General features: G+C 44.1%; 1 protein-coding gene across 2 annotated transcripts; it reads left to right on the top strand.

Moving 5' to 3' along the window:
- Window positions 1-124,082: 124,082 nt before the first annotated feature.
- LOC125706243 (zinc finger homeobox protein 3-like) lies at window positions 124,083-249,438 on the top strand. Of its 2 annotated transcripts, XM_048972830.1 has the most exons (10): window positions 124,083-124,484; window positions 167,202-170,265; window positions 173,018-173,511; window positions 192,475-192,706; window positions 226,289-226,396; window positions 233,855-233,988; window positions 234,201-234,407; window positions 236,754-236,877; window positions 237,138-242,597; window positions 243,173-249,438. In XM_048972830.1, the coding sequence occupies exons 2-10, from the start codon at window positions 167,238-167,240 to the stop codon at window positions 244,882-244,884; spliced, it is 11,499 nt and encodes a 3,832-aa protein (XP_048828787.1). In that variant the 5' UTR covers window positions 124,083-124,484; window positions 167,202-167,237; the 3' UTR covers window positions 244,885-249,438. The 2 variants fall into 2 exon arrangements, with proteins under 2 accessions (XP_048828787.1, XP_048828788.1); XM_048972831.1 differs by lacking the exon at window positions 167,202-170,265.
- Window positions 249,439-262,526: the final 13,088 nt, after the last annotated feature.

Raw genomic sequence — 262,526 nt, 5'->3', positions numbered from 1 at the left:
AAGATCGGCTGTAGAACCAAGAGAAACTTCTCCTTCTGTGGCAACGAGGCCAAAGCTGGAGAGATGCAAGGCCAAAGTTTACCCAGAGACTCGACGGCACGCTTTCCTTCTCACCTGTATTAGGCATAGTGCTGCCATATTAAATTGTAGGACACAGAGCTGGGCCACATGGAAGCAGAAAAAATGGAGCTATTAGACAGCCAGCCTGTCCCTGATCTCAGTACCTGCCCTTTCGCGGATTTATTGTTTACCGACAGTTAATTACATCTGTGATTGCTTAGCTATGACTGATCCAGACATGGTGTTTTTAGAAAATAGTCAGCGGTTTGTCCCTTTCAGAGACAGATGTCATGTGGCCATTTACACACACACACACACACACACATGCTCAGACTGGAGTGGCACCCATGCTATCATTGGAAGAAGGTCCATGATGCTCCTTTAATACTGCTCTCTTGGTTCCTCCCTGTAAAGTGGGCCAGGTGTTCACTCTTCTTCCCAGGTACGACTGGGAAAAAAATGCCAAAGGCAGCATGAAATGCCCGGTTTCGGCCAATTTGATGTGGTATTAGTGGCCCCCCTTGCAGAAGCACAGGCTGGTTTGATCGTGTTTCCCTTTCCGATTTGGTGGCCTTTGTATTCTACATCCCAAGTTAGATCCTGTAAAAACTCATATCCAGAACAATCCGTTACAAACCCGTCCCTAATTGGTCCCTCAAGCACCGTGTTATTTGTCAAGTCTGGATAGACTGTTCTACTTCTCTGGGATATTGACACTTGGTTTATGATGCTCTTTGAAATCGGCGGAAGTGGCTGAGGGTTTCACTGTGTCCTGGTGAGTGGCGCCTACACTCTGGATTTCAGCGCTTTGAAACTCAGAAAAAGGTGGGAGCCGCTCGGCCGGGCTTCCTGCCACCGGCTTCCTGCTCCTTTGCCCCAAATCCACTGGGTCCGCAGAGGGTTTGTCTGCTTGGCAGTACAAAGGCAGCGTGCTTGTGTGTCTCTGTGTGTGCAAACCTCTTGCACTCTGGCTCGAACAGGAAGCACTTAGGCAATGTATTCCCGCGAGGACAGTTCAGGTCCGTGTATTCAGAGTGGGCGAAGTCAGAAAGTCGTGACAGATGCACCACCTGCCCCCTGACCTTTGACCTGCCGCAGCAAGGGGTGGCCATTTCTCTAAAGCTGGCATCACTGTGAACACGGTAATGGTGCTGCCTATTCTTCCCCAGGCAGAAACCGGAGCTGAGAAACATGAGGCTTCGCCTCCCCGACTCCATTGCACATGGCATGTGGCAAAGCTCATTTTCAAAATTTACCATAAATACGCAGATACGCGGCCCACTAGAGACGATGACAAAAACATCTGTGACTGTGACACACCTGCCTGTTCTGAAGCAGTAGCCTGTAGGGGGCAGTGTTGCCTGTTAATCAGCTTGCCCGGAAGCCAAAACAGAGGGAGCCGGCGGCATACAAGCACTATATATAAAGAAGATGCACTTCTGTTATATCGGTGCACACATGGTACACTGGATTTGTTGTCCTAGGTACTGAAATGGATTCACCATGGTTACATGAAAAAGTGTCTGATTGCAACAGTGGTTGGCCAGTCTCCTGCTGCAGGGCCATGTACTTGAGCCCGTTCTGGAATGTAATTGCGTTCCCCTCCTCTGTATGTCGTCTACCGGGGAAAAGAACATCACAGGTTACGATGATGCCAAAGGGAAAACAAACAAACTTGTCTGAATTTTCCACATGCACTATCCCGAAAATGTGAAACGCTACCCATCGTCCTCACGCATTGTAACAAATGTTTGTATTCAGGAAAAAAATAAATGTCAGGACATCTAATTCTATAGTTATTTATTAAGTGGAAGCATTCATGACCTTAGAAACTGTTTTCGATTGTATGTAACTCTAACAATATCCTACCGCATAAATAGGTGGCTATCCCTTACCAGTGAGGTTTCATCATAGGTAAATTGTAAATTGTTATATAGATTTCACTTTTTTAATGTGTTTGATTGTATCAATTAGACTCAGATACACAAATATTTGTAATATGTAACATTCAAAACTTTAATTAGTACATAAATGTCTGAAAAGTGAGGGTAATTGTGTACCCTGTTAGTTGTGCATCAGCTTGATTGGCTGTGGTTCTGTATGCCTGATGGATGTCAGCCTTCAGTGATGTGACTGTGTGTGCAGGGGTGCGCCTGAGGTCTGGGCCGAGGCTTTGGGCTGTTTTAATGATTATTGCAGTCTGTCTCTGGCTTGCTGTGTCAGTCTCCCAGGCTTTGCGTGGCTTTCATCATTTCAGCTGTACCTTCAGCCCTAAGCCCTCAGCTGCTTTGGCCAAACTAAGAATAAAGGAGCAGATTTTTGAAGAGTAACTAGCCCATGCTTATCCTAAATATCTCATGATCTTTCTCTTTTTCTGTGCTGGCATTAGAGTCCCCCCTCTGACTGCAGGCTGATGAGATACACGCTCAGTGCGTGCAGTTAGCGGAAGCGCCGATGCTTTCATTACGTTCAGCATGAGCACGGCTTCTCCCAAGAGCTCCCTGTTTCTATCCTCGGAATTACAACTGCGAGGGATGTCTGCCTCTGGCATCTGAAGCACAGCCTGGAAAAACGGAATACCTGTGCTTCTCTTCAATTTCACACCTCTGAATCCCAGCTCAGAATGAATCCAGTATCATACCATAATTCCATGGTGTCTCCTGGTAACAGGACTGGCTGAAAAGTGAGTCACATTGGTCACATGATCACCCTCTTCTTAAGATATTTCACGCTATAGATATATGCAATCTTTTCATTCTCCTGCATTTCCACTTTATACATTTGGCAGAGTTTTATATTAATTTAGCCCCACAATATTTTTTTTTCTTTCAAATTAACATTGACCTTTCAGTGCTTATTGTTTGACTAAAAGTTGAGTAGAATTAATTTTGAATCAACCATCTAAATATCCACAAATAATGGCTAGTGTTATTTTTAGCATTTTTATTTTAAAACAGCAAAAATATAAAATAAAGCCCTGTTTCAGGTTGCTACATTAGTTTCACAACCCAGTCAACCTGCATTTAAAAAATGAAATGTCATAAATTATTCATTTTCATATCCTTGCTCGTCCTCTTACGTCTTAGGATCCGTCAGCCTATAAATAATCAATCATTTCAATTACACCAGAATTACAATTTTTTTTTGATATCATACAAATATTTACCATGGCGAATGACTGATTTGACTGTAAAAGGCATACACTTCGTTTCGGATGCAATGATGATTACCTGACTGCAGCATGGAGACTAGATATTAGAGCGGTGAACTGCACTAAACACATAAAAGCACACGGCAGATTCACGAATGAGAATTTTTATAAGCGCAAATAGACTGACGTACACATAGGTGAAGATTGATAATACGTAGTCTCCATGACAACCTGGTTTTGATGCCGGTTCCCTCCCTGACATCCCCATTTGGTTTAGACGTTGAATTGTTCTCTTTTCCTCCTGCCTGCGTGTCATATGGAAAAAAAAAGGTGATGGCGTTATGGTGGGGGCCGCTGTGAAGAATCTAATGGGTGTCTGGTCTGATTGTCCTCCGTCAGCGCAGCAGAGACGGAGGAGATGAATTGTGAGATGTATTCGAAGAGATGGGAGACAAGTGCATGTCAGCGCCCCATCTTTCCCCCGCGCTCGCTCTCTCTCTCTCCCTCCCCCTCCCACTCTGCCCCCTCCCACCACCTCTCTGCTTTTTGTCTGACACACGTGAAAAAAAACAGACTTGACAGCGGCGTTCTGTTTGAGCAAAACATCAGAAAAGGAAAATGCCTCTTTCACCTGTTTTCCTTTCTAATTAGCCATTCGGGCAGGTCGAGCTTGATAGAGGGAGCATTACCTTAATCATATCGCCCACACATGGGGCCGTGCCAAACGCCACGGATATCTGCATGTGTTTTATATAGACTCAGCGTAATTTTATTACTGTCTTATTTTAACTGCCTTGCTCAGTGAGAAGCAGCAGGATTAAGGCAAAAGCCATTAACTTGTAATTGCGTGTTTGTTGATCTTTATATAGCCGTAGTTTTAAGCATCATTTGACCATCACTAATCATCAGGAAAGGACACATTTTAATAGAAGCGAGTTTCTGTTATTTCTTCTGTGTTATTATTACTATTATACATTTTGGCTGTATTGGTAAGAGCGTTTCAGTCAGTCTCTGTCCTGCCTTGCTTGCACCATCCCATCCTCTTTGTTTGCATCCTCTTCCCATCTCTCCCAGTCTGCCGTGCATCTGCTCCACGCTCCCGTCTGCTGGAGGCCGTGACCCTGGACAAGGAATGGGGGGGGGGGGGGGGGGGCAGCCAACCGTTCAGCGGCTAGCTTGGCTGCTGTCCACCAAGGCCCTCCCCACACAAACCGCCCACCAGCGTCACCAGCGGGGGGACAGTTAGCGGGAATGCCAGGTGTGGAGGGCACCGGTTCATAGCGGTACACTGATAGCAACCAGATGTGCAGGACCTCCATAACTTAACACACACAGTGTTAGGGGATGGTGGTTTGTAACGGCGGAATCACTCGGTCGCTCTTCGAGGGGCGTGCCGGGTTCAAATTTTATATTTGTAATAATTTAAACGTTTTGTAATGTTCAAATATTCAAAGGTACGATGCGTGAATTGGATGAAAATGAAGTAGAACAAAAATATGAAGGGAAACACATGAAGCTTGTTAGTAACAGCGCACAGCCAGCTTTCTGTTTCATCGCGGACTGTTTAGTGTGGTCGTAATTCCTGTAATGTTTGGTTTTGTTTTTAGCTCAGGATTAACAGAGCAGCCTGTGTGGGGTGGGGGTGTGGTGGGGCTGGGTACCGTCCTCTGATAAGGCTCTCGAGGGGCCAGTGACGGGGGCCCCGTGGCTTAAGGTGCTGGCCAGCTCCCTCATGGGGCTTAATAACGGCGTATAAATCACAGGCCTCTGTCAGGCTCGCAGCCTTCATTAAAATCAAATACGGCAGCTCTTCTCTTCACATCCCATTCTAATAAAACTGCTTGTCAAAAATGGCTCTGAAAAGAGGTCACGGTCACACGTCTTTTGTGTTCTCCGCCGCTCAGTGTTTTTTTTTATTATTATTATCTTAAAGGTAGCAATAGCTGAAAACCTCGCTGGTCCCTCTCCTTCTGACATGCTTACATCGTCACATGTTTTGCATTAATCTATATGTTTCACTGCAATATTATTTACAAAACGTGGTATTCTTTTTCATCTTGCACATTCAGAGTATATTTTACTGTGTATTTCAAATTTTTACGAGATAGTTTCTGCTGTCTGCAGTGTAAAAATGGTCCAACCATTCCTTTGCTTGTATTCTTTGACATGTATGTTTGAGTGGGATTTGGTTTTACTTTGAGGTCATTAGCGGCACACAGAAGCAATGCTTGTTGGTGCTGTAGCTGCTTATTGTCCCCAACACAGTATTTACACACCGTGGTCCTGTCTGCGCTTCCTAACCCTCCTGCTGGTGTCCTCTCTCTGCTGGGGGCACATTTTCCCACACCTGTCCTGCTATCCTTTGATCCCACCTTCTGTGTTGCCTGTAATATATGTGGCCAGCTCTGCCTTAACATTTTAAACCTGATTTTGTATAACTTACACCCGTAATCGTTCATGATTGATTATCGTCGCAGACATACGCTCCCTTATTGCGGCCTGTTTCAGCGGGGCTCCGCGGAGGTGGCCTGCAGGGGAGGACGGCAGCCGCTGGGTTGACAGGCATTAGTACAGGCAGCCTGCCCCCCCTGTCTCTACCCCCACCCCCAGTCCCTCTATGCCGTGATTTGTCATTGAAAAGCAGAAGATGACAATACCTACCATTCATCTCACAAAGGCACGTAACATTGATTAAATATGAAAACAAAAACTGATCAAATGAAAACTATTAAAGACTCTTGTAAGAATCTGCAGTAAAATGTGCAGATATTGCATTTCATTTGTATTGTGAATATTTAGATTTCCTCATTTCATTGTTAGAGGTCAGTCACATGCCCTAGCAGTCATATGACCGCTACCACTCTACCGCCTATAAAAATGGAAGAAAGGATTCAGAGAAAATGTACAACAATAGAGATGAGTAGGTCTAGCTCCTGTATGTAAATATTGTATTGTAATTGTAATAAAAACTTCTGACATGGTCCACTGGAAGCATTTTCCCGATCTCTCTCTCTTTTTCGATTTGTTTATTTATATGTGCAGTATATCTGTGGGGTGCATGGGGAATGTGCATAAAAGTGAGTGTTTCTGCCAGTTGTTGTGGGAGTGTGTTATTTATGTTACTATATCGGCACGATTCTGTGTGTGACAGCTCTGTCGTGCTCATGCTTGTGAATGCTTCTCTGATACGCCGTTTTGGTGTCACTTCTCCAACTAGAGAAGTGACGCGCTGAGAGGTCTGCGTGTTACCGTAACACGCTCGCGGTGCGGCAAAATGCGTGCGTGTTACCGTAACACGCTCGCGGTGCGGCAAAAGGCTTGCGTGTTACCGTAACACGCTCGCGGTGCGCCAAAATGCGTGCGTGTTACCGTAACACGCTCGCGGTGCGCCAAAATGCGTGCGTGTTACCGTAACACTCAAATCTGATACTGGGCTTTTTCCTTTTCCTCCCCTTGGCTTCTTCTTTTATTCATTGCATTTAGTGATGTGTGCTTCTTGTGTGGGTGTGCATCAGTATAAAAATATAAATATTTTCACTTGTATCCAGGAAACTAAAACACAAGAAATTAATAGTTTGGTGTGAACATAACAGCAATGTCCCTTCCTACCCAGTGTCCACAAAAAGAACTATTTGATATCAGGCAGGATTCATCTTTCAGCTGTGTGCCATGATGTCCTGATAGGCCACGGTAATGAATCATTGAGCCCATTTTTGTAAGTTAAATAGTGGGAATGAAAATGGACCTTTTCTCGTGTCACCTATAAATATGAAATATTTACTCCTCCTCACCTCTGCGTGTCCCACGACAGTGTGATGAAATGTTGCTATCCCCTTCTCCAGAGCTCTTCCCGCATCATTTGGTTCTGTATGCAACTCCAAAGGTGCATCGAATGACCAGCCGTTTGTTAGGAAATACGGAGTTTGTCGTTGGTTCGTCACATTACATATCGTAATATCTGCTCCTCACTAAATACATTTGCATTCATGTTGTCATTTTGGTAGAATCAAGCTGTAAAACACATAAACGCGAGGAACAGAAATGTTGGTATAATTCCTAAAGGTCTGTGACCTTAGTAATATATCACCAGGAGAACCTAATTATTTTCTCGCAGCTGTAAAAATGAAAATGGTGAATGGGTAACAATGTGGTATTTTCTGTCGGTTTGAAATAGCTGCAGTATGTCATTAGTGTACCTGGATGTGTGTTGGCGTGTGCAAATGGGAGTGACAGACGGCAAGGTGTGTGCATGATTGAGCCTGAGGAGTAATTGTGTGCGTATGTGTGTGTGTAAACAGTTACCTAGTTTTGTGTGCTTACTGTGAGGTGTGTATATGATTAGTGTGAAGTGAGTGTTTGATTACATAGTTGCGTGTGATTAATGTGAGGTGTGTGCATATAATTATGTAGTTGTGTGTGATTACTGTGAGGTGTGTGCATATAATTAGCTGCGTGATAACTGTGCGGTGCGGTTAATTACTGTGAGGTATATGCATATAATTTGATAGTTGTGTGTGATTACTGTAAGGTGTATGCATTTGACTGGATATATCAAAAAAGTAATATGTGATATTTAAATGTCAAAATACCAGCATGAACACTACGCCTAATATCGAAGTGTCCAGCACCCCCCCCCCCCACCCTCCACCACCACACACACAAGCACACTCACATACAACACTTCATTTTTTTTTTTTAGCCAAGACTAGTCATGACATAATAATCAACTAAACAGCCACCATCACAACTTGCTGATGGGTGGTGGTGGTGGTGGGGGGGGGGGGGGGGTGTTCTGATATTGACACCGGGTTACTTATCCAATGTCGTCGATTACCGCTATGGTCATATCGCCCAGCCAGTTACTTAGGTGTATTTGATTACTGTGAGGTGTGTGCATATAATTACTTAGCTGGCATGATTAGCCTACCACTACTAGCCTAATCTCAAGGAATATGGTCTGTATATAATCTTTCAAGAAAAGCAAAAAGAATTTCATATAATAATTAGGAATTGTATACTCAAGGTAAATCGATCATGGACGAGTAAGCACTGTTGTGCTTGTACAAATCTGTTAAATGCTTAAAACTTTTTTCCACAGTGTTTGTCATGATCCCACCTAAGGCCAGAAGGGCTGGATGCAGATGTGTGTATCTGTGCCAGCGCTGGTCAGGAGAAATGAGCTAGGAGGTGCTGGTGGTGGCAGGACTTACAAACAGCTCTGCTGCAAAAAAATCCAGCCAAAAGTGGAAAATCTGAATCTTAAATAAATAAATAAATAAATAAATAAATAAATAACGTTTTTATGTCTAGTATTCGTTTAAGATATTTGTTGTGGCTGAGGAAGTTCATGTGCAGTGTGCACTGTGAATAATAATTTTATAGTTTTTGAAACCTGCCGTAATATTAAATGTGAAATAGAATTGACATAGAACTGGTGAACCTCCAACAGGTGTTGTTTCAAGCTTTTTAGTATTCATTTTCATGTGCTTTTTTTCCTACTTACCAGTAATTCATGCTTTACTGCATTAAAATGTCTTGTGCACTGATTGAGAGATTCAGCAACTTTTGCTCCTAGAAATACATTCTGATGTGAAACCATGTTTTGTACTAGTATTATTTTGGACCCTACCATTTGTTTTTCTGGTTTGCTTTAAACTCCTAATGTCTGTTCTACATGGGCTTTTTTAGAACCCTACCATGTGTTTGGTCTGGGTTATTTTGTGGACACTTCCAGGTGCTGTACCTGGGTTATTTTAGATCCCTACCATGTGTTCTACCGGGACTGTTGTAGATACTTGCCATGTGTTCTACTTGCTGTATTGTAGAGTGTCATTCTATGTTCTACTGGGGTTTTGGAGTCTGACTCTATGATCTACTGGGCCTGTTTTAATGTCCTATCCTGTGGTCTACTGGGGTTGTTTTAGAGTACTAGCTTTGGTCTGCTAAAGTCGTTTCATAAATATTAGGAGCTCTAGGGGAAACAAAAGGGGCTAAAATGGTGGGCGCTGCTGGTCAGGGGAACCTAACCATGTCATTTTTCATGTGCTCTTAGAACTCAGTCAGGGGTTTAATTGGAATCCAGACTTCAAAGAAGCTGTCACCCTGCCCCCCCCAGGCCCCTTCTCCTGACCAAGTCCTTATTACACTCACACCGTGAGCGGCACTTATCGCAGTATCACACAGGACATCGATTCACCCTCACTCGTGCTTCCTCCTGCCCCGACGTGATACACTTTTGGTGCGCGTGAGCCTGCAAGATTCACAGTCATGGGGCCTTATCTTCTGTGCATTTACATGCAGCACAGCTGCATAATTTGCTTCAGTGGCTCATCAAATGGGCAAAAAATACGAGACTGAAACATCTGGGCGTTGAGATTCGGCCGCCATTTTCCACGGCTCCGCTGCACGGGCCAGTATGTGTAATCACTGTGGTTGAATTCTGGAGCCCATTCTGTGAGGTGTGTCTCCCACATTCCTACACCTCATTTTAATTAAAAATATGTACAGTAAATGATTAACTGTATGTTTTTTGGGACACTGTACAAATGACAAATTTGACTATTCCTGCCGCCCCCTGGAGGATGGGCTCCCCCTTTGAGTCTGGTCCCTCCCAAGGTTTCTTCCTTCTTGGGAGTTTTTCCTTGCCACTGTCGCCTATGGCTTACTCACTGGGGGCTTTGGGTGAGGATGCTGTAAAGCGCTTTGAGACGATGTAATGTTGTGATAATGCGCTATACAAAAATAAATTTGTTTGTTTGTTTGTTGACAAACGCAGTTGAATGGCGGTCCTTGTGATGTGATCTTTAATGGAAGCCCGTGACCACGCTTGGTCCGTTCTGTTGGTCTCGTTCATGTCTCCCCAGAGATCCCTGCTGCTTCATAGGTGACATTCCAGTTTGCACGACATATTAGAATATTGTCAAAAATCTACCATAATCGCGCTCTTTTGTAAAAGTAATTCGTTTTCTGGAACAGACACTCTGTTGTTCTTTTTTTGTTAACTATCTAGTAAAAAGCAGTGTATCCGTAAAAGCCTGAGGTCTTACTGTGTTTGTAATGGAGTATGAGTACTGCGAAACATTTGTCCCTTTCTCCATTTCATCATGATTCATTAACAATGTGGGGCAGTTTTCTGAAGCTGTAACTGAAACCAGCTGAGTGTTTCTATGGTGTGATTATAGGTATAACAGCTCTTTTTTCCAGACCTCCAACAAATCATTTTTTTACCATTATGCGCAGTCAAAGTGTTAATAAAGCTTTGGGGTTTTTTGATTTAGATGCATGAATAATGAAATGGCTGTATCATTAAAAGTATACTTAATAGTTAATAGGTGAATTTCAAATGTCTGAGGGAAGAAAGCTGTGGACATCCTATTTAAATGTGTTATAGAAAGACAATATTCAGGCACTGTCCTCAATGCGAGTGCATCACATGTAAGTGATTAAAATGGCAAGAGAGTTCTTTGTAATTGTTTTTTTTTAAATGTGCGTTCAATGTGTGTTTGCACACGTAATGCATATCGTTGGAGGAGCACACTATCCGACTTTCTTCTTGCAATGTTTGTTACAAAGATTAAATTATTTCATAGGCCGTGTCTGGTTTGACAAAAGCAGGGGGAGAGATGAGCATAAAAATGAGTGAAAGCGAGAAACACAATGCAAGGCAGGGTTCAGAGCCAGCGTCCGCGGGCATCATTTAAAAAAATCCCAGTGATCATATTTTTCCCTTTATTGTTGCTGTTCCCCCTCTGTGGCAGTAACTCGCAGAGCAGCAGGATTGTGTGAGATCACAGGTTCCAGGGATGAGAGGAGAAGATGGAAGGAGGAGAGAGAGGAAGAAAAGGAAGGAGGGAAAACAAGGGAGGGCTTCTTAAATCAAAGGGACAGCTGGGATGCCGCACAGCGGGTTGCTGTGTTAGTGAGGCTGGTGAATGGGGGCGTGGTGGGTGACAGGGTGTGTGGGGGGTGGATGCCCTCGCTCCTAGCAGCCCCCTCCCCAGTGTGCTCCCCCCAGCTGACTCCTAGACACATATCATTCATTTCCTTTGCTTTTCATCAAATATGAAAATACAGGGACCACACTCCCCTAGGTACTGCCTAGGAAATGTTCAAAGAGGTTTTAGCCTTTTGGGCTGCTAGTTGTGTAGCTTTCATCTGTAGCTGGGTTTTTTTTATAATAATAATGAAAGTACTTTATGTTCTATTGTACAGGTACATAGGAATTCTCTTTGCATATCCCATCCTTCACTTGAATGAGACACACACATATATGAGAGAAAAGCCTGGAGTAAGAAAGCAGGACTAGCCATTTTTCTAGCGGACCTGGAGCCCAGTTCCGGGTTAGGGCCTTGCTCAGGGACCCCACAGTGGCGTGATTGCTCTGCTGGCCGAAGGATTTGAACCGATGGCCTTCCGGACACTGGCACACTCTCCTAACCCACAGAGCCGCACACAGCCCCCTCTTTATCAGTTTGTCATTTCCTGTGAGACCACTGAAGCCAGCCAGTGGTTTGGAGAGCCGGCGCTCAGCATCAGCGTCGATTTGTATGTATCCTGCTTCTCTTCCTAGTGCCGAGGATTTGAACGCAGCACATTTCATTTGCCTGAGATGACTCCCGCCTTGCATTCTAAAGAGTGGGGAATCATTATGGGGAAGCTCATAGCACACAGCTTGCTTTCATAATGTACAATGAAATATTCAGTAAGATGAGTTACATTAGGTGTCTAATGTGTCTGGGATGGTAACTTTTCGTTGTGTATCAATTCGGCCGTCTTCGGGTTTTTATCTGAAATGAAATTGCTGGGTATCCTGGTGTAATGGACTCCTTTAATGCCCCGCCTAATTTCACAACATAAAACATAAAGCATTTTGATGCTGGGCCCTGGGGACTGGCCGGTGACTGGGTCATTGGAGCTGCTAATGTTCTGAGGTGTTTTCATCAGAATACGGAATGAGGCATCCGCCGCGACAGCGGGACACAAGCTTAATTCACTCCGCTGTTTCCACCATGAAAAACCCAGAAATGGAGCAGGCATGTAGGTCCTGATATGGCAAAAGGAGAAAGAACAAATTTAATGATCTGAAATTTCAATAAAAATCCTAGAAAATCCTAGTACCTAAAAGACTGCACTATGTGTGCTATAATATGTTTTACAGATTATTATTTATACTGAGGTTAAATACCTTTTCATTGTCTGCTAAAGCAGTGTGTTTCATTACTGTGTGACTGATACAACATTTTAAGTGAGTCTTCATGGTTTGAATCTGTTGCTCTATTCACAGTAATAGCAGTAGAAGCTTTCATGACTTTGCAATGTTTTGCAAGCTGCCTTTGTTTTCCTGTTTTCCTATCGTTTCTGCTCCCTTATGCCCGATTTGGTTGAGGAATCAGAACACACAATATGTGGAACTACAATCTGTCAGTCATAGATGGTAATTAATTGGGATTAACTATCATTATTCTCTAAACTGGAGGGTCACATCGCAAGGTATTACTTTGATACCTTGAGGAGGATAGTTAAGAATTACTTTGGTAAACATCCAGCACTATGAAGTATACTACCATAAGATTTAAATGGCCAACAAAATATACTTTACTTAAGCCCATGTTTTTAGTAATTTTTAAACACATTCATAATGCACTATAATGCATTCATAAAATAATATAAACATGGCTATAACTATTTACAAAATGGCGTAACACATTATAGCCATGATTATTATGCATTATGACTGCCTTATGAAGCTCTCATCTATAATGCACTATAGATACCTTTACTGTATAATGCAGTACGAAGCATCCTTAATGCTTACACCAACCATTATAATGCATTATGAAAGTATCTATAGTGCATTATAGATGAGAGCTTCATAAGGAATGTGTTTATAAATGACTAAAAACATGGCCTTAAATTGAGTCTCACCAATAAAATCTATTTCCATTTCCACAAAATAAAATTAAGAAAAAAATGAAGGAGGTTGCATATATTTTCTAAACATCCATAATCTGTGCTTTTGAAGGAGATATAAGAAAACTTTGCATTCGTGTTACTGCTGTAACTGTACTCGTATTTATGGTATACGATTTGGTTACATCATTTCCAGTTCAGACTGCACAATGAGAGGAATTAATTCATTTCTTGACAAGGATGGAGCCTAAATTAACAAGCAGAATTTCAACCCGGAGAAAATGCAGCTAATTGTGGCTGTGAGTTGGCTACAGTGAAAGGCTATAGTGTTTTTCACATTAGAAATGTGACCTAGGATTTAGACGGGATGACTGTTATGATGCAGTCTTATTTTTGAATTTTTATTTATTCTTCATGCTTAATTACAATGTGGAAATAAGTGTCTCTTTGGTTTTGTTGTACCGACACTTCGACAGACATGTTGCATTTTGTTTGGTTTACAACAGTGTCTAATTGTGTTTGCAGTTTTAATAAATAATCCATCCATCCATCCATCCAGTTTCCAAACCGCTTATCCTACTGGGTCGCGGGGGGTCTGGAGCCTATCCCAGAAGCAATGGGCACAAGGCAGGGAACAACCCAGGATGGGGGGCCAGCCCATCACAGGGCGAAACTGAGCATTTGACTATTCATTCTCTACATATCACCCTGTAGCTCAGTCGTCCACCTGACTTTACTGATTAGCAGTGGGGCTCAAATGGATCCCACTGAAATTTTGGATTAAGTAGCTCAGGTGTATAGGAGGAGTAGATTACTTTACATCAGATACTCTACTGTCCCCGCTGCCAGTGAACCAATATCAAAGACCAAATGGGGTCGATCCAGATATTTTTTAATTGATGGGTATCGATACATTGCCCCATTTATTTAATTTCTCAGATCTGCCCGATTTACATCAGTTGCACAAATTATAATGTTCCATCACACACTGCAGTAAGCCTGAGGCACATGGGTTAAAACTGCAAACTGTCGAGATGTCAGCTTGTGGAAATGCGTTAAATTGGAAACTGAAAGTAGCCCAACAGTTATCTTCAACTTTAGCAATGCCATCCTTTTGAGAGGAGGTAGCAACAGAGTGTCGATTAGTACAATGAATCTAATTAGGCACTTGCAGAAACATCATAGGAAAAATGCTGCAAAATCGTGAGGCTTATTCAGATAAAGAATGCACTCCTATGTGTGTGTGCATGTGTATATATAAATATTTATTAAAAGATTGGATCAGGACTTGGAATCACCAGATATAAATATTGAATGGATCAGATTGAGATACTGTACTGAAAACGTGGATTGGGACATTTCCACCCACATCGTGCTGGCATCCACTCCTTGCTGGGGGGCTGCTACGTTGTCCGCTGGGCCTTGATGTTGTCTAACCCAAAGTCACTGCTTTTAGTTCTCTCGCTCAATTTTCTGTAATGTTCTGCAAAAGAATCAAAATAATCACAACAAGCAAGTATTCCAGAAAGTACTGCGGCAAAGCTTTACTTTCTATCCTTCACCCAGCCTGGCTATGGGAGGATTTTGTAATGTGTTTCTAAAAAAAATTCTGCTGTGGATAAATGGGAGTGTTATCAAGCGTCATTATTATAAGCAGAGGATTGATGAACAAAGGGTGGGTGAAAACAACCAATAAGAAAGTTCATGTGATGGCTTTCTTTCCGTGCACCATATCTTGACAGAGGATGGATTGTCTGATCCGAAGCAGATTGGCGCTTGGGTGGTTTTTGATTTAACCATCACCTTTGAAAGGCGAAGATTCTGCATGAATGTGATTTTGATGTAGAGTAGGCTTGGACTGGGTGGATCCCAGCTCTAATGGAACCATTTTAGTTGCTGACCTTGCCAGTCAGGTCACAATGGATGGGAGGAATAAAAGACAAACAAATCTGAAAGGTAAAATTGGTTTGTTCGTTAGGCGATGCTGAGGATTGCGGATGAGCTTGCATAACCTCTAGATAGTTGTGTGATTTTCCAAAATAAATAGAGCCAAAATGATATGTGAACGCAGTTGAAAGTCAGGCAACTGCTTTCTCATATGAGGTCTTAAATTTACTCCAAGATGGCGTGACGGTGTACGTGTATTTTGTGTTTGCTGTGTCATGGCGACTGCCAAACAAAATGAAAGCACCCTCAATGTGATTTAACCTCATAAAACAGACTCTTCATTTGCTGTGATAGACCCTTCACCATGTAAAATTAACTGCAAATGCAATACGCTTTCATGCTGCTTAAGAAATTCTGTGTTCAGTATCAACCATAGCCATAACTATAATAATTATGGTTCTTTTTATGACTTTGTGAAGCAGTGGGGTTTTGAAGTATTATATTGATTTAATTGATAGGATTTCTTTTTTTAACAGAAGTGTGAAAGCTCTCTTTTTGAATGACTCATGCAATTATAAATGTTGTGGCATACGATACACGGCACAACATTTTCTGCAATTAAGTCACTGAAATGAATCAGCCTGTGCTTTAGAAAAGCATCGTGTTTAATGCATTGATGTGTTTAATGGACTGCCCACGGAGAAGGCCGTTAGTATTGCCGTTTGAGGAAGAGTCAATCTTTCACTTCACAATAGTAACATTGGCAGCACGTGTCCCACAGTGACAGGGGTGTGACACAGCAGCCTGCCACATCCAGCACACCCTTGCGCTACGTTCGCTGTGGTGAGGAGGAACTTGCTGCACTCATGGTTATGTTCCTTAAATGTTTACTTCAGCTGGAACACAGCAAGTAGAGTGATAAGATGACCATGTCATTGTGGAGTTAAATGTGTGTGACCGGTGTGGGGAAACTGGATTTTAATGTCCAAAATTAATATTAAAACTAGGGATTGTGACAGTGGATATATAGTAAAAACCTGGAAACAAAAAATTGTTTAATTGTAAGTTTTTCCTTGTCCAGGAAGCCAGTACCTTATCTGATCCGCTTTATTCCAGTGACAATGTCTCTCAGTGCCTGGTTTTTGTAATTGTTTTATGGATCTTAGAAGGCAGATGACAATAATAATAGCCAAAATGCAGTGTAGATAAATGAAACTAAACGTTCAGATATTTTGCTTATTGGCCCTGAGTTTATTTGACCTCCTGTTTATTTCATCTGTCTTCTTTGAAGCCGTGTTGATTATATCCATGCTCGTCTGGCCCCTGGTCAGAGCCTGCTTTTACACACCTGTGCCTGGTTAGTGGTGTGATGTGGAGCCATAGGGATGTGGGTGGACACAGTGTCACCAACGGAGCTTCTGCTCACTCTTTCTTTCACTCAGGTGCACATTAGAACACCCTGCTTGGAAATATATATATATATATATATATATATATATACTGTTCTTTTTATTTTTTCCTGTGGATCCACCGGTACATTACAGTCTGAGTGGCTTACTCGGGTCCTTTCCAGGCTAGAATGGCAGCTTTTGAAGTCCTAATGGGCTGCTCATTTTGGGCCTGAGTGCATTTCGGCTGCTTTCTCAGCAGCGCCTCTGCATGCCCTCCCAGGGTGGGTCTGCCGTGGCCCAGCTGGATCAGGCAGCGCTCTCCATGTGCTCAGCCATCCTCCGCCAGCATTAGATGCCAGCTTTGTGTCACAGCCTGCTCCACATGCTCGCTACAGCTGGGACGGGGACCCCGGGATCTCTCACGGCTCGTGTAGGCCAGCGTGTTCCAGAAACCGCATGATAAGTGTAGCAAGAATAATAACCTGGTACTGAAATAAAACCGACATGAGAGGCAGGAAAGCTGCTTAAACAATGACTGTTCTTCTGCAGTTCAGTAGTATACAATTAATGGGTTATTAATTAATCTGAAGACGTGATTTATTGAACTGGTATCTCCTAATTGTCCACGGTATATAATTGAGTGGACTATGATATTCTGTAAGCTAGTTTAGTGCAATCCTTTGTTTTGTGCCCTTTGTTTCCAGGAATGGGCATAAATAATAATAATGATAATAATAATAATAACAATAACTGTGTATTGGATAAAGCTTCATGATGGAGTGACAGATGTCAGTGTACTGCTAGTATTAACCTATAAGCATGATGGTGTTGTGCAAGAATAACATGTTTTTAGTTGATTTTGAAGTTCAAACAAAGGAAAAATTGTTTTTTATACTCAGTTATTATTGCCTTTGTATTTTCTGGAGTTTCAGTTACTTTCTGCTGAAATGGTTTATCAACATTTAAAAATTCCACGTACAACTATACTGCAACAGAAAAATGCTGGTCCTGCCTTTAATATTATAGGTTTCTTATGAATTATGGTTTTGTATAAAAGGGCAAAAATGATCAGGGCCAGATATAAAATGGGGGGTGGGGGGGGTAAAGGAAATATATTTACTGATTTCAAAGTAGTAATTCAAGACTAAACTGTTATAGAGGCCTAATTTTAAAATAATTACATGCATCACTTTCAAACCGGTTTGGATAATAATTTGGTAATTGCCTCCTTGCTACATAATTTTGTGAAATGGTTGTCATTATGTCTTTATAATCATATTTCTGGCAGTCTGCAGCTTTCGCTGGTCATAAAAATGGTGCAGGCTGAATGAACAGCCCATTCTCTGCCTCCTGTGCTTAAGCGATTCTCAGCTCCTTCAGGGATGAAGAAGGTATGGTAACAATTGCTCAGCTGCTCACATCTCAGAGTCTCCATTACCCCCCTACTGAGGCCTACCCCCAGGTCCGGAATAGACCCGTATAATCTTCACATTCAAACTAGAGGTAGCATTCATGTTTTTTCATCAGGTGAAGATGGCTGCATTCATTTTAGGCATCTAGAAACACTTCTCTCCGCGAGAAAGAGACATTCCTAGCCTCAGCTTGTCTCACCACTGATGGCGCTGGCCAAGCCTGTCTGTGTGTGTCCTCCCTCTCTGCTGAGGCCTTTCCAGTAGAAGCTGCCCCTGTCAGCATGAGACCATTGGCTGGTGTACTTCTCTCGTTTAATCTCCCTGATCTGAGGAAACAGCCGAGTCTTTTCCAGAGGTGGATAGTTCAGATCCTGAGAGTTAAAGTCCAGACCAAGATTTAGTTTCAACTAACCAGTCAAAATTTTGATCTGGACTTTTACTCTCTGAACCTGAATTACTCACCTCTGTGCTTTTTACACTGGAGGCTTTTGGGCAGTTGCCTTACCTCCTGTACCCCCTTTTCAGGCCTAGTCCTGCTTGAGAGCAATTGCTTGTAGCACCTACATTAGGAAACCCACACCGTGGCTGAGGAACATGACTTAGCACCAAGTGTTTGTAGTGACACAGCAGAAAGAAGGGCTGATGCTGAAACCATAGGCCAGCTTAATATCCGCCTTTGTATTATGATCAAGCTCACAGTGTCTGGTGACCTCGTTCACGAGGATAATGTGACAGGCACCGCTATGGAGTCGCATGTACAGGGCGCTCCAATGCATGCAGTAAATATTCACGTTTTTGGCTTTTAGGGGGATGCATTTCGAATTACAGCTGTAAAGCCGTGACGTGTATCAACAGAAGTGGAGCCGAGAAGTCGAGTGGGGAGGGGTGTGTGTGTGCTGATTTACAGCAGGTCCAAGGAGCAGAGCCCTAGGGGTGCAAAGGCACTGCTTCAAATAGAGATTGCCGGTGGCCTCTTGTGTGATTTGAGACTCAGGGTGATTTATCTTTCCCACAGTCCTTTGCATCTGCAATCCACCCTACCCTCCAACCTCAGTTCATCCTGCCTCAGATCTGAAAGATCCCCAGGCGGGTTGCTGTGTAAAGAGCGGGGAACAATATGGAGAAAGGAGCAGAAATGAAGGCGTGCTAAGGTGCTAAGTCGCATCAGGCATGGGTTCTGACCATGAGGGTAACGCTGAGAGTAGCTGAGTATCACTTTGTAAGAATGTGACCTGCAAGTGCATGTAGACCACTGGCTGGCCACTCCTGGCCAACAGCTCTGGCGAATTTCCCTGGACACCTTTCAACTGGAGGAAGGGTGCAGCAACTGGGCACGTGTGAGAGAGAGTAGGATGATTCCATCCATTTACTGCCCTGCAGTGAGGCCCCACAACCCCAGAGCTGTCCACAGCTCAGGCTGGTTAATGAAGGAACGTCTCCTCAGCTGAATGGACTGGATGCCATAAGGAAAATTCAGAGATTCACCTCAGGAGCTTCATCTGTTCAGTGTGCCCGCTGATGCCCGGATCCGCTTTAGCAAACCCCAGCGCTGGGGACTACAGCTGACATTTCCCCTGCCTGGGATCTCTCGAGAGTGGATTTAGAGTCATTTTCAGAGCAATTATACCTGCCAGTTTTGACTGGTAGGATTGCCCTCGTTTCTGCTCATGTCTTCATGTTGAAACTGGCCTAGTTATTCTGCAGCGGCTGCTGCGCTGAGTTCCTGTCATTGAAGCAGCAGTCACACAGTCTGCTGGGCTCAGTTCTCTGCAATGAGCAGCATGTATCATCTTCTAGATTTTGAAAAGAGAAAAAAAACGTGGCTTGTTTCTGATAATAGATGATAGTTCAAACTGTGACCTGCAAACCTAGATACACACGTTATCCAGTACAAGTGCCATTATTATTATTATTATTATTATTATTATTATTATTTATTATGAACTATGACCTTTAGCGTTGATAAGCTGATGATAAGGGCTGGATTTGGTATTAATGTGTCTATAGCATGACAGGAGGAGCAGGACATACAAAAATAATAGTTGTTCCAGTTTCACCTTAAAAGGGTCCAGAAGCCTCTGGAATTTTCTGCTAACGTGAAAGATTTTTCTGTGGGGAAAAAGAACATTAATTTCAGGCACAGCGGTTGGCAGAGACTGAAGAAAATGATCAGGCATTTCAGGGTGTGATTTTATTTCCTGTCCTGGGATTCAGACTGGCACCGGTTGCCAAGCGGTAGGACCCAAGCCCCCTGGGGTGTCAGTTTGGCATGTGTTTAATAGCTTTTGGCTCCCTCCATGTTTTGCAGCAGCTCCAAGACCAAGCTGGACCGACTGCAGAGGAGGTTGGAGGACATGGATGTGAATCTCGTCCACCAGACACGTCTATCCAGGGCAGCTGTAATAGCACTGGGCTATTCTTTGTCATCATTCAAACACCTGGATATTAAAACATTTGTCTGTTTTAGCAATAGCTAAGCAACTTAAAAAAATAGAATATGATGGTGTTGCCTGATTGGCCCAGTGAAACTCCTGGCCAGTGTCTATCTGAAGCGGTACATTACTCACGTTCAGGGTTGTGCCTGCTGGCTTTGGATTCGGCAGAATCCTCCACACTGATGCAGAGCTTTACACTCCTGGATTTATGAAAGCATGCAGTGTTTATAGCTGACCAAACTGTACTGGTTCCGCTGCAGAAGTGCAGTCTGGGTAATCATCATTGGGTCAGCCAAGGCTGTGCCCTCGTTGTCCTTCATTCATATAGCAGCTTTCACAAGGTGATTGATGTCTACTAAAATGTTAAAACTGAAGCTGTTTATTGGATTTAATTTTTTTGGTTTAAAATTGATTACAATTGATTTGATTAAAATTATTTAAACTAATAATCATATATCTGAATGTGGTTTGTTACATGTAGATGCATCATGAAATGATATCCACAAAAGGCCAGTGTGTATGAAGGTTTTTAGGATAACCATTAGGTCAGCTGTTCAAAGGTGTGAAGACACTTCAGCCAATTAGTCCTCTAATTAGTAATCGAATTAAGGAATCTGCAGTGAAAACCTGCATCCCCTGCGGCCATATCTGGAAAAGACTGGTCACCCCTGGTATAAAACCTAAAAGAACTGGAGATATATTTTAGAGACTCTGTTGTCTTTTTTTTTTTGCATTATTGCTTACTGACATCAACATAAAGTTTAACCGTATTGAACTCTTGGAAATGCACAGTGTGGAGAAGTCCTCAGATTCTAACCCAGCTTTCCATGTGCCCTTTTATGGCATTGTATGGTGTTCCAACACCCATACATATTCATAGCGAGTGTCAGATGTCATGTTTACCTGTCAGGGTTGTGATTAGGGTGATAAGACGGCTTCCTGCAAAGTTCAGAGGAGGCAGTCAACAAAATCCTGCTGACATGGATACCGTTTGATTTCCATTTGTTTCAGTATGTATTATTTATGTTGGTATTTCTCACCCTGCTACATAATTACAACACCAGTAGCTCGTAATGAATTCTGATAAATTTCAGAATTTGTTTCCCATGCTTGACGCTTCCTTTGATCAGGTTGCCAATTAGATTTTTTTTCCCCCAAAAGATTTCAACATAAACAATGTATCTGGTGCCCATATTATTATTTAATAGTTTTTGCCCTATAGATCCTGGTTTTCTCTTACCTTCTCTTAAGAAAGACAATATGGATAAATTCAATTAGCAGAACCACATACAAGCATATCCCTAAACCTAGCAGTAAGCTCAGCAGCTTCCCATCAGGTGTCTTCAGTAGATCTGCTGTCATAGCCCCTCAGTGGCCATGGATAAGCAGCTGGTACCTCCTTAGTCCTTATCAAGTCGCAAACCAGTGGTTTTAGCTGCTGGAAATCCCTGCTTGATTGGAATAACCTACACTGGACAGGGTTCTCTGAAGCTTTTCAAAAGTATTACCCACTGTAGCTAACAGTACTGGAATTTCCATAGCCATACATTACATGTATTAGCTACAAAATCAGTCTCTCACTGAAGGCGGGGCTGCTACTTCAGGTACAAAAAGGTGAAATATGTGTGGCTGTGATACTGTGTGTCTGTTGACAAGTGGTCTGGTGTTGTCAAACAATTTATCCATTTGGAGAATGAATTTTTTGTTTGTTTTGTTTGTCTTCCTCACTTACAAATGTTCCCAATGCACCCATTACTTATTAATTAACCTAGAGAGACCACCTATAGCCTGAACAGGTTAGTATTAAATTTATAATGTATGTATTGAAATATTATATCATGCACCCTTTGGCCCCAACTCACCCTCTATAGAATGCTAACTTGTCTTGGGGCATCTGCATGGTGGGTGGTATTTGTGCTTACCTGCATGGATCACGTTGTCAGGCAAACTACTGAAGCTATTTGAACCCTTCTTCTCAGTAAGGTCTGCATGTGCTTCATCATACAGCCGTGGAGTGATTGTTTAAGAGAGTGCTTTCCTCCCGGAATAACATACAGTGCGTTGGATTAAGAGCAGCGCTGTACTTCCTGAATCTGTTATCCTTCACATGTGAAAAGGGCTGGAAATCAATGGCAATCATTAGCCAAGTCCAGGTTTGTGTTTTGTTTTGCTGGGGTCATGGTCTCCAGCGTAAAGTGTCCTATAAAGCTCAAAAAACTTATGGAATAAAAATAAATACAATTTATATATTTATGCCAAGGGTATTTATTCATTTATTCATGTTGAATACTTATATACACAGAACATTTATTTATTCAAGTCATGTTTGGTCTTCCATATGTCAGTCTTCTCTCTTCAGATTCTGCACGCACTCAACAATGTACCTCATTCGCGAAAGCTTCATAGCTTGGTTACTGAAATTTGATTAGCTTTTAAAAATGGCTTCTTAGTGTGTGAGATGGCTCTCATAGTTCAGGCGTTTACCTTAAAGAGCCAATTCTAGAACTGACTCCTTTGAGAATGACCTATCACTAATTCCATCCGCTTGCCTAAGTGAAGATTGCAGAGGCATTGAAATTTTGGACAAAGTTTTGTGTTTTGGAGAAAACTTGGAAAGTATATAGGGTATCACCAAAACGTATTTAGTGTAACACACATGCAAAAAGAAAACCTTCATTGGTCAGGATTGCGAGTTTCAGTCTTTGCCACATTTTAAGCGCATGTGGCATTGTGATGAATAGTTAGTGAGACCTTAGGCTGAGATCCCCCACATGTAACACAGGAGGAACTCCAGCATACACTGACGCTCAAGGTTATTCTGCTGCTGAAGGCATCACAAGGGGTTCTCCTCCTGAGGAATTTGTCTGACATGCAGGAAGGCATGCTGTTCGCCTCCTGTTTTTCATATTCTTTGCTCGCGCTTGTCTTTGTGATTTAAAGTCACTTGCCCTGTGTTTCTTTGCCTTTGAATATCTTTGACCATATAGAGCATTTTAATGTATATATTTGTCTTCCTGAGATGTAGTTAATTGTGATGTATTTCTGGAGACAGGCCCAGCCCCTGCTACCTTTGAGGCCCTCGCTGAGCTGTTTCCCACCCAGAGTTGCCCATCCCTAGTTTTGCTTGTTCCTTATGCTTTACTGAATCTGTTTCTGATTGCCTAAAGTGAATTTCTTATTTTGAAAAGCATTCAGCTGAAGCACATGATGCAATTTCTTAGGGAAAAATTAACTCAGATTTTGACATTTTTTATACATTGTATCATGTGTTGCTTTTTATATGATGTCTTCTGTATTTCACTCTTTCCTTTACTGTAATTGTGCTCAATTCACCATCAAAATGTCATAATGTTTCCCATTAATCTGAATTGAGTTTTGGCACAATGGCTTCACTGCCATCTAATTCAAAGCAAATACCTCTGACACCTAAGCATCATTTTGCCAGTTCTGATACGTTTCCTTTCAGTTTCTCCACTTAAGCTACTATAAACTCCTTCATAGTAGCAGCATTTTTTTTTACTCTTTGCTCTGTGGTCCCAAGACCTCAGACTTGTCCTTAATACCATTTCCTGGGATAGTTTTGCCATAGTTTATGAAGTAACTGCTACTACTTGTGAGTATCTGCCGTCATGTTTTAGATGTTCTCCCTGTGTCATTCTAGGGTTTTCTTTGGGTTCTCAGGTTGCCCACTCACAGTCCAGAAACGTGCTAAGATGAATTGGAGATGCCATTGTCCTTAGGTGTGATTGTGTGTGTGCACCCAGCACTGGATTGGTGCCCCGTTCTGAGTGATTTCTTCCCATACATCATCCATATGCGCCAGGGATAGGCTCCACATCTCAACAACCCTGGGTAGAACAAGCAAGAAAGTAAAATCGATGGATGGATGGATGTATGGATCGATCGATCGATCGGTTAGTGTTTATATTAGCGTTTTTACACTTCTCCATTACAGGGTTGCAGTGAGCCTGAATCCACAAGGCACGGGGACACCTTAGACAGGATGCCTGTTCATTGCAGGGAAATTACTTTTTATCATTGTTTGAAAAGTATATTCCAATTGCAGAATATTTATTTTGCGGCTTGATGAAAAAACTGACTGATGTGTATCAAGATAAATGAGGCTCAAGTGTTTTTGCGTTTTCATAACAGATCCTAGTTCACAGTTGAATTCTAAAGACCCTTTTCAGAGGGAAAAGATGTTCTGCCTTCTTTTAATTCAGTCCAATTTTATCGTTATTACAAACTCAGCAGTACAAATATGAAAACATAAATACTTTTATTTTAAACATGTTCCAAAAATATTAGTAAAGGAACTAGCAAAGAGAATGTTCTGTGATTATTCAAAACATTCATGGGCATAGTTCATTATTTATGCTGCTTTCATAATCAGGGTTTTAGCGATGATGTATGTGGTCAATATAGCCTGTGTGCACCTTGATCTAGAGTCTAAAAGCACCTAACATTCTACAGAAGGGATTCAGCACCGTTCTTCTATGAGTCCAATCATCTCCTGTTTGATAGATGACAGTAGAAAAATGCTGTCTCAGGCACCGTTGCAAAATATCCTGTAATTTCCCAACTAACTCTAGACCTGTTGACTGGGACGGTTTTAGGATCATATTTCTTTGTTGTTCCATCACTTTCTGAAGCTGGCTCAGTGTGCATGAAGTTCACATTTGGAATCATTGATCTGTTCTCACGACTCACGCCTTTGTCATTCACTTTCTGTGAATCCGTATCCCGAAGTGTGCACTTTTTCCTGTGGCTGCACTTTGCTGATGGTGTCTTTCACAGATTTGCTGATTTCCCCATAGATATTTCTAGTCATCCAGCTGTCTTGGTCACAGAAGCCATTGTCAAACTAAGCCTAACACTCTTTTGAAGGTCACTGAGGTCTGTCTTTTCAGCCAGTTTCACTTAATACTTAATAATTTTATATGAAAACTACGTTGTTTTTTTAATGCTGAACCTTAAGGAACATGGCATGCAAAACATTTCAATGCTTTACCCATCAAATGCTGGGAAGTTGCTTACGTTGCGCTTATTCGTGTGATATATGTACCACAGTTGTGGGTGCTTGTGCTTTTGACATATATGGTCACCTTCCTTTATGATTATTTTTGCTTTTTTCTGTCTGTAAATTTTAAACTACTCTTTATATTGCAGATTTTTGCCACTATCTGATGAATAAAGATGAGCACATATTCAAATACGAATACCTTTTTTGTACCACTATACAACACAACAGAAATCTTTGGGTAATATAATTATATACACATATGTTGGCCGCATGTATTGTTCAGTATCCTCAATTCCCTATACATTCACCTTGGAAAGGATTAAATAGTGAAGCGGTTTGATTTTGCAATGATATTCATTTCTGCAACTTTGACTGGAATCAATGGCTTTGTGGGCTGAGCCGGAATCGCAGCGTGGGAGATAGGTCTGAGGAGTCAGGACAGAGCCCCTGCTTGGATCAGTGCCATTTGTGAACACAAAGCTCAATAAAAAAGATAATAACAATAATGGAACGATGTAAAAAGCTAATTTGCTAGTAGCAAGCATTTCATCCAGCATGGATGACGGTTAACTGGCCGCAAAGGGCAGGTCAGAGAGATTCCACTGGTCAACAGCACTCATACACCGTTATGCCAGGCAGACGTACAGGTCATAAACTCCTCAGAATGGCTAACCCTGGACCGGATGCCTTTAACTGTATCTCAGATATAGCATGTTGGACCATCAAATGTTGCATCTAGCCAAGGGTGTTTCCCTGCTCCCTGGGGTAGGCTTCAGTACCCTGTGATGTGCAGGCTGTTGTGTCTGGATCTCCAGGCTTCTCAAATGAATGAGTGTCCCTTGTTGAGATGACTGGGCAGATGTGCTTCCATAGAAATTCAGGTTTGATCTGATCAAAAATCCACTTGTTTGTTTTCCTTAGAGTCCACAGTAACTTTAAAAATCTGCATTAGCACCAAAGCTATACATAGTTTGCTTGTTTTGCATCCTTACTGTTCAGTTTTCAGATTCATTTTGACAAGAACCCTAATAACAATAATGAATTCCTGTTTAATAAACCAGTACCGGTCCATCCATCCCTCCATCAATCCATCCATCCATTCATCTGCAGATATAGAACTGGTCTCTGTATCTGCGCTGAAAGTATATTATTGTCTGACGAGTCTTAAACACACATTTCTAACGTGGTTATATTATTACATTGATATTGTCATCAGTACATTGAAATAGGCACAATTCATAAAACTATAATGTCCTCATTATTCACATTTCTACAGGGATTACACAATGCAAAAGTGAGAGAAAGACAAAAATCTGACACGGAGATGGGCGAGAACAAGCGAACAACAAAAGAAATAAAAAAGCAGGCTGAGTTACAGTCAATTGACCAGTGAGACAGAAGTGTAAAAAATAAATAAATGGGACACTTGTAATAAGGGCTCTAACTAATTTGGAGCTGCATCGCGTCTTATATCAGCACTGTTTTGACATGGATGGTGGAAGTGAAGAAAAAAGACAGAAAGAGGCGTAATTAAGCAGCTTAATCAGTTTGAAGCTCTTTTGTAAATGAAAGGTTTTTAAAGGTGGGACTTTTTTATGGAGGAAAATCTTCTTTCATCGCCGTCAAAGAAGTTTCTCATGGTGCAGTTATCACAGCATGACAAATTGCTCCAGCCTGAGAAATAATTTGGATTTTTTTTCCTTCACATGCAGCAACGAAACAAAAGCCCCCCCCCCCCCACCCCCTCCAGTGTAATTTGCTTTACTAGGGTCCCTCAGGGTGGGGGGTCTGTATGGACAGAAGACCCCATCTTCGCGCTGGGGGATTAGTGGGTGCGTGATAGACCCTACCAGCAATTTCTCTCAAAATGCTGCAATTGTCTCCAGGATTGAACTGTAGGATGCAGACACGCTCATTTCCTTCTTTTCATTATCTCTTCCATATTTGCTTACCTTTGTCTCAAAAAGGACAAAAAAACTCTTTTTTAAAGGCCCTTTTTCATGGAAGGAGTCGCTCTGACATAATAAGAGTCTTATAAAAAGTGCACAAATAACGAGAAAATAATTAACCAGTTCTAACCTGAAGTATTCACCAGAATTCCTAAAATCACATTTCAAAAAGCTGTGACATTGCGAAAATTTCTCTGTACCTGGACTTCGGGAATTAAATCAGTTTGTGGTACTTTGGATGCTTTTTGGAACCAATAACGTGACACTCAAATGTTGGGTTTATCATCATATCATCGGCGGCGGTTGCCCGGTTATGGACATTATGTTTATCTAGAGGTGCAGTGACATCGCAGATAAGCCTACAGAGCATTAGGAGATGGGTTAACGGCAGGAATAAGCATAGGAGTGATGACGTGGGAAGAAATATGTTGATGAAAAATTGTCCCATATATTTAGATTACAGTGAAATGTGTACAAATGAGCCTAGCACTGTATTGATTGCATCTTCAGTGGAGAACCAGTGACCCACATAAAACGACTGGACACTTGACTCCTGGTGCAGCCCCTCATTCTTCAGTGTTGTTGACAGCTGGAGGGCCGTTTTTTGGTGCTTCTGAGCTTTGCTGTTGTTGCATGAATGAGCAACGGGATGCGGGGCAGGAGAGCTGGATGTGCTCTTCATGGCTCTGTGACATTAGAAAACAGCAACAGCACAAACAAAAGCAATGCATCCCAAAGCGATGAAGCTGGAAAGGTATAGAATTCCATCTATAGATGAATCTTATTATTATTTATTATCACTGTTATTATTATTGATGCTATACAACTAATTTCACTTCCATCCTAACAGAAAATTTAGCATTGAATGTACAGACCCCTCTTGGCAACAGCTTTAGATACATTTCTGAGTAAAATTAAAATTTTCTTTTCTTCAGACTTAATTACTGATATTTCTCTGTAATATGTGGCTGATTTGAGGCAGATAATTAGTTGGGGTATTGCAGAGGGCCTCCGGGGGCCCAGGGAGGGGCAGCAGGGAAAGGAAGATCGGAGGTACGCCATCTTTTCAAATTATTCCTGGGGCGAGTGCTCCCAGGCAGCTTACGCAGCTAAGGCCTGGTAATTAAATTGTAATTGAAGGCGGCGATTCCAGAGGAAGAGAGCCAGGCTGGTAGGGGCAGGAGCGCCGGTGCAGGATTTGCTCTTAATGAAGTAATAAAACGATACTCCTGTGCTCTTCATCAGTCAGAAGATGCCCGGATCCTGCCTCGTTCTTATTGTCGTTAAGGGACACAGAGGGCTCTGTGTGGTACTGAGAATGTTTTATTTTGTTGTCAAAGCCATTGGTTTTCCCGTTGTACAATCTGCCATTGTTTATGCCGGCTACCCAGCTGATCAATTTAAAGCTTTGTTCAGATTTGTTTAATTTTCTCTCAGTTGTGGGATGCTCCCGTTGCCTTGTCTAAGGAGGAATAAGCATGGTATTCTTCATGGTTTTGGACAGATGCTTTCAAGCGCTTTACTTTTGGAGGTGCCTCCATTTATATAGCTTTCTTTTGTAGGACATGTTATTGTCTGGTAGTAAACCGTATACAACACAGCTGGTAGGCTTGTGGGTGAGTCATTAATACTTCTTGTTATTTTTTTGTGTTTTTTTTAAACCTACCCTCCATTCCCGCATGATGCGTGAGGTGGGCGTCGTCTGGCTCCGCCCCCCCTTCTGAGCCCTCAGACGGGTCACCGTTGGTGGCCGCTTGTTAGAACTCTGTCTTCATGCTCCCTTTCTCCTGCCGCCAGCGTGATGGGCAGGCTCCGTTTACGGACCCTCCGAGCGAGGGTAAAAGGTACAAAGGCACACTGGGCCACAAATGACAGGTGTGCTGAAATGCATTTAAATGCATGTCAAGGACAGGAAAGCGGCTTCCGTTGAATGGAGCAGGAAATCTTGGCCGTGCCTGTGTTCCTCTTTTTTCTTCCCCACAAAAGGTGAAATATCATAAAATACATGTAAGCTATCTCTTACCTCTTTTTCTTTTGTTGGTGAATCTTTTGGTGTCAGATTCAATTTGACCGATGTGGTTGAATTGTCAATAAATTATTGACAATTAGCAAGCAAAGTACATTGGTAATTCCCCATTAATGAGTTCAGTGTATTAAGATTCAAACCTTTATGATTTGATTTTAATGAAGTAGAGATTATCCTCTATAGTAATCCCCTCATGTTAGTTAAGCTTGCTTGAAGCTCTTTAATTAAACATGTTTGAAGAAGCCATTTTATTTTCATTTAGCTATAAATGCAGTATAACACAGAGGATTTTGGACTCTGGTTTATCTGCATGTTTCCAACCAGCCTTCAAAATATCTTGTCTCCCGTTTAGCCCACCCCACACCCTTACCCTTTGCCCCCACACCTCGCATTTAAAGCAATCAGATTTTCACCACATTCACTGAGTAGATGGAGCTGGGGGGGGGGCAGTGTCTGTCACTGATGGGTCTTTGAGTAAGCTTGGGTCAAGCCTTCCCTTTCTCCGTCATCCATGTTCAATTGATATATGTGTGTGTGTGTGTGTGTGTGTGTTTGTGTCCCCCATAATGTAATAAAAATCAGTTATTTTGACATTGTGGGGACCATTTATTAGGACCCTGCAAAGATCTGTGAATGCAATCAAAAAAGTTACAATGCCAGAAGCCTCATGTTTTGTTCAGTTATTTATGGTTCAGGTTAGAGCTGGGTAGGGGTTCAGGTCGTCATATTGTAATTAGAGTTTTCCACATAGAAATGGAGAGTCCCCACAAAGATATAATTACATATCTGCATGTGTGTGTGTGCGTGTGGTTGGTGGAATATGAAATGTGTGCTGTGTGTGCACTGATTCATACATACATATCCATAAATTGCAGGGAATTGCTTTCATGCCTGCTGTGTATGTGCTGTGTGTAGATAGGAGAGTTGTTTATGATGGGAGCAGGGCCATCCTCCCACTGTGTCATGGCCATGAACTAGCAGAGTGCCTGCTTTGGTTTATTCACCAGCAGAGCAGATCGACCTGGCTATGTACAGATAACTGCTCAGACCGCACCAAGGATGTATGCGTGTGTATGTCTGTATGTATTTACACATCTATGTTTGGGGCTTTTTCCTGGCTGTGAATTAACACTTTGCATGTGAGGTGCCTAAGCATATGTAGTAGAATCATTTTTAAAAACAGAACTGTGGGATGACATGAAAGGTGATTTCTGCTTTGCTTACACTGCACATTCATCCTGATCCTCATTATAGCCCCTGCCTGCGGGGGCAGCAAACCCCAGCAAGGTGGACACACCCTGTGGAATGGGTGCAAGGTATTGTGGGCACAGTAAAGTCCATATGGGCTTGCCGTAAGGAGAGCCATGCTGTGTTCTAGCTGCAGCTCAAGCTCTCTGCCTCAGGTCCAGCATTCCTGGGTGTATCTCTGCACAGCCGCCCCCCCCTTGTGCCCGTTGTGTGGCGCAAGCTGTGCTTTTAATTTCACCCCCAGTGCTTTGCCAAGATTAAACTTTAAATATTTTGTAAGCAAAGCATCTATCTCAGATCTCATAGACTTGGACTGCATGGATATGGTGTCTTTGTTATGTAGAAGGCATAAGAATCTCTGAAATATTCCATTAAACAAGATACACAATGTAATAAAGTTTTCCTTATTACTTGGAGGCCGAATTGCCTTAATAACACCTAAAAATGAATTAAATTCACTTTAAAGGGTCAGCACTGGGCACTTGGGATTTGAAATGGCCCAAAAAAACTGTTGTATTAGGGACCCCGGGAAAGAATATTCTAAATAAGAACAATATAATTATGAAAAAAATTGTAACCTAATAGTTGCTAATAGAAGGAGCTCCCAGAGCTTAGCAGAAGATGACCTTTGTAAGTCAGACGCATCATTCCTGAAATGTGTAAACCGCCCATCCCTAAGAAACAAAGCAGGCAAGTAGAGGAGGGTGCAGCTGTGATTAGTAGGATATTTAATAAGCATGAGGATTGACGATGTGACAAAAGGCCGGGGACTGCGTCTCTGCCCTGTCGCATCACTGTAACGCCTGTGATACGTACAGGAGTTGTTCCTCACGATGTGACCTCACTGTACCAGTAATCAGAAACTGCTGCTTCCATGCCTCTATTGATTGCAGCTAACATTAGCTGTTTCTATGACTGAATGAAAGCATGACTTCAGATGACATTCCTCTTTTTATTTTTCCCCTTTTTCCATTAGATTTTATTTTCCTTGTTTCCCTTGTTCTTCTACTTATTATTAGTTGCAACATTTTTTTTCTCACTGTCTCTCTACCTGCTGTGTCAATCGATTATCTCCTTGTGGAGCTTTCCATGTGTCCGAGACACTTTCACTCCCTATTTATGTGACTCACAGACTCCACCCACTACCCCCCCCCCCCCTCCACTCACACACACCTTCTAACCCTTAACAGCAGTATCAGTGTCGCTGTCACTAGCTTGACATTGTCCAACCAATATCAATAATCATTTCTGAAAATACAATTTTTTAGGGATCTGAATAATTTATACTCCATCTTTAGCAGCTGTATTTTGCAGAAATCCAATCTCATGTGGAGGATCTTGTTGCCTATATGCTTTTCTTTGGATCTTTAAAGAAACAGGCACTTTCACCCAGTCAGATACAAGGGGACTGGCCTCACAGGGCTACATAGCACTGCGAGTGGATATTGGGTCACTAGGTGCCTCTTTGAGTCAAACTCTGTCATGGCTGCCTTTTCCACAGAGTCACACTGATGGGGATTGATCACCCGGCTTAAGCTGGAGTGTCCACCAGAGATTACAATTATCATACCATAGCAGTGCTCATCCCGGAAAATGCCGGAGAGTCCAAGGCTGCCCTGATGTTTATATATAGTATATAAAAATACATTTTGTTGATGGGTGATACCATGAAAGGAAGTGCCTGTCTTTATTTTAAGATTCAGTCCAAGCAGTTCTAAGGTAGTAGATGACAGAAGAACTTGCTTGAAAAAGTAAAATAATTATGCAGTCTAGATTTGTTACCTTGGTCTAATATCGCATATAACATTTTGCTATCCTGAATTTCAGGACAAAAAATCAATTATGTTGTTTGCACACTAGAATAGAACATAGTCTGATCAAATCTACAGCCTGATCTAGAACTATGATTCTTGAGTTTATTTGCCATTTTTTCTATTAATTAACTTCATTGTCAAATAATCCTATCCCCTTCATACAAACTAATTACTTTTTGGAGAGAGGGAAAAAAAATCACAAAGAAGCATGTGACTGAATTTGAAATGTTGTTCTCTCCACTGCTATCTCTCCCCCCAAAAGCAATTAGTTGGTGCAATGTCTCTGTATGATTCTAATGCATGTTTTCACTTGGTACTAAGGCTTGTGACTCTAGTGATGGATAAAAAGAGATCTGCCTTAGAGATGGTGTTCTTCTAATTATGGCACACTGACAGGTTCTGGTTAAGACTCACAGACAGATCCTGCTTAAGACTCACAGACAGGTCCTGCTTAAGACTCACAGACAGGTCCTGCTTAAGACTCACAGACAGGTTCTGTTTAAGACTTACTGCTAGATTTTGTTTAAGACTTATAGACAGGTCCTGCTTAAGACTAACAGACATTTTCTGCTTAAGACTTACAGACAGGTCCTGCTTAAGACTCACAGACACTTTCTGCTTAAGAGTCACAGACAGGTGGTGCTTAAGACTCACAGACAGGTTCCGCTTACATGGCTAACAGCCATCGTCTACTTCTCTTACAAAAAGTTTTATGAAGAATGTTCCTCTGGAATTTGAAGAGTGTTCCAGTCACAGGGAATTCCATAACAATCCATGCCTTTCCAATGTTGGACGACGATTTCACTTGCCTCCACTCTCGGTGATGCCTTAAACATTGTTGGTTATTCTGCTATTTCACACTTCCACTTGACATTTCAGAAGTGGTCAAAATATTGCACGATAGTACTTCACCTGTCTCTCATTTTTTGAAAACATCAGTTTATTATGCCTAACTTAAACCTGTTTTTCTTCCCTTAACCCCTTAAAAAATATTACCTGTAAAAGCATCAATAAGTAAACAGAGAGAAAGAACCGCCAAAAAATGACGACAATGCAAAGGTTTCGATAGCTGTTTTTTGCCAGCTATCTTCCGAAAGGAAGAAATGGCAGTGACACACAGAAGTGGCCTGGGCATAAGTCGACCGGCTGCCGATGTCTTGCTCTGTGCCTCCTCCCTTTGTGTGCATAACATGTAGCTTGAACTTATGATCATGGCACAGAGGCAGGGTTACTCTTCATTAGCACGGAGAAAACGTCTGCGGCCCAGGGGCAGGGAGGGAGGGGGGCGTATGGAAATTGACCAGAGTGCTGTAACCACTCGCCTGGTGTGGCCCCTTTGAAGTGAGCCTTACGACATGGTCGGCGTCCTTCTTCTTGGTAATTGCTTAAATGATCTCAGTGGAATGTGGCTGCAGCTGAACGAATCCTGGGCAGGCCGCCGCCTTCCCAGAAAGCCCTTCTCTGCAGACAGAAGTCCCTCCCTCCATCACTTGCACTATTGTGTTGTACCTCGTTATTGGCACTACACAGTTGGGGATCGAATGCACTAGGTTGGGGTTGGTTGGCTGTGTGTTCAGCAAGCTTAACCACATGCTTCATTTTTATATGCAAAAAAGTAGCAACTTCACTTGCAAAATGTTGGACTGATTAATCCTGCACACTTAGTAATGACAACAATGATACACATCCTTGATCCGCACTGAGACGCCCTCTGCCTTTTCTTGTTGTTTGACCCAGTGCTGGCAATCAGACAAGCCTCCACTGCAGTGGGGGAACCCACTGGAAGGGCAGGGGCACCGTGGGTAAACTTTGTGTATGACGTTAAACTGTAGCTTGGCGGACTTTGACGCGGCTGAGGTGGGGAGAGACAGGGCTTACCATAGGAGAGCATGTAGACAGACTCCATGAGCTGAAGTGTTAATCCTCCCAGCCGTTCTCCACATCGTTAAGAGACGCTTGTGCCTTCATTCAAGTTAAAATGCAACCAGCTCAGGTCAGTGGGCTGCTCACAGTTCAAGCTGTCTGTGCGAGAGGAAGCTTTGAAAACAACAGCCTGGCTGAACACCACCAGAGAGCTGGGTAATTGGGGAAAAAGTTTCCTTCTTTGAGAAGACCTGGAGATCATTGAAGCAATCTCCAAACCGTACACAAAAGATCTTCAAAGCGACACTTGACAGGTTGGGGCTGTGATGGCAGGCATAATGAAGGGGGCCCCCTCCTGGTGTCCTGGGACAAGGGCAGTCATGGGATATCAGGTAGACTGAGGTCCCTTGTAAAAGCGGCCCCTATGAATTATAAATCATAGGCCACTGGAGCCATAGCCTGTGGGATTGTGGGGCATGTTCTCAGAACAAAGACTAAAGGCAGGTGGGGGTTAGATGGGCGGGCTGCTGTCTGTGCTTGATGACTGTGTTGATTTTTTTTTTCTTACTGTTAGTGAGGATATTTTTTCATTTGTTTTTTTAATGTAATGCATGGCCGTAGAGGTTCTGTTTTAAAAACATGCTAATTTTCTTTGTTCTACGTGGGATGGAATAGAATCTCACATTTTTATTTATTAATGCGCTGATTGTATTAATAAATATTATAATATGGATAAAGTGAGTTCCAACTATAGTAGCCCTGTACATCAGAAGACTGAACACAAATGACCACACCTCACTATTTCAGAACTTTATATAATTTGTATATAATTTCATAGCATTTTTTTCATAATGTTTTGTACTTATTCATTTACATTTTATACGATAACCTAATATCTCTAACTTTGGTTGATTAATATATATTTGCCTTTTATGTTGGGGAATAAAGCACTTGCAGTTAAATGCCGTGTTCAGCTGTGGCGTTAAACTGCTAACATTTCAGTGCTTCAGCAGCTGCATGTCTATTTGCACTTGTCTCTGTGGTTGAATGGGCTGCGAGATTAAGGAGCACCTGCACAGGCCGTGTCTCCTCTGAGCAACAATCGGCAAGGGCCTGTGGACTCAGGCAAGAAGGGCAGACTGCCGCGGCCTCTCCCACCGGGCAGTGCCGTCCGGGCTGCCTCCATCAGCAGCAATTGAATGGAAATATTGTTTCTCGGCCGTGCTGATGAAAACCTGATTGATACGGTGTCAGGAGACGTGTGATGGATTAAATTGCGCGTGCGGCCATCTGCAACCCGGCCTGGCTGCATGCCTTGCTGCTCTGCGAGACAGAATTGCATCGGCGGCCTGAAGGAGACACGATTTCTGCAGCAGGAAAGGCACGGCGGCTCTCCTCTCTTGCTGCTTGCCTTTGCTTTAGCTTGCGAGTTACTGATGATGCACTGGTGCCCGCAAAACACCCCACTTCCTGACACGAGCAGCGATGCATGGATGCAGCATTCTTGCTTTTCGCAGTGACATCGGCTCGATCGCCTACTGTACCCTACTAGGCATTAAAACCCCCCTCAGATCCCTCTGGCACATAGACCACGACCCATTCCACGTCTGTAATGTGCGGTACGCATTCTCTTTTACTCCGTATGATGTCCCTCTCCGTATAAGATCTTTGTGGCTGCTGGATGGATGCATCTTCCTCCTTTTGCATCTGGATAAAATAAACATCCCCTCAGGTCTGACAAACTGACCACACTGGTAACTTTCTGCTGTTTTATCATTCAAACGAAAGATTAGTGGCAGTGTTTGTTCAGACCAGACCACCTCTTGTCATCCATTTTTAAACATCGGCTGTAGTTCGCTGCCCAAGTCGTCCCAGATGCCTGGAGCTCCCTATTGCCAGCGGGCATAGATTTAGCATAGAAGGGCATGTTGCTAAAGCATTTCATGGCATTATAAATAATGCAGCTGGAAATGAGCTTAAGATGATGTGTACATCTAGTTGTTTTCTAAACCTTTACCCCAAGAATGTCTGTCCTCCCGGAGCGTTCTGAAACTCTGCGATCCCTCTGAACATTAACATTAATAAGTTATGACAATGCAATACTTAGCCTGGCCAAAATGTACAAACAAGTGCAGAGAAAGCGCCGTAACAGACCCCCAGAAATATGTAGTACGAGTGTTCGGACATGCTGGGGCAGTTGGAGACATACGTAGTTCTGCATTCCGCAGTTATGAGTGATGTTCCTGCCATGAAGAGCTGGACCAAGCTGGTGTGTAGGCAAGGTTTGGATTGAATGGCGGTAGGGGTGCAGTACTGATTCAGGCTGTTTGTTTGAACGGGGTCTTCAGCATGTGTTTACAGTTCTCTTTGTGGTAAGTTGCACTAGTCATAGGTCTATTTTTTTAGTCATTTTACTCAATTTATCATTGAAATGAATGAAACAGTAAAGTGTAATGATTGATATTTTTACATTCAAAATGTGCTGGTATTAATATGTCTTATTTAGTTCTCTCAAAAAATTAAGCATTCTCCGTCAGCGTATATGGAATATGTATGTTAATTAAATTTACGCAAAGACTAGAGTCACCCACAACTGTCGATTAGTAACCTGCAGGTCCATCCCTAAGCAACTAGTAGTTTTTACTTATTATTACATAAACACTAGATTTTAAGCTTTTAACTGAAACTTGGTTTTGTAACAACGACAGTGTAGCAGTGCAATGCACTCAGTGAACCCGCCCCCCCCCCCCCCCCCCCCCCCCCCCCCCAAGGCAGGAAAGGTGGAAGTGGCTGAGACTCCTTACAATGCAAACATATGCTGTATTATTTGCTGATTCTATTTCCTTTGAATATCTATGTATTGTTTTGAGAAGCTCGCCACAAATTCCATTATTAGTTTACAGACATCCGAAATACTGCTGATGATTTTATGGACTGCTAATTCTGCTGATTTCAGTGGTGGTTTTAATATCCACACAAATAATCTCAAAGGCATTGCTGATGAAGGACTATTTGCCCAATTTTATTTTATGTAAAAAGACCCGGTCACACTGAAGGGCATACTAGACTGGGTTATCAGTAAGGCTCAGTATTTCTACCACTGTTTTTAGGGAATAAACCCTCTTTGGCCATTTATGTATTTACTTTGACATGTCATTTTCTTCTAATATCCAACCCAGATTTGATTCTGTCAAAAGCAGGTATATGGATGAGAAATGCTAGTGCCCTGTTTATGTGAGCTGCATCTGTGTCACCAAGCATAACATCGGACTTTGGTGATGTTCCCCCCGCCCCGTATCTTTAACTCTGAAACTGTGAATGTTACTGATACTATGACACTTGTGAAGGTTGACACAATCTCCAGCAAGCAGAAAGCACTGTGGAAAAATACTACCGCTGTTATAAGTGAGAAAATAGAATGTAGGAAAGCTGAGTGCAAAATGGAGAAAAGCTGCACTTCAGACACAGTAAAAACATCTAGGAAGAGAGGCTTCATATTCGCAACTTGGAAATCAGGGAGAGACTATTCTTTCTTTACCACCACCATTAATAGGAACATGAATTCTCATGCATTTTTTGCTACCGTTGATAAACTAATAAATCCTGAGCACTGGTAGACCTTGATCTCCTAAACACCAAAATGTGCAATGAATTTGGATCTTCTTTCAGTTTTAAAATCAAAAATATTACACTGGCCATTAATACCTCTCTGTCCATCAATGAAACCATTGTGGTATTTTTAGCAAACAGAAAAAAATTCTGAGCTTAAAATGAAATGCTCTCTTGAGAGAAGAGTCAGGCACCATAAGCTGTCTACCTGTGTTCATGTCACTCTGCCTACCAGCTTTTTTTTCTAAATGCTTACAATTGCTTAGCACTGGATGCGCTGTAAGTAGCCAAGGGCTCACTCTTTTCATATGTTCTTCCAAAGTTATTTGAAACCGCTGTTACTAAGCCCCTCATGGAAAAATATAGTCCTGTTTCAAATCTTTGTGGGGAAAATTATTGAGAGAGTCATTTTTAATCAACTCAACAGCTTCTGAAATGCAAATGGCTATTTATACAATTTTGTCTCTGGCCTCATGAACGTAAATCGGGTGAATACTGTTTTAGAAAGAATATTGGTTTGGATTGTATTGGATTATAGTGCAACCTTGGATACTGTCAACTATAAAATATGACCAGAACCATAAAATAGAACCAGAACCATAAAACCATAAATAGATTGGAAACCTGGGGAGGGCTATCTGGAATGGTCTTCACTTGATTTAGATCATAATTAAAGCCCAGCACTGTTGTGTCTCCATTAGCAATTTTGAATCTGAGTGGAGTACCATAACACGTGGAGTCCCCCAAGGTTCAATTCTTGGGCCTCTCTTATTTGATCTTTATATGCTCCCTGTAGGCAAAATCTTGCTAGACAACAACATTGCTCACCACAGCAATACATATGATTTACTTTCACTAGATGATTTTAGACTCACTGTGTCAATGCATAGTGCAAATAAACAACTGGATGCAGCAGAATTCTTTAGTTCTTCAACTAAAAAATAAGACAGATATTTTTCCTATTTGTTATTACCTCTAAAGAGGAAAAAAATATTTCTTGATTCCAGAGCTCTAAAGGCTTAAACCACATACAAAATCTTGGTGTTCTACTGGAATGAAATGTTCGCTTCAGCAGCCATGTTGGGGCAGTAACTAAAGCCCTTTATCATTTTAAAAAGTTAGCGAGCTTTAGAAGAAGTCATTTTGCTGCTACATTCCTAACAAGGACCAAGACATCCAAACACATTTCTCCCATTCTTTAAATTTTGGTTAGTTTTCAGCATTTATTTTAAACTGATGCTTCTTTATATATTACTCAGTGGCTTGGGTCATAGTATATTTCCGAAATGCTTGAAGAGTACAGACCCAGCCAGTTCCTTCAATCTTTAGGAACTGGTCAGCTAGTAGTGCCTCGAGTTGGAACTAAATACAACAAAGCAGAATTTAATTATTTTTCTGCACACAGTTGGAACACACTTGTGGAAGGTCTGCTTTGCCTTCTTTTACATCCAATCAATAAAAAATATTAGGAACCTCTATACCTTTGCAGTACAGCGACACCTTCCGTTAGCCAGGCGCCTAGAGGGCAGGGGCTTTCGCATTACCAAGAAGTGTCCCCCTCCATGTGTGTTACTTCACATGATAAAGGTCTGGAGCCTATGTAGGAAAGAGCAATGGGCAGGTGACAGTGTGGTGGTTTTCACCCCCAGAGAGCTGCCGTAGATGTCACATGCCACGGGGGTAGCCTGTGGTTGGCCACACAAGCTTTCCCTCTCTGAACTCTTCATTTGGGAGCAGAGGTCTGGTTCTTGATCCAACAAACTTCAGCATATGAGCCTTGAAGCACTACACTACCTGGTGTCCTAAACCTATGGTTACTTTGAATTTCACTGAGAAAATAAACTGTTTAGTGAGCTGGTATTTTGATTTAAATCCACAAACAAGAATACTGTTATCTATTATATTTCAATATGTTTTAAATGTCACTAAATATGTACATTTAAAACATCACATAGAACAATTTTGTGTTTTAATCCTACAAAGATATGGTGTTTTATATGACCACGAGGAAATATATATATGTGAACAAATCAAATACTAAATTTGACTCACTTTGCCATACCTTTGCGTAGCCTCTCCTGTCCATGACTTTGAAAGCTGAATTCCTAGATCCTATTGAATCTGGTATTGCTGAGCCCTTCTGTGACCCAAGGAAACACCAAGTACATTTTTAATGTATCCATTCTTCATCAACTTTAAAAAAATGTTCAGAATTTCTCGGCAAAGGCAGACTTCAGGAAAGAGTAGTGATGGAAATGAACTTTTTCTTTTAAGTTTGGAAGATCTTTAAGTCTGAGGCACACTACTCGGGGTGGGCAGGGGGAGTTGCTTTCTTATTTCATCTGAACTCCCCCCCCCCCAGTTTTGAAATATTGGGCTGATTAAAGATGACTAAAAACAAAGAGAAGCAACCCTGGATTTTTCTTCTCTCCTACTTTTATTTTTTAATGGAGAGCAGTCCCTGAGCCTGTTTACTTGTGAACAGAGGGATATAAATGTTTTAAAATTTAACCAGGAAAAGAATAAGGAAGGGAAGTGGAAAAGACTGAATAATTGGGGAAAGATTTAATATCAATAATTCATAAAGCGGATCCTCTTTTTTTCCTGCTGGATGGTATTTGATGAAGAGCTAGGCTTATTTAACAGCCCACCGGGCAGATGCTGGGATTGCGGACATCGTGTAGATTTCACCGCCATGCGGGAAGTACAAGCTGTAGCATGGACTCCGCCACACCGTTAACCAGGCGGGGCGTAAGCTGAACGGGAGCAGGGTTTTGATGGCAGAAGAAGCCCAGGGGACATACAGCGATATGGGCCAGACATGGCAGATAACACACAAATCATTCACCCTGATTCATTTAAAAAGAAGATGTAAAAACTGTTTTTAATAACAGTTCCACAGCTCACTAAAGACTGAAATTTACCAAGAAGAATGTTGTGGATGATCACTGTCCCTACCTTAGAGTGTTTATTATCAGAAACATTTTCATCAAATTTAATTTGTTTTATACCGTGACAGCTTATATTTAAATAAAAACACACATTCTTATCTTGGAAAAAAATGCCTGAGCCTCGTACCTGCCTTCTGGTAAAAGTCGCAAGGATGTACTTATTTAGAGCAGATCTTTTGCTAATTCTGTGCCGCATCATTGTTTTCAGCCGGTCAGGATAAAACCGGTGCAGAAGGCCAGCGAGAGCCTCATTCGCATATCAGAATAAAGGGCATGACTGTCAGGGAGTCGCATTGCCATGATCTCTGCTAACATTGTCTCTTGGTGTTTCCGAAGGTCTTAACCGAACGAAGGCCTCATTCCGGAACATCTGAGCAGGATCGTTACAGGAACCAACGCTCAGTTTGAGGAAGCTTGCTGTGATAATGTTCCGATATTGATCAGTTATCTGCAGTTTGTGCTGGAGAGAGGTCTTCATTAAATTAGGCCTGCTAGCTATAGACTGTGCCAGTGGTAAAATGGCCTTGGCTGGTGGTTTGAGGAGGAATCCAGGGGTCAACCTCTCCATCAGTAGAATTTAGCCATGGGATCTGCATATTCTTAGCTGTAGCTCTGCCTTCATTTCTCTGTAAATAGGAGCCAGTTGTTAGATTACAGATTTAGTTTGATAGAGCAATTGATATATTAAGGTCTGGGGGTTCTCTTAATTTTGCAGTTTTTTCCCCCATAGGAAGATATACATACATACAAACAAACACATAATAGTTGGAATCATAGTCAAAATCAATAACACTTTTGTTAACTAATATTTGTGCATCCTTTTCATGGTCTAGTTTAAATAAATTTCTTTTTTTTCGTTGCGATGCCATCATTATCGAGTAGCTGAGTAAAATCAAAGTAAAATTATTATTTGAAGCAGTATTTTATTTCTGTACAACTAATCATTGTTTGACATAATGACATAATCATTAAAAACAATGTTTTGGTTCTTTGTGTTAATTTATCTGCATTGGATGCCTGGGATGCAGCATTTTCCTACTCCAATCTGAGGGGCCTGACGGCTCATCGGTGCATGTGTCCGTGCTCTGCCATGTCGTGCTGTCAGACTGACTCAGCCCTCAGGACTCCGCCTCTTTCTCTCTCTTTTCTTTTCTTTTTCCCCTGTGTCTCTTTCTCCCTTCTGGCTCAGTCGGAAAGCTGGATCAGGACCAAACCTTGTGTCGAATGTTGGATGATTAATAAAGCCAAAGTCTGAGTGCTTCTGTGCTCCAAAACAAACCAAAGTCCTTCTTCTTTGTGTCCCCACGTCGTCTGAAGGTACCACCTTCTCTTCCTTAACCTTACATGACTTCCATCACATGGCCAGTTCTGGCAAATAAGCATCTCCTTTTCCTTACACTCATTAATAATTTAGTGGTTGTGTACAATAATTAAGTGTGTAATGGTGTATCTGTTTATTGCACCAAAAATGGTGTGCCTGATGTGTCGGCATGGTAATGACTTATAGCATAAATAAAGTGGACATTTACTTATTCTTTGGATTCCTGGTGTTGTTTTCTTGTGTCCTAAGGAGTTACAGCCGCACTGGTTTTCTGTTGGGCCAGGTCATATGCGAGATGCCCTTATTGCTTGATTTGTACTTTGGCTTGTGTTCATCCATCCATCCATCCATCCATCCATCCATCCATCCATTTTCCAAACCGCTTATCCTACTGGGTCGCGGGAGGTCCGGAGCCTATCCCGGAAGCAATGGGCACAAGGCAGGGAACAACCCAGGACGGGGGGCCAGCCCATCGCAGGGCACACTCACACACCATTCACTCACACACGCACACCTATGGGCAATTTAGTAACTGGCTTGTGTTCATATCTGCAATAATCTTGCCAGTCTGCCAATCAAGGTTGCATATCTTTAATGAATATCTTTTATTAATGATTTTATATGAAGATACTCATGTAAAGTAAATTATGATTGCATAACCGGCCAAATATTTTGAACATGCGGAAGATTTGTAATACTGTCAGCATCTAAAGTGACTTGGACAGCTTACCACCGTACTACTGTGTTTCCAGGAACAGATCACAGCACCATACTCTAGGGTACAACAGAATTTTCCCTTTGAGGATGTGAACTTCCCATTTTTCGACTGCTACAAATATTGTGTGTGTAAAAAAGAGGGCGAGATGATGAAAATCATGTAGAAAAATGGCTGTTCAAACATGTTTCCCAGGTCAAAGTGGCAAAATGTAACATTAGTACCGGGACACATCTGAAAAGATCAGCATATACATGAAATGTGATTAAACTACCATTTCTAGGTACTTCTGGTGTCTCGGATCCCATGATGTGCAGGGGTGTCTGCTTTTGTGAGTGTGTTCAGCCTGCGGGGCTTGTGTTCCCTTCCATTAAACACAGAGAATGGACCGGTGAGGCTTTAAACTGGTTTCCCGTTTCTCATACTGAAACAAACAGCAAGCCTCTCTGCTCATTTTAATCTAAGTGAAACTACCAGATTCCATTGCATACTGAGCATTCATTTTAGTGAAATGGTCATTATGATCGTTATCAACAGCCCTTAATCTACCAAGTTGCCAAATTTAATAGTTTTTTTTTACTTGAGTAATATATAATGTCGATAATGTTTCAATATATTTCAAATTCCCGCACAATAACCTATAATCTATTGCAACCTACCTTCCTACTTAAACTCTTCCCCATTTTCTGGGAAAAGCGTGTTAGCATTTTTCAATTATTTCTGAGAAATAGTTATTTGTACATTTTCTACATTCTGTGGTGTTTTGGGTTGTTATTTTTTAAGTGAATCACAGGTACATGCACGATACAAGTAGGTCTCCTGGGGTTACAGCAAATATCGCAAGTATTACGGCAAGTATTTACTTAAAATATTGTGTGTGAATTACATAATTATGATTATTTGTACCCCAGGTGTTAAATGGATTTTTGTTTTCTTTGCACTTTTTTTTTTTGCGGTTTTGCATCTCTGACCAATTAAATACAGTGAATAAATGGAGGAATGAATTGTATGTAATAGAATGGTTATAATTACCTTTAAAACTATACTATTTCTAGACTAACAAAGTCGCAATTGTTTGCTAATAAATTTTGACGGAATCCTAAAACAGTTGTTAAGGATGTTTGAGTGAAAATAAAAATATAAGTTACGAAAGGGCTTAAATGTTTCGCATTGGAGTCTTGCTCTTGTGGCCGATACCTTCAGTTCATCTCTCAAATATGCCTATAAATGCAGCCAACTCAATCAGCAATTTCACATTTGAACAAAAGAAATAATTTTGTTTCATGAATATTAAATTGTGCGATATTCAGTAACAGTGTGAATATGAAAGACCCCTTAAAATTATTTGTTTTGCATCAAGAATGAGCAATTTTATACCAGTAGTGTTAAACTATGGTATAATTTTCTTAAAGAAAATACGGAATCAAGACTGAGCGTTTTATGAAGTCTGTTTTGTGAGTGGACTGGTTCTTGGGGAAATTTTATGTTATATAAATAAGATTTAGATTCAGATCAAACTAGGGAGTCATTTATAATTAAGTCAGGATAAGTTTTACCTGTTATGTTCGTTTTACTGTTGCAGTTGTTGTTACTAATATCTTTATCAACAGTAATTAAGAAAAAATAAAATGTAATAGGTTCTCTGAGACGATTGTGGCTAAATACAATTTGCAGCGTAGGAAGCAGAGTATAGCATACTTTTAGCTATTGCGATTTATTTTGTTGTGACACAAGAAAAACGTTGATATCGTTCTGGTGTGATTATAATAAATTATGTTTGTTAGTAGACTATAAACGTTACGATATCCTACTTTTTTCATTTTCTTTAATCACTAAGCATTTTACATAGCCTAGTAAGTGTTGCTTTGGTGTAACTTTGAAACGAACCGTCTCACACTTACAGATATCAGAATTAAATCAATGAATTTTCTATTCCAATAACATCACTACCACCATCATCATGATTTTGTTCCCTTGGTTAAATATTTTCCACTCGAACGGGTTTCGATACTTTGGTTTGAAAATACATGAATTTGACACTTTCTGGAGATGACATACAGGCGGCATCGTTTACCAGGCAGATCCGACCAGACGTATTTATCACTTCTGTTACTCTGTTACAATGGAGGCTTTTACTGATTGTGACCACAAATTCGTCGCATTTTAAAAATTAACATCAGTTGAATTCAACTTTGAATGTAGGTTATATGTGTGCATACATCTAGTAAATACGTTTGTGACGTGTTTTTATGATGACGTTTACATTACGCTAGTTTCTATTTTATTCAAATGAAATAGGCTACTATGGAATCGTTAAATGAAATGAATATTTAATATTTTTTATAATTAATGCAAGGAGATAGTTAAGATGATTAATTTGAATAATTCGTTAATAATAATAATAAATTAAACATTTTTCCAATAAAGAAAGGGAAGAAACTGAGCAAAGATTTTTTAATATTTGACTGCAGACCTATATGAAAAATATGGATTTAGGTTTAAATTGTTAGTAATTTAATTTGTAATATTAAATCGACGGAACTGTCCCACACAACATAAAATAGCGCTGAAAATAAAATTTCCATTTTAGATACGGTGCAGAAATTGTAAAATGAAATAATATCACAAGAATGATCCTTGAAAAAACAGTTACAAAATAAAACAAACGAATCAGGCTACACAAATCATGCGCATAAAGAAATAATCCATCGGTTTTCAAGGACATATTCTCATTCACGTGTGCTTTTTTTCCTGTTTATTATGCAGTCTACTGATTCTGTAGTAAAATTCCTGAAGTCTTGGCTGTTGAGTAATTAATCCAATCAATTAAACTGTGATAATAGCTAATTGTGCCTAATTGGTTCAAAGGGGGGTTGGACGATTATTACATCTTAATTGAAAGGCTTTATAAAGAATCATTTTGAGGGCTCACAGCAGCCAGTCCCTACAAGCAGCTCTCTGTGGCAAACACCATTCATATGTAAATACCAGAGGCAAAGTTTGGCACAGTTGCAAACACTTGCCTCCCTGGCAGCCTCGAGCCTTCTGCTAATGCGGTTGGCTTTTGTTAACTGGCTGTGTATTAACCCGACGCCTGGTTAACGCTCATTTGGTCAATTCCATCTCTGGCGTTTTGCCAGACTCGTAAAAATGACCTAATTTAACGAGTAAACGAATACAAACAGGTAAGCACCGTTCAAGTTGTTAAATATGATTCAATTAATGAGCATCATCCCTCCCTCCATTCATCCATTTTCTATACCTGCGTGTCCTGTTAATTTGGGTAAATATATATATATATACCTGCACCGGCAAAAGCGGTGCAGACACGATGAAAAAATGGTCATGATGGAGAAATATTTGGAAGGAAAAATGTCAGTATAATTTTGTTAAATTATTGTCGCACGATTTAAATTAGACAACACATATCTCCGAAATACAGGTGATCGGAACGAAAATTTATTTTTGCTATTTTAAATAGGCCAGATCATTGCATCTGTCTTGTTTTGAAACGGAAACTGCCAGTCCCGTGCGTTCTTTTGAGGTGTCAGTCAAAACTGAACCGTGAAAATCAGCTCGTGTGTGTGTTTGTGTGTGTGTGTGTGTGTGTGTGTGTGTGTGTGTGTGTGGTATATTCCTGCCCTCCTGTCCGTGTGTCCTACAAATAAAATATGGAACAACAGCAGTCATATGGAAATAACGAACAGTAAAATGAAAGCATGTATTTGAATGGTACATTAAATATGATCATATCTGAACAGTGAATTGCTTTTCCTCATTTACGTTTAAGTGGACCTGGTGTTTCAGGACCGGCGAACGCCTCGCGATTGGAGTAGGGCAATTGTAAACGCAGAAATGGTTTATTTGGAGTAACATGGCGCAAGTAAACGGTCCGCTCTAAGATTATGGAAATCTCTTTGATTGTCCGTTTTAAGTACAATTATATACAAACTCCTTTAGTATTGCGTTGTGCCAAATTATATATGGACGGTACAAATTGTTTATGAAAAATCATGCACGCGGTAAACCGTACAAATACAATTATTTCCTAATTTTGATGTTAATGTCATCTACCAAAGCTGCTACAATTTTTTTTATTACAATTTTTACTTTTCGTTTTTATTAATGGTATTTGGAATTTAAAATGGGCAACTTGGTGATGAAATATACTATTATGTACATTAACGTACTTGAAAAGCGGGTAAATCCACTGTCTGTCCATTCCTTAATCCAGTAAAATGAGGCTGTGGGTGGGGTTGACTAATGATCTTTGGAGGGCATAGGGGGGGCTTGCCTTTCTCCTGGAATAGTCATTATTGATGAAAATCAAGTCAAAATTCTCTTGAGGGCTGCAAGGTCAAGTCCATGACCTCTGTCAGCCCCTGTCTGGGGTGTCTCAAACCGCTGAAGCAAAGCGAAGGTTGAGGATTGGCCAGCTGGCCCTGGCCTAGTTCCTCTCAGTTTACTCGGACGTCCACTCCATCTATTATTCATCAGTTATTTCAGAGCTGCCAGTTCCTGGAAAGTGACCCAGGAGTCTCCTGAATATGATTTTGGCCTTACCATTGGTGTACTACAGAAAATGGACACGCTGGAATACCGCAAACATGTAGCTTAAGACCAAACACAAAAAAAACATCTTTAATTATGCAGGATGCGTTTGATACAGAGGACACAGGAAACCCTTATATGGTTTATGTGACAGGTATACCATTGATAATAGGGAAATCATTAACTGTACTAAAAATATAGGTCCCAGTGGCATAAAATAACACTATTACAATGACCAGGTACTGCATATATAATGCAGTGTTTAATAGGTGTGAGGAAACTCTTTTTTGAAGAGTAAATTCATTTGCTCATTTGCATACCACATTAAAATTTGCAACACAGCATCAGAAAAAAAAGTTTACGCCGAGCTGTTAAGGCTTGATCAACACAACAAAAACAGATATAAAAACCAAGCAGCATGTTTTGTTGCTTACAGATGTAGAGAGATTTATTAATATAGGGTTTAGTCTAGTGTGGACTTTGTCGTGCTGACAGCATCACTCAGTATGTGTATGTGTGTAGTGATCACACACAGTTCCATAGGATCCCTTTAGATCAGGGGTGTCCAATCTTATCCGCAGAGGGCTGGTGTGTATGCAGGTTTTTGGAACGACCTTTAAGTTATATGATCACACCAAGGTGTGAGGACTCTTCAGCCAATCAGTCCTCTAATTAGTAATCTAATTAGGGAGTTGCAGCAAAAACCTGCACACACTTTCTGGGTAAGACTGGCCACCCCTGGTTTAGATGGACGCAGAGGTGCACAGTCTCTGGGCTGTCCATGTCTGCTTTGGGGGAGGGAAAGGGCCAAGGAGGCTACCCAGCCATTCCAGCTTCTACGGTGTCAAATCTGACAGACGGTGAAGGTTTGGTGACATCTCCTCGTCCGGCCTCTCCTGCTAATCGATGATAATTTGCGCACCAAGAGTTTGGACCCGGCCGCTGTCAGAGCGGCGTAAGAAAAGCCAGGTTCATACCAAAATGATTTTGCACTAGTGTCTGCTTTACGTGGACTGCTGTCCTTCTGCGACTGTAATCCTGGCCTTGGGCACTGGGGAAGAGGAGCATCAGCCAGACCCTCAGCATCACGGTACACATGGATGCACATCCGCTCCGCTGTTAACCAACAGCAACCAGTACATATTGAGGGGAGACACACGTGACACATGCTGCATTATCAGCTTTGGGGGGGGGGGGCGGTTAAAAACAATCCACTATTCCTCCAAGAGTGAAATAGGTCATTGTCCAAGGTGAAAGGGTTGTGATGCTGTTTTTTAACTCCAGGACAATTATAAGAAGTTAAGCATAACAGTAATCATTTCTGGCTGCTTGTTAGGCCCTGTAGTCACTATTTATGTAGCCATTTTAAATAATATTGCTATATTATAGTAGACAGAGTTGTCTATGAACAGAATTTATATTCTCATCTTATCACATGAAATTTTGTTCTGTTCTGTAATATGTTTTCTGAGTAGGCTAACTTTTAACAAGGCTAATAAAAGTGACAAAAGGAACGTTCTAGTACAAGTGGAAAAATGTGTGGTGCCGATCAAGTGTGATCTTTTGTGTGAAGATAGATCAGGTAATCAACTAGCTGCTTTAGCCTTAAGCATAAAGGCTGTTTTTAAAATCATGCTCTGCTTTGCACTTCACTTCCAGATTTTACTTTTCCATGGAGCGTCGATATTACTCCTGCCATTTTATATCTGCATGAACTCTCCATGAACTCAATATGTCTTTGATTTATAATGAAAGTTGTTCGTTGTTGGTATTGAAATTTTTTTTTCCAATATCTGTAATGCTTTTGCAGTCGGATTTTCACAGTATGACCCTGCACATCTGGTTTACTTAAAATCACAACTGAGAAACAATATGACTTTAAACGGAATTTACTGTATATATAAAATCGTCTTGTCAGAATTTGATAAAAAAAAGTTTTTTAAAAGCCAAAAAAGCTCAGTACCTTTAATTACACACACATTTTCATGAGCTGACATGCAAATTATGATGTCCTTGTACGTTAAAAGGCTTTTGAATACAATAAATATCTCTGAGTCTTCAGCACCTCATTGGGGATTGATGTGTGCCACATCTCTTTAATACCCCTCCAGTCATCACTAGAAAACAGGGCTGCTCCTCCAGCTGCTCCACCTGCATGTGTCACTGTAAGAAAAGATGGTGTCTTTTTGTCTCACCCCAGCCCATGCCCTGTATGCACTGGGGGTCACTCTGAAGTCTGAATCCGCTTTGGAGGTTGCCATTACTCAGCAAAGCATTCACGGCAGAAGCAGCACACCGTAGCCTCCTAATATTAATGGTATTTTATTGTCTTGCTTGGCTTTCCAGCAAACCCTCAATAGAATAATAGCCAAGGCTGATGGGGTTAAATTATCTAGGGCAAAAGGGAATTTGGTCAGTCTGACCCAGTTTCGCTGTGGCCCTCTCCTTCTCTCTCTCTTCTGTCTGTCTCTCTCTCTCTCTCTCTCTCTCTCTCTCTCACACACACACACACACATACACACACGCACAGAAACACAGGCTTCCTGCTAATCAGGGAGACCAGTGTAGCACCTCACTGACAGCAAAAGGAAAAGAATATTACCAATGGCCTGAAAAAAAATCACTCTGAAAATGCAACAACAAGCCCTGCAAAATGACACAGACGCTCCTCAGCCGGCTGAAGGAGAACCAGCCGGAACCAGCAATATTTCTGCTCCCTTTAATCATCAAGAATTGTGGAGTGATTAAACGATCTAGCATACAGAAACTTGTAGAACAGATATAGAATCACTGTTTATTTTCATATCACTGTTTGAATTACCATATTATTATTTTTTAAATAAGATTTTAGAAAACGAAAGTATTGTAATAATTAATAGAATTGATATTTACCGTATATAATAATTCGAATGTCCTGAAAGGTGAAATAAGACGCTTCTGAATACTCCTCAATATGAAACGAATGATGTGCTGTTTTCACGAAATCTTACAGCTGAGCCAGAGGAACGACTACTATGGTGTTGCTGGCCTTTCTTTAATGATCAGCTTAAAATGTTGTTTTCGATTCCCATGAAAGAAACCGTTGATCGCTCTGACCTGTGAGATCAGCCGCAAACCGCACGCCTTTGAAAAGTAAAAGAATAGCTCGCTTCTGAATAAAATAAATTGTAAACAAATCCTTGCCAAACCTTTGAACAGTTTTGCCAAGAGATTTACCTTGCCCCGTGGCAAATAATATTTCTTGAACTCAGTTCAAATTTCAAGTGTCTTGGGTTTATATGGTGTTGGAACAAAAGAAAATTATTCTCAGAGCAGAAAATGTTATCTTCTTCCTGGGAAAGATGTCAAAAATGCATTCCTGTTGTCTCAAATGCCAGAGCAGGCATTGTTTTGAAAAACAATGTGTAAAACCTTGTTCACTGTTTATCACTGTTTATTCATGTGCAACTGCTACAAACCAGTTTTGAGTGTACTGTTAAGATGGCCAGAAGAAAATAACCCTATTTTCTTTGCATTTCATATATATATAAATAGCCTAAGAGAGAATACTTTTATATAACTGAAATATAATTGAAATAAAACATTATTATCCCTGGTATGGTGATGTAATATACTTCATAGGGCTACTGCTGCTGTTGATGATGACAGCATTTTCTTGTTTTTCTGCTCCTGATATTTTTATGATCAGTTTTTATTGTAACTATAACTAAAGACTAATTGTTCAACGAATGTGCAGTGATTACAGAGTATGAAAGTGCACTAAGGACTGAGATATTCCATGCCATTCCATGCTGATAATGATTAAGTGATAACATTCATTATTATCATCCCAGTTAACCGGAAATCCTGGATGAGCACCAGAAAAGATTGAGCCTCAGTCCGCAGTACTGGAGGTGGCTTTACTGGGAGGTACAAGGCAGCTTTATGTGACCAATGTGGCTTCGTCCTTATTCTTCCGCATGGGTGACACCTCTGGACACATTATAGCGACAGCCATTTAAATGAAAGAAGTGTCCCCTGTTCTGCTGTGTTCGACACAAGGTGAACGGCACTTTAATTTGATGTCACTCATGCTCTTAAAAAGTACAGATTTTAAAACAATATTTACTTGCAGGGTTAGCGGTGTCGTGTGAATTTTCTGAGCAGCAAGCCACTTTAAGATCGAAGTACCCATCATCAGCTATGAAGGACACCTCTCCTGTCATCTGCCCAACGTGGCAGAGAGGGTGAAGTAAAACAGGATAGTAATTTTGTCCTGCTATCTTTTTATTGGTATGTTTTCCCCATCCTTTGCTTTAATCTCGTTGATGACGCTTCGACAAGCTGAGGGGTTTTTGCTCCTACAATCTGCGGCTTCGCTGGCCCACATGTGTCTCACGGGCAGAGGGGAATTAGGCTTGGCAGGAGTGGTCAAATACTGCAAGGCACAGAGTGAGAGAAACATAGATTTCTGGCAGTGGTTAGTGGGGGCTTCTGGGGTCCTGAAATTCTGCACACCCCCCTTATTTAACACTCTGAATCCTGCTCCTGATGTTTCACTGGCTCACAGGAAAACTTTCCAAGAAAGCCTTGGGCAACAAAGCCGAAATCATCCACTATGAACTTGATACTCAGACAAAATGGTTCTGTGTGTATTTCCTAGCCTCTGTTTTGGGGGGTGCGTGAGTCCAGGCTGTGAGTGTGCCACAGGAGAAGGGAATCGTCGGCATGGAGCCTGCTCACCTCAGAAGATTCCAGAGAGATTGAAACACTTGAAATGAGGCAGTTTGCCAAGCATTCGTTATATTTGTGCGTATGTCTTTTTAAAAAAGATTTATTAGTTTGAAAAACATTAGGAAGGTGTTTTCCCCATTATTTTATTAGTATAATTAATTCTTTGCACATACCATCTTTAAAAAACATTGTTTCAATGTTAATCTAAATTATAACTACCTTCTGTTATACTGCAAATAATATTGCCAATAAAATTCATAGTACCTGATATGGAGGTATATATGGAAAGAAATTAAAGTGTCTAAATAATTTAACAGGGGTATTACCAAGTCAGTAAAACAAAAGATTTTAATCTGCAGTCTAAGGTCCATTTTAAAGGCCATTTTTTGGTGATTGAAAAGTGGCACAGCTGTGAGGGCTGGGGTAATTAATTCAGGATGAATGGACACCTTCCATAACCTGCGCGCAGAGACCCATCTTTCTTCAGCAGCTCAGCAGCCCAGGTTGCATTTGATGCTGACCCAACACTCAGCACATCAGGACATGTCAGTCACGCCACAGCCACCTCCTACCCTGTGCTATATTGGTGCAGACTGGAAGCAGTGCGATGCAGACATGAAACCGGGCAATTGGCAGCAGCAGAACAGGCATCAGGAAGGTTTCTACTGTGCTTTGGACTACAGCTTGGTTTGGATCTGTGCTGTTTCATTTATTTACTTGAGATTCTATATGATTGTGTGTATCTCGTGTGTGTGTGTGTGTGTATGTTTGTGTGTTTGTGTATGGGTTTGGTTTATATTACATTATGGGGACCAAATGTCCCCCACAATGTAATAAAAACCTAATATTTTGATGTTGTGGGGACCATTTTTCAGGTCCCCAGAAAGATCTGTGAATGCAGTCAAAAAACTAAAAAGACAAAAAGTCTCATATTTTATTTGGTTACTTATGGTTAAGGTTAGGGTTGGGTGGGGGTTAAGGTCGTCATGCCATGATTAGAGTGTTTCCCATACAAATAAATGGAGAGTCCATTTATATATATATGATATAATAGCAAACCTGTGTGTGTGTGTGTGTGTGTGTGGGTGTGTGTGTGTGTGTGTGTGTAAAATCTGATTCATCTGATGAAGGATCACTGTACAGAATCAGAATCTTTTTCAGATGATGGCTGATTTATGAAAATCTATGTTAAATAAGTGGTAGAGGAGCTCACAGACGAATATTTAATATGATACAATTTATTATAAAACGATTTAAAAAAAAGGTTTTTGTGTGTATACATATGACCATGCACATTAAAGTCCTCAGAATTGTACTAAATGACTTGATTTTCTACTATGTATCCATAATCAAGGTTGCTGTTGAACAAGGCAATGTCTTGAGAGACAGACATTTTTTTACAATTTGCTGATCAGTATTTATAAAATTATAAACTTAAGCATTTCCACTGGATGAACAGTTATGGAAGAGGGAAGGATGAATATTAAAAAATATATATTCCAATGCTGCCTTGGTGTATCAGAACCAGCAATATCCAAAGGTTTACTCAGTGTTTCGTGTGTGTGTGTGTCTGTGTGTGAGGGAGGCAGGGAGCTTGTGTGTGTTTGCATTTGTGTGAGAGAGCTGGGTCTCAAGGAAACCGGGGGGCTGTGGGTCGTGGGGGTCAAATGCTGAAAGCTACAGATCACAGATCCAAAAGCCACGTACAAAGCGAGTTGGTGCCTCGACCACAACCTCTACGGGCAGAGAGACGGCTGTGGTGCTTCAGAGACCGCAGGCTTCCTGGAGCTGTTTAACCCGCCTGGCAACCATATCGGTGCTGAAGTGCAGCATCGCAGCCCATAGCCTTTCTGTCTGTGTGCCTGGTGCAGCCATTGTACTTCACTGTTACACTTATTTGTAATAATCTGTGGATGTGAATTTTAGGGAGAAACTGCTTTAATACATAGAGCTGCATTTTAGAAGATGTAGGACATGGCAAACATCCTTTTGGTGTCTTACGCTCCATGATTATGATGTTCCCTTTGAAACTTCGCGTAGGATCACAGAAGCACCACTAATGCATAACGAGGGCTGTTTTTCTGATTAGCTATAATATGTCTGTCCGGTAATTCATGTGCTATCGAATCTCCAGATGGAGGTGAGACAGGCTGAGGGCACCAGGCACGTTCTGCATTTTTCTGTTACTAACATTTAATGATACTCCTGCTGTTTGTGCTATTAAATACTTCGTTTTTTTCAGGGACTTAACTTATGCAGCTTAAGGGAAAGAATTAAACAACTAGTACAGATAAAGTAGCGCTGGTTTTATTCTGCAAATCCCGGAATGCAGCTGCTGGCTTGCAGCACTGGTGCCGTTATGTGCTGTGTGTCATTTCCTGTAACTATAGTCTGAATTCTCATGGTTTTAACACATTGCTAATATAACAACTTTTTTTCCCTCATTTAAATTTAAACGTAACAAGAATTTTGTCTCACTTGAAATTCCCCTTTTCTCCTAGTCCTGATTTGCAAGTTATTCTGAAAAGCAAAAATAACAAAGGTTTGGTAAAAAAAAAATTGCCTGACCACAGTTCTGTGGCTCAAAGCTTCACATTTAGCCGAACTGAAATATTCATAAGATGATTAATCCTGTTCCTGACAGATGTGTGTGTGTGTGTGTGTGTGTGTTTTTTTTTTAACACAGTGTGAACACAATTGGTGCGAAAAGATGGAGGGAGGCAGAAGGCAGTGGTCGTCTCCCCAGCTTCCCCGGCCACCGGTGTGCTGGGCTCATTAATGCTTTTTGTGGCGAACTGTCCCCCACTTCATTATCCCTCCTGTTAGCAGCCAGACCGCTGGCCAGCCCCACCATCCCATTGGGCGTCTGCTGCCAGAGACGGGATTCAGTCACCCCGGAGACGCACGCCCCGAATCACAGACTGATTTAAGCGTTGGGTGATTACCTCAGAGTGGCCGGTATCTCACAGACTGTGTAATAAGCCCATACATACATGCACACACATAAAAATACTCACAAATTTGCATTCATCCTCTTACTTTTGCCATGTGTGTGTGTGTTTTGAAAAAAAAATGGCAAAAAAACATGGGGAGGAATAAATAACCAGATCACTCTATACTTTAAAATAATTTGTGAGAGAATGTCTCCTTCTGTGGCCGAAAAGGCTTCTCTCAGATTTTTACCACTAAGTACAGAGGAGTGGCTCTAATTTTCATCAGATGTATTTATTCCGTTTGCTGTGGTGGAGTGATGGTGCTGAGCTTCGCTCCTTCCACAGATTGCCGTCCTTTGTCTCCTATATAATAGGGCTGCATCACATGGGAATGTGTCGGGGATAGAGGTGGCCAGTCCAACATGGAAGGTGTGAGCAGGGATTGATTGAAGGGAAATAGCAAGAGGAGAGTAAAGGGGGTGAGGAGAGAAAGGCATGGGGTGCTGCTGGAGGAAATGACCCCCCCTCCTTCTCCTCTTTACTCGTGTCTGCCTTTTCAAAAGCAGATATGCAGGAGAGCCATTTCCAATGGCCCCTCCCTCATTACCATGGGGCAGGCATGGTGATGCTCCGGTCACTGTGCTGAGTCTGGCTGCCCCCCTCCCTCCCCTCTCCAGTGCCCCAGACAGCAGACAGCTCTTCAGAGAAGCGTTGGGCCTCCACCATACAGTGAGCACTACAGCGCTCGCTAATCACTGCCCTGCATTCATCATTAGCATGAAAAGCACCTCGGTTTCCTGCTAATGCTCCCGGCGCTTCCCTTTGAGGGCCGCCCTCTAACGGGACACTGGCTGCATGGGGATCCCAACATGGACAGGAATACAGTCCACCTGCCTCGCTGTGTGTGTCACGTTAGTGTTTGCTGAGTGACAGCTGCGTTGCTCTTCTATGAGGAGCTGCTCATGCCCCAAACACTACTTTTTGTGGCCACAGTGATGATCTGATTCCATATGTATTGGTCACATACATTATTATACATTGTAGTAGAAGAAATGGAAAAAAGGAATGTCTTTTTTCAAATGTCAACAGATACATAAATGTTTCAGATGTGTATAATTTGATTAAAAATATTCTGCCACATTTCTTGTGTATGCTGTATGTATCTACCTTTAATGACTATATCAAATTGTGTTATACTTTCTAATTTTCAGGCGCAATAGTCGTAATTCTGTTGGAACGTTATTAGTGTTATTAACGATACTCAGGAAAAGCTGGAATTTGATATAGTCTGGAAGTTTAATGTATATTTGTGGGAGTCGAAATTCCAGACACTTACAGTGGGTCATATGACATTTTATCTTTGTTTGGTGTTTTGTGAGTGAATTAGCATTGATTATTCTTGATCTCTTTTTTTGGGAAAGCCACAGTGATCTGCAGTGGGCTGGTGTGTTTCACGTTGAGAGGAGTTATTTTACTTTTTTTTATTTTAGTTACAGCTGCAGCATGTGGAGACAAAAGAAATCATGTCTCCAGTCTGACTTAAGTCAAATCTGTACTGTGAACATTTATTTCTTATTTTGATGTAGCAAGTTCAGGATTTCAGATAAACAGTTTTCTGTTTGCACATTTTAAAACCTGGATGTATCTCTTAGCAAAGAATTGTAATAGATACCTTGTCATTTAGTTCAATAAATATTGTTGTGAGACCATGTAGCACAATGAAGATGAGCATGATGTCATGTAGGATACTGAAGATGGTCATGATGTCATTAATACACTGAAGATGGCCATGATGTCATTTAGCACACTTAACAGATGGACACAGTATCATGCACTCCTCAAATAAGCATAATTTTACACACACACACACACACACACACACACACACACACACACACACACTCTCTCTCTCTCTCTCTGTCACACACACACACACACACACATCCCATGTATTAATATCTTTGTGAGGATTCACCATTAATTTATAATCCTAATCCCAACTATAATGACCTTAACTCGTATCCAGTCCTAACCTTAACAGTAAATAACCAAACAAAATACAAGACTTTTAAAATTTTTAGTTATTTGGTTGTATTTATATTTTATTAAATTTGCATAAAAACAATGTAAAAACTTACAGGTTTTTATCACATTGTGGGGACATTTGGTAATACACACACATATAGACACACACAGGTTTGTAATTATATCTTTGTGGGGACTCTCCATTCATTTATGTGGGGAAAACTCTAATCCCAATATGACAACCTTAACCCCTACCCAGCCTTAACCTAAACTCTAAGTAACCAAACTTTTTGCATTTTTAGGTTTCTAATTGCATTCGCAGAACTTTGTGGGGACCTGAGAAATGGTCCTCACAATGTCAAAATAACAAGTTTTTATCACGTGGGGGACATTTGGTCCCTGCAATGTCATATAAACATAATGCACACACACACACACACTCCCGCCTTCAGTGTTTCACACTCAAGAGAAAAATGCAGTTCAGCAAAAAAAAGAAAGCGTAATAGAGTAATTACTAAACATATTTACCTAGAGCTGTGCTGTCACCCCTTATTCTTACATTCGGCAGAATTGTGTGACACAAGGATAGGATTCAGAAACGGTTCCCTGTGACATGGGATGATAACGTCTTGATAACAGGCTAAAACAACTCAGAATGAGACAGAGAGAGAGGGAGAAGGAAGCAGAGAGGGAGACCGGTGGAGAGAGAGAGAGGAGGAGAGAGAGAAGCAAGCATATTATAACTCATCCAAGTGGATCCCCCTTGTAGATTGGGAGCTTTCCCTTGTTGAAATTGTCTTGTGAACCCTTACCGAGAGGGAGGCGGAAGAGGGAGTCCCAGCTGCATGTGTTGTGCGCTGTTAGTCCACCCTGCCTGTGTTTGGTATTGTGGCCAAGGTACTGAGATCTCCAAAGCTCTGCCTGTGTGTGCCTGTGCTGGTGTGGCTTAAGAGCAGCTGGGAGTGTGCGTGTGTGCGCTTTTGTGTGTGCTTGTGTGTGTGTGTGTGTGCGCGTGTGTGTGTGTGTGTGTGTGTGTGTGTGTGCATGCTGGCGCGGGCGTGTATGTCCGTATGTGCATCTGTATGCATTTTTGGGGGAACATGCACTTTGGCTGGTGCGTCTTTTAACCAGACAGCCCGCAACCCAGGTCCTACACCACGGCTTCTGAACAAACCTGATTGTCCCTAGAGCTCACTAGGTGGGTCTGGAGCAAGTCCTAAATAACTTAGGAATAAGTAGGGTGACCAGGAACAGAAGAACAAGTGAACACTGGACATGAGGAAGGTTTAAAAGAGAAGGCATAGAAGGTCAGTATAATGTTACTTTTCCTGTATTTCTCAGGTTATTATTTTTCATGCAGTGCCTTCTTTGTTGCTTTCCTTTTGTTGCACAAAATATTGGTTAATTTGCCACGAATTATGTACTTTTGTATTTGTTCAGCCCACAACTCTGGCCAAAGTGAGCAGTTAGAAGCTGGATGGAGTATTTAGTGCAATATGGTATGGGACAGGCCAACAGGAACAGGACGAGGTGGGGTCTTTTCGCGTCTGCCCGTGTTTGCTTGTGCTGCGTACCGCTTGCATGATGATGATCGCGTAGACGCCGAGAGTTCTGTTTCTGACAACGTATGACGCGGCCTGTGACATGTCACATGGTGACATGTTACACGAAGAGCGACTCGGCGTGCGTACACAAGCCCGCCTGTTGGAGGCGAATGACTGAACTCTGCCACGATGCCACGTTTGCCCCGAGTCGCTCAGCGTATGTGCCTGCCAGTAATTCATGCTACAGCTTTCTTATGACGTTGCATCCTTGTCAGAATCCACAAACAGAATGTGTGTGCGAACACTTCCAGGCCTGAATGATGCAGAGTGAGACTGCTGCGTTTACAGCGTAGTAGTAGAATATGGTTCCCCCCCGGCATAGTTCAGCAGGAAGGCCAGGATGGCCCCAAACTCCCAGCAGCACTGAAACGTTATGGCTATCCATCACAACTTGTGGTCTGTTTCTGTCATGACAGTGATTCATTCAAACTACAAAACTGGTCTGAGATGAAAGAGGGACCAAGACTATACCAGGCCAGTCTAGACATACTGAACACCGAGACACACAGCACACAAATATGGATTCATGCTCTCAAATGGTGTGTACGAGTTTTTGCACGTGTGTCAATTTCTCAGTGACCACTTATCGAATCAAGGCTGGGATTGTACATATCAGCACACATGTAGAATAGTACAGTTGACTTCCGTACTACAGCCAGCAGCAACACAAACAGCAGTGCTCTCACCAGCGGCCGCTGCTGCTGCGGGTGGCTGCCACGCTTCCCCATTGTCTTAGGCAGAGATGTCGGTTGCCCTTGGCATGGGCCATCTCTCCAACCCCTCACTCATATCCTTCTCTTTCTCCTCTGTGCTTGGTTACAAGTCTTCTTTTGTCCTCCATTCTGGCCCAGCTCTGCTGCTTTTTATATCAGAATTGATAATTCAGACCCCATGCTGGGCCTGACCCTCACCCCCCCGCCCCAAAACACTACCCATAAAAAGGGCTGAGGCCAGCTAATCTTCCTTGTAAGTGTCCAGTACATTGTACTGCATGGAGGATGGGGGGGGGGGGGTATGTGATGGGGCTCATTTTTCGAATCAAGCGTTATCTGTCCATCAGAAAAAAATCGTGCACCTCACAGCTGAAATAAGATACCTATAAATATTGTGAAGATGTGCTCTAAATAAAACGAGCTGCATTTCATCAAAATATCAAGATCAAAAATAGAAACCAGTGGTGACCCGTTATGTAGTGACATAAGGACAATCAATAAATATTGCCTTTATTGCAGTACACAGGGAGTGTTTGTTATAATATGGTGTGCGTATGTGTATATATATATACACACACACACACACACACATTTTATATATATATATATATATATATATATATATATATATATATTTATATTTAATATAAAATTTATTCCATAATAATTTGGTACCTGTCTGGAGTCTGTGAGAAAACCAAGTAAATAGCTGCCATTTTACGACAGGACGTCCCTCGGACCTGCAGAGTGGATCTGTTATTTGCTGAAGCTATTTCCCTTTATTATTCATGCTACATTGCATTGGCTCATTACAAATCATATATTATACATTTTACATAGCATAACGTTTACCACTTATTTTTTTATATTTAATAATTTATTTTGTACATGACAAAATCAGCTTATGAGTAACGTATGATAAAGACATCTGCTGGTATAAAATTCTTGAACTTGTTTGAGGGCTGCTTTTGGTTTTGTATGCATAACCTATTAATCAATTAATTAGTTTAACTTGCAGGTTACAGCTTTCATTCTTCAATATTATATGTCACATCATATGTTTACAAAATATTTACTCTTTCGAATGTTAACAAATTAAGGTTTTCATTATAGTGTCCCAGACCAAATAAAATTTTTCAGTCTGTGATTTTTGGTGTGTGTGTGTGTGTGTGTGTGTGTGTATGTGCTTGTTTTAATGGGCCAGCACCTTCCTATTTGTACATAGTAACTGCGTGTGTCCTTAACATGAGACATTGTGATCATGAGTGATATTTGAATTCTTCAGGTTACATTGTAAGCAATTTTGTTACATTGTAATTTAAAGACATTGTTGTAGTTTAAAGAACTCATGTTAATCTTTATGTTTGACGTTATATGAACTTTCCATTTTTCATCCCTGATCTCAGATTGAGATATAAAGTGTTTCTGTGAAAGACACCCAGAATGATTGAATTTTGGTGCTGTGTACCAAAGATAGGGATGGTGTTTAGATGACGGTGCTGTGGGCCAATGACAGAGAAGATGATCGAGTGATGGTAGTATGGGCCAATGGCTGTGAAGCTGCAGAGGTTGCACTATGCATGGCTCTACTCAGTAGTGCCTGCAGTAGAGGCATCAGAGCTTTTTCAATCCATGGCCTGCAGATGGAAAAGTTAATGTTTTATTTGATAATTTAATCATAGGAATGTCCCTGACTTACACATTTCCTTTTGCCATCCGCGTTGCATTAGCTTTGTTCTGCTGTGTTTGTGTAGTCTCTCCAGCCTTATTAGACAAATATGTTCTATCTACCTTTGGAATAAAACTAAACAACGGAAGGCAGCTTTTGAAGGATGTCTATGGAAAATTTGTTTGCCTCTTTGGTGCACTGAAGTACATATTCTATATTGCTTGGCATGTCTGAAAAATGCACACTGTCTCATTAAATTCTGTGTCCTGCGAGCCACTTGAGATGTTTGTATAGTTCAGTATGACTCTAATGATTTGCTTCATTGTCAGTGTATTTTTGTGTGTGTGTGTGTGTTTTTTTTTTTTTGAATAAAGATACCTCATATCCATAGTTGCTGGAATGTATTTTTTTTAAATACAATTCATAAGTTTCATAGGTTTAAACAGCCCTGATCAAAGGCACTTTAAATGTAATCTGACTGTCCACATCATATTCAGAAAGACGATTGTTATGCCAAATGGAAATAAAGTTTCTAAGAAGTGTGAAACAAGATAAAGTGTTCGAGAGCTAGGGAGGATGAGGAAGGGATTTCCCATTCTGACCTTGTCAGCCTCCTGTGTCGCATGGATAAGGGAAGAACAGGGACACACGCCACCCCTTTCTCTGAGAGCCCCCGCCTCAAATCCATACACAGCAAATGTATACCTAACATTTTCTCTATCCTACTCTAATAAAGTTGTTGTGCTGACATTTATTCTTTGGTATATTGAGGTAGATCAAGAGCTATCGTTAAATCCCCAAATCAATTAAATATTTTAGTTTAAGTTAAAAAGTTACTCTTTTACCCTGTGTTTTATTTCAGTTATTTTTCTATTAAGACATTTTTGTTAGCAAAATGACCAAATTATTGCCATTTTGATCAACCATGCATCAGATGTATGAACCAGTTTTTTCTTTGACTTGCCCTCCGTTTGTCAAAGAGTTTCATGTGCACGCTTGATGATGATTTAAATTCTGTGTGAAAACAGACCAGCTTCCTGCTCAACAACAAGCTGAATAAAGCCAGATGAAACAGGACCCCGCTGCCTTTCATGTGCCACATTTCAGTGCTGCTGTGTCTGGTTGAGCAGTAAGTAGTATGCTGTGATAATTGAGCGGCTTCATGCAGCTTCCTGTGGTGGGTTGGATCCAGTCTCTGTGTGCCGTGACTCTGTAGCTTGTCTTTCTGTCTGTGTGACAGTGTGATGCTAGATGTAGTCTCTGTGTTCCGAGACTTTGTAACTTGTCTTTCTCTCTGTCTGACAATGTGATGCTAGACACAATCTCTGTATGCCAAGACTCTGTAGCTTGTCTTTCCTGTCTGTCTGACAGTGTAATGCTGGATCCAGTATCTGTGTGCCAGAATTCTGTCTCTCGGTCTCACAGTGTAATGCTAGACTTGGTCTCTGTGTGCTGAGACAATGTAGTTTGTCTTTCCTGTCTGTCTGATAGTGTGATTCTGGATCCTATGTCTGTGTGTTCAGAGAATTCTGTCTCTCTGTTTGACAGTATGGTGCTAGACACAGTCTCTGTGTGCCAGGACTTTGTAGTTTGTCTTTCCTGTGCGTCTGAGAGTGTAATGCCTGACCTGGTCTCTGTATGCTGGGACTTGTTCTTCCTATCAGTTTAAACAGACTAAAAGGAATACATTTTAAAAGGAAGCGCATAAGTAAATGCATTGAGCTATGTACACATGACAATGAAATTCTAAATCTTACCATGTTAACCTTAAATATTCATAGAAGTTTTTCGAAACAAGCTTCCTAAAAATGGCATATTAAAACATGGTAGAATATCCACGCATGCCATTGTCTCCATATTTTCAGGTCTGATTTACCTGGGAATCTGCCAGGCTATTCTGTCATAACGTTGTGATGCTGGGGCCTGTTTGACACATACCACATGCTGGGGTTCTGAACGTTCTGGAATGTAGGGAAAATTTCCAAGATGCTTAAAAGCTATTATGCCTGTTTTGATTGTCGTACATACAGCGGTGAAGGCTATAAGGTTGCAAATCAGCAGCTGGGTAATTTAACTGATGGACTCTAAGTATTGCATTAAATTGATTACACCCAGAAATGAATACTGTTAATGATAGTATTTTGTTAGAACATTGTTTTTCCTTTCCAGCATGAGTGGTTTGACCCAGTCAATGCCGAATTGATGCTGAGATTCTGCAATCTTAAATACGTCACGTTGTTTCCATCTAATCTGTTGTTTGCTACATTATTTGTTCCTCCGTGAAATTGCAGTAATAGAGACACTTAGTGTAAAATAAAAATATGGAAAGACCAACTGAGTGCTGCAACATTTGACATCTCAATAAACACGGCAGCACCCTTGTCGTCATTTCTGATCGGTCCTGAGTAAAATCTTTCTTTAATTGATCCTTAATCACTTGAGTTATCTTTCAACACCCGCAACATTATGTTTTGTTGTTCCAAAGCCAGTTACTTTTACGCGGTGCTTGACTGTCATGTTGCTGTTATTCCAGACATTTCCAATTTATGGGCAAATGGGGTCTCCTTGTCCATGCTGTAGTTGGACCTCCTGCAGTTATCCTCAAATATAATGTGGCACTAGGAGGCGACTTTAGCTTTCAGCCACTGTTTGTGATTATAGTGAAATAAATCAGGTTGATGAGCCACTGCGAGAATCAATTCTATCAGAAAGTTGCTGTGTGTGTCTTCACCTGTCCCCCTGTCCTTTGTGAACTACACGGGAGATGCTGGATGGGGTCTGAGGGTGGTCAGTTACCCGCCCATACATCCAAGTCACCCCCCCCCCCCTCCTGTTGTAATTGACGTGAACCTCACTCATATGCGTTATTGGACCAGGGTTTGCACTCATTAATCATGTGACCTTCTGCAGTGCAATTAATGGCCTTGGAGAAGCAGATCAGCTGAGATAGCTGGAGCTGAGGAACTGAATGGTCTCCCTGAGGGTCTAGACACTTTTTTTCTGGGGCTTACAGCTTAGGTCCTGTTTGTTCTGTTTCTTTTAATGGCCCGGTGCCACCGCTGTGGTCCATGCCAGGCTGAACTGCAGTCCATCTTCTCCGCCTTACTGCCACTTACAGTATCACCTTATGATTCCAGACAGTTCAGGCTGCAAGGGCTAATGTGAATTGTAAAATACGCATTCATGCCAGCTCATTTAAATTTTCATTTAAACTTTTTTTCTTTGGGTAAAGCAGGATAATGAATTAGAGAATCATAGTCCTCTGTTGGTGTACCTATCATATCTGCATTATCCCAAAGCAATAAAATTTATTGACATTAAAAAATGTAGATTTTGTTTATCTGTACTTTATCTGTTTGTTTATCTGTACTGTTTTCAGACAGACTACTGATCCAAAACCCACAGTTTCATTCAAACAGAGCAGGGTTCAGTAGTAAGTGTACGAAACAGAAGCGCAAGATGGACATCATCTCTGAAAATGGTGCATCTGAGTCTATTGCATTATGTTTCAGTTTTCTGTATTGATGTAGAACATGTAAATCTTACATGGACACTGAATTTGTACTCAAATATCACTTTTTTATTACAAATTTGCTGATGCATTTACTACATTTTGAATTGTAGGCCGCTGTTAGCTAACATCATGTGATTGTCAGTAAAAAAAGAAGGCCCTAAATTTCTGATATTGGTGCCAATCTTTCAGTCTAGTGATTCTGCTTTGGTTGACGCCTTGTGTGTACAGTGGCAGGCTCGGTATGGTTTTTGAGGGACCCGCAGCCTCTAGCGCTCTCAGCACCCTTTCGTGGTCCTGTGGAAAGTGGGAGCAACAGCTCGACCTCAGCCGGGGATTCAAGGTGCTGTTTACTATTTGAAGGCAGGGACACAGTATCTGAATGTGAAGGAATGGGAGATCCTTTAGTGATCAGCAGCTCCTCAGACTCGGTGTCGCTGTGAAAATGGTCAGATCCTGAGGCACAATGCAGGGCGATGTTAGATGTTAAGGTGTCACCATCTCATATTAAAATGAGTTGCATCCTGCCTGATTCATGAACGCATGCCATTTCTCTCTCGCTCCCCCATTTCTTCTTGATCCCACTGTCTCCTGGCTTCCTCTATATCTCTCCCGCTCTTTCAAGTGTGGGCATGATTAATATTTTCTGCTGTTCTGTAACCATGGCAATGAGGTCAGTGCTTACGATACTTCATTTAATCTTTCCACTGCTTTTGTTCCCATCTCCTGCATCCGGACAATGAGAACCCTCAGCTGATACTCCTAACCCCTGTTGTTTTCGATTACCCTCTTCCCTCCTTCTCTTTACCCTCCATTTTCTTTTATCCATTCCTTTCTCTCCCTTCTGCAATTTACATTCCCTTATTTTTCCTCTCTGCCTCTCTTTGTTCCCTATTGTCCCTAATTCTGACCCTTATTTTTGTTTATTTTTCCTATTTTGATTGTCCTGTTAGACGCTGTGTGATTTTTTTTTCCTCATTTTTTCCATTCTTTCCTATATTCTGCCTTTGTTTCTTTTCTTCAAAGGCCCCTGCTGTGATTGGAATTAGACAACTCAGGGCAGTTTAATGCACTAATAATGCTATTCGTCATCTCTTTCTCTTCCCAACCTCCCACTCTTTCGTAACCCCGCCCCCCCAACCCCGTCACCTCTCCCCATGCATTTACATACTCACACGAGATTGTTAAATTGATTTCAAACTACTTTGATTCAAGTGGTGGAGTAAACGGCTGGGCAGCCAGGAAGCATCAGTACACAAAGTGAGACGCTGCCCAGAGGCGCACTCCAGGCAGGTGTTCTCATTAATGGACAGCGATTTGGGCCTCTTCTCATCGGAAGAGGAGGACGTATCCATATCCACGTTCTGTGGATTGGCATCCATAAACACGCATGCAGCACAGCTTTGTTCCCAGGAACGCCGGGGCTAATCCGGGACGAGAGGGCATTCAGAGCTGCAGGAAAAACACCGACACTCGTCTGAATAGAGACAAAGAGGAGGAGGAACAGGGGGTGCTTGGAAAACAGGGGCGGCGTTCCCATTCGGAAGTGTGAAACAAAGCAGGAGCCGATTCCCCCAAAAAAAGAGTGTTTTAAGGTTTTCATTTTCGTAATTTTACACCTAGAGTGTTCCAATGAATAATTAATGTCTAAGAATCATTTTGAGTAATTGTTGTTGTTATTAAATCCATCCATCCATACCCCATACCCAGTACAGACTCTCAGTGATTGTTATTGTTATTTTAGTAGTAGTAGTAGCAGCAGAAGTTAGTCTTATTTTCTCTTTCTTAAAGCCACAGTTATTAAATTTCTTACCGGGTCATGATACACAATATAATTTAGAATAAACTACATGAAATTATTTGCTTAAACTTTTCAGTTGTAAGATGTTGAAGACGAAGATCTCACACACTGGGTATCAATTTTTAAATCCTTTTCAAAGGGAAGGATCCGGACGTAAGCCAAAGAAACGGCACAAAGACATTTTCTGTTTCTGCTAGTGGGATGTAGCTGACTCTGCAAATTAGCATCAGTTTCTGTGGATTCTTGAATACCTTGCATTCATATAACGTGCTGATATTAGGGAAGAAAATCAAGGGGGTGAAAAAAATGGTCTGGATCCGATTGCACAAACACATAAAACGGCCCTTAGTGGTTTCGTACGTTTTGATGTGACAGTCTATCAATATCCTCACAGGGAAAATTAGACAGGTTTGCTGTCGGTTTTAAATCACAGGGGAGCCCATGGAGCTGAGATGCATGTAGACTAGGGGAGCAGAGCAGGTTTCAGGACACAGGTCTTCTGTGTGGCCAGGAAATGTCACACATCAGAGTGGATTTCTAACCAGAGGATTTGCATTGCAGGGGGTGGGGGGGGGGGGGACTTCACACAATTTGTGCTTAAGACCAATTTTTATGGAAGTATTTCTCCACAGGGAATCTTTAGCCCACATGGTCCTGTGACATTCACCTTAGCAATTATTTAATGTCTAAGTTCAAACTCATTTCAAAATGATCAAACTATGTGTTTGGTTTTTGTGGAATCTAGCTGGACAAATTTTAGGAATTCATTCATTTTTAAGGCACAACAAAGGAAATTGCAGGAAGAAGTAAAGAGAACTATTGTTTTGTTTTTCAAACTTTTCGCAACAGCTGCATCTCTCCAGTGAAGTTTATTTAATGATGAAAAACTGCTGTGGTTTTGTTTATATTTTTTCTTTCTCTTTGGCAAAATTGCAGGTACTAACTGAAACCACTCTCGCTAACAAGAACTTAGTTAATTTTGCCTTATGTGTCAAGATTAAACTCTTTCAGTTTATCCATCCATCCATCCATCCATCCGTCCGCCCGTCCATCCGTTCGTCTGTCTGTCCATTTTCCGAAACCGCTTATCCTGATCAGGGTCACAGGGGGTCCGGAGCCTGTCCCGGAGGCCGCAAGGCAGAATACAACTCATCCCATCACTCATCCCCCCATGACAGCTTCCAGTTGAAAGTTGTGTTGTACTGCGTGTGTGTGTGTGTGTGTGTGTGTGTGTGTGTGTGTGAGAGAGAGAGCGGGTATACCTATCCTTATGGGGACACAATGTCCCCATAACATGATAAATATCCGTTTTATTTTCCTTTATGGGGACGGTTTCCCGGTTTCCCGGTCCCCATAAGGAAAAACTATATTTTATAAAAATCAGTGACTGCTATGAAAAAACTAAAAATGCAACAACTCTTGTATTTTGCTTGGTTACTAATGGTTATGGTTAGGGCAGGGTGGGGGTTAAGATTGTCATTGTTAGCGTTAGTATTTTTCCCATAGAAGTGAATGAGTGGGCCTCATAAGGATAGATATACCCTACATAGGTGCGTGTGTGTTTATGTGTGTGTGTGTGTGTGTGTGTGTGTGTGTGTGTGTGTGTGTGTGTGTGTGTGTGTGTGTGTGTGTGTGTGTATTTTAAATTATATCAAGCAGGCACAGTGTAGAATTGCTGGTTAGAAAGTAAAAATGTGTTTTTCAGAAATCTGAGATTTCTCATTAGGGTGTAGATCAGCCCTGAATGGTCAATGGGAGCATGGAATGTTACTGAAAGGTTTAAGTGCCACAGCTACCTTGACGTTTTCTCATTTTTAAAATTTTAATCAATTTCCAGAGGAGAAAAATAATTTATAAACAAAAGAGAAATATGTGGCCATTCAGAAGAGAGGGCGGTCTGGTGGGATATTTGCACCTTTAACATCTTTGGAAATGTTCTACCTTAGAAAATGTTGATTATGGAATTAACTAACACATTAAAAGTGAAAACACAGTTCCCTCAACACGCTGTAATGCTAAAAAGGTAGAATGTAACTTCCAACACGCTTAACAATCTCACCACTGCGATGTGGGACGCCACCATAAAATCGGACACCCATTGCAATGAACGAGTCACAAACAGTGCAGTCAGCACATGTCTGTGCGTCAACTGGTGGCACATCAAACAAACAGGTCCCAGAGGAACCACCAGGTGTCCATGCTAGCCGCCGGCGCCCCCTATCTGTGACAGGCAGGTGCAGGCAGCAACACGTGTGCCTATGATAGCAAGCCTGCCAACTCCATTTGGCAGCTTGCCGGCAGTTAAAGAGCTCCTTGTGCCAAGGGACTGTGTTTGGGGTGCGTGGGGGACTGGGGGGAGGGGTTATTTGCATACCCATGGATGTAAAATAGATAGAGAGCAATTTGAGGCCATTTGTCCTTTTGTTCTGTATCACAGCAGACTTGGCATGGCACACTGGAGAGAGGCTGTATAGGAATTTAAATATGAGCGTGTGCCAGGCCACAAAATATGCAGACAGCTGAGGCTGCAGCATCCTGGCACAACACAGGGGCATCCATGTCAATAGCAGTGCCTGGAAACTTAATCTACCCCCGGCCATTCCTGCTTAATTAATTGACAAATCTTTATTTATTTATTTATTTATTTTTAAGTGACATTCATTTTTAATTCCCGCAGCCTTATTGGAATCCACTCTAGCATGATATTACTTTCTTGCAGAATATTTTTTGATGAGTTTAAAAAAAAAAAAAATCTCTATTCAAAAAAATAAAGGTGAGTCAGCTTACGTCTCCATCGAGAGGCTGTGGACCACAAGCTCCTGAGCATCTCTGAGGGTCAAATGTCTTCATAAGCAGCGCATTGGCAGCTGGAGAAAGGCGGGACACCATCAAGCTGTGAAAAAAAAACAGCATAAAATTAGATCATTTCGTTATCTTACAATAATGGAGTTTTAAAGAAATACCAATTCAGATCATTTCAGTCTGAATTGAGTGAGTTACTGTATTATTTGAAGTCTGAATTTTAGTGATTTTGGCTTGCTGTTTTAGTAGGTACAAAAATATTAATATGACTTTAATAAAATGTTTGAGTCACCAAATCCTCATAGCTGTCTGACAGCTGGTTTTATAGGGTCTTTGGTCTGTTTATGTACTCGGTTGGAGGCATAGTGTTAAAGCGATCAAGGCCAGTTCATCCACAAGGCCGTTTGATTGTTTAGTTTAGCCTTGGTCCTCATATTATTGGTCTGGCAGTAAAATCTGAACACTTAATTTGATAATATCTTTGCAGCACTGGTGCATTTAAATGCATATTTATGTTAAAGGCCTGTATTAATGATCTTTTTTTCCCCTGTATCCTTCAGGTTTTAGAAGAATACAGAAGCTTCGTAGAGACAGTGGGTAAGTGTTAGCATTAAGGATAACAGAATGTAACGTGCATCTCTCTGGTCCGCTTGCTTATTTACTTCAGAGAAAAGCGTTTTTCTTCTTTGTTAGTAATAATTTGTAGGAATAATGCAAAGACATTTTAGTCCTCAAACATGGAATTTTTTGTTTTAACTTTGGCCTTTGAAGATACTTTAACATTATAATGAACATATTGACCAAATGACTAATACTCGGTTATATGAAATATGTGATTTTTGCAGTTAAACATTTAACCACTGAAGTCGGTTCGTTTCTGTTGATAATTTACTTAAATATCATAGCTGTTCTTAGTCAGTCCTTTGCCTTTACAGTATAGCAGTTTTATGGTGGATTCTGTGGATGGTATCCTATGAAGTCTTAAAGGGATCTGAAGAAAATTGATTTTTTTGAGATGGATTATTTTGTGGGGGATTTTGAGGTATTAATTCAAACATGTATGGCTGGGGTGCTATGCTGTAGTACTCTGTTCCCACTTTCCTGCATCTTCAGAGTCATACTGGAGAGACAGAGACCTCTCCTTATCACCCATTGACTTTACCTTGAACTTGGCGGCCGACACAAGGGGCAAGAGGTCAGAGGACAGCCAGTATGTCAGGCCCAGCTGGTTTCAAAGATTAGAAGACGGAGGGTAATTTCAGTATCCAAAGGTGCTGCCTTAGGTGGTGCCATTAACAAGGTCTGATGTCTACATGTAAACCATGAACGGATACTGCTGGCCCTGACCTTTGCCCCCATCGCTCTGCTGCTCTCTGTCCAGCAGCCAAGCTTAATCTTAGTCTTAATGGGTTGAAAATGGAGTTGAGTATTGATCACTAGTCTAGGACGGTTCCTCTCAGGCAATGTACTGGTTTCCAGAGGGTCACTGGTAGGACAGCTTAGTCATCCCTCCCACCAAGTATTTCCCAGGTTCCCAGAAAGCCTTTATCCTCACCATAAATGACCCTAAAGCTAACCCATGTCTGACTGCCAACACATCCTTTTTTCATATTTGAAGACATGTTCTGCATTATACAGTATATTTACTTTATTCATAGAATCATTTTATGTTGCTTCCTTCACCTTTAAGAGTTGAATAAACAGAGGCCTCTTTCAGTTGTTCTAGATAATTGAATTCAGGGCTCTAGTTCACAACCTCTAGTGGAACCAAACCACCCTCCCACACCTCCAGTGTCAAATGTTGACAGACTTATGGTCCACAGACCACTCTCTGGGAGGTGATGGAAGCCCATGTCTCTGCCTGGTCTCTGCTTTACAGCTGTTGGTAGGGTGGGCACGAGGGATCCAGGATTAGATGCACACCCTGCAAGCGATCAACTGGCAGCAAGAACAAGTGCAACCGTCTGTACAGCTGGGCAAGCAAAGCTGACCTGACGCTGTCAACACTGAGCTGAGGGTGCCCGTGTTGAATTTGCCCATGCTGAGCTTAATGTGTCCCTGCTGAAGGATCCTATTCTCAAAGTATACATGCAGAAGGCGTGTATGCATGCAGTAGGGACACCATTAAATTGACGATGTCCTTGTGTGTCCAGTGTCCAGCTCTGCAGGATCACATGTTAATGGTGTCCATACTGAAGGTCACCACATTGAGTTGATCTGCACCCAAACTGAATATGGTCAAGTAGAAAGGGGCTTTTCTGAAGGTGATGCTGTTGAAAGTGTCCATGCTGAAGATTCCCATGCAAATGGTGTACTTGTTGAAGTCAATTTTCAAGGTGCTCAGTTGAAAGGTGTTTGTATTGATGGTCTTCATTATGAAAGTTTCCATGTTGATGGTACCTATGTTAAAAGTATCCATCTGGAAGGCTTTTCATGATTAGGTGTTAATATTGAAGGTGTCACACGTGAGACACAAAATCTTACAGGCACAGATATTTTTTTGTGAAATTTGAATACACTGAGTATATGCATTGTGCATATGCATTGAAAGGAAATTAATGGTATAAGTAGTTGGAATTTTATCTTTACTTAAAAAAATGTGCAATATCATCAGCAGCTTGGCTTTACCTGGAATGGTTATGAAATTTGGTATCTGAGTGTGCAAAGATGTATTGTCGTGTTCATATGTTAATGTGTGTCAGAATATGTGCATCCTTATAGAATAATTGATGCTGAAAATAAACCTTGTGAGGGTCTAACAACGAAGTAAAATCCCCATATAAGTTGACTGTTACAGTAATTTTTGGATCTTTTATTTGTTTTATGTGCAAGCTGAATACTTTAAGACACCATTTGGCCCAGATTTTCTCAATATACATGTGACAAACTTTTGATCCCTTTTGTTGGAGTGAAGTTGGCAGCACATTGGTTCTACAGTTACATCATGCCAGGAGCAGAATAAATTCCTGAAAGCCTTCAGATAAAGTGGCAGCAGCGTGGAGAGGGTTACAAAGCAATTTCTATAGCTCTGTGACTCCCCCGAACAACAAGTCAGAGCCTTGTCATCCCACATGGAGAAGGTTTGGGACAGTAGTGAATCCTCGCAAGCATGACAGTCCTGCTGAAATCTCCCAGAGAAAAAGGGGAAAACTGTCAAGGAAGTCAACAACATCCTGGATCTGCATTCTGCTCTCACATCTGCTAAGCTTAGTGTTCATGCCTCTACCATCAGAAAGGGACACTTGGCAGAGAAGGTGGAAACCTCTGTTCACTAAGAAGAACATCAGTTCTAGTCTCAACCCGCCAAAAAACAGTTCTTGTTGAGGAACACTCAGAGAAAAGTGAAGGTGTTCAATGAATGAATGAGAGAACCAACGAACTTTCTATCTATCTATCTATCTATCTATCTATCTATCTATCTATCTATCTATCTATCTATCTATCTATCTATCTATCTATCTATCTATCTATCTATCTATCTATCTATCTATCGTCATGTTCAGATAACTATAATATATTTTTGCAGACTAGCATGGTCAAGATCCAGACCTAAAACTCATTAAGGTTCATGGCAATTTAAGCTCATAAATTCATAAATGTCCTACACTTTTGCACAGAACAAATGGGGCCAATAATGCTAAATTCCTCGCTGATGCTTTGGATGTCCGCTGGATCACAACTGGTGCCAAAACATGTAGACACATGCGTAAATTCAGACTGACCAGAGTACCTGTATGGATGGGTATCTGTGTGTAGGCATATGGGTTTGTGTGGGTGTGGATGTTGATCGGTGGTTCCCTAGAGCAGTTGGAGGAGGGCTTGAAGGAGCCTGTGGTGAAAGACGGGGAAGGAGCTGAGGTCGTGCTGGGGATACAGGCCGCTCTCCAATCAGCAGGGCCGGGCGGAGCTATCTGGTCGGTGGCCGTCATCAACCACCCATCAGCCTCTCCATTAGCCATGTGCCGGCCAGGCCTGGTGCTCACCTCCCATGAATGCCAATAAGGGAGAATGGTGCACGTGACCAGCGCACACACACAGACATTCACACAGTCCAGTGCTACCCACTCACAGGACACGCACACACATCAGCTGAAAACCGACAGAGATACAGAACATGCTGCAGGTACGATGATGTTAATACAGTCACGTAGCTGTGATGCAGCTGGTGCGCTAATTAGTTGACCGGATGACACACCTTGAGATATAGCAGTCGAGAGCAACAGAAGTTCATTTTACTGTTTCCTTCAGTGAAAATGCAGCAATATGAATGGGCGGCAGCAGTGTCAAGGATCAATCTGCATGCTTAGCAAAAGACCCTCGGTCTGCTATGTGTGATAGTAATGCTATAATCATCTCAATAGGCACAGGAATATGCAGAGGACGCGGGTCACAGCTGTCGCATGCTAAAGCCACATGGGCCGGGAGGAGTATCTCCACCGGCCGTCCATCACAAAGGTAAACAAAGACGCCTTGGCTGAGCTGCGAGCCGAGCGTACGTGCTGAGCAATCCACACACCGCCATTATACAGCTCTGGGCAAATACGCGCTAAGAAAATGTTTTCACGTGTGTCGCTGCGCCAGGTCCCGTGATGGGAGACATCCTGCCGCACGGCAGCATCGGGGGGTGAGGGGCGCTGGCAGTCTGCATCAGACTGCCTCTCCCATTAAGGGTAAATGTCACCCAGTCTCACTTTACAGCTGATTTAATAAAATCTTCTTAGCTTTTTTTTTTTTTTTTTTTTGCTTTTTTCCCTCCCTTTTCTTTATTTCACAATGCTCTTAATTCTTTAATGCATTTTCTTTGGCATGGAAAGGCTTAATAGGGAACTTCTAACGAAGGAAGAAAAAGATTTGAAGACAGTGAAGTGAAAATATAAAAACCATAGCGTCGTGTGTGAGCCTTTTATTTAGATGGGGAGGGATTGAACAGCACTGGGGGGGGGGGGGGGGGTGCTGGGGTTGGGGAACTGGGGACGAGTCAGAATGGGGGTGGGGGGACAGCAGCTGAGGTCTGGTTCATGGCCGAGGACTGGATCAGTGACCCCAGGGTCAGGCTTGAGCAGCAGTGGAGAGGAAGGGGGGCGAAGTTGCCCACAGCTACGCAATGGGACCCAGGGGACCGCAAAGGTCAGGGGAGCTCTCTCCAACGCCCACCCATTACTGTGCCATTTTAAGCCACGTCCAATTTCCCCCAGTAAAAACCAGGAACCTTTTCTGTGGGAAATCGTCGCCACTCTGTAGTTCCCTCATGTGGCCCCGCTTGCTTTCGTCAAGCTTCATTCTCCTAGCCTGACACATCTCGTGATGAAAACACATTGACGCCGCAGTGCGGGAAAAAGGCTGCATGGGGTGTCTTAGGACAGGGTCATCGCGGTGCTTTGGAGACCTGAGCCGGCCAGAACGGACAGTGTGGAGAAGGTGGTGGACGTGTTGGCCTGTGATCGGACGCAACACGACTTTGGCAGCATGGTGAAGTCTAGAGATGTTTAATTATTAACATTTTGTCCTTTGAAAAACACAGTTTCCGGATTTTATTTCTGCTTTGAAGACTGTAATTTTGTTCAGAAATCTCAGATAAGCTGTAATTCACTGTGAAAGCCACTGCCCCTAGTGTTTATATATATATATATATTTTTACTTAAATTTATTAATTTATTTTTACTTAAATTTAATAGTCTCATTTAATCAATGTAAACAAATAAAGAGTCTATTGGCCGGGGTGTTCAGTTTTATCTCTACCAGTCCTTTCTCAGAAAGGAGATAGGAGAGTATTTTTTTAATACTAGAAAATCAGTCTTTCGCTGTCAGCTGCAGTGAAGGAGCGTAATAAATGATTCAGTATTAACATTAGCCTTTAAAGGCACTGAACAGTGTCTTTGAGAGAGGTCAGCAGTTGTGCAGTGCAATTTACCTGTCTTTTACTTCTGCCAATATGCAAAAGCACACTGACTCTCAAAATTTCTATGATTATGTGAAGGAACTGGCAAATTCTGTATTTCATTTTCAGGCACCTTATCGTAGCTGATTGTAATAACCACCTATTTACATACACTGGATGCTACTGGCTGGTATACCGCGTGTCATTTTTGGGGAGTGGTGGCCCTGTACAGGTATGGCACGACTCCAGGGCCCTACCTCACCTCCCTCCGCCTGCCTCTCCTACTCCTTGTCTGTGCAGAGCAGATGAAAAGAGACAAAAGGATCTTGCTGGCCTGCTAGCAGCACTGGTCAGATCAATCCTCCAGGCGCGCTAATTGAGTGTTTGTTAAACTTCTATGATTGATTTCCATTTAATCCCCCGGGAGAGGTTGAAATTAAGACTGATGTCCTGGTTCGAGGGGATCTGGTGCTGTTGCGAAGAGCACAAGTTCTAGGGCCTGATGAATCGGCTGGCTTTTTATTTGGAACAGCAAGCACAACAGGGATGTAAAGAGCAAGCTGGGATTGAATCGAGGGCGGCGCTGTGCGCTGCTCAGGGAGACCGTCTCTGTGTCTGGGTTCTCCTGGCCTCATTCAGACAATGACATGATTGGCACAGCGGCTGCACGTGGCTCAATGCTGATGAGTACAAGGACATGAGAGGACCGTCCCCCCCCCCCCCCCCCCCATTTCCTCTGAGCACATACCATCCTTTGTGTGGAGGTCCTGAGGAAGGTGTGGTCAGACCTCTGTGATTTTTGTATGACTTTTGCCCAAGTGTATCCTACCGTTCTACACTTTTTCCATGCCTACTGCTTGATGGTTTTACTGACATGGTTCAGGTTACCCGGGGTTGCTAAGGATGACTTGGTAGGTCACATAGAGCCAGGGAGGTGGGCTGACAGAAGAGGGCGTCCAGCACATGATAATATTAATGAAGCAGTTCCTGTTGGAAGCATGGCCAGCCTTTGTGCAGCGAGATCAGTCTGGAGCTCCTTTCATTTGTAGTGTCTAATTAAATTTACATTAGCAACAATATGTGCATGGCATATCCATTGTGGTACCTGGTGGAAAAAACACAACAGCTTGTTCATTTCTGAGTGCAATAATTCTAAAATGTTCATTGCAATAAATATTTTTTAATCTCTAGGTTTTGAGACATTTTCCAGTTGAACAAGCTGTCTCTGGCCATGTCTACAAATCGCTCTCTGTATCGTTCTCTGAACCTCATCAGTGTCAGTTTTGGGGTGAACACACACACCTGTAGGTCCCCTAATACTGCAGGACCCTGAACTCCTTCCTGTAGTGTTGTTGCCACACCTCATTTTGCTCTCCTGGTGTCTGTTTTATATTACACTAGATTTGATGAGTTTCATTGATCCCAGGGTGAAATATAGCAGCAAGATGCATATAATCCACACAAACATGCATTTACTGCAATCTAGATGATATGCAATAATGGTACATATAGTGCAAACGAGTAAATGTAGTGTAAACCAATTAAAAAGTACACATATAGAATCCTGAAAAAACAATATTATGGAATATTAATTCAATAAATATTAAGAAAAATTCAACAATAACAACAATAATAATAATAACTGTAATAATAGTAAGGTAATACTTAATGCAGTCATATAACTGCATTTTACATGCCTTCATAATGCATTGTAATGCATTCATAAAGTAAAAACACGGCTATAACTATAAAAAGGTATAAAACATTATAGCCATATTTATTGTGCATTATGAATGTGCTCACCTATAATGCACTATAAATGCCTTCATAATAAATTATAATGATCAGATAAGCCATTATAGTGCATTATGAAGTTTATGAATGCATTATAATGCATTCAAATCCAAATGTCACGATGTCACATATGGGTTAAATGCAGAGGACACATTTCGTTGTGCACTGTGTGCGGTGATTTGTCAACAATGACCGCTGATCACTAAATTCTAAATTCTATGTTATGCGCAATTAAAGAACAGATTGCACGACTTCTACTACTGCAACTTCCTGAAGTGTGACTCCTCACGCATGCCCAGCCTCATGGCCTCACTTCACTCTACTGGTTCCAGAACACTTCCTGGTTGTCCTGTGATTAAATACAGCTTTGTAGGCCTTCTGTTTGGTCCTGGCACTTTCAGTCAGTAAATTTGTCTTTAAATGTAGGGTAATTCAATAGAGAACTAATGTACCATAATAGGTAGATCAATACTGGTTATTGGTTTCAACTTCTCACATAAGACACCTCCTGGACATGGTTTTTTGGATGTTGCAAATCTCATTTCTGCTTCAACCAGCCAACTGGTCACCTCCTCTGCTTCTCTGCCAAGCGGGCTCTGCCGCGTTGAACGGCTTTAAGGAGACGAGGAAATACTAGAGAAAAGGCCAAGCAGATGGTCAGATGGAGTTTTAAAGCAGCAGGAAATGAGTGGTGAGCTTTTAAAATCTGATTTATAGCTGCCTGGTGTGACATTACAGGATGCCCTCGCTGCGCAGGACAGAGAGGTGATTTTGGAAGCGCTATGTTTTTCCCATCAATAATAAAACAGCTACAGGGACAATCCTTCTGAGCTCCATTCATGTATTAAATTAGCTCGAGTCCAGACAGGCTCACTGTTAGGAAAACATGGGCACAGTGTTTAATTGATTGCTGAGCAGTTGTAATTGTTAGTGTGTGAAGCTGGAAGCTACACAAATGATTAATAGGAACAAATGGTCAACTTCACAGTTAAGCAAAGTCTGGATTTATGTTTTTGGGGATGATTTGTGAATCCTTAGCCTGTTCTTAATTGTTAAATGTCCGGTTCTTCTCCCGCAGAGGATTAAGAGCGAATGTGGTTAGCTCAGACACATCCCTGAGGAGGCATGACCTGACCAATCAGCTGTTGCGGCAGGGTGCCTCACAGCGTTATATGTCTGTGTGTGCTTGTGCGTGTGTGTACTGTATATCACCTTAATTACATCAAGCGAATGACGTACTTTCTTGCTCTGCCTAAACTCATTTTAATTGCATGTGAACACTGCAGCAGTGTGCTCAGACGGCTCAGAGGAATGGAGCGGCTTTCTTGAGGGATTCTCTTAAAGGATAACCCAATCCAAGGAGGAATCCCAGCCATATTTGTCCCACTGAAATTATAGGAGTGAAGCTCAATGTATCAAGGAAAGCCAGGGGAATGGGACATTCCTTTGTCTAATGGAATGCATGCTTTCCAAACCGTTCAAATGGAATATTTCAGGAGAGAGACAAGGGTTTACCAAAAACATCCACCGTTTCTCAAAAAACAGCAAACAGCAAACAAATTATATTATTTTGTAAGTGCAAAGTTTGTCCCCCTGGATATGTGAATTTTGGAAAATGTAATGGGCTTATATTCAATATAACAGTAAAAAATGCATTGATGAGCAGAGATGATAAGCAGGTTTTGTAATATGTATTGATAGCTCTGTTTAATTTTGATTACACTTCATTTGGATAATCCGCCCACAGAGGGTAAACAGAGTATTTGTAACATTTCAACAACTTAGTTGAGATTCAACAGTTCATGTAGCATTTGGTTGAGTGAGCAGTCAAATTGAATTAAATTATTCTAAGAATATGTAGGTATGTTCATGAATCGTTACATATATGCTGTTAAACATCTATAGACGCAGCAAAACAGCAGAATTGTTGAATCTCAACTAAGTTGATCGGATGTTACAAATACTCTGTTAACCTTCTGTAGCTGGACTATCCAAATAAAGTGCTACCATATTATTCGATATGTTACTATACCTAGGCTTAGTTAGCAGGTATATTGAATGGATAATTATGTCATGCATTCATTTAATGACACTGTATTAGAATACAGAACTATATCATCATGTCAGTGTTTTTTGTGTTCCTGTTTTCCTTTTCCCTCGCAACACTTCAATCTTTAAAGCAGTGTGTCACATAGGGGGTCTCCATTTTACACACATCTTTTTTTCACTCGTTTCTCTCTCTCTCTTGCTACCATTTTGATTGTGGACCTGAAAGCAGTTGCTATGTCGACCAGCAGGCACGTCACTATGGTAACCGGGCTGCGCACGGCAAGTCTGCTGATTAGGGAAAGATGTCTGGTGTAGCCAAGCCAACTGATAGAAGGAAAAGAAATGGGGGGGGGGGTGGGGGGGGGGGTTACGTCTGGCCATAATTTGTGTGTCTGTTTATACAGGATGCGTTTGACCTGCTCTGCTTTCTTTTATTGGGACATGACTGACGTCTTTACCGGCTTTATATGACCCTCTGAGAAGCTGCTGACTGAATGCAGTCCATAGGTCCTTGCTGGTGTTTTTACTCTCTAAAGGGACAGTGAATTGATATTCATATCTATAGTCTGCCATCCTATCAACCCTGTAGTCTCAGCTGCTGTCTGTGCTCAGATGGCCCCAGTGTGCCGTTCACCAAAGGACCAGTAGCGGGAAGTCCCTACAGGTCACCCAGCCATGTCACATGGACAATACTATACTGTGGAACACTGTAGCTGCTGCTCTACAAGTGTGTAGGTACTGTGCACCTGTGTGTAGTTAACCAAGACCTGCGTGTTCGCTGGTGGAGTGTGTCGTTACTGTAGAACCGCATAGTGCAGTTAATGGTGGGATGTGTAGTTAATCTTAACCTGTGTGGTTGCTGATGGAATGTGTTGTTACTCTAGACCTGTGTAGGTACTGGTGGAGTGTGCAGTTAATCTGGACCTGTGCAGTTAATGGTGGGATGTGTAGTTAATCTTAACCTGTGTGGTTACTGATGGAGTGTGTTGTTACTCTAGACCTGTGTAGGTACTGGTGGAGTGTGTAGTTAATCTGGACCTGTGCAGTTAATGGTGGGATGTGTAGTTAATCTTAACCTGTGTGGTTACTGATGGGGTGTGTTGTTACTCTAGACCTGTGTAGGTACTGGTGGAGTGTGTAGTTAATCTGGACCTGTGCAGTTAATGGTGGGATGTGTAGTTAATCTTAACCTGTGTGGTTGCTGATAGAGTGTGTAGTTACTTTAGACCTGTGTGGTCACTGGTGAAGTCTGTAGTTACTATGAATGCCAATATTCATTGAGTAATTAGATGAGTGTGGCCTTTGTGGAAATTAGCAATCACTGCTGAGTGATTTACTGTTTAAGATGGCCTGCGGAGAGTGCTGGGGTCTGGGGTGTTGTTGGCCCTTCTGCCCTTAGTCTGACTTAACAGTGTGTAATCCGGCAGCTGTGTGCTGCCTCTCTGGGCTGGCTGCCCAACCTATGGGCTCTTAAACAACAACACCACAAGTCAATACACAAATCAGCACTGTTGAGGGCAATTAAAAAGGTTGTCTCACCTCTAGTACTGCTTCCAGTGACATCCCATTTCTCCACGATCCAGCCGAGAAACTAATTACAAGATTTAATTAAAGTGCAATACGAGAGAGAGAGAGAGAGAGAGAGAGAGAGAGAGAGAGAGAGAGAGAGGGAGAGAGAGACAGAGAACAGAAAGAGGGAATGTGAGAGAGAGAGCCATCCCTCTTCCACTGACCCCAGCCAGTCTATCATCACGTCCAGAACAGTAATTACATCTCCTTTTTTATTTATATCAAAGTTAAATAAGATTATGAAGCTTATACAACAATAATAAGCAGAATCCCTATATTTGCTGATTGCTCAGATAGGGGATTAGTTGAGCATTGTTGCTGTAAGGAATGAGTAAGAGCTTGATTGTGTAGTATGTGATGAGCATTTCCTGATGCAGTGTAAGAGGTGACAAGTACTATGATTAACTTCATGTGTGGCTTAATCTACTGAAGAGCGTATTTGCATATTTTAAAGAATATTAGAATCTTCGGGATGATTAAAATAAGTCTATGGTTATTCTCAGTGTTGTCTCTTTTCCTTTTAGTTGGCTTTTCGTTCCCTCCATCCTTTGTCTTTCCCCATGCTTGGCTCATTGTACCTGTTCATCCATACCTCTTCATCTCTCATGCTCCCTCTTTTTTGTGTCACAATCGCTGTCCCTCTCATTAAGGAATGGAGCTCCAGAGCCCATTGGCCGATCCACAGATGAGGCGTGTCACGTGATCAGAGTGGGCTTGCCGGTACCTTCATCAGATGTTACAGATCAGGCTCGGTGGCAGAGGCTAGTAGAGGGAGATTGCTGACATGTGTGTGTTTGTGTTGTTAGTGCCTTAGTGGGTGTTGCCGGTATGAATGTGAGTGGAGTGAACAGATAGGGGGCCAATTTAGAAAACCCCCACTGCTTCAGTCATAGGAAGTTACCGAGATGCTGAAAGCTGTGAGCCTAGTGTCAGCAGCAGCCTGCTAAAGATGCATGTCTCTCGTTACCTTATTTTCTCTATTTACATTTTCTTAATGAGCACATGAAATAATAATTGAAAAACACATCCTCCTAAATAGTAAATACGCTGATGTTGTAAAATTAGTCTGCTGTCATCTCACTTTAGATTCATTTTTGTTGTTGTTTTTCTGTCTGCGATGCTGAAAGTTAAGGCTGATTGAAAAGCTGCATATTGAGGCTTTAAGGGGTAATGTCATCATGCAACATGCAGAGTCCTGCTGTGTGAGCTGTTAATATGCTCAGTGCCCAGGCCTTAATGGCATTGGCCTGAAATGAGGGGCTGGCTCACGGCCGTTTGCGATGTGTTGCCTCGGCCCGACAGTAAACTAGTGTCATTAGAACCCCGGTCGGGCCGCCCGCCACGCCCCCATGGCACGGTTCACATGCCATGTCCTCTCCTAATGTCCTCGTCCTTGGTTCTCTGAATAGGGCCGCTAATGCACCTTGATTGTGTGCATCAACGATGTATAAGAGAGCGAAACAAAATGGATAGTCGCCACGACGTCAAGGGATGTATAAGATCCAATTTTGCCCACGGGGTATTATTTGTTTGTACATCGCAGCAGTATTAAAAGGGTGGGCTTTGCCAGTCACGGTCGGAATGGCTCGCCCATCTAAATGGCTCACGCACACCCGGCTTATCAGGAATGCATTGATCTGCATTTGCTAACGATGCCGACTTTGACGGCGCGACCGGCGCTGCTTCCCGAATCGCTCGGCTCATAACGGCATGTACTCTGACATTTACATTTACACTTTCCTGGGGTTTATGCGTGTCTTGGCTTCCAGAACAATATAAGATTTATGAATATGAGTGTGGAAGGAAATAACATGCACACACAGACACACATGCGCGTGCGTGCAAGGATATGAAGGAAGACACCCAGCAGGCAAGAAGCTAATTCCTGAAGATCAGGATGGGCCTGGGGTGCGGGGCAGGGATTGGCACCTGTATGTTCAGGTTAGCCAGCAGCAGCAGAGATGGGCTGTGTTTTTCTCCAGTTTCCGTGTCCAGGCTGCTGTCTAAACCCCTCCCTCAACACGCTGGCTGTTATCAGCTCTTCAAGAGCTAAGGGATCCCAGCGAATGAGATGTGTTTCTGCTTTGTTCCATTGTGCTAATGCCGTCGCCCCGGCCCCCACGGCGCCCCTGCCAACACACACACCCTGCTACCTCACGCCTAGGCTGGGCGGCGCATGACTGATGTCTCCCCAGGGGGCTAATATTTTAGAGTTTGTGTCCATCAGTGCCTTGGCCTGGGGCAGCAGGGTTGACAGTAAGTGCTCTCAGCATCATAACATTGATTCATCTCGACTGTGACACACGTGAGGCGGGTGAGCGCTCGTGCATGGGGGGGGGAAGCGTGAGCGGGCATCGAACGAGGTGGGCGAAGACGGAATGAGGAGGAGCAGGGAGAGCGTCCTGTATCTTCCCACGGTCTCTGCGTTGCGTCTCTGCGTGCGGGTGTGTTCGTCTCCATGTCCATGTGTACAAATGCACGAGTAAGTCCCTGCCCCCTGGCCTTTTATCACATGCACATGGCTACTTTTACGCCCCACCCTGGTAAATTCAACCTGTGGGATGTTTCTCCACTGCAGGGAGGAGAAGAGGTGTGCAGTGGGCATCCTCTTACCTCCCCTGCCCCGCTGAATCCCCCCCAAACCCCTAAGCTTGCTCCTCTCTGTGACGTCTTTACCACATACAAGATGGAACAAGAAGAAGGCTCTTTGAACCCCGGTGACCAGGGTTTGCATAATAAGCAATCAAAATGTCACCTCACCCCAGCCATCGCATTTCTCCTCATGCGGGGCTCCCGTCATTTTTTCCTTGTCAGCAGAAGGCAATTTGCCGTATTGTGATTCATCCAGAAAGCTTGGCAGTGAGTGCGTCTGATAGGTCATTTCTCCCCCACCCATGCCCCCGCTCCTTTGGTCCTTCACAATATCAAGGGGTTCAAATTCGCCCCCCTCATCGCTGCAGAACCAAGCCCCCACTCCCCACCCCTGGCTGCTAAATTAGATAAAGGGGTTGTGCTGCAAGGCCCCTGATTAATAAAAGATGCGACAGTCCCTGCGGTGGCCTTTCTGGGGAGCACAGACAAGGCAGGGGACAGACAATGCCTTCTGTACTCACACAATGGTCAGGAAGTGGGAAGAATGGAACATCATGGAAATATAACATTTTAAACCTCACCTCCTGTACCTCCTTCATGGAAGCTGGTAGCCTAAAGTCTCTCTCTTAAAAACAGGAAAACAAATATTTTATGTGGCAAGCAGGTGTGCGTATGGACTTATGCTGTCCTGTGCTGTCGGTCTGTTGTAGGTTTAGGGTCGTTTGAAAGCCACGTCCTGCACATTGTACAGCGTTTTCATTTCTGTATTTGTAACCTTGGTGCGAAATGTAGACTGGAGAAATCTATTTATCTCTCCTTCTTGAAAGATAAAGAGAGATGCATATCTAGACAGATGAATAAAGTGGATTTCTGTGGTACAGGGCTGAGGGTGCTCTGGGTGCATGATGCCGTGTGTCATTCATTAAACTCACTGTAGCGTAATGGCTTTGTGAGGATATTCTCATATTAAAGCTTGCATAATACAGATTCCCTATAGAGACAGCAAAGAGATGGGTAATATAAATGACTTTTGCAAAGAAATGTTTCACAAAGGTTCAGGTTGTTCATTTTGTTATAGCTGAATAAAAGCGAAGAACATTTTCTTTTAAAAGATAGCTGGAGATATTAGCTAGTGTAGATACAGATAGGGAGGCGCAGCCAAGTCAGCAGAGATGCAGGACTACAGTATATGTGAGCATAGACCTGCAGGATCATATATGCAAACAAGAACCAAGAGACAATGGAAGGCAGACAGCTTCATCTGTTCTGTGTCCCTTTGTTGTTAAATGAAGCTTCTCCTTCTGTTTTCCATCTGTTTTCTTCCTTTGTTATAGGCTTAATGAGTTTCATGTTCTCATCCTCTGTTCTCTTCCTCTGTTGTGAGTTTAATGTTCTTTCTCCACCCTCCTCCCTTGCACTATGATAAATCTTCTCCTCTGTTCTCCATCTTTTTCCTTCTTTATTATAAATGTAATGTTCTCCTCCTCTGTACTCTTCCTCTCTTGTGAGGTTAATGTTCTCCTTCTTTGCTCTCCTCCTCAGCTCGTAGATAAATCATCTCCTCTGTTCTCCATCTGTTTTCCTCCTTTGTTGTAAGTTTAATGTTCTCTTTCTCCACTGTTAGTTCGATGTTCTCTTGCTTTGTTCTCTACCCCTGGTTGTGAGTGTAATCTTCACATAACCAGTGCTAAGTAATGTTTTGAATTCCCCGCAGGATAATGTCAGTCCAAGGTCAGTTCGGTAGATTGAGAATGGAGGACACAGACGCTCCTGTCTTCCGTAAATAAACAAAACCATTCAGATACACTTTGTCACAGGGAAAATGCAGTTAGGATAATCCAATAGAACAGAAAGCTCCTACTCATAAAGGCCATCAGATGCTAACAAATAGAGCACATTCATACAATCAAAGTCAACCCAAACTATGTTTCACATAAAGACACTCTTACACATTATCTCCCTTGGATCTAGATGACCCATAGATCACTCCTGTAAATGCTACAGACCGCTTTAAGCTGCCCTTTCTGGTATGAATAACTGGCCCCATCACATAATAATTTAGCTGCTTGAACTAATTAAGTTTGGGTATGAGGATGTGAAAAATGAGCTGTACAAAAAGCTTTCATGTTTTCTCCAAATATATAATTAAAAGAACAATCATTTCTTATTCTTGTTGTTATTGATAGTGATGTCATGGGCTATGTAACCACTTCGATTTTGAGACATTTTCCTCCGAATCAAACACACACATAACCTTTTCAGCAAATCACATTGTCTTAATTAGCTGCCACAGTTACGTCTTTGGCAACATGAGTCCACAATGGAAAAGCAGTTTTTTGAAAATGGATGGTCTTGCATATGTGAAAGCTTGTTTATTTCTGGTGTCTTTTTTCAGTATGTCTGTTGTGCCCTTTCCTTCAGAAGATACTGATGATCTGGTAGATGTGCTTCTATCACGGATGTTTGTCTTGTATCACAAGCCTGTAAGGATTTTGCGTGGAAGGGGCCCTTCTGGGTGGAGTCAGGCATTCCGGCCACGATGAAATATGAAAATACTTAAACTTTATTTAAGCTTTGGCTGTGGGACACTCCATTCTCTTCCCATAGCAACATTTTCTTCCCATAGCAACAGGAATAACTGAGGGCTCTTGGAAACTCTTCATTTTTTTGGCCAGAACAGTATATCATAAGTATTTGGTAAACATATAAACATTATTAAGGTGTGTTTTTAAGCAATGGCATGTGCCCTTTTCTGTGCATGGGCACAGTAAAGTGAAAATACTACCAGCCGGACACGCAAAATCTGAGTGCTGCCAATGCTGTGTGTATAATATGTTCCAGCCCCCCCCCCCCAGTCCTAACTCCCCTTGCTCTTGCTGAATCATTGCTGGCCTGTCACTCAGATGCGGGGGTGGGGTGTGACTCTTGTTTGGGCCTGGAGCTAATTACAGCGCAGTTGAGCACGACAAAATAAATTTGCAACACTGCTAATTGCGTGGCCGCAAAAACAATCACTCTTGGTAGGCACCCCAAGGCATGGCAGCAGGGTGGGGTGTGTGTGTGTGGGGGGGGGGGGGGGGGGGGGGGGGCGGGGGGGGACTCGGGGGAAAAAGGATGCTGGCTGTCTTCCAGAAATCATGGCTGTTGCTGCTCGGCCCTCTTCTACAGAGCACCAACAAGTCTTACGTGTGTCTCGCCCCCCCCCCCCCCCCCCCACGCCCACCCCTCCACCAGATGAGGCTGGCTCCAGATAGGCACCATGTAGCTTATTAAAATTTTTATACCGTAATTGTCGCATATAAAACTTCATGTGCCTTGGAATTATAGCAAGTTGTTTCTTACACTCTGGCATTGTTGCTTGGTAGAGACTGTTGGGTATTTGCCTAGAAAAAGGGTAGTATTTGTTCTGATGCTGTTGTTGGTTGTATCTTGGAAGCCTCCTGTGTCTGTGTTCTGCTTGAGCCCCCCCGTCATACTGTTCTGATTCCATTTGTTTCTAGGAACAGACATTTGACACCGCTGTCTTGTGTTTAGTCTCCTCTCAGATTTAATTCTTCTTTACCAGCAACACGTTTGAGCAGCAAAAACGCTGCGCTCTCCTGTGGCCCACTGCTATGCTACATGATTTTTGAACTAATAACAGAAAAGTTTGGTGTGTATTTTCTGTTGAACACCAGACACTCTTTTTCCACTGATTCTTCTGGCGAAACAAAACAGCTGACATATTAACAACACTCTGATCACTGCAGCTGGGCGGAAGGGGGAGGGGGGTTTGGTTGATTCTAAGGGCCCCTGAGTGATAGGGCCCTTAAAGATTTGGAGAATAACTGGATTGATCTGGACTGGGGGGCCCAATATGACATGGGGGCCAAACTCTTTAGTAACGCCCCTGCAGCTATGTCTTGAGTTTGTTCTCAGGTATTATCATTTACACCTCTTTCACTCTCTGTTCCACATCAGTATCCTCTATTACCAAACTCTAATACAGTAAAAGTACTGAAAACACATAGAGAGATATGTGATGCTCCTGTTTCAATCTATCTGCCACTATAGTCATGTGTTTACTTTTGCCTGGTGTTGTGTTTTATTGTTGTGTGCTGAATTGTTGTGGTTAAAGTTCATGTTTAGATATGCAGCTCTGATTATATGTTTTACCTGCATACTGCTGCTTGTATAGTTAAGGATGTGAGACTATAGGTGTTGTGTGTGAAAAATGGATTGTTGACTTTGGGGAGGGATCGCTGCAGCTAGTGGCATGTGCCAGTGTTCAGTGTATGGACATTAAATGTTCTCTTCTTGGTTAACTTCTGCAGTTCTCCGTGGTAGATCATATACTTGGAGTAATCCAGGAAACCCCTCTGTAAATAATCCCCAATTTAAACATAAATGAGGAATGACAGGATGACAGCATTGTGCCAGGATATTGCCCAACGAAATTCCCGTAGAGTGTGCTGCAGTTGTATATCCATTACGAGACCTTGGATGTCCTTAATCATCAATACAGACCCTGCTTGGGTAAGCTTATCCCTTGTCCCTCAGGTAGTCTCCATACTCTAGGCCTGACCAGTACAACACCAGTGCAATATTGTCAAGACTATTCCACTCAAATTGAGAAAATCTTGTAGCATCCATCCAGCTCAGGATTAATGGTATCCAAGTCCGTTAGTATTCAGCTTCAGTAGTATTCATGCTCAGCTGTATCCAGGTCCAGAACAGCAGTAATAATACTGTTTGTGCTTTGTAGTAGTATCCTTGGTACAGTTCTTTCATTCCAGGACTTCTCCAAACTTCTAGGTCCCAAGGAAAACCCATATATCATTCAGGCATGACATGACTCTCCACCTTGCAACGCTGATTGACTTGAATTACTACAATTCATTCAGCAGAAGCTTTGTGTCCAGATATGTGGTCCAGAGAAACCAGCATTAGTATGTACTTAGTCCCATGGTCCAGTCATAACTCTCCACAGGTACAATACTGTACTGATGGTCATCATCAATGGAAAGGACACTCAGTGCTGCCCGTACTGTTCTTAAAGTTTCACAGCATAATTTTTTTTTTGTAATTTTATTATCCTAAAAAGGGCATTTCCTGGTCTGAGCCACAATGTGTTGGAGAGAATTCAGCAAACATTTTATAGTGCCTCACCACCATTTCAATTTACAGTCTTGAGTGTTTAAGCATTACAGACAAACACCGTTCAAAGTGTGACTGTACGCAAGAGTATCAAAACAAGGTAGTGATTAAAGAAGGAAACAAAATCAAAAGAGTGCTCTTCCCCACTCACCTGCAGAAACAGCACATCTGGATGCCCACCTTGGTGACGGATGTGAGCTCCATAGTGGGCATTTGTTATCTCATGTGTGGGAATCCATTCAGCTGTGGCACTCATCATCTTCCCATCCCAGGTTCTATATTTCTCCTCATCTGTCAATTACAATGGAAACACTTCCATGCTAATAAACGTGGAGACGCGTAATTCCTCTCGTTAGAAACCCCCCCAACGAGAAACGGCTTATGCCGCATTTCCTCAGTCCCAGTAGGTCCCTTCTGCATAGGTGGTCCAAACATGCTTTGCTCCCTCCAGCTTCCTATCTTATTCCCAAAGATAACCTTACCTTTTTTCTCTACCTCTTTTCCCTCTCTCTGAGGTAGGAGCTCCACTCCTTTTCCTCTCTCTCTCCTTCTCCCTTAATTCTTCTTCTCCGCAGCCTCCCTCCATTGCTCCTCCCATCTCTGAGCTGCAGGCTTGAGACAGATTGCTCCCACAATGGTTGATCAATATGGGTATTGATCCGCTGGCAAAATGTTTATAAATTCCTCCCGGGCAGCGGCAAAGTAGAGGGAGAGAAAGCAGGAGATTGCAAGGTTGGGAACAATGGCATTCAAGCATGGCAAAACAGGAAGTGCCCCTGATTGGCTGCCCATCTGCCCGCCCTGCCAGGAGAAACCCGGCACAGGCACACTCCATCTGCCTACATTATTTTTCTCTGTGCCTCCCAGCTCCCACAGTGAAACTTTCCAGCCCAAGAGAGTGGCAACGCAGACGAAAGAACGTCACTTGAGTGTCTTTCTCAGCTAGATGCTGGCTGCCAGCCATTTCGTGACACCTCCCCGCCTCCCCTTTTTCCCACAGATCTCAATTTGCATAAATTAGCAAGCCAGAGGCGGTGCCAGTGTCTTAACGAGGGCTGTCATTTAATTTCCTGCTCTCCTTGCCAAGCGTTCGCATGCTGTGGGGCACTAGCCTGCCTCCTTAACCTGACTCAGCCCCAGCTTTGGCTGTTAGCCCTGCCAACATTCCCCCTCCCCCCACTCCCCACCCCTAGGATGGAACTCAGCCAACCTGGCAGGTATGGGAATTTTCCTTCACAAATTCATCTTCCTCTGCAAACTTCCTGGATCTGAGTTTTAAGAGAACATGTGATACCAAGCTGGAAGGTGAGGGTTCTGCGTATGCATGTGGTGAGTTTTCACTAGCAGACCAGATGTGAGCTCCACACAGAAGTGGAACTGCTGTTCAACACCCTGCGCTTGGAGCCCTGCCTAACAGCAGCTGAGTGTACTTTCTTTAGGCAGAAGTATGTTTGTGGTCAGAAGCTGGTGGGTATAATGTTGTAATGTTTCATAATAGCAAGATGACAGCTTAAGTTAGGAAATTATTTAGTAGCTTGAAAGTTGTGGCGGAGATCAGAAGGTGTCAAATGAGTACTGAAAAAAAAACACCAATGTTGCTGCTTTGGAAAGGAACATTATGGTAAGAGAGCTGATTGAGTGAATAAGATGCGATGGGGTTTAACTTTGTGCTTCTGTTTGTGAGTTGTCCTGGGGGGGGGGGGGGGGGGGGGGGTTTGCGAGTGAAAAGTATTGGGATTATTAAACCAGGAAGTGAAACTTTCCCTGGTGTAGCTGCCCTGAGGACTGTTCCTCATCCTTTAACAGCAACCCGAGATTCACAGGACGGGTCTCTCAAGAATCTACATTTTGGCTTTGGCCATCCAAGCACGCTTGTTATTTGTTGCTCTCTAGCCTTGAATAAATCCCAAAGCTCATTGGCTTATTTTATTTTCTAAATTATTCTTTGCATTGTAGCAAATGAGTTTTTCCAAAAGCCCCGAGGAGCTGTCATCTCCCGCTCCAGTGCTTCCAGCCCGCCACCCCACCCCTTTTGGCCTCACAGATTTGCTCCTGTGTGATGCGAGCAGAGAGGAGGTTGCAGTATGAGATCTCTCAATACGAGACTCTCACTGTTTCTCCGCTACAGACAAAACGCGGAAGCGTCGGGCCCTGAGAGGGCACACTTCACATAAAAATCCGTTTCCGCCAGAGATGTCCTGGGTTCTTCTCAGAATGACGCGTGACTCAGGTCCTCCCCTCATCTCCTCTGCACCCTCCAGATGTGAACTGTTGACAAATCACTTACACTTTCTTACAATATTGTTATTTCACCTACTTAATTTAGGCCAATGCCTGCGCATAACTTTAGCTGGTGCTAAAAAGGTACTGATTTCCATGTGTTAGTGTGTCTCTGTGCTGTCTTTGGGGTGAATTATGCATGTGGAATAGAGACTGTTTAAGCGGCGAGTTTCTGGTTTCCCTTGTATGAGGCTATGAGGCTGTCTTCGAGGCTATGCTGCAGAAAGACAGCATGCCCCAGAGGCCCTTCTCCCTACCAGTCGCTAGGGCTTTGTCTGGCTCCTGAGAGCACCAGCTAATGCGTCTCCAGGATCATCGTCATTCCTCTTCCACTTATATTGATTTCGGCAAGAAATAGAAGCAGGCAGAAAGAATGGGTCTTTTCAGGAATAAGTTAAACAGTCAAGTAGTAGGTAGAAAGTGGCTTTCATCATTTATTGACGAGGTGGAAAGATGTCACTCTCATGGAGTTCTTTTCAGGAGATAGCGAGCTGATTGGACCGGTGCCCTCGGGTCAGACAGAGTAGATTCTCACTGCAGCCAAAGAAGCCGATTTAAAAGGCCATGGAACGAGTGGGACCAGCTGGCACTCGCCTCACCAATGTGCCACACATTCCAGCAAAAGGGGAACTTTTCTATGGTTCGCCGAAGAAACACAACGCACCACTGAATGGAAAAGTTTGGCCTGCCTACTGCAGTCACCTGGCCCCTCTCACTGACACACTGATTATCAAATGCAGTGTTTCCCAAAACGGTCCTTGAAGATCCACAGCTGGTCCACATTTTTGTTCCCTCCAAGCTCCCTGACAGATAGTCGACATTTTTGCTCCTTACCGGCAGCTGGGAGGGAGCAAAAACGTGGACTGTCTGTAGGTCCCCGTGGATCGGATTGGGAAACTCTGGTCAAATACATACCTTGGCATCTATCTGTATGTGATCCTTCTCTCTAGATGTAGCCATTTATCCCATATATATCCTTACATGCACCAGTACCACAGTATCACTATGGACTGTTTTAGATAAGTTCAGCTGAATTTCTCATCATTAATTTGATATCAATTAAATATTAAGTGCAATTAAAATTATTATATTACACAAAATTTAAACCATACTATCATAACTATTTGTATAAAGTAAGCTTCCGTTCATCCATCCATCCAGTAGAGTTTGGTGGGGGAACCGGAGCCTACCTTAGGAGCAGAGGACACAAGGCTGAGACACACCATGGATGGGATGCTGGTATAAATGAAGCATTTTTATCCAGCTATACATGTTATATAAATATATGTTAGCCTGGCAGAGGTATGAACCCTCCATACGATCCAGTTACCACCCCTGGTCCATTTTGGGTTAATAGTGATGAAAGACAGAATCCAGAACTTACCCCCAGCTTAGCGTTACTGCTAGCTGGCTGTTCAAATTTTCTGCATCAGGCAGCAGAAACTAGGAGGGCAAGTGCTCTTTGTGTTCCTTCCAAACCAGAAACTGACATATAAATAAAAATTCCTTAATATATTTCGGAAAAATAAGGCTTCTCTCTATCTCTCCAACACAATAATCTCACACTAAAATTAATTTCCCCTAAGCACATTACTTATGCCTGAGAAATATTTTGTCAAACAAAATCTCCATTTGGGTTAGAAATGGTTTCTTAGCTATAGAAGCAGAATTTGATGTATATGAAAATTCACACACCCACCCACACATCCAACAACAGATTTACACAAGCTTTCATTTGGACTGCATAATGTATGCAATGAAAGCGCATTTCTGGTGAGGATGCTGGACGTGTGAGGGGAATCTCAATGCCATTCCCTCTGGGCTGTCTGCTTGAATGGCTCTGCTGTAAATTAATATGTGGGTGGGGGAAGCTTATCGCACTGAACTGGATGGATCTACACAGTCCATAGAGTGCAGTTATGGCACAATGCCCTGCAGGCTCTCCAGTCGCTAGGATGGAGATTTATACACGCTAATTTGATGGGTTTTTGCCCACTTTGTACCACGTCTGTTTACACACAGAAACATGGAGGCAGGATCCACTCCCTCTCTCTGTCACCAGATGGACATCACTGTTCTGCATGACCAACGGTTTTAGACTAGTGGGTGTCACATTTTCACATTAAAGATCAGGAGTAATACTAACCCTGAACCTGGGTATACTCACTGTGATAATCAGGGCCAACTCTAACCTTGAGCCTGGGTATACCCACTGTAATAATAAGGGGCTAACGCTAACCCTGAGCCTGGGTATATCCACTGTAATAATCAGGGCCAACGCTAACCCTGAGCCTGGGTATATCCACTGTAATAATCAGGGCCAACGCTAACCCTGAGCCTGGGTATATCCACTGTAATAATCAGGGCCAACGCTAACCCTGAGCCTGGGTATATCCACTGTAATAATCAGGGCCAAAGCTAACCCTGAGCCTGGGTATATCCACTGTAATAATCAGGGCCAACGTTAACCCTGAGCCTGGGTATATGCACTGTAATAATCAGGGCCAACGCTAACCCTGAGCCTGGGTATATCCACTGTAATAATCAGGGCCAACGCTAAGCCTGAGCCTGGGTATACCCACTGTAATAATAAGGGGCTAACGCTAACCCTGAGCCTGGGTATATCCACTATAATAATCAGGGCCAACGCTAACCCTGAGCCTGGGTATATCCACTGTAATAATCAGGGCCAAAGCTAACCCTGAACCTGGGTATATCCACTGTAATAATCAGGGCCAACGCTAACCCTGAGCCTGGGTATATGCACTGTAATAATCAGGGCCAACGCTAACCCTGAGCCTGGGTACATCCACTGTAATAATCAGGGCCAACGCTAACCCTGAGCCTGGGTACATCCACTGTAATAATCAGGGCCAACGCTAACCCTGAGCCTGGGTATATCCACTGTAATAATCAGGGCCAACGCTAACCCTGAGCCTGGGTATATCCACTGTAATAATCAGGGCCAACGCTAACCCTGAGCCTGGGTATACCCACTGTAATAATCAGGGCCAATGCTAACCCTGAGCCTGGGTATATCCACTGTAATAATAAGGGGCTAACGCTAACCCTAAGCCTGGGTATATCCACTATAATAATCAGGGCCAACGCTAACCCTGAGCCTGGGTATACCCACTGTAATAATCAGGGCCAATGCTAACCCTGAGCCTGGGTATATCCACTGTAATAATAACAGGCTAACGCTAACCCTGAGCCTGGGTATATCCACTGTAATAATAAGGGCCAACGCTAACCCTGAGCCTGGGTATACCCACTGTAATAATCAGGGCCAACGCTAACCCTGAGCCTGGGTATACCCACTGTAATAATCAGGGCCAATGCTAACCCTGAGCCTGGATATATCCACTGTAATAATCAGGGCCAACGCTAACCCTGAGCCTGGGTATATCCACTGTAATAATCAGGGACAATGCTAAGCCCGAGCCTGGGTATATCCACTGTAATAATCAGGGCCAACGCTAACTCTGAGCCTGGGTATACCCACTGTAATAATCAGGGCCAACGCTAACCCTGAGCCTGGGTATACCCACTGTAATAATCAGGGCCAATGCTAAACCTGAGCCTGGGTATATCCACTGTAATAATCAGGGCCAACGCTAACCCTGAGCCTGGGTATATCCACTGTAATAATCAGGGCCAAAGCTAACCCTGAACCTGGGTATATCCACTGTAATAATCAGGGCCAACGCTAACCCTGAGCCTGGGTATATGCACTATAATAATCAGGGCCAACGCTAACCCTGAGCCTGGGTACATCCACTGTAATAATCAGGGCCAACGCTAACCCTGAGCCTGGGTACATCCACTGTAATAATCAGGGCTAACGCTAACCCTGAGCCTGGGTATATCCACTGTAATAATCAGGGCCAACGCTAACCCTGAGCCTGGGTATATCCACTGTAATAATCAGGGCCAACGCTAACCCTGAGCCTGGGTATACCCACTGTAATAATCAGGGCCAATGCTAACCCTGAGCCTGGGTATATCCACTGTAATAATAAGGGGCTAACGCTAACCCTAAGCCTGGGTATATCCACTATAATAATCAGGGCCAACGCTAACCCTGAGCCTGGGTATACCCACTGTAATAATCAGGGCCAATGCTAACCCTGAGCCTGGGTATATCCACTGTAATAATAACAGGCTAACGCTAACCCTGAGCCTGGGTATATCCACTGTAATAATAAGGGCCAACGCTAACCCTGAGCCTGGGTATACCCACTGTAATAATCAGGGCCAACGCTAACCCTGAGCCTGGGTATACCCACTGTAATAATCAGGGCCAATGCTAACCCTGAGCCTGGGTATATCCACTGTAATAATCAGGGCCAACGCTAACCCTGAGCCTGGGTATATCCACTGTAATAATCAGGGACAATGCTAAGCCTGAGCCTGGGTATATCCACTGTAATAATCAGGGCCAACGCTAACTCTGAGCCTGGGTATACCCACTGTAATAATCAGGGCCAACGCTAACCCTGAGCCTGGGTATATCCACTGTAATAATCAGGGCCAATGCTAAACCTGAGCCTGGGTATATCCACTGTAATAATCAGGGCCAACGCTAAACCTGAGCCTGGGTATATCCACTGTAATAATCAGGGCCAACGCTAACCCTGAGCCTGGGTATACCCACTGTAATAATCAGGGCCAATGCTAACCCTGAGCCTGGGTATATCCACTGTAATAATAAGGGGCTAACGCTAACCCTGAGCCTGGGTATATCCACTATAATAATCAGGGCCAACGCTAACCCTGAGCCTGGGTATACCCACTGTAATAATCAGGGCCAATGCTATCCCTGAGCCTGGGTATATCCACTGTAATAATAAGGGGCTAACGCTAACCCTGAGCCTGGGTATATCCACTGTAATAATCAGGGCCAACGCTAACTCTGAGCCTGGGTATACCCACTGTAATAATCAGGGCCAACGCTAACCCTGAGCCTGGGTATACCCACTGTAATAATCAGGGCCAACGCTAACCCTGAGCCTGGGTATACCCACTGTAATAATCAGGGCCAATGCTAACCCTGAGCCTGGGTATATCCACTGTAATAATAAGGGACTAACGCTAACCCTGAGCCTGGGTATATCCACTGTAATAATCGGGCCAATGCTAACCCTGAGCCTGGGTATATCCACTGTAATAATCAGAGCTATGCTAACCCTGAGCCTGGGTATATCCACTGTAATAATCAGAGCTATGCTAACCCTGAGCCTGGGTATACCCACTGTAATAATCAGAGCTATGCTAACCCTGAGCCTGGGTATACCCACTGTAATAATAAGGGGCTAACGATAACCCTTAGCATGGATATACCCACTGTAATGATCAGGGCTAACACTAACCCTAAGCCTGCATATACCCACTGTAATAATAAGGACTAATGCTACTTCTAAGCTTTAGGCTGGCCCTTCAGGACACTCCATCCACTATCTTTCTAATTTCAGCCCAGTTAGCTCTTTTTGTCAAATCAGTTTAGTCATATTCAGCTGGCCACTGTTAATTGGAGCATTTACTTGGGCTCATTACATTCCAGCCCCCCTGTCTTTGGAATACCCATGTCTGGGCCCACAGCACACACTCTGAATTTCAGCTGTGTCATGCTATGTCAAGCATATGCTATGTCTGGAGAATATTAAGTATTCTGCCCTGATTTTCAATGTACATCTTCCAGGATTTTATCAGATAGTTTGAACAGTGCACCTCCCAGAGGAAACTCAGTGGAGCATGGGGAGGCCACGCAGAGCTCTGGAGACACTGGCCGCCCAGGGATTGATTTCCACCTCAGAATCGCAAGGAAATTGCAGAACCAAGGCCATCTGTTCAGGCAGCGGCTCACTCTATCCGAGACTCTGTTTAATTAACCAGCAATAAAAAGTACAACACAAATAAGGTGTCTCTAAAAAGTATGAGGTTTATTGCTGTCTGACCCAGCAGTGAAGCAGGATCAGCAGAGTGCTGCATGTCTTCTGTGAGGCACAGGAGATCCTTCCATAAACCTGATGACACCCTGGGCATCAGGCCAATGAGGTACAGCCTGTAGACAGCAGCTGTTTGGGGTTAAGCTTTCACACTGGAGTGTGTCAGTAGCAGCCAAAATGTTTTTCTCTCCTATCCTTTTTTTCTCGCTCCCCCCCCCCCACCCCCACCATACACACACACTCCCAACTACCTAGAGTTCTCTACATTCTTCCACACATCTCGGGATAAGATAAACCGTGCCTTTTCATCCGGCCCAGTTAACAGTGTGGGGCCGAAGTCAATCTGCAGGCTCTTCATCAACACTTCAAGCTGTGCACTGATGGTGGTGGACATTTTGCAGGCCAACACTTTATAACCCGCTAGTTAGCCTTAATCATAGACTGTAAGAGTTCAGGACTACAACCCTTTTCTTCTTAAGTTCCCAGCAAAAGGTTAACTCGGATCTTATTTCCCTTTAAACATTAAGAAACTGAGTAGTCATTCTTTTGGTTTTTTTCATTAAAAACTAATATCCCGCAAAGCTTCCCTGCATATATGTTTGTGGGGCAAAATTTACTTTCTGGCCACTAGCAGAAGGTAATGTTCTGGGTTATGACTTGGCATGAAGTTGCATATTAGTGAAAAATTGCAGTATTTCCTGTCACAGGTGGTTTGGGGTGTGTGCTCTTTAGGTGTGTCTTTATCCATCTTCCAACCACTTCTCGTCATGTGGGAGCCTGGAGCCGATCCCAGACTGGACAGGGTATATGGCCAGGAGACGTCCTAGACATGATTCATGTCCATCTCGGGACATTAATGTACATGGACCTACTCACTACAGGCAATTTAGGGACAGCAGTGAGCCTAATTACATATCTTCGGACTGCAGGATGAACTCTGAGTACCCATAGGAAAGCCATGCGACAAGGAGAAAGCATGCAACGTCCATGCGATCAGTGATGTTCAGTGTGTCTCCAAATATACACATTTTAGAAAATAAAACTCGGAAAAATCTCGGAAAAGATTTTCGTTTGGTTTGTAAATTTTTACTGCATGACATTCTTTATCCACATATGACACTGGTCAGAGACTAAATAATTTAATAAATTAAATACTTTAGAGCTGTTGGCATATCCTGTTTTCTGACATTCTGACATCAAGGCAGATAAGTGGCTTTTATTGTCTGCATTTAATTCCCTATACCATCTCTAAGCGAACTTGCTTTGCAAATAGAATTTATCAGATATATCAGACACAGAAATATATTTCTGGATCAGGACCTTAGAGTTATTTTTATGGTTGCCAGACAACCTGTATAGTCCGTTGACTCCGGAATGGATTGGGATAAGGGCTACTAGAATTTAAAAGAGAAATATCTGCAAAATTTCTGTTTTATTAATCAAATAAAGGAAGTGTGTTTCTTTTGAGGTCATGGACAGTGAGTGACTTTTTTTCATTTTTTCTTTTTGCCAAATGCAGTGAAAGAGTTTTTAATGTGGCTGCCGTGGTTACTGACCGCGCCTCTTCTCCATAACACCACCTTCAGTTATCGAGGCCCCGCCTCCCTCCCAGTGTGGGCCAGTTTAGTCCAGATACAAGGTCAGGAATGTGTAAAGCTCCTAAAAAAAAGCTTCCCACAAGAACAAAAAGAAGAATTGCTATAGACAGAGAATTTTTAAAGAGCCATGTCGTATGTAGGAGAAACGGAAGGAAAAAAACGTGCAGAAATTTTACTTGCTGCCTTTCAGGAAGTAGCTCTGGTAGCTAAAGAGGGCTGTCGATGGCAGGGGAGGCTCTGCCTGGTGGGGGCCAGCTTACCGACGTCCTCTGAGGCTTGTCAACAGCTCCCTTTGTTACATTTTTAAACAAGTGTCTGTGGGACAACCCATTAATTGGTTGTAGTGAGAGTTATCATTAAAAAGACTACATCACTGCGCCTTAATTCAAATGTAACAACAGCCCTGACAGAAGGCAGCCCCACAGCAGAGGCAGCCAGTGTCAGACCCTAGAGGTCGACTGCAGAGCTCAGATGATTACTAGGCTGCTGCAGTTCTACATAAATTAAAATCTTTAAAAGAATTCCCAAACAGAAGAACTTCATTGCTTTTTTTCCCTTCTTTTTTTGGTCTAATTATCCAAGCTTCTGTTATCGCTGTTATATTCATCATAGCTTTCAGTATTTATAACCGCTGGTTTTTATTATAGTACTAATGCTATTCCAGAATTCCCAGGCAGTGAGACAAGGAGAGAAGGAGAGAGACGGACAACATGGAAGCGTATCCAAGGCCAGGCAGGGCCTCAGACCTGATCCGCAGCCAGGGAGGCTCGCTCGGTTTTCCGCGATCCCACCGTCCCTCGTGCACCTTGTGCCTCCCGTGTGAGTGATTTGCGGCTCCCTGCCCTGGCCGGCTTCAGGCTCAGCCGGGTTTCTTGAGTTCTCTATCTTTTGCGCCCCTCGGCCGTCCGCTGCTCTTGCTGTCTTTTCTTCACCTTATTTGTTTATTTGAGGAAATACAACAAGTTAAAATTAACATTCCTCACCTTTTTACTGCCTTTGTCCACCTTCCCTGTTTTTATTCCTGTGCCATTTTCCTCATTGATTCGCTTTTCCCCAATAAGCCTCTGCTTTCTCTCACCACATGTCTGCAGTTTGTTATCCTGAACTTTTTCTGCCTGCTGTTTGCAGTCTCTCATGGGATCTATAACAGTCCTTTTTGTGCCCCTCAACTCTGGGTTTCTCTTCGTGTCCATTGCAGTACGCTCCCCCCCCCCCCCCACCCCGGCTCCATGTTTTGATACACATATTTAGCTCCCCGTGTGAAGCTGCTTAAATGGACCTGTGGATGGAGAAGGAAAAACAAGCACGGCCTCCTTCCGGACCCTCTGCAGCTTGGGCGCTATGAATAGCCTGGCATGGCACTCCGGCGTCCAGGCCCATGGCATGGGAACCAGCCATGGCCAGCGGTCTGCAGGGCCGCCGAGAGCCTGGCCTGGGTAAGGTCTGCCCTGCAGGGCCAGAGCACCGCACTGCCGCCTTCTAATTGCCAAGTCCTCTACTTTGCCTCCATTCCCTCTGGAGGCTCAGCAGTCATCAGCAGGGACGGCTGCCCCCCCCCCAAGTCATCTAGCTTTGAAAGAGTATTATACACTGCATTTAGTTTGTTTTGCCTGTGGAGGTTGTATGAAGATGTGTTTTCAAAGTGTTGAAATCAGCTTTTCTTCCCCCTTGAAACAGTTTTTCTCTCTCCAAAATTGATTTAGACTTTTCAAAGCTTTACTCTTCCCAGCACTAGCTGCCTCGTTCTCCGTGAGGCGGGTTTAACTTTTCCCCCCCTTTTCAGAGCTCGAGGTTATAGTTTTTAAACTGACAGACTAAACATCTTCCCTCGTCCCCACTCTCCCCCCCCCCCCCACCACCTCCATTCAGTAAATAGTTTTATGCATGCGGAAGGAGACCGTGGGTGACTGGCTGCGAGTCTGACGTTCCTTTCTTCGCAGACCGCGAGGTGTGAAGCAGTCATGGTGACAGGTAAAAAGGCGGGTAATGAGGCTAGCGGCACACCGGGGCCCTTTCATGTGACGCCGGGGGCCCTATCCTGGTGCGGGGCTTGTTTACCGCATGCCGTCGTCAGCCTGAGAGGGCCGACCTCGCCTCACCTGCCTAAAATCTATTTTGCTGCAGTTTAACTGGAGTATGGTCGCCTGCTGCTATGGCAGGCAGCGTCCCGTTCACCATAATCCAGTGGTGAAGGAGTTAAGTTTCCCGCTCCCACGGGGTGGCCGTGTGACTTGATGATGTCACCATATGTTATTGTAACTGATCTGTTTGATCAGCCCACTTATTCTCCATATCTTTGTGACCCCTCTTTAGCTCTCTCCTCTGAGCTTCTTTTGCTCTCCTACAAGGCAAACTTGTTATTTTTTCATACAAGGCTCCTTAATTAAGTTTGACATAAGCACAAGGATTTAATATGTGGTTTGGGAGGGGGGGGAGAGGGACTGTGTTAGGATCGAAAAGCCAGCTGTGAAGCAGGACCCGATTTCGACATTTGGAGTGGGGAATTTTCGGGAATGATGCCGAGACTGGGCTGTGTGTTTGAGCAGCTCTGGGATCTGGGGTCTGCGAGGCCCCAGAGCAGTCTTGAGACTCCTTTTACACTTCAAGTAGCACTCGTACATGAGACCGCAGCTCATGGAGCCTTAAAAGACTATTTAAACACCACCTCAGCAGTCAGTGTGAGAGTCAAACACAAGCAAATCACACCTGCAAGGGCTCTATCTCCAAAAGTGCAAAAAGGAGTTTTGATGAGTGTTGCCTTCCAGTAACATTATCCATGACTACAGAAGAAATTTATTGCAGCAGGTAATAGGCAATACTCACATTATGAGAGAGTATAGTGCAAGTAATACACCACTGATGATTACTGCAGAGATAATACATTATCTGGCAGTACTACAGACATAATAGAGTAAAGAATGATATGAGTTTATTTACTGACAATTTTGTTAACAAATGTTGCAACATATTCAGATATAATTTCTGCAGTGAAAGTAATGGAAATTGGCACAGCTTGGAAGGGCTGATTTCTCTAACCTCTGAAACCACTATTCGCTAGCAGGACCGTTTTCTGTGTTTGTATGCCATTCAAGGTCAAGGGCAGGGAACACGACAGATCTGCGCTTTTAGAATACAGATGGACCATGGACATGTGGGCACACCGCGCAATTTTCATATGCATTTCATATGCACTGCACAGTTTGTCCAGCAGACTTTCAGATTGCTCCCATGAATGGTGGCTCAGAATACCTCTCATTATCTCTCTATTGACTACTCTGATGCTTTTCTTGGGCTTGCAGAGCAGTGCTGGGCGAGAGGAGGATGTCAAACGCAGGCCAGATTTACGTCACAGAAAGGGAATATGGACACTCTAGAGAATTCTGTTTTTAAAGGCGCTCATAGTCTACAGCGTTTTCGGCGCCTCTAATCGTAATAAGTTAGAAAATCCTTCATCTGCAACAAAAAGGATTAGGAATTCAAAAATGGTCATTCCACTCTGAGGAACTGTGTTGGAAAGTCCCATGGTGTAAAATTATCCCAGTAAAAAAAAAAAAAAGACACCACAGGAAACTGGGGCTTTTAAACGACTCAACTTATCTTTGGAAAACTGAGCGGGTCCTGGAAGTATGAAAGCACGCCCATGGATTAATTAAAGTTAAAAGAAAAACTTGAGGATCCACTTAGCTAATTAATGTCAAGTTAAAGAATAGCTTTACATTTAAGTGTTGCAACTGCTGGTGCACCTAAATATGTGTTTAAAGGATCCAGGGACTGACTAACACACTCAGATGTGTGATATTGTTATCTAAACTCATAGGCTGCGAGTCGCTTATAGGCTGCTATTATAAAAAATGCAATATAACACTATGAAAGAAAGTCCATTAAAAATCAAACCCTGCCCACCAGAGAGTAATCAGCGCCTCCGGGGTCATAAATGGCCCCGGCGCCCTTCATATCTTGTTTTAACAGTCTGACGTGTAAAAACATCTTAAATACCTCATACAGCTCAGTCTTGGAATTATTCTTCCCTTACTGCACATTATGTTCTCTGCTCTGACCTACGTGCTGACAGAAAGCCTAATAGAGGACCTCATTTGAAGCCCACCTTCGGTGAACAAGGTGCCATGAAAAGCCATAATGTCCAATCAAGGATGAATCAATCATGGCTGTATTCAATTACATTACCCTTATTTATTTGCTGCTCTATAAAACATTTTGTGATAAAAGTTAACTGTTAAGTTACGTGAAGGATATTTTTCAGCGCAATGTGTTTAGTCCACATCATAAAGGAAGTTACCCTTCGGTTAATTGCCCCTTTGCTAATCACAGTAGGTTGACTGATCTTAGCAATATCCAGGGCAGATGTTCCCTTGGAGAGAGATGTTGTCCTTTGGGCTGCACCAGAGGCGATCCCCAATACATGCCTGCTGGCCTCCAACCTGCTGCGAATGCTGCTCTGATGCAGGACGGCTTCCTGAATCGCGATGCCGCGGCTTTGCTTTCCTAACAGGTCCTTGGGGAGCATCGCCATCTGTTCTTTTTTTCTGTGTGATCGCTCACTGAATGACTTTAGTGCAGTAAATATGAGGTGGTCTAGAATCTCCTTTCACTGCCTATTCTCTCGTTTATGGTCACCTGTTTGACATGGGACTTCAAAGACTTTCTGTGAAAGTCACTGGGTTTCTCCAAGAACAAGGATCAAATGGCATAATGGTTGCAAGGTGGCTATAACCAGTAAAGCTAGGTGCTGTATTCTGCATGTTTGTTTTATCTGTTGTATTTAATAAAATATGAACAAATCTGCACTTCATGCAATCTCATCAACTATTGATAATATGTGTTTTGGCATAGATATATACTGCGTGCAGAATTATTAGGAAAGTGTGTATTTTGCTGCTATCTTCTCATCTGGCCAAAAGATCAGTCCAGATTAATCTCTAATTTCGAGTGGTTTGTTTAAGAATAGAGCATGCTCAGTATTTGGCCTGAGAACTTTCTGTCTGGAGTGAAACAGGAAATTGTAGATACTTCTCTGCGCAGAATTATTTAGCAAATTATTAATAGTATTAAAATGAGCCAAAAAAGGATGCTACAGAAAGCAAATATAAAATAAGAAAATATATAGTATAGCGCCAGTCAGAGAGATGCAAAACAATCAAAATTGCGAAACTTTTAAAACATGATCACAATACAATTGAGTGTTTTGTGGCCAACAACCAAAGAAGATGGAAGAAGTGTGTACAGAGAAGAAAACTAACAGATTAACTGCCAGATATTTGTGTCAAATTAAAGGGGAGACTCCCAGAATCTCTTTAGAATCAAATTTTTCAAAATTTCAATCTACACGGAAACTCTGGAAGTGCTATGTACAGTGTGCTACGTGACACTGCTAAGGTCACTAAGGCTCAATGAGGCACTCAAGCTAAAACCTCAAAAATGGGCACGGACACATCTGAAGACTGATTTTACAATGATTTTGTGGACAGTGGTAATTAAAATGACTCTTGATAGACCAGATAAATGGGCCTGTGGATGGACACCTTCTTCAAGCAACAGCAAGGTGGTGGACAAGTGATGGTATGGGGGCATTTATCAATGACGATTATGTTGGACCTTTCCAACTTGCAGATACTAATCTACTGCCAGCTTCTAGAAGATGCCTTCTTCAAACACTGGTACAAGAAGAAGAAAGCGGCTTTCAAAAAGGTTATGATATTCATGCAGGACAATGCCCCTTCCCATGATGTCACTGCAGGACAATGCCCCATCCCATGATGTTCCTGCAGGACAATGCCCCTTCCCATGATGTCACTGCAGGACAGTGCCCCATACCATGATGTTCCTGCAGGACAGTGCCCCATCCCATGATGTTCCTGCAGGACAATGCCCCATCCCATGATGTTCCTGCAGGACAATGCCCCTTCCCATGATGTTCCTGCAGGACAATGCCCCTTCCCATGATGTCACTGCAGAACAATGTCCCATCCCATGATGTTCCTGCAGGACAATGCCCCTTCCCATGATGTCACTGCAGAACAATGCCCCATCCCATGATGTTCCTGCAGGACAATGCCCCAATTCATGATGTTCCTGCAGGACAATGCCCCATCCCATGCATCAACAAATTCCATTGATTGGTCACGAAAACCTTGAAAGGTGATTGATTTATTACCTGTCCCCTGATTTAACCCCCATTGTGAACTACTGGGCCTTACTAAAGTATCAGATCTACCAAGGTAGCAAGCAGTATACTGGGAGGGGACCCTAGCTGCCAGAGTTAATACAGGACAGGCTCCAGTCAAAAATTTGACAGGACATTAAACTTAGTAAAGTGGAATGCATAGAATGTTAGATAATTTGATATTCCTTAATAGACTATATAGCAGTCTATTAACTGTTTTATTATTACTTCTGTTGATGCTGAAGAGAAAAAAAAGTGAAAAATCCACTTAGGTTTAGTTCACACTAAAAATCATGTGCTTTTCTTAAATGTTTTGTTTGTGAAAGTCTAATGTGACATTTTCTCTATAAATAAATGTATTTGGAGCAAAATAAATCTTCTCAATTCATGTATTAAGTCACGTTTTAACTTTTGAAAAAAATATCTCTAGGAATAGTATTTGCCTAATAATTCTTATGTCATTTTGTTACTTTTTTCTTCGTTGTTAAATTTCACTCAAAAATTAGATTTTTAATGTTGTATCATTTTAAGTTCCTCTTACACTGAGTGGAATCCTTTTGAGTCCTCTTAGTGACAGCAAATGTTAGGTATTTGTAGATACTGAAGAATACAAGATCCTGTCTTCCCTGCCTCCATCCCTCAGTTTAATGCTCCGTGTTAAACTCCACCTATTACCATGATTGATTTTCCGTTAACCCCTTCAGGCCTGAGAGTGCTCACCCTCGTGTAGCCACGCATCTGATTAACTGACCACACGTCAATCAGCGTTGCTTTGACTTTTGGGAGGATTTTGGCCTTGTGGTTTGGCTCGTAGCTTGAATCCACCTCTCCCTAGTTACAGAGCATGACTGACACAGAAAGGCAAAAGTGGGCTGGCGTCAGCACTGAAGTATATATGTGAAGTACTCTCTGGTAAGCCTTACCAAGGCTCATGCAAGGAACGCACCGATCTGCATAGAAGGCTTCTGCATGCATGACTCTATACTTTATACCAGGAATTTGTTTGTGTTAAAGATAATTGAGAGGCGCACTCCATAATGGCTTTGAAGCGAGACATTCCTGAATTTAAATGGTGGAATTGCTATACATGCTATCTCGTTCCATCATTAAGTGTGTAACCGTTTTTGTTTGCATAAGTGTGAGAGGGAGTGTGTTTTATTGAAGCCAGTGAGTAAACACTTTATCTAAGTATGCCAGGCTTTTGACAGTCAGGCTCTGATATACAAAGAGCCCAAAGGATGCTGCAGCGCTCAGGGAGTGTGGAAGGTCAACACAGTTATGCCATCTTTTTAAAACGTTGTTATTTCTCTGTGTTTCCCAGCAAATGGCCTGCAGGCCCTGTTTCTGCGTCCTACTGCATTTAAATTACTGCTCTGGCCTGGACAAAAACGGTTCAAGCATAACCCCATTGTATTCTTTGATAAACTCTGGAAAATCCATGGTATAGGCTCAGGAAAGGACTATTAAAGGGTACAATTGGCTTGCAGATCTGCCGTGGCGATGTTTTTTGAGAGCGTGGATCCTAAGCGTGGATTGTAAGGCAGCCAGACTGAGAGAGCCCACTCTTATCTCTTGTAACAGGGTTTTGTTTGCGGGGCAGAGGAGTGAAGATTTCCCCTCTGTGTCGTTGCCTTTATTTGGGGCTCAGCAGTGGGACAATGACGGGCTAATCCCTCCTGATTCAGTATTAATATTCAAGCTGAAGAAATTGATTCAAGCCGGAGGGGAGTTTTGCAGGATGTGTCAAAACATCCAAACAAATAAAGAAAACAAAACCACAAAGAATGCAGGAGCCCAAACCCAATTCGCATGTGAGGATGCATTCGGTTCGGTGAGTCGTTTCCAGCACAGGCCTGCATATCAACATCTCAGCACATTTCTCCTTTATCTTCATAATGATTTCCTTTCAAATGGCAACAGGGGAAACAGCTGAAGAGGAGCATGTTGTTTTGACTATTCTGCTCACTAAGCTGGAGTTTAAGATGTTTGTTTGAATATTTACAATGGAAAATAGCATAGGTGAGAAAACAGTTGGGCTGAAAATCCCTTTTCTTGCACATTGTGCATTATTGAGTTAATCTTTTCCTGATTTCAATTTTTTTTAAAATGTACAGAAGTAATCTGGTTCTCAGATCTGTAACCACAAGGTGTTTCCCACTAAATTTTATCAGCAGGTCCCCTTGTTCAACAGCAGAAAGATGACCATCAGGCACAAGATGACCCAAGAGTGGTCATTTCCAGAGACCATGTTGAGATTATACGGTGCTTTAAACTCTGATAAGCAACAAAAGTTATGTAAGCCAAGTGCAGGCTCTACAGACAGCAGTAAGCTAGCCTGGAGAATGTTTAGTGTTTTTTTAGTAAGACAAAGCCTCTATCATCTTGTTTCCATCAAACCATTATTTTTATGTGTGCATCATTGTTCCTCACCTTTGAACGGAAAATAAGACTCGGGTTGCTTGATGGGCATGGAGACGAACGTACCTTTGGCCTGGAGGATGCATGGGTTTGCACACCAGTGAGGAGCTTCCCACCTTTGCTATGAGGTGTCCTTCCTTACAAGCATTATACCTTAAACCAATTATTATACCAATCAACCAATAACAAAACAGTGGTTCTCAACTCCAGTCCTGGGGACCCACTTTTATTGGCTGATTGAGAGGTCATCCCAAAAACTGGCACCCAGACTGGCCCTCCTTGGATCAGGTTCCCCAGCCCTGCCTTAAACCCCCTCCTCACCCTCCGCAGTAGGCCTGATATGTCTGCACTAAACAGTCGCCCCACTGCTGGACGCAGTTCACTGAAAATTCATTTTTTGAAAAATAGATGCAGAGGTGGAAAGTTCAGGTCCAGAAAGTACAAATCCTGACCAAGATTTTGTTTCAACCAGCCAGTTGAACATAAAGGGTCACAGTTAGAAAGTACTCATTTGCTTGGCTGAAACAAAATCTTGTTCTGGATTTCTACTTTCTGGACCTGAAGTTTCCACCCCTGCAAATATGCGACTATCCCTCATGACCATGTCCTGGATAAGTGTGAGGTGAGTGGATACAGTATATGCCTTACTGTCAAAATACTGTACGTTCAACTGAACCATACTGTGGCATCTGGCTGGAGTTTTATGCAGAAATAACAGCTTTAATATCACAACCTCTGTATTGTGTTTTGCTTGTATGTTACCCAGTTAACATGCCCCTTACCCAACCAACTTGGTAATACTTTGTACTGGGGACCTTTTGGTCATTACATCGATTTCTCCTTAATAAGAAGTCACAGATTAATGAAGATATACAGTAGCATGTGGTTGGTTTGCTGTGCTAAATCTTATTATTTTAATCCTTGGAATTGGACTACACAACCTAATCTTGTTTGTTAAAGCACTGAGTCTTAAAGAAGGGTTCATTTTGTTAAGGAGCATGAAAAACAGCAAAAGATCTTCAGGTCTTCAAAGTGCTGCGATATCCAGACTACCAATAAATCAGTGCTGAGCTGCTGGTATCATACACTCTCAGCCAATTAAATAGGCACTGTAATACTAGAGTAATAGTTCTGATAGTTTCTTTGCCTGAGGAATATTCTCAGCAATCACTAATATTTTTTGCCAAGATCAGAGGTGCTGACAGAGACGTCACACACATAATTCAGGACAGTCTGCGTGTGTAACTTTCCCCAACATGGAGCACATGTGTGTCTTTAAGTGATGTCACCACATTCACTCATATACACAGCATGGCTATAGAGTCGTCCCAGTGAAGCCTGTGCTGTAGGTTTAACTTACACTGAGCCATGACAAATGCATGAGTGCATCACTGAGGTTTGTGTGTCAAATAAATACAGAAAGAAATTGGTGAAATCAGAGGAAGGTATAAAGCGTATCACTGCCCTGCATGCTATGATTAGACCGTTTCATATTATTTCTTCCTGTTTCTGGTGGGGTGGATATTTAAATATTTATCGTTTGACAGATGAATGTGCATCAGATGGTTTGTGTTTGTGATGTTTTGTTTTTCTGCCGTCTTTGTTGACGGTAGCCACCATTTTCACCAAGTGCTACAAATCTGCATCACTTCAGACATATTCTTTTATTCATGCTTTTCTGACTGATTGTTTGAAGGTGAAACTGATCCTGAATCAGCAGCACCTAATGTGCTCCCTTCACTTACTCATAACTGCACAGCACTAGAGCTTATTTATTATTTAAAGGTGCAATTCTAGCTGCTTATATGTGGGTTTAATCGCAGTGCAACACCGTAGCGTGTGTCGTGCCTGCACCCAGGACCTGCCGCAGTAACGTGGGCAAGACAGCCTGGCCTGGCATCTCCTCACCGAGGGTGTGAGGAAAACGGGTCGGCTGGCGGGAATCTGGTAGCTGGTGCGGCTCTGAGTGTCCAGTAGCCGGACAGACGTCAGATCATGCAGATGGATGAAGCGGCAAGGACCTGGGGGGGTGCTAATCCTGATTTGTAAAAGTATTGATTGTTGTTTTAGAGTCGCTGTCCTGTCCAGAGAGAAGGAGAGGAAGATAAAAGCAGACGGGGTTAACATGGCGATATTGCTCTTCCCATGGGGAGGGGGGCAGCCCTCCACCTTGCTGAGGATTTAGGATTTTGAGAAAATGATCACAGAGAAAAAATATTGGATTGAGGATGAATTTAAGGTTAGATGTATGGTGGACAGACTCAATGTGTTACACTGGACACCACTCCTGATCGTCCTGTTTATTGCAGCCTTTATTGGTTTCCTTAATTTATCTGAAAAACAACATGTGATTTCCCTGCATCCCATACCCTAAAGGAGTCAGCATCTAATGCTGGGAGATCAGGCATCACTAAGCAGAGTAGACAATAAGAAATCAAGGCGTAGTGTAGCAATGTGAGGGCTGGCGGTCTGGGAGTCCTGCGGGCTTCTCCATATTGAGGCCCGCTCTGTAAATTCCTGACTGGTGAATAGCAGGTGACCGGCATTGTGTGACCTGGGAGAAAAGGTCAGGCTGACCAGATAGGTCCGTGAACTCAGGCCATTGTCCCTGTCCAATAATGAAGTGGTCAGTATTGGCTTTCTGTCACCTAGCAATTAGAGGGGGCGATACAGAGCTGTGAATGGACAGTGATCCTGTACTTAGAAAGCCCGAATGAGCAATTAAAGGCCATTATGTGTATAATAATATAAACTGGTAATGACTGTGACCAAGACTTTGCTTATGGACTAGTGATGTCCTTGTGAGTCACCAGGTCATGGAGGTGGAACAGAATGTACTCTGACTTTAGAAAAGTGTGACAATTTCAGTTGGGCTTAACCAGGCCTTATGAGGCGCCCCACACTTGTCTGCCGAATGTGTGACATAGGTCCTGTTAGTTTTTTTTATGCCTTATTGTTTTTCAGATCTCGATTCATTCCCTCATTGGCTGGGTTAAGGCACTGTGTCGGAAGCTCTCTACCATCATGTGTTTAGTGGACTTCAGAGAACTCGTTAAGGTATTCCGGGCAGAACTGTCCAGTCAAGCACACCTGCAAAGCCACAGTATTTTACACGCTATAGTTACCATGGGAGATTCTCTATCAGTTAGTAGCACCCAGGGAAGTTTTTCCGGTTTGAAGGTGGCCCAGGAGAGCCCGTAGACATTCCGTCAGAGAATTCTCTTTACCAGATACTAAATTCTCAGGAGATCGGGGCTGTTAAAGGGGTGTCACCTGTTTACGGTGCATTTTTGTTTTGATATTTTGCTCATCACACACCAGCTTCTTAAATGTGATGATTATAACTTGCTGACTTGTAGCATCAGTATGCGGATGGGTCTTTAGGGGGTGGCTGACATTTAGCGCTCAGACCTCCCAGAAGATCCTGCAGACTGGACCTTTGTTTCCCCTCTGCTCCGTTTTCCACATGTTCAAGTGTAAGCAGGGGTCAGCCAGAGGCCATCTGTCAGCATCCGTCCTCTGATTCGCTCTCATTTACCGCGGTTACTTTTAAGCATACCGCCTCCCCAAAGACTTGTAACCTCGTTCGTTTTTTACTGTCTACCACTTCCCGCAGCTCTTGGGGTTGAAGACCACAGAGTTGCAGGTGCTGCTGCTGGGCTGCCTTGCTGCATCCCTCCAGCTGCGCAGCTGGCCAGGCAGCCACCACGATCTGAGGCCCCCCGCATTCCTCTGTCCGCTATTTAGTTGTCAGTGATTTGCTTAAGTGGAATTGACTTTTATCTGTAATCTGCTGTAAGGCTGCCACTGGCAATACAGCCTCCCAATTCCTTACCTCTCTCTCTGCCTCTTGTCACTTTCAACACATTATTATTGGCAGCTGAGCCACCCGTGATCAATAGGCCCAGTTAGACATGGCCCACAGGCGTGCAGGGCTGTGGGGCGTTGTATTGATCTGGGCTTGCTCCCCCGTGGACCACCACACAAGTACTTGCACACACCAGGAGAATGGCTGCTTCCTGTCTGTGTGCTGCCCTGTGCGGCACGATGCCCAGTGTGGTGCCCCTACACACCAGGAGAATGGCTGTTTCCTGTCTGTGTGCTGCCCTGTGCGGGACGATGCCCAGTGTGGTGCCCATATACACCAGGAGAATGGCTGTTTCCTGTCTGTGTGCTGCCCTGTGCGGGACGATGCCCAGTGTGGTGCCCATATACACCAGGAGAATGGCTGTTTCCTGTCTGTGTGCTGCCCTGTGCGGGACGATGCCCAGTGTGGTGCCCCTACACACCAGGAGAATGGCTGTTTCCTGTCTGTGTGCTGCCCTGTGTGGCAAGATGCCCAGTGTGGTGCCCATACACACCAGGAGAATGGCTGTTTCCTGTCTGTGTGCTGCCCTGTGTGGCAAGATGCCCAGTGTGGTGCCCATACACACCAGGAGAATGGCTGTTTCCTGTCTGTGTGCTGCCATATGCTACACGATGCCCAGTGTGGTGCCCCTACACACCAGGAGAATGGCTGTTTCCTGTCTGTGTGCTGCCCTTTGTGGTAAGATGCCCAGTGTGGTGCCCCTACACACCAGGAGAATGGCTGTTTCCTGTCTGTGTGCTGCCCTTTGTGGTAAGATGCCCAGTGTGGTGCCCCTACACACCAGGAGAATGGCTGTTTCCTGTCTGTGTGCTGCCCTTTGTGGTAAGATGCCCAGTGTGGTGCCCCTACACACCAGGATAATGGCTGTTTCCTGTCTGTGTGCTGCCCTGTGTGGCAAGATGCCCAGTGTGGTGCCCATACACACCAGGAGAATGGCTGTTTCCTGTCTGTGTGCTGCCCTTTGTGGTAAGATGCCCAGTGTGGTGCCCCTACACACCAGGAGAATGGCTGTTTACTGTCTGTGTGCTGCCCTGTGTGGCAAGATGCCCAATGTGGTGCCCCTACACACCAGGAGAATGGCTGTTTCCTGTCTGTGTGCTGCCCTTTGTGGTAAGATGCCCAGTGTGGTGCCCATACACACCAGGAGAATGGCTGTTTCCTGTCTGTGTGCTGCCCTGTGTGGCAAGATGCCCAGTGTGGTGCCCCTACACACCAGGAGAATGGCTGTTTCCTGTCTGTGTGCTGCCCTTTGTGGTAAGATGCCCAGTGTGGTGCCCATACACACCAGGAGAATGGCTGTTTCCTGTCTGTGTGCTGCCCTGTGTGGCAAGATGCCCAGTGTGGTGCCCCTACACACCAGGAGAATGGCTGTTTCCTGTCTGTGTGCTGCCCTTTGTGGTAAGATGCCCAGTGTGGTGCCCATACACACCAGGAGAATGGCTGTTTCCTGTCTGTGTGCTGCCCTTTGTAGTAAGATGCCCAGTGTGGTGCCCATACACACCAGGAGAATGGCTGTTTCCCGCGCGTAGCACATGATATTACAAATAAACAGCTGTGTAAATGACTAAAACCAGGGATTGTTATACGCTAAGGTACCAAATCTGCATTGGTTTAGTTAGCATGAAGCTGTAAAGTACTTTAAAGTGTAACATATACTGAAGCACTTTTGGTAGCAAACTTTAACTTGAATAAAAATTAAACTGCAAGGTTTTTTTGTATGTTGTGAGCAGTTTTATTTCAAAGGTTGTAAATTAAGTGGTGAAGAATGGTTGTGTTTAGAATCGTTATTGATGCAAATGACATGTTTCTGTAAAGAAAGTAACAAGACCTTATGTTATTTACTACTTGTGGTCACTCATTTAAACAGCTGCTGCTTTTGCACACATTCCTTAATAATGGCGGATATATCTACTTAGCAGGGAAATGTAGGCGTCTTACTGCCTGCAGTATACAGAGGGCTTTTCATTTTACCGTGGTTCCATATTAGCAATACTGCAGATGAGGACTGGCATGAAGCAGAGAGAACACTCCACCCCCTCCCCAGTTTCACCTACCTAATACACCGTATTCCCTGTAATAGGCAGGGCCTAGAAAAATAACATCCGACCCTCCCCCAGCTCCACCTACCTCCCCCACACCGTATTCCCTGTAATAGGCAGGGCCTGGAAAAAGAACCCCCGCCCCCCTGTACGCCTTTGCCAAAGCTGGATTGTTTTTGTTGCAGTTTGAAGTGTCGCTCCCGGGGGGTTTCTCATTAACAAGTTAATAACCGCTCTTGGGAACAATTAAAGCCCAGCCTTAACTCTGTGCTAACCACAGACGTAAAACTAATCATGAAAATGTTGCCAAATAAGAGGCTCAGTGGGACTGTACAGAAATGCCAGCTGTCTCCCGTCAGTCACATTTATTTATTTAACTAATGCTCCTTGCTTGCAGGACTGCAGACTGCTACTACATTTAGTCCTACTATTATGTTTTTTCTTGAAGGGAAATGTTGAATAATTGAATAGATGTGCCCTGCTCAGAAGGCTTATGTCTTATGGATACGCTTTAGAGCACGGCATTATCATTTTGTATTGCACATCTGATAAAACAATTAACACATCATCTCCCAGAAAAACTTAAGTTGGACACGAATGACGTTTGGTTTCTTCACTCAAAAAAAAAAAAAAGTTACTCAGAAGGAAGTCATTATTTTCATTTCAATTCCATTTTTTTTTTTTTTTACTAATTTTATTTTAGTTAAATTATATATTTTTTTATTTCCCCCCCCCCCAAAAAAAAACAGAGATCTGGACATACCCGGAATGTGCTGGGCCTTTTATTTCCATAAAAAGCAGCTAGTGAAAGGAGCAGGCCATGTAGCCGGAAGGGTGCTGGTTATGTCCCACGGGGGACCCGCTGCCGTCCTCTTCAGCAGAGCACTTAACTGAAATATCCAGCTGCTTACATTTTTTAATTGCAATTGAATTAAGTTAACATGACCAGCTAGGCAGCAAAATAATAATGACAATTAGGAAACAATCATGGAAATAATGTTCCATAAATGAGCGCGGATTATTCTCGGGGGGGACGGTCGGAAATGGAGCCGCTTGCTCGCTCGCTGATGCTGCACGGGCCTTCTGTGCGTCTCACAAACGCTGCTCTTTTCCAGGTTCTGCCTGTCACGCTGTGAGGCTCCTGGGGCCCCACTGAGGTCTCCCGGCACCTGTCACCCCCACACACTGCCAGCGATCTGCCAGGCCTCCTGGTTCCGAGGTCTGGCGTTTAGGGAATACAGCAGATTGCTTCCAGACACTGACATTTTACTTACTACGAAAGAGTGGATCGGCTCTCCGTCACTTATGAATATTGAGGAGAGGCCTGATCAACAGCCGCAGCCCTTCCTCACACCGACCTGACGCCCTCACCTGTCGGCTGTCCCGCTTCGTAAAGAAAGCCGAGAGGATTCAGCCCAAATCCCCATCAGGTAGGCCTTTGTATTCCTGCCTCCCCTGCCAGCCTGCGGACCTTTTGCCTTCCTTTGCGACCCTTTGCGAATGCCACAGTGCTGTGGGACACAACCCAGCCTCCCTATGTCTAAAATGACTCTCGGTTTGTTCCCACTGGATAAGAGGTTTGATATAGCTGGAGGTTGTTTGGTAGATAAGTGTTTACTGTATGTCGAATCCTAACCAGGGAGGGATAGTCTGAGGTCTCGTGAAACACAGAACAGCTGTGTCCACATCCGCGGTTACCTTATAGTGTTCTCTGGGTGCATTTCCGGACGGTGCCCACACTCCTTAAGGTTGAGAGAAGAGCCAAAACTGCAGGTGGAGCCAAAACACTACCTCCCATATGCAGTGACTGTCTGCCAGTGCTCTGAACTCAGCTGAGCGGCAAGAGTGTGTCATGTGACAAAAAATGTCCAATAGAATAAGGAGAGACATATGTGTAAGAAGGACAAGCGATTGCTTCCATTCTGTCCCTACTGATTTTTCACCTGTGTTGGTTCTCTTTATCTGTAGCTTAAAGCACTTATTCTTTACTCTGATGCAGGAGACACTTGGGAAAAATGCCTATTCCAAATGAAAAAATGTACATAATGCTTTTTTATTAAGCAGTAATTTTTTTTTTTACATCCTTTAAGATATTTGTGCTCATTAACTGGCAAAAATACATTTACGTGCTGATGGCTGTTGGTTGCTGTGTATGATGGATGAGGATAACCTGGGTGTGACATGGCAAGTCGTGCCAGACAAGCGTATATTTATACCTTCAGGTTTAAAATAAAACATGAAGTGGAAACTCATGCTACTTTACTATAAATAACATTTATGAAATAAATGACGTTAGATTTTTAGCTTTCTATATGTTTTTATTTTTAAGCAAGAAATATATGCAAACTTAAGGAGATAAATGCATAAATAAATAAAGGGGCATCTGGTAAAATGTAAAACAATAAAACCAATTTCTTTTAATTGTTTTTGTACCAATCCGAGGCCTTCAAGCATCACGAGCAGAAATACGAGTCTTGGTAGAACCCGTGAAGGAGCGCAGCTAGAATTATAATGTATTTGGAGATACATATCACCAGCCTGAAGGGTTAGCCATCTCACAGGGGGAGAAAGAGGCAGCGGATGGCATGTCCGCCGTAGGAGCCACGTCGGCCCAAGGCTAGCTCAGCGGCACGGTCTCCGTATCGGCTGGGCGGCACCATTTCCAAGCCCCGCGCCTTTGTACGGCCTCAACGTGTGATTTCATACATGAAAGGTGTAATTTGACAGGATGGCTGCAGCACATTTCAAATTCTAAATGCAGAGCAATCAATGCCGCTCCCTTTAGCAGGGTGGGGGAGTCACTCTGGGATAAAATACAGAAACATACAGTAGCACTATTGCTGTTTTTATTTGCATGAATTATATGCGGATAACACGCTCCTAATCTTGGGCACTCAGGCAGTCCCTTGTGGTCTGTTTGGTGGGATGAAATGGCTAAAAGCTCTGGGACTATGAATGATCTTCACACCTGTGCCGAGATTAACTAGATCCGCACCGAAACACACAGCGTCACTCATTGAGTGATAATGCAACGATATTTTTTCATGAATAATTAAAACAGCGGCAGACAGGGTGTGAAGCCGCTCCCTAGTCATGGCCCCCCAGTGAAAAATTGCCGGATCCTTGTTGCCTGTGGTGATGCTATCAGATTGGTATGGCAATGAGAGCAGATATGGCTAGTTTAAAGAAACAGTTATGATTTATCTGCCCTGGGTTATGTGTGTTCTGGTAACTCTCACTTTTCCAGAAGCTTCCATGTGTGTCCTTATGCGTTCGTGGGGTTGAAAGCCCCCCCCCCCCCCCAACCCCCTGCAGTGTTAATGTACTGCTGGGCTATATGCCCCCTGTTAATTGTCTAACATGCTCACACCTGACTGAGGAACAGACCCACTAATCACATGGTTTATAGGCATGCAGTGCCCCAGGGCAGCTAGGTCCCACCCCTTTCCCCACGCTCTAATTAAACAGCCACTGGCCCCTGGGCCACTGGGCTTGAAGAGACAACCACTACTTAGACAGACCCTGGCAGCCAGAATAGCAGTTGCACTGTTGCTTGTAAAATCCTCACATCGTGAAGTAGGACTATCGGTGCCCGGTGCGTCGAGCATGGAGTGTGTCGTTCAGAAAACATTTTCAGTATCGTGACCCTTCCAAGGGCATCGCCTGTGTGACGCAACCCCAGCTGTGTGCCAACACAAGTCACGGGGCAGATTTAGTATTTGGGCCATAGTGTCAGTCCTCGCAGTGTGTGTGTGTGGCCCTGAGACAGGAATTGATCCAGTGTGTGCCAATACTTATTACACAGCAGGTGATGCAGTCCAGCACTGAGCTATGTCTAGCCCAACATATCAGTGGCTTGCTATAAACTGCTGTACCTTTATTTTTAATGAACAAAGAAAAATAATACAATTCATTTATATGTATACCACCTAAATTAGGTAATTGCACTACCTGATTAAAATAATCATTCTTTAATAATAATGGAGGGTTATAGAAGAAGTACATTGTGTAGTTATGTGGAATCAGGCCTTTGTTTCTGATAACTCCATTTGCAATTATTAATATACAGACACAGTGGCATGTCAATGGTCCAATGACGTTTGCCAGTATTCTTAATTTATGCTCATTTAAATTGCAATGTAAGGTGATTTTCATTATTCTAGTAAAAACTATTTCATCTATAGGAATAGAGGTGAGTACTTTATACCGCCCGTAAGCCAGACTGTGTCCTGGAGCATAAATTCTGGTACATTGACTACCGATATTTTATATCCACTAGTCTTCCGTCCTGCTTATTCAGTACAGGGCCGAATACTTTACATAAAAATACAGAAAGAAAAGAAAATCATAATGGTTTTAGTGATATATTTACAAATTTAGTCGATATTTTTAAACAAATTAAAAACAATTAATCGGGTTTCCTGATACGTTGTCTGCTTGTATTATTGAAAGGTAACCACTGCAAAACCATTAAGGTGAAAATTTGTAGGTAATGTTTATATTTGCGATGCATGTATTAAATGCTCTGCAATTTCTTTTTCCAAATATACTTTCACATTATCACCTAATCGTGTTTATATATATATATATATATATATATATATATATATATATATATATATATATATATATATATATATATATACTTAAATACACTATTTGAAAAAATAAAAGCTTTTGGGATCGAGAAAGTTATTATTCAGTGCCCTTATATAAAACATCTTTGTGGAGCACCAAATTTCACAAGACGGAAACGGTTGTCTCTTAATTTCATTTGTAAACTATTGCTTGTATTAACTGCATTTTTTTTCTTATAAAATATTTCGATTGTAGAGATCGATTGTATTAACACTTACACTTATTTTCGCACCTTTCGTATACATAGCATATATAAATGGTTCAGTTCATATCGTAAAACACGTGTTTCTTCTAATAATTATTTTACAATTAGATTACATCTATTATAGGTAACCTGTAGTGGATTCCGGGCGGGGATCCGTAGCAGCCGTCCTTCTGTCCTTCTGCCGCTACCTTTACGTGTCAGCCGTCATTGCCATTGACGGAAACATAACGGGTCTTACCTGAACAGCCGCGAAACTGCTTTCTGCTCACAAATGATAGTAGTACACACTGGGATTTGATGCAACCACGAAACATTTTAAATCTCATCTGCGTATTTGCAAGTTTTTTGTTTACATTTAAACGCTTAATATAAAATGTAAGCACATCGCAACGATTTGGGCATCTCTCTCTGTCTGCCTGTCTGTCTGTCTGTCTGTCTCTCTCTCTCTCTCTCTCTCTCTCTCACACACACACACACACACACACACACACACGCACACACACACACACACACACACACACACACACATACATACATACACACACGCGCACATCCCAGTGCAGAAGGTCGTCTGTCCTACGTTATACAGGTCGTTGTGGGTAGTCATTTCGTGCAGCTGACGGATGTCTTTGGATTTCTCCACAAGCATGTGTTGCTGGTGTGTATCCGCAAAAACGGGTCCACTGAGAGATCCTCAAACTTTTATTTTTTTTTATAAATGCGTATATTTGCGCGTGTGTGTGTGAAAATTCAAGGGATATTTCTTCATTACATGCAACATTCTTAACTGCCTAATGTTTTCATGAAATGTTTCAGAACTTCTGAAGTGTTCTGAAATGTAAAACATTTTATATGTCTATCGCAACCACAAACATCGCCACTTTTTGAAAACTTCACATGCGAATTTGTAGACCATTTTAATCGGCTATATATTCCACACTCGTGAATTCTTAAAGCGTTCGCAAGAATAGGTACTGCTTCACTTAGCAATATATGTTATCGTTTTTGTATTTGTATTTACGTAGATATGGAATTACTTTAATTGTAGTTAAATCATAATTTAAAAAACTTAGTTTCATTTTCTTTCATTTTAAATGTACTCATATAACCCTGTTGTGTCACCCAGAATATATAAAATATCCTTTCCAGAACGAATAGTTTTTTCAATTGAAAAAAACAAAATGGTAATAATAAAAAACGGAATAACCTGTCATATATCTTTTAGATTCTCCCTCACTCCTGTGTGCTGGGCGTCCATTTGAAGAGGCGTTTGGGTATTTTTTTTTTACTTTACAACATTATTATATTATAACAGAAATATTTTAACCCTAAGAAATATTACATTTTATTTAATCTTAAAATATAGTACAGTTTATGTCATAGTATACCTAAATGCCACGGAAACAGTAAAATGAAATTGTCAACTGCCTCCTCTAATTGCTCTATCTGTGATAAACATTTTTCGTAAGTATTAAAAGATATACAACATATTAACTCATGCACATAATGGAAAGCATGTGTGCGTCAGTTTAACATAAATGATTATTTGAATATCCAAAAATTAATTTCAATATATTGTTTTATAATAGTGAAAATCAGTCGTACAAAAAATCCAACTCTGTCTGCGAAAGGAACGGAAATATTTGCTGAAAACTTTTTATTTTATTTTGTTTTATTTTAATAGAACCTTCATTGGTACAAAGAATAAATTATTGCCATTGATTAATTAGGTCGGAGTGTTAAATGCATGTTCTTTTACGTGTTAAATATTTAACATGTAAAAGAAAGTTACATTTAGTTAACAAAATTGGTAAAGAAGCACCGCAATGTCTTAGGTAACGGATTAACTTAATTAATTTTACACCTGATTACAACATTTAATATATTTTAGGTTTCAATTGAAGATGATCGAGGATTGCTTATTCTGTATTAGAATCATCCCATAATATTAAAAACTGTATTATTTATTACAATTTAACTCATAAACAAATCGCTTGTCAAAATTTGTCATCGGTTCTCCCAGTAGGCTAACATAAAGAAGCCATACTCAGATATCTCAGTAATTTTATGCTCTGCAATTGACTAAAGTTGAAACGTTATAGCAATATTACTTAATTGAGGTTTCAGATGCTGAAAGAGTATGTTGCAGATTATGGGTTGAGTTTCTGCTTTTTTGTTCGCCTCGGGAAGCATGTTGTGGATTGGTGTCGCATTTTGTGCATCAAAACGTAGCGTCCTTTATGATATTCAGTTTTAAGGAAGAGAAAGATTACTGACTATAGCATAGTAATCGGTTGTATACACGTATGTTTCATGTATTCGGAACTTGGTGTCTTAAAAAGCAGAAGGGTGTGGGGCATACGGCGAGCGGGTTAATCCCCGTGGTCAAAGTGAACATAAGAGGGCGCTACCAGTGCACCTGGTGCCGAGGTATCACGCGCTTTAGCCCCATCGTAAACGCGTACTAATCCAGATAATAGTCTGCTGAGTGTTGATTGTCCTCTTAAAACAAAAAAATATACACAATAGGTGTTGCATTCAGTGTCTTCCTCAAACTAAGAACCGCATTATGTTTCGTGAAAATATCACATTTCCAGCGTCACTTAATATTAATAAGAGTCGCGATTAATTGCAATTAAGAGTGAGGCGTTCGGTTTGACATCTGGTTCAAATGACTAAGTGAAAGACTGATATGCACATGGAGACACACCTACATCTGCTTCTTTGCGAAATGTTTTATGTCTTACTCGTTTGAAAGTGGTACTGCTGGCTTGAATTAATTCTGTAGGTATAAGCAGAGATTTCCCAGTTCCTTAAAACTAGAAATTTCATTACCATTTTAGAGTTTAGAGAAATTGCCAGACTGCAGCTTTTATCTTGAAATTGGTTCATAGTCTTTCGTTTACACAGAATTACACTTCGTTTTCTTTGGGATGGCTTGTGTTTGCATGAGACAAAGATAAAATAACCAAGCTTGTACAGACTGACAGTCCCCGTTACCTCATATAGTCGTACAAACACTCGCGCACACACAGCCGCACGTGCCTGCTTCTCCGTTACCCTGTACACTCAGTGCAGTTGACAGTGCATAACCCAGATTTATATAATTACAATAAAAACAAAAAATCGGTCGCTGAAATTTGACCAGTGATTAGTGTCTGTTACTCAAAGTTTGCATCATATGTATTGCCTGACTGTTTATAAAATATGTATTTTAGCAAACTTCCACTCAGTTAAACTAGCACAGCTAAGTAATGAGTCGGGAACAGCTGTAAGAGAGCTTTGGACTTGTGCAAGTCACTGTAAACAAAATTCATGCGCACGCGTTTCGTAATTTTCCGCACGGCGATAGGTGGCACTGATTCGGTTAAATTTGAGATAAATTAATAGATTACATTAATAGATTAATAGATAGACATTACATTATTACATTAATAGATTACGCGATTAACATTTGATAAGGAAACTTTCTTTCTTGCCAATAATACACTGCCATTTTACGAGTTTGTGGTGGGATAATGAGGGGTGCATGGTGAATATATTTAAACGTTATATATTGCACATCTGTAAATTTCACATACAAAAACTATCCAGCACCGCCTCCTTCTAGGCGCCTGTCTTGCAGAGCGCTTCATTATCTCAGTAGAAGTCCTCTTATGCGCTGCTTTCTACATACTCATTTTCACAGTCTTCCTCTCTGTTGAGAGAAGGAATATATCTCAAATCTTAAAGACGCCAGTGTCTACCTCACTGCTGTAACTGTGCACCATTACGCTAATATACTGAATACTTAAACCCTGTGCATTGTAACCGGACATTTAAAACGACGAGATGTATGCATCAGCAATGCATCGCATAACCTTTGCTCCCTAATCAAAATCCAATTTGATTGGGTTTTTCTATACATGCCTTTAAAACCATAAAGTTGCATCGGATAAGCACAAGCACACCATTTTAGGAAAACGGCAAAAGATCCAGCTACTAGTAAGCATTTCGAGGTTTATTTAGAAATATTTAGTTTAAATTTTAATTTTAATTCAAGGTAAGGCAAATGAATTTACACTTTCGATGACCGCCTTTATACCCTCGACCGCACTTTATCAAATGACACTATGCAAATAAATCCAGAGTGACGTAATAACGAACTTAATATACAGATATTACTAGTCCGAAAATGTAACTTTATCGATCGAAGGAAATATAATCTCATTTATTGAAGGAACAAAGGGCAGCAAAATACGGCGTATCGAGCATTTAAAAATAAAATTATTATAGTTTATATTTAGGTTATGCTAAAAATTCATGTAAGACTAAAGGTAGGTAAAGTGTGTGCTACAAAATAACAGAGACTGTAGCTGTGGGATAAAATACAAAAATCGTGCTTTATACAATGCATGTATAATATCTGCGTAAATATGACGAAAATAAGATCCATCCACCTATTAATTTCCCAGAATATGTTGACGTTTCAGTTTTTGTGATTTTAACCTGTGAAAGGGACACAACAATTCACTCAACAGCAACAACAACAATAACAATAAAAATAATATTAATAATCATAATAATAATATGCCATATAATAATATTCGCAAATGTAGTGGTGTTGCCTTGAACGAATGTAATTATTATGTATATGTAATTAATGAAAGTGAGCTGGTTAATTTTGTTTGTAAGGATTAGGAGCCCTTTGACTTGGAGTAGGAAAGTGTGCATTCAGATTCTCTGGGATTGTCCGTTTCTTTACAAGAGGCCAACAATGGAATTAACATGACAAAGGACAACGGAATAGCCACGAAGGCTGAAGTCTTGAGTACACTTACCAGTTTAGGGAAAAGTTAATGTCAATTTAACCGTTTTATTTTGCCAGGGGTGGGGAGGGGGGGTAGAGGTGGTGGCCAAACTCACCTATTTGTGTAAAAATTGCATGTGAACTTCTATCTTTTCCAATAAATGGTACATAAAACAAATAGTAATGCATAGCAGAGTAAAGAAAATTGAAAAGAGCGCAAAGTGACAATATTTGTACAACACTTGACATTGCAATTAATGCACAATTCTAAAACAAGGTATTTATTACTTATATTGAAAAAAAAAACATTTCACGCTACAATCCAGAGTGACCTATAAACGCGTAATCATGAAGATGCAAAATGAGCACTAGGTTAAATTCCCTGTGCGTTTATATTTAATGGAACGCCTCGCGTTCAAATACAAACTCCAAAGGTCGTATATTGTCCTTTTTGGCGTATTTGATTTTTAATTAAATAACAATTATACGAAAAATTAAGAATGAAAAGCAAATCAAATAAATATGCAAATATGGAACACATTAAAAGTCGTAAGAATTTCCGTTTTGGTAATTGTTTGCAGGTTATTTGATCCCTGTCGTTACGGCTGAGTTGTCTACACAATGACAAAAATCGGCTTCACACGCCTTCCAGTCCGCGTGTCACTTGTGCTACGCATTGACCCTACAGTAGGGCAGCGAAGCTGGCCAACAACACACGCCAGCAAGTTAAGAAATGCGCGCTTTATGCAACTGTGCCCGAGTAGCGTACAATTATTTAGACTATGCCTTTGTGACAACTTAACAATAGGCTGCAATTAAATGTCGTTTATCTCGGCTATTATTGAAATAATATATCACGCCTGTAAGCTCTTTAGTTTACTCGCAGTGCACCGGTGTATCCTAAATCGTGCTCAATATCACAACATTAGTCCAGTTTTACTACTCTTGTAAATTTCCTTTACGTTGTTTGCATTTCACCGTGCGAGATGAGAAAATACGATTTGATGACCAATTTGATTGTAACATAAGAAAAAAGAAGACGCGCCGTTTTTTTTAACAACCCCACAAAACGGATGTTTTAATGGGTAGCCCGTACACCCATTTATTACAACCGCAAAAATGTATTTTATTGAATACTCTCTATCTGCATGTTCCGTCTTTAAACTTTTTATATTTACATTTTTAAAGTTATGTTTTGATTACAGCATGCAATCGGGTTCAAGGAATTCTTTAGACTTGAACTTCAAATGTATACATAAACTGGATAAACATATCTATTTTATCGTACTTTTATTAAGCAGATTCTTTAGAATATGTTTTGATATTCTGTATTCTTCGATGCATTGTGTGTAGGTAATTCATTGATAGGTCAGGGCAGAAGAATAGTAAAAATTCATATAAATATACTCCGGTAAAAGCGCATCTACAGATGCTATAAAACATCGTTTATACGTAAAACAAATACAGGCCTATGCACATAGCGTATATTTTGTTTAGATTTGCCAGCATGGTCCTTAGGTCGTTAGAGCATTTTCATATTCCAGCACAACGGAAAACATTATATCGGTTTGTTATGAATTATCAAATATTCTTATTTGCCACTTACAGTTATTATTAAAGTATTAAATTCTGTAGAAGACGGATGTGTAATATGAATTTTACATATTATATATGTATAAATAATTGTCATACAAATACATATAAATCAGTATAAACCATGCAAAAAAGAAAGAACGCAAAACATAACGAAATAGCGAATGATACCGCTTTGATTTCTTTTCACGGCTGTCATTTCATTCCAAAATGAGTAAACTTTTATTTTTGTTTTGCGATGAAACTCGGCTATTTTCCTTTCCGCTTTTCTTAATTTCCTATTTTCATATACAGATAATCACTTTTCTCTTTTTCTCTTTCTATCTACCCATCCATTCCCACCTCCCTCCCTCAATGGCTTTCTCCCTCCCTCCCCTCTTTCTCTCTCTCTTTCTCCCTCGCTCTCTCCTTTGCTGAATCTTATTGATCCAGAAGGTGGCTAATTAGCCCTTCCCGTCGTGCCTGTGTAATGAAGCACATGCGCACTGAATTAATCACAGCCATTTTTTGCAGGAAACTAATTAGCAGGAATAAAGATCCAAAGAGTTTTTTTCTTTTCAATCATCAGATCTCACTTTCACCTCTTCCTCTCTCCCTCTAACACAAGACACATCGCCTGCTTAGCATCCAAAATATTTTTATACAGCTAGCTTTTACAACTAGCCAATACTTCGTTTTTTACTCTCCGCAACAACAATGATCTTTCTTTTACCACCCTAAATGCAAACTGACCAAAAGGGACTCTGCCTTGATGGGATCTCTAGCCAAACCGTCTCTATACTGGATTAAAAAGCGAAGATCACAAAGCGGCTGCAAAAAAATTGTAAGTTTCAACTTTGCGTTTCTCCGTTTCTGCCTGCGATTATTTTTTTTCTGGTTTTTCTCAGTTTTATTACTACCAGAAGGTTTCAGCATTTTCCCTTCTCACTTCGAGGGCTGGCTATTGCCCAAGCCGTAGAAATAACGGGCAGTCGCGGTTTGTTTTCACGCCGGTTTGTTTTATTTGTCTTCCGTTTCTGCTCGTATCTTTACCTGTGTTTACATCTGGCTCCGTCCTCTCTCCCCTCATCACTGCTGGAAGCGAGACGGCGGCGACAGCGGCTCCTTTTGCGGCCAGCAAACCGCCGCCAGCCGCGGCTTTTTAAAAACCCCGATTCGTGCGCTATATCTGAAGCAGGAAGAGCAAAGGAGAATAAGATTGCAAGATGTCATATTTTAGTGGCGATCGCGGGAAGGGAAGGGTCGCGTCGAGCCGAGAGAGGGTAGCGGGGGCTCCTCAAGAGCGTCGCCTCGGAAGGGACTCTAGTCCAGCCGTGTGTCCGTCTCAGTGCGCCGAAATGGAAACATCTTTTGTCCGTACTTCTAGGAATCTATCACTTTGTCGTATTTTCTTATCTCCAGTTTTATCCAAAATCCCACATCTGCATGATCCCCGGTGCTTTGAGATCATTTCACTTCTTGAGTCGTTTCTTTCCACCCGCCTTCTGCGTTTGTCACTTCTACTTTTTTTTTCTTTCTCTTCCCTTCACTTTGTTCATCTTTTTCGTAATATTTTCAGGTCCTGTTTGGATATCGCGGAGTGTTGTTTAGGTCGATTCTCGGCGATTCCCTAACAGAGTCACATGTAAATCGATCGGCTTGTGTGTGTGTGAGTGTTTTGTGAGTGTGGAGCCTTTAAAGCTGGAGTCCCGAGTCTCCCTGACAAGAGCCGATCAGGAGCACTTCGGGGACGGGGAAGCGCTGAGCCCCGAGCCGCTAGTTGCGAGGGAAAGTCGGGAAGTGAATGCGGTTGAAGAAACTTTGACAAAGACGATAACCAGAATAGTTATTTGAATTATCAGGAAAAAGAAACAAGATGAGAACGATTAGTAAAAAATGCAGTATTAATAAAACGACGAAAAAGACGTATGATTCGATTATTACAATATTTGTAAATGTCAGGCAATTTTTATTCTGTTTATTACTGATTAAAGATGTTGGATACGACGTTTAAACGAATTGTTTATATATAGAGAAACTTGAGAATAATTGCCGTAAGGATAGAAAAATAAGAAAGCGCCTGACTACGGTAAAATTACTGGAGAGAAAAAAATGCCGGACGAGGAAAAAAAAAGAAAAATATGAAAGAAACACTGGAGGAAAGTAAGAGTGGTTGCAGTTTGCTGTAGTCGCAGAGATATAGACAAGAAGGGGGACGCGGTTGTAGTGAGAGTCTAGTCCCTCGGAGATACGGACTGATAGACACGAAAGAGCACAGACGTCTCCCATCGCACATAAACGCCAAGGCAAAGTTTCAAAATAAAGCCTAGATGAGACAGACTGAATAAAAGCACATTCGGAGAAGACGGAGAGCAGCATACATTTGAGACAAGCAGGAGAAGAAGAAGCATTTTGAGTGCTGAGGCAGGGATGTGCGAGGTCTGGGTAGAATAACAGAGGCAAGCTGAAAGGCTGGGGTCAGACGGCAAGAAATAGGGGAACAGGGGTCACTGAATGTAAGAGATAAAAAGAGAGTGAAGGGAAAACCCTCAATTAACAGCCTGGGGGAGAGAGTGAAAGATTGAGAGGATTGAGAAAGAGGCGAGGGTGGGGGTTGTGTTATAGGGTCACACAAAGCTGAGCATAGATAGTGGGGGTCAGGGAGTGAAAAATGACAAAAAATAAATCTATAGACGGTCAGCGAGAAAAGCAGTGGAAGGAAAGTGAGGCGTCCTGAGATGGAAGCGACTGATTCCCCGAAGGGTGAACTGCGGCTAGGCTTCTGAGGGGAAGGCAGGATGAGTCAAATCACAGTGAGATCTGGAGAAAAATACAGAGGGGGGGGGGGGGGGGGGGTCACTGAAACATGGGTGATGCTGGCCTCTCTGTTAGTCCTGTCTACCAGGGCCAAAGCAATTCACACACACCTCAGGGTGGAGGATATGACTGTCAGTGGATGGAACAGGAAGGCAGAATTTAAAAATATGTGAAAAACAGAGTCCATTCGAAGTCGTGGAATAAATGCTTGTAGTGTGTGCCCTTAACCCACAAGATCCCTGGAACATTTCATTTATATTTAGCTTTTTAGCAAACTCTAAAAGCATGGATAGTCGAAGGAGTATTCTTTTCTTTTTGTTTTTAATAAGAGTGTGCACACCACCTTTTCATTTTCCCCACCCCTCGTACCATCCCCCCCCCCCACACCCCCCCCCGGATCCAATCCACACGCGAGCATACCGAAAGCGGGAGACTGTGCAAGAGATGATTCTGGACTGTGTGTGTCTGCGCACATGCAGCGTCTCGAAGGCTGGGCGGCAATTAGAGGCATCACGCGGACCGGGGATGTGGTGCATCGTAGGTGCTCTGCTCTGGCCTCCATGCCTGCTCAGCTTGGCAGACAAAGAACGCCAAAGCGCTCAGTAAGCACCAAACTCTACCTGTGTTTACTCCCGGATTATAGGCCGTCCGAATCTGCCAACAGTCATTACAATGCCACAAAACACGTCTTTTTTTGTAACTTGGACAAAATGACGTATCGCCATTCAAACGGAGCGGTTTTGTGCGTAAATTTCCCAGTGCGCACAGTGTTAGAGGACACTGAGAGCCAAAGGTTGTTCACTCGTAGGCTTCTGGCTGTCCTATCGTACAGTATTTGGTTGCACCGTCAGAGAGGTACGTTGTGTATTTTCCATGATTGAGTGTTTCCTATCGGCATGCTCTGATTTGATATGAAAAATTGCTGTCATTAAAAAATGTTCTGCTTTTCAGAGATTAGCTGCCTGATGCAGTGTCGATCAAGGCCATTTTGAATGTTTATGTACCAGGATCAAACTGGTGAATTGGTATTGGATTTAGGGATGGGCGGGGCAAAGGGAAACCGGCTTTGCTGTCTGTCTAGTATTCAATAAAAGCAAAAAAGATCCCTAAACACATCTGCGACACCAGCCTGCTGCTATCTGTTCGGGGCAGCGTCTTCCGACTGGACTGCACATCCACAATACCGAGCAAGTCTGCATTTTTCGGGAGATACAAACCGTAATTACCACAGGATGTCCTGGGCGCTGGCGATTTTGTTCAGGTTTTGGCTTGTCAGGTCGCCCTAATCTTTCACAGGACGGAGGCTAAAGGCACAAAGGCCTTCATTTTTTATCCTCAGCAGGTCACCCACACAGTTATCTTTGCCTGTTTGCCACGGTCATTTCAGTGTCAATAATACATAAAATAGTTTTTGTCTTCTTATATTTTTATGGCTATTTTATGGCTCTACTAGTGGCTACAAAAATGCATTTTTTGAATAATTTCATGCGTTTTGCTGGTATTTAATATTTTAATCAATTTTTTTTTTTGCTTACACATTTTTCTGAGTTGTATTGCATGGCTTAAATAAATGTCTTCAGATTTAAGACAGTGGTGATACTTCTGGTGGTAATAAAACTTAACAAACATTAAAACTGTGTACCTTGCTTAGGGTCACAGGGAGAAGTAAGTGCTTTTTCCTGTGTGTATATTGGGATGGCAATAATGCTTTTTTTGTTTTCTATATGTCTTCACTACACAGCAGAAAGGCATTTCTGCAATGGTAGTTTAACGTTAGTAGAGCTGCAGTGAGAATTTCCTGAGAATGTTCCTTTGTATGGGAATGACATGTGGTCCAGTTTGGACAGGTCAGGCAGTGCAGCGGTTTGCTGGGAGTTCGGGGCGAGGCAGCTCGTGCCCCAGGCGGCCGTCGCTTCCCTGCGGCTCCCTTCGCTCCCACAGGGACCTTGCTCTCCCACAGACCTCCTTGCTCTGTCCCTGGCTGTGGCGGAGGCCCTTCGGCCCGTAATGAGCCATAAAGGGGGTCGCTGGGAGGCCCAGCTGACCTGGAACCGTAGCTGCAGTCAGTGCCTCATCCCGGGCATTCATAAGAGCGGTGTATCGCTCCTCTCCGCGCTCGCTTTCGTTGAAGGAGCCAGACACAGTGTCGGGTATTTCAGTGCATGGCTAAAAGTACGTTTCTGCAGCATGTTTATTGTGCAATCATAATTTTATTGCTGTTGCATACCATAGAAACACTAAACAGTGTCGTGCTGGCGAATGCTTATCAGTGAGTGTGGTAATGAGGGACGGAGCTCCGGAAGGTGGCTTTGCTTTTTTCGGTGCCTGTTTCCTGTCGTCTTCATTAATTACGCACTGCAGTCCTTTGTCTTTTATCCCCCCTTATATCTGTGATTTAGCCGACTCTCAGTGTCTCGGTTAAGGCTGGTGTTGAGGTGACGGGGGGGGGGGGGGGGGGGGGTGTCAAATTAAAGAAACCAGCGGAGGAGTAAAAAGGCCGGCGGGCGCGTTTTTCCGTGAGGCCCGCGTGTAAATTAGGTTAACAGGAGTGGAGTGTCCAGTTACACTTTACGCTTTTCAATATGCGCGTCGCTGTGGCTCGGACCGGTTATTCCAGTTAGGAAACGTAAGATAATCCCCAGTGCGTCACAGGCATCTGTGGGGCATCAGTGAGGTTTCTTTTGGGGGGGGGGGGCGCACTGAGGTGCGGCCTGTGCTGCCGCTGCAGCGTCCCATCCTGTCTCGTCCTCCTCTGTGTTTTGTGGTTGTCCTTGCTCCACCTCGCTCTCTTATCGCTGCCCCTGGGCGATCAAGCCTGGCGGGAGAGCTGCGGTTTACCGTCTCAGTCTGTTATCGCGCTAACGATCGCTTCGTCGCTGTGGCCGCGGAAGCATCAGTCTCTGTCCCTGTTTTGATTTAAATTTTTCCCGATGCAAGTGCGTTTGGCACATGCATGCAGACGCAGACACACACACACCGATGCCGTGTAGCTAAATGTGCTCTAATTATGTAAAATGAACTAAATATATTTTAGTCTGAATCCAGAAATGCACCCGTGCTATAATACGTGTGTTACAGATACTGACACCTATGCAGACAGTTTAATTCCTTAACTGCGTTTTTTGATGTGACCCTCCACCTTTGCCCCTTTTTTCATTGTGGGGATCTGCTTATTGTCAGATCTGCATATTTGAATTACTGATATGAAAAATAATAATTATTTCAATGGGGTTTTTTTCCTGCTAAAAATTTCTGTGAAATTTACTGTTGTGTGCTGTTTAACATTTTAGCCAATTTTATTATTTGTTATAAAAGGATTTAAAAATGTAGCAGTTTATACAGGCTTTAATTTAAATAAACTCATTTACGTAACATCGAAATATTAATGAAGAATATCATTTGCAGATATTTTTTAGGCGTCATATGGGAGAGATTAGACCCCATATCACACGTTTAAAACGAGCGGATTCACAGTTCTGCATTTAATGCGGTTTAGCTTGAACTGCATCGCTTTAATCGCATTACAATTCCTGCTGCTTCTGTCTGTAGGCTGCCAGGGATCCGGCGTGTTCTCCCCGGCCTAGCAGAGGCCTGTCGTTTGTGTGTTGGCGGTCGGGTCGGCCGGAAGCTTCCGGCGAGCGGCCCCCTCCCCAGGACACCCAAGCCAAGCCCCCCAGCCCCCGTGCTGTTGTCACAAAGGGCAGCATGCATTAAACATGGACCCCGGGTGCACCAGGTCGCCTTTCTTTCTTGGCCGCTGAGCTGTGGAACAATGCGTGAGGCCCCAACCATATGACGCCGACGCACTTTCTTCCTCCCCGGTCCTCCGTGGCCCCCGCTTCTCCCTCTGCCCTCTTTCCTGCTCGCGACAGGTGCGGCCTTAATCTCGCTAGGTCTGCCTGCTGCCGAAGGTGGCAGGACACCGGCACACATTCCCAGCCTGTGCTTTGTGATGGTCACCGCAAAGCATGGTGTGTGTGTGTGTGTGTGTGTGGGTTATGTATATATTGCATTGTGGGGACCATTTTTTTCAGTTCCACCAAGGGGCAACTCAATTTTATTTACTGCAATCAAGAAACAAAAAAATGCCAAACGTCTCATATTTTGATTGGTTACTTTAAGGTTAGGGATGGGTAAGGGTTGAGGTTGTCATTATTGGGAATAGAGATTTGCCAATAGAAATGAGTGGACAGTCTCCACGAAGATATTTTTGTATTGCACAAAATGCAAAATTTACTGATTTGTAAATGAAATATGGGAAAAGCAAAGCACTGGCATATGGAGGAAGTATTAAGTAAGTACAGGATATTAAAGGGGCACCTGGCCATACTATCTTGTTTTATGCTGGTTACGGCCGGTTTAGTCTTTATTAGTGGATAATAGTGGATCGCAGCTGTAAACGGCATGAATGAAGCCATTTTATAAGGGAAACAAGCGGTGATATGAGGCCCAGATGGGTCCTGGACGAGGCCCAGAACCAGCCATTGTGTCCTGGAATGTGCTGTAGGTGTCAGGATCTCCTTCAGTGTTTCCTTGGCGCAAATGGAAGCAGCCTTCTTACGGAAGGCAGCGCTGTGCATGTGAGTCTGTGTGTGTCTGGTCGCCGGGTGAGCTGCTAGCCTGCAGAATGGGCCTGTGGTACGGGGGGAGGGGGGGTCTCCCTTTCCCTCCCTCCCCGCAGACAGCTGGTCTCCTCACGGCCTTTGCACTCTGTCCCTCCACCGTGCAGGACATGCCACCAGCCACTGTGGGTGTCAGTCACCAATAACTCCTCATGTTTGTAATTAAAGTCTTGATGCCGCTTTGCTGATCATTTTTAAGTTGTTTTTTTTTTTTTTTCCTTTTTCTTTTTTTTTTAATAGGTCACAAATGTTTGCATTTATACATCATTTATTTTTGGAGTAAAATCTCTTGTTTTAACGCTTTTGTTTTTGGGCATATTACATGAAGATGCTTATAGATGAACCACTGTCGGGGAATTCTGTAAATCTAATTCTATCCGTTTGAATTTTTTTTCCCCGAGCAACAAAGTACAGAAAAACAATTATTATGAACACGAAAATGCGTGTGGTTGCCGACTGCCATTGAAAGGGGGACCTTGGGGTGGGGGCTGCCTGGGACAGACTCAGGCCCTGTAAACCAGGGCAGAAGGCCTAGCCACTCCTGTGCGCGTGTGTGTGTGTTGGTTAGTCGGTCTGTCAGTCTGTCTGGCAGAGGACACCCCTCTTTGTTTCCTTGCCGCTATATCTGTGCGTCTCCTGCAGCTTGTCTGAACGTGGCTGAGCCAGCAAATCACCACCGCGGCCCTGTTGTGTGCGGGTTCTGTGCTGATAATATAACCTGTTATACACCTACCAGGGTAACCTGCACATATTTAGCAAACGTTATAGCAGCTAAATTGTATCTGATGATCTTTCTGCTGAATCACTAATATTTAATTGTTTTGTGTTCTCCTGATTTTTTATTTTATTTTGTCCCCCTCACCCCCCCTCCCGGTCACTGCGTCTTCACCTGCCAGACATTATAATTAAGAAGGAAACCCTGTTCGTCCACATGCCGTGTAACTCTGGCTCTGTTAGACTGGAGGGGAGCAGGGCTGTGTTGATTGGCGTCTGGCTGTCTGGAGTCCCGCTGGAGGTTTCTGATTGGCCACTGTCCCAGCTCCCTCTCAGGTGTAACCTGTTAATACCAGGTGTCCTGCAGGCCATAAACATCACCACAGCCTTCAATTAAATCCTCAGCGCCTGTCAGCTGCATGACAGCGCCTGTCCTTATGCAGGGCGCCTCTCACACCTTGGACAGCTACCTAAACATACATTGTTCACTTTTAGTAAACAATGTATTTATTCATTTAGTTACTAAATGAGTCTGTCGTGTGGTGGTGGTGGGGGGGGGGGGGGATATACCCTGCCAGGCTCCGGATGTTTGCGTGTCCCTCCATGCTGCCACCTCACCCGCGTCACGTCAGCACAACCGTAACTCTCAGTTCCGATTCCATTTTCACCGGGATTTATCGCTTTGATGACTGCAGCGGTTTTTTTTTTTTCTCTCCCTCCCCCCGGCAATTTTAAACCAATTTAGTGGCATTTGGCTCAGTAGCAAAGGTTAAAACTGTTGATTCATTCACTGTAAGCGGAACATGGACATTTCACATTTAAACATGATTTGTGGACCTCCGTGATTGGTTGCTCACTCGCCGGCCCGTGCCAAAATCAGCAAGCTTCAGCTGGAAATTGAATAAAGATTTTGGGTGGCTCGTTCATGACTGATTTCCGCAAGTATTACGTTTATGAATATTCTCCAAGAAGTAATAAATTAGCCAAATGTAATGATACAAATGGTGTAATACAAACAGCTGATTATACAAGTGCTTGAGTGTCTGTCTTAAATTAGCTCGCTGCTTTTGCACTTGTGGATTGCAGTTACTGCATACAATATCATCACCATGTGAAGTGAGGCTTCCAGGGCAACTCAGGGCATATTTGGGTTATTGAGATCCCCAAACCGTCTAAAGAGAAACAAATTAATGAACCATAATATGCAGCCTAGTTATAATATTAGTATTACAGTGACATTTTGCTTGTTAACCAATACCTGAGCCGGTGTAGAATCGCATCGTCCTCTAACAGCAAACCTGATGAAGTGGGGGGCGTTTGCCCCCCCCTTCCGCCAAGAACCTGTGCTCCCTCCCAGTGTGTAACTTAAGATCCCACTGGAGAAATTGGTTTAATCATCTGTGGTTGCTGGAAATGTGAAGTTGCACACACTGTCCCAGTGCTGATGCAGAAATATGCCACTGGGATAGCTGGGATTTATCTGTTTGACCGATCAGTGCAGGTCAGCGATTGCACCCATGCCCCCGTCGGAATGCTACCGCAGGCACACTGCGACATTCCACGCTGACATGCGTGGGGCGTGTTTCTGCTCGGCGTGTCCCTGCTGGGAGCCAGGCCGAAGTCTGGCCGGGCGCCTCGAACCATCGGCTGCGGGGTTAACTTCCATCACTTCCTTCCTCTGTTCATCTCTACTTTTAGCGATCGCTTTTGTCATATTAATTCTGTGGGGCCTGAGGAAGGGGAGAATGTATAAGAATTTCCCAGGGAGAACAAGGATATCCCGGGGGTGTTTTAACTGCAGAGGATTTAAGGAAATGCAGTAAATTAAGAAGATGCATCATTTATGCAGTCTGTATGTATAAGGAAGAGACAGGAAGGAGCTGACTTGTGCTGTAAGCAGGTGCAAAATGCACCATCATCAGTTCTAAAAATGGACGACCCTGCTGGCGCGTGTGTGCAGCTCCCCCGCTTCCTCCGTGGGCTTGTGACTCACATCTGTGTTCATTTGCTATAATCCCCCCGTACCCCTGATCCCTGCCCTTCCCCGGGCCAGGGTCTGGGGGCCTCTGCACACGCAGGAAGCGAGGTGGGCCCGTTCCCGCATCAGCGGGGGTCCCCGGGGTCACTCCCCTCCCCGGGGGCCGAGCCGGGTCCGATGTTACTGATGAGCGTGGCTTGTGTCGGCTTATCGCTTGCTTGTCAGCACATTTACATGCAAATGCAAATTAGCAGTTGTCTGGTTAATTACAGCAGGCCTATTGTAGCACTGCCAGCTTTCCTGACACGCTGTGGACTCTCCCAGCTCGCTGGTTTGTTTGCCTTTTCTTATTAACTTCCCTTTGACCCTGCTCTCTGTTAGCATATGCTGTTTTTTCTTTTTGCATAATCTCTTCCCCGTTACTCTGCGTGTGTGTGTGTGTGTGAGAGAGAGAGAGAGATGCAGGAGATTAAAGGCAGCATTCAGCCCAGTTCTGTGTGTTTCTGTAAGTGAGTATTTCTATGTTTATGTGTGTGTGTGTTTGTTTTTTTTCTGTGCAAGTGTTTGTGCATCTTTTTGTGTATGTGTATATTCCTGTGTGTGCTTCTGTGTGTGTGTGTATGTTTCTGTGTGTGTGTGTGTGTGTGTGTGTGTGTGTGTATGTTTCTGTGTGTGTGTGTGTGTGTGTGTGTGTGTGTGTGTGTGTGTGTGTGTTTGTGGCCTTTTCTTACCTGCCTGCTCCTTCCCCTGCTTCTCGTCCCCCTTTGTGCTGCCGTCTCCGGTCAGAGACAGGCAGGCAGTTCGCTTCCAGCCTCCTGCAACGAATGCTAAATTAATTGCTCTGTGAGTGTTAAAAAATGCATTTAGGTCACATTTTAATTTTATGCAAATTTATGAGCAGACAGAGGCAAATATTAACAGTAGAGCCACAGGCAGCCATTATCTCTCTTAACTGACAAATGCTGCGGTTTCCAGCGCCCGGAGGCCGCAGCCACCCTGCCGTCCCCAGACGGCGTCACACCGGGCCCAGCGGCAGCCAGGCCTGCTGCGACCGCCACCTGACACCCAGGATGAGCCCGGTCGCTCCTGCCGGCTGCAGGCCTCGTACCTGTTGCGGGGGTAGCCCACCTTCCCAGGCCGTGTGTTCCCGCGGTGCAGCTTTTCTCTGCTCCTGAAACAGCAGTACATGTCTGTGTGCAGCGACAGCTCTGCCTCCGTTTAGCACCGATTTCCAGCATGAGACCGTATTACCTTCATGACTGTATGCTCTGTGTTTCTCATGTGTGAAATTTGAATAATAAAGGTACATTTGTTAATTGTTGAAATAAAGTTGAGGTGTCTTCACAGAATGCACAGCATCCCTTTTGAACATTTAATTTATTTAGTGGGGACATTTATCCAAAGATGTATGTTGTTTTTTTTGGTGAAAAGCAGACAGACCCTGGAGCGATTTGGTGGTGATTATTGGGCCAACGCCATAATCACTCTTCCAGGCCTGGGATTTGAACCTGACACTAACCGGTTGCAGGCGTAGTGTCCTGACCTGCTGAACCACACAGCCACCCTCTCCCCATAAACATAAATGTAGAGAAGCTGACAAAGATGGTTAAATACATTCCAAACATCTACTCTCAATAGTATATGGGTTTATGCCCATACTCAGAAAGGTGTGGGTTTAAACCCTTAACCCTAATCCGTAGCTGAGGTTCCTCACCCGGCCTGATTGTGGAAGGGTCGCAAAACACATTTTGTGAAGTTTGTCTGCTTGTTTATTAACTGGTTACCTGGTGCCCTAATTTGTGCAGAGATCAAATTTCCATAGAGCTGTTCTCACTTCTGCGGTTTGTGCTATGCAAATGAGAGTTAGGTACTTTGTACCAAGGGCCCTGGGGTCAGGCAGCGGCCATCCTGAGGGTCTGTACTAGCTGTTTAGGTGGTCAGCAGAATTCGAGGATGAGCATTGTTGGCTGAGTGTTGCCCTATGAGTAACCGTGGTGCTATAAGTTGTTAACAGTAATGCAATTATGATAATAAAACAGCCTTTTCAGTGCAAGCCAGGAGATATGTTTGGAATTCTGCTTTCACTGGTGTTGGCATGTTTTGAAAGCTGACCTTTCATATAGCATCGCTGGATAATTTACTTTCAGGTCCGATTCTGTTTGTAGCGGAGACGTGCGGGTTCGCTTCCGGCGGTCGAGCCTAATTAGCCTCCGCTCCGCCACTGACGAGTCACCTCTGCTGCATGGTGTCGTCTTGGAGGCCTGTTGCTTCTGGGAAGCCCCTCCGATATACAGCCAGGGAATAAGTGAGCGTGTCTCTGTGCCTCGGCCAGCTAGCGAACCAGCTGTGTGCCTCCGTCACTCAGAGGCAGAGCGGGAGCTGGTCTGCATGAGAGCGACCCAGCCGCACGCCCCCCCTTTGTTCTCTCTGCCATGTTATGTACCCCTCGCGTGTAGACCCACACCTGTCTGCTGCTGTTAGAGGAGGGAGTGCTCCAGGGGGGTTGGGGGTCAGTGTCTGCAATCCCCGTTTGAAAGCAGCTGCTCTCTGCTGTTCCTTAGCCCCTCCCACCCTGCCAGCTTGATAGCAGCAAAAAATACGAGCCCTCCCCCAGACCCCTGTCCTGGGAAAGGGCAACAGGTCACATTGCTCCACACACACCAGAGTACACTTGGATATCCATGTGGATGCGAACACCATGGAAAGTCTTTCCCAGACTCACTGTGTGTCTTTTTTAGCCATTTCAAAACATTTTGTCACTTCCTCTTTTTCTGCTAGCGCTCTCATCCTGCTTCCTAAATAGTTTGATCCTCTTTTTCTAGCTCTGCAGTCCTCTTTACACACTCTCTCTCCCTCCTAGTCACTACAATTTGTGTGTTTTTGTAATTATTACATTGTGGGGACCAGATTTCCCCACAATGTGATAAAAATCATATACTTTTCTGGGGAACCTTTTCTGGTCAAATAAAAATCTGTGAATGCAAAGAAAATGAAAATGAAATGAAAGAAAATGAAAATGTCAAAAGTCTTGTATTTTGTTTGGTTACTTATGGTTAAGGTTAGGGCTGGGAACGTGTTACGGTTGTCATGGTTGGGGTTAGGGTTATGGCCATAGAAATCAATGGATGGTCCCTACACAGATAAGGACACAAACCTGTGTGTGTCTGCGCATGCATGCGCAAGGGGGGCTTTCAGGCTTTAATCCTGCCTCAGTCTATCAGGAATGCAAACGTGTGCGAGGGAGGAGGGGCAGGGGGCTCACACCATCATGGTGGGGTAACCCAGGTGGACATGCTTCTGTCCCCGGACTGGCTGGACCCCACCCTGCAAGCCTCCTACACCCTCTCCCTTTTGCAGATGGTCAGGAGCCTAAAGGACCTCATTTGACTGCTAGGCCTCCTTTCACTCTTTTGGTCACTGTTTGTTTTCCCTGGGTTTAGAAACCTCGTCTTTTCATAATGCATTAATGGCAGTTATGTTTGAATGTGAGATGCAACAATTCATGCCTGTATACATCAGTTTAAACGTGCAGTTGAGTCTGGTAGAGGGAAGGATATTTCATGTGACACTGGCATTAAAGTTTTGCTATAAGAATTTTACAGTGCAGGGCATTAGACAGAAAAGCACATGGTTACTTCGTTATGAATAGGAGCTCTTGGGAAGGCTGGACTGGCAGCCCAAACATGGCAATTGAGTTATTGATCTCCACAGTCCTGGTTGTCTTCCTGCATAATGCCAGGCAGCAGAAAGTGATTAATAATAGTGATTTGTTTTTTAAAAAAATTGTCTGTAATGTTTCATTAGAAGGGCCGTATCAGCCTTTGAGTGTGTCTCCGTTACAGCTTGCCTTTGTTTACCTTCAGGCTTTTTTTTCTGGTCTGCAGTGCAATAAAAGTTTTGCATGGTGCAGGGTGGCAATAATAAAAGCAAAAAAAATGCCAGGTGCTTTGTGTCTGGATAGTTTGGTTGATTAGCATGTGGTTCTTCTGCTCTTGTGTGACTCTGAAGGCGTTTCTAAGGACACATGGTGCTAAAGAGCGTGTGTCCCCCATCCAAGGGATATCCCATAATGAACAGAGGGAAAACGGACAGCGGGGGATCAGCCGTAGGACACTCCCCCTGCTGCTGCGGCCCCCCTGGCCTCCTTGTAGGAACCACAACGCCGGCCATTGTCATCAAAGCTGCGATTAATCATTACATTTGTGCGAGGGAGGGGCTTTTCTCACCATGGTGACTGGAATGATTCGCTCTGCTTTGCATATCAACAGAAAAGTTTGCAGGGAGCGAGTTGGGAGCATCAGGCTTGGGCTGGGCGAGGCTGATCCGCCGGCGAGGGGGATGCTGGAACAGGCCTTACCCTGCTCCCCGACCGTCTGCCGGCACTCAGCACCCCCTCCTTTACTGGACCGCCGAACAAAGGGGGTCATCGAATGGCTCTGAAGGGCTGTTTGTACTTGAAAAGAATCAGAACAAAAAGTTTGGGTCAATTTACAACTGGTTAAAGAACACAGCTATTTACTTAAGGGTTCACATTTTTTTTTATTACTGTCGTTACTCATTTCTTTATTACAATATCACGAGTGAAAAGACCCCCATTTTCATCCGGCAGAGTACGTCCTGTTCGATTTTTCAATGGCCAAGCTGTTATTTTATCGATGGAGTGTGTATCCACGCCATATTTATGAAATCCCCTCATTTGCTGCTGAAAGCCTGAAATACAGGGACATACGTTAATCCTGAAAGCATCCTGGAGCGAGCGCATCCTTATCCAGGCCCTGCGAGCGCTCGTTCAGCAAAGTGTCGTTCTGAGGACACACCCGCCACTTCAGTGCCAGATCTGGAGTGTTGAGAGTGGCCATCAGGCTCGTTAGCGTCGATACGGCTGGGGCCGTTTGTCATGACGGAGCCCCGGAGAACGGCAGAATGCTTACGGACAGGTTGTAAAACTCGAGCGTGGATGCGCGTGCACGCTCGCATGCTCATGCGCGTTTATAAACTGTTTAGATTTACTGTGCCAGCTTGTTTATTGGATGTATTAAAAGTAGGGTTTTCTAAATGGTTTCAAAGGAATTGCTTTTCTATGGTGCAGAATAAGATCTTGATATGGAAATGAAGTTGTTTTGATATTCAATGAGAAATTAAGTTAGCTAATTATAGTTGCTATTAGAATCCTGAGCAAGACAGTCAAATGTTTCCCATTATAGTCATATCTTTGAACTTCAAACTAATTGCCTGAGCCAAATCACCCAAAAACAAGAGAAAGGATTCCTCAGGGAGGCGCAGGAAATGCGAACCATGTCCGGAGAATGCGGCGGGACACGTGGGACGGTCTGGAAGGAAACACCGCAGCAGCTGATGTAGAACAACAGTAGTATTTATTTCTTTTTGTTTATTTCTTTATTTATGGTCTATAAATAGAATATTAACTTTCCCCGCTAATTGGAGAACGGTCCAGCTGTGGTGATTGACAGTCGGGAATGAACTTCTGCCACAGTTTAGCGGAAGATGGGATCCTTGCCTGATGACCACTGGAAGCGTCTTCTTCATGGCCTGGTAGCAGTTGTGTGCCTTTGCATAAAGGTGGGGCATGATCTTCATTGGTGCAGTTAAACTTCTACTCATATTAATGTCTTATGACAGATTTGTTTCATTTATAGGTCTATAAATCTCGTATATTCATACGTATACAAATTCTGTCAGTTCTGTGATCCAGATTTTTCCAGGCGTTCATAAATTCTGTTAGTGTTAAAACAAAAAAAAGCACAGACACCTTACTGTTTGGTTAACTATTAATCAAATCAGCACTTTCCTCCTGACGGTGTTTTCTGCAGAGGAAGAATAAAATAAAATAGAAACAGAGTCACTCTGAGAACAGAGAGCCTCTTATAGAAATGTCAAGGCTACTGTGGGAATGAAGTCAAGAAAAGCAACTTCAGGTGTTTACTTTGTCACAGTTAATTGTTTTACTTCTGCTAAAGAGGTTTTTATTCGAATACTTGCACAACCCATTAGGAATTTCCAAAAAGATGACTGTGCTCTGCGGTCCAAAAGCTATAGAGGAGGCTCAGTGAGATGGAGGTGAATCGATGGAAATTCTCCACCCTGCAAGCAGAATGGGGACCAGCGTGACTGAATCTTTAAATTTATGCTCGAGCTGCCGGTAGAAATAGCATTTAGTCCTGCTTTGCATTGTCTCCGTCGAGAACGTTGAAGCAGAAGGGCAGCTCAATGTTATCTTTTATCCTACATCAGCAGCAGAAGGAGAGATCTGAACAGGTCACATTCTGTGATATACTTCACTCCCCCCCCCCCCCCCACCCTGTAAGCGCCACACCCAGCGCTACCTGACTTCTCAGCTCCCAGGGCGGCTGTTATCTCTGCTGCTCGAGGGGCGCTGTGCACAAACATCAGGCCTGCTGGGGATATCGATTTTTGTCATGTAGTGAAAACTTTTTCTCATCTCTTTTGCGCCCTTTAGATAATATTTTTAATTGTAAAGTCACACCCTCCCCAGTGCATGGACTTATGTTTGCCCATAATTTATAGCTGTTGGATCCTTGATCAATTGATAGCAGGGAATCCTTTGGTAAATAGAGTTTTAGACACATTGCCAATAGACCCCGGTTATTGATTGGAGTGTAAATTTAAAAACTTAATCAGGTCCTGAGATAAATCTTATCTCCGCCCCTGGCAAATTACAGGGCTGGCTCTGAGTCAGGGTACGTGGGTCAGCTGTGAAGGAGCACTGACCTTTCTGACTAGCATGATACCTCGCTCCTCTTCGATCTGCCTGCATCGAGGGCATCTCCTCCCATCTGGCTTATTCTACACAAAAGTCATCTCCTGCTCCTCCTGGCTTACTCGACACTAAAGGCATGTCCTGCTCCTCCTGGCATACTCTACACTATAGGCATCTCCTGCTCCTCCTGGCTTACTCAACACTAAAGGCATGTCCTGCTCCTCCTGGTTTACTCTACACTAAAGGCATGTCCTGCTCCTCCTGGCTTACTATACACTAAAGGAATGCCCTGCTCCTCCTGGCTTACTCTACACTAAAAGCATGTCCTGCTCCTCCTGGCTTACTCTACACTAAAGGCATGTCCTGCTCCTCCTGGCTTACTCTACACTAGAGACATCTCCTACTTCTCTTGGGTTAGTCTACACTGAAGCCATCTCCTCCTACTTCTCTTGGGTTAGTCTACACTGAAAATATCCTCTCCCTGCTCTACCTGGTTTAGTCTGTCCATGCTCTCTTGGTCTTTAAAAAAACACACATAAATGTTTCTAGATTTTTGACATGTGACCAGCCTACTGGAAATATTGCTTAGGAAGGTCAGACACTTTAAACGTACTTTAAATGTACTCTGTAGTTACATGTGGTTAAGCCAAAATGAAATCTCAGAGCTTCATGGAATAGCAAACGCAACTTCAACCACTCAAAAGTACAGAGGGTTTTTAATTTCTTTGGGCTGCATGCGCACACACTGCATACTGCTGTATTTTAACTAAGCAGGTAAACATTTCACTGAAGGGGGATAAAATGAGCTTGGAGGCATTTGTAAGATATACCCTTAAGCGTTTACCTCTTTATTTACATTCAGGAAAGAGCGTCTCTCACAGAGTGCAGGGGGAGCAATGAAATGAAAACCTGTAGCACACCTGTCATCTGGAGATTCCTGATGTGAATGTTAAGCAGGAACGCTGCCAGTCAAGAGAACGCCCTCCCACATCTCATTGTGCTGTTCTCAGTCACAGCACTAAGGACGCATCTCCAAAGAACGATTCTTGTTCTGTGGTGAAAGGTGATGGAGATTTTTCTCTTTACACAAAACCACCTGGATGACCAGTTCGCAACTTCGTCTGTTGCATTTGAATGGTGTGATCCGCGTTAAAGTTTCCAGGATGTATCTGACTGTTGTATTGTGCATTTTACAAGTGCTTTGCAGTGAATTGCTGTCATTACTCATGTGTTTATCTGATGTGCATGTTTGTTTTAAATGTTTGTTTAAAAAAGAACAGTGCAGTTTGTTTTGTTGTTTTGAACTGAAATGTTTGCCAGAATTCTCAGGAATGGCTACACTCCATGTTTTACTGAGTCATTTCTCGCAGTGATTAAAATGTGAATTTCCCAGTGATTAGTGCAAGCATTAGCTCTCTCCTTGGGATTATGCTAGCTTCATTATCTCTGCGATTATGTTCCTGAAAATTCAGGAGCCAGCGGGATTACGTTAAACCAGCAAGGCCTCAGCCTCACACTGGGATGTGGTGGGGATGGTTTTAGCTCGTCAGTGTGAATTCAGTGACACTGCACACTGGCTTGGGGGTTTAGGGCTAGGGGTGTGGGGACAACTTGTCGAGGCCATGGCCATCAAAGGGAACAGTTAAGCACAAGAGTCAGCAGCCACAGGCCCAGAGCAGCGGAGGATCTGTCCTGGTACCGGCTGGTAATGGAGACTGTTTGTTAAGCCCACGAAAGACTCGTTTAGTTAGTAAATATGCGCAGAGAGCCCTCCCCGATAAACTGCCTTTTCCCTCTCTAATACCCCACATCCAAAATCAATAAGTGGGATAATGCTTCAGCCGACCCATCCACAGTATTCATCTAGAGCCTTTTCAAACCCCTGAACACTGGGAGTTCATGAGAGGGACCGGCAGACATTTCAGTTTTGTGACTTAACATCTCCGTGTTGTGTTAGGTCGTTATGATTTCAGAAACTTTTGCACATTCAATTTACGGCATTAGCAACACTACTAATGTAATGCCAATAAAGTTTGTTGCTTTTAAATGAAAGGACAATGGAGGTGTCTGTGTGAGATGGGTGGGGCAAGGAGGGGGCGGTCCTGAGACTTGATTACATTGCTGGCTTTATTGTTGTGAACGTAAGTGAGGTGGCCGGATTCCTAATCTGTCTGTCGCTGTTTCTCCTTTATGGTTATTGTCTGGTTTCAGCCAAATGAAACTTTATCTCATTCTCAGTTTTGTGACGGCAGAGCTGCTGTTCTTCCCTCCTTTACTCCAGCTTTTTCTGTCGTTTTCCCTCTTACAGCTTCATAGCTTCCTTCCCACGATAGAACCTGTCCCGACCTTCCTGCTCTCTCTCTCTCTCTCTCTCTCTCTCTCTCGCTCTCTCTCTGCCGTTTATATCCCTATTGATTTCCTCAAGGCCTGTTTTTCCTGAGTGCTGTTGCTCCTGCCTGCTCTGTTTTCCTCCCTGTTCCCCAGAGGCCCTTTGGCCCCATGCCAGGTGACAAGCCACCTTGGCAGAGTTCCTGGCGTAGATCTGGTTAGATTTGTCGGGGTAATAAGTTTGATGATGGGGGCTTAACTCCGGGGGGGAGCACTCGGGGAGGGGAGCATGGCAGCCTAGCCGGTGCCCCCTCCTGGAGAAAGTGGGGGCCTGTAAGCCGGATGGGAGCAGAGGCTGGCATTCGGTGTTGACTGTTGGGACCGTTGCCCTGTCACTCAGCCACCTACAGTGCAGTCTATTAAAATGTGGGGTGCTGGAAGCCATCGTGTATCATAGCAGACAGAGATAAGGCTTTTCCAGCTAGCAGTGGATCAATAAAGGTTACTGACTATTTGTCAGCGATGTGAGGCCCCATACATGTTCCCGTTGGCGGGTCAGGGCGGTGCCCTCAGGCAGCATAAGCACGGCAGTGACTTTACGCCAGTGGCATCGCCGCATGAGGGTGCCACAGGAAGCCCCCAACCTGTGTGACGAGAGTCTGTTACGAAGGCTTATTATAAACAAATACGTGGAAGACTATATCAGAGTATCAGTAATAGTCATATTAAAGTATTAAAAGCAAATAATTTTTCTTCATTAATTTTTACTGAAAGGAATCGAAAGGATTTAATTCCCCAATTCTTTTGCCCATTTTGCTATGTGAGCTGTAAATAAATATCTGTCCATCTACTGAGCACTTATCCTGGTCTGGGTCTATGGATTGTACCTAAAGACCACGAAGCATCAGTTTTTTTCCTACATTCCCATGTTGTTTCATCCCTAACTTGCAGGTCATCGCAGCCTGGGGCTGCGTACTCAGCCTTCTAGGAGGAAATTGCATGTGGCATTCATTAGGCAAACGTCGGTGACCCTCGACCCCTGACACCGACCCCCTTAGCTACCAGACAACTGTGTTCCTCGCCATGGCTTCTCATCTCCATTCTCTCCACATTTTCCATAACACAGAACATATATGCCTTTTATCAAATGCCTAGAGCAGAATGGGGATAATATTCCCTTTAGGTTAGCATGTAACCTGTTTCGTAAACGCATATATGTCCAGGCTGAAAGACCCAAGGAAGACCCACCATTGCAGGCAATGCTGTTGGTGTACTCGGCTGCCCATAGCAACCTTTCACCAATAGGAGATGTGGTTTGGAAAGGAGAAGGCAGGGTGAGTCTTCGCTAAATAATAAAAGCGCATAGAAGGCAAGTCAGACTGTTCCCAAAAAGATCTTTAATGCTCGACCTTGTCTTAAGTTAGAGTGACTGTTCTCTTCAGCCTGACCTCATATTTTCAATCTCGGGCTAATGGTTTATCCCCCATCTACAGGGATATATTGCCGGCAGTCTGGCATACATGCAATGCTCCTTATCCCAAAAGGGGCTTATCTCACCCAAGCCAAGATTGACATACAGGATTTTTTAAAGCGGCGATTACACTCTGCTGCTCTTTTCACATCATCGTAAAGTTGTCCCTGTGTACTTTTGTACCTCCAGGATTATGTATAACCAATTTCAAATTTATAGTGAACTTAATTACATTTGTTCTCTTTCATCCACTCCAGCATCGCCTCTGGAACCTTTAATAAACAAATGCCAGTGCTTTTCTGCTGCATTGTTTACTTCTTGAGAACTTCCTGAGCCCTTCTTCATCCTCACCAGCGGTTCCTCCTCACATCCTGCGGTGTGCATACGCCAACCCTAATCTGTTGCGAACCTCTTCGCTTATCCAGTGGGTTCCGTGTATTTCACGACGCCAGATCTGGGTGGAAAGCCTCTGTTTGGGGATGAAGACAGACGCTTTATGAGGGAAAAGTTTGCAGTTTGAACGTCCTGAAGCTCTCGCGCTTTGCTGGTGGTGTCAGCCCTCGGCTCACGGCAGCGGAGCCCCATCTTCTCCTTTGAAGTTTCAACTTTAAGAGAGCAACAGCTTTGTACAAAGCTCTACATCGCTGTCCTTCGGGCAGCCTGAGCCTGGTCCAGTTGTTATGCCTCTCCACAGAGAAAAATACTATTTCTTTAATTCTTCTAACTGCATTCTTTCATTCACTGCTTTCCTCTTCAAAGCTGACCTGGGAAGACTGTGTAGTTTAACAAATGCTGGTAGTTTTTTGGTGTCTTCCCCTGCGGCCGGCGGGAAGCTTTACGCCGAGCCCCTCGCTCGCTGTGACTTGTCCCTGTCCCCGATGCTCTCGCCAAAAAGCCGAGGTGAGACCGGTGCTGCCATGTGACTGGGAAGCCGCAGACCTTCCCAGCGCCATTTGCCAAAGGCGCCGTTTGGGTCGCAGTTGCTCAACATGTGTGTGTGTTTTTTTAACATTTTAATGAGACGTTAATTCCATGTAAGGACCTGTTCAAAAGTTCCATCTTGTGACTCCCCACTGTCAGGCAGCTGTCCAAACAGAACGTCGGAAAACCGATACTTTATAAACATTTAATGACAGTTGCTGTGTGATCTGGCGCTGTTCCGTCAAAGGAAACAGAGGCCAGATTGAGGCTGACATGAACTCAAAAACTGCTTTGCGTGGATGGATTCACGCCCCCTAGAGGTCACTCCACCCACGGCAGGATCAGACGTATAAATATAATTTCATATAAATGCGAGCTGCTCATGCTTCATTGCATTTTATGCTCGTGTCTGTGCAAATGTAGCTGTTTGAGAATGTAATTCCACGGATTTCCAGTTAATGAAAATAAAACTGCATGGGGTGTCTGATTGCCAGCCATCGTCCTCGTGGTGCCTGCATCTACCTGGATTTTGACTTTTGGTGCCCCCCTCCCAAATTATTTATGACCTTTCAGAAAAGCAAACGGGGGGGGATCGAGGGCAGCAGAAATGCAGAGACAGGCACAGGCCACAGTGCTTTTCAAAGCCACTGTTGGCCATGCCCCCCCCCCCCCCCCAGTCTCCAAGCCTTGCTTTCAGAATCACGGGCTTGGCATGCATGGTGGCGCATTGTAGAGGACAGCTTTGGGTGTTCGGCCTTTTGTTCCTGCATTTTGAAGCGCGGTTGAGGAGTTCAGGTGCGGTTAGCGCTGGCAGCGGATGCACCGGCCCAGGGCGGTAAACATGGGAGCAGGCGGGCAGCCAGATGCAATTCAACAAACTTTTAACCTCTTGCAGCTAATCCCTTGTTATGTCAGTAACTCTCTCGCTCGCTTTCTCTCTCTCTTCCCCTGTATGGTTTCTCTCTCTATGGTTCCGACCCCCTCCATTTCTTTAGTCGCTCCCTCTTTCTTTTCATGTGAAGTCAGTTCAGTGGCTTGACCTTTAAACAAGGACTAGAAGACCACAGCTGTTACCGACTTCAAACGCAGGCCCGTTTAAACTGGAACACAAATGAGCGCAGGGAATAATGTGGCCACTAAAATATGCATATCCTTCTCTGAAGCTCTCTGGACAAGCTATGACAAAGAAGATATCCTCCACATCAGCCTGGCCTTCCGCGCAGGCCCGACCTCAGACAGGGAGAGCAAACAAAGACCTGCTTCATATTTGGCATAATGTTTCCTTTTCAGCTGCATGGTTTGCATGAATGGGCGCAGGGGAAGGAAAGCGGCGGGTGTTTTGTAGGGGCCGCGCCGCATCCAGAGACATGCGAGCACATAGCTTCAGATGTGGGCTGCACGGGACGTTACGCGGCATAGTAAACATAGCATAGCTCCGGCCTTTACATCTTTGAGTCGTCTTTTCCGGGGTGAGATGGCCATGCGGCGAGAGAGGCTGTGTTCATGTGTGGCAGCCGCGTTGAGCGGCCCGTCCAGGCCACGGCCACCGAGGGAAGGTTTGGGACATGCGCAGGGGAAGCAAGACAAGCGACTTTGTTTCTGAATCATGCGCTTCCACTTTGGGGACCTTTTAAAATAGAACCTTTGTCAGACGAGAGGTGGTCATGAGCATCGAAAGGAAGGGCACTCCATGGTATTCAGAGCTGTGGAGAAATGAGTGAGCTGAGTGGCGGCTCTGTGTGTAAATGTGTCCCACGGCCAAAGTGAAAGCAGTACTTGGTTGCTTTTACCCATCTGTTTTACCCCTTGGGATATTACAGGCCTGGTCATGAGGGAATTGGGAACTGGCAGAGAGGGGAAGGGTCTCTAGCCTTTCACAGGAGACACCTCATTCCCTTCCATGGAGAACACGTCAATCTCAGAGAGCGTCGTCAGCTCTACATGTCAGTGTGAAATAAGTGTGTATGTTTTGTGGCCTTTTCCACCTACACCAAGAGAGCATCTGTACAGTACAGCTATTGTCCATTAACAGAGAGCTATACGTCTGGACATACCCTCTGAATGCATAGATGCATCCCTCTCTGAAAACATATGGATGGACTTTTCAGCAGCTTGGTGTCCCAATCACAGTGTCCATGGGAACAGTACAGCTATTGTCCATTAACAGAGAGCTATACGTCTGGACACACCCTCTGAATTTAAATGTAGCCCCCTCAAATATAGATACTTGTTTGTTTTTTGTTTGAATGAATAAATGAATGTTACATTTATAAGGCCCCTTTTTCCAAGAAGGGACCCACTGGCTGCGTAGTGGTTAAGTAAGGAGACTTAGCCTGAAGGTTGCTGGATTGAATTCCTGGTGCTGTATGCAAAGGTCATACTAGCTGAAATTGTCTCCTGCTTTTGAGTAACAAACTGAAAAATGTTTACATGTTTAAAGTGGACCAATAACGAGAATGTGAAAGAATTATCCAATTGGGATACCATAGCGAGTTATTCCCTTATCTGAATGAGTTTATGGAAGTTTGGTTTTGAAGGTTTACACTATTGAAATTAATCCCAAACACTCATCGCCATCACAATAAGATCTACTTTATAGTGTCATGGCAAAATGTACTTTTAACTGATTTCTTCGTTTGTCGTCTGCATTAATTCCTTTTGAAATAGTGAAAACTTCCATGAAACAATGCACACACAAAACTGCTTAATCGGTTTCCCTTTCTGTTCTATCGCTGTTAAAATTGTACCATTTTACCTGCTGTTTTCACTACTCTTCACTATTCTGAATGACGGGTTAATGGAGGAGGGGTTAGGGTGGATCATAAGGGGATGAGCCCCCCTCCCTCCCAGTTCTGTTACTTCCTGTCAGCCTGGGGGCACTCATCCCCGTAGGTGCTTTATCCTTGTCCTGGCCGGGCAGATGCTTCAGTCTGGCTCTGCTGTCCACCTCCCCAGTACCTGGAAGCACCTTTGTGCTCTAGTTCCAGTAGAATGAGGAGCCAGCTCGCCAGCCCCCCCCCCCATTGCGGCTCCCTTCCAGCTGGCGCTGAGCAGCCCACCCAGCGTACATCTGCCTCGGTTTCGCGCTCAGTTTGATTTTATTCCCCTTTACCTTCTAACTGGGAGGTTTGGCTTCATCGTTTATTTGTGCCGTCATCCTCCTGAAGCATTTCAAGGGAAGGGGCAGGTAGAGAGCTCTGCTTTTTCTTTTTTGGACAAGAATAAACTTGTTCCAAAGGGCACAATAAATACCTCTTTGTATTCGCTGACCATATGAATGTTTTCAGCCGACGTAAACCGGGTTTCTTCATAGCGTCATGCTTTCAAGTGGAATCTTGCCATTGGCCAGTGTATCAGTAATGTAGGTCTAGTTAAAGTTCAGGTGATTTGCTAAGCAAGGTGGCGGTAGACAGTGTTTCTGGGTTTGTGGGACCAGACTCAGTCTCCTTACGGTTCATAGAAGTGACTGCTGACTGCTGCTAGGTGACTTTGTATGACTTAGTTTTCTACAATGTCTTTTTCTATGATTGAAAGCTTGTCGTTTTTTTGTTTTTTTTTTTAACTTGGAAAGAATGGATGGTAATACTATCTCACTCACAGTTGCAAGAATCCTGCTTGTTGAGGTGAAGGGTTTCAGCTTTCTAACATGTATATAAAGTTTCACAGCACAAAAGATCTTTTGTGTTGTGCAAAATGAACCCCCCCCCACCCCCACCAGTCATGCACCTGGGGGCTGCGAACACTCAGGTTTCCTCTGTCTTTATGTGCCGTTTCGTCACTTGGCCCCAGACAGCTGAAACATGCATCTCGCCAAGGTGGGCAGGCAGCCAGGGCCTCTTCCAGCCACGCAGGGAGAATCCGGGAAAGAGAGGCAGCGCTTCCCGGCGGAATGTTAGCATGGTAACCAGGGTTGTGCGAGCCGGCCGGCAGGCGGATGGACAGATAGACCCTAATTACAGACCGACTTCTTTCTGAATTGGTTGGTTCTCTGCTGCTGAAAGCAGAGGTTAGCATTTAGAAGCTTGCGAAGGGGTCTTCCTGTGTGCTACTGAACGCTACGTTCTGATTGTAACTGAAAGTCAGGCAGGAATTTGCTAAATCTGCTTTATCAGGGTCCCTAGTTACTACTAGCTGCTGATGTCAGAACCTCTCTTGGACACACTGGCTCAAATTGATAGTTTGGGAACAGGAGTGAGCTTTTGGAATAAATACGGAGAAGGTGGATATCAAATTATTGATAAAACTGAATTTGAAGCAGTTTTAATCACCATCTACCTCTCTCTGTCTGCCTGCCTGTTGGTCTCAGTGTCTGTTCTGCTCTCTGTATTTCTGCCTGCCTGTCTGGCTATGTGTCTGTCTATGTACCAGTTTGTGTGTCTGTCTGTTTCACTCTCTGTCTGTCCATCTGCACGTTTACTTGTCTTTGTGTCTGCCTGCCTGCCTGCCTGCCTGCCTGCCTACCTACCTGTCTGCCTGCCTGTGTGAGTCTGGGTCTAACTGGTGGGCTTGAGGAAGCTCCCTCACATGGCTCTCACTGACCCCTTCACTTGTGTGCCCCTCCCCACATGTCTCTTGTTTACAGGCAAGCTTGTCCCCTTCGATCACAGAGGCATGTCGGTCCTGGGATCCCCACAGTCTGCTCTCTGTGTATTTAATCGTTAAGAGAGAACAGATGTTCCTTGTTCGGCTTCCTCTGCATTTGATAAAACACGGCGGGTTTCCGACAGCGCCCTCAGTGGCGTGATTTACACCGCGCACGTCCTGGAGTTGCTTCTCCCGACCACGCAGGGCGGCACCACCCCCTGGCAGCTCATGCTAATTGTATTTGTGTGTTAATCTTCTCAGGTTTGTCTTTATTCTTGCAGGAATAGCAGAAGCCCGTCCGTTGCAAAGGAGGCATAGTGTCACGATTTGAGAGAGCTGAGAAGGAGCCCCTTTGATCTGTATGCGAAGCTACGATCAGAATAAAAGAGGGATGTTTAATGATCCCACTCAGCCGTTTCGCAACAGTGATCCAGACAGCCATTCCTTCATGGCTATGGATATTGGCAGGTACCTAGACATGGCACCTGGACACAAATTTGTCTGCTTAAGCCATTCACTTTTCTCTTAGATTTTGAAGTGGGTTTCGTGCATGCTAAACCAGGATTACGCAATCAATTATGGTTCGTGCAAACGAGGATTACTTAAAACACTCCACTTGCCCACCTCTCTCGCTGGGCTGAAGCAGCAGCAGTGAGGTGTACGAGCAAGGATTGCCTTGGAGGGCTACGGTGTGTCCTGGGCTGGAATAGCAATGAGATGTTGTCTGGCATTTTAATATTTTCCTGGGTATTCATTTGGTTTTATGTATTATCTATATAAAGAAATTATTTTAAGAATTTAATTAAATCTTAACAGTAGGTGATTCCTCAGTGACATGTTAATTTTCTTCCCACCAAATCTAAATTCAAATTTCATTATTTTTTGTATTTTCTGCACATACATATGTAAGTCTGTGAAAATATTTTTCACTCTGAACAAAAACTCATAAACTTATCTGCCTAAGTGAGGGAGTGACAATGCACCCAGCACTAAGACACTGACATCAGAGTTTGAGGATGTGACACTGCACCCAGCACTGAGCAGCTGACCAAAGAGTGTGAGGGAGTGACGCTGCACCCAGCACTGAGCAGCTGACCAAAGAGTGTGAGGGAGTGACGCTGCACCCAGCACTGAGCAGCTGACCAAGAGTGTGAGGGAGTGACGCTGCACCCAGCACTGAGCAGCTGACCAAAGAGTGTGAGGGAGTGACGCTGCACCCAGCACTGAGCAGCTGACTAAAGAGTGTGAGGGAGTGACGCTGCACCCAGCACTGAGCAGCTGACCAAGAGTGTGAGGGAGTGACACTGCACCCAGCACTGAGCAGCTGACCAAAGAGTGTGAGGGAGTGACACTGCACCCAGCACTGAGCAGCTGACCAAAGAGTGTGAGGGAGTGACACTGCACCCAGCACTAAGTCACTGACGTCACAGTGTGAGGGAGTGACACTGCACCCAGCACTGAGCAACCAACGTCACAGTGTGAGGGAGTGACACTGCACCCAGCACTGAGCAACCAACGTCACAGTGTGAGGGAGTAATAATGCACCCAGCACTGAGCAACCGACGTCACAGTGTGAGGGAGTGACACTGTACCCAGCACTCAGTCACTGACGTCACAGTGTGAGAGAGTGACAATGCACCCAGCACTGAGCAACCAACGTCACAGTGTGAGGGAGTGACACTGCACCCAGCGCTAAGCCACTGACATCACAGTGTGAGGGAGTGGCTCTGCACCCAGCGCTAAGCCACTGACGTCACAGTGTGAGGGAGTGACACTGCACCCAGCACTAAGCCACTGACGTCTCAGTGTGAGGGAGTGACACTGCACCCAGCGCTAAGCCACTGACATCACAGTGTGAGGGAGTGGCTCTGCACCCAGCGCTAAGCCACTGACGTCACAGTGTGAGGGAGTGACACTGCACCCAGCGCTAAGCCACTGACGTCTCAGTGTGAGGGAGTGGCACTGCCCGGAGTGATGTGACCCATAATTGACGCCGCACATGGCCCCTAAGCCCTGATAGTTGCTGTTTTAAAGTTTTCCCTCGTTCAGTAATCCCTTAATCATTTTTGCCAGTGTTGGCTATGTGAATGAAGCATATGGGAAACATATGAACGCCTTTGAATAAGTGGTGCTGTGTACTGAGCCGGGGAGGCTGCTTTTCTGCCGCGTTACACGCAGCTGCTGCTGCACCTGTGCTTCACTGCGCACACAGCCTCGGCCCCCAAAGCAGAACCACTGCATTAGATCCTTCTAACACGTATTCCCGAAACTTACCATTATTCATTTGTATCTGAGTGAGGAGAGAAGGCAAGTCACAATGGGGGGTGGGTCGGGGGGGGGGGGGGGGGGGGCATGCTGAAGTCTGAGGCTGGATCAGCTTCTCAGTGCAAATGTTGTTTTTGGCTGAAAATCTGTTAATGGAGTAAAAAAGCACAAATGAATGTCAGCATATTCCAGTATTGGGCTTCTGGAAGACAAACTGGTCACCATCACTGTGCTCTGTCACCTTGTGTAACTCTGGGTTTGCTCTCCACTGACTTATAACCAGAGATTCATGCTAGCACAGGGCCCAAAGACAGATTTTGCTCAGGCAGTTCCCCTTTGTGTTGCTATGGTACCATCATTTCCCTTATTTGCTTTCTTGGTCTGATTCAGTTACAGTATGTCGTGAAAAGTTTTCTTTACTTTTTGTATCTCCTGGAAAGAAGCATAAAATACCCATAAAGAAAAGCTCATTGTCCTAAATCATATGTAAGTGCCAGGGCTCCTTTTGGGGGGAAGATTTTTTTGTGCTTTAGCGGCTTTCTAGCTGCTCATTCAGTGACGGCTGATAAATGGCTCACGGCTCTCTTGTCTGTGTACATCTGGTGGTCTTTCGTGAAGCATTATGTCCTAATCAGGTGTAATAGGGAAGAAATGTTGATTGAAAAGCTCTGCTGGGTCTAAGCAGTGCATCCATGTAGGGGAGGGGGTGCTGAATGACACACAGGGGGGCGGAGGACAGGGCCTGGTGTCCTGTTACCGGCTGGGGGCCAAGCTCAGGTAGAGCTGTACCTTCTCCGTCCTCAGAGACGGGAAAGTACATTATCTCCCTGCTTAATTACAATATGACAGAACATCAGTATGAGAAGATTGTGGATGGCCATGCATATGTTTTAATCAGTATTGCTCCAACAAAAAGTGAAAATATGAGGCAGAGCAGTGCAATTTGCTCTGTTTGTCCCCATTTTGAAATGAGGCCTACTTAATTAAGAAGCATTGAGAATCTACAGATAGCATTCCTTAATGAGCTTAAGCTGGCTGCTGTAACCAGATCCACTGCATTAATGACAACACAGACTCTGTGAAAGGCTCCATTGTTCTCCAGATAATTGTGCTTTTAGTTAACACGGCTGACGAAGGCTCCCCTTGTTAGGGGACTGGGTTCCTCTGTCAGCGGCGAGAGAGGCGAGGACGGGTCCCCAGTTCGGACTGGCCCCGTTCCCACTTGTGCCGCCTCCAGAAAATCCCCTCGGCAAACAGGAGAATTAGCAATCCCCGGAGGGGGCGCAAAAGTGGAGGAGGTGCAGCTAGCTGGGATGTTAATTATATTCCCTGAATCTTAATGAATGAAGCGCGATCAATCGAATAAGTAAACAGTATCCTGATTACTCCAGCTAATGACTGTTAGTGCTAAAGTCAAGGTAGTCTTAGAAGGAATGTGTCGCTCTGTTTGTTTAAAGCGAAGCCCCTGAATAGCCGCGAGTCAAGCGGCATGTATCAGAGCCGGTGTGTGGGATTCGAGAACGCTGGGTTTCTCATTAAACACGCCTAAGCGTGATTCCAGTCAGAGAGAGACTGGAATTGTCTGTGATCTGAGATGCAGCTAGACAAACAGATTCAGAGCAGGAGATGGCTGAGATGCAGACCTGTGTGTATGTCTGTGTTATGTATATATTACATTGTGGGGTCCGATTGTCCCCACAATGTGATAAAAACCTGTTGTTTTGACACTACTAGGACCATTTTTTTAGTCCCAACAAGGGGAAACTGAATTTTTGTAAAAATCTGTAACTGCAATCAAAAAAGTAAAAATGTCTTGTATTTTGCTTGGTTACTTATGGCTAAGGTTAGGCCTGGTGTGGGGTTAAGGGTGTCATTGTTGGGATTAGCGTTTTTCTTATTGAAATGAATGGAGAGTCCCCACAAAGATATGAATACCTATGTGTGTGTGTGTGTGTGTGTGTGTGCGTGTGTTCTGCACCCACCAGCAGTCTCACCTGTCTGGCTTGCTGCCTGAGATCTCAGTTGTATCCAGTCAGCCAGAGCTGTTAGAAACTCTATATCCTCCTCTAGGTGGAGAAGGATGGTGGCCAAGAATGAACCGTTTCTCTGTGTTGGCAGGTAGCCTCCCCGAGCTGCTGCCTCTGTTCTCAGCCGTGCTCATACAACCTGTTTTAGGTTGGGTGGGGGGCGGGGGGGGGGGGGGGGGTTAGGGGACTGGGGGTTTGTATCTGTATCGAACCCCAATAATTCCCAAGGAACAAACACTAATTTTTATTGAAAACCCATTAGCAACGGATATGGAAATAAAGAAAATAAATGTCAGCCACTTCCAGTTCTGGGCCGGACTGTGCTGTGCGTCCAGCCCAAATGAGTCAAGCGATAATTATGTCAAAAGGCCCTATGCAAAGTCAAAGTATATCTGACGCCTATCAGAAGAGACTCATTAATGCTGCCAGAATGCTTGTGGGATGCTGGAAATGAACGATGAAATCAGGCTCAGCACTGAGAAGTCCATTTCTCCTCCTGCAATGAAATAATAGATTTGTTGCATTTTTCCACTAACTAACTGGGTTACATAATAAAACTACAGTTGCCATTACATGTGTAAACATGCAAAGACTTTATGATCTTTTCTCACATAAAACACCTTCACAGATGGGACAGTTCTGTGGAGGGCTGCATACATGGTAGCATGTGGGTCTGAACAGGCCTGTTTTTATTTTTGCTTTTGTGTTGCAATGAACCCGAATATCCAAGGAGCGCAAACTGACCCCAAAGGAACCATGGGATCACGATCATCTTCACCTTGATATAAGCTTCTATGACTGACCCGGTTTTTGGTGAGGAGACTGTGCATGTGTCAAGAAGTTGGAGCTGATGGCAATACATTCCACAAAGACTCGCTCTTTCGGTCAGGTGCTAATGGCAACCAAACATGATCCCCGTCCTAGAGGTGCACCAATCCCAGTGAGAGGATGAGGAGGGAAAACACTGCATAGTCCTCATAATGCAGAGTAGCCGTAATAGTGTCTGCTTACCATCCAGCTTTCGGTTCCTGTATCTAGTGTGTAGACAAATAGGTGGCCTATGCTCTGATTCCCACTCTTACTGTTTAACTTCTTTGTATCTTTAATGGTGGCTTCCTAGTTTCCTGTTAATTAACACCTTAAATAAAACCGTCAGATCCTCCAGTTTGAATAAATCCCTTTTAAATGATCTGTGAGAGAATCATCTCTAAGTACCTGCCCTTGCAGCCCCCTCTACATGCCGCTCTTCACAGAGCGTTTTATTTGTTGTTATGTTAAGTGTCTTTTTTGATAAGCGCGGGAGAAAGGAGAGGACGCCTGCAGGATTTGATGTGTCCACTGTTTGAAGCGGATGCTCTAGTCGTCTTCAAACAGGTTTGAAAGCGGAGCTCATTTAGGTCTCAAGGCCTCCTCAGAATCTACCTGGTAAGGGGCTATAAAATGCACTCCGCTGGGTCCCAATGAGCGAATGCCGAGAGGAAAGGCGAAAGCGGAAAAATCTGCTTATGCGCTCAGTCATAATCTGTTTCAGAAGTCCGTGTGTCGTATATATTTCAATAATCCGGCTAATTTCTTTATAGAAAGGGCCGCTGGGTTATTTATCGCCACGGCTCCCGCAAGAGGTGGGGGCCAGACGTATGCGGCGCGCAGGATGTTTGACAAACCGCGCGCATACCTGCCAGGAGACGAGATTGCACATGTCTGCCGAGCGTCGCCCCAGGCATCGCTGCTGACAGTGAATAACCAGATGGTGACAGCAGCGCAAACAGGTGTTCCTGGGGCCTTCGGTGTTTACTGCCCCCGCCTCCACCGCATGAAAGGTGGCAGCCACTGCGACGGTCGTTTGCAGAGGTGCACCATGACCTTCGTGTGGTTCGTGAGGGAGCCCCGCGTGCGCTGGCGCATGAGGGCGCAGTATGTCCGCTCACGTGGGGCGTGTGCCGGTGGGACGACATCTGGAAAGTGAATCGATGCGCCTGTGCCAAGTCCGACCTCACGAGGGACAGCCGAGTGGCCAGATTTACCGGCACGAGCTGCCCTTTGACTTTTCTCACATGCAGGACTATCGCTTAGTTAACATAAGACTGATGAGATATCAAATAAAAACCATAGCATGGTGCAAGAGATCAAGCACTTCTCAGCATAATTAGAAACGCTGGCGCTGATTTTCAGTTGGGGTCTTGGCCTTGATACGTGATTTAATTGGCTTCTCGTGGTCCAGATTGATGCCCATTCAAGTGGCATTGATGGAGTACCTGTGAGCTCTGTCCTCGTACTCTGTAGAGCTCTATAGCTGTTCTTGCCAATGATATGTTAGAAGCGGGACACACAACAGATGCTTTGTTTTATGTGGGGATGGTGCCTGAGGTCTCTGGGCAGCGAGTTGTGGTGAACCAGGCTCCCTTTGGCTGCTGTGTAGGAGTGGCTCGGTCAGACTCCTCTTTGTTCCCTGGGGTTGTCAGTTGTACCATAGGGTGGCAAATATCTGGAGCCCTGGCAGCATCATCCCACAGTACACCTGGCATTGCGGACTCCTGTGCAATTATGCATCCCAATTAAAGGCCCTGGGCTAATTAGTTGCCCTCTCAGCTTACATGGGCCATGCGACAGAGCATCTGTCAGGGCAGGGCTGCTCTTGGAGATACGGCAGCCATCTCACAGAGCGCCACCCACCTGCAGAAGGAAGTGGCCAAGCTGCGGGCAGACCGCCCTTTTCATACAGCAGCTTCTGCGGTGCCTTTGCTTTGCATTGACCTTTCTACCTGCGTATTTTTGGGACGGCAGAGCGTGGAGATGCTCTTACATCCAAATCTGTGTTCTGTGAAAATCCAGGAGTCAGCAGTGCCGAGGGGATTACAGCCCAGCGGAATACTGATGGGGAGAAGAACCAACCTACCTGTCTCAAACCAAACAAGAGGCAATAATGAAAGAATCTTAGAGTCTGCGTCCAGTTTCCTGAACCTTCTACGAACATTTTTGGGTTAAATGCCCGCACAAATATAATGAATATATATATAATGATAAAGATAGACCTTGTTTGTGTTTTTTGGCTTCTTGGCATGGTTTCAGACATATGCCAGTGTGCCATCCATGCCCGCTGGTGCCTTCTCCCTTCCAGCCTTCATATAGTACAGCATTTGATATTCATACAATAACAGCACTGTAATGCACGATCCCAAGTGTTACTCACCATTCACACAGAATTGGCACACATCGCTATATGAGGGTAATTCTTCCATATAATTAAAGCATTGCGTCTTAGAGATTGTACAGATATACAGTGATCCATTTCTCGCCATTACCTTCTTATCTGATCTATAGTGCCCCTGCAAGACCTTGGAAAATGAGCCCCAGGACAGAGACTGGGGAGAGTAGCAGCAAAGCTGGATTGGAGCTGTGCAGCACTTTGTAGAGTTTGTGTTACTCTGCCTATTCTCACTGGAGCCCTGGGTTCTGGTGATTGTTATCCAGCCATGCAAACCTCAGCAGGGCTGCGCTCAGTAGCAACCTTCCACCTCTCTCCTCTGACCCTTCCGTGATGTCCCACTCACCCTATCTGTACCTTTTACTCTGTCTGAGGTATCCTATGGAAAAATCATTGCTGATAAGTCATTTTTATTTCCTCTACATTTGAGCATTTCAGTCCCCTTCAATTTGAACGCATCTTTGGTTAGGTTTGGCCCCACAGAAGTGGTCTACAGAAAACTGATACGTATGACAGTCCTAAATAACACAGTTGTAACTGCGGAGCATTACACTAAATCTTCCTGCAGTCACATGCTTCCTCGCGTTCCCTTTTCTCCCCTCTGATTCGCCGAGACCACAATTGAGATCCATGACAGTGTCAGGCTTGTAACTGCCATGAGATGGAAAGCATCTCCAGCCCCTTCTGCCTCTCCTCGTAACCACAGGCCCTGTCACAGTATATCGCTGCAGAGCAGTCTGGGTAGTTCAGCTCCCTGCTTCTTCACCAACCCAGCTGTTGGCCAGATGTCTGAAGCCTGCTGCTGGGAGGCAGGAGATAAGAGAAGCGAGGCCTGTTTAGTGAAGATCTGGATCGCGGTGGTTCAAGCCGCTCTCCGCAGAGTCGAGAGAGGGGACCGCGGGGTCGTGTTAAGACTGCTGTGGTTGACGTGATGTAAACTTTCACGGCCGGTGTCATACCTAATGCCTCTCTTCCCACATGCGCTCTGTGGCGTGATTTATATGCAACAGATGAGCAGCATAAAGACAGAACTGAGAAGACCAGGGGGGTTGAGGATGTGCTGGTCTGAATGAGCAGAGCATCGATTAATGCAATTAGGCATCATGTCCTCTGTCGAACTCCAGTAAATAAAAAGGACAAAAGACCCTCTTGGCTCCTCTGCTCAACTGTGGTTTTCTCCGTTCTTTCATACACTGGAGCAGCTCGAGGCCTGTAACTGCATTTACATCTGAAGTTTCTCCTCAGTCCTGCAAGCCTCTTCAGCCCTTGCTACTGGCCGCTCAACAATGCCGCCATTGTCTCAGATTTGACGTGGCAGCAACTTTGATCATCTTGTGTTTGCAGTCCCAGTCTGGTATCAGCTTTCCTCGGCAGGCCTGACACGGCCCCATGGTCGCCTTATTCCACTCGGCTGAAGGGCGTCTCTCTCCCCCTCCTTGCCCTCGTGATCCCTTCAGGAACCCTGCGTCTTAGCTGCCATTTCCTGTAGTACCTGTTGACAGTCAGCCGGCTGCTAAAAGCTCGCTGGACGATCCATGCAGATTCAGAAGCGGACGCGGGAAGGAAAGGTTAGGATGTGGTTGTATCACCTTTTGAAATCGCTGCCTTGACATCCGCTCGTTCTCTGCCCCGCCATGGTCACCAGATGAGTGCCTCACACACCTTCTGTCTGGACCATTGGTGTTTTCATTAAAACAAGCGTATGGAAATTCCTTCTGCAGAACTTTGTAATGAACACGCTGTTTATATGTTGTTTTTTTTTTTTGTAAAACTGCTGATGTCTTCCGGTGCGCTTCCTTTCCTCAGATGTGAGGACAGTGCTGTCTTTGATGTTCTGTTCTGTGGAGCTGGACGATGGGGGGGGGGAGGGTGGGGTGGGGGTGGGGGCGGGGGGTGCCTTCAAAGGTGCATGCTAAGCCTCTTTTTTGGCTTTTCCCTCTGCTGACAGACTATTATTTCAGTTAAGGGACTTTTACTTCAACAAGCTGAAGTTTGCATTAGCATCCATCCTAATAAACTCTTGCGCATAGACAGCTGCATTCAAAATAAACAGTTCTGTTGTTTTTTTTTTTATTGTTGGCATCTTTTAAACCTGTATGTTATGTTCCTGCCTGGTCTCGTGAAAAGAATGAGTGTAATTTGTGGTTATTGCCCTGACACAGCTGTCGGGAAAGAATCAGCCAGTGTAAAATAACCCTGTGTGCTCCATCAAAGGAGGACCTTAAATGATTCATTACTGTCATGCTCTCCTTCTGGTTGACATTTCCGTACACCAAGATTCATTCTGTCAATGCATGTAGGTAATCTGCAGTACAACTATTACTGTGGGAATAACTCTTAACTTACACCATTAAAATCAGCTTGCCTGTTTGCTGCTCTGTTAACTCTAACATTTGTGGTCTCTTTTTTTGGGCCTTGTTTTTGCAAATTAACAGAAAGATTCCTTGCTAAGAATTCCAAATATTCTTTGCAGGAATGTGGTTTAAATATGAATTTCGATTACATTTAAAAGTGAGCAGCCAGGTCACGTGATCTGGGATAGGCTTCTGGTTGGTGTTTTTAAATTCCCATATTTGCTTTTTTTTGTGATTCTACACAAAACACGTGAGTCTGGCCCTCGGGGCTTCAGATAACAAACTGCACTACTGCTCCACGAGGAAGAAGGACTGCAATACCATAGAGAGATCTTATCGCTTTTGTTGTTGTTTTTCTTGCAAAAAGCCATCAATTGCCTCCGCTCTCTCTCAGGGCTGAGAAGTCAAGGTGAACCAGGTCAAAGAAATGTCTGATTATAAGACAAGCACTGTTATTCAAAACAAAACAAAGCCGAACAGGATATAGCTGACTTGATTACAGCTGTCAGCTCTCTTCTGTTTACCTTGCCATTGAAAACGAGGCTGCATGGCTGTAATGCATTCTTTAAAAAGACTTTGGCAACTAAGCAAGTGTGAGCATTGGAAACTAATTGGCTATGAACCCTGCCGCTGTACAGGAACCGTTTAGACTTCGGGGCCATCGTCGGGATTCGTTTTTTGTTCTCACCGGCAGCTCGGCTAAGGCTGACCTCTCCTGACTTCTTTTAAAAGCATTCCCAAAGAAAAACATACATTTGGACCTTTTATTTCTCGTAAAAGTGTCAGCGTTCGCAGTGCTAATCCCACTGTGTTCTCCCTTTGTGCTCTATAAGCAGGACATTATTCAGTTTCCTTATTAATGCTCCTTAATAAACAAGAAAAAGGCTTCTGGAAAGCTGTGAAAATCAGCTCCCCTCTGAGGTTTTATTGTTAAATGTGACTGCAACTCTCGGCTCCATGATGCTTCAGCAGAAAAGGCTGTACTGTGAAACACATAAAGACAGGTGCTCTTCTTCTCCTCCTCCTTTTCCTTCTCTTTCAAGTCTTCCCTCTTCTTTTCCTTCTCCTACTCCTGCCTCTTCTCCTCCAACTCCTCCCTCATCCTCTCCTTTCATTCATACTCCTCTCACTTCCTTCTCCTCTGACTCCTCCTTTGTCTTCTCTTCCACCTACTCCTGCCTCTTCTCCTCCAACTCCTCCCTCATCTTCTCCTTTTATTCTTACTCCTCCCTCTTTCATCTCCTCTGACTCCTCCCTCGTCTTCTCTTCCACCTACTCCTGCCTCTTCTTCTTCCAGTCATGCTCCTCCCTTTTTTTCTTGTCCTCCACTTCCAACTTCTCCCTCATCATCTCCTTCTGCTCATACTCTTCCCTCCCTCTTCTTTATCTTCTCCTCCAACTCCTCCCTCTTCGTTCTCATTTTCCTTCACCTCCCAAAAAGACTCCCTGAAGGGCAAAGTATAGATTGCGCTGGTAATCACTGCATTTGTGACTGGAATATGATAATAATAATAATAATTTATATTATTATAAACAATCTATAATTTTCCCTTCAAGGAGTCTTTTTGTTGGACTTTTTCCACAGAGTTTTATACAGCTATTCGTGTATTAGCAATCCAGGGCGCCTATAGGCCCCAGGAATGTGTAGATCTGCCCTCACACCTTCTTTTACCCTATTCTTATCCTGTCTTTTACATGTAGCCCCCTAACTTACATTGATTATCTGCTGGGCTGCTTTGCTCAGCTGTCTGCTGCTGTAAAAGCAGAGCTCAAAGAACAGCGCCTGCTAATTTAAAGTTCCTGAGATTACTCAGTGCTGTTTTATCAGGTGTGCTGCGTTATCAGATCGGAGCCTCTGTCGTGACAGCTCACCTTAAAAAGATCTAGGATTTGGAAAGATAATCCACATCACTTTGTCGTCCTCTGCTTGGCAGGATAGAATGCAGGCAGGATGCACTGCTCACTCATTTACCTGCCTGTAAGCAGGGGAGATTCTAGGATTTAGAATTTTTTTTACGATGGGAGGGCATACTGTAAGAGGGGTCGTAAGTCATACAGCATTACCAATGCTATGTTTTGAATTTGTTAGTGATAAGGCTAGGAACACTGCAGCAGCCTATCAGCTTTCAGCTGGGCCCAGTGTCCCTGTGTCCCTCTCTATGCACCTCTGCCCACAAGAAGGTGAAACAGTATGCAGCTCTAGACAGTTACCTTCATATGCATCACAGAATCATAATGCTGGGAGTGATTTAAAAGACAAAGATTAAATCACAGCATCGTCTTCAATCTATTGTTGTGTCCCCGGCTAGCGGCCTAGTGTACATCGCCCTAGCAAAGGCCCTGAGATCCCACTCGAGAAACCGCTTCTCCTTTAGTGCTGGTGAGGAGTGGCACTAGCTGTCTAGCATCTCTGCATTGTGAGGGCTGGCCCCCGCCTGTCGCTGCCCCGATCGGCAACGTGAGCTTCGCGGCGACGCACCCTCGACACGTGAACTCATTCTCCACATCGATTGGATTTTTTTACGGTTATTTGAGCGTAAAGACTCACAGATGTTTGGCAAAATTAACTTTGCATGCAGAAGGTGAGGGTCGCACAGAGGAGAAAATAGGGTTACCTTATTTGTACCTGTGCCCCACCCCTTGTTTTTTTCCCGCTGCTTGCAGTATTGTCTTGGGCGTACAACTGCTGATTGCTGGCAATCAGGGAAACTCCTGTAAAACGCGGGTGGCTGCGCCCTGCAGTCACCTTGTTTTTCTTATTCCTGCACCCCAACACTGTGTTAAAATACATACATTAATAAAATTACGGGCAAAAAAAAAGGAAACGCGTTTGCGGTCAGCAGATTTCATCTCCTACTTTGGCTGAAAAAAGGGATCTTTCCAGAGACAGAAATAAGGGCGGCTGAATAATTAATGAAATTGAAAGTGTGAGGCCTGGCTGCCTTTAATCTCTGTGCCTCACAGCCTGGTGACCTTTCACGGGAAAGTTGATGTTGAATTGGGGGAGGGGGGGGGCTGCCTGAGTTGGGGGGATCAGCTGATGTTCGGAGAAACTGCAGGTGAGAGAGACTGTACTGCCTTCGCTGTACCTGGAGCCCATGCTGTCAGCATTGCTGTGATCAGCGCTGGGGGGGCATGGGCTACCCCAGAGAGCCTGACCTGCTTTAGTGTGAGGTCATCTTCCGGGGTTAACATGACACACAGTCCTTGGGTCTGGTCACAGAGAAATAGCACCCCTTGCCAGTTATTCCTACACATGCGCAGTGACACGCACGTACACACACACACACACAGTCTGACGTGTTCCCTCTCCCACACCCTGTCACCCCTCCCTTGGGTTCCTGTCCAATGCTGTGCGGTGTCAGCCAAGTTGCCTGGGGTCAAATGAAGGTTTTGTGGTAGGAGTGCAATTGCTCATCTCTGATCATACATCGATACCTTTATCCCGCAGATAAGTAATGCATTTAGAGAGCACAGATGATCCGCTGGGGGAGGCTCGCTGAGCGGCCTGTGACTGTGTGCTGCCCTTGGGCTCTATATCATGAAAGTGGTAACACACCGCTTTGAACTTTACTTATTTATTTCACTTTAATGGGGAATTCAGTGTTTTCTTGACCACTGTCACCTGTGTTTGATTTGCATTGTTGAGACTGTGGAAAATCGGCTGATTTGTGACACGGCGGCTGACAGCTGAAGTAGCAGCAGACCTGAACGTGTGCCCTCCTGACTCTGCCTGGTGCATGCGGGCAGCCCCCCCCCCCCCCCCCCCCCCCCATTTGCTCCCGCAGCTTGTTCCCAGCTCTGCCGGGGGCCCCCTGCCTACCACATAGTGCCCATACCTCACCATGTCTCCCTGCACACTATATTTTTAACTAACTTCCTTTAGAATTAGGTAATTAACCCATGGCTAATTAACTCTTTGTAATTGCCTCACAGGCTTTTTTAACACGTGTGAAATGTGGGGACCGCATTAGCTTTGAAGTTCTCGGTGCCTCGGCCGCATGGCTCTGCACTCCGTGTCCTGTTGGAGAGCGAGGGTCCTTATTGTCACACACAGAGCTTCGGCAGGTTACCTTTCATTGTGGCTGCTCATGTTTTATATTTCCGGCTTATTCTTCTAAAAAAAAAAAAGCAGTTAAAATCCCAGATTTACAACGTACTTACCTAAAAAAAAATACGGATTTCAATTCCCTTGAAGGTTCTGTTGGGTTTTATAATGTTATTAGTGCAGGGCAGTACAGTGCTTTCAGTGTGGGGTGGGGTGGGGTGCGGTGGGGGTGTCACAGGCACTTCATGCCCCTTGAAGTATTCCCGAGTTGCTGCTCTCCCTACTGCAGCAGTGCCCCACCTGCAGTCCCGTCAGAGCCACAGTTATTTTTGCTTGTCAGACTGATAGCTAGACCTGAACATCATTGATTTTACGGGAAGCATTGTCTGCTGACTGAGTGCCATCGACCTGAGCTGACTTTTTTGCCTCCTTAAGTAGGAGAGGAAGCAGAGTTGCCCTGCTGTTATACTAAGGGACGATCAAGACATGGAGACAGACACGCGTAGCTCTACAGACAGATTAGATCCTTTATTTTTTCAATTCTTTAGAATTGAAAAGGGGGAAAAACATACTTATTGGAAGAGCAGGTACTTATTACAGTTGCTTTGAATTATGAATTTAGTGTGAACTAATATGTTTAATTTTAAATTATTTTAATATTTCTCGGAATGTGAAAAAAAATGCGATTTTAAGTCTCATTCTCCGTGGAGATTCTGGTGCAGTTTTACCTGGTGGTTATTTGGCCGAAAGAAGTGAGTCAGGCCAAGGAGGGGGTGGTGACAGGTGGTGCACTGGTGATGCACGGGTGGTGCACTGGTGAAAGATCTCAGTCTAACAACTAATAGGTGACAAAAATATTGATGGTCTTTGGAAAAAGGTAGCATTATTAATAATTAATTATTAATTATTAATAATTGTCCACTGAGTACAGTGGTTTGCTGGATCTGTCTTGCAAAATCAAATGCTACCTTATCAAGAGCATCCTGAACTCGACTCATTTTCCTTTGGATTGCATTGCAAGGGCTCTTTACAGATATGGTGTGTAGGGGGTGTGTAGGGGGTATGTAGGGGGTGTTGAGCTTGTCTCACTGTGTCACGATATCTTTCCAACATGGCTCTGAGCTTTAGGGGCAAGGCGAGATTTCACACCTTGAGTGGTGCCAAACCCGAGTTTCATACATTCATTCCATAGACAAAGCAAACCGCCAGGCATTCTGCAAGTGCCCAGCTGCGAGCCACAAGGTTTTTCAGGTTTATATAGGGAAGGATTCTGGGCCTGCATTTGTCTCAGTAGGTTGGCTTTTTAAATAATAATAACAAAATCACTTCATCTGCTCTGAATGACTGTGAGACCCCTGGGACTGAAAGTTGTCAGAGTTTGTTTGTTGGATTTCTATTTTTTTTGTGTGTTTTAGGAACAGGATCATTTTCTGTTATTAGTCATTAGAAGCACAGGCTGGAAAATGTTTCAACTCTCCATCACAAAGGCTTACTGTTCCTGTTTGGGTGGACTCCATGATTATGCTGAAAGCAGGGGAATGTACATTGTAAGCTTAAGAGGATGGAGACTTTTTCCCAGCTAGTCTGTATTGGTTGTGCTTTAAGATGTGCGTACTTACCTTTACTATATTATAAGCTGTCATTTTTATCCACAGCAACATACATTGTTGAGGAAGCAGGATTCCACAGTCCATTGAGCAACTAGGGGTTAAGGACCCAATGGTGGAATCACTCTGTTGACCCTGGGATTTGAACCAGTGACCTTCCAATCAGAAACACAGCATCCTAACTCGCTGAGCTGCACACCATCCCCACGCCTGACTTGTGCATCCTCTTGGGGGGGAACAGTGATGGCCAAGCTCACATTGGCAGGAAGTATTATATTTTACAGCTGCTTCTTATTGAGGTCAGCCTCATGCATGCAGTGCATTTGTCCCATGCAGGAAGCCCCTTCCCCCAGGAAAAGTACAGGTGCTGTACATGTCAGAGTGTTCCTCTTACCACGGAGCTGCAGGCCTCAGGCCGAGAGAGTCACATGACTGGCTATCCTATCTTGCTCATTCCACATTAAAAGTCCGTCAAGCTAATTTAGCTACATGTGCGGGAGCTTGGAAATTCCTCAATAACGACCCCTTGGCTTATTTTCAGTAGTGTGCAAATTTTTGTTTAATGTTTTTTTTATTTGTGTCCTTTTTTCACAGAAGGCATACAGTTTCATTGTAAGAAAATCAATGAGCTAGAGGCGGCTAATGCGCTAATAGGCTAGGCCTCTGCGTTGCGCTGTTCTGGGAAGCTTTCTGCATTTAATATTCACCATTCAAGGTTAAAGACCAGAGCAGAGTTATTGCTTTCTGTCCAGTCACCTCCCTTAATCAATGCCGCCTGCATCCCTTTAATAAAGCTATTGGCTCAGCATATCACTTGCTAACACGAGTCTCCTTTTGTTGGAGTGACTCTACACTGTCAGAAAAAAAGGTTAAAAATTGTACCTTTGCTTGTCACTTGGGCTGTACCCTTGTAATTTTACTTTTTAAGGTACAAAAATGGACTTGAGGAACATCCCAAAGGTATAGAGAATGTTCCCCAGAGTCCATTTCGGTACCGTGAATGGTACAATTACCTACAGCTGAGACTACAATTGGCAGACCCTTGAGGGTACACCCCCAGTGACAAGCAAAGGTTCAATTATTTACCATTTTTTCTGAGCATGTAGGGAGCTCACTGGGAAACTGGAATCTAGCTAATTTCAGAGAGTAGATTAGATATGATATTTCAGATTAATTTCAAAGAGATTCTTGAAAGGATCTGGTATATTTGTGCGTTTATCACCGTGTTTTCCCCCTGCAACATATATTTCTAACAGCCAGTGGGATAGTGTTAGTCATGAATGTTTACAGCAAAGCAACAGGTAGGTGACAGGAGTTAAAGGGAATGTTAAAGGGCGTGTTAGTGCAGTCGTTTGTTTCGCTGAATATTCCGTGAGCCTTTTTGTGTGACTTAAGTGCCGTGTGAGGGAACTCTAAAGTGAAGGAACATTACAGCGACTGTGTTTAACAGCACTAATGTTTTGCACAATTATGTAAATGGATCATACGAAGGTACAGCGTTCCCAAGACTTCACCGTAATCACAGTCGGCCCTCTTTATTAATGCATGAACATAATTTGTTTTTCACTGGATGTTTATTTAAAAGAAGCTCATGATGGGTCTGCAAAACAAGGTTGGAAGTGGAAGGTGATGGATGGCAACGTATAGAATAATAACAGCAGATGATATTTTATTGCTTAATAAGTATTGCACTTAAGTACCTAATTTGATGTGTGTTGTCTGACTAATTCAATCTTACACATGCATAAAGCGTGTTCTTCATAAAGCGAGTCACGTTGCTGAGATGCTTCTGAGTACTTTCAGTTATGAAGCCAACCCCCATATGTTATGAAGCAGTGCTTAACCTTGTAACATCCTCTCTCTCCTGCTTCATTCTCGTAGGCCTGGGTGCGATGAACACCTCATGTAGGCGTCAGCATGGAAAGCTGTGAGTCTCCTGTGATTTCTGGGACAGACGATGGGCTCGCCCTCTCCACATCCCAGCAGCAACAGTGCCCTTCGCAGCCTTGGAACAGTCTCTCTAACGTGCAGGTCCCTCCCGGCAGCCAGACCCCTTCCCTGGAGCCCCTGTCCCTCTCTGCCCCCTACCCCTCCAGGGTCCAAGGTCTCAGCATACCCCACAAGAGTCTGAAGGAGCAGCAGCAGTCCCAGAGTCCGCCTGTGCTCTCAGCCTCTAGCATAGTTTCGGCGATAAGGCATCAGCAGTCTGGAAACTTGGGGCTGCAACAGGAAGACGAAGGGGTTGGCTGTGGAGAAGAGGAGGATGAGGAGCTGGATGACTTGGATGAAATGGAGATAGATGGCTGTTTCCCGAGTCTGCTGCCCATCGATCCTGAGGAAGGGGCCATGCCGACTCTTGTGCGCCAACGGCAGGTGCAACCTAGAGGCATGGCAGAGAGTGGGAGCGAGGAGGAGGAGGGAGAGGAGAGCAGCGATGTGGAGAACCTGGCTGGGGAGATTGTCTACCAGCCTGATGGCTCGGCCTATGTCGTGGAGAGTCTCAGTCAGCTCATCCAAAGTGATGGGGGTGCAGTGTCGAGTCTGCTCCCTGCAAACTCCCTGCCTGGGACAGGGAAGGTGGGGGAGGCTGCTGGGACCTCTCCCTCGGTCTACCCACAGATCATCAACACGTTCCACATAGCCTCATCTTTCGCCAAGTGGTTCAGCCCCTCAGACCAAGGATTCCCCAGTACCTCAACCCTGACAGGCCTGAGCCCCGTCCTGCACAGTTTCCGTGTCTTTGACGTGCGGCACAAAAGCAACAAGGATTACCTGAACAGCGACGGTTCGGCCAAGAAGTCCTGCGTGTCCAAAGATGTTCCCAACAATGTTGATTTCTCCAAATTCGACGGGCTGGCCCTGTACGGCAAAGGGAAGCCCATCCTCATGTGTTTCCTCTGCAAGCTGTCGTTCGGCTACGCACGCTCGTTCGTCACGCACGCTGTGCATGACCACCGCATGACGCTCAACGAGGACGAGCGGCGGCTCCTGGGCCACAAGCACGCCTCGGCCATCATCCAAGGCATCGGGAAGGACAAAGAGCCCCTCATCAGCTTCCTGGAACCAAAAAACAGAAGCTCGCCCTCACCGCCCACGCTGATGCCCCTCGGCTCAGGCCAGAGTTTCTATGGCACGTTCAGTGGGGTCCACTTAGACCCAGGGAGCAACGGCAGAGGGAGCGAGGCTCTCCTCAGCAAGGACTCTGATTTAGGCCTCAAGCAGTCCCCGTTGGGGCCTCTCCTGACACTGGGAGCACTGGGAAGCCCAAAGTCGTCTTCTCTCACTTCAGCTTCAGACCCTGCCAAAGACTCCAGTGCGCAGCCTCCGCAGTCAGGGAGAGCAGATGGGCTTGCTGGGAGAGATGGCACACCCAGGGGTGGAGACAGGGAGCGAGACTCGGGAGAGGGCAGAGGACTTGTGAGGAGCATGGAAGCGGTCTCAGGGGGGGAGGAAGTGTCATTAGAAGAGGGAGAAGATAAGGAAGGGGAGGAAGGCACTCCCAAGGCCTGTGGCAGCAGTGGTAGCGTTGGTGGAGAAGGGGGGAGACCAGCTGTGTCAAACCAAAGCGTTTCCAAATCTCTTTTATTAATGCCTAGTAGCTCTCTCCAGCCTTCTGGCCGCTGTCCTGCAGCCAGCCCCACGCATGCGGGCAAAGCCGCTGCCTCCACCTCCTCCTCAGGCAGGACGTTGGAAGGTGGGGCTTCAGCAGACGACGGAGGGAGGAGCTCCAAGCCACCCTTCAGCTTTAACTGCCAGGGGGCCTCTCTGCCCATGCCGGGGGTGGCCACAACCAGCCGAGGGGGCAAAGACGACATGCCAGCGTGTTCGCCGGTTAGCACCTCCCCCCCTCTACCCCCCCACGCTGCCTCAGACGAAAGTGCCAATCAAGACAGTGCCACAGCTCCTGAACCAAATCATAGCCCAGCTGAGGGGGAGGATGATAGCGGGGCTCTGCTGCACCATCACCACCTCCACCACCACCATCACCACCACCTTCACCCCTCCCCCCACGGACATGGCCATTCGCACCTTCACCCTGGGATGCCGTGCGACCTCACTGGGGTAGGGGAGTGCCCTCAGAACCACGGGGCCGGAGGCAGTGGCGTCGAATGCCCCAAGTGTGACACCGTGCTGGGCTCCTCCCGATCCCTGGGTGGCCACATGACCATGATGCACTCCAGGAACTCGTGCAAGACGCTCAAGTGTCCCAAGTGCAACTGGCACTACAAATACCAGCAGACGCTGGAGGCGCACATGAAGGAGAAGCACCCGGACTCGGGGGGCTCCTGCATGTACTGCAGCAGCGGCCAGAGCCACCCGCGGCTGGCGCGAGGTGAGAGCTACACCTGTGGCTACAAGCCCTTCCGCTGCGAGGTCTGCAACTATTCCACCACCACCAAGGGCAACCTGAGCATCCATATGCAGTCGGACAAGCATCTCAACAACATGCAGACACTGCAGAACGGTGGTTCCGTGCCCGTCTCCAGCGAGCAGGTGTTTGGCCACACACCAGGGGGCGTGGTGCCCGTGCCCCCGGCTCCACAGCCTCCTGTCCATCCACACCACCCGGCCCAATCAGCTGGGCACGTGGGCGGGGCCTGTGGTGCACCCTCCCCCACCAAGCCAAAAAGCAAGCCCATGTGGCGCTGTGAGGTGTGCGACTACGAGACCAATGTGGCGCGCAACCTGCGCATCCACATGACCAGTGAGAAGCACATGCACAACGTCATGCTGCTCCAGCAGAACGTGGCGCAGATACAGCATGGCCGCCTGAGCCTGGGGGGGCTGCCCTCCCCCTCCGAGGCGGAGCTCTACCAGTACTACCTGTCCCAAAACATGAACCTGCCCCCTGGCCTCAAGATGGACCCGTCCGGGGCCGATGCCCAGTTTCTGCTCAGCAGCTTCCACCTGGACCCCAGCATGATGGCCCTGGGCCCCTCACTCGGTGAGATTCCATTTCCGGGGGCCGCCGTCAATCCAACTGCCCGTGGGAGCAATCCCACATTCTCCCACACTCCCAGAAAAGCCTGATTCCAGTTCAGGGGGAGTTCATACCGCCGTCAGCTCCCTGTATTCAAACAGAGCCCAACTGTGTGAGATTTAGATGAACAAAAGGCTAAAACGGTAACATGGCAAACGGCGTTCGCAGTGTGAGTGGGATTTCCCGTCTCCTCATCTAGTGCAGCGGGTTTAGTCACATGCTAATAGAGGAGTAACAATAGTACCATTTCCCAGCCCATGTTAAAAGGATCAGCTGGGCTTCATCAGCCCTCCTTCACTCCCAGGTCCACTTCACTCGGAGGGCGTTAGGAGGTAAAAGGTTAATGAGTCAGGAACACATGGGCACTCGCCCCCCATTTTTTCACTCCGCCCCCTTCTCTGCCTCTCGGCCTGAGTCTCAGCCCTCGGTCTGTGGGCTGCCTCAGGGTACACCTGCCCTGCTGAACCCAGCACGGTTTTCTTTTGTAGCCATCAGTGGGCAGGCAGAGAGAGAGAGAGAGGGATGGGTGCAGTGAATGAGAGCCACCCCCCCAACCCGGGGCCTTCACAAAGCAGATAGGTCAATCCTTACCCCCGCAGGCTCTCTTTCACAGGATCTGTTCATTCAGCTTCTTTGACTGCATGACAAGTCACTGTAGACCTTCCTCGGTCCGAATGCAGTTCTGTCTTTGTCTGGGACTGCGGGGATACAAGCTGTTAAAGTGCCCATATGTCAGCTTGTTTCTCAGTATATATTGAGGCCCTGGCATTAGTAACGATTTTGTCACATTCAGTAATAATATGGATCTCTGATTCCTTCCCTAGATCAACATTTCCCAATCCAGTCCTCGGGGACCCTCAGCAGTCCATGTTTTTGCTCCCTCCCTGCTCCTGGTTAGTAGGGTGACCAGATAATCCTTGTCAGGGAGGACTCTTCGAGTTACTTCGGGTTTTACAAACTACTTTAAAACTGAAAAGCTCCTGTGTTTGGTTGAACAGTTCAGTTCTTCTTGTGCTTTGACTGCTTTGTTTTCTTGATTGAAAGACTCATCCAGGTGTTTCACAATAACATTAGTGACACGTGCATGATTATAGGAGACTGACCAATCAGCACACAGCAAGAACTCAGTGCTAAAGTGAAACTCATGTCTTTTTAACTGAAATGACAGTTCACAAATTCGGCCCTAGCTCAAAGACTCCTCCCTGACATAGATTATCTGGTCACCCTACTAACCAGGAGCTGGACTGTCTGAGGGTCCCTGAGGACCGAGTTGGGAATCACTGCCTTAGATTATACTGGCCAGTTTGTCTTTAACCAGCCACGGTCCTCTGATGACTGCCTAAATCCAGGTCATGCACTTTGCATGTTTAGAATATAATGGCAGCGTTAATCATTCATGTTAAAATAATGATTAGAATAGCCTGGGCTTGAAAGGAGTGGTTCAGTAAGGCTCATTGCTGTTAAACTCTTTAAATACAGTACGTAAATCTCTCTGTCCGGATGCCCTTGCTCTCCATTCAGTCGCATTTGTATTTTATAGTTGTTTTATGGATTTTCTTTTAGATTAAGCTCGACTGACCTGAATGTAATGACGATCCTTAAACTTCCTGGCAAAACATGAGCAAAGAGCTCCGCAGAGTGGAAACAGATCCGCAAGCGTTCTTTAAATGTTTTTTTTTATTATTATTATTCTTTATTGTTCATTTTTATTAGCCCAGCCTTTATTCAAGTTTACATCTTTACAAAGTCCATTTGTATAGCGGGACATTGTTTCTGATCTCAGAGAGGTCCTCTGGGCTCTAATAACCTGGGTAATGGAGAAAAGTATGACTGTAGCTTTCATATGACGGCAGTAAAGAAATGGCTGGTGGAGTTAATTTAATGTAAAGACGGCCTGGGTCAGTCGCTGCTCGCAGTCTGGGGAGTGATAGATTAAGTATCAGGAAGCTATGGGCTAGCAATGGGAAAAAAATAAAACTTTCTCCAATGCATTTCTCCAATTTTATTTCGTAGGTTTTTATTTGAGTCATGCTTTTCTGATTTGGAATTAAGTAGTGTTTTCTTTATTTGTTTTTTGGCTTTAGAGAGCCGCTCGCTGCACCCTGGCTCCTTCTGTCTGTGGTGATTTACTGGAAGCGTCCTGAAGATTGAAGTTGTTCCTTATAAGGCGGCTGATTGGGATGGGTTTAGTTTGGGATTACTCTCTCCATTTGCTGGAGAAGCTGGTCACTGGGGCCCTGGGCTCCTGGAGATGATTTAGGGGGGATTGCAGAAGTGCCTCAGCCAGACTCGGGCTACATTATATTCCCATCTTAAGGTGCTTGTCCCTCTCTGAACTTTCAGGTTATTCTGATTTGTGCCATGCCCAAGGTGTGGACTTCCAGTACTTATAGTACTCATTCAATTCACCTTATTTCTGTTATTTTAAGACAGGGCTGGGGAACCTGATCCATGGAGGGCCAGTGTGTGTGCGGGTTTTAGGAATGACATCTCAATCAGCCAATAATGGTGGGTACCCAGGACTGGAGTTGAGAACCACTGCTTTATTATTGGCTGATTGAAAGGTCATCCCAAGAACCCGCACTCACAACGGCCTTACATGGAACAGGTTCCCCACCCCTGTTTTAAGGGATCAATGAAAAATGAGCGGGACAGAGAAGACCGGTAGGTAAATTCGGTATTTTATGTGAAAATAACGACATCTCTGCATCAATAGGTGGGGACATACCCATGGACATGCGACTTGCTGGTGGCCCCCTGGTGTCCGAGGAGCTGATGACCCTGGGGGAGAGCCTGTCGCAGACTAGCGACCCCTCCCTTAAGCTCTTCCAGTGCGCTGTGTGCAACCGCTTCACCACGGACAACCTGGATGTGCTGGGCCTGCACATGGGCGCGGAGCGCACACTGCCCGAGGACGAGTGGCGGGCTACAGTGGCTGACTCGCACCAGTGCAAGCTGTGCCGCTATACCACACAGCTCAAGGCCAACTTCCAGTTGCACTGCAAGACCGACAAGCACGTGCAGAAGTACCAGCTGGTGGCGCACATCAAGGAGGGAGGCAAGGGCAATGAGTGGCGCCTCAAGTGCGTCGCCATCGGCAACCCAGTGCACCTCAAGTGCAACGCCTGCGACTACTACACCAACAGCCTGGAGAAGCTGCGACTCCACACTGTCAGCTCCCGGCACGAGGCCAGCCTCAAACTCTACAAGGTGAGTCTTCCTTAGGGGAGGGGGCGTGCACTAATATCACTGGACGGTTCCCCCCTAGAAGTCCCTGGAATTACTTGGACCAAAGTGACCAGAATCTCTCAACTGAATCTTGCAGCTTCGGCTTCAAAGACTGAAATGACGTTCATTAATGAAGGTGACAGTGTGCATCACCTTGCAGTGAGATGACAGTCATTTGCTTACTTTTAGATTGACCGTAGGGATGAATCTCAATACAAGAATGCAGAGATTGTACCTGTAGTCTTGCTAAGACTGGTCTTGCAAGTTTGCTTTCCAAGAACGAACTTGGGGCGCGATGAATCATGAGATTAGTCTCCTTCAACGAGGATGTAACCGATGAGTCCTTGATATGTGGAGTGGATCAAGACCAACATCCCGGGATTTTTTACTGTTCTCTGTACTTGTATTCTTGAGTACTGGTATTGATCTTCAGCAATAGATGATGACATTAAACGGGTACACAAGAACACAAGTACGGTCCAGTACGCATATTGAGGAACACCCCAGGTGTTTAACTGGCGGTCAGAGGCTCATTTTCTTTGAATGCAGAGAAAAGGACAGAATTGCTCTGCACAGTCGTATTGATCCATGCTGAACTTGATCTTTCATCTTTCCTTTGTGTCGTTCTGCGATGGTCGCGAGATGAGCGGTTCGTATTTCTGCAAGGTGTGATTCCTCTTGTCTCTGCGTTCCTGTCCCCTGCTGGTGCGTGTGCGAGGCCACAGGTCACACCCGTGAGTCTCGCTCGCTCACTCTCTCGAAGCACTGCAGAGTGTCTTAATGGCACAAACTCAATCTGCACAAAGTAAACATCACAGCTCGGTGCTGATTCTTCTTATGATAACAATCCCAAGGTTATAGGCCTTATTCTTGGCCCTATCCCTATATGTCCTGCAGAAACTGAATAAAACGGCACGATGGAAAAACCCCATCAATTGCGGTCGGAGTTCGCTGATTCAGCGTCGTGCTCCTATGAGACCTGGGCTTCCCATTCTCCCTCGCTAGTGTTTTATCATGTCTGTCACTTCTGCTCCGTGTGCCGAAAGACGCCTGCGTTTACAGTCAGAATATGTTCTTTAAATGCGACGTGTGAGACTTCAGTCCCAGTTCATCCATTAAGCACGATCAGAATGACTCCGCATCGAGTGGTAACGTTGGCATATCGCCACCATGGTCGAAGGAGAGAACGCTCTAATCGTCACAGCGACTCAAGCTCAGACACGCTGCCAGGATATTTACAAATACCACAAGGTTTAAAATATGTAAGACAATTCTTGTAGCGTGGTCGACACCCTCCTGGGGGTGCCTGGGGGCTGGGCTCCCCATCAGTCTTGGGGCCCAAGGTGCCTGCCTGGGAATGCCAATGGTCCCACCCCCTCGACAGTACCACCTGCACGATACATTGCTCCATTTCATCTCTGACCCAGATATGTTCCGCTGTCATCCCGTCTGTTCGCCTGGTCGCCTTCTCAAAAAGATATGGTTTAGTCTTAGTCTATGTTAGGCAGCCCTACCAGTGAAGCAGTGAACTGATTCCTTATCAGGACTTCTGGCCCCCTGTGTACTTACTGCTTGGATGAGCCTGAAAAAGCAGCTAAGGGAGCCATAGAAATGCAAGAAGTATGATAACGATGCGTTTGAAGGGAGCACGGTCCCGCCATCAGGAAGCAGTTATGGCCGCATCAGGCAGGCATGTACCAAACAAAAATTCTCACAACAAGATGACCCGCAAGTGTGATTAATGGATGATAAGTACATGGTCCTCAGACCTACTACAGCGCTGGCCCACCACCGAACAACCTAATGGGCCTGTTGTCAGGCTGGATTTATGGGATGGCATGGGAGGGCTGACAGAACACAATGTCCGCGAGATGCAGATTGATGATATACTTCGCCTCACTCCGAATATATTTATTTATTCTAACCAAAAAGAAATGTGATGCAAATTGCTACTTTTTAACCTTTGGGGAAGGGATTATATGGTGAGGTCAGCATGTGTAACGCGTAAGATGTGGAAGCTCTGTGGACGTTTCACCCCAATCGCACTGGTTTTCATTAAGCAGAGCCTCCGCGTGCCGGTCTGCAGACCAGACGTACCCTCTAATTACTGGAATTAAACGTGGGGTTTAAACTAGGGGGTTAAGCTGGGTAGCATAATTTGAGAGCTCATGTTAGGGTTCTCTAAAAATATCCCTGCTGTATATGTCAAAATAAAAGCATGTACAGTGGGTTGACTTTCAGCCACCATCCCGAGGTAGGGTGTTTCTACACGGCTGTGGGGACCGGGGGGGGGGGGGGGGTCCCCCATGCACCTTCCGGCACATTTCCCAATGGATCATTGTTGACCTTCCTTCTTGAAGGACTGCTCCCTCTAGACCTATTTGTAGTAACACTCACCTCCTTCTTTGTGTCAATATATAGTTCACCTGATATGTTTGTTTATTTTTGTAAGCGAACACTCTTATTCACAGTGGCATGCATTTTTTTGAGAAAGCAGAGTCAGATGGTCATAGAACAGTTGGGGGGTGAAGGTGAAATTGCTCTGCTGACCCTTGGGATTAGAGCCCACAACCTTCTGATTGCAAGTACAGCATCCTAACCCACTGAGCCATCCCACACATATATGTCGGTCACCTTCATTATTGGTTGTGATTTTTTCAGGGCTCCTCCTACTGAGGTAATTTTCCTGGTAATATTGGTCCGCAACTCAGACCATGCATGCTGTAGGTGGGTGGCCCACCCTCCTGTAACCTTTGCCTAACATTTTTGAGGGTGGGAATAGATCAGGTCATAACTGCTCTGCCCAGGAATGAGGTTGAGGGCAGCGGGCCAAGCCTCTGATCCTAGGAAGGGCAGCGGGAGGAGAAACTCCAAAGGGCGACCGCCTACCTTCTGTGTCTTTGGGACCGGTGCGGTCTGCAGTAATTGAGATTGATTGGATGTTATTTTTCTTCTTGCAAATGTACTCCATTAGCTTGGCACATGCATAATCAGTTTAAAGTGCAGTTAACTGAATGTAATCATGGTCTTCGGTGTCTGCTCGTGCTAAATCCTCTCCAGATGCAGGCCGGCGCAGGCCAGTGAGTGAGTGCCGAGGCTATGGGCCTCCATGACACGTACGCAGAGAATCGCACGCACCATCCAGGCCTCTGCAAAGAGGCTTCTCGCCACACTTAGCAAATCGGGACTGACTAGCTACTCGCTGCAGACTGTCAACAATATATCTACAGTGTGCCCCAAAAATGCCAATGTAGGGAGTGCAGTGCATGCTGGGAAGCAGCTGAACTCCCTGCTGAAGCAACCCACAGCCTCCAGTTCAGTTCCCCAGTTGCAGCCCTGTCTCCTTGATGACCTTTATTCAGGATGGATTTCTTTTTAAACACAGCTCAGGAATGAACTTTCTTTTCATTGTTTCAAGTGTCGACAAACGGCCGTTGCGAGCCATTCTGTTATTGCCCAAGATGATTACCGCTGATGCTTCTTCCTTCTGGTGCTCAGGCTAATGATACTTGAGCATAACAAATAAATAGCTTCTCTGATGCCTCCAATAAGATTGTTTTTATTATCAAATAAAATCTGAGTGTAATCTCAGGTTATAGTCATGGGGGAACATTTAAGATGTGGTGCGGATCTCTCAGATGGCTACTTTCCACCGCGCGCTTACATCATCCTTGAACGGAGGAGGCGAGGAGCCAGTGCCCCACCCACTCCACAATGACACACCCACCAGACATCAATTAGGAAAGTGAGGGATGGGAGGGGGGCGGCGGGGGATCCAAGGGAGAGACGGCTTGTTCCGACAGAGGACAAAGATACCAGACTAATTATCATGGCTGGCCTGCGATTGTTCGGTAATAGTGTTCAGTGGAAAAAAAAAGTAGGTGCTTCATTTCCAGGAAGAGCTAGCGCGTGATTTACGGGTACGCTGGGCTAATGAAGTGCCCGCTGCAGACTCACCGGTGCTGCCATTCAGCCTGTGCTCTCCTCAGTGCCATGGCACTGCCCTTTACGGCCCATGGCTGTTACTCCAGCGTGCGTTTAATCGCTCTCCCCACACAATGTTACCCCCATTCATTCTGGATAAGGGGAGGGCCGCTGTGACCTGGTTATTCTCCTGCCCTGGATATCAGCCCCCCCCACCGCGAGACAGATACTTTCGGAATCATACCCGTTGTTTGGGAACCGTAGCGATAGGTGGGGAACACTAGGGAAATGACAGAGACATCTGCTGCATGATTGGTCAGAACCACTGTCAGTCAGCAGGTGAAGGCGGAGCTTAAGGCTGCTTCCTGTGTGTCGTTTTCAGGAACGTCCACTGGCTGTTTTCTTAGCCTGTACTGTGGGCCAGTCTGCTCTCTCCCAAGCTAACCAATGCGCCACAGGCCTGCTGAGTATCCCGGCACTCCTTTGGGATGGGTTTGGTGTCCTGCGGTTCATTGTGCTAATGACTATTTATTTGGATGTTCCTGCAGCCAGCAGGAAGTCAGCACAGAGTGAGCAGGCGATTCTGCCTGCTTCTGGAGGCGGGTCAGCACAGCGCTGATCCTATTATCTGCTGCCTGATCAGCAGAAAGGAGGCGAATGCTGGCTATGGGGGGTGGGGCCCACACACTGGCCACCTCAGCGTGTGGGGGACTGTCAGGCAGGGAGCCTCACACATTTAACCTCTTTGTCTTTCTTTTTATTTCTTTGACTTATTCTCCATCCTCTTTTAGTCCTTCAAAATAACATACAAACAGCCATCGTAGGCCAACATGATAGTCTGCCGTTTAGGCTGAATGTGTGTATTTCAGCCGGTGTGATCTTTCCTTACCTCCATTTCATCTTCCTCCCTTCTCTCACTCCTCCTCTCTTTATTTAATCGTCACACTTCACAGCCGTGGGTCTGATTCACCCATGTGGCTTTAGGTCATAAAGACCATAATGAGAGATAAGCCCGGCAGCGCGGGGGTAGGATGAGCATGCCGGTGTATCTTATCACTGTTTCTCCCATGCAACTGAAAGGTTTCTTCTTTTGCTTGATAAGAAGGTAAATCGACTTCAATGCTGCACGTGCACAGGCAGACGAGGCGGTCTTTCCATGCGGAAGCCGTGCCTGTCTCGTATAGATATGGTGCACACCCCTGCTGCACGTCCCATTTTCTGTGTTCCTCTGTAATCTGGGATCCGTGCTCCTGTCTTCTACAGGCTCGTTAGAGTTGAAGCATTTTCATTTCCAGTTTTTCCCACATGGCCAATTTGGGTTTTCCTATTTCGGTTGCTTTTTTTTTTTTAATATAAATTCCCTCTGGAAAAATCAACTATGAAGCTCTTTGTGGCAAACTTGCCTGTGAAAATGTTGAAAATGTACTACACTAAATCAAATTCGATTTATTGATTTATTGCTGGAACAGGACCATAAGGCCTCCCAGGAGACTTCGGGTTGCCTATTGGTAGGTGTCTGCCCTTTGGTGATCCATCTCCCAGGCTCCCTGCAAACCTAAGCCCAGGGGGATGGAGAGTAAAGCAGGGTGGCTTGCTATCTCTCTATCAGCAGGGCAGATTAACGGCCTGAGAATAGGCAGAGCAGCAGGAGGCTGCGCTTGGCTCTCCTGGGGTAGCAGTGCAACAGAGGGGGGCCCGGCGGGAGCGCGGGGGCTCTGGATCTCCTGCAGGGAGGTGAGCACGGGGCCGCGCGCTTGTGTTTGCGTTAGGGCCGCTGAAGAGCGTCCCGAGAGCGATAAATCCAGGCAGGCAGATGGAATGTGGCCATCAGCCGTAATTGTAGAGATTTCGTGGCACGGCACCGCGTACGTCTGTGGGATCTGCGGGTCATAGACCACTGCTGTTCGTTAAGAGGCGGTGCTGTAAAGAATAGTCATTTCGACTTGTCTCTGCATGCATTACTCGGCATTTTTTAATATCGAACCGGTCTCCTTATGGTGGAAGGTCATAGTGCACAGGATACCTTTCTCGCAAGCAAAAGCAGCTATTGTCTGCTGTCTTCCTTTTGTTGTGGGTCCACTGACTGACTATAGGACAGGTGAAAATATCGAAGGCTGTGTTCTTTGACGCTAGATTACTTTTGGCATAGGGGTGCCTTCTCTCTTAAACCCAGGCAGCTCTGAAACAGGTAGACAATGCCACACCTTGAATAGTTTGAACTCCCAGCAGGGCGAGTTTTCGGGGCCTTTTCTCTTGGGGGGAAAAGGGACCCTCCCCCACCCCATAGCAATGGAAAGTTGTCAGATCATCTTATTTTTTGCCTAATTGCCATCTGCTGCAGTCCAGTGGCGAGGACTGGGAACAGTAAATCAGGCCGCGTTCTGAGCAGCGATGTTTTCTCCAGATGTAGTCTGAAGATTTCATCCTTTTGTAATTACCCAGTGAAGCCCAGGGTGTCATCTGGTTTTTATTGGGGGTGGGGGGGGGGAATCATTTTACACTGTGTTTTCTCATCATGGCCTTATTCTGGTGTATGAAAAAAAAATCTAAACTAAAAAAGGGTATAAAATAAGGAAGGCAGAGGAGAACTCTGTGTGAACTCCTGTATGGAGACACATGCTTATTGATCACGAAGGGAAGAGAGGCTCATTTTAGTCACAGGTAATCAAAGCAACCTGGTTAGGAAGAGAGAAGGAATAAAAGGGTTTTAGTCAGATTCCTGATGTGCGTTCCCCAGATCGGCCTTCAGTCTCCCAGCCTGTTTTCCAGATCAGTGCATGGACAAGTTCCATTTCTCCATCATTCCTGTACCTGTGTTCCACTTCATCCCGTCATCTGTTTACCTCGGTGCGCTACAGAATAGAGGCACCAATGTTCACTTTATAGCTGGCTGTGAGAGCTCCTGACAGTCTGTAACACAAAATTCACAAGATGAGCTTACAATAGGACCCTGCAACCAGATACATAAGGTGTACAAACGCCCAGACATAAGAATCAACATACAGTACACCTCTTTTTTGATGTCTGTGCTCATTTTTTGGTAGTGTGGGGACATACTATTTTATACAAGTAGTTATAAAGCACTTTGCAGATGGTGGGTTTGATTTATAGAACCACAGTGAACCACAATGCCCTGTGCCCAGGCTGCAGATGTACCTAGACTGAGTATCTTCTGCAGTGCCAAAAAACTCTCCATCTGTTTAAGTCTTATTGCTGAAAATATCTCCTATGTTTTTATGTGCTCCTCCTTGAATTTTCAAAGCCTTTTCATGACAACATCACATTCAGTAGCAACAAACAGCAGAGGTACTCAATTTGATAAATGGTTTGGAATTGGACCTTGGGCCTTTCTTTCAGAAAGGTTATCTAAGTCGTGACATTGGAATGTTCCTGATTTATATCACTGCGGTCGGACTAGTCCTGTTTTTTTTCATAAGAAAACTCAGGCACAAGTATAGTCTAAACTCCTCTATATTCTTTGGTTGTTAAATTCCTACTGTAGGAGAGGGTCTCCCGTCTAGTATGCAAATGTTAATTTAAATTATTATTATGCTAAATTAACCACTGCAAGCCCCTAGACTGAGCTGTGCAGGATATTGGCTGGGGGTACAGAGGAGCATCTCCATATGAATTCATAAGCAGCTGCTCCCCAGGGGTCTGGATCTCCACGTTCTCAGAAGCAAAAGCCTTGTTCTTTATCAGCGCTCCTAGTGCTCTGATGTCCCTAGTCGTTGTCTCTGACATCACCGGGCAGATAAATTATGGAGTAGCTTTGAATGTAGCATCACATGAAATGGTCTCTGCACGTTGCCGGCTAATATTCAACAGCCTTTATCCACCATCTTCAATTAGGATCCTATTATGTTTCTCTTAGTCTTGACTGTAAAGTCTTTTGTTCCTGAGTGCTCTGAACAGGAACCCTATGTCATGTTTATTTCCTTTTCTGAGTGAGATATACTGGCCTTTCATTTTCATATGCAAGCCTGGCCTGTTCAGTGGAGATCTTTCATTCCCTGTTGCTGGAATAGTAGCTTTGAAATTGACGAAATAATGAAATGTCAGAAGACTGCAGTTTATGGAATATCAAATAGAATGAAGGGCCACTGTAAGGATTATGAGCTGAGTTATAGCATATGTCTGTGTACATTACATATCCCAAAAATCGATCATATAAAGGCATTCATTCAGCACTTCAATTTCCTGTTGGAAATGCCACTTTTCATTTTATCTCTTCCTTTTGAGTCTGATTTTTGCTTATTAAGTTGTCGATTCAGGCCATTCTGCTTTATTCCCAGTTCTGTTTGAAGGTGCCTCTGCTTTGACCAATACACCACTGGGTGGGGGGGAGGGGGGGGGACAAATCGGAACACATCAATGGCAGCGTTCCAGTCCCCAAACTATTTAGAAATCTGTTTTAATGGAATGTTTTGCGTTGTTATTTTCTGATTACATAGCATGCGTATCCCTGAACGTTTGTTTTTTTTTTTTAACTGTTCATCCTTCTTAAGTGTTTTTATTATTTGTAACATTCCAAAGTTGTTAAAAAAGGCTACGGGGCTCGTCCCGTCTCTCAGTCCTAGAATGCACCATATTCCCAATATACAACTTAACTTTTAAATCATTAAACATGATGAAGCCATGATGAAGTTGGAGTTTTATGTTCCAAGCAGAATCTGACATCTCTGATTAGCAGAAACAGCCATCAGATCGTGGTTAGGAAGGGTGAATAGGAAAAGCCATTAAGTGCCAATCACAGCATCGATCGCCAGTCCCAACCCCCCCCCCTCCAACTGCCAAGTACTCCTGATTCCTTCAATGCGGCATTCTTAAGCTTTAGACATAGGTTTTAGGATTTATTGTCCTCAAGGATATACTGCCAACCATGCCATACAAAACCACACACTGACAAGCTAAGGAGAACCTTTACCATAGCGCACAGCACAAGAACTACGCTACATGTGGAAGTGCTATTTACATGTACAGAAAGTCCATGTGTCTAGGTGGGGGGCGGTGTGTGGGTCAGTGCTTGTGATCGGTAGGTTGCTGGTTCAAATCCCAGGGTCAGCAGACTGATTTCGGCATTTCAGCCCCGATTGCACCAGGGGCTTTTCTCAAAAATGTGTCGCTTTGGGTAAAAGTATCTTTAAATAAAAATGTGAGCCATACTGTAAGGAGATTCGAGACTGAGAGTGTAATGAATGACACAGGAGGCACAGCAGTGATCTTATCTCTGACACTGAATGGGAGGTGAGCAAACTGCATTGGGATTGCTGGGCAGCTGCAGAACTGAATTTCACTTCTGCCTTCACATGCACAGACATCTCACACTGCTTGTCCACTGGGCTGCACAGCAGGAAGGAGACAGGGCAGGTTGATAGATCTGGCCTGGGGTCTTTGCTCTCCATGAGAGTCTTTAGGTCTGTTCAGTGCATTGTTTGTTGAGGGTGGGGGGAATCTCTAGCCAGTGTTAATTATTCTGGTAGATGAAAGTAAAATGTGTAATTTGGCATCGGCGTCATCTCAATAGTTATCTGGGCCTTTTGTTTAATCTGAACTAATGATGTGTATTTGAGTGATACGAATGCCCCGTCTTTATCTGTCTTTATCAGGTGCCATTGGGTAATTAGCATATAGCTCACAGCGAAGCTAAACAGCAGTGTGCTGGTGCAAAGCCATGTGTGCAGTTTTTAAAGTAACAGAACCGTGACTTTAGAGAATTTTCCAGAATTTCCCAGCACTCAGAGATGAGCTCCTGTTTCCCGCTTGGCTGGGGGGGACAGCTATATGGCCCAGCTTAAGGGGCATGGCCTTAAAGGGGGGGGGGGGGTATGTGCTTTGCAGCGTGGACTACACCAGCCTTTAGGCACCAGGTCCACTGAGCCGGTTATCCAGCTGGGGGTTGCTGTGCTCTCCGTTCTGTGCCTGGGATGCTGTCTAACTACCTCCCTCCCCTTTAACGCAGGCAGCCGCGTCCTAGACGGCTGCTGTTTGCTGACCCCTGTGGGAGGGAGCCCAGTGTGGGGGAGGAGATTCCTGCTTTTGTCATAAATATAGCTGAATACACAAGAGATCCATCATAAGGACAGGCTGTTTGTAGAAGGACAGGTCAGTCTGTGTGGGAGATAGCTAGTTAACACTGCTTTCATCTCTCTTGATTTCGCCGATTGTGTAGCACGTGCACTGCAGCTCAGTCACATTGGTCTAGTGTAGCTGTTCGCCTTATCAGAGCATTTTCAACTGATGTAGAATTGTTAAAATTAAAACATGGGTTTAGAGATCTCTATACTTACGCAGTGGTACAATGGAATTTAGGGTGTGCATGTATGGTAGGATACAGATGTTTGTTGCTGTGGATGTGTGTGTATTCCTCTTCAGGTCTTGTGATCTCCAAGGTTCCCTCTCTTGAATTGAAAACTCAATCAGGATCAAACAGATGCTTCAAAAGTCCATAAAATCATTTAAACCATTTCAAACTGGGCCTGACCCCAGAACAGCGGCTGTGGTCAGGGCTGAGATAATGTCCAGGATTAGCTACCTTATCATCCGTCCTTGAAAACAGATATAGTTTTCGAATATCACATTCCACATCATCTCCTTCAGCCTGCTGCTTATGGAAACAGGTAATGATTGGTTGGAATAGAAGAGCATTGGGTAGAGTCAACAAGGAAGAGTCTAAGGGAAGATGTCACCTGAGTCTGAAAGCCATGGCCCTACTCCAAAGGTCACAGAAAGCAGGTGACTAGATCACTTACAGCATTCAAACAGCCCTTTAGGAAGACCTATGCACATGGTGTCAGGTGAGTTTTGGTGTTCGCTAGGAAGGCAGAAAAGGTTTAACAGAAACAGTGAAAGCTTAATGAAACTAGTGTGGTGTTTTCTCTGCTCTTAGTGAATAACATTTCTGTTTGCCAGCTCTCTATCGTTAGTCATGTTGCGGTTTAATAGCTTTGATTACAGCATATATGTGTCTGTAACCACAAGGAGCTCTGAGTGCCTCAGGGAATTTGGTGGCGTGCTCCTAGCAGAGAGGGGGTGGGGGGTTAAATAGCGTGCATGCACAATGTGGCGAATGCTCACTATATGAGTTTTACTATGTTAAATATCATATTGGAGTAACCCATTACTATGTGGGGGTGATGCAGTGGTGTGATTGGCACTCTATGGGAAGTAAACACATTGCATAGGGGCCCTGTCTAGGTTCAGATCCCCCCTCATTTTCCTCATGTTCCTCTGTAGCGCTGTCTGACATAAACAGCAGGGTGTGTGCTTTTTTTTTTTTTTTAAACAGTAGTAGTTGCATAAGACTGGCAGGCCCTGGAACATGAATAAATGAAAAGCACAGGTTGTCCTATCATCATGTGTAGAGCGATCTCATACCCTGCTTATGTAACTTGCGTTAAAACGGACACGAGTCACTCAGGTGAGGGGGGTCCACGTGCACTCCAGCAAGGGTCCTCAGATGAGCATCCAGAGCGGTGACATCTGCCACAACGTACCAGCTGATGGAATGGCTGCTTCGAGGAGCTCCTGCTGTCTCTCTGGGCTTCACACCAGGTCTGTGAAGCCTCCTGCTGTAGACTGCCTCCAATTAGCCAGGCCTGCATTTGATTTTGTGTGTGTGTGTATGTGTGTGTGTGATGACAATCATGTCTCTGCTGTAATTATACTGCAGCTGGAATGATGAGGTTTTGCGATATTGATTCACCATTGATCGCCATGATCAATGAGCGCTTCGCTTCATTTTTCATGGAATTTTTTTGAACGTAATGAGGGGGCCTTTCAGAGTGACCTCATAACAGGGTTATGTTTGTGGGCTGAGGTATATTGGCTGAATTGGGGGGGTGGGGGTCACCTTCTGCTATAGGTTCCACTTTTCAGTCCCCTTGGACCTGGACCAAATCAGGCATTCAAATGGGTCTGTAAAATTCACTGGCACACTTACAATATTGATTCTTCTGTTGCCAGAACAGATATATCTTTTGTTTTGAGGATGCAGTGATTGCCCCAATAAACATGAAAGGAAGAACAATATAATATCAAAAAACTGCATGGAGAATTCTTAGATTGCAAATGCATCCAGTGCTAAATAAAGCAGGCCACTGGTTAACAGAGCATGTCTTACTGCACCGTTATATTCATGATAAATAAAATCAAACCTGGTCCATTCAGCCCCATTCGTCCCGAAACGGGGACAGAAGTGTCCGAGTTTAACGTGTCACTTTTTCCAGAGCTGACTGTTCTGGAAGGCCCTTTACGCCTTTGTTGGCACGCTTGATGCTCTCAAAGGACTGGCCTTTCAATGACCTCGTCAATATTTACATTGGCACCGCACCTAGTAGGTGAGTCCGGCGAGGTGCAGCAGGAGCTGCCTTCTAAGGCCCGGTCCCCTGAGCGGAGCTCAGTCATGCTCCGCAGACCTCCTCCTTTGAACTTGTCGGATTGGGGAAGTAGGAAGAGCAAACATTATTTTTACTGCCTTGTTGCTTAGCCTGAAGCAGCAACCAATTATCTTGTAATGAAATATTTACGCAGCCAAAGTATAAACGCCAGAGGTGCCGGCCGGGAAAGACTCGGCTGACAAGATGGTGCTCCGAGTCCCTTCCGCATCGCATGTGCGGCTTGGTGGTGGAACTGCTCATGGACCTGTCTGTCTTCCGCCATGGACCAGTCGCCCGAGTGATAGCTTCCAGTTAGCCATTAGCTCGTCTCTGTCCCTCGTTGTGTTTCTCTACAAATAGCAAACAATAAAGTAATTTTATGTGCGATGGACTGGTATCCTATCCAAGGTCATCCCTGCCTTGTTTCCTATGCTTTCTGGGACAGAGACTTCATGTCAGTTATGTACAATTTGCATAATAAATTTTTCCCCTAAAAAGGCGCAACGACTTATTTATTTAACTATGTATGGTTGCAGGCAGTGTTGGGAATTTCAGGTCCAGAAGCTACAAATCCAGACTAAGATTTTGTTTCTACCAGCCAGTTGAGTATTCTGTGACTGTGACTCTTTATACTTAACTGGTTGGTAGAAACAAAATCTTGGTCTGGATTTGTTGCTTCTGGAGCTGAAATGCCCAAGACTGGTTGCAAGTCTCAATCAAAAGGCCAGAAAACCTTGACCAGCCAGCAGAGTGTAGTTTAGACTTCTTATTGTCTAGATGCGACTAGGGATTCCAACTCTCACGCTCATGCAAGATCTCTATTATTCCATTATAAACCTAAAATTAACGACATCAAAAGCATTGGGGTAGTTTTCAAACCCTACAAACTATTTACAAGGTAATAAAACTCATGTTTGTATATGCACACTCATATTACATACATGCATGTCTCGAATTGAAAATCTCACTCCAACCAGCTGAGTGAGAGTCACCACTAAGCACTGAATTTACCTGCGAAACAAATAAGCACTTAGTTATTTTTTTAATGTTTCTCAAAAACGACTTGAATCTGCTAAAAGATACATTAAACTTTCGGCGAACAAAGGGGCAGGCGGAACTCGATGGTGCTTTTGTACAGTGGATGGTGGTTGACAAGAAGTGTAAAGAATAGTGATATTAATCATCTGCATGTTAATTAGTCATTGGGCACACATTCAGATGCATGCAGCGCGGGCTGTTTGGTGTGGGCCGTTCAAGAACACCACGATCTGTAACCCCGTGGAGTCGCATCTGTCCTGCGACAAAGGGGCTCCTCCGGGGAGGAGCGAGATGTTTGTTGTCAGAGACTGATGGCTTTTTTTTGTTAATATCCGTGTGCCGAATTCCATTTGCAGTGACCATATTAATCATCGGCCCTCCCCCCTCTCAACGAGGACTTCTGGTCAACGGCACTAGATGACCCCTGCAGTTGTCTGGGTGGCATGTGACAAATGAGAGGCTGACAGGTGCCACAGTTTCTGTCACCTCCGCGCCGTCAGCGGACATGCTGGAAGACAATGTTTCCACAAGCTAACGGAGGGGGGGGGGCAAGGCGGCCGTCCCACAGCTGTGTGCAGCGATGGCCTTGGGCTCCAAGCGTTTCTGTGCTGGATCTGCAGACGGCAGCCATTATACAATCTGCCGCCACTTCCCTGTAAATATAGAGAAAAGTTTATCCTACAACAGGAAATACTTTTATCAATATATATCATTTATACATTCTTATTATAACCCGACCCTGAACCGGATTCTTGGTTATGGAAAATGTACGATGGAGATATTTTTGGGTTCTGAGTCCATCCATCCATATTCTGTCTCAGTCTCAGTAACATAGATTTTTATTATTATCCAGTATTATGTACTGTACTTAAATGTGTGTGCGATAATTTTATACAGCCGGCAGTGCAGTAGGTTACTTCACACCAGAATCACCACAAACACCTGAGCGATGTTCAGTGTTAGGGAAGTTACTCGCAAAAGTAATCCATTATAGATAGAGGTGGAAAGTTCAGGCCTGGAAAGTACAAATTCAGACCACGGTTTTGTTTCAACAGACAAGTTCAGTATTATTAGTCACAGACACAGAGTACTTTTGGATTATGAGTGTGAGTAACTTCCCCAACACTGGTGATACGCAGGGTTATGACGTTGCGATGGCTTTTAGTTCCAAAATGGTTTGTATGGGACCGCCTTTGTATATGCGGCATGTTGTTGACTGAAACGCAAGACATGTACAAGTAGATATTCCATAAGCTGGGGAGAAGAGATGCGTAATACTTGTCATTTCCTTCAAGTTGTGTCTTCCCTGTCCTCCATAACTAGAATTCACATCCAGACTACAGCTTACAAGACAGCCTGTTCCCCTCCGCACATCTGCTGCCTCCTGCTGGCCGAGTTGTGACACCGCCTTGTCCGTGGTGTGCTTGGCCGCTCGGCTGACATTCATAAAAACACCAGGAGGCTAAGCTGTTAATTAGGCACCCAGAGAGGAGGGCAACGTCAAGCGATTAATTTTGTTGGGGCTTGACATCATTTCCTGCTCAATTCGGGGTAATTTGCTATGCATCGCATAAGCTGCAGTTCAGCTCATTAAAGAGAAATGTGTTTATCCGGCTGCTTTTAAAAGCTCGCATAATGTATGTATGCGCGTGTTTATCCAAATATTCGTAATGAGTTGGACCTGGAGCTCCAGCACAAGCTCCTGAAGGCATTTACAGAGTCTTGTTATCGGCGCTCAGGGCATTGATCCTGGGTTCCCCTATTTGCTACATGACCAGCATATCCCCGCATGCCGGTTCCACAAGCTCCTCACGCTGAATGAGAAAGCGACATACATTCATTCTTTTTGCTCGGAAAAGATACATTGATCGGAAAGGCTTATGAGCCTGCCTTCAGACAGCGTGGATATTATCACGAGGAGTCTTAGGCAATTCTGTCTTTTCTGTGGGGCGAGGTTAATAACAAACCGCTGAACAGGACCTCATGGCAGCGGGACTCACACTCAGATACTCATGGGACTTTTTCGTACACAAAAATGTTCTGTGGTAGAAAGAAAAATGATTGGTTCAGAGAGATAACTAATCAGATTGTTGAGGATGTGGGTCAGAGCAACTAGAGGAGGTGGGACCAATACATCTGATTGGTTGGCCCCACCTCCTCTAGTTGCTTGGCCCCACCTCCTCTGAAATCTGATTGGTTATCTCTCTGAACCAATCATTTTTCGTTCTGAACTCAGAATGCTTTGTGTAAGATAGAACTCCCACAAGCCACTAAAATGCATGCCTACATGGGTACCTACAGAGACTATTGTTGTGTATTAGTTGTACCTATATGCACAAACATCCGAGAAAAAGCCTTGATGTGCATACGTCTGCGCACTGACTGTAATTAAACAAGGTCAACTGGCTGCATTGTTGATTGTCATCTTTCTGCAATTATGCATCTTTGCATCCAAGTCGTTTTTAGAAATTCTGTAATTATTGCTCTGTATGTTGACCAGGCATGAAGGTTAGGGCTGGAGAACATTCATAACAGAGCTGCTTTAGATGGCATCATATGGTCATGGAGAGAAATGTGTACCTTTTCTGTTATGCTTTTTATAATATATGAATGTTGGGTGGGCCAGACACCTGCCCACAGCGTAGTAAACACCCGTCGCTCAGTTTGTCACTTGGCAGCCACCGGTGTTGCATTCTCACAGAGCTGCCTGCCAGGAGGCAGTCATCTTTACCACCGATGGCGGAATTGCTAAGCAGCGCAGAGCCTGACACGTTCATGAGGAGAATTTGGCAGCCTTCCGAGACCCTGACAGCCCTTTTCCTGCTGGTAGAACGTGTGCATGTGTACGAGGCTCCTCACACTCGGTGTCAGGAGATGGCGGGCACCTCCTGGGCTCGCCACGCTTTCACGGCCAACCTTCAGCTGCACAGTGGCCTCCATCGTTGATTTTACCGGTGGCACCCCCTACTCACAAGACGAAAATACAACTTGACCATGTTAAGTTCGATAAAGTAAAATTATATTATAAAGTTATATTTAAAAATGTGGCTTGTCATATCTATGTATAATAATGTGAATAGTTAGGCTTTCGCATCTGGCACCCCCTGGGAGAAAAGCCTTGAGTCTCCTAAGTTTACCTCCTTGTGGTGGCATGGTCACAGGTAGGGGGGTTGCCAGCAGATGGGGGAAGTTAGGGTCCAGAAAGAACAAATCCAGACCAAGATTTAGTTTCAATCAATCAGTTGAGAACTCTTTGACTGTGAATCTTTATACTCAACTAGTTGGTTAAACAAAATCCTGGATGGACTTGTACTTTCCTGACCCGAACTTTCCACCTTTGGTTGCCAGAACAGATGGAGGCATGACGTCCGTTCAGAAGTCAGAGTGCTGTGTTTTCGGGGGGGGGGGGGGGGGGGGATAATCCTGCTCCACCCCCACCTCCGGGTCCCTTCTCTCCTCATCTAGCAGGACTGTAATTCAAAGGAGTGCCTCAGAGTGTTACCACAGCGAGCGGGTCAGAACGGGGCCACACCAGCGCCCTGTGATCCACACTCTTAGCGACGCCCTGGCCCCCTTACAGGGGGCTCGCCGCAGCTGCTTTGGGGCCCAGGGTTAGATGGGATCCACAGCAAGGAGTCAATAAGCTCCTCCTTGCATGAGTTTCTCATTAGGCCTCTGAATTCCTGTCCATCAGCTGGAGGTGATTTATCAGTGTGGAGTCACCGGATCACAGGAAGGCAGAGCGGCGGGCGTTGGCCGTCTCCTGCTTGACTTTGTTTCAATCAGGTTAGGGACCTTATTGTTTGTTATTGTTTAATGCAGGAAATGACATCTCTGAAAATATTCTCTGCAGATCCTGTTCCTGGCTCTTCAGCACTGTAGAGCAATTTATAATTTTCATATTATCCAATATGGCTCCAACTGTACTATGTGAGGTCCCTTCTTTCTACATCCATTCCAGTCGCTGCCTTTCTTTCAGACTGAAGTCTGTGGTGTCCGGTCTGTGGAGGGCCCAGGCATCTCCGAGATGTTCTGAGAGCCATGTGGATCTGCAGATTGGGGGCACCTCTGGAGCTGCAGGCAGCCAGCTTTGCCGTGCTGTTGGGGCAGGGGGTGTAAAATACACCTCAGGTTCACTTCTGGTTAAATCATTACCATTTACGGGAAGCGCTGAGCTGCCTGTGGTTTTATAAACTCCCCAATGTGGCTTTGATGTTTAGGTCAGGTGGTGAGCCTTTTTTTTCCACCCAAAGGTCTTTCTCAAACTTGGGCGGAGTGTTGAGTCTTTAGACCAAATGAGGCCCCTTTTTTTAACCAGCAAACAGGCCTCATCTGGTCCCACTAAAAGCATTGTGCTGTTTTTCACTTGGAAACCAAATGATGTGTCTGGTGCTTTCTGTGCGTAAATCAGCGGGCTGCCCGTTTCGGTGCAGCTGGCCCCGCAGTGGACGCAGTGGAGGAGGTGCTGCAGCATGTGCTTCAGCGCCACCTCTCCAGTGACGTCATGGAGTGCTTCAAACAGAAGGAGGCGAGTGAGAGCACGCGGAAAGGCCGATCCTTTTAAATCACCTTATAACTCCATTAGGCTGGGACGGCGGGCTGGCAAAAACCCCTGTTCCTGGAAGAGGTATATTAATGTATGCTGTAGGTGTTTTCAGAGTACAGGGGAGAAACGCGATACTGCAGGGCCAACAGGGTAAAGCTGCCCGGGACACCTTTATTGATATTACCAGAAAAATTAGCAGTTGAACAGGGCAGGGGGAGCATAGCCTTTCAGCTGATGCACGTAAATATATATATATATATTTTTTTTTTCTTCCTATAAATACCTGTTGTGGATTCGTTGCGTTTGATATTCAGGGCAGGCTTTTCTTTCACGAAGCCATTTGTTTTTCCTAGCTCTGATGAAATTAAAATCAAAGCCAGTGTAATATTACTCAACCTTTAAATGTCTCACGAACGAGGAGAAGGCATATCTAATGCTGTCAGATTTCGGGGGTTGGGGAGGAATTACAGCATACCCTAAGGTGAGAAGATGCCCCCCTGCTCCCCCTAGCTGTCAGGTCCGATCCTCTGTGTGTAGCCCTGTCTGTCTGTGGTGGATGCTGCTTAGGAATGGCGTGACGTGCAACATGTCCTGTCATCCACTGCTTGCTTTCTTACACTGCAGTGCAGGATTTGACTCTCCCCCCCCCCACCCAGATCAATATTTGGCATTCCTTTAATGAAACAGGCTGGTGTTTGGAGTTTCCCCTTTAGGAGGGAGACATGTGGCCTCTCTGGGGTGAAGGGGGACTGTGGTCCTTTCCACGTGGGTCCCATGGGCCTGCAAGCCACCCCGAGAGACCCCTGATTGCCCCGTTTGGTATTAGTCAGGCCAGAGGAGGCAGCTGTAGTGGAATTTGTGTAAAGTGAGGCATGTCAGGGAAAGAAAAAGGTTATGTGTTAAACAACAGGGCTGTGATTGGCCATTGATTTGTTCATTTGCAAGCTGTGCGAGTGAAAGTGAGCCAGTGGTGTCCTGCTGTCCCCTCCGTCAGTCAATCTCATCCTCGCTCTCTCTCTCTCTCTCTCTCTCTCTCTCCCCTCTGCTCCCCCCCACCAGCATCTGCAGCAGCACGAGAGTGCAGTGGAGAGCGACACCGGCTACTACCACTGTGCGCTGTGCAACTACTCCACCAAGGCCAAGCTGAACCTCATCCAGCACGTGCGTTCCATGAAGCACCAGCGCTGCGAGAGCCTGCACAAACTGCAGCGGCTGCAGAAGGGCCTGCCCGAGGAAGAGGATGAGCTGGGCACCATCTTCACCATCGTGAAGTGCCCCTCCGCAGACACAGGTAAGAGCAAGGTCAACCCCGCAGACGCAGTACCTCTGCCAGCCAGTTACCACAGGGCGTGTCCATGGACCTCATTGCCACAACCAGTCATGTCTGGTCTAGGGTTGTGGATGGAGCCTCAGTTATATTAACTACCTTCTGTTTGCTTTAAACCAGTAACATCTTAAAAACAAAGAACAAATGCAGAGAAATCCATCCATCCATCCATTTTCCAAACCGCTTATCCTACTGGATAGCATGCACTCCTATGGGCAATTTAGCAACTCCAATTAGCCTCAGCATGTTTTTGGACTGTGGGGGGAAACCGGAGCACCTGGAGGAAACCCCACGACGACATGGGGAGAACATGCAAATTCCACACACATGTGACCCAGGCGGAGACTCGAACCCGGGTCCCAGAGGTGTGAGGCAACAGTGCTAACCACTGCACCACCATGCCGCCCCTGCAGAGAAATCATAAATGTTAATTATCCTTCTGGGCTGTTTCTTGTTTTTATTTAGATTCTATTTATTCTAGAGGAAAACCTCACTAGCTCGTCTTGATGCGGCAGCCATTTATTACACTGTGTGTGGCGTTAAAAAGGCGCAAGCTCCAGACAGCTGGGCCTGAGAAAACAGCCAAGGCCCCAGAGCAGGCTCCCCTCTGACCCCGACACACGGTGCCACAAACTCCTTTGTCTCAATGATGAAAGTAAGAGCGCAGTTTGTTTTCCTGTTACCCCCGCGGTTCACCCAGTGCTCACCCTGAGCACAGCGGGTCACGTGTCCCCAGGACATTGCTGCTGATTGGCCAACCTTCTGACAATGTTCTTCATGCGCTGAAGTGAGAGAGATCCACAGATATGGCTCACTGTGTGGTTGTGTGGTCCTGTTTCCTGGTGGAGTTTCACCATGTTGGGTGCAAGTGGGAGATACCAGCCATGAACCTGCTCCCACAGCTCAGGACAACCCGAGTGTAATCATTTGTTTGACTCCTCAGTACATTGTTCCAAAAGTAAACATGCATGCAAGCAGGGAAGACCTTTTAAGCAATGAATTGTGGGTAACTGCTCTTCACAAAACAGGCGGGGCTGCTTTTCCAGTCGTTTTGTCAATCAAAGGTGCAGTTTTTGAGGGATTCCCTGGGAAGCTGTTGGACAGAATTCCAGTGCCCCTGCGATTCCGGTCTGTAGAACCCAATTCATCATGGCTACCAACCCCTTGAACTTCATAATAAAGCGCAGCCTTTGGGCCGCTGTTCAAGCAAACTGGGGGAAACGGCATCTGATAAAGAAGCCTGCCGTTTGTCTACGGGCGAGCGTGAAAGGGGGAGCTGCGGTCCGTTAATGCGTCGTCTCCACGGGGCCTAATCACTTTGACTTCTGCCCCCTGCCTGGGATCCCTGACAAAAAGCCGCTGTGCACCAGAGGGCCCCCGCTTTACACTGGCCTATTGTGTGGTTATGTAAAAAAAAAAAAAAACACACAGCCTGTTCATGGGCGGCTGGGATAATGAAGCCAGGGGTTGCAGAATTACGCAAACGCCAGTCACCGATCTGACGTAAATCATTAGCGAATGCATTTAGCCTAGTAATTAAGGACAATTAAGCTTTCTGCTCGCTGGACTCCAAATATGTTAATGACTGTAGTGCAGCAAACAAATGAATGTACGGAAGTGTGGGTCGAACTCACTTAGGCTAACAGAGCATCAGGGATATCAGTGTGGATTACCAGCAAACCCGTTTACTTGCTCTCTTCTCACCCTGATGCATCTATTTATTTCCACTCTCACCCCAACGTGCATCTTAATGTTTCTGTTTGCATGTAGCTTCACATCGAGCCTGACGGCAAAAGTCAGACTGAATTTGTTGAACCTGCCCTTCCCACGCACACACACATACACACACCCACATTTGTATTCATATCATTGTGGGGACCATTCTTTCATTTCTATGGCCAAAACCATAATCCCAACTATGACCCTGACCCCTACTCATCTCTAATCTTCATCCCATAAGTAAGCAAACAAAATACAGAACTTTTTTGATTGCAGCCACAGAATATTAGGAAATTGAGTTTCCCCTCGTGGGGACCGAATAAATGGTCCCCATAACGTAAAAATAGCAGGTTTTCATGACACTGTGTGATAATACACAACCTACACACATGCGCACTCCTAGTGTTGAATTCAAATAAAGCAGTATCCATCTGTTAATGGCAGCTACTAACTTGTGTTACACACATACTCCATGTATAATTAGTATTTATTGTCATACCTTCATTGTCATCTCGCGGTTAATTCTTTGAGTGAGAAAAGCGGAATTAGGAATTAGACCTGAACTGAAGTTTGAAGGCCCTATCTACAAGCTCTCAGCTCAGAGAACAAACTTGTTAACTTCTTGCATTTCAAGATACACCAAACCACAAAGGTCACAGTCACATGTCATGTTATGCTTATATCAGGTCTAACATTAGAATGTGGCATAGCCAAATTACGCAGGAGTCGGATTATTTAAAAGGAGCTCTGTGACTCTTATTTGTGTTCCCGGAGCATGTTGATTAAATTTGCCTGATAATCATCATACTTCCTCATCACCATGGAAAAAAAATATAGATCTTCATTGCAGAGGTTCTCCTGATGTTCGTTCTGGTCTCTTCATTGCCAACGTACACAGCTCCTGGCAGTGCCCCCCCCCCCCCCCCCCCCGCCCTCCCCAATTCCGTTCCATATCCAGTTGCTAAAAGATTAGAGAAAATCCACTATGTGTTAAATCACGATTTGTCCCGGATGGCTGGGTCAACCTCTCGTTTGGGAATAGTGCATTTCCCACTTAGGTGAGAAGAGTTTTCCACGGTGGCTATTTTCCGACTAGTTGAGGGGTGAGGCTTGTGACAAAAATGAAGTGTGACTTTCAGCAGTTATTTATGAAAGAATTGCTATGAATTGTAAACATCAAATGTCACACATGCACACATTTTTGTTAAATCTCCTCCCCCAATTCTCACCCAATTGGAAATGCCTAATTAATTACATCATAACCCTCACACACATACACACTCAATTCAGGGCACCCATACCAGCTTGGGGGGGGGTGGGGGGTTGAAGACCTGCTGCTTTTGAGGGGGGTCGGCTTCATTGAGGGCGTAGGTGAAGAACATTACGGTGACGTCACAGGTCTCCTGGATCAGCTATACACAGGGACAGTAAGGGTGGGTCAAACACAAAGCCAGGCTCAGTGGAAAAATCAGCCGGGCTGGGTGTAGTTCCACACATTAACCCCCCCCACCCCATGGCACCCGAGGATAGTGTGATGAATTTCCCATCCAATTAGACCAATGTGGTGATAAAAGGGACTCGTTGTTTTAAGATCCTGCCCTCCCCCCCCCCCAACAAAAAAAAAATGTGCTGCCCAAGCATGTTTCTCTTTAACTTTTCATTCCTCAACTCTCCCAGGGAAAACAAAAGAAGCTTCCAGGAAGCCCTGGCCGGCCACAGCGCTGTATTCCCGCAGATCTGGCTCGAGAACCCCGTGTATGAAAGCAAACACGGGCCGCTGGTGGCTGTAATGCATCAGGCCGCAGGGCAGGGCGCCATCGAAAAGAGGCCCATCCTGGTTCGAGAGCAGGGGCCACCACTCTGACAGGAGTTGGATGGATCAGTCACATTTAGCAGCATACGTGTATGGGGGGGGGCAGCTCCTGCTTGCCAGGGGCTATTTAAAGGTGAGTCACTCTGGAAGTCTAGGGGCTTCAGGAGAGTGAGGAGGGCAGGCGCTCTGGTTCAGCCTCTGCGATAGATGTACACCAGACCTGGGACTTTGGTTCGGTTGCCAGCCAGGGACAAGACTGGCGTCTGTGAAAAGGGCTCTGCTCCCGACGGAGGGGCTGCTTTGTGGGATCGTGGCCCGGCATCCTGCGTATAAACCAGGGCCAGCCGGCAGGGAGCATTAGCGCCAAGGCGGCAGCAGTGATAGGAATGCCCATGTCGTCTGTGCTAGCTATAACCTGAAGTGAACAGAATGAGAAAGAGCGTATTGTACTCCTCGCTCGCCCGCCCGCCCATTCGCTCGCCCGCCCCCGCACCACGTGTATCTGCCCACTGAAATGCACACAGCTCTTTATATTATTTTAATACAGTTTGTTATTGCACCGGTGCCCACCTGGGACCCAGAAGCACACGTGGGTAGGGGGGTTGGGGAGGGGGGGGGTGCTTTATCAGTGTGCCATCCCATAATCCTTAGCCAGGGGGCAGGGGGACTAAGAGGAAATTGTTTGACTTGCGTGCAGTTCTAGAAGCAGAGTTAAGCAGTGTGGCAGGAATTTCATAAATATATTACTTTCAAAATATTAAAAATAGTCTTTTATTAAAAAGTTGAAATGGCAGCCTTATGGAATTTCTTGTGGATTCATATTGCCGTGCCCTCACGCGAAAAGGCTTTTTTTTTTTTTTTTGGACAGATGCTTTATAAATTCCTCTTCCAGCTTATGCTGTCTTGGTAAATTGACCAGAAAGCCTACACTTACGTCCTGGGATAGTCATTGTATTAAACTCACACTCTGACACCAATTCCCTCCTGGCTTTTTAATGCATCCCACAGGCACAAAAGGCTGCATGTCAGTCATTGCAGGAGCAGCTCAGTTTGTACACCATGCCTGGTGCAGGAAACAAAAGGTGCTGTATTACCAGCAGGGGGTGGGCTGCGTGTGGGCAGGCTCGGGTTCGAGCAGAGGCGGCCGCACGGGAGTTGGTGTGTGGACTGACATTGAGGCCCATTTGTTCTGTAAGTTTATGCAGTTTGCTGTGAAAGTTGGCATGAACGTGCAATTGGCCCTGCTCCGCGAGCCCCCCTCCCCCCCCTGCCAACCACTGTGCACACACAGGGAGTACATTATGATATTGGTTTCCTTCTCCTGCCCGTTACAGGACGCCCCGTTGAAAGCCGATCCTGGAGACGGACAGCCTGTCAGGAATCTTCTCATTTGTACTTCCCAAACGTGCTAATGAGTTCTATTTAGGGGCCGGGAAGCTGTGATGGTAAATTTAAAAGCAGACAGCTCAGTGCATCTGTCCCCAGCTTACCAGCTGGTCCAAAATGTCAACAGAAAGAGACAGCGTTACTGTGACGACAGTTTTGTAGACTTGGTGGTCCGGAGAACCAGATCAGCACGGCCTGGCCTACGGCAGCACTTCACCAATAACCCAAATCAGAAATGTAAAGCGGCAGCAATTAACGAGAAGATGTGGGTGATGTTTGCTGATAGATGAATTTCCTGCCATCTGCACCCAAAGCCTTTTTGAATCCCTGATGGTTAGTTGTTTAATTCAAATAGTGGAGGGTATTTTGCTGGGGTTGAGTCAGTATGTGGAACAGTTTTTATCCCTAGCTGAGGGGCGTTTTTTTAACTATAATTTCTCTAGCATGCATCTGAGTTTCGCTTCTGCTTATTGCTGGAGCTTGGAACAAGTCACCCTTTTTCCCTGGTGGATGCGACCCATGATAGTTCAGCCAGCCCAGCCTCTGCCTATTTAGGTTAAATTAGTACAATGCAGATTTGTGATTCAAGCAAGTACATCGTCACAGTATGCGTGCCAAGCTCAATTTACCTGCAAACTGTGGCTTTTTCAGGCCGTTCCCCAGTCTCACACATATTATTTCAGCTGCTGGAGGATCTCAGCCTTCACTCACACTAACGGCGGCTCCCGCTGGTTTATAGGCCTGAGATGTGTCCCTCCCACCCAGTCACACGTTACCATCCTACGGTCTGTATGTTCACATATATTTACTGGTGACTGTAGTGCTTTGCTTCTGCCAGCTCCTCTGGAAATGTCAACCAGTATTTCCCAAATGCCATTTCAGCTCGTCGCTACATTCTTCTGTAAAAACGGCCAGGTGTTTATAGTCGGCCTACATGGGTGGAGAGCAGAAGAGAGGATTTTCTAACCCGGCCGTTCCGGGGATCTCCCTCCCCTCTGTAAAGTCTGAGTCAATAAGAGGTCAAAAAGCTCTTATCGTTTTGGTAATAAAAGAAAGATATTTTCTCTACACTGCCCACTAGCTCGGATTTTGGAGATACAAAGTTTAAAGTACATGAGCCACGAAAACTGATGTGTTTTTAAGTGATTTTATTTCTTATGCCCTTATATTCAGCACGTGTTTGTATGTAGTTTTATTCTACACATTTTTATTTCGACGTGCAACTTGTATGACATGGGAAAGAAACATCACAGGTACACAGATTGCCACTAACTCTTACCCAGCGGCAAAGCGGCAGATTATATCCCAGCTCACCTACAGTTCAGGTGGTGCAGTGGATGGGGCGGTCTGACGAGGCAGTGTGAGAGGGAACACGGTAACCTTTCTCTACTGCCTGCATCTCCCCATTGATTGACTTGATTATGCAGTGAGGAGTGACTAGCGGCCAGTGATCGATGTGGCCCTTCTGTACACATGGGTGTTGCTTTCACAAGGAGCTTTGTCCTCAGGAAGGAATGAGCTTATTATTCTGGTCCCATAACTCCCAGAAATCTCCGGAACTTTCTCTCAGGTCAACAAACCCCCACCCCCCTGCACAAAGACCTGTAAAATCTTTCACCCCTAATCTAATGGGGCGACCTAGATTATTTACAATATTCATTTGCTTAGAAGATTATTTTATATATAAAAACTTCCCTAAAGGGCAAATCAACAGCTCCTCTCCTGGGATGTGAATTAATGGGGTTTTCCATACCTTAGAATTTACCTTTCTCTCCCAGCTGAATATTTTACTGGAGTAGCTGAAGTTAAGGCTCTGGTTCAGGCAGACCAGCAGCACGACAACCAGGAGCTGAATTACATGGGTTTCTTCCACTGGATATTTCATTGGAGTGACTAAAGTTATGGACATTACGCAGATTTACACCTGCAGCCTGTTTTCTGGGAATAGCAGCTACAATCCCAAGAGTGATTGATCAATCAGTAAATCAATCAAACAAACAAATATATTTAATTTAATGTTATCTCCAAGTGCTTTGTATTGTGTAATAATAATCACTTCATGAAATCAGTAAACCAGAAAAATCCCGAAACACTAATATAAATAAAAACTGTGGAAGCATTTTACTTGACGGCACAAATAATATAGTATTATATTATTACTTATGTATTAACCACAAACTGCGTTGTAGTTATACACTGATCTCAATTCATCAGGAATTATGACACATGTTTTATGTCAAGCCATTTACTATATTTGTTGCTATACCTGTTAATTTTGTAAAGAACTACTGAAGGTAGTGAATGAATCAAGTAATGAATAACACAAGTTAAATACTGATCTCATATTTGTTCATCATTAATGAATCATGATAGAACTTTTATCCCAAGCAGTTACTATATTTGTTACTATATCTGTTAATTCTGTAAACCTTTGTAAACTACTGAAGGAACCACTGAAGGAACAAGTAATGAATAACACAAGTGAAATGCTGATCTCATGTTCATTCATTGTTAATGAATTGTGACGCATCTTTTGTCTCAAGTAGCGAATACATTTTTTCATGATTCGTACTTAATTTGTACTTCAGTAGTAACTGAGTTATTACTAAGTATTTGATACCTGTCGAGTAAAGTGTTACCAAAACTGCAGACGCTACTGTGACCCTATGTTCCCTATAGGCTGAATGCCTGGGTCCTGCTGGTGACCTGTTGGCTCAGGGCCAGCTGACCCTGAGCAAAAGGCAGAAGATGAGACTGCAGCCTTAAATAGTTGGGTTATGCAGGAGTAGAGCTAGGTGAGTGTCATGCACAAAAGTCCCAGTGAAACTACCTATGGCAGCATAATAAGATGATGTATGTCACCATGAGGGAGACTGGAAGTGTGCCAGACAAAGCCTGGACCAGCTAGCGGGGTCATGGAGTGTAATGTCGACCTGTAGGGAGCAAAAGCTTGTCACCAGAATAACCATTAGGCAGCACGATACCTGCTGTTCAGTGCCTCGGGTGGTTGGGGGCTGGACCTGTGACTCCGATGCCAACATACTAGTGATGATGTCAGATGATGTGAGGAACTGGTGAGCGTTGCCTTTACCTCTACAGCATTTCACAAATGCCCCTGGCCTGACTTACATAAGTGCTTAGAAGTCTTGCCAGTAAGTACATTCTGATTCTGGTTCAATATAACCTGAATAAGAGTACTATCACTAGTAATACATTTTTTGTAGTAAGAGTATAATCTTGGAAGTGCTAATCCAAGTATTTCTAAAAGTTTTGGCTCTTTCCCGCAGAACTTGGGCACATTTAGATCTGTGCATCATCTCAGCAGGATTCGCCCGTGAAAAAGTGTCTCTGCCTTTTACAGGCCAGTGATTGTGAAGAGTCTGTGAGTGACAATCCGAGACAAACTGAGACATTCCTGCTGTCTGACGGGGGCAGATTTCCACCGGCCCTCCTGCTTGTAACCTTCCTGGACAGGGTCTCTTTGTCCCACCAGCCTTGCTCAGTCACTTTGGTTTTATTTGCTGTTGCTAGAGAGATTCCCCACGGCTTGTTTAGAAAGGCCGAAGAGGGGAATCTGCTCCGGCCTATTGATTGATGCTGTTTGAGGCTCAAAAATTAAGTTTTTAGCCCAGAGTTTTTGTCACGTTCCTGAGCGGGACCCTCAGACGGGGCCGAGTGCAATTTGTCATTCATTACAGGAGTGCAGCATCAAAGCAGTAGCTGCCATTGAGGGATTAGCGGTGTTTTCTTACATGGGCATATTATACACCTTGGCCATCTCGCCTCTTTTGCTCCTCCTTTGTCATCCCGCCTCCTTCTCCTGCAGACGACCGCATACTGTAGCAAAGGCCCCTCCTCAAAGAGTCCTCCAGGATAAATAAGAGGACGGGGAAAAGCACCCAAGCACCGGTTAAGCTCATAAAGCCTGTACCTCATACTGTAGCATCGCTTACCATGGAAAAACACATACTTTGGGCCTTGTAACTATGTGTGGCTTAGCTGTAGCAAATCTTAGCAATGCATTTGGAATTTCCAGCTGTCTCATAATTTGTCAGCTGAATTATTACTGAATAATATAAGTTATTTCAACCTCTTAAATTCTTCTTTTATTGTTCTTAGATTCTTATTCAGTTGCAGATTTATATATACTTTATCCTAAATACAAGGCCCTGTTTTTTTTTGTTTGTTTTTTTTTTTAAATAATGGTTCAGTCTAATATCATCAATTTAAGCCACCGCACACAGCTAAAGCACAGTCATGCACACAGCTAACCTGCTACACCATACACTGCTAACCTGCAGCCCCGCACACGTGCTAACCTACAGCCCCATGCCCAGTTCATCTACAGCCCCGCACATGGCTAACCTGCTCCCCCACACATGGCTAACCTGCTCCCCCGTAAACAGGTACCCTACAGCCCCGCACATGGCTAACCTGCTCCCCCACACATGGCTAACCTACAGCCCCGCACACTGATAACCTGCTTCCCCGCACACAGCTAGCCTGCTCCCCCACAGACAAGTAACCTACAGCCCCACACACAGCTATCCTGCAGGCCCACACACAGCTATCCTGCAGGCCCACACACCGATAACCTGCTCCCACGCAAACGGCTAACCTACAGCTAACCTGCTATACCATACACTGCTAACCTACAGCCCCACACACCGCTAACCTGCTCCCCCGTATGCGCCTAACCTACAGCTAACCTGCTATACCATACACTGCTAACCTACAGCCCCACACACCGCTAACCTGCTCCCCCGTATGCGCCTAACCTACAGCTAACCTGCTATACCATACACTGCTAACCTACAGCCCCACACGCCGCTAACCTGCTTCCCCGTATGCGGCTAACCTACAGCTAACCTGCTATACCATACACTGCTAACCTACAGCCCTATACACCGATAACCTGCTCCCACGCAAACGGTTAACCTATAGCTAACCTGCTATACCATACACTGCTAACCTACAGCGCCACACACCGCTAACCTGCTCCCCCGTATGCGGCTAACCTACAGCTAACCTGCTATACCATACACTGCTAACCTGCAGCCCCACACACCGCTAACCTGCTTCCCCGTATGCGGCTAACCTACAGCTAACCTGCTATACCATACACTGCTAACCTGTAGCCCCACACATCGCTAACCTGCTTCCCTGTATGCGGCTAACCCTCAGATATCCTGCTATACCATACACTGCTAACCTACAGCCCCACACACCGCTAACCTGCTTCCCCACATGCGGCTAACCTACAGCTATCCTGCTATACCATACACTGCTAACCTGCAGCCCCACACACCGCTAACCTGCTTCCCCATATGCGGCTAACCTACAGCTAACCTGCTATGCCATACACTGCTAACCTGCAGCCCCGCACACAGCTAACTTACGGTAGCTACAGCCCCATGCTGCTGACTTTCTGACCTGTTCCTAGAGACTCGATAGGTAACCCAGGCACTAAGTGACCTAGATGACCTCCTTGGTCATATAATTCAGGGCATGTGAGCTGCCATCATTCAGGCTGCCGGTTTTAACCTTGAGTCAGAAGTGCCCGTGTCAGCAGAGGGAACTGTCAAGAACCATTTCTATTAAAGCTCGATGAGCTTAGCGAATTCTTCATTTAAGGAGTGTCTATGGCCCCACAGCGTTCCACAACACTATCAACTCCAGTGTTAGTGTCAGCGTTAGTCACCTCATCCCTGCTGCACACTGCCTGTATGCTGTCCTTTATCCCCGCAGCCTTGAGTGGCAGAATTTGTTGGGTTGTCTATATCACTCCTCAGGACACTTACTGAACATCGCTTGCAATTCTGACGCTTACGTCTTGTAAGTATAAAGTTGCAAATTTCCAGAAGCTATTTAGGTTAAGTGCACGTTGCTCAAGGGTGCAATAATCATTAGTCTTAGGGGATTCAAACCTGCAACCATCCAGTTACAGCTTTGAGACCTTAACCACTACTATATGGTGTTCCACAAGACTGGCTGATTGATTGTTTGTGCACATTAGGAGGTTCTTATGCCTGTAAAGCTTGTATTTAATGTACCAGTGGTGCAATAAAATAGGATTACTCCTGTGTGGGCACGCATTATTGCTGATGCAGAAAGAAAGGAAGGCAAAGAGGCCGAGATGTAATTTAAATGCTTGTGCTTCCGCCTGTCCTTGATTACTTTTCAGACTTACAGGTTCTGTCCATATTGTCATAATGCTGCAAAGCGGTTATGTGACATTGTACATGATTATCAGGCAACAGAATAGAATACGCTAACATTGACTCCTCCCTAGTATGACTGACATGCTGGTATCCTATCCTTTTAGCACATTATCGCTTTCACATGCATGGAGGCAAATGAGCATCGCTGAAAACGCTGTCCTTTATCCCCGCAGCCTTGAGTGGCAGAATTTGTTGGGTTGTCTATATCACTCCTCGGGACACTTACTGAACATCGCTTGCAATTCTGACGCTTACGTCTTGTAAGTAAGTTCTGGCTTGAGCAATTTCCTCGCTGGGCCCAGATGGTGAGTGAGTACACTGCCTTCGAACAGGCAGGGAGAAATCTGTGCGTCAAAAATAAATAAAATATAATTCAAAAATCAAAACAAAAGACTGGGAATAAAGTGCCGCCTGGGTACACTTAATTTGATTATGGTTCATTCTTCTCAAATGAACAGAGGCCTTTGGAGCACAAGGATGCGAGTTCACCCTCGGGCGAGGGCATCTGGGCCATAGTCAACCTTCATGTTAAAATTGAATAACGACCAACCCTGCTGCATTTACTGCGCTGTTAATGGCCGGGTGCCTCGTGAAGGTGCAATCATGCGGGATGAAGCCCAGCCAAAGTTACCAATCTATGAGCAGCACTGTGCACATTAGCTGTCTCTTCCTGGCTTGAAAGGTCATTCATAACTTGGTCACACCGCTGATGTACAGTGAGGGATATTGATTGACTGTTGCGTGTGTCTCTGGGGTCCCATTTGCCTGTTTCTCGCTCTCTTCCTGCTTCGCTCCTGCCTCTCATTCCCCGTTCAAAGGGCATTGTTCGCCATCTCCCCGTTTTGAGACACTAAAAGCAGGTTTCTGCCAGGCAGCATATTTAAAATAACTCATTAGTGTCAGTTGAATTAACCACAAAGGACTGACAAGGAGTTGCTCTTATTTTAACTGTCTGGATGTTTTTTTTCCCCTTCTGACGCTAATTCGTGGAGGCCTGGACAGTCCTCGCTTATCTGAAAAGTTTGCTCTTCTCTTCATTATGGTTCCCAGTCTCCTAGCAAACCTTTCTTTGTCTCTGTGCATGCAGTAGTGGCTGATTTTTCGTTACTTCTGGGATGTATGTCCTATACAGTGTGTCTGTTGTTGTTTTTAGCTGCTGACTAGCACACATGCGGAAAACGCACAGAGCCAGGTGAGAGAGTGACAGGGCTTAGCTGATGGACCCAAAAGAGAAGACAGACGCAGTCACAGGCCCTGTCTCCTATGGTGGTTCTTGCATTGCTATTTATCATGTGTTTAAGACAACTCTCAAGTGTAATGTTTATAAGACTGTAAAGTAGTTTGCCATTGTAAGACCACTGATGTGAGGCTTAATCAAAAGCAAATGTACAAAGTCATGTGATAACACATTTAATATCACTACTGAGGGAACTCACTTGGGAATAATGTTATGGGACAAAAGTATTCAGAGGGTAAAATGGCTGGCAGCAGGGGTGGGGGAAGGGTAACAGGGATTTCAGGGAGATATGCCAACCATAATCTGGCCTGGCTGCTGTTTATGTTTGAATATATCTCTGCAAGAGATGTAGTCCACTGGGAAGAGACATAGATGTTGCCTTAGGGTGCTATTCCACTGCATCAGCTACTGTACTTTTGGTACTTCAAGAAAGTGTCAGAAGTACGATACTGCAAGGTGTTCGTTTTCCACTGCCAGTGCCGAATGACATCACAGTACGAGGTGGTGTATTTTTTACTGAATTCAAAAAATGGCTATAGTGTATTATTTGGGCTGAGTGATGTGTCATATTAATACCGACATTGCATGTTATCCACATGCAATTGTCACATGGCTAGAATAATATCAGGCTGTTTCTTGCTTTCAGTTTTGTATACAGACATTATAGAACAGGGGTTCAAAGTTTCGCTGGAACATTTTTACTATGTCATAGAAAAAACCTTAGCTAGCTTTGCTATCATTATGCCATTTCCAGACTATGTAATATATGTTTGAAAATCAGTTTAAAGTTTACCACCGCTGAATTTCCATGAGCTTGCATACGTTCTCCGAGACAATTGTAATCGTAATTTCATCCTTGTTGTTTTAAAACACTCCTAGAGGAGTTGATGAGAAATTTATGAACTCCTTTTTGCTTTAAAAATGCCCCAATATTTATTACAACAGAATCACATCGCTATATTTACAACAAAATCATATCGCCAGGGCAGCATACTATATGCATGCTGTGTTAATATATTCAACAAAATACTTTTTAAAATTTCTTGTCATGCAACTTGGGTCTTTTTGTTGTATCTGTTTTTCTGACCAGATCGCAATGAATTATTTTTTACTTTGTCTATCATTGTTTTCTGAGTTTATAAGTGTTCTCAAGGCAGTGTTTTTATTGTGTTTCAGCGGCAGGCTGTTTGCATAACTAATCGACAAAAGAAAGACTTTTAAGTCCCACACCAAAGTATCAAAGTACCAGAGAAGTAGCTGGTTTGGCGGTTTTGGTACTGGTACTCACCCTGAAGTCAATGGAAAAGAGAAAGTGCCGAAAGTACCATACAAGAAGTACAGTACTTGGTGCAGTAGAAAAGTGCCCTTACTCACTGCTCTGAATACTCATTAGTGCTGAGGACTGTGCTGTGCGTTGACATGGCCGCATGCCCCATAAAGCCGCTTTATGAGTGCTTCTCATCTCCAGGAGGGCGGCGCCAATGCACATGCTGCACTGTTCCATCAGAGCTGCTACCTCAATGAAATGAATAAGACTGTGTGTGTGTGTGGGGGGGGGGGGTAGAAAATGCATTAATGGTGCAGAATGGCAGGGCATGAAGAAGCACCAGCATGCTGCAGCAGTCAACCACAAGGTCAGTGTTTTCCAAATGCGATCTGGGACGCCTCCCCCGTTTTTGATAAGGCAAATCTCATATGCAAGGCAAAGAGGCAAATGTACACAAAGAATAATCATTCCACTTAATGCCAAAGTAATAATCCCAGGTTTTATGGTGGTTTTGTAATGTTCTAATTATGTCAAATATTAGTATAAAGTATAGCTAATATTTTATTTATTTTGTCATCACTCTATCAACACACTGACTGGAAATGCTTTTAGAGTTGATCTTCCTTTGAATTTAACTTGAGGGCTTTGTCTTTCTGCATTCTGTACAATGTTGTGTATGCCCCCCCCTCCCCCCCCACCCCAATCATACATTTTCATGACAGCCCAGTGGAAGTCGCCACCCTTCCCAGAATCCCCAGGTGGGAATACAATTAGGTGAAGGGCCTCTCTCATTCGTCCTCACGGGCTCTGCATGGCTCCTCTGAAATGAGCCCGACCAACCGGGGCAAAAGAACAGCACTATAGCCTCTGGGGAAATAATGCGGTTATAAAAAAAAAAATGAGAAGCAGTGCTGGGGTGGGTGAAAAACGAAGGGACAATGAAAAGGGGGGGGATGCCCAAGCAGACTAGCAAGGTCTTTCTCCACCGAGTTACAATATAGAGCAAAATATGTTGTAAAGACAAAGGCTTTGTCTCACGTCTGGGCCTCTCCTGTGCAAGCTGCCCCTCCTCCCCAGGTTTGTAATTAAATGACTGCAGCTCCATCTCTTCATCCATAGCTCCCCATTACAGAGGACAGATAAGGCATCGCTATCTACGGCAGGTTAAGGAAGGCTGCTGGCCGGCCAGGCCTCATGAAATTCGTCACAGGATCTCATTTTCCCCGTTGCCAGACGTGATGCTTATAATTGATGTGGAGGCAGTAGTAATTTATTGCCCGTCTACAATTATCATAGCCTGCACACTTACGGATGGATGTGACTGTCATTTATATGTGCCAAGCGTTTGGACGTGGAAAGGGAGGTTTACAAGCAAGCGTTACATATTAGAGCAGGCCAGCTGTTATTTATTTTTTATTATAATTGTAATTCTGATGATTTTATCTTGTGGGTTTACCATCTGACATATGAAAAGGTAGGGTCAGGTGCAGTACCTTTTGGTTGGCAAGCGGGAGCAGGGAGGAACCTGGTGGGTTAGACCTTGGGAACGGACACCGACTTTGGGAGTGTTGGATGTTACGAGGTACCTCCCTGATGAGGCAAGATCTCTAACTGCAGGGGGTGTGGGCTTGATATAGTCAGCCTTTTCTCCACAAACAGGTCGGCCTCTGGAATCAGACCTCACAGACTGTGTCCTACTGTGGAGTTCCCCATGCTGAATGATCTGAGGTGGGTTTGGAGATACTCACAAGTCCCAGGGATCTTAGACTGTGAGACTAACCTTTGTCTGAATGGAACATGTTGAAGGCCTCAGTCGCCACAGCAACTACAAAGAACTATAGCCAGACGGCAGGAAAGGAGCATATTTGGAGATTGACAGGTGGAACACTCTGGTGACTGTAGTTTTAAGGGCACTGAGCAGATCCGTGGTAGTGAAACAGGAGTCATGAGGATGCTTGTGGTTTACAGTAGCTGTCAGTCTGTGTCTCAAAACTCACACATGGTCATGAGCTGTGAGTAGTCACAAATCTACTGCAGGAGTCCATATGGTTAACTCCAAAGGAAGCTGTTGCAGGCATGCCCTACTGGGCACTGTCCCCTTACCAGGCACTGTGCAGAAGAAGTCACTTCATCATGTAAGAAATGTGTCCACAGAGGACATGAGACCAACCTGAGCTGTCTAATGCTCAGATGGATGGACAATCAGTCAATTTGATGGTGTGTTCAGGAGCTACAGTGATGTTGCTTTCGTCCATTTTCCCTGAGTTTCATACATTTTTCGACAAGTGGAATGAAAATGAACATTTGTGTCAATTCATCAGAGGAAAAAGGCAAACAATAACATTTAATGCTCATTTTCAGTGTCTATGAAGTGTTATAGTTAGTTAAATGATTATGAAATTGTTTATTTCTTTGCCTTTCTTGGACAGAGTATGTAAAGCATCTTACTACTTTATTCTAGGTCCTTGTGGAATTTGGGGGCAGTCGGGGGGGGGGGGGGGATGATGTTTATACCTCACCAGAGCTTTGTTCTAAATATAAAACTCTCCCAAACGATTGATTTCTCCCTCTTGGATGTAACATTAAACATGAATAAATACACCTTATGTTTGCCAGGAATGTTGTTTGCAGCCATTAGCGAAAGAAAGACCATTAGCAATAAGCGATTACAACACCGCTGTACTCTGTTTAGGTCATGTGATCTCTGCGGTGAAAGTAATACTCCTTTGTCGGTAATGTGGCAGCACGTGTATGTGTTTGTGGGGCACCGTTGCTGCTATATGGATAAGTCGCACATATACCAGGCTAAGTATACACATATAAAAGGGTGTGCTTTTAGGGGGTGCTTTGGTGCATGCATGTTCTCTACACTTCAGTATAGCCATGGGGGAATCTGAGCTGTGCTGTGACTCTACACTTCAGCATAGCCATGGGGGAATCTAAGCTGTGCTGTGACTCTCTACACTTCAGCATGGCCATGGGGGAATCTAAGCTGTGCTGTGACTCTCTACACTTCAGTATAGCCATGGGGGAATCTCAGCTCTGCTGTGACTCTCTACACTTCAGCATGGCCATGGGGGAATCTAAGCTGTGCTGTGACTCTCTACACTTCAGCGTAGCCATGGGGGAATCTCAGCTCTGCTGTGACTCTCTACACTTCAGTATAGCCATGGGGGAATCTCAGCTCTGCTGTGACTCTCTACACTTCAGCATGGTCATGGGGGAATCTCAGCTCTGCTGTGACTCTCTACACTTCAGCATGGCCATGGGGGAATCTCAGCTCTGCTGTGACTCTCTACACTTCAGCATGGCCATGGGGGAATCTCGGCTGTGCTGTGACTTTTTCTCATCCTTTGATGTATACCATTTAAGAAGACAGAAGTTGATTATCAGCCAGATCCTCCTTTTTCATATCTGTGCACGTCGTGTCACAAACTGGCAGGACAGGTGCAGTCTGCCCCCCCTATTCAGAGTCCCATCTTTCTGTTTATTTTGTCTACATCCACTACTGCTGTGTGGTTGCCAGACTAGACTTTAAGAAGCAGAGGCACTGGGATTGTTCTGTGATGGTCATTCTCTTTTTCAGGCCGTGATTTGTATCTTCTCCTGTAAATGGGAGGTGTCTGGAGCTGACCTGTGTAATGTCCGGTAAAATCCGAGACAAGGTTCAGGCAGAATAGAATTGAACTAATGGGGAAATGCAGGCAAATGTGAGGTTGTGTATGTTTGTGCATGTGTGTATCTGGTTGCCTGTATTCAATTGAATTCAATTTTATTTAAATAGCGCTTTTAACAACAGTCATTGTCACAAAGCACTTTACATTTAACCAGCCAGAACCCCACCAAGTAAGCCTGAGGCGACAGTGGCAAGGAAAAACTCCCTCTAGCAGGAAGAAACCTTGAGAGGAACCTAGACTCGGAAGGGGACCCCATCCTCCTCTGGGCGACCAGGGAGCATGAAACTGCATTTATACACACCTGTTTGTGTGTGTTTCTGTGTTTGTATGAGTGTGTGTCTGAGTCTGTGCATGTGCTTTTTGGTTCTCTGTGTGTCACTGTACTATGTGGTCCTCTCAGTCTCTGTGTGTCTATGTGTGTCTGCGCAGCTGTTAATTGAGCAGCCCACTTGTTCATTGCTCTGGGGACGGGCTGCTTGTGCGAGAGGCCGAATCTGAAGGAAGCAGAGCTGACAGGCAGACTGGCTGTGCGGAAATGCCACACCATGACCGCATCAACATGTCTAGGTTCCTCTGGGTGATCAGACTTTATTTATTTGCATTGGTGTGTAACACAAAGTCTGTTACTGGTCAGACAGCAAAGCCTTCTAGTAAAGCCAAACATAGTGAAAACACTATGCCTGCTTTTTCACACCTTACTCTTTACCTGCTCTCTTTCTGCTGACACCTTCCTTCACTCCTTCCCTGCTCACACTTTACTCTCTCCCTGCTCATACCTTACTTTGCTTTACTGCCTTCCTGCTCACACTTTACTCTCTGCTTTGTTCTCTCCTTGCTCACACTTTACCCTCTGCATTACTCTCTCCATGCTCATGCCTTACTCTGCTTTACTCTCTCTCTCTGCTCACACTTTACTCTCTCCCTGCTCATACCTTACTTTGCTTTACTGCCTTCCTGCTCACGCTTTACTCTCTGCTTTGTTCTCTCCTTGCTCACACTTTACTCTCTGCTTTACCCTCTCCATGCTCATGCCTTACTCTGCTTTACTCTCTCTCTCTCTGCTCACACTTTACTCTTTGCTTTACTTTCTTCCTGCTCATGCAATACTCTCCACCTTATTCCATCCCTGCTCACACCTTACTCTCTTGTTGACTCTCTCTCTCTCTCTCTGCCGACACTTCACTCTCTGCCTGCGTTCTCCCTGTTCGTCCCTGGCTCTCTCTCTCACGTATGTGTTACACTGCAGTAGACCACGATACAAAGTGGAGAGTCTGGCTGAATTGACCGGAGAGGTACTGACAGGCACTTAGATAAGTGCCTCTCTGCATGTGCTCGTCATTTAGGCATCTAGCCTTCAGTACCATGCTGCCACCTCTTCTTCTCTCCAAACTGTGACCCACATTCAGAGAAAATTGTACTTTAATATGGAGAAGTAAGAAAGCTTTTGAGGAAATCTATCCATTTTTCGACCAGGAATGACATTCGGCTCCTCCTTGATCATTGTCTTCCTTCATGGAGACATAGCGTCTGTCACGCTGATATTCCACATCTCGCGCGCCGCCCGTCGTGGGCGTGCTGGGTGACAGGCACTCATAAGCTGTTGTCTTAAAACAGGATTTCTTGAAGTGACACGTTTTCCCAGAGTGATAGACCCCCCCCCCCCCCGCACCCACAGCCTGAGCTTTTGCAGACATGATCTGTTATTAAGCAAATGAAGTGCTCCAGGCCACTATTAAATCCCTCCACTTTGTCATGGCTCGCTTTAAGTTATCACGCCCCCTTTCTCTTATTCATCACTTACACCCTCCTGACTCCTCACATTTTCCAGACGGTGTAGGTAAAATATTTTGAATCGGCCTCCCCTTTGAAATGCAGGCGAATGAGAGGGGATTCTAAGTGTTAATCAATGAGTCTTAAGAAGCCGCATTGATCATAATCCAGAAGTTTAAAACGGAATAGCTGGGTTACCCAGGCACAGCTGATTTAGCGGGGCCCGGGGGGGGGGGGGGTGGGCATGGTCCCAGCTGCCGTGCACTGGGATCTGGGATGGCCAGGGATTCGGTCTGGAATGTCCCACTTACCTTCGAGCCTGTACTAGGTAACCGTAACTGATGCCATTGGCAGCTTGGCTAAGGCTGGGGATTGCGTGATATCAGCGAACAATTCCTCACTTTTAAACAAGACTTTAACCGCCGCTTTGCCCTGCTGCCCCCATGGCGTAAATCACGGCGCTCCCTCTAGTGCTGCCGACGTATCATCTTAAGCTAGAATTAGCAGTTTCCTGGCTACAGAGCCCGTCTGACAGAAGGGCTTTATTTTGGATGTTTCCCGCCAGCCTGGGGAGTGGAGAGAGCTTGGCCGGGAGGGACTGGCAGCTGCTAGCCGGCCATTGATTGCATTAATTGATATGCCAATATGTAAGTCTGTTACATCCGCCGGTGCTTAGGATGATCGCTAACAAGTCCCCCTGATCAATGACCCCAGTGAAGACCACCTTCATTAATGAGAAATGTGGTAATTAATGTTATCCCTAAACCGATTAGGGCATGTAGCGCATCCGCTGGTTAGCAGTACAGCTGACAATGCTGTCATATTACTCATCAATCCCATCATGCCTCTCTTATGTGTGCCCTTTATGGATCTGAAAGCATTTTAAAGAGCCTCAGTGGTTCCATGCGTGCTTATGTCTCAGAGAACGCTACTCGGTGTTTAATGCTAACCCCAAACCCTGTATCCAAAGCTTTAAGAATGTGTTTTGAGATTTATTTATTTTTTTTTTGCAGAGTCTCCTTATTCAGTGGGAATTCAGTTGAATTGTACAGTACATGTTATGCATTTTAAGTATGTTTCTAATGGGTTGTAGATAATATTATTTACCTTGGCCAGAGCTTTTTTTCTTTTCTTCTGGGTCAGAAATGTGAGCCGTTTTCACTGCAGAATTAAATGCAAGCCTTCACTACGCCTTTGCTATTAAGGCTCACGGACATTGCAGTCCTCAGTGTTAGCATGCGTTGTGTTCGCGACGCCCGCTTGTTTCCGCGAGAGTCCGAGTGCCATTCTTGGTGGGTGACATCATCCCGCTCACCTGTTTGGAAGCGGTTGTTGTTTTTCAGCCGATGATAGACCGCAGCTGTGAGACGCTGTTCCTCTGAGCAGCTGGATCGAAACGGGGCAAAGCTCCTCCGCTTAATAAAACGGCTTCTGATGGACATGTGGGCAGCGCAGAGAGTACAGCACTCATCAATCAATGCAGTAGTTTTCAAATTGAAGGAGAAGTCGTGTCTTGACTGGAATACATTAGCCAAGTTACTGAAGAGCATAATTTGTCCATCTGTTTTTGCTTCCTGTAAATTGTTTGGAGGATGGACCTTTGTGTCCGTCGTTCTTTAAGCTGTAAATGAGGAGCACATGTTGACACCTGCACACTACACAGGAACACCTCGAACTCTTGTGCTAAAGAAACGACAAATTTCCAAGTATAACATGCTGGGACTCTGACTTTCTTGCAAATGGGCTTTAAATTTGCGTTTGCATTTAGCCATTTAGCAGACGATTTTGTGCAAAGTGATGTATTAATGAGGATTTGAGAGCAGGATCAGCCATGGCTCCTGCAGTTATCGGGCTTAGGGCCTTTGCTCAAGATCCCAACAGTGATGTAATTTGTAAAAAATTTGCAACTTTTTCATGGGATCGGAACCCACAACATTATGGAGATGGACACAGACCCCTAAGAACCTGAGCTGCATAGGTGGAACTGTGAAAATGGGATTTTCAATTTGACTGTGTGTCAATGTTATAAAGTTAAAAACAGGCCATTTACCCAAGTAAATTCATTATTCCTGCTCAACCTGCGTCAGATACAAGTCCCCGCAGGTCCCCTGTTAGCTAGCTTTCAAATGGGCAGTGAAGTACACCTATTTTGGGTGTCAATCCTGGTCCTCTGTATACGAATGTAAGGAGGGACACAATGTACATCTACCACGTACTTAGGGCTGCTGAAGTTGAGGAGAAGAGACAGAAATCATTTGTGTTCCTGATAGCTGAGTCTGAGAAGCCTAATCGGTATTTACAGCAAGGTGGGCTAAATAAACAGTGAGTAAGCTGTCTCAGCCTGGGAGGTGTCAGGGCCTGGAACTCGTTGGAGCCTTCACTTTGAATGGTTTTGTAATGACCCTGCAAGACCCCAGGAGGATCCCCTAATTGAAAATTAATATGGAATCGATGGCGCAGCCCATTTGCATATTGATCATAAATGACTAGGCCGGCACCGCACGCCTGCATGTGGGATCAATAGGGCTCTCCCACCGCTGGATCATGCTGCATGACAGACCCACTCTGGAGGTCAATCGTTGTCGCTTGTTAAGGCCCTCGCTGTCAGCCACACAGGTCGGAGCGGGACGAGCAGGGACTGCCTTCCGAATGGAGGCTGTGTTTATCTAATGAGGTAGCAGGCGCGTTTATGAGCGTCAGGCTCCCTAAGAAGGATTAGGATTAGGGACGCAAGCCTAGTCAGTGAGCCATGTCTTGCCTTTTAATGTCAGAGGTAATGTTTTGCTGGAGAGTTTTAATCAGCACCAAGCTGCTCTAGATGTCTGCTCTAAAGACCGAGCGACAGGCTGAATCGTCTGTTATAATTTTCCCTGATAACACTGGAAGCACGCTACCTGGCATTAAATGGACAGCAGTGTGTATAAAGCAGGGGTGTGAATCCTTTGGGACGCAGCATAAACACCAGGCAAGCTCTGGAAGTCTGTGCTTAGGGCTTTCTTACTATTACTCATTGCATTCCACTGTTGCATCACTTCTAAAAGTTAAAACACAGTTTTTAAATTAAAAGATTACTCCATAATCATATTTTCATATCTTTCTGATCTTTAAGCTCCTACAATTTAATCTGTCCATTATGGCGACATTTTTTTTTTTAAATCTTGAATCCTTAATTGTGTCCTCGACAGGTGTAGGCCCATTAATGTAGCTGTAGATTACTCATCAGCGGTACGGATCACTCATCTCAGCGCTAAAGGGTGCAAACCTGACAAATGTGCACAGTATGATTAAAAAGTTGTCGCTGTGTAATGAAGTGACAGTGTGGCCCGCTTGTGCGACTGTTGAATGTTCAGCCATCGTCGCTCTTTCCGTCCCTTTCACACCTGCGATGTGCTCGACCCCAGTGTTTCACGAGTGAGTAAACATTGCAGTGGAAACAAGACTAAATGTGGCAAATGGAGCACTTTGGGTTACGGTAACGCCCCGCCTGTCTGGCTGCCTGTCTGGCTGCCTGTCTGGCTGCCTGTCTGGCCAATACACCTGGTGTACAAAAGCGAAGCTGGAGAGAGTGATAGCGTAAGGGACATACTGTAGGATGTGCCAGTCTACAGAAGCAGAGCTAAGAATTAATGCAGTTCAACATGTCCGGCCTTCCCATCGCATACCACCCTCCGTGAGCCGCTAGGCAGACCGGGGGAGCATCTGATTACCTCATTATAGGGCCCTTCATTGACTTTTCCGCTCCGAACTGATGAACTAGGCTGTGGACAAGGGCACGTAATTGGTGGGAAGCAATTCTTATCACAGCCTGGTCTCCAACAGGACCAGGCTTGGATGAAAGAGAGACCAGCAGAACAGTGTCAGTTTAGAGTAGGACTGGCAGACAGCTGATTAGCTTGAAGAGCTTTAGGGTGTACCTGGGACGGATATGCTATGTATACATAGGAATAACCAGCCAGCTCCTCCAGTCAGGAGAATTGTGGGATGGCTCTGCATTATGCCATAACCTTCTACAGGTGGACTTGCAGTGCTGCTCTTGGCATGTATATCGCATCTTAAATTATTCATAACATCTTTAGTTTTTATAAGCATTTAAATCTTGTGCAAGGGGGGGGCTGTAATCCCAAGTATCAGCATTCCAGATTATTTACCTGTAATTTGAATGATGTACTGTGTCATGTATATTTTTAGCTTCTTTAAAGATCATAAAAAGCTCATGGCATTTAGCATACAACCAGGAATGGGCAACCAGAGGAATAGTCTCTGACAGGAGTAGTCACTGAGGACACCAGCTATTAGCGATGAATGCTAATCCCGCGTAATGCCCAAATGAGACCGGGCTGTTAATTTCCACACCTATATGTGGAGTCAGCGCAGCTGCTTGGACTAACCTTTCATTTCATAAATGATGCTCATGTGATCTCGAGACATTACGCTAACCATTTCTGCTGAAAGTTACACCATCGTATTGGATTATGTGCTGGGGCGAAGCTCCTCATGTGCCCAACTGAATGAGTTTATAAGGCAATACGCCTCACCTCACTGTCATTAGTTCCACAAAAAAAATGCAAAGTTCTTGAAACATCAACATGCCTGCCAATAACTGGTCTATCACCATGTTACCTCTGGAGGATTTCAGAAGCTAGTAAAACAGGAAGAAGATAGTATCTAGCTTGTGGTCCCAAACAAAAAGGAAGAGGGACTGAAAGTGCTACAGATTTGCTGCAGTGCAGTGGGAATATGTTTTAATATCTGTTAAGGAATATATAGAGTGTGACATTTTTAAGACGGTACAGTTTACTTTTTGGTTATTTCTACGGCTTCTGTTCCAGTTATTGCTCTTCAAAGATAACCGGTAGTACTTTGTATGTGCTGTACACACACCTACAGTAAATTGTGGTATACATGTTTTGAAAGTGTAGTTTTACGAGCATGTAAATCTTTGTAACGTGAACTTAAATATAGCCTGATGATGTGGAATTCTGACTCCTTATATTCATGTTTCACACAAAAGAACAGTGCCTGGGAAGAAGGGAAGAAGGAGGGATGTGCCCGTGGGAAGAGAAAAATCACAACAGTAAAGAGCTCTAAAGTGTTCGTTTTTCAGGACTAGCCTGGGAATGGAATGTCCGTCTCTGTTGGGCAACATTTAAAGACCTCAAATAGTGAACTGCACAGAAATGAAGTGCTGTCACTTGACATTCCATGACCTACGCTGATGCAGCTTAAGACAGGAGACCCAGCCTTGGAAACACGGTCCGTTTGCATTACTGGGAGCGGCAGGGAAAAGAGAGCATGGCTGGGTGGCCAGAGGAGTGAACTGGGGGGGACGCATTTTCACAGCACCCACCAGGACAGGTAGGTGTCCTTGCATATATTTGCAAACTGGCGAGACTTTTGATTCTTATAGGCTAGTGTTTCTCAACTCATTCCAATGGGACTGCCAGAGAGCCACTCCCCCCCCCCCTCCACCAGCACACCTGTACCAGGTTCTTGGTCTTCATGATTGTTTGGTTCTGGTGTACTGAAAGCTTGGACTGTCTGGGGGTTCCCGAGGACTGTATTGAGAAACAATGTCACAAGCTGATGGGACGAACTTCTGAGATTAAACTCAATTAGGTGAGCTAACTAGGCATTTAACGATGAATCGCAAATCGGTTAAAAATCGAAGTTAATGTATGACGATTTAAACATGCAGATGTGGAAAATGAATCGCTACTTCAGTAGTACTTCACAGTATTTTAACAGAAAACTGGCGTGATGTTGCATTTGATTTCACAACGTCCGTTCGACATCAGATGTCACTGTGTATTCACATTGACATCGAACGTCAGTTTTTGCTTTATACCGAAAGCGAGATGGCGAGCGAGTTTGAAATTGCACCGGGCAGCGCGGTGGCGCAGTGGTAAGCGTGGCTGCCTCACAGCAAGAAGATCCTGGCTTCAGTCCCAGGTCCTTTCTGTATGGAGTTCGCACGCTGTCCCCGTTTTCGCTGGGAGCTCCGGTTTCCTCTCACGGTCCTAAGACGTACAGGGTAGGTTGATTGGTGAGTCTAAATTGGCCCTGTAGTTGTGAGAGTGTGGTGTGCTGGTGGCTGCCCAGGTTGGTTCCCGTCTGTGCCCAGGCTCCGGTCCCTGAACATGCTTTTCAGGCTCCGGTTCCTGAACATGAACATGGCTCAGCATGTCCACCGGCTCCACAGTGAAAATATTTTTGAATAAGTTTGCCTGCAGCTCATTCTGCTCAAAAAAATCGTGAGAAACTCATATCATGAACTCAGAATCGTGAATCGTATCGAATTGTGAGTTGAGTGTATCGTTACATCCATAGCGCTAACATATAAATACTGTACTGTAATGTAGTTAGTCCTGCATAATTTTTAATATTCAGTTTTTAAGGTGCTTCTCTTAAAATAATTTCCTTCAAAAATAATTTATGTGACTTTGCTTAGTACTAGTAATAATAATAAGTCTTGCACGGCATATAATAATAATAATAAGTCTTACATAGCATTTTTCATAATGAGGCAAAGGGTGGTGAAGTAATTACAAATGGTTTATCCAGAACAAACATCATGCTATTATGTGACATCAATATTATGCTTCATCCTGTCAGAAATGCTTGCTCATGTATTTGTAGCTGTAAGTGGTATTTACAGCAGGTCGAAGGATCCCAAGGTTGTCCCAAAGCACGGCCGACTGGGAAGCATGTTTGCTGGATTTTTAGTGTGATACCTTGGTGTCATTTAATCTCAATGCATTTTCCGTTGCACCTGTTTTATTTTTATGTCATCTTTTTTTGTGGGTTTCATAGAATATTCTGTTTTAAGAATAGCAGTTTCGGGCATATCAATAATAATTAGATTGCAGAGCTAGGTTTATAATGTACAAATTACTGTGGCAAAAAATACTTATCTATTAAGTCTTAATAAGAATGAAAGCAATTAGATTATCAGGGGTCCTGTGTCTCACGTCGGAAATTACGATTCCCGACGAACGATTTACAATTAGTACAGGAATAGCCAATGCCATTAACGCTGTTGTAGGTACAGTTTTCCTTTCGCCATCAGTCACAGCCCTTGGTTCAAATGGACCTGGACATCTTAAGTGCGTGCTGGGTGGGCTTGTTGTGCGGCCTGGTAGGCTGATAGCTGCTAAATTATTAATTCTTTCTGCAGAATGGCAGTGGCGCATCTACAGGTCCTGTGCTATGTGCTGCACAGGGCTCTCTTTAGGCACTGGACAGCACTAAAAGTCTGGGGAAGAAAGCAGATAGGAGATTGGGTGGCGCAGGGTTCCTGGGTTCTAGAACCTTGTGCGTTTTCCATGTTGCTAACTTCAAACGTTTGATTCTGGTTCATTCAGATTTACCTAGAGAAATTGAATAATAAAAAGAGGTTGGGAACAAACAGTTTTCCTATTAAGGGGAAAAGTCAGACACGGTACTATAGCAGCAGTCTGTCCCTTTGTCATGCCACTACCGTTGTAGGATAATTTTTCATGGTTATTTGAACTGGAAAATGAAAGAGAGGTTTGTGATTATTTCATATAAATGACAACACAATCGCATTACGGCGAATACAAATACGGAGACGGTTTTGCCATTTCTTTTTTTTTCTCTCCAAATAATGGAGGGATCTGCGCAGGAAGTCGGGGGAGACGAGAGCAGCGCCTGTCTGCGAGTGATTTTTGAATAAAAAATCTCCGGTTTGGTGGAGCTTGAAGGTTTCACGATTTCTTCTCAGCTACAGAATCCGTTTCGAGGTGGCTGGAAGCCGCACAGCTGTATGTATACATCTTACCCTTTTTTGTTGTCATGACGTCACCTTGCTGTCTGAAGCATGTGCAGCCTGCTGTGTGATGCAGGTCAGGCGTGAATCTGGGCGAAGGCTTCTGATTGGCAGCAGCCAGCATCCGTGTCGTCTGGGGCAGGCGCTCAGGTTCGGTTGCTATGATACAGCTCTGTTCTGTCATCGCCGCTTGCTCCTGCCTGGGCTGGACTCAAAAGGAAGATCACGTGCCGATCTGTGGGCCATGCAGACCTCAGCCATAGGCACCAGTACCAGTGCGCATCCTGACAGATGACGGCGTGTGTTTCTGGTTTGGGTTACGAACACAGAGCCGACAATTTCATATAAAGATACGCATAAAATATTCCCCAGTCATTCCTATGGCTCATTTGACCATTTCCTTCCTGTAATTTGGAGTCGCCTTAACATGTTTGAAATAGTAAAGGTGTGTTTTTGCTGCTGTGGGTATGTATTAAAATGCTGAACTGTGGGAACACTGACATTTGTCTGAACATCGTATAAAATACGCCGCATTTCTGCATATTGATTTACGATGTTTCTGCTGCCTGTCCCACTGTAGGCTGATCATCTGGTAAACAGGTACACTTCTGTGAATGAGGCAGCGATCTTTTTTTTATTATTTTATTTACATTTTCAGTGACCTTATCAAAAACATCCCAAGCAAAAAAATTCAATGAGTAGGACATGGTAGAGATTTAATCAACAACAATTAAAGTAAACCTCAGCAAAGCTTCAACTGTGCATCTTAAACATGACATATTTATATGCTTACATGCTGCATATCTGTATATCATTGTTATTATCATCTGTTGCACTTAGCTATTAAAATGCATTTGCAGCAGTAGCCAGCAGGACAGATGAGCTATGAACAGCACAGCCATCACGGGTTCAGGTTATGTAAGTGTTTTTTTTTTCCCTTCATTCCTTTTTTGCCAAATGAAGGATCAATACCTCCTGTGGGTTATGCATATGGAGGACCCACCGCGCTTCTGCCCCGCTTCCAAAATGCACGCAGCCCTGCTCTCCACTGCGCTCTGCACCCGTCACATTTTCCGAGCCACTGGCGAATATTTCAGACCTGATCTGATTGCCCTTTAGGATGATGTTGATTTTTACGTATTTAGTTCCCTCCGTTTGCCCCCTCCTCGCTATTCTATTCAACCCGATGCTCCACCACCACCACCCTCAAGCACATCTGTAGAGAATGGAAAGAGGATGGGGGAGAATGCGGGAAAGATGGACGTAAAGCGACCAGGCTCATTGGGATGACCTCCAGGCATGCACTCAGGTCCCAGGCCTGGGCCGCGGCTGCGAGATGCACATCCAGGCCTGTCCTTTTGGCCGGCATTGTGTGTGTGCACGGCTGTGTGAGCCTGTTACTGCACCCAGTGGCTTTCCTTTGTTGCATTTTGGGCTGAAGCTGGAGAAGACCATGAATACCAGGCCCATCTGACCCCAGAGTCATTCCTGATACACCCTGTTCTCAAATGAGAGGCACTGCATGCATTATGGCGTAATGTTAAAGTCATCTTAATGGTCTGAACATATATCTGGACAAAGTTATTCCCCGTATCTCAATATAAATGTGAATGAGGTGACCCTCTATGTCTGAAGATATTTCTGAATGAAGAGACTGAATCTGAATGAGGTAAATGTCTGACATCTGAATATGTATCTTGAATGAGGTGACTGTTTGTGTCTGAATATATATCTGAACAAGGCGACTGTATGCTAGGTCAAAGGGAGTCCCTGGGAAGAGGAGTATCTCCTGGTTAGTGTGGGTGTAGGCGCAGGTGCACGCCAATAATTAAAACTATTATGACAAACACCTGCTTGCACAGTTAAATTTGTAGTTTATGTTATTAACTCACCAAACCTTTAACACCATGCATTACCATGCTTCGGACACCTGAATTGTCAGTGTAAATTTAGATGCCTCCAGCTGCTTGGGGTTATGTCAGGGTCAAGGTGGGGGGGGGGGGGGGGTGTAACTCAGCCCAGTGTCACAAGGGACACATATTTCTACATTCTGTAGTGTGTGGAATATGGTGGTCCTCTTTGTAAATTCAACATAAACATCGTGTGATGTAGAGTAAAAGCATTTTACTCATTTTTTTTAATGTCTTCAATGTTTTTAAATGTTTTTTTTTAAAATGGCTGATGGTTGATTGTATCTGAGTGTCCCTTTTTGGGGTGAAGGACATTTCTAGCGTCTCACTGGGGGAGTTGGACATTTGAAGGGGGCATGTGTCTTTTTTTACCCCCTGTTGTGGGGATTTCTGGAGGTGGGTGGGTGCAGAGTTGCTGATAGTAAGAGCAGACGATGCATTAAGCCCCCAAATCCGCCCCGTCCCCCAGCGTGGTGTCTGTGTGCCATTGTTCTATGGTATAGTGTCGATTTCATTTTACACCACAATGTCCAGGGACAAGCCTGCTTTGATATTGGGAGTGGGGGGTAGTTTTCAGGTGCCAAAGATATGGGGGGGGATGGATATGTTCCACGCAGAATGACACAAAGGGGGTGGGAGGTGTCACAAAGTTGCATTTGCAGAACAGTATGGCGATCAGAAAGTACCTCTGCAATCTGACATTGAGCAGGGAACTGAGACACAGAATAACAGTTTGTATAGAGTCTCCTGGTTCACATGAAAACAATACTTATAATAATAATCATGTCTGAGCCCAAGCATCAGGGGCAGCCGCACACGCACAGGCTGCTGGTGCCTCCCCGCCCGTCGTCGGGGCCTGGAAATGGGCTGCGTGGAAAGTGCTTGTTACGGAGGGAGGAACAGCCTCGCTGATCTGCTCCTGCTTCTGCTCGTCAGTTCGGCCGGATTATAGAAGACCAGAGGAAGCTAAGAAAATGCCTGTGGAATTCTCTCCTGCTGCCTTTTAAGAAGTCTCCTCTGGAAGCCCATGCTTGCCGTCAATTATTTATTTCCTGGTTTGTCTCTGTTTACTATGATTTCCATGATGGTGGCGTTAATGTAACGTTGTCACTGGGAGATGAGGAGTTTGTCTCGTGCTCATCTCCCAGTGGTCATCGGAAGGTTCCAGCAGAATTCCTCAGCTTCAGTCTGATTTTATTATCGTTGTAAATTTCTAAGAGTGCCTCAGATCTGTATTTGTGCATGTGTGCGCGTTTCTGCCTGTCTGCTCCTCTCAGTGTGCTCGCTGCTTGTGTAGGGTGCCACCTATGGGTAAGTCTGCGTCTCTGCACGCTGCTTAGTAAATGTCGGCGGTGCACAGGAAGCAGCCGCTATCATTTCTGCCTGAATCCCTAGTCAGAGCATTTAGCAGAGGTGCTCGGGATCTCAGATACAAGGAAAAAATATCTTAAATAGGGAAATCAACTCTTGCATGTATAACATTGTCAGAAAATGCATAATTGCCATAATAATTTACGAAATTTGCATCTAATTTTGATCATTTTTGTTTTAGGGTTTAATTACAATAATTCATTTCGACCATCAAGTTCTGTTGAAGAATAGTAAGATGTAAGAGTAAGATGGTGACGTTTGAGTGTCACTCGTTTGATTATCGGAAAAGGTTGCCTTTTCGTCGTATCTGGCACCATCGTTTGGTCCTGGCTTTCTGCTCTTGGGCCCTAGATGACCTTTTGTTAATTACCGCTCGCCTGCCTTTAATCATCGAGTAGCGCCACTCACAGCAAATGAGGAGTAAATGTATCGATCCGTCCTGCTTGGAGATGCAGGGACCCCGAATGGAATTAAAGGCACGCGCCCCTGCACGCGCCTGCCACCCGCCGTCCCCGCCGCCGCTGGCCACCCTCATATATCTTCCCAGAAAAAATGAAATGAAGTGGCGGTGGGAGGGTTCAGCAGGGGGCGGTCACTCGCGGGGGTCGTCAGCATGACAGCGCCGTGAAATGAGGCCAAATTACGTTGGCTGGATGGAAATGTAAACGTTAAGGTGAACCGTGAGAGCCATTTTGGAACAGCACCTGCCGAATTGTAAAATAGGCCTGCCATTCAATTGCTTTGTTGTGGGCCTTCAAAAATTTCTATATCTGTGTACTGTATATACCGGGCTTCATAGCAAGGCATGTGTATTGGTATAACTGTATTTTATTCATATGTACACTCAGGGCCACTTAATGAGGTATCCTTAAGTACTGCTGTGTAGGACCCCCTTTTTGTCCCTGGAACCATAATGGTTAACAACTTGTATGTCCAGAGATGTCTTTCTGTACACCGCTGTTGTACTGAGCTGTTATTTCTGCACTTGTAGCCTTTCTGTCAGCTTTAACGAGTCTGGCCATTCTCGTCTGGGCTCTCATTAACATTAAATGTTTTCAGAAACAGAACTGCCGCTCGCTGGATGCTTTTTTTGTTTATTGCATAATTTTTTTGTAAACCCTGGACACAGTAGTATGTGGAAATCTACCACGTTGGCCTCAATCACGCCCTGTTTAATATCACTCTCATCACTCCTGCTAGCTGTATAGTTTCTGAACCTTTTGAACTGATTGGCTGTTTGGAGGAGCAGGCTGTTTGCAAGTGTACCTTACAAAGTGGCTGCTGACTGCTTGGTGAACTGTGCATGTAGGTTTTCTATGTAGCAGTTACATAGTGATTCAAATAACAGAAGTTCTCTGGGAGATGCTGGCATATAAAAAAATGTTGCCAGCACTTATATACAGTTTTCGGTGTTGTTCCAGTTGCCGTCTTCTCATGGCCTGTCGAGAAACCTGGTTTCTGGGGACGTGGAGGAAGTTGAAGCAGAATGAAGGCAAACATACACATCAGTCTGCTCTCCCTGCACCTCACTGTCATCCGAGACCTGCCCCATAGCGTGTTCTCCCATCTGACCGGCCGTCATGTGATTGGCCTCCAGCCCTATGGTCCCTGGGGCGATAATTCACGCTGCCATTGGCCCTGGACACAATCCTTACCGAATCAGAGTTGTCTCACAACATTATACCTGTTCATTGGTAACAGGTGCGCTCCCCCCAAATTTCTTATCAAATTGCCCGTAGTTGTACATGTGTGACTCGATGGTGTGTGAGTGTGCCCTGTGATGAGTTGGCACCCCATCCTGAGTTGTTTCCTGCCCTGCGCCCATAGCCTCTGAGATAGGCTCCAGACCCCCCAAGACCCTGAATAGGATAAGCGGTTACAGAAAATGGATGAATGGTAACAGATGCATGATTTCAGGTTTTTTTGAACCTGAGCATTTATATTCCCAGCAGACATTTGAGTGTGTAGCAGACTGCATAGTGTGACAGTTTTAATCATCATTTTGGTAGTGGAATAGCCTATTTGCTGTCATATTTACTGCCCTTGTGGTGAATTGGCTTTCTTATGTACATAATTGACGTGGACTTTGATTTCCCTGGGCCTGAACTTCCTTCTTTCCCCTCCGCCATCTGTGTGGTTCGCTGGCCCTTAATGTTGCCATACGAAGGCTCACCTGAGCGGATGCTTACCGTCGCAGTTCTCCCGCAACACCCTCGTGCACTTCGACGGGCAGCGCGCCCGTTCCCCCTCGCTGCTGTGCGGCAATAAATGTACAGGATATTTTTCTGTTGTTGTGCTGTCAATATATCAATAACTTGATGTAAAAAGCTCCGAGTGTGGAAGCATTTTTCCGAAGAACATTCAAGTGCATTTGACAAGAATTAGCTGAGTTGTGTAGTAACCGATAAGAGTTATTGACTGTGCAGTTTACTGTTGAGCAATCAATGCTATCATGTATTTAGCACAATACCTTTAAACAAAGTGATCGGCACAGGGAATTCTGGGAGTAACGGGGGCCAATAAACGGGTCTGACAGGCTGATTTTACTGTCCATTTCCTGTCATCCTTCAGCCCGTTATCCCCTGAGCTGACATTTGTTGTTCTTAATTTCTGTCTGTTGCATATGGATAAACGCCTCAGTGCTGCTGGGGGCCAGGTTCTCCATTCCTCCTGGCAAAAAGTGTAGAAGTATGATGTTTTCAAAGGTGGATGTGTTTGATTTCACATTGCCTGCATAATTTAGTGAGCGGGCTTAGGGGTAGTGACACACGACCATAAGTAAGTGAAGGTAACGACTCGGGGCTGCTCTACTGAATTCAGTCAGGCTGATGGAGCAGAAACATGCCCTACCCTCCGTGTGACATTCAGTGTCATGTACGTGATCTCTCCCAGTCACAGGAAGTCACTGGAGACAAACACATGAGGACCATAAATGGAAAAAATACAGCTGTGAATGAAGCAATATGAATTTCCCTTTAATTATCCTTATTTTAAATATTATTATTATTATTGATGCTGTTCTCATCATCATCATCTTCATTAACAATAATAATAATAATAAGTAGAAAATCATAATTTCGTCCGGAGATGTTTTCCATTAACTATTTATTCACAGAATTATTGCATTAATATAAAAAAAGATATTACTCTTAAAATATTATTTCCGCTTTCACGATTTTATTTTTAAAACAGTCCAGGGAGATGCAGGGAACATGGAAGAACGAAGCTCTCCCAATTTATTTGCTAACCTTTTAAATGCATCAGCACACGTAGTTCATGTGCCTCCCTAAATTAAAAAAAAAAGAAAAACTGCAGCCGTCCCTTTAAGTGTATCGACCAATTCTGATGGAGTACTAATTTACATGTGCTGTTCTCTCCTCCCCCTTCAGGAGAGTTGAGTGAGGATGTGGAGGCGGCTGGTGAGACCGCTGCAGACCAGGAGGACCAAACCAAAGACAGAGAGAGTGGGGGGGAGAAGGAGACCAGCAAAGCACCAGGTAAAGCCCGTCTTTTAGACTTTTAAATCGTGCATTGTGGGAATTACCTTGTTTATATGCATTTCTGAGCTGTACTGGAAAGGGTTTACTTGTGTGTTTCTGCCATATCACTGTTAAACTAGTTAAATGAGAGTTGAGTTGCACATTAACATTTATTTCAACATCCTTGCCATAACATGCCCTGTTTTTCCAAATGGCTGTAAATGTGATCGGGTAAGACCAGCACTGAATATTCACTGGAGGAATAAGGCTGAAAATGTACTGGGTCTGTGGGTTTAATGAGAGCTGGGAAATGTATTTGGGGGCGTGTGAGTTCCCTGCACATGGAGTCTTTACTGGGGGCGGGGGGGGGGGGGGGGTTAAGCAGCATTTAACAGTGACATCCACACTTGGGGAACAGCAGTAATGTCCTGGTGTGCCTCATCAGGGATGAAACTCCATCCTGCTGGCTTAACGGGGGCCTGTGTGACAATAATGTCACATCGCCCTGCCTCGCAGTGTGATACAGCTATGTCTGGCTTCCACCTGCTTGTTGTGCCCCCCCTAGGCGAGGTCATGTGATTCTATCAGCTGTGGGACCAGGGTTCCATGTTGCAGCCAGTTGGGGGCTGCATAGCCAATCACTGATCTCCTAACACCCAACTTCCTCTTCTCCTGGAATTATTTCCAGATTTTTTTTTTTTATTCCTCATTTTGTTTTTTGAGATATTTCCTGTTGGCTCTCCAAGGCCTCTATGCCACAGCACCAGTCCTAAGATGTAGGGAAATTGGATCGCTGCTAAATTACTGGTGGTTATAATTTGGCCAGAGTGTCTCTCCCTGTCATTGGGAGGTAATAACAGGATGACATGATACTTCGGATAGACGTGTGACGAGACTTAGCCCTGCCCTGTTTCACCCTCATTTAGCTGGCTGATACCTGCGCTCTGACTGTTCCTGCAGGTGGCAGTAGCGTGTGGCATCTCCCACACAATGGTCTCCCCTGTCGTTGTTAACAATGGTGTGAGCATTAGAGTCTCTGTGGTTAGATTTTGGTAATGACGAGCCTGTTCAAGTACAGCCCATTTCCTGTCTTCATTATCTGTCGTCTCGTTCCGTGCGCTACCTACGAAAAAACAGAACATGTCCGCTCGCTGCAGGTCCGCTTTGAATCTTTAAAGATAAGAACGGCACACGTGAACCCTTCAATGTGGGAAGTTATTCCGAGCCCACAAAGAGCCTAACATGTCCATCGGACGTTTCTGAGAAATGGCTTCTAACACATCAGAATAACAGACTTTAAAGGGATATAAAATAAGCCGTGTGATTAAAAATTTACTGATACCTGTGCTCGAGCATTAGCATTTTTGCTTCTAAAAAGCAAGCGGTTTAAGGCCTGATGGCAGTCCTCCCCCATCACCGCACGATTGCTAAATAAGTGCCCTTCCACGTCTCTGCAAAGCAAAGGCACGCTTACGTATGAAACATTTACAGGTTCCCAACGCCTTATTAGAGGGACCTAGTTAAAAATAGCGCGTGTGTTTGTTGGCGGGAGAGAGCTGCTGTTTGATGTCTTTGAAAGCCCTCTAGGTGGGGAGGTTGCAGACATGACGGGAACCTGCATCTGGGATCTGAGAGGCGTTTGGTGATACCAGATTAATGGAACGCTGTTTTTTTTCTTCTTTGTTTTACTTTTATGACTCACTGACATCATGGTCATCCAGGGAAACTGCTTATTATATTCTACAGCTGTTAAGTTCCCGAAATCCAAACTGTAGAAACGATATTATGTGAAAGTTGTTTTGCCGAAACCATTTACCTGGAGGGATTTGTTTAAGTTTTGGCTCTAGTGCCAGTGATCAGCTAACTGGCGTAAAGATACTTTAACGAAGGTGCACTCTTCATATTTTTTTTTAACGCTCCTCTTCAGACTGACAGTCACTGGCATTAGCCAAAGCCGCTGGAAGTGCTTTTAATATAACGGACAGTCGGCAGTATTGTGCACAGAGGGATCACATTATCCCACATTTTCACGTGCAGATGCAAACACACATGCACACACACACATGCTCAAGCGAGAGCATAGACACACACACACACACACGGGCTGCTTTGTTTTTAATTATTTGCCGGGAGACAGGGGAGCGAGAGGCTCGAAGAACAATAGCGGGTATCGGCTGTACATTGAAATCATTACTTATTTAAACAATAAATATGTTGGCAGAATCCGCAATTTAGCCACCTTCCCAATAAGCAATCAGGGGGTTGTTTGTAATGCTGGCTATAAAATATTTATAAACAGCCCCGAGCAGTTTTACTCTTACTGTGCCTTTTCTGTGAAGGCAGGGATAGGGAAATGGGGATGGAGAACCAAATCAACATTACGGGGAGAAGAGTATTAATGCTGTCACTGTGTGTGTGTGTGTGTGTGTGTGTGTGTGTGTGTGTGTGTGTGTGTGTGTGTGTGTGCGTGTGTGTGCGTGTGTGTGTGCGTGCATGTGTGTGTTGTGGTGATAGTGTCCTGGGTGCAGAGCGAAAGGTGGGGGCTCAGATGGAAGAGGGCAGATTGTTACACTTTAGCGTGAAGAGGAATAGCCACAATAGGATTTCACATGTTTAACATAAATATATTGGGAGGGCTGGAATGAAATTGGGTGGTGGGGGGCGGTCAACGGTGAGGGTTATGAATAATTCCCCCTCCTTAATTTTCATCACCCTCGCAGACTCTCAAATTACTGAAGCGGCGGAGAGAGGGAGAGAGAGGAAAATGATATTATGGAGCGGGTCATCTGGCTTCTGACAGTACGCTGCACCCAGACAAATTGGTCCGATCTCTTTCTTTATTTATTCATTCATACGGATCTCAGTGATTGCATGTGTGCCGGGGAGCTCTGCGCTGCATCGTACCCGCGTGGGTGAGAAAGGAGAGACAGGGGCCAGGTTAGTGCAGCCACAGGCTTTGTGCAGGGGGAGCCACAGCACCCCCTACAAACAGAACAGAGGAATAGCATGCACTCATGTAACCCTTCCAGTGTCTCCTGTGCAGTAGTTACTTTCTCTATGCTGTTCCTCCATGCCGAGTAACCATAGTGATGAAATTCTTGATAAAACAACCAATGGAATGACTTTAATGGTCTCTCACATTTGAATTTTTTCTTCAATATCAACACTGGATGCTTTTAACTTTTTGTTAGTTCACGCTTTTCATAAGCAGTCATGAAAGCATTTGGCAATGAGTGATGTCGCAACCTCAATTTCCTATCTGTTCATTGTGACATCACCATTACATTTGCATACAATTAGTACCCACACTACACTACAGAGGATTCACACTTGGAAGGGCACCTTAGTTTATTTAGAATCATTCTTATAACAGTTGTTCTGCCATATTTATCATTAAAAAGCTTTTCTTTTAAGTCTGATGTAATATAAATATAACAATAGAATATATACTGTCCAACTTTTTTTCTTTATCATATAATTAATCATCTAGTGGTGCTAAGAGAAGTTGAAAGAGAGATTTGTCACTATTATTCTAGTAACCCCAAGGAGCTGTATTTCTTTGTTAGATCAAAAACCAGCAGTTTTTGCTGCATATGATAGCATTCTTATAGTAAACATTGCCCATTATCTCCTATTAACACTGGGATACTGTCATATCCTTAGGAATTTATCATGTGTAACATCTACATTGTTGTATTTGCTTAAAAATGGGTAACTTCTTTGTTTCCATGACCAAGCCCTTTGCTGCATATAGTGTCAGTCAAAAGTTTGGACACACTTACCCCTAGAAATGTTTATTTGTACTATTTTCTATTTTGGAATAATTAAAACTGTAACATAACGTATATGGAATTATGCACTGACCAGAAAAATATTTACTAAAATAAAGTCATTTGTTTTGGGGGATGGGGGGGGCAACTCTGCAGGTTGGGACTCAGAAGATTGCCAGTTGAAATCCTGTAGTCAGCAGAATGGCGTCCCAATTGGGCCTTAGCAAGGCCCTTAACCCTAACTGAGGGGGGCCTGGCTGACCCCACTGTCTCCTCTATGCCAGTTTCATGAGGTGGCCTCCTGGGATGCTTTTCCAGCTGTCCTGAAGCAGGTCCCACATGTATGCTGAACACTCATTGGCCGCTTTTCCTTTACTGTCTGGTCCAACTCCCCCAAAGCCTGGCATGTCCAAACTTTTGACTGGTACTGTATATGGGTGTGATACGTGGGTTTCCCCCCAAAATAATGACAATGGCTGTATTATGGTACCAGAGGACCTGTGGGGATGGCTCCGATAGCATCCCTCTCCTGCTCAGACCCCCGATCCTCTTCCAGATCCCCCCCCCCCAGGTTGGTGCTGACATCCTGCCCACTGGTTGAGTGATGCAGCTACGCTACAATAGCGAAAGGCAGGTGCCAAATTCCACTTCACTTACCGGACAGAGAAGCACAAAGGACCCCGGTTACGGAAAAGAGCCATGAATTAATAATCATGCCCCTGACCCGCGAGATTCTGCTCTACACCCGAGCGCCGGGGGTTTGATGAAAATCCGACCCACGGTCCTGTCAAAACAGGCCCACGTCTGAAAAGTGGACAGATTGGCTCAGGAGAATTCAGCGACGACATGCTTATTAAATTAATCTCACTGTATGTTCCGGCATGCCGGTAACACCATAGTTCATCACACTGAGTACCAGAAGTGACACTTCGGCCCGGAGTGTAAGATGAACTCTGTTGCCGTTGGATCAAGCTCTGGTGCAAATAAAAGCCATCTGCGGCAGCTCCTTTACAAGCCGGCTTTAAATGATAGCGTGTCCTTCTTAGTCAAGCAAGCTGCTGTGAAACCCTGGGGGGGTGGGGCAACCCCCAGTGCGAGCCCGTGTTTGATACCGGCCCGTCACATGACTCTCGGTCTCCATGTGGAACCCCCTTCGTTCCCTGGTCCATGCGTACTTGTTTTTTTCCCCCTCTAATAACAGAAAAATAGGTGACGGATATTGTGACGTGTGCAACGGCAGGTATATGTCTACTCGGGCCACATGGCACATGTTTAACGGCTCCAAGGAGACCCTGTAAGCTGTATGGGCAGTGTCATAAAGTTAATCTCCCCCTCCCCAGTACTCCAGCATGAGCCTGATTCCTTGGGGGCACGCTGCATGGATTTCAGAAGCTCAGCTGTGCCCCCTGCAGGCAGAGCACAGAAGCAGCATGCCAGCTGCCCCCGGGGAAGCCAGACCGTTCGGCCCTTCAGTGGTCAGCCCCAGGGAGGTTCATTTTTACCCAATGAGCGGCTTTTTGTTTAACATTTCCTTTGTTTATTGGTGGATGTGTTTAATGGGATTGGGTCAGGCTGGACCTAATAAGCTTTTTTTGGCTGACCCCTGTTTCACTGGGAGATCTAGTGGGCTGCTCTAAACGAGTGATGGGGCCCCACGGTTTAATCAGCTCAGCTGTCCTGGCCCTGATTACTACTGACACTTTAATGTCTAAAGCCAGGCCTTGGTCAGTCCACCCTAACCCGCACCCTGCCCCCCCCCCCCCATCCTAAGCCCATGTCTCAGTGCCCCCGCCAGCACTGTACAAATCGAGCCAAATTTAACTCTTTATGGCCTCGTTAAGGACCAGCAAAACACCTTCTTAAGTGTCACATTAAGTCCTTAGTGCTGGCAGCTGGCAAAATGTACCACCCCCCCCACCCCGAGCCCGTCTGTGCCAGCTCCCTGTGGATTAGGCCGCTTTACAAGCCTGGCGCTGCCTGCCCTCTTCACCTCCTTGTCTGTTACACGATTCATTTTGTGGCTCCTGTTTTATTTGGCTGCCCCCCCCCTCCCCCACCGGGCACCGCGCCGATGACGGATTAGTGATGTCTGGCCACAGCTAGCTGTACACGCCTGCTGCTGTGATGGAAACCTGGGCTCTTTGCAGGAGTTTACGCCTTTTAGCATCTTTAGCGATATGTGCGACTCTGACGCTGTTCCGAGCCCCCTCCCCTCTGTGCTGTTCCTGCCTCACTTAGCTGAAGGTGACGTTCATGTCTCATGCTATATTAAGCAGTGGCACTGCCACGGACAGTTAGAGAAGAAGCAGAGGATACAGTCACTCACTACAGTTGTGGCCCAGCCAGGTGTTTTTGGGTAGGACCTTTATAATTCATGAACTAGGATCTGGAGAAACTTCTCCTGTTCAGCACCTCTGCGCAGAGGAGCTTGGTTAGGTCCATGTGACACTTGTGGTGTCGTGTTGGTGGTGCCTCCTACTCGGGCTTGACAGGGAGCCACTGAAGCTGCACCAAGCACCGGCTCCTGTGTGCCGCTCCCTGCCTGGCCCATGGGGACTTCCCGAAGCTCACTTAGCTGCTTAAAAAAATCCCAATTAAGTCCATAGTTCTGCTGTGTAAGCATAAAGGCAGCCGACAGGGATGGGGTTTACCTGGGGGTATCGCGCTATCAGTCAGACCTTCTCCAGGGACCTTAAAATATGTGAGGTTTTATCATTTCCAAACTCAGCTATCACGCTGGACCCCTCCTGTCTGACAGCAACATACATTTCCATAAAGTATTGCATTGACTTCTGGACCCTATAGCAACTAAAACTGCTATTTTGGAACCAATGACCGTCTTAAATGTCCTGTGGTCAGGGACAGTGTGTACTCTTAAGTAAAAATCCTAGTCCTAAATCACCCTCCTAGTTAATTTGCTGTCTTTACTTAAGAGTACACGGTGTGATTGTTTCAGGTCTTTTAAGTAGAAGTTTTCTGCTAATGCATTTAGTCAGTTCACAGATTCAAAGGTTACAGTGTTTGAATGTTATTGTTTCCATTTGTCATTCTGTTTATAACTGCAAACCGAAAATCTGTGGTGCAATTTAGTTTTAATATGTGGTTGAGTTTCTAAGATGAAACAATATTTAGCGAATCATACAATACATACAAAAGAAAAAAAAATAGATTCAACTTTTTTTTTGCTTTGTTATTATAGCAACACCAGTAGAAGTCCGGACAGAAGGAGTGATGTGGATCTCTTTTTTTTAAACCTAGATGCCTTTTAAGATGCTGGCTGCACATTTAACTCCTCCCGCAGCCGTGTGAACCTGTTAGCCTTCTTGATAACACGGCCGTAACTTCAAACATGAACTCTCAGGAGTGGGTAGAACGTGAACCAATTTGATATTGCAAAATGTTTTGACTCTGAATGTGTTCTGGAACTTGATATCCCGGTGATCAGACATCGATGCAGACAGCTGGCGAGGGCTTCTGAGAAGCTCTGGTATTTCTTTGGGTTTCAGGGGAGAAGATGAGGAGACAGTGGGGGGTAAAGGTTTTTTTCAGATCAGCTGATCCTTGGTAAATATGACTACATCCAGTTGAATAGACATTTGAAGGCGCTTCCCTCCCTCTAAAGGATGCTGCTGATTGACTCGTACCCACACTTCTGAGCTTGGGCTCATCTTAGAAGCCTTCTGTCTTTGTTCCCCCTGTGCAACAGCATGCGTCCAGGCAGAAAGGGATCACACGGATTCCCCCGTCTCCTCCAAACGCCCACCCTCCAAGTCGGGAGTGACAGAAGGTCTGCTTTCGTCTAAGTGCCCGAAAACAGCTGAGAAAAGCACTGACGAGCAGGTGAGCTTGGTCATTGGAGGTCTGTGCCTGAAAGACGTCATTGGCTATTTGGTACATATTGGTCTTAGTTTAGAAAGTAATAATGACATATTTCCACTGTACTCTAGCTATTAGAAAATAATCCCCCCCATGACAGTAAAAGAGGTTTACAGATATAATAACAAAATAATTAAATAAGCATTGACGTATAATGTGAGCTCCCTCTCTATCAGACCCAGGTGTACCAGTGTCCCTATTGCAAGTACAGTAATGGCGACCTGAACCGCATGAGGATGCACGTGATGACGCAGCACTCGGTGCAGCCCATGTTCCGCTGCCCGCTCTGCCAGGACATGCTCAACAGCAAGGTCCACCTGCAGCTGCACCTGACGCACCTGCACAGCGTGTCGCCCGACTGCGTGGACAAGCTGATCGCCACGGTAGGGGCGTGGGCATCCCTGGGCAGGCAGTGTCTATGTCCCCATGAAGTCTTCTGGGTCAATCCTTTGTGAGAAAGACATTGCTTAGCTGTAGGTGGTCTTTAAGAGTAGTTGGTTCCACTTCTGGCCTGTCGTTACCTGATAAAGATTCCCTCAATCTTTATCCCCATCTCCTGTTTCATCTGAGATGTTATTTTGGCTAAAGGCTGCCTTGGCCACTGAATCGTTCTGTCTTTTATCATTAAATACGACTCTACCATGTCACTGTGAGCTTGCATTAGTGTAAAAAAGCATATCTTAGTGCCTTGATAATACTTGAGCGTATTGTGGGGATATAATGACGTAGGATGCAGTCAGTTAAAATATAAACAAAGAAATTTGTTTTTTGAAGAAAAGAAATGGTTTTAAGGGATAATTCAGCAGGCAATTTATGAAACAGTTTCATGTTTTCCTGTAATTCTTTCATCACTCTTTTTATATTGCTTGTTATTCACTCCCTAATGGTTCCTCTGTTTCCTCCTGAGAAACTTGTATGATTTTCTTAATTTCACCCTCCAGCTGATCTTTAAAAGGAGCTTTTGCTGTGTTTTTCCTCACGTTAACTGGGTAAGAGAAATGGAGGCCATCTTATGCTCAATTTTGGTCAGTGCAAGAAAGGGTAACTTCATGACTAATCTCACAAGGACAAGTGTCGCTGCTTGTGTGCCGATCAGCCAGAAATCAAATGGCAAACGCATTAAGATGAAACACCGCAGTACTTTTTCTTTATGGAGCTAATGCAACCAAGCTTTGCCAAATAGCAAGAGAGAAGCAGTTAATACAATGTGCAGTCAAACCAGCACCTTTTTTATTCCAAGTGGAAATAAATTGCAAGGTGCACTCTCCCTCCTCGTGTGTCTTGCTGTGAGCCTAATGAATTCTGAAAATGGGTGACTTTTATTTCTTGCAGACTACACGTAAAGATGTACTTTTGACTCCCCTCGCTCACTTGCTCTGTTTCTCTCTCACCCTATCTCTCTCTCTCTCTCTCTCTCCACCGCTTGCTCACTCAATCCTTCCATCTCTCGTTTCCCATTTTCTGTCTGTCTGAGATGGGGGCAATGAAAATAATTGTGCTTCATTAATTCGAGTCTAGCTAGATGATAGCCATTTTGAACTATGTTTGCCAATTAAGTGGTCTAAATTAAATGTGACCTTGGGGTACGCTTGACGCTTGCCTCACTGCTTAATGAAGCGGTTGTCTAGAAACAGTCTACTTTGTGATGTAAATCACTGACATTTTGGCTTTTGTCTCACTTTGTGCCAGTTGCATGTATTTCTCCTTTTTCGGTAGCAGTAGAATGAAATGGGGGAAAATGGAGAAAAATTATTAGATTTCCTTCCCATCCACATGTGCTATAATTACACAATTAGACAAATCACATCTTGACTGTTCCACTGAACACTCACATTCTGAAAAATGGTATTACTGCAATAAATGGTTTCTGCCCTAAGAGAAGAGAAAGCCGTGTGTCAGAGGCTGTGTACTGTCAGTATGGTCACAGGTCTGTGTGTGGTCAGTACTGTTGCATGTCTGTGTTGGGATTGTATAGTGAGATCTTATCTTAACCATGCAGTGAGCAAGGGAATGATGAAAACCAAGCTCACAACACAAATCAGGATGTTATGTTCATAAATATACAGGCACCTCCCCCAACCCCAATGGTCATAACCAGGATAAGCAGTTAAAAGATGGATGCTGTATGGACTGATGATTCATGAGAAACAGATATTTTTCTATTGATTTCTTTATTTATTAGGATTTGCTTATTTACTGACAAATATTTTTGAAATTGTTATGCTGAACAATTATTTTGCTATGGTATTTTACTTGGAGATGTATAAGAGAGAGACATTGATTTTGTTTCTGCTAGCAACGCATCTCAAAAGAGAAGATCAGGGAATTGAAATTCAGGGCAGGGACTGAGCTGATTGTTCTGGTGTGGGGAGGGGGAACGGGTAATAGACTAAAACCAATTCTTCCAGTCAGGATCACTGATTGTTATGGACATTGATTCTGGTATATTTCTAATCTTTTTTATAGTAGTTTCCTTTAATGATTTCAGTTAATATGTGTATCATAAATAATAAAATCATAGGTAAATCCTGGAATTTGTGTCTATAGAAGCTTCCTTTCTGATTACTGGTATATATAGAGTTGATTTACCGATAATCACAATGTAGGAGATCGACCCGCTCCAGAATACCTGTAAAGTGTCTTTGTTATGAACCGGCACTATACCTTGTCTAACTGTGTTCTTAATGCTGGGATGGTAAATGACAAATGTGTCATGTTTGATTTTCCAGGTGACACCATCTGAGGTGCTGCCAGAAAGTATGCTAATGCCAGTTCCAGGCCCAGAGAGAGATGGACAAACCGCCTCGCAGAATATAAGCAACTCTGGTTTGGAGGACATAAAGAAACAGACAGGTTTGTTTCCACAGCCGAATTTGTCAGTGTCAAATTTACCAATTATTTGTAAAATAGCTCAGCAACTTCTTGACCTGACAGATCAACATAGATAGACTTCTTACATTTTCTGGCTATTAATTAGTTTCTCCTGCCACATTCTCTAAGAAAATGCTACGATATGTGAATTTATGACCTCCAATCTGAAACAAAATGTCATTAGTAGGTTTTGCATTCTGTTGTTCAAGTGAAATTAATAGGTATCCGTTTTTGGTCTTTAGCAGAAGCATTGGAGGCAGAGTCTGAGAAACGGCACCTACAGCTGACAGACATAGCTGAGGCCCACAAATCAACTTTGGAAGAACAGTCAACAAAGGAAGATACTGCTGGTTTCTTATGCTGGAAAAAAGGCTGTAGCCAGGTCTTCAAGTCATCCAGCGCCCTCCAGGTGCACTTTGGTGAAGTTCACAACAAGAGGCCGCAGTTACCAGTTTCAGAACGACATGTGTACAAATACCGTTGCAACCAGTGCAGCTTGGCCTTCAAAACTGTGGAGAAGCTGCAGCTGCATTCGCAGTACCATGTCATCCGGGCTGCCACCATGTGCTCTCTTTGCCAGCGCAGTTTCAGGACCTTGCAGGCCTTGAAGAAGCACCTGGAAACTAGTCACTTGGAGCTAAGTGATGCTGACATACAGCAGCTCTACGGAGGTTTACTGATGAATGGAGATCTCATGGTCATTGGAGATATGTCACTGGGGGAGGACCAGGGAGCTCTAGGGGAGGATGACAAAGAAGGAGAGGAAAGTGAACCAGATGAAAAGCAAAGCCCAACTGGCAGTGATTCTGGCTCAATCCAAGAAGATGCCGGATCAGAACCTAAACGTGCCTTGCCGTTCAGGAAAGGCCCAAATTTTACCATGGAGAAATTCCTGGATCCATCCCGGCCATTTAAATGCACAGTTTGTAAGGAGTCCTTTACTCAAAAGAATATACTTCTGGTCCATTATAACTCTGTCTCACACCTGCACAAGGTAAAACGCGCCTTGCAGGAGTCCAGTGCTGGCCAGACTGAGCTCACCAATAGTCCAGACAACAAACCTTTTAAGTGTAGCACATGCAATGTGGCTTACAGCCAGAGTTCCACTCTGGAGATTCACATGCGTTCTGTCCTTCATCAGACAAAAGCCCGTGCAGCCAAACTTGAGGCAGCTGGTGGCAGCAGTTGTTCAGTTAGTTCCGTGAGTGGTAATGGGTCAGGATCTTCAATTGGCATTTCAAATTCCAATCCCAACTCAACTGCAACCTCAACAGCCACAAGCAGCAACAGTAGTTCCACCTCCGGTGTTCAAACTGTGCAAAGCATTCTCAGTGGAAATCACATGAACCAGACACACAGCACTGAAAGCCCTGGAAATGCCTCGGTTCCTTCTAACCCCCGTCCTCCTGAAAACTCCGATAGCAAAAAAAAGAAATTTGCAGATATGCTATCTTCAAGGGGACAACAACAGCACTTGCAGCACCAACAGCTCGCCCAGGCACAGGCTCAGGCCCAGCTCCAGCAAGAGCTCCAACAACAAGCTGCTCTTATTCAGTCTCAGCTTTTCAACCCAGCACTTCTGCAGCACTTCCCCATGGCGACAGAGGCCCTTCTTCCATTACAACAGCAGCAGCTTCTATTTCCTTTCTACATCCCTGGAGCGGAGTTCCAGCTAAATCCAGAGATGAATCTCAACAGTTCTGCACTTAGTCTTGCCAGTGCATCTGCTAATTCTCTACTGGAGGACCTGAAGAATTCTGCTCAGCAGGTGCAACAGAGTTGCTTGCAGCAGCAGCTTATGCACCACCATCTCCAACAGCAGCACCAACCCCAGGTTCATTCACAGGCTACGAGCCAAATGGCTTTGCTTCAGCAGAATGCATCACTTCTTCACCAAAGTGAGAAGAAACCTAAGTCATTTCTTGAGAAAGATTGTGATGGTCAGAAGGAGAAAGAACTGAATGAAAAAGGGGAGGATCACTCCTCTAAGGATAGCCATGAGAATACAAAATCAAAAGACAAGAAAGATCAGGCCATGGTGAGTGGGAACCCTGATCCTAACTTTCTTCCACCTAGAATTGCATCAGATGCTCGTGGAAATGCTACCAAGGCCTTATTGGAGAACTTTGGGTTTGAGCTGGTGATCCAGTATAATGAAAATAAGCAGAAAGTACAAAAGAAATCATCAGGATCTGGGCATGTTGGGTGCAATGGGCCAATAGGAGTCACTAGAGTAGTGGATCCAGTTGAGGGACTTGAAAAGCTTGAATGTGAAGCCTGTGGCAAACTCTTTTCAAACATCTTGATTCTTAAGAGCCACCAAGAGCACATACATCAAGCATTTTTCCCATTTCACTCACTGGAAAGATTTGCAAAAGAATACAGAGATCAGTATGACAAGTTATATCCTCTGAGACCACAAACACCTGAGGCTGTCCCACCACCTGCTCCACCACCTTTGCCTCCACCTCCTCCACCCCCACCTCAGCGTGCTTCAACTCCAAATATTCCAGTCTCAGCACCTTCTCTTACACCTCCTGCAATTCCGGCTCCACAGCCCCCAGTTTCAATGACTCAGATCCCTATGCCCATGGACCTGCCCATCTTTCCTCCTATTATGATGCAGTCTATGTCTCTCCAGTCTATTCCTACACAAGTTCCTGCTCATCTGCCTTCTGTGGAACCTAGTTTAGCTTCTGATCTGGCACAGCTGTACCAGCAGCAGCTCACCCCAGCTATGCTACAGCAACAACAGCAGAACAAAAGACCACGGACACGCATTACAGATGATCAGTTGAGGGTCTTGCGGCAGTACTTTGACATAAACAACTCTCCAAATGAAGATCAGGTTAAAGAGATGGCAGATAAGTCTGGTCTCCCTCAAAAGGTTATTAAGCACTGGTTTCGCAACACACTTTTCAAGGAGCGCCAACGCAACAAGGATTCACCGTATAACTTCAATAATCCACCCATTACCACACTGGAGGATACCAAAGTTGATTCCAAGCCACCGTCCCCTGAACCACAGAGATATGACTACTATGGAAGCAAGCGATCTTCAAGAACAAGGTTTACTGATTATCAACTAAGGGTGCTACAAGATTTTTTTGACACAAATGCCTACCCAAAAGATGATGAATTTGAGCAGCTCTCCAACCTGCTGAATTTGCCTACTCGAGTTATTGTTGTATGGTTCCAAAATGCTCGTCAGAAAGCTCGTAAAAACTATGAGAACCAGGGAGAGGGAGCCAAAGAGGGGGAGCGACGGGAGCTGTCTAATGACCGGTATATCCGCACTACAAACCTAAACTACCAGTGCAAGAAGTGCAGTCTGGTCTTCCAGCGCATATTTGATCTCATCAAACATCAGAAGAAGTTATGTTACAAAGACGAAGATGATGAAGGACTATATGACAGCCAGAATGAGGATTCTGTGGATTTTTCAAATGAATGCTACACCTTAGCTGGGCCCTCCTCTTCTAGCCTCTGCCCCTTTTCTTCTTCTACAGCATTTTCCCATAATACATCTTCTGAAAAAGATGAAGCCTCACCCAGTCATGTATCACACTCTTTTGGGGAGAAGTCTAAACAGTCAGGTGACACCTCAGAGCCCCGAGACGACCAGAGGCCTATAAAGCAGGAAAGTCTGCAGCAACCGCAGTCTGAAACACAGCTACAAAGGCTTCCGCGGGACGAGCAGACACAGGCATCCCCAAAGACTCAAACACTTCTGTCTCCCACATCCCAGCAAAAACAGCAGACTAGTCCATCTGTATCCCAGACTAGTCCGGCCCCTTTGCAAAGCTCTCACATGATTCTTAACCCAGTCCTGCCCTCCGCCTCACAACAGCAACCCCAGCAACTAACTCAGCAAATTGTCCCTTACCATTGTGAGCAGTGCAAGCTTGGTTTCCCCTCATTTGATCATTGGCAGGAGCACCAGCAGCTTCACTTCCTGACAGTGCAGAATCAGTTCATTCATCCCCAGTTCTTGGATCGTACCATGGACATGCCCTTTATGTTATTTGACCCCAGTAATCCCCTGTTAGCTAGCCAGCTTTTTTCTGGAGCTATGCCACAGATATCTGCAAGTTCTACGAATTCACCCACAACACCACCCTCAACTTTGAATTCCCTGAAGAGGAAACTGGAGGAGAAACCAGGCATCAGTCCTGCGGAGAATGACAGTGCAAATAGTGGAGAAGAGCCACAGAGAGATAAGCGACTCAGAACAACCATCACTCCAGAGCAGCTTGAGATTCTTTATCAAAAATACTTACTGGACTCCAACCCAACTCGCAAGATGTTGGACCATATTGCCCATGAAGTTGGCCTCAAGAAAAGGGTTGTCCAAGTGTGGTTCCAGAACACTAGAGCCAGGGAGAGGAAAGGACAGTTTCGGGCTGTGGGGCCTGCACAAGCACATCGTCGCTGTCCCTTTTGTCGTGCTCTGTTCAAAGCTAAAACAGCCCTTGAGGCCCATATTAGATCACGCCATTGGCATGAAGCTAAGCGTGCTGGTTACAGTCTGGCTTTGGCTAGCATGCTCCCCGATCAAGAAGGGAAATTGGATCCTCTTGACATATCCAGCTTTTCACAGCATATTTCCTCGAATAATGATGGACATTGTTCATTATCACCAGTCAGCAAAAGCATGGATTTATCACCACATGCCCTGCTCAGTCCTGGGGCAATCAAGGTAGAGGGAATAGAAGACTTTGAAAGCCCAACTATGTCCTCTGTCAATTTAACTTTTGATCAGAACAAACTGGACAATGATGACTGTTCATCAGTGAACACAGCAATCACTGACACAACCACCGGTGATGAGGCTATTGCTGACAATGATAGTTCAGATGCCAAGCATGGTCACTGCAGCAATGACTTCCTATCTAAATCTGGGGGTGCAGTGCCCTCCCTTGAGAATGATGACCAGATGTCTTCTGAGTTAGTGAGCCCTGCAACAAGTTCTTACGCTAAGGACTTTGAAAATGAGACCATAGTGGACTATAGTGAGACTTCAAGTTTGGCAGATCCTTGCTCACCAAGTCCGGGAGCGTCTGGAAGCAGGAGTATTGACAGTGGAGATCGGCCGGGCCAAAAGCGCTTCCGTACCCAAATGACTAATCTCCAGCTGAAGTTGCTCAAGTCTTGTTTTAACGATTACAGAACCCCCACTATGCTGGAGTGTGAGGTACTTGGCAATGATATTGGACTTCCAAAGAGAGTGGTTCAGGTCTGGTTCCAGAATGCCCGTGCTAAGGAAAAGAAAGCCAAGCTCAGTATGGCTAAGCACTTTGGAATCAACCAGACAGCTTATGAGGGACCCAAAACAGAATGCACTCTGTGTGGTGTGAAGTACAGTGCTCGGACCTCGGTTCGGGACCACATCTTTTCTCAACAGCACATTTCTAAGGTGAAAGAAACTATTGGGAACCAACTAGATAAGGAAAAGGAGTACTTTGACCCTGCAACTGTTCGCCAGTTGATGGCTCAGCAGGAAATTGATCGCATTAAGAAAGCTAACGAAGTCCTAGGACTGGCACAGCAGCAAGCCATGCAACAGCCAGGGATGTTTGACAACCCTGCTCTGCAGGCACTGAACCTTTCGTCCGCCTACCCCACCCTACAGGGCATCCCACCTGTCCTGCTGCCAGGGGTAGGCAACCCTTCTTTACCAGGGTTTACGTCATCAAACACAGGTATGTCATCTTACATCATGGCAGCAAGAGCAGATGGATAAGAAAATCTGCTTGTGATGTGTTCCAGTATATACTTAAATATATTTTATGTCTTTTATCATGTACATACCACTGTAATTTCCATTTAAAGTGCTAGATTGCTGGATAATAAAAGAATACAGATGCTCCTTGCTTTATGATGGTGTGGCCTACGATATTTCGACTTTATTATGGTGCGATAGTCATCCACGCTCAGTCATCAGAACAAGCTTTTAATTTCGATCTGTTCCTGGGCTAGCAATATGCTGTACAGTACTTTCTACTGGTGCCAGCCGATGGCAGCATATACGCAGCCACACTCCAGTCCCTGTAGCATTAGCATAAACATCTCATACAGTGTTTAGCAACATATCATATAGTTACTTGTTCATTTATCATATCATATTCGGCTTACGATATTTTCAACTTCCGATGGATTAACTGCAAAATAACCCCATCTTAACTTGAGAAGCATCTGTATAATAAATAATTTATTCAAAGAAGTACAGACTGATCTGTAAATAATCATTTATATTTTGCCTCATTTTGCCTTTCAGCTTTAACACCTCCAAAGCCACCAAATCTAAATATGCCTGGTAGCAGTGTCCCCTCTCTTAGCCTTCCCACATCTGGATTGCCCAACAAGCCACCCACCTCTTCATCCTTAGCTTCACCCAGCCTAGTGCAAACAAGCAACTCCACTTCACAGTCTACCCCCACCACTACCTCCACAGCAATGCAGTTAGGCCCACGGCCTGAAGCCCCTAGCCCCGAGAGGCTAAGGGAGAAAGAGAAGCCCAAGGATAAGTCAGAGAAACTGTCCACTCCATCCTCAACTGGGGTCACGTCAGCACCCTCCACCTCTGCTGCCAATTCCAAGAAAGATAAGGCAGATACTGCTGTTCTTGCCACCTCTATGCTAACACCTGGCATGGAGTATGTAGTCGACCCAGCCCAGCTTCAGGCCCTGCAGGCTGCCCTTGGCTCAGACCCCACAGCTTTATTAACCAGTCAGTTTCTGCCCTATTTCATGCCTGGCTTTTCTCCGTACTACAGTCCGCAGATCCCCGGGGCTCTCCAGGGAGGCTACCTGCAGCCAATGTACAGTATGGAGAGCCTGTTTCCCTACAACCCAGCTTTGTCTCAAGCTTTAATGGGGCTATCCCCAGGATCCCTGCTCCAGCATTACCAGCAATATCAGCAAAGCCTGCAGGAGGCGCTACAGCAGCAGCAGCAACGCCAACTTCAGCAGCAACAGAAGCAGCAGCAGCAGCAGCAAGTCCAGCTTCCCAAAGCGAGCCAAACCCCGACTTCCCATCAACCCCCAGGCACTCCAGACCGCAAAGAATCTGCCAAAAATGGAGTGAAAGGTGAGGAGCAGAAAGGCATTCCATCCAGTGAGGCCTCCTCTTCCTCTCACAAGAACCTCTTGTCTGAGCAGCGAAAAGTGAACAGCAAAGGTGTGGATCCTTTTCTTGAGCAGTACATCGTCCCCAAGGTGCCGTGCCGGTTGGCGTGCCGTAAGTGTCAAGCTGTCTTTACCAAGGAGGAGGTGGCCATTGGCCATCTGAAATCCATTTGCTTTTTTGGTCAGTCTGTGTCAAATCCGCAAGAGCTGCTACTTCGGGTTCCCAGTGGCGGGAATGCAGGGGATGGCAGTCTGTATGACTGTTTAGTCTGCAACACCACCTTGGATGGGGACAAAGCGCTAAGTCAACACCTAGAGTCAGCCTTGCACAAACACAGAACAATCAAGCGAACAGCCCGAAATGCCAAAGAGCACGCTATTAGTCTATTACCTCACTCTTCAGCCTGCTTCCTCGATCCTGACACCGCATCTACCTCGCAGTCTGCCACCCTCTCTAACAACAGCCCCTCTCCCCTGCCAGTGACATCAGCTACCATGCCATCCTCCTCTATGTCTTCATCCTCATGTCCTTCCTCCACTACAGCCGCCTCCCCACACACTGCTGCTGGCAAACCTTGGGCCCAGGCGCCTTCCTCCAGAGCTTTAGCTGGAAAGCCCAATTCCGCATCCTCTTTGAATGCTTCTCCGTTTCCTCCAGGCTCCTCACCGTCAACGGTTACCTCAAGTTCATTGAGCACCTCAGGGGTTCAGACCTCGATACCAACAGACGTCTTTACTGATGAATCTGACTCTGAGAGTAGTCAGAGGTCAGCAGGCAGGATGGGCCACCTGGCTGAAGACGCCCAGCAGGCCAGCTGTCTCAAAGACAATAGTTGTAATTCTAATCTTGCTAGTGTATGAGCAGACCCCCCTTCAGATTGTAAACAAGCTTTCAGCAATGGACAATGTTTAAGAAAAAACAAACATGTTACAAAAATACAAAACAGTTTTGGAGGACAAGAAGTGTAAAGACTAACTGCAATTCCAAAGCTTGTAACCAAAAATTAAATGTTAGTGGATTGTTTTCCCATATTAATATGCTGGTATTCGTTTATTTCAACTGAAATATATATGTATATATAATGAAGAAAGTTTACTACGGTTGAGTTCTGAATGCGGATAATGGGATTCTGTACAGCAATGGACTGCCTCAAATGTTGAAATAGCCCCTTCTTCTGTTCTGCAAATGATGAGTTAAGAAGTCACCCTGTATTAGCTGCAGGACGGTAACAAACAGCCAGTATGTACTGTATGGGAGAATAATCTTACAGTTTCTTGCTATATAAGTGTTCAAATACCAATGGCTTGCTAAAATTAATAATGTAATGTCTGTTTTATTCTCAGGTCAACAGATCACAACTTTTTTTTTTTTTTTTTTTTTTTTTTTTTTACAGAAAATTCTTTTATACTTACGTTCCTAACAGAAAAATGTTTGTTTTATTGCACCATTAATTTATGAGACAGAAAGTATTATGATTTGTAACAATAATATTCGACATCATCTGCCAACTCAAAATTATCTACTGAACAAAGTGTCTCAACGGATGAAATTAGTGCTCCCGTCAAAAAAGCATTGCATACTTGATGGGTGTGTGTGTGTATGGGTGTGTGTGTGTGTGTATGGCGGGGGGTGGGGGGGGGGTAATTAAAAAAAAATTCTGTATTTATGATAGCTATGAAAATTTTTGGTGGTAGATTGTTGCATTGGAAATGATCTTAAACAGTAATGATAGACTGGAAAAAATCCTTGTGTACCTTTTGTATTGTCCACTGTAAAGGACCTTCATTTGATGTTGTCCTGGTCATTGCAAGAGCGGTGACTGATGCTGAAGTATACCTTATTTCTGTCTTTTGTGCTTGTCCCTTGGATTCCTGGATTTCATCTGCCCAACTGCCACCTCTTCACCTGATGTTTGGTGGTGTGGTGTTTTTGTTTTGCTTTGTTTTTTTGTCAATCATATTGCTGACACAAAATGGAGAATACTTCTGGGTTTGTTGAAAAGGTGTTCATTATCCGTGCTACATTTGTGCAACTTAATGCCGTCCGTTCCTTCCTCTCCATCCCCCTTTACTCCTCGCGTTTGTAGATTTCAGAGTGAGTCGCGACTTCTCTTATACTACAAACCAGATTTTTCCTTCTTTGTGTGGTGTGGCTGCAGTCTGTTTCTGGTTTATTCTCTTTTGAGCTTGACATAGATGAGAAATTAAAGAATAATAATACTATTAATAATTCTCACGCTTTAAAACAAAATGGAAATCCAAAGACAAAATACTTTCACCATTGGTGCATAGAGGTGAGCAAAGCTTCTTTATTCTTTAGAATTTGTGGCTGTTTTAACACAATGGTTTTAAAATAAAGGAGTATGAGTCAGAGCTGTTTTTTGCTTCTTTGCAAGAAGACAGGTGGCTTTAAACAAACATGAAAACCAAAAACCTAAAGGACTCCTGTCCTTCTATTGTGGAGTAGCACCATGACAGAGCCATTGCAGTTTGTAAGATAGACAAAGCTCTTTGTTTAACTTGTCACACACAAAAAAATATTTTTTTTAAGAAAAATGTATAAGGTCTGGTCTTTGAGGACAGTTTTGCTGCTAATGTAGTTTTGGGGGGAAATACTTAGATGCATGCTCCTTTTGCTTTTTGGCTAAGCTTTAACAAACACAGACACAATAAACCCATTTTCTCCTACTCTCCTGTAACTTCTTTCATCTTGTTGTAAAAAACGGAACTTTGAAGACTGTGAATATGTGTTCCAAAGGACAGTTTGGCAGTTTGTTTTTTTCCTTTGTTCTTTTTTTGGTTTTAAAGAATACCAACGTTGAAAGCCAATGATCTGTAATGTTTGTACAGAACAGTGCATTCCAAAATTCTGTGTTGGATCGTTTGTACATTTTTTATTTTATTTTTTTTTAAAGCAAGGACTGACTTTTTTTTGACAAAGCTAGCTGTTGTGTAAATGTGTATTCTATGGTTGCAAAGATAAAGAACCAATTCCCTCATGTGTAGCTCTGGTGTGGAGACTTACAATAAGAGAATCTCTAGAACCACGGAGGTTTATGTAACTTGAAAAAAAAGAAAATATTAAGTAATAATGACCACCAAAAATTCTGTACATAGCGCACATTGGGTACTGGATCTCTTTGTCATCTCACAGGTTTTGTCTCATGTTTCTTTTCTAAAGGAAGTAAGTGTTGTTTTACAGATAAATATAAGGGTAGTTGTTTCCCTGGAGAAATTCCAGGGGTCATTCCAAGGGTCAGCAGGGGCTAAGCGTTTATACCAAATCATGCACAACCTTTCAATAACAGATTCTAAGGGGGTATATTCATCCCAAAGCATTAAACTAAAGGAAAAGCAAGTTTGTTTGAGGTATGTCCATGCATTAATGTCCAAAGACGTCTGCACCTACCGACTGCAGTCCAAATTGTTATGCTTGATTAATACCCCAATATATTCCATCCTCCAGTAGAAAAGAGAGATTTGTTAAAAGGTATTCTAGGGAAGTTCTGCATAATTGGTTTTTGGCCACGTTTGACAGATATTGAGGCATTACACCAATGTGATTTAACATTTATATTTCCATCCACCACACACACTCATACACATATATATAGTTGGATTAATGCTTGACACTCCTCTTAAGTACCCCCAAAAGTATTGCTTTTATGTTATAATACTTTAATGAATTTTAATACTGTACAGTTTACTCTTGAATGCATTGCTTTAATTTAGTAATAATTCAGTTGATAAAAAGGGTCAGTTTTTCATTATTCACATTACTGTATGTTTTTTTTGTATATTTTTCTGCTTAATATAAATTAACATTTTAACTTGTGCTTTAAATTTTAACTTTATACTAAGACCTGGCCACTTTAATCTTTTTGTTTGTGTTTATTGAAATTGTTGGACCTTTGTTTCAAAACTATTTTATATTTGGGTCTCTGTGTTGCATCAGATTAATCCAGCATGGTGTGTGTGTGTGTGTGCGTGCGTGTGTGCGTGTGTGCGTGTGTGTGTGTGTGTGTGTGTGTGTGTGTGTGATTTGTTAAAAACCAGCATCAGTCTACGTTTTTGTTTTGACACTCAATGTACTGAACTGTAAAGCTGGAAATGAAAATAAAATTAATGATAATGATAAAGGTGAGGAGATCTGTATTACAGCACTGAGGAGTTTTTGCTTTGATTAAATTTATGAATGTGGCCAAAGCATTATGCAGTTCCTTTTCTTTTTCTTTTCTTTTTTTAAATAATGGTCCCCCCCATAATTGTGTATCCTATTATGGAACAAAAGACAACAGCTGATACCTTTTCAAAGAGCTGTCAGCTGATATTGGCATGCTTGAGGATCATGGAAATTTTACAAAAGAAATGAAAACAATGTATACAGGGTGTACAATGTATACTGGTATAGAGATGTCAATATTTAAAACAAGACATCCATTTTCAAATACAATTGTAAAAACTGAGAAACCCCTGGGAAAATTTTGGAAAATGTTGAAAGCTACTGGATGCTGCAGAATGGGCATGGATATGGGTTCTGCATGTACTAGTGGTTATGGTACTGGGTTGTTAATTAACTGATAACTCAGAAGGGAAAGACTCTGGAAAAAGCAGAAAAATTGGGAAGGTGGACTGGAGAGATGAACTATAACTGTGCCTGAAAGGTTCTGCATCCGTCCTGCATCCGTCCTGCATCCGCACTCCAAGCAGGAGTCCACACTGTGCTTGCCCCTTTACATTCGCAGATAGGGTCTCCCTGTAAGACAGCCAATGGCCAGCCTGCTCACAAAATCGGCAAGTTCATGCACACCTGCAGAAATGGCTCAGAAGGTGGGTGTCTAACCTACTCTCATCCTTTATGAAGCGGTTATTAAAAAGCAAGGCAACCAAAATGAGTAACCAAATGAACCTTCTGCTCCATGTCAGAGACGAACTGTCCGGGGAGCTCTGGGTTGTGCTACTACCACAAACTTTAAATGCAGTTTATTTTCTTTTTTCTTTTCGTTTTTGGTGTTCTTTCATTTGTTCTCCCGGCCTCGCAAAGATGGCATTCTGGCTTTGGTTAGCCCACCTGGGGGTAGAAATACAGCCTTGCAATGTACAAAAAAGAGCAAGTTAAACCAAAAATGTTGTTCTTGATGTCTTTTCTATACTGTAGTCTTGTTAGCTTTTTTGTTACTGTAATTATATGATACAAATTTCCAGACTGTACCAAATGACATGGAGACTGACGTACAAAAACCACGTGGAACTTCAGACTTTTAATGAAAATACTTTTGTCACAAAAGCCTCGTTGTCCTAGTTAAGTTGATTGTAGATGGTAATTGAATATACTACTTTGAAAATATTTCATCAAGTATGTTTCTTGCTCATTGTGATACATTAAAAATTTATGAGCAAAAAAAAAAAATCATTGTGTCCCAGGATATTTTTTTAATGTTTGGATGAGGTTACTGTTATAGATGTGTATAGTCTATATAGTATAATTAAAACTGTTAAGGAGAATGTTATATTATTGTGGTTTGTTTTGAGTGGAGAAAAGCTGTGTGTTAAAAAGTAGTAGGTAAATGGCAGGTTAGGAACATATTATTTATTATTAATTAAGATGCAGAGGCATAGGATCCTTGAGGGACATGTGCCCCCAATATTTAATTTAGCTTCATTAATCACCCCAATAAAACAGGCCATTATAGTTCAATTACTAAAATGCATCCCCCCCCCCATAATTTCATACTCTCATCTACATGGTTAAGAATAGCCATCATGCAGGTTGATCGATGGATCTATCTATCTGAATATTTCTCTATTTATGTATTTAGAATATTTGAGATCTGAGGTTAAGTGTGTGTATGTGGATTATGTTTATATCACATGGTGGGCACCCAATGTCCACCACAATGTAATAAAAACCTGTTAATTTGACATTGTGGGAACCATTTTTCAGGTCCCCACAAAGATCTGTGAATGCAGTCAAAAAACTAAAAAGACCAAAAGTCTCATATACAGTTTGGTTACTTATGGTTAAGGTTAGGTCTGGGTCGAGGTTGGGATTAGAGTTTTCTCCTTAGAAATGAATGGAGAGTCCCCACAAAGATATAATTTCAAACATGTGTGCGTGGTTTTCAGTCGTGTGCCTTGAGGACACAGCAACACACTAGTTGCCGTTATATCCCATATGTACTGTAATGCCAGCATGTCCTATAAAACTACTTCACATATTGTTGTCTGCGGACACATTTCTAAAATTCATCCACCAAACTTATTTCTCTGTATACAGCTAAGTTTAACAAAGGATTTACTTTATAAAAATGGATTCAACACATCAATTTTACCATTTAGCTTAACTGGTTATGTAAGGGTCATTGTGGTATGGAGGTGGGTAATCCTTCGACAACACAGTTACATACGGTTTTAGTGGCAGATTGCCCCGAAGAAGCAGGTATTTGGATTTTAGAAGGAAACCCGACCATCTGGGCAAGATAAAGTGGAAATTCATACCTGAAGCCACCTGAGGAATCAGGCTTTTATCGACGATTAGTAAGTACTGTGCCTTTTTAAATTCACATTCATCACGTACTAAAGTATCTCTGTGTACATGAGATTGAAAAATGTGCCAGAGTTCATTCTGCACAGAACAAAACAACAAAGCATTCCCGGAAAAAAAGGAAAACATCCCTTTCATTGGATGATGCTGCTATTCTTTCTGTGCTGAAGTCAGGAAGTCGACAGGTTTGATGAAGCATTCTGTGCTCATTGACATTTGACCTTTAGTCAGAGAATTTCTCATTTTTAAATTTGAATTGTTCTTATTCTATTAGAGAGAGAGAGAGAAAGAGAGTAAAGAAAATGTAACATCCCTGTGACCTGAGATGGGACAAATTTACTTTTTGTAATAATTTCCTTTCAAATTATGATATGATCAACTCTGTAAATTGAGTGAAAGATAATGACTCCAGATGACTTTTCCACATTTTATTTTTTCTTAGAAACGTTGAAAAGATTCAAAAGGATAAAATCAAAATCTTCATTAGCCTTTAGAACAGATTAGCAGTATAATTAATCTGTAGTTTAGGAAAGTAATTCTTTTTGACATTTGAGTGGGAGCATACGAAGATAGGAAGACGTTTGCTGGGGGAAAATGTTTATGGATCTAAAAATGTTTTTTTTTAGGCTTGAGGCAAATCCATGCCAAAGCAGATGCAAAGAAACGGTGGCTTTGTTCATCTTAGTGGAAGTGCTTCTCTTTCCCATGACCACAGTACAGGAAAAACTTTTGCTTTTGCACTGGGAAGCACATTGGACTAGATGCGGTGCCTCCCCCATTTTCTTCCTGCCGTAAATGGGGGCCACATGGATGTGAACGAGGAGGCAGATATGATGGGCACTCTGAGCCAATTAACACGCGAAGGCACATCCCACATGAATTAAGATCACCCTAATCGGATCAGAGGAGAACTCCAAGCCGCTTCCTACCCACTTTGTAGCAGATGGCACCCGAACTCAGGCTTTGCTTTGTGCCACCCAGGCCTAAGTCACGGGGTGTGAAATTGGTTTAGCCTCTGAGTGTGACGCTTGCCTTCAGCAAAGGGAGCTTGTCTCTTTAGCTTTGCTGGCCTGGAGGTGAGGGCCGTACCTTGGTGGTTATTGTCGCGGTGCCCTTGCTCGATCTGATAAGCTGCGCTCAGAGAGGGGCTCTTCAGAACCACACCTCCAGGCCTTAGATATCGCCTCCTCACACTCTCCTTGATCGCCACTCTCGCTGCCTCGCCTCCGTGTGTTAATGCTCTTCTAAAGGCTTTTCATATAAACTATTGCTTGTTTTTTTTCTTACCATTCTGGGCCACACTGACCAAGGCCCTCCTTCTGTCGCTCTGACCTCGTTTATACCGAAACGAATCAAATTAGCATCAGCTCCAAAGGGAACCCTGCCCCAATGGCTGTAACGTGACGATAAGTAAACGGAACAGCACTGAAATCATCTGTCAAGTTGCAGCAGCTGTCAACACATGCAGATGTAAACAAATCCTCCTGTTTTAAAGAACTGAGATTTACTGGTTACCACTGACAAACTCAGAAAGACAAATACTAAATAATGTCGATGGGGAGTGTTTACACTACAGCAGGTATATCACCATATCTAGACTATGCCCGAAAAGTCTGATTTACTCAACACTGTGACGGATAACAGTCTGTTACATTTGTTTTAACGTCTTGGACTGTCCAAACATGGTCCTCGTTCCTCACACCCTTGTCTTCCATCCACTGTCGCTAGCTTCATCACATACTCAATATCAGAACCAAATTGCACTTGAGCTATTGTCAAACTAATTTAATTGCAGCTGTCAGGGAAAATGATTGGGAAGAGGCCCTTCGCACATAAGTTGCATAGCTGCCAAGGAGCGATGAAAGTCTTTTCCTAGTAGGTGTGGCCTGGGTGGGCCAATCAAACCACTTCAGGCAGTAAGGCAGTGGCCGGTCCGTTCATTATGTGCAGCTAATCGGGCCTGACGATCAGCAGGCGACAGCTAATAGATGTTTTATGAGATCTAATATTTCTGCAGGCTAGCATAGTGGTTAAGCCTATGCTTTCTGGTTCTGAAAATCCTGAATGGGGCCTGCCTAGAATACCAGTGAGGCAGTCACATGATCCTGGAGCATTTTATCTCGTATTCTTTGTATTATTAAGCGTGTCTGCAAAACTCTCCCTGTCTCAGAAGCACCAAATCAGACGCTCCATTTTTCACAGCCCAATTCGTTATGTTATTAGGAAGCAACATCCCTCAGATGGACTTTGACCAAACTGACCGGAAAACAGGCGTGAAAGGCAGCAATATTAACAAGTGACAGCAGCTGGTAATCGAGTGACTGGCTGCCCCTTTCTGCATAATAAGGAAAATATGTGCAGGAAATTGGCTACATCACCCTTTTGCTTCCTAGTCTCTTCTGTTTGCTCTTCTCTTGTTCCTTTCTTGCCCGTTTTATCATAATTGATTAAAAAATGAATAAATGTGCTTTTTCCATTAAAAATACAAATGGAATTAGTAAAGGTGGTAAGATCCATGACCTGATACATGAGTGCTGATTCTTCTTTGCAGCACACAGTAAATGTAAAGGCATGCTACACAGTGGGGGCTCCGGCTGGAATCTGTAGACACTGCAGAATTCTGGAAGTGCAAGTTTACTTCTATTTAGTGACATGCAATACAGACAAAATAGAACATTAAAGCTAAAACAAAAATGTATTAGGTGCTAATGCATTTCTAAAGTGCATCATAATCTCCATAAATAATAATCGATGTGATCTCATTACACTTTATTTTCTAAAAATAACATATGCAATGAATAATATAGCCATTAGCCAAGCACCATATAAGTACTTATACTGTATGTTTATTTGTTGAGATCATTTTAATCCTTGTGACAAATAAATGATGGGAGCTCCCATTGTAGATTTAATTCTGTGTAAAACACAGATTATTTACTCACAAGGACATTTGAGTGGTTTTAGCTTTCTAACTCATAACATCTGATATACGAAGCTTACCTTTTGGTGACATTGTTACCTTTCATAATTGGCAGCATTCTGAGGAAAATGTCATGATGAGCAGAAAGATCAGAGTCATTGGTATGAATTCTGCCGACACACGCTAACTTGCCTTTAATGCTAATAATTAAACCCATTTTTAACTTTTCTTTAAGGTTTTGATTGAACATGAGATGTTTAAGGAATTGAGTCAATGTTCCTTTCCAGAAGTAAAGAACTGCATTCAGATTCAATGGTTTATTTTTAGAATCATTGAACCTTTGTGATTTTAGTACTCAGTCCTCTTTTTTGCCTCGTCGCTCTATTTGTGTGACATTTTTTCAGACATTTTTGAAATGGTGACATCAGTTCCTTTTCCAGCATCTGTGAAAACCTTCGCCTGTGCCCTTCTGCTTTTTTCTAATATTAATCTGCTTTTGTTTTAAATTAAAAATAACAGAAATAGGAAAGCAGTACAAACAAAGTTAATCTTACTGGAAAATAAAGCATTAAGAGTCTTTAGAGAGAAGATGAAGTGGGATTAGAAATTTCAGAGGGGTCAGTCTGGGTAATTACAGAATTACCACCAATACCCATTAAAGTGGGCAGCAGGTTCAGTGTAAGGCATCTTTTTCCTCATTTTATTACGGGCAGAATATTTCAGATATAGTAATATGGGGGATTCAACTGCAGGGCAGAATTTCCAAGTCATTACCCAGCTTTTTAAATCAAGCTGTGGGCAAACCAGAGCAGAACTGGAGTCTTGGCTGATCAACTGGTTAATATTTCATCTTTGAGTCTCCTGTGCACTTAAAGCAACTGCAGGCCTCTGATAAAATAAATATTGACTTGCAAGTGTGGATTATAAGGTTGAGTTCTGGCTCTGGCCGGTTTTTTATTGGTCTGTGTCCCTGGGCTGAGACACTGCAAGGCCTCATGAGTATCTGTACAATTTGCAGGAAAATGTGTGACATCCATATTCAGTTTGGATGACGCATTCCTGTATTAATGCCTTCAGTATTGTTCAAAAATATTCATCCTATGAGAATTTATTTTTTAATATGGATATCATTCCTTAAAAAGTTTTATGTTACCGATTCAGTTTCAAAAACATTTTATTCCTTTAAGGGTTCAAATGGTCCCGAAGCCTGAGTGCATCCTGACGTCCTCATCAGAGAGCTCCCAAGAAAACATCTCACTCAGTCATACACTAAGCACAATGTATAGCTTTATTTACTCAGCATGCATTTAGACTGTGGCAGGAATTCTGGGTAGACAGAAGAAATTCCTATGAAGATAACGAGACAATGAACACACATCATTTATAGTGGAATCTCTGCACACTCTTTTTATATATAGTTTATGGCACAAAAACGGTCGGCAGGTATTTGCAGAATATATTCCTTTAGCATGTAGAGTGTGTAACATCGTTCTCTCATTGTCCTCCAGGAGCTCTTGTTTGTCCACCTTTTGCAGAAGGTATTTAAATTGTTTAATAAACGAAAACGTTTAGCAGTTCAATTGAAGTTTTCCGACCTTGGAGGTTATGCTTCAGCCACTACCCCTGAGAAACCAGACTGAGGTGAAATAGCCCCTTACGGCACAAAGCCCCCCACCTAGTAACAATCAAGGCTTTCACATGCACACTCTCTGACAGGACAATCATGCCAAGGTCGCCACACATTCATTTTATTAAACTTGGACTGGAGCACTTTAAAATTAATAAGGTCACCTTTTTAATGTTGGGTTATAAGTTCCATATAACAGATGTTGGATGATTTTTCCGTTCTCTCTCTCTCTCTCTCTTTCTGTCTCCTTCCTTCCCGGGATATATCTTTTTTTTTTTTTTTTTGACCATTCCTGTTTGACTACTGTAATGAGGTATGATGTATTGCGCCTCTGCCGTTTCTATGGCGACCACAATCCCCTGTTACTTGTCATTAAAGCACAAACAAGCACTGGCATCTAATGTCATTCCAGTTGACACAAAGGAAAGCAGCCTGGGACAGAGAGGGCAGCATTCTTGCTTTCTTTCTCACTCCCTTTCTCCGCCTTCAGATAGATAGGTTGTTTCTTACATGTTAATGCAGGCTTTCCATTGGTTATATTTTGCCTGAGTATCTATCTTCCCTCTGTCCTCTGAGAAATTCAAGGTGGAAAAGTTGAAGAGTCTTGCACTGATTTTCAGTGTGACAGACCTTTCTATTGCAGTTCTTCTTTCATACTCTAATACATATTTAGTTTTGTTTCTTGGCAAATAAAATATCTTTAAGAATGAACCCTATCAAATTTTAATCTTTTATGTGCCTTTGCTATTGTGAACAGCCGTTCTCTTTAACCTTACTGTGGGTGTTCAGCGCTGGCTGACTGTGACAAAGTCCTTAATGTTGACAGAGGGCAGCACTGATTCACACAAGCCCCCGCCTGGAGCCTTGTTCTGTGCAAGCAATTAAGATGACTAATGAGTTGTCATAACGGTGTTGAGATGGCTATAAACACGGGGTTGTCGAGGGAGAGCTCCTGGGAAGGAAATCAAACATGCTTTGCAACCTGGGGGATCGTTTCCTGCTCTGGAGGTCCTTCATCCTGTCATAGCCCTGCTCCTGTACTGAGACTCCCTCATCGTGTCACCATTATGCGCCTCTACTGGACATCCTTCATTCTGTCAATGTACTCAGACTCCCTCATCCTGTGACCATCATGCTTCTCTGCTGGATATCCTTTACTCCGTCATTGTACTGAGACTCCCTCGTCCTGTCACCATCATACTTCTCTGCTGGATATCCTTTACTCCGTCATTGTACTGAGACTCCCTCGTCCTGTCACCATCATACTTCTCTGCTGGATATCCTTTACTCCGTCATTGTACTGAGACTCCCTCGTCCTGTCACCATCATACTTTTCTGCTGGATGTCTTTTACTCCGTCACTGTACTGAGACTCCCTCGTCCTGTCACCATCATACTTTTCTGCTGGATATCCTTTACTCCGTCACTGTACTGAGACTCCCTCATCCTGTCACCATCATACTTTTCTGCTGGATATTTTTTACTCCATCACTGTACTGAGACTCCCTCATCCTGTTGCCATAATGCTCCTCTACTTAACATCTTTCACCCTGTCACTGCTCATGCTCCTTCACTGTGTCATCATCATGCTCCTCTACTGAAGATCCTAAATCTTGTTGCTATCTTGCTCTTGTACTGAAACTCCTTTATCCTCTCACAAACATTTCTATACTAGGTCTCCCTTATCCTGTCAACATGTTCAGTTTAAAATGTATTTGTATTTTGTCTGAGTTTCTGTAAATAATTTCACATGGCAACAGGATTTCAGTAAGTTGTCTAAACCAGCTATTTTGTACAATGTACATACATGTTTTTGGGTGGTAAGACAGAGCCACCTGTGGGGAAGGTATACTGTTTGATGACTGATCTATCACATTTTACCACATCTGTACTAAACAGCTCTGTGTCCTTTTTGATAGGACACAACAACATTAAAGCCGAATGTATAGCAATGCAGTAATGGTTCTGAAAAGCTATCCTACGCAAAACACTCGTGTCTATTTGCTGTTAGCCCATAAACACATCTGAAAGAATGGTATTAAATAGAGTAAGGCATACTAACAGGCCGCCTCAGAGAACATAATGTGCTCCACTGTTTTGCACAATGAAAGATCAGGGTTACCGAGGCATCATGTCCATCTGTACAAATGGAATTTAGTTCTGTAAACATCCAGGTGAACTTAATTAAAAATTATAATTAGTTGGCCTTTTGATGTCATTAAATCACATTCCTGTTCCATTTAGCACTGTTTCTATAAAGTGTTCATTTTATTTCTAATCTTAGTTTCAAATCCTAGCCCATCTGTAATCCAAAATTTATTCATTTGAGGGTTCTGTACAGCTTTTTCCAAAATGGCGCTTATACGTTGTACAATACACTTACATTAAATCTGAAGCATCCAGTCCTTCACTAATTCTCAATGGGTAATGATCCATGACTAAAATGCATTATAAACACAAGTACGGAGGGAGGCGTTTTTTTCCTTACGACTTTCCCACTTTCTGTGAGGACTTCATCTCCAAATGAAGCGTGGCTCAAAAGGCCATTATTCTGCCAGATGTGCTTGTGAGGGAGACTGACCTCCTGCAGCTGGAAGTAATATGCGAGAGACACAAAGAAAAGTAAGACAGCTGTCATGTGCTGTGTAAAGAGGGGATCGACTGTACTGTATGTTTTCTGTTAAACCACAAACTGATTACACATGTGAAACCAAAGCAGAGCTGGGAACTATCGCCCCAGAGTACTATACCATGCAGGTCTCTATTCCCTTTTTTGTCATATGAGGCCTGCTTTCTCATATCCAATTACAGCTCTGCCATATCTGATATGACTGTGACCATCTTTAAAATGGCACAAGCAGCGGATGCTGCCTTCCATGACAGGCTGAATGTGCCGGCCTGTCTGATTATTTATCAAGGGCAGTTTGTTGGTTTGCTGCACTGTTTTCAGAGATTTATTTGCTTACCGCTGTATACAGAGATAGGAATCCTGAAACAAACAGCTAATATAAATTTAAATGAATAAACACGCTAATAAATGCACATATTAATTAATTAATGAGTAACTGTTGGCAGCAAATGTGCAGGAGGTAAAGCGGAGACAGCAGAAATGGGTCATTTCTGCTGAGAGAGAATAAGAGGCCCACAGGCGGCACCCAGGCACTTCCTCATGCACATCTGTCTGCTTCATTTATTACCCTGTTTTCCTTTGTATTTACGGTAGGATGTTAGCTATATGTACTTGGCTGTGCTGCATGTACTTACAGTAGGAATTTGGCAGCATGTACTTGGCTGCGCTGCATGTACTTACAATAGGAATTTGGCTGCATGTACTTAGCTGCAATGCATGTACTTACAATTGGAATTTCCTGCATATACTTAGCTGCACTGCATGTACTTACAATAGGAATTTGGTTGCATGTACTTAGCTGCACTGCATGTACTTACAATTGAAATTTGGCTGCATGTACTTAGCTGCAATGCATGTACTTTCAATAGGAATTTGGCAGCATGTACTTGGCTGCGCTGCATGTACTTACAATAGGAATTCGGTTGCATGTTCTTAGCTGCATTGCATGTGCTTACAATTGGAATTTGGCTGCATGTACTTAACTGGACTGCATGTACTTACAATTGGAATTTGGCAGCATGTACTTAGCTGGACTGCATGTACTTACAATTGGAATTTGGATGCATGTACTTAGCTGCACTGCATGTACTTTCAATAGGAATTTGGTTGCATGTACTTAGCTGCATTGCATGTACTTACAGTAGGAAGTTAGCTTGTGTACTTAGCTGCACTGCATGTACAGTACTTATAGTAGGAATTGGCAGGAGGCTGACCAAAGCATCAAATCAATAGAGAGTCAGTGTGCTCCTTGAGCACACAGGACGAGCTCAGTTGCCTTTGCCCCCTCTCCTTCACTGTTAATTCATACAAGTATATATTTCTTTTTATTCCATATTTTTTTAAATAGATTTCCGCAAACAATTACAGATAATCTTGCATTATATAAATGATAAAACTTTATGCTTTTAAAATGTGTTTTGGGTTTACAGGGGTCTTAATTTTATACATGTGTTTATGTGTGAGCTCCATAAGAGGGCCCATTAGACAAAGCTAAGGACAGTAGGGGGCGCTTTGGAAACTTCAGCCAGCTAACTGAGTAATGGGTAACTGATGTTGTCTGTGGCATATTGTGTTTTGATATAAAACTATCTTCTGGAATGGAGTGTAGATGCATGTGAATGACTTCAGATTGAGGTAATGTTGGTATGCATTTTGAATATTTGGGATCAGTTTTTGGTAATTTAGAAGGTGTGGCAGAACTAGCATTAGGGATGTGATGATGATTCACAGCCATTGCTGTTTCATGTGACATCCACTCTTCTCTAACAGGTGTCTGAATTAGCATCCTAGATTATACTGATTTTACAGTCCCTTGCAGTTTCATGTCAAATAATTCAGTCAAAGTAAACATATCTCTGTGTCTGGGGAACCAAACCAAGGCCTTGTGGGAGTAATCACCTCTTCCGCTCATCACCGTTAGAAAGCTGCTTCATTATGTAATGCCCCTCAAGGTGGCACGATACACCCACCTTCCCACCATCAGTCTTGGTATCTATATTATTGCTAATGTAGATGCTAATGCAGACCTACTCAACTTGCAAGGTAACAGATTCAGACATTTTTCATCCCAGTGGTGAGGCCAGGGATGAGTAATGCAGAAACACGCCACATATTTTTGTCTGCAGGCTTGCAAAATTAAAAAAACAATTAAATGACGGTCCTATTATATTATCTTTACACTATGCCATTATTTCAATGTTATTTTACATGACTGTGTGTGTGGTCTTTGCATATCATGCATTACATTCTCATTTTTGTTATATTGATTGTTCTCGTTCCAACTATAGTCTATTGTGCAATTATTACACTCTCCTTACATAATAAAGCATTATCTTGGGAAGCCAATTATGAGGAGAGAATGAGAGTCAGTGAAGAGTAAAAATCCCAGTCATGACATTTTTCTTTTCTGTCGGAGACCACACCCCCGGGGCCACCTGCACCCAGCCAATGGTTGCAAACGGCTTAAATTCATCGCACTGCGATACTGGGGCTGTTCCTGAGATGGAGGAATACGAAGCAGAAATAATATTTCAAATATGATTAGTTCATCTGTGGGGCACCTTGTGCAATTGAGAAGGGGGGCTGAAGTGGAGGGGGGGGGCATTGCACAGCGAGCAGTAAATTACATCTAGCTTTTGAATGATTTCTGCAGATCCCATTACAACAGAGGGGTGGGGAGAGAGATGGAGGGAGGGAGAGGGAGATGGGGGTGTGGGAAGGGGGGCGGAGGGGTAGGAGCAGAATAAATAAAATCCAGTGTCCGGCTGTCTGAACACGTAGAACGGCTGGGGGAGGGGGTGATGGACATTATATAAAAGCAATGAAATCCAGAGTTTAGAATCCAATCCTTTTATTTTCATTTAGTTTTTTGTAGCGCTACTAGTTAATCACACACATTCTGTGCGGTGTGCTCTCATTTGTTTTGTACCCCCCCTCGCGTCCAGCACCTTCTGGCACACAATACAGCTATGAACATTTCCTCGTCTCCCATTGGTCACTCTGGCCTGTAATATAGTGGCCCAATGCTGCATCAGCAGCCGGGACAGAGGAACAGAGACAGAAGTGCTGCATTCATTTAAATACAAAACCCTACTGCCTTGGAAATATGATACCTTGACACCTTGTCACAGTCACAGTATACAGTGTCATCCTTCAGCACACGTCCGTCTGAATGTATGTCCAGCTTTAGCCAAACCGAGAGGCAACTGTGCTGTAAGTCAGTGTTTCCCATTCCGGTCCTCAGGAACCCACTGCAGTCCATGTTCTTGGGAGCTGAGAAGGAACAAAAATGTGGACGGAATGCAGGTCCCCAAAGGCCGGATTGGGAAACACTGCAGTATGTTTATTGTGCATGGTAAGTGTACAATACATTACAGATTAACAATGGTGAGGTGATTACCACCATTGGGGGGGGGGGGGGGGGTTGGAATGCCTTCAGAATACTTAATACATTTGTTTACCAAACTATTTTGCATGATCCCATATCCCAGAGTTATTTAGACAATAAGAAAACAATAACAGAATAATATATGCTTTTGTAATAATATGCACTTCTCTTTACTGAAAACAATGTTTTAAAAAGCAAATTTGTAATGTAGGGAATATTATTTTAATGTTATGTACAAAAGCAGCAGGACAGCACAGTAGATAAGGACATGAATATGTAAGTGGGGGCTCTGGTTCATTGTAGTACTTAATTTGAATTGCTTCAGGAAAACGTCTAGCTCTATAAATGGATAAAACCTGTAAGCAACTTTGAATAAAAACAAAGCTTTTGTTCATCTAAGAAACTAGGGGCAAAGTATACAAAATGCAAAACAAAAATAGCTTGTACGTGTTGATGAAGTGGTTTTTCATCTCTGATGCGTGGCCCTGTTTGGTGACGCTACACTTACTCTTTAAAATATTGAACAAACCTTAATTTCTCCCAGACAGGAAAGCTGGGAGGGGCGACGATTGAGGAACGGGGAGCTGGGTGCCGAATGCTGACTATTAATATCACCAGTGGGCAGGTGGGGGCCGGGAGAAAATTAAAGTGGAAGAATCTTGCTCCCCACATCCCATTTTAATTGCAAATTTAAATTTGCTATAATGGATTCCGACATCTCAAGTCACCAAAATCCATCATTGTGAAGGATATTATTCCACAATTAACCTGTCATCCCGCCACTTCCTTTGTCTTTCTGCAGGCCCATGCTGAAGAAATGAAAAATTCTAATTGCCTCCAAATGTAAAGCAGATTGATAATTTCGTTTGCCGCTGAGTTCCTTCTTCCTGGCCCCGTGCACTTGCTACTTGGGAAGCCCTCCCACAGCAAAATCGGACTCCGCAGCTATCCTCCGCAGATTCTGCTTTTACATTCTGACAACATTTTGTACACAGTGAGCTCTAACTAATCTCAGTCCAGTGCAATTTATGACATGCTAGTACATATAAAAATAAAAGAGAATGACAACAAAAATATGATCAAATGATATATATATATATATATATATATATATATATCATTTGATCATATTTATAATCATATATATAAGTGTATATATAGCATGTGTGTTTGTATGTATGTATGTATTGTGTATATATATATATATATATATATATATATATATATATATATATATATATATATATATTGTAAGAATGTGTTTCAAGAACAATGCAAATTATATATTCTCTCCAACAACAAAACACTTACACCAGTCATGCTCAAAGAGGCCATTTTATCCCCCCCCCCCCCCCACCCTGTGTCATCATGTCATGGCTCTATGTTTACAGTTTCA

Source organism: Brienomyrus brachyistius, chromosome 13 (assembly GCF_023856365.1).
Source record: "Brienomyrus brachyistius isolate T26 chromosome 13, BBRACH_0.4, whole genome shotgun sequence".
Classification (NCBI taxonomy): Eukaryota; Metazoa; Chordata; class Actinopteri; order Osteoglossiformes; family Mormyridae; genus Brienomyrus; species Brienomyrus brachyistius.
This window is presented reverse-complemented; position numbering and strand designations above follow the sequence as displayed.

Excerpts from the sequence above, each read along its gene's own strand:
- LOC125706243 (XM_048972830.1), top strand. The coding sequence starts at position 167,238 with ATGGAAAGCTGTGAGTCTCCTGTGATTTCTGGGACAGACGATGGGCTC. Across the intron at positions 173,512-192,474 it reads CCAGCCTCAAACTCTACAAG|CATCTGCAGCAGCACGAGAG; the intron begins GTGAGTCTTCCT and ends CCCCCCCACCAG. Across the intron at positions 233,989-234,200 it reads AGAAAAGCACTGACGAGCAG|ACCCAGGTGTACCAGTGTCC; the intron begins GTGAGCTTGGTC and ends CCTCTCTATCAG.